This window comes from Drosophila mojavensis, unplaced genomic scaffold, assembly GCF_018153725.1.
Source record: "Drosophila mojavensis isolate 15081-1352.22 unplaced genomic scaffold, ASM1815372v1 contig_74, whole genome shotgun sequence".
NCBI classification, from domain to species: domain Eukaryota; kingdom Metazoa; phylum Arthropoda; class Insecta; order Diptera; family Drosophilidae; genus Drosophila; species Drosophila mojavensis.
This window is the reverse complement of record NW_025318899.1, coordinates 25,392,360-25,680,717: the sequence shown is the minus strand read 5'-3', so window position 1 is coordinate 25,680,717 and position 288,358 is coordinate 25,392,360. Positions and strand designations below refer to the sequence as shown.

Here is a 288,358-nt window from a genome sequence, read left to right as displayed (position 1 = left end):
ACCTTGTTCGCAATTTTTAATCATTGCGTCAATGGCTTCCATGGTACTGAATTCATCAGCATGTTCTGCTGGTAAACCTTCATCAATATACGAAGCCTCAAGAAGCCTTCGTAAATTGTCTATTTCGGTCGTGAATTTTTCGGCCGTTTTTATACCCTGAACCCATTTTCAATGGGAAATCAGGGTATAATGGTTTTGTTGAAATGTATGTAACAGGCAGAAGGAGGCGTGGCAGACCCCACAAAGTATATATATTCTTGATCAGGGCGACGAGCTGAGTTGATTTGGCCCTGTCCGTCTGTCTGTCCGTCTGTCCGTCTGTCCGTCCGTCCGTCTGTCCGTCTGTCCGTCTGTCCGTATGTATGAACGCGTCGATTTCAGAAGATATAAGAGCTAGAGACTTCAAATTTTTTTTTAAATGTCCGTAATTACAGCGCGCATATCAAGTTTATCATTAAAAATCGATAACTCATCTCGATATTTTTTATCGATAAAAAACCTTATCGAAAACCAGTTATAAAATTATATCTTCTACACCTTTATTGCTAGAGTCTCCAAATTTTTAATGTATGCTTATATGCAATTTATACAATTTCGGTTTTTGTTAAAATTTACCCCCCACCCTTAAATTCACCCCCTCACCCTCACTTTTGTAAAAAGCGTATTTCAAATACTAGAGACTTGTGCTTTGGCAATTACATGCATATCCATGTCATAATCATAATCTGAAAGTTTCATGAAGATCGTACGTCCACAAAAAAGTTATTAAGCAATTAAGTTCTCATAGTAAGCGCTCACTGCCGGCCATGCGTGTTTATGCTTGTGTGTGTATATGTATGTAATTGTTTGTGTATGTGTGTGTGTGTGTGTGTATGTGTGTATGTATGTGTGTGTATGTGTATGTATGCCTGTGTGTGCGTGCGTGCGTGCGTGTGTGTGTGTGTGTGTGTGCGTGTTTCTTGTGTAAGCTGAAAGACGCGCAAAATTATTGAAATAGCTATTACTCCAAGGGTTCAGGGGATCTCGTAGTCGAGTAGTCTCAACTAGAGCTTTCTTACTTGTTCTTTTTTGTATAGTTCTTGATAGTTTGGCCTTTACTACGTCGGATGTTTCACCAACTATAGTATATTGAAGTTTCTTTATTATTGCCTTTATATATGTTTCATCTTGGACTTTATATTACTTGTATTAGAGTCTATGTCTGAATCTTCTTCTAGTTCATTATCGGGTTCCAATAATGTAAATAGGGCTGGTATTGTTAGATCGTTTAGATCTTTTTCTTTTATCTGAGTTTCGGATTCAGAATCGGAATTTTCATCAACTGATTCTATGTCTGTCGATGATTGTTCTTTGCCAGTGAATATAGCTAGAGGTGTATTCAAGACGGTTGGTATGAATATATCTAGCTTATATTTTTATACCCTGAACCCATTTTCAATGGGAAATCAGGGTATAATGGTTTTGTTGAAATGTATGTAACAGGCAGAAGGAGGCGTGGCAGACCCCACAAAGTATATATATTCTTGATCAGGGTGACGAGCTGAGTTGATTTGGCCCTGTCCGTCTGTCTGTCCGTCTGTCCGTCTGTCCGTCTGTCCGTATGTATGAACGCGTCGATTTCAGAAGATATAAGAGCTAGAGACTTCAAATTTTTTTTAAAATGTCCGTAATTACAGCGCGCATATCAAGTTTATCATTAAAAATCGATAACTCATTTCGATCTTTTTTTATCGATAAAAAACCTTATCGAAACCCAGTTATAAAATTATATCTTCTACACCTTTATTGCTAGAGTCTCCAAATTTTCAATGTATGCTTATATGCAATTTATACAATTTCGGTTTTTGTTAAAATTTACCCCCCACCTCTAAATTCACCCCCTCACCCTCACTTTTGTAAAAAGCGTATTTCAAATACTAGAGACTTGTGCTTTGGCAATTACATGCATATTCATGTTATAATCATAATCTAAAAGTTTCATGAAGGTCGTACGTCCATAAAAAAAGTTATTAAACAATTAAGTTCTCATAGTAAGCGCACACTGCAGCCCATGCGTGTTTATGCGTGGTTGCTTGTGTGTGTATGTGTTTGTGTATGTGTGTGTGTATGTGTGTGTGTGTATGCGTTTGTGTATGTATGCCTGTGTGTGCGTACGTGCGTGTGTGTGTGTGTGCGTGTTTCTTGGGTAAGCTGAAAGTCGCGAAAAAGTATTGAAATATCTATTGCTCCAAGGGTTCAGGGGATCTCGTAGTCGAGCAGTCTCGACTAGAGCTTTCTTACTTGTTTTCTTTTACGTTTATAAGGTTCGAACGTAGTTTGATCAATAGTTTTGAAATCTTTGTCCAATTTGATTTGCCAATTATTTCTCTATTGTCATTTACTAACGTTCGTGCGTCGTTGAATGAATCAATGAGAATTTTCGCATGCTTATTTAACGTTTTTTTTTTGTATTGTCCTTTTCTGTGTAACACATTTATAAGACTTGCTAAACTTTTCTTTTATTTCACGTATATGGAGGCTGAATTTTTCCCATTCCATTCTTAGGATTGAACAGCTTATTAGCGATGCAATCGCACCATAACTTTTTCGGATTGTCCTAGAATGGGGCTATATTCAATTACTATTTTAGCCTGTAAATACGGAACGGTTGTCGTTAAGAGAAGACCTTGCTCGATTTGGGTCAGACCCTAATGGACCTGTAACACCACCGAACGTTTCCATATACTCTCCTGAGAATTCATATACGGTTATAAATTCTTTGTGCTGTTGAAGCACATTTAGTGATCTCACTAGGAATTCTGGCTCTCTGTTGAGGACTTGCTGACATATGTCTCTAATATATGCGTTTAACATTTTAGTTATTTCTTATATGTTGAAAAATATTTGTGTTTTGAGTTTGAGCTTTTATTACTAGAACCGATTTTAAGACATATTGTAAGGAAGGGAAACGCACGGGATTTGTTTTCGTTGATAGGAGCGACTGTAGCTATCGCTTCCGACGACTTTATTGTTCTGTTCTTTCTGTTCTTTTGATACACATTTAAGTATAACTTAACCTGGGGTGTCGCTGGCTTCAGTGGCAGCGCTGCCTGTTGTATATATGTAATATGTAATACTAACATAGGTAGCTTATATATAAGAAGTGAAAAGTAAGCTATTGGAGTAAAGCGTGTTATGCACATACATATATTCTGCAAGCGGTCACTGCATGGTATTCATGCTGCGTCGGCTTGTTTGGGGTTCGATACACTCTTAGTGTGTCATATTTTGGTGTACTTGAACTGCACTTGAATATGAATAAGTTTATGCAATAATGAGTAAGTGTCGTTGCCTTCTAGTGTAAACAATTATTGGTATATAGAGAGTATATACTTGACATAGTGGTGAGCACAGTGAGCTCTCGATATATAAAAGTTTCTTTTTTTTTTTTAAATGTATTCTTGTTTAGACCGTCTGTGCATTTATTTAGATCTTGTCTAGATCATTAGCTTGGCTTAAGGCCCTCTTTGTAATACATTTGTTGTGTAGCAAGTATGCTTTATAAATTACATATGCACTCATAATTATGACGATTATAAACAGCAATATATTTGTTATTTTAGAATCAATATTATTTGTCTCAATTTTGTTAATTACGTTTGCAGTGGAATCCACTATCTTTGTGTCTATGAGTCCCATTTTGGGTTGCTATTCTTAATTCGACAAAATCCTCAGATTCTATTTCTTCGAATTTACTGATACTTCGCATAGAAGTATGAAACGATAATATAATAATTCTTGTTAAAATGTATTTCTTATATATTTATTTTTTTTTTTTTTTTATACCCTGAACCCATTTTCAATGGGAAATCAGGGTATAATGGTTTTGTTGAAATGTATGTAACAGGCAGAAGGAGCCGTGGCAGACCCCATAAAGTATATATATTCTTGATCAGGGCGACGAGCTGAGTTGATTTGGCCCTGTCCGTCTGTCTGTCCGTCTGTCCGTCTGTCCGTCCGTCCGTCTGTCCGTCTGTCCGTATGTATGAACGCGTCGATTTCAGAAGATATAAGAGCTAGAGACTTCAAATTTTTTTTTAAATGTTCGTAATTACAGCGCGCATATCAAGTTTATCATTAAAAATCGATAACTCATCCCGATCTTTTTTTATCGATAAAAACCTTATCGAAAACCAGTTATAAAATTATATCTTCTACACCTTTATTGCTAGAGTCTCCAAATTTTTAATGTATGCCTATATGCAATTTATACAATTTCGGTTTTTGTTAAAATTTACCCCCCACCTCTAAATTCACCCCCTCGCCCTCACTTTTGTAAAAAGCGTATTTCAAATACTAGAGACTTGTGCTTTGGCAATTACATGCATATCCATGTCATAATCATAATCTGAAAGTTTCATGATGATCGTACGTCCACAAAAAAGTTATTAAGCAATAAAGTTCTCATAGTAAGCGCTCACTGCCGCCCATGCGTGTTTATGCTTGTGTGTGTGTATATGTATGTAATTGTTTGTGTATGTGTGTGTGTGTGTGTGTGTGTATGTGTGTATGTATGTATGTGTATGTGTATGTATGCCTGTGTGTGCGTGTGTGCGTGTGTGTGTGTGTGCGTGTTTCTTGTGTAAGCTGTAAGACGCGAAAAATTATTGAAATAGCTATTGCTCCAAGGGTTCAGGGGATCTCGTAGTCGAGTAGTCTCGACTAGAGTTTTCTTACTTGTTTTTTTTTCAATTCATAATCAAGTTTTGGGTTTCTCAATTACTTGTTTTTTTTTTGTTTCAATTTGGGTTTTCTTAATTTTGGTATACTTAGTTCATTTATATATATTTTTTTGTATTATAATTTTCCTATGCGATCAACGCAGTGATCTCCTGGCTAATGTTTCGTATGGCTTTCAGACCATACTCTATCACGAGCAACGCAATTATCGTTCAGTATTACAAACATTTCTTGACATTGCATTTATTTAGACTTAATATAATTCTTAGCTTAACAAATTTTTAGATTTAGAAGTACTTTTTTAGATTTAGAAGTATGTTGCGCGCTCTATGTAGCGCTGCCGGCTCTATGGTCCTTGGTCAGGCTGTTGGGGCGCCGGTGCTGGTACTCGCACAGGTTGTTACATATAAACGCAGTGAGGCGTCTCCAATGGTCCAACGCAGTCAGCAGGGCATTTATCGTCAGGTTTTGTTTTAATATCTTTCTTTAGTGGCACTGCTTGGAATTTTATTTCATTAATAGTTTTTATTTTCTTAATTATTTCTTCATTTGTAGAGGATGAGCTTTTATATTGTTGCTGAATCAACTCGATATTGTCGATTTCAGCTTGTAGTTTATTGTCTGTTTCCCAACTTATTTTTGCGTTGGTGGCAAATAGCAGTTTGAGGAGATCGGCTTTTTTATTTTAAAGCCTTCTTTCAACTCCACTGCGCCTAGTTTTAGGCATTGCTCAGAGCCTCTACTCACTCAGTATTTAGCCAGTTTTTCCTGATGCTATTGCCTGATGCTGCTTCGCTTTGTTTTGGACGTTGTTGTTCCCGTTGTGGTTAGTTTTGCCTTAGCTCCAATTTCTCCAATTTCAACGAAACACAGAAAGTTTTTGCATAATGTTGCTGGCTGTGAATTGATTGCATGTTGTTTGTCGGTTTGTTAATTTCCTTTGCATTTGTTGTTTCGTTAAGTTGCTTTGTTGATCAGGTTAGTCCTTAAAAGGACTGGTCACGGTCACCATGTTGATGAGGAATTGCCGCAGTTTTAATATAAAAAGAATTTATACGATGGCACGTCAGTGCCTCTTTTGACTTTTTCGACGAATGTTCTTTATTGATTATATATTCTTATGGTTAGAGCCGCATAGCTGCGCTGCCGGTTACGCAAGCAGCGGAGCGGCTTCGTACATATACATATATACTTAGGTATAAGTGTTTATGTGTTAGCTTAAGGGTCTGGCGAGAGTCGCAGACGGAGAGAGGGTAATGTGTCCACTTGTTTACGAAACAGTCGCGCATGTAAAGTATGCCGACTCAGCGGAGTTAGTACTCGCGCTCTGTTAAGGCACATGCACTTGAGAGTGATCATGTTACCTCTTATGTTGTGACTGCGAGTTATTTATGAATATTGCAGTTTAATTGTAACAATGTATTTGTGACATTCTTTGTATATGTATATATGTATGTTACTGGGTACAGTGAACATTTGATAAAGTGGACATACTGCAGGATATTGTGACAGCGCATTCAGTATCATATCCCAACTAGCTGTGTTGAAGGCGTTCTTAACGTCCAGGGTCGCGATGATGCAGTATTGCTTCGTCCCGTGCCTCCATCTGGTGCCTTGGATGGTGGAAGTTGCCAGACAACAACTTTTTCTAGAGCATCCGTTGTTGACCGGGCCTTCCGGAATCCAAATTGATTTGGTGATAGATCAATTTCTCAAACACCTTTCCTATGGTGTCTAAGAGGCAGATCGGTCTGTATGAAGATGGCTCGTCTGGTGGTTTGCCAGCCTTGGGTAGCAATACCAGGTTCTGGGTCTTCCATTTTTCAGGGAACGTCTCTTCTATTAAGCATTCGTTGAATAATTCGGCGAAGGTACTAGGGAGCAAGGCGAGGGCTAGCTCGAGGGGCAAGAGGGGAAAGAGCGTTTCCACAATCGATTTAAGCTCCAGACGATCCGTCGGCTGCACCTGTTTACCTGCGTCTGCTCTTTTAACTACTGTCTTATATGCCCGGCCCCAAGGGTCATATTCGGCTGAGTCGCACAACTCTAGAAAGCATTCTCTTTTGCTTGCCCGAATGGCCTTCTTCAACTGTCTTCTGGCTGCCTGGTAAGCTAATTGTTTTTCGAAAAACGTAGACCTACCCCGAGCCCGTTGATAGTTTCTTCTCGCCTGGATGCATTTGCGCCGAATGTCACCTATTTGTGCATTCCACCAATACGTAGGCTCTTATTGTCGCGTGAACTGCTGTATTTGGGCCACCATTTGGCATGCTCTGGCCTCAGAATTACCAATTGTGCCCAGAGACTGAATGGCCTCTGAAAAAGCCGCGGGATCAAATGGATCCAGCCGATACGATTCCCTCCACAAGGTTGACGCCCTGGCAGGTGGCTCACCTATTGTGAACAGAAGTGCCGTATGATCGCTGCCCGTATAGTTATCGCAGTGGCTCCATGTTGCTTCCCGAACGAGGGATGAAGGGACAAAAGTAATGTCAATTACAGATCCGTATCCAGCCCGACTGAAGGTGAGCTCGTGGCCAGTGTTGAGCAGTGCTACATCTAGTGTCGCGAAAATCTCCAGTAAGATACGGCCTCTGGCATTTGTTGTGTGGCTACCCCATTCTAACGCCCATGAGTTAAAATCTCCTGCTATTATGGCCTTCCGACCCCTAGCATCCTCACACCCCTAGCATGCTGGGGGCCAGGTAGCAGCTGTAGAGCCTACCGCATAGGCTACTGCATTGGCCACGTACGAACCCATTAAATGACTTAACATTCGAAAGAACATTCGTTGTGTTGCCACATACCCACAACACCGCTTTGCCATTAGCATCTGTTGCCCATGTCCTAGGGCAGCTGGTTCTACAGTGGTGAGGCTCACTGAGAAATGCTACGTCTATACATTTTTCCCTTATGGTCTGCTCTAGAAGATCTTGGGCAGCAACACAATGATTTAAGTTAAGCTGAAGGAACCTTAACATTTCATTTTATGAGCAGCCTTGCGGTAGAATTGGCACTTGAAGCTGCCTGCTGAGTGGTCCGTCTGCTTTTCACCTTTCCGGATGCAGAGGCTACATTTTGGTGGCTTAGTGCATGCTTTTGCACTGTGACCCATCTCTCCACACCTGAAACAGACACAGTCGCTGCCGCAGTTTGCTGCCATATGACCGTAATCAAGGCACTTGAAACAGCGTTTAGGCTGATCCACGGCGCGGATATGGCATACAACCTATCCAATTCTGATTTTGGACGGCTAGAGCAGAGTGTTGGCTTTTCCAATTGGAAGAGCAACTGTAGCTCTTTGCTGTCCACCAAAAGCCGGTCGAAGCGACTTGATATCCTCAATGGGGAGTGAGCTATCCTTCAACTCTGCCCTAATTGACTCCAAGATCTCCTCTTTGCTCGCTAACTCATCTAGGTCACGAATCTCAATTTGAGCCGATTCGGTAAGTGTCTTAACTTCCGCTCGGTCACCCAAGGCCTTGCCTACAGCTTTGTGAAGGGCCTCAGCACTATGCTCCGGCTTTCTGCTCAGTTGCAACAAAAGGTCCCCTTTAGCTGTCTTCCTAATGTCTTGAACGTCGCCGCTCAGATGCTTTAGATTTGGGTCGGTCTTGACTACACGAAGCATGTCCGCATAGCTGCAACCACCCACGCCTGAAATCGCGATTGCGTCACTTCTGGGTCGTTTTTGCATGGGCTTGCGTCCTTTAACGACTGTCCAGCTGTTCGGGTTTGTCTGTCAACCTGCCTGATTTGAACTTTCTGCTGTAGCCCGTAGAGCCATTGGCATTGGGTTCCTGCGCCTTTATTGGGCCTCGGCTTTTTTGAGGGTGTTTTCCTCTGATCGGTGGCAACTTCCCTCGACCCCTTGGGCGTATTGCTACCTGTGATCACACTAGTACTCGCTTTCTCCACTACTTTCTGGAGCGGCATGGTCTGCACCTCGCAGTTTTTAACCGGTCGGTTGCAGAGCTTTTCGGCCGTCTTATGGAGATTGACCAGCGTAGCCAGCTCCTCTCTCATTAGGGCATTAATATGCCGCTGACCCCCAAATAAGGCAGTCAAGCCCTCTAGCGTAACTCCTATTTGGGCTAACGCTTCTTTTAGTGAGTTGGGTGCCTGGCACTCAGCCACTGGGGATTGATTAAAGGTCGACGGCTGCGGCAGCGCCCTGTGTTGTTGCTGCGGTGATCGCTGCAACGAGGAACGACGCGCGAAAGCTTGCAGCTCGTCCTCCATCCTGGCATCCATTTTTTGCTCCGACTACAACGACGTGAAGCCTGTAGTGGGCAATGGCTACTAAAATACTAAAATTTGAGTTTACAGACCGCAGTATCTTAAACTCAGCTTAACTACAGCAAGAGCCCGAAAGTATGCACTACTTTTAGTAACTGCGTCTTCACTCCAGATGTTAGGTTGCTGTCTTTGCTAAGACTTAGCAACTCACCAAAGTTAGTGAGCAGCTGATTGTCCGCTGCAATTTCCAGCACTACTAACAACTGTTAGAGTGAATGCACCTGATTTTTATCAATTGCGCAAGTGTGACGCCTAGCGACAAAACTTTTCGCGCTTGAAAAAAAAAGGAAAGAGAAAAGCTTTGACGCCAAAACAATGACGCTATTGCCCCCCTCTCTTGCAGCACTGGATTCTACCACCGGGGTATTTCACGAACCGCCGCGCAGTAAGTCTCTGGTAGCTTTCGAGGTCGCTGGGTACGTTGCGCCCACAGCATACACGTTTTCTTTAGATATTTCCACTTTCGCAGGGAAAAACTCGGAACAAGCTATAGTCAACGATGGATCACAATAACATCGACCGCACTCCACGAAAACGCAACTCCTCCGTGTGTGTTTGTGTGTCTTGTGTAAGCAGAAATACGCGAAAAATGATTGAAATAGCTATTGCTCGAAGGGTTCAGGGGATCTCGTAGTTGGGCAGTCTCGACTAGAGCTTTCTTACTTGTTTTCTTATGTCAATTATCAAACTATTAGTTCCTCGGAGCGATCAGATGTTTAGTCTCCGCTAGACTTAATATATTTAATTTTGGTGAAAATCGTGTAACTTTCAATTAATCTGAATCTGATATTTGATAATTTTAAGGAATTTTAAGATTGAAGTCTGTGGTGAATGCTCCAATTAATTTGGAAGTTTGCGATGCATTATATGAGTTAAACCAGTTTGAAAAAGCTAAAGCTGAACTTCATAATAACAAACGTGTATTCACTGGTAACAAGACCAAGGCTTTTGAAGACCGATTGATTGTGGTATGTACCAATCAAGGATTTTTGTCAGTTGATACAAGATTGTTATTAATAGGTTGATGAAAATATAAAAGATGCCTGCGGGGATGGCTTAAGCCCATTTATATTGGAGAATGAACGCATGATGTCCCACGTGAAAGACTTACTTAACGAAAAATTTAAGGTTGACAATCGCCCTTTGTGGAAAATCCTAAAGGAACAAAATAAATGCGATATATTAAGCATTCCTGAATGCAAAGTTAGTGAAAAGAAAACATATGATATATATGTATATATATTTGTATATATATATATCTATTTGTATTCTTAGGAGGAACTACTGAGCCCACTAGAAATAGCAAGACGAAAACGTGCTTTTGATATTTGCTACCAAGTATATATTGACAAATCATGGATAGACATTCTTTTTTTGAAGAACTTAAAAAAGTAAGTTTTTTCTTCAATTTAATGTGTTATGTAAAATTTATTTGGTACATTGAAATTTACTAAAAAAAAATTCAATGTACATTGTAAACTGTAGCGGTTTGAACATTTTCATCATACCGAGACAAAACATGTAAGAACATGACTCTTTGTTGCCATCCTGTGCTTAAACGCAAACCTGTTGAATATGAGATATCATTTCCTTAAATCTGTTAATTGTATCTGTAGGGACAGTCTGTATTATATATATATATATATTTTTTTTTTTTTAATTTTTTTTTTGCGGGTCCGTGTAAAGCACACGCAGATTAAGTTTGTTTACAATATAGCTATAATGTTAAAATCCCTTAATATAATAATGTATAAGATTTTATATTGTTCATCTTACAGTTAGAGCTTGTTGAATAACAATCCGGGTATAATGATTTTGTAATCAGGGTATAATGATTTTGTTAAAAGTATGCAACATACAGAAGGAAACAATTCGGGATTTCTCATTTATAATACATACATATATTCAAATTGGGCAAATTTAATCAAGATTCCTTTTACATGCGTAACGGTCTCAGCAATCCAAGTTTACTTCTGGACCAGTGCAAAATGTCCAAAGATTTTCTGGGTACGATGGTGGCTAAACAATACGAAGTCGTCAAGAAGTTTTTGGTATGTTTTAATATTAATGACTTAAAAGTCTATTAATGTAATCAATTATATTCAACAAATCAAGAAAATTATACAAGCTCGATCACCAATGTATTACGTGCGGTACAAAAAGTATTCTAACAAAGATCGGTTACTTAAGTTCAGAGAGGCTCTTCTCAATCGAATACAGTATCAAACACGACGAAACATGATTTCTGTTTTACAAACTATTACACGTCTTCGGTACCAAAAAAATTTGACGGTAAGTTACTTAAAGGTCACGCGAAAAAAAAAACAAATATACTATATACACATGCTATCGAAACTCTGCGTACAATGGGAAAAACCGAAATTGTCTAAAATGTATATAAGTCGATTTGGTCCTGTCCGTCTGTCTGTCCGTCCGTCTGTCCGTCCGTCCGTATGTATGAACGCGTCGATTTCAGAAGATATAAAAGCTAGAGACTTGAAATTTTTTTTCCTAGGTCCGTGCATATCACGCGCATATCGAGTTTTTCGCTAAATATCGATAACTACTCCCGATATTTGATTATCGATTAAAAACCTTATCGAAAGCTAGTTATGTAATTATATCTCCTAAATCTTTAGAGCTAGAATTTCCAAATTTTAAATGTAGACTTATATGTATTTTATAAAATTTTGGTTTTTGTCAAAATTTACCCCCCACCCAATAATTCAGTGCGTGTGTATCTCTGTGTGTGTGCGTGTGTGTGTATGATGTGTGTGTATGATGTGTTTGTTTATATGTGCGTGTATATGTGTGTGTGTATGCTTGTGTGTATGCGTGTGTGTGTGTCTGTGTTTGTAGGTGCGTGTGTCTTGTGTAAGCAGAAAGACGCGAAAAATGATTGAAACAGCTATTGCTCGAAGGGTTCAGGGGATCTCGTAGTGGAGCAGTCTCGACTAGAGTTTCTTACTTGTTAATGGATTCGGGATATTAAAATGAAAATACGTACTTTCTAATGCAACCGAATTACCGCAAATGAATATGCAATAATAATTAAAATTTTTTTGTTTCAGAGGCTTTCAAATTATATCGAGGAGGTAATGGGAGATTACACAGTACTGAAAACAAATCGAATTATGCCATGGAAGATAGAGTTTATTAATGATGTCTATAATACTTTGGGCTTAGCTTTATCCGAACAGTATGTTGTACCTAAAAACTTTCGAATTGGTGAAAAAAACCCAGTTCTGCAATTATTACATTATAACCCGCATAAAGTTAAAGAAATAAACACATTTGTTTTCGGAGATCGATCCACACATCAAGATCAGGAGTCAGTGGACCCCACAATTATAAAATCCAAGTAAGTTTTGTTATTTTGGTAAGCAATTAAATGTATTTTTTTTTTTCAACAGACGACTGATATCTCGCTTGGAGAAACGCATAGTATTTTCTAAATATTCGATTGAAAAAGCGTATTTACTTCATCAAATTGCATGCATTCATCTTCAGTCCAATCACTATGACGAGTGTTGTTTTGTTGCTCGCAAGGCCTTGCAGGGTTTGAATAATGTTTTGTTTCAACGATTTAACTTATAACGCTATTTATTCTTAGAAGCAGAGCTATGCAACAGTAATATATGGAGTTTCTTGAGCATTATTATCACTGTGAAGTCCAATGCATCTTTAAATAAAACGGAAGGTATAAGTGACGCTTTGAAAAGAGCGCTTTTAGTTGCTGAGAAGCTTCAATCACCACAAATAATCGAATTTGTCGAAACGTGTATTTCTGGAAATGATCGTTTTTCTTGCGTAAGAGGCATCGATAGCCGTCGAGAAAGCAAAGCACATACTCGGAAGTCTCTCAACTGATAGAATCTTTTGTACTCCATCAAAATTCACAGTGTTTCAAATTATTCGTTAAAATAAAAAATCCTTGATATTCCAGACTTAGAGACTTGCGCTTCTACAGATATACACATTTCAAGGTTTGATGAAGATAGACCCATTGCAATACCGATTGCAGAATACTCATTTACAGCTCAAATCTGTCAACCAGAGTATATAGTGCAATTTTCAAGTCTAGTGCGCAATAAAAAACAGGGCATGATCCCATTAAAATTGGGAAATAATCGATAGCTACTGCTATCATTACAGCTAGAATCTTCAAATTAAATATATAATTTATACAATTTTGATTTTTATTATATATTTATATCCATATATTGGATACCGGCTTCAAGCTAGCAGCAGATCAGCGCGATTTTCCTATACATGTGCACACACTCATCGTGTATTCTATGCGTACAGCAGAAGCGCGCCTTTTCGCTCATTCTTAGAATTTCGATTGATTTCTGGATTTTCTAGCCGTTATAGTATTTTTTTTAGATGACGCTCTGTTATTAAGCTATTCTATTTCAGCAACTGGCTGATGAAGCAAAGCAGTAACGAGTGCGCTAAAGGCGACGCAAGTTATGTTAGAGTGTAGGGGAGGTTCGAAACCTCTTCGATGTTATTTTTTTTTTTTTTCATACATATTTCGTTTTTATAAAATATGCATATTTTATTGTGAAGGTGCGAGCTTGAATGAATGGCACACAATGCTTTTCTTTTTCTTAGTCGAATAATTTTATAAGTTTACATTTGTTTCTTCTTAAATTGCCCTCAAATACATATACGCAAATACATACATATGTAAATATGTATGTAGAATTTTACATTTATTGAGTAAATTAAAAGTCAATTTAACGATTTCCTTTTAACTTTAAACTATAACGAGTTTTACAACAAATGTCTACAAAATTATATTATATTATATTGTATTTTATTATAGAGATTAATTTTAGTTACACTTAGGTTATTTAATTAATTGTACGTGTTCATGATCTTTTCACTTCTTGTGATCTCTATTTCACTTCTGTTCTTCTTTATCTTATTCGGCATTTTTACTTAGCGACACTTGATTCTGTTGTACGTCTTAGCTGCTTGACGGCTGCCTCACGACTCTGCTGGTCGACGACTGCATAACGACTCTTCTTCTTCTAAGAACGATTCGTGATCTAGTTCAAAAGCTAACGTTTACTCCGATTCCCTACGGTTCATCTGCCAGGGGTGTTGCAACTTTTACGAATCCCACATTCGGCCCTCCTGACAAGTCCTTCGACCCGAAGGAGTCCCACATTTTCATATACTCCACTACTGTTGTTGTTCTACGTGGTACTTCTCCGATTCCTACCCTTTCCACCTCATATCTGCCGTGATCTTTCTTTTCTAGTATCTTATACGGTCCTAAATACTTCCCTTTCAATTTTAAACCTGTGCCATATTGGGTGCGTCTAATAGCTACTAAATCATTAACATTGTATTGAGTTTCTGCCTTCCTCCTCAGATTGTAAGTTCTTTTGTTTTCTTCCTGTAACTTCTATATATTTTCTCGAGCTCGATTCCGTACTTCAGATCGCTCATCGTTTAAGTCATCGATTAAGCTTTGATCAATTAATTTCTTCAATTCGAGATCGTCAGGCAAACGCGTCTCCAGGCCTGTTAGGATTCTAAAAGGAGACACTTTAGTACTTCTTGGTGCCGTGTTATTAATTACTTGCTGGACTCTCGCGAGATACTTGTACCAGCCTCCAGGACAATCGTGACTTAACTTGGAAAGCATTGGTACGACTATCTTATGCATTCTTTCTACCTGACCATTCCCGCGAGGTACACCGGTAGCTATTTGCATGTGCACAATTTTTTGCTTTTGACAATAATCTTTAAAGATGTGCGAGGTATACGCCGTTCCTCTATCTGATACTATTCGCTCAGGGTTTCCAAACACAGAAGCTTGCCTTTCTAAACATGAAATAACTTCGTCAACACCTGTACTACGAGTTGGGTATAGCCATACAAACTTTGAAAAAGCATCTACCACGACCAGAATGTGGTTATAACGTTTGTTAGTCGACTCCATTGGCCCCACGTGATCAATATAATAAGTACATAACGGTCTATCACCTTTATCAATCGAGTACAAAAACCCTTCTCTCTTTCCACTCTTGGTATTCATCTCAATCGGGGAGCTTGGCTTTTTTATCGGATGATAAGAATCTACTATTCGTCTCACGTCTTCTTGTTGTGATTTAGTCAAGTGTGGCAACTCTAAGTCTATTGTCTCACCATCTTGATCCAAACTAAGCATACACATGTTTTTGAACTCACTTAGCGCTGTTGAGCAAGAACTACTTTCAACGGATACTTTAGATTTTAATATGGTTCCACCTTCAGTCACTACTAAATCGACACACTTTAGAATTGTTCGGCCAAGAATGACCTCGAAAACGATATCCTCGTCTGGTACTACATGAAATTCGATATTTATCTTTATATCGTCTATTTTTACTTATACTACGCAGCTTCCAAATGTCAAAATCTGACCATCACCTATACCATTCAAAGATTTACCAGGGCCAGACAATTCTCTTATTCTTAACTTCTGATATACGCGTTTTTGCATAAGACATAGATCAGCTCCAGTATCGACTAAGCCTTTCCAAATCACTGCACCACCAAACTATATTCTTCAGTTCTAATCCAGAAGGCGTGAATGTACTCGACATCGTTTCGATTGAATTGCTTTCATTAACGAGATTTGCTGATTTCATTGGTTCATTTACAATTTCACCTTTGCATTGTGCTGCACGGTGTCCTGGCTTCCCGCATTTAAAACAGCAGAACTCTTTCTTATGACAATCTTTCAGGGTATGTGAGTCAGCTCCGCATTTAAAACATTTTACAGCTTTTTTATCTGGAAAATCTCTTTTGACTGCCTTATTTCTTGCTATGAACGTATTAGGCGTTGAATTACAGAACTTCTGATAACTCACAAAAGTGTCTTATTTATGCGAGAATCTGGTATCCATTCAACAAAATACTCGATCAAACTCTCCTCATCTAAATCAATATTCTTTGCTATTTCCATCAAGGCATACAAATATTCTTGAAGTGTCTCACCTTTCTTCACCTGTCTCTTTCTCAACCTTCTGTGGATTTCTGCCGATGTGACTTTTACTTCAAATTCACTGATCAAGGCTGTTTTCAATTTTTCCCAATTATTTATACCCCTCTGACTGCGGATAAACAACTTAGGAGCACCATCAAGTAATTGCTTTGCATACACGAACAACTGTAATTCTGACCACTGAACTGTAACTGCACATTCTTCGACTTCAGAGACCCACTGTTCTATATCCATTGAGCTTGAGCCATCAAACTTATTTACACTATCTTCGACATCTTTAAGTGTAAACCACGATCTGCTTTGCTCAATATTACGCGACAACGGAACTATATTTACTGCTTCGTCATCTGAGTCCTCCTCCTCTATTCCCAGACCATAATGTTCTAATAGCCTGTTCTGCAATTTTACTTAAACAAGTTTGAGCAAGTTTACTTAAACTATAAATTTCGATTTCTAGCTTTTCGTTATTTAAATTGTTCAGCAGCCCAATCAGCTGTGAATTTGCATATAATCGATTATGTTATGTTAGGTGACGCTAAAATAATAATCGATTCTGTTATGTTAAGTGACGCTTCTAACTTTTCTCGCTTACAATTACTCGTTGCTATGGCCTTAGAGCTATGGCCTTAGAGCTTTTACTTATGCTACACAATTTATTGATACATACAAACTTTTTGTCATGCAACCACCTAAAATTTCGTTATGCACCAATTCTTCTTCTTCTCTTACTGCTCGATCACAGCTCATCCAGCTTCAATTACCCTGAATACGCACTTCGTCTAGCGCACAACCACCTGACTTGCGCTCTTGAACAACTGCATCCAGTTTTTCTATACACCTGATAGTCCGCCTGTGATTCCAACGATGAATCTCAGTTCCACCTTCTGTGTTGATCTTAGCGCACAGCCACCTGACTTGCGCTCTTGATCAACTGCATCCCGTTTTTCTATTGTAATAAGAAGGTAATGACGGGAACGCATCCGTTTGGTTTGTGTTCAGTTTATTGAATAATGTGTAAATGAAAAATGAAATAATGTCTTAAGCTAAGATACATATATTTCTTATTATATATATCTCTGCCGCAGAAGGCAGCAGAGCGAGAGAGCGTAGTATGTGTGTATGTATATGCAAAGGGCATATACATTAGAATTGCTATATGAGCCTCTGCTCATGAGCATATATATATGTTTGCAAGCGGCAGCCGTTGGCTTGTGAAGCGGTCAAGTGCTGACGCGGCTATTCTCACGCCTCTTGTATATAAGCGGTATATATGTATATATGTCCGATCATCTCAAGTGCATTTATGTTTACATTATTGTATATATTTGGTTGTATATTTACATAGCGACAAAGTGTCACTATGTGTACATTTTAGTGTATTGAGTGCCGGGTATATATATTATTAAATGAGACATACTACACCTCCCTTTTTAAAAAAAATAACGTAATATATGTAGTTATTTAATTATTTATTTAATTTTAAATTTAATTAGATATATATATTATTATTATTATTTTTTTTTTTTTTTTAATATATATTCTTAATATATAAATTTTTGTTTTATTGTTGTGGCTTTATGAAAATAATTAAAAAAAATTTTTTTTTTTGTTGGTTTGAATAAAATGAGAGTGAAATAAATGAACAATTTTTTTTTTTTTTTTTTTTTTTTTTTAATTTTATTATATTAGGTTGATCAGACCGATTTGATGAACCTTTTAATTATGAAAAATTTTTTTTATTTTTTTTATTTTAGCCTATCTCTATGTACTATTTGTTTTTTATTTTTCTTATTCTTGATAATTATATTATTATTTTTTTCTATACTAATGACCTCAAATGGTCCTATATATGAAGATTCTAGTTTATGACCTGTTTCGTTCTTTAAATAAACTTGGTCTCCTATTTCTATTTTAAAATCTAATACTTTCTTATCATTTTTTTCTTTTTGTTTAATTTTATTGTTTTCTAAAAGTATTCGCGCTCTCTTATACGCGTGTTCTAGTCTAAACTTAACTTCCTTAGAATAATCTTCTATATTATATATAGGTTCTATGCTATTTACGCTATTAAATTGAATTGGTAGATTGTTCTGTCTACCAAATACTAATTCATATGGACAATAATTGTGAGTTACTGATGGTGTTGTGTTAAAACAATACTCGAAATACTGTAACCATATGTCCCAATCAGTTTTATCTACTGATATATATGAACGAATGTACTCATTGAATGTCCTATGACTTCTTTCAACGGTACCTAATGTCTGATGATGGTGTGCTGTAGACGTTATGTTGTCTATTTTTAAATATTTGCACAGATCAGTTATAATAGAATTTTTGTATTCTGTTCCCATGTCCGTAATGAACGTCTTCATTGGACCGTACTTCAGAATAAAATCTTCAAATATAGCTTTGGCAACAGTTTTTGCGCTTTTGTTCGGAATTGGAATGGCTACTAAATATTTTGTTAAATCGCATATTAGCGTAACTGCGTATTCATTGCCATTTTCCGATCGTGGTAGTGGACCAATTGTGTCTACTATCACTCTGTCGAAAGCATATTGTGGTGTTTCAGTTATGATCATTGGTGATCTTGTATGTATTGTCGTTTTCGACATCAGGCATTTTGGACATTTCTTAATGTACTCTTTGATATGACGTGTCATATTTTTCCAATAATAATGTCTCTTTACTTTGGCTAAAGTTTTTGTAATGCCTGTATGACCTCCTTGAATTGGATCGTCATGGTATGTAAACAGTATCGCTTCTTGATCTTTTCTGTTATTTATTACGGTCACCGGCTTGAGTAGCGCTACTCTTATGGTTTTCAATATGTTGTTGCCCATATTTTTGAAAGATTCTATTGAAATTAATTCAAAGATCTTTTCGCTCGGTGCCACTTTGAGTTGGCTGATCCCAAGTATACCGGCTTGCTTTTCAAGCCTTTGGAAGAATTGACCTAAGTCAAGGGTTCCATTGGTGTACAGATCGTCAACATCAATTCTTGCAATAATTTTCTTTCCATGTTTCAAAAAACATGTATTGTTTATTATGTGCAAGGCCACTACTTTTCGTATTTCGTCATTACAAATGACTTCATATACGTTGGGCTTAGAAGCGTTGTCAAGTGTTTGCCTAGGCAAATCTTGAACATTTCCTGCGCAGGAGTTTTTCTGTTTACTTTGAAATCTAGTAGTGACTTTAAGTATTTTTTGTGTTATTTCTTTTAATTCTTTTATAGTGATGCGTGATAGTGCATCAGCTACGAAGTTGTCTTTTCCTTTCAGATACTCGACAGTAAAGTCATATTCTTCCAATTCTAATCTCATTCTTGTTAGTTTCGAGCTTGGATTTGTCATTGAGAACAAATACGTTAACGGTCTATGATCCGTTTTTACAGTGAAATGTTTGCCATAAATATATGGTCTGAAATGTGTAATTGCCCAGTGGATTGCTGCTAATTCTTGTTCTGTTGTTGATTTGTTGCTTTCACCTTTGGTGAATGAGCGTGAAGCATATGAAACTGGGAGTTGTTTATTTCCATAATTTTGTGTTAGTACAGCTCCACAGGCGTATTTACTTGCATCTGTAATTATGCAAAATTCTTTATTGAAATCTGGGTATTTCAATAATGTTGGCTTAATTAAAGCTTGTTTTAAGTAATCGAATGCATTTTGGCATTCGTCGGACCATCGAAAATTGACATTCTTTTTACATAATCTAGTTATGTGCCGTGAATAGTCGGCGAAATTTTTGATAAAACGTCTGTAGTAATTGCAGAATGCAACGAATCTTCTAGCACTGTCCGCGTCCGTGGGGACAGGGTATTTTTCAATGACATCATACTTTGTGTCATCTGGTAAAATACCATTATCAGTACACTTATGACCTAGGAATGTCACTTCGTGCATGAAGAAAGAGCATTTTTCTGGATGCAGTTTAAGGTTATGCTTCCTGCACAAGTCAAAAACATTTGTTAGGTTTTTGATCATGTGCTTTTCAGAACAACCGATGACAATTAAGTCATCCATGTACAAGAAAGCTTGTGAAGGGTTTAATCCAGAAAAAGCTATTGTCATCATTCTTTGAAAAGAATTGGGTGCTATTTTTAAACCGTAAGGTAATCGTGTAAAACGATATGAACCATTGCTGGTCGAAAAAGACGTTAAATTTCTAGAGTGTTCTTTTAACTCTATTTGGTGAAATCCAGACATTAAGTCCAGGCATGAAAAATATTTTGCTCTTCCGAGCTGGTCAAGAATATCGTCGATTCTTGGAAGGGGGAATTTATCGGACAACAGTTTTTTATTAATTTGACGATAGTCTATTACTAATCGCCATCGTTTCTTATCTGAACCTGGTAAACCTTTCTTAGGTACCAGTAATATCGGACTGTTATACTCAGAAACTGAGGGCTCTACTATCTTATCAAGAATGAGTTTATCGACTTGTCTGTTTACTTCTTCTTTGTGAGCATGTGGTATTCTATAGTTTTTTATATACACTGGTTCTTTATCTTTCAATCTCAGTTCTTGTTTATAAAAATTATTTGTAGATATTGATTCGGTTTCTAGTCCGAATATATCTGTATATTTTGTGCACAGGTCTGTTAAAATTTGTTTGAATAAATTTGGAAAGTTCTGATTTAGTTTCTTCATGACAGTATTTTGTCTGTCTTCGCTAATTTCTTGGGCTATCTCGTAGTCATTTAGCGTTTCTATTTTTATTTTGTTAAGGTTTATTAATTTAATTGAATTGGTTGTGTTTAATATTCGGACAAATGTATTATTTTTAATGGAAATAGTGTTTCCAATAAAAATTCCTTCTTCAATTTCCTGATTTGGAATTAGAACATTTTGTTCTTTGGAAGTTATATTAATTTGACGGACTACTGCAGCACGAGCTGGGAGTATTGTGGCATTATTATCACATGTGTGTATAATTGGTATATGTATTGGATAATTTAGATTATTTGGCCGTAGTATTAGAGAATCAATTGATGGTGTGAAATCTAATTGGCAATTATATTTTTTAATGAAATCTGTACCAATAATGCCATTGCTTGGAATTGGAAAGTCTTTATCGACTAGATGGAAGTCATGTGGTATGACATGTTTACCTGTAGATAATTCTACGAATGCTAAACCTTTTGAAAAAACTGAACCTTTACCAATACCTGATATTTGTGTTGAAATATTATTATTTATATTATCAAATATATCTATATTCTCTTTTAGAATTGATATATCTGCACCTGTGTCAATTAGTAAGGTATATGTTTTACCTGTACTTTCATTGTTAACCTTTATAAATATGCTAAAACTGAGATTGAGTGTGTATATTTTGTTACTTAATTGCTCTGAGTATCTGAAGGATTCTGTCCGTTTCCCGAATTGCTTTGGGTAACTCGGACATTATTATTGCTGTTATGGTTACTATTTCTGTCTGAATAGTTGTCTCGGTTGGAATTATTCCTACCTCGGTTATAGCTTCTTCCACCTCTATTATTGTTTCTGTTGTTGTTATAGTTATTGTTGTTGTTGTAAGAGTTGTGGTTACCGCGGCCATTGCCTCTACCTCTTTGGTATCGGTAACCACCTCCTCTATTGTTGCGACTGTGCTGGAATAGCACTGTGCTAGAACTTCCAGTCATTTCAGTGCTGCAATGGATATATTTACCCATTACATCATTGAAAGTGACAAAGTTACCTGCTTCTAATATTATCCGAAGCTTGTCATGCTCGCAGTTTTTGGTCATGGCAGAGATTGATTCTTTTGTAGAGAATTTCTCTGCATTGTCAGGGTCAAGTCCCTCATCAATATACGCTGCTTCCAATTGCTTCCGCAAATTGTCCATTTCAACTGTATATTGAGATGCTGTTTTTCCTTTTTGTTTATTGTTCAACAATTTGGCTTTTATTACGTCGGGAGATTCTCCTTTTACGTTGCCTTTTAGTATGTTGATTATTCCTGTTATTGTGGTTTCATTTTGAACCTTGTACAGGATCGGGCCAGTTATCCTTGATTTGATAACTTCGACCGCTATATCTTCTTGATCGCCTTTAGTTCTTTCTACGAGTCTTAAGGCTGTTAGGAATCTATTCAATGATAATTTTTTACCATCGAATTCAGGAACGGAAGCAGATACTTGCCTCACATATTCCCTGTCTAAAGCGACCTGATTTGCCATATTTGTATTTGTTAGTAAATTAGGTTTTGTATCTACTAATTCACTTGTTTTGTCTTCTAGTGTTTCTATGTCACTATCAGATTCAGCGTCACTTGACTGTATAGATTCGTCTAAATCTTTTAATGGGCTGGCATTAAAGTCTGCCAATTGATTTAGATTTTTTGGTACTGATATTTGAATGTGTCGTCTATTGGCGACAGAAATTAATCTTGTGTTTAGAGATTTTAAGACTCTTAAACATTTCTCTCTATGTTCAGCTGTAAATCTATTCTCGTACTTATTTACTAGCGTTACTATATTATTGTATTCTCCTACAATTATATCTATATGGTGTATTAATGTGTTCGTTTTTATTACTGCATCTTTATTGATGCATTTGTATGACCTTTCAAATTTATAGCGAAATGCGTCTATGTTTTTCGCTATTTCGTTCCATTCCATCCTTTAATGGAGCTTCACTTTTGTAAACGAACTAACCATATAGTTGCTATTCCTAATATTGGATTGTATTCCTTAACTAATTTAACTCTAACGTATGGCAGTGTGGTTAATACCATTGCCTTTTCTGCTGTATTGCAATGTATTAATGGACTAAATTCTTCATTAAATGCTTCTATATACTCATTTTCAAACTGGTATATAGATATGTATTCTTTATGCAAGTGTAAAATTCTAATTGCGTTAATTCGAAAATTAGGATAGTTCTCGTAAATATAATCTATTCGATTGACATTCATTGTCTATATCTGATCCAAATGGTTTGCTCTACTTATATATCTCTTCTTTATGATCTTATTGTGTTTTATATATAGAGTCAATAAGAATTGACCAACTGAAGCAATTGTTAAGATCAGAAGTAGAATCCACAATGATTGGATATCATCTGTGTGATCCACTATTTTGACATTATTGACGACATTGGCCGTATTGTCTTTTGACTGGGTATATATATTATTAAATGAGACATACTACAGATTTCAATAAAGAATTTTGCATAATTACAGATGCAAGTAAATACGCCTGTAGAGCTGTACTAACACAAAATTATGGAGATAAACAACTCCCAGTTGCATATGCTTCACGCTCATTCACCAAAGGTGAAAGCAACAAATCAACAACAGAACAAGAATTAGCAGCAATCCACTGGGCAATTACACATTTCAGACCATATATTTATGGCAAACATTTCACTGTAAAAACGGATCATAGACCGTTAACGTATTTGTTCTCAATGACAAATCCAAGCTCGAAACTAACAAGAATGAGATTAGAATTGGAAGAATATGACTTTACTGTCGAGTATCTGAAAGGAAAAGACAACTTCGTAGCTGATGCACTATCACGCATCACTATAAAAGAATTAAAAGAAATAACACAAAAAATACTTAAAGTCACTACTAGATTTCAAAGTAAACAGAAAAACTCCTGCGCAGGAAATGTTCAAGATTTGCCTAGGCAAACACTTGACAACGCTTCTAAGCCCAACGTATATGAAGTCATTTGTAATGACGAAATACGAAAAGTAGTGGCCTTGCACATAATAAACAATACATGTTTTTTGAAACATGGAAAGAAAAGTATTGCAAGAATTGATGTTGACGATCTGTACACCAATGGAACCCTTGACTTAGGTCAATTCTTCCAAAGGCTTGAAAAGCAAGCCGGTATACTTGGGATCAGCCAACTCAAAGTGGCACTGAGCGAAAAGATCTTTGAATTAATTTCAATAGAATCTTTCAAAAATATGGGCAACAACATATTGAAAACCGTAAGAGTAGCGCTACTCAAGCCGGTGACCGTAATAAATAACAGAAAAGATCAAGAAGCGATACTGTTTACATACCATGACGATCCAATTCAAGGAGGTCATACAGGCATTACAAAAACTTTGGCCAAAGTAAAGAGACATTATTATTGGAAAAATATGACACGTCATATCAAAGAGTACATTAAGAAATGTCCAAAATGCCTGATGTCGAAAACGACAATACATACAAGATCACCAATGATCATAACTGAAACACCACAATATGCTTTCGACAGAGTGATAGTAGATACAATTGGTCCACTACCACGATCGGAAAATGGCAATGAATACGCAGTTACGCTAATATGCGATTTAACAAAATATTTAGTAGCCATTCCAATTCCGAACAAAAGCGCAAAAACTGTTGCCAAAGCTATATTTGAAGATTTTATTCTGAAGTACGGTCCAATGAATACGTTCATTACGGACATGGGAACAGAATACAAAAATTCTATTATAACTGATCTGTGCAAATATTTAAAAATAGACAACATAACGTCTACAGCACACCATCATCAGACATTAGGTACCGTTGAAAGAAGTCATAGGACATTCAATGAGTACATTCGATCATATATATCAGTAGATAAAACTGATTGGGACATATGCTTACAGTATTTCGAGTATTGTTTTAACACAACACCATCAGTAACTCACAATTATTGTCCATATGAATTAGTATTTGGTAGACAGAACAATCTACCAATTCAATTTAATAGCGTAAATAGCATAGAACCTATATATAATATAGAAGATTATTCTAAGGAAGTTGAGTTTAGACTAGAACACGCGTATAAGACAGCGCGAATACTTTTAGAAAACAATAAAATTAAACAAAAAGAAAAAAATGATAAGAAAGTATTAGATTTTAAAATAGAAATAGGAGACCAAGTTTATTTAAAGAACGAAACAGGTCATAAACTAGAATCTTCATATATAGGACCATTTGAGGTCATTAGTATAGAAAAAAATAATAATATAATTATCAAGAATAAGAAAAATAAAAAACAAATAGTACATAGAGATAGGCTAAAATAAAAAAATAAAAAAAAAATTTTTTTCATAATTAAAAGGTTCATAAAATCGGTCTGATCAACCTAATATAATAAAATTTAAAAAAAATGGTTCATTTATTTCACTCTCATTTTATTCAAACCAACAAAAAAAAAAAAAAATTTTTTTAAATTATTTTCATAAAGCCACAACAATAAAACAAAAATTTATATATTAAGAATATATATTAAAAAAAAAAAAAAAAATAATATATATATCTAATTAAATTTAAAATTAAATAAATAATTAAATAACTACATATATTACGTTATTTTTTTAAAAAGGGAGGTGTAGTATGTCTCATTTAATAATATATATACCCGGCACTCAATACACTAAAATGTACACATAGTGACACTTTGTCGCTATGTAAATATACAACCAAATATATACAATAATGTAAACATAAATGCACTTGAGATGATCGGACATATATACATATATACCGCTTATATACAAGAGGCGTGAGAATAGCCGCGTCAGCACTTGACCGCTTCACAAGCCAACGGCTGCCGCTTGCAAACATATATATATGCTCACATATATACATATATTCCGCTTATATACAAGAGGCGTGAGAATAGCCGCGTCAGCACTTGACCGCTTCACAAGCCAACGGCTGCCGCTTGCAAACATATATATATGCTCATGAGCAGAGGATCATATAGCAATTCTAATGTATATGCCCTTTGCATATACATACACACATACTACGCTCTCTCGCTCTGCTGCCTTCTGCGGCAGAGATATATATAATAAGAAATATATGTATCTTAGCTTAAGACTTTATTTCATTTTTCATTTACACTCAGGATTAGGAAACTTCTTCAACAAAGATACCTAGAAAGGGATCTGTTGAAGACATACACAACAGACGAGGAAAAAACAAAAGGACTGGAGCGGATCGCAAAGATTAACCAGCAACTTCGCCAAAGAGCGCAGTAACGCAATCGGGCTGCAGAAATGCATATGCCTTGTTTGCCTTTATAATAAGACCTACCTCAAGTTGAAGCACTTTACAGTGCAACTTGAAAAAACTAATCACTGATAGGGTATATACTAAAACCACACGATTGGCTGACATTTTTTTTTTATACAATTAATTGTCCAATCGTGTGGTTTTAGTATATAGCCTATCAGTGATTAGTTTTTTCAAGTTGCACTGTAAAGTGCTTCAACTTGAGGTAGGTCTTATTATAAAGGCAAACAAGGCATATGCATTTCTGCAGCCCGATTGCGTTACTGCGCTCTTTGGCGAAGTTGCTGGTTAATCTTTGCGATCCGCTCCAGTCCTTTTGTTTTTTCCTCGTCTGTTGTGTATGTCTTCAACAGATCCCTTTCTAGGTATCTTTGTTGAAGAAGTTTCCTAATCCTGCCTCCGCGTTTTGTCTTCTTTTTTTCTTTCTTCGCTTGACGTGCCCGGTACTCAGCTATCGTGAGTGGGCGTGGTCCATCGATGGGATGCACCTCTAACGCTTCTTGGAGTGTCGGTGCGTCCTTTTGCTCGATAGGAGCAGCTTCCTCCAGCGACGTAGATTCGGTGTTTGTCATTTATTGCTGCTGCTGAGTTTTTGGTTGGTAGCGGGTTTGCAGGGTGCGTTGTGTTACGTTTTCGGTTGAAAAATTAGTTTAACTTTGCATTTGGCCAATGGAATGTTTTTCACAAATTGGTAATATAAGTTATTTTATTTTATAGTGTGGAGGCTTTATTTAGCGATCCACAAAAGATTTGTATCAGCTCGACTTTATTCTAATTAATAGCTATTAGCAACCGCTTGTGCGTGTTGCTCTTAGGTGAGTTCTTTTTGATACTGCCGGCCACGCGATCTGCTCCAAGAGATAAAGCTTGCCCATCATAAAGCTTTTGCATTTCCGCCAATAATCGGACGCCACGTCAGCAACCACATGGATATTTGACGTTTGTGCTATCAGCTGAGAATAGCTTTGTGGGGACAAAGCTTCGAGTGATAACCACAGGGAGTTTCAATGATAGTGCTATCAACTGAGAATAGCTTTGTGGGAACAAAGCTTCGAGTGATAGCTTTTAAGCCTCTGTTTCGAATGAAACTTTGGATTTACAAAGCTTTACATGATAACTACTCCCCCCCTCAATCGGGGTCGTCCTCGATTCCGTAGAATATGATCAGCTTCCAATTGCCACCTGCCATTTTGCACAAAGCCATGAGAAGGTGGGCTTTTTTCATGCCAAATCGCTGACCCAGGCGACATAGTATCGGTGGTGGTTTTCCTTGTGAAATGCATAACAATTGTTGCTTTGACTATTTTATAACTAACAAAATTAATATGCAAAAAATATGAAATGCTCAATTTGTATGAAATATTTTTAAATTTTATTCTATTTTGATTTTTTTTGTTTTATTTTATTTTTCCTTTTTGCTTTGTATATTTATTTGATATTATCTTTATGCACGACTCTTCCGTTAACCTTAACAGCTGATCCTAAGTCCTCTTCGATTATGGCTTCTTTATATAAGGGAGTTAATTTGTTACCAAGTCGTTTATTGGATTTCACCATAACCTTATCCCCTTTTATATATTTGCGATCAACAGTTTTCTTATTATGATTTAATAATTCAGTTTCTTGAGCTTTTCTAACCTGATTCATAGCCGCTTCAGACTCTTCTACATTTGAATTAAATAAATCGATTGGTTTCTGCCCTGTTACCGAATGAACAGTTCTATTGTACTCTATAGTGGCTAGTAAAATAATGTCCGCTGTGTCCTCGATTCCTTTTGCTAACTTTAAACATCTACCAATTTCGCTTAAGGTGCTGTGAAATCTCTCGACCTGCCCGTTCGATGTACTGTGCATAGGTGGAGCACTTGCAATTGCTATACCGAAATGGTCACGAAGACATGATACAACAGTATTAGAGATTAAAGACCGCTCGTTGTCACAATAAATAGTTTTTGTTCGAGAAAATATATTTAACAGCTGCAGAAGGTGTATTTTTACATCCAATATTGTACGAGATGCTATTTTTTGCACTACTGCAAACTTAGATAACTTGTCCACGCATGTCAGGAAATAGTTTGAGTCCGTAGAGTAAATGTCAACGTGCAGAAGTTCCCCGACATAAGTTGGAATAGGGGTCTCGCGGATTGGATGCTTCGTTGGGTGTCTAGCATACTTTGCCTGCAAACAAATCCTACAGTTTAAAGCAACTTCCTTAGCCTTTTTCTCCATTTTGGGAAAAAAATAATCTCGAATAACTTGTTTTACGTTTTCTTGTGGAGCTCTATGAGCTCTATTATGTTCCTGGTTAATAATTTCGAGCTGCTCGTTAGGGTTAAAAACGTCAGTAACCATATTTTCGGTGTGTCGGAAACAAGTTTTAGGGAAAAGCTCAACCAGACGATCTTGAATTTTACCAAGAACTGACAATTCACACTTAATTGCATTAACTACTCCCAATTTAACGCAGTCATGCACCGTGTTAATTAAGCTCTGAAAGTCGGTAAAAACTATAATATGCCGTATTTTCTTGCCAAACAAAATGGTAGTTCGCTTAGAAGGTGTTTTTCCCTGCTCAAGAATTATTTGGTTGGCGTAGCAGTTGACTGGTCTGGTAACGGATTCTATAGCATTTGAATAAGATTCCTCGCTATGAATTGTTGCCATGTCCGAACTATTATCTTCTTCGGTATAGTTTAAATATTGGCGAGATAATGCATCTGCAACTTGATTCTCTTTTCCGGGCTTATAGAGAAGTGTGGCATCGTACTCCTCAATGAACGCTTTCCATCTTTGGATTTTTGAATTCGGATTTCGATCCGATACGGCATAGGTCAGGGGCTTATGATCCGTATAGATCTTAAGGCCCTTTACTCCATAAAGATAATTTCTTAACGTTTTAATAGCCCAAACAATAGCAAGCAACTCTCTCTCATTGGTCGCATAATGTTCTTCGGCTTTTTGAAGAGTTCTTGAAATCATTGTGACGGGACGACCATCTTGAGACAAGACTGCACCCAACGCATTTGAAGAAGCGTCGGTTGTAAGCTCAAAAGGCTTACGAAAATTTGGATACGCGAGCATAACCTCTTCTGAGACCAAAATTTGTTTTAGTTTATTAAACGCTTCTCGTTGACTCTCATCTAATGAAATTACTATTTTTTTAGACTGTGACCCTGGGACACTACCATTTTCGCCTCTAAGAATACTGGTCAATGGTTTCGCAATCTTTGAGTAATCCCTTATAAATCGCCTATAGTAACCAGACAATCCTAAGAAGGATCGCAGAGCTTTTAACGTACATGGCTCCGGAAATACTTTGATTGCTTCAACTTTTTTGGGACAAGTTTTAATTCCACTGCGACTAACCACGAAACCCAGATACTCAACTTCGTCTTCAAAAAATGTTGATTTCTCAGCCGATACCCTCATATTTGATGCATAAAGGTTTGATAGTATCAACTCTATATGTTTTAGGTGCTCCTCCATAGTTTTAGAAAAAATGATGACGTCATCAATATAAACAAAGCAATATTTCCCAATATGTTCTCGCAGAACATCATCAATCGCTCTTTGAAACACACTGGGAGCATTTTTTAGTCCAAAAGGGAGGCGACAAAACTCATATTTTCCACTGCTAACCGAAAAGGCTGTTTTTTCTCGGTCTCGCTCTGAAAGCTCGATTTGATGGAACCCTGATTTAAGGTCAAGCGTCGTGAAGAAATTGGAATCGCCCAGATTGGACATAATAACTTCGATGTTTGGAATGGGATATGAGTCCTCAATAGTTTTTGCATTTAACTTTCTAAAGTCTATAACCATTCTCTTTTTCCTAACTCCATTTTCGTCAATACCTTTTTTATCTACGACCCATATGGGATTATTGTATGGAGATCTCGACGGTCTAATAATGCCGTTGTCGAGCAGCAATTGTATTTCATTATTTACAAACGATCTAACACTCATAGGGTACGGATATAGTTTAGAGTGTGTTGGCTCCTCATCACGTGTTCGAATTGTTGCCACGATATTGGTATTGTATGGGAGCTTTTCATTGGGATCTGCAAAAACACCGGATTTTTCCTTCATCATTTCATCGAAAAGTTCCTTAATGGCCAACGGCACTGCCTCAGATCGAACCTGCAAATGACTAACATCCTGGCCTGCCAGAAACTGTATAGTTTCACTACCATAGTCATGAGTGATAAGTTTAGTTTTGAAGTTCAAAGTCGCATTAACTTTTCCCAATAAATCGAGCCCTATAACGCCATCAAACGATATAAGATTTGGGAGAATAAAAAAATCGGAAGTTACACCAAATACGTTAATTCTACATTTACGGGTTATAAATGTAGTTCCATGTATGGATTTTACAGAAAATTTCTTATCAGTCTGCCGAATACCTTTCAGCATAGGCAATGGTTTAATATAGCTTCTCGATGCTCCCGTGTCGAGTAGCAGTTTTACTTCTTTCCCCCCTACATATCTAGATATCCATGGCAGGAGGGAACTGCCACTAAAAAATTAACCTGATCTTCTTCAATATCTGCTACTTCTTGTTCGCCACGATCGTTGTATACCTCATCAAGATCAGACTTTTCTTCACTCAGATGATTAATTCTTAAATGATTAGTTTTTAAACTTTGACGATCAGGTGGATTATTAACCCATTGCTGAAAATTAGAATGTTGCCTGCCCGATTGGCCTCGACTTGGGTACGACGTGTTTTGTCTAAAACGAGACGTAGAAGGGTCAACATCCATTGGTTCGCCCAAAGATTGAGTAACAACCGGCGTGATGTTACCTTTTAGCAATTTCTGGTTGTCATTGGTCTGTGCTACAGCGTTTGTGTCACTAACTGAAGTCGTTTGCCTGTTAGATAAATGTGGATTGCGAATGCCTGTCACCGATTCTGAGTTAGTGATTCTTTGAGTTGGTTGCCTACTCCTCGTAAACGTTTCAGACGAACCTTTTGCAAAATGCGAGGCAAAAGTATAACGTTCATGGTTTGCACCAACTTCTTCTGCTAGTGCAAGTGCGCATGGTAGATCAGAGGGCCTAGATGCAAATACTATATCGCATAGGGGTTTTTTTAATCCAGATATAAAAACCCTCAATGCGTCGCCCCTATATTTTTCATTAATTGCGTTAGCAATATCTGCTTCGTAAGTCATAATTGTCTTATTAGTTAACAGCGTAAGTTTTTTCTCTATTTCGTCGTAAAACTCGAGGATTGTCTTTGTTCCCTGTCTCAATGTTGACAATTCCTGTTCAATAAGGTAAGCCGGACGCTTATCCGAGTAAGTAAAATCCAACCTAGCAATTATCGCATCGAAATTGAGCACTGTACTAAAAGATGATAATACACCGTCAGCAGCACCTCTAATTTTATTTCTTATAATTGTTACAGCTTGAAAGTGGCGTGAACTCCCATTAAACTCTTTAAAAATCTCATACACATTATGCGCTGCGTCGCGCCAAGACACGTATGTACCGGGTTGCCCAGAAAAATCGGGAAGAGATTTCACAGCATCAAGCGTTTCTTCACATTTTATTCCCGGCACAATTTTAACTTTTTCCCACGTTTTTGCAGCCGGTTTATTAGATATACCACTAATTTGGCTTTTTATATTATTTAATTCGGCCTCAAACTCTCTTCGTGTATTTTCAACAGCTTCGTCTACCAAAAATTTTACTTGATCTGCATTCATTTTTAATCTAGTCTCATTTAAAGTTAATTTTTCAAAAAAGTTTTCTAATTCAAGCAAAGAAGAGTCGCACATAAAGAGCACTTATTCTTAATTTAAATGCCAGCATAGAAAACAGTTCTCTCTCTATTTTTTTTTTTTTTTTTTTTTTTTTTTTTTTTTTTTTTTTTTTTAAACACGTGTTTGAGAAATTTCATACAAAAATGAGCAGATCACTTACATTGGTTTTAGAGTTATTTAATGTATTTGCAAAATTCTTTTCGCAGCGTTGATGATTTTCGTCTATATTCGTCCAGTGTTTTCAATGCCTGTAGGTCGGTCCTCTGGATTTTTCTTGTAGTACAGGTTTTTCCGTTGGGCGCCAGTTATTTTATTTTATAGTGTGGAGGCTTTATTTAGCGATCCACAAAAGATTTGTATCAGCTCGACTTTATTCTAATTAATAGCTATTAGCAACCGCTTGTGCGTGTTGCTCTTAGGTGAGTTCTTTTTGATACTGCCGGCCACGCGATCTGCTCCAAGAGATAAAGCTTGCCCATCATAAAGCTTTTGCATTTCCGCCAATAATCGGACGCCACGTCAGCAACCACATGGATATTTGACGTTTGTGCTATCAGCTGAGAATAGCTTTGTGGGGACAAAGCTTCGAGTGATAACCACAGGGAGATTCAATGATAGTGCTATCAACTGAGAATAGCTTTGTGGGAACAAAGCTTCGAGTGATAGCTTTTAAGCCTCTGTTTCGAATGAAACTTTGGATTTACAAAGCTTTACATGATAACTTATATGTATATATATTTATATTTTCACGCTACGTACAACACACGTCCCTTCCATATTCGCACACTTCCGCTCTCAACACATATTTTAAAAGTATTTCTTTGCACAGCTCGTTAATAGTTAATAATTACTATTTCGCAACACATGTTCGTGACCTGTCACGGTCGCCATGTAATAAGAAGGTAATGACGGGAACGCATCCGTTTGGTTTGTGTTCAGTTTATTGAATAATGTGTAAATGAAAAATGAAATAAAGTCTTAAGCTAAGATACATATATTTCTTATTATATATATCTCTGCCGCAGAAGGCAGCAGAGCGAGAGAGCGTAGTATGTGTGTATGTATATGCAAAGGGCATATACATTAGAATTGCTATATGAGCCTCTGCTCATGAGCATATATATATGTTTGCAAGCGGCAGCCGTTGGCTTGTGAAGCGGTCAAGTGCTGACGCGGCTATTCTCACGCCTCTTGTATATAAGCGGTATATATGTATATATGTGAGCATATATATATGTTTGCAAGCGGCAGCCGTTGGCTTGTGAAGCGGTCAAGTGCTGACGCGGCTATTCTCACGCCTCTTGTATAAGTTAAGTTCTTTCTTTATTTAAACGGTAAAAAAAGATGTTTTTTATTTTACTGCTTAAATGCAGTCCGTTTTATTCAAGAACAAATTTGCAACTAAATTACTTAAATCAATTCTATCCCTAGCTGAGCTGTGGTTCAGTCGACGACGTTGGCAGCAGCGTCGCTCGTGGTGTTGTTGAACCGTTGTGCAATTCTTCTTAGAATTTCTGGAGCTCTGGTTGGCGTGTGCAGGAAGTCCGCTAGACGTTATGTCAGCAGTTTTGGCTTATTGGTCTGATCAGCTTGTTACGTTTTATTTGCGTTGCAACAATTCCCATTGGGTTTTGTTGCAATGTAGAATATTTTTGTTTTTAATTTGAAGAATATTTTTGTTGTTAACTCTTCCCCCTTTGATTTGAGCTTGTCCTCAAGCGATCATTAAAAGAAGGGAATGTCGTTGAACTGTATGTTTTCTATGGTTCGTCTTGGTGCCTCTGTTACTTTCTTTACTTGGCTACTGTCCAATAGTAACGTAACTTTTTTCGCCCTCTTTGTGTAGAGGAAGGCAATGACAATGATTATCACGACTATGCAAACCAATATTATGGATGATATTGCATGTGTCGTAAGTTTTAGGTGTTCTAGTCTTTGGGTATTGTTGATGTGTAATGCCTGCAAAGCCTTTAGTGATAGAATTTGGAGTCGTCTCGATTCTTCTGGTGTCATCTGGATTATCGAGGAGCCGACTCTCAGTGTGCTGCTCTCTAGGTTGTTGAAAGTCCGGTTACCAATTGAAATGGACTCGTTGGTAAAGCGAATGACATAGGTGCCATTTAACCATGTACTTGTTGTCGCCGATGTCACCATTCCATCAAAGTTGTTGAGGATCAGAAGACCGTTGGCCACTTCTTCGATGGGTTCCACATGTTCGGCGTCACACAGCGACTTTTCTCCATTGAGGAGCCTAGGCAAACATGTACTATTGCTAATGTTGACAATGTTATTTTTTGAACAAATCTTAATGTTATTATATTTTTTACAATTTTTTAAAATTCCAAACATTACATTTTTGCGAGACAATATTTGTTTATACTCTATATTTATGATAACGTTATTTCTTACGACTGGTTTCACAATTAGGTTTTCATAATCAGTTTCTTCTACGTTAGGTATTTTTATTACATAAAACAAAGTAGTAGTATTGTGAAATATGGCCACGTCTGAATATTCTAGCATTTCTTCTACAGATAATGAAGGCATTCTACCAGCTTTGAAGATTCTCTCTATTTCGTCTATTTCTGCCTTTTTTAGTAAAAATGAGTTTATTACGTTAACTTTTGCCCATTGTATGGCATATTTTATATTAATAACCTCCTCTTTGATCAATCTAACTTGGTTCTGTAAACTTTCCGCTATACCATGTGTGAATCTATCGTCTTTCCGTATATTGTTTGTAAGGGTATTGGTAACTGTGGTCAACTTATTTAATCTTTGTTCTAACTGTGAGTTTATTATTACTTGTTTGTTATTGTTATCTATGACTTTATTAATATGTTCTTCTATCTGCACGAAGTCATCATGATCTGGGCTGCCTGCTATGTATTTCCAAGCTGTGCCTAGAATATTAATGGCCCTGGTGGTCCTCTTGTTAATGTCGTAATCTATAGTGCGTAAAGTCAAGTGAGTTTGGTTAATTTCGTGGTGCAAGGTGTGGTATAAGCTGCTAAATTTTAAATTTTTTTCTGTATGAAATTCTATCTGCTCTAAAGCTTCTTTAATTTTGCCTAAGTTGATAATGTGAATAATTCTTGTTGTCGTTGTTTGTATTTTGCCTAGTCCGTCGTAGATCGTTATGTCTTTTATTGTGGTTCTGTAAGTCCATCGTTTGTTTCTGTCTAAGTCTGTCAATGTTGTCTTGTCTAGATTTTTCATATTGTTCTGTTTCATTTTAGGGAAGTAATGGGTTTCTGATAATTGTTTTTTATTTTCTATTGCGTTTCGGTGAGCTCTATTGTGTATTTTTAGTATATGTTCGTCCTGTTCTGTTTCGTTAGTCAAGTCCTTCACTTGTGTCTGGGTGAATCTGATTTTATAATTCCTAAAGTGTTTGGGGTATATTTGTTGAATTTGACTCATGATTTCTTCTGACGTTATTATTCCGTTAATTACAGAAGGATTTAAATACTTTTTTAATATCTGAACTAGGTTATTTTCCGTGAGCTCTTGTCTAGTTATTAGGTGTCTATGGAAAGTTGGGAAAGGAATTTGGAATTCATAGTCGTCTGTGTTTGCTTTGTTTAAGAATATTTGATTCTTGAATACGTTTATCGGGACCTCCATACTAGGTATTAGGTTATGACTTAAACTTTCTGCGCTATGCTGAGTGGATGTTACTGAATTGATTTGGTTTACTATGGGTATTCTTGACAATGCGTCTGCTACTGTGTTATCCCTGCCTGGTTTATAAAGGAGTTCATAATCAAACTCTTCTAGGTACGTTTTCCATCGTTTGATTCGAGCGTTGCCATTCCAACTGCTAAGCGAATGTGTAAGTGGTTGATGGTCTGTGTATATTTTTACTTTTGCCTTACCGTAAAGGTAATTTTTGAGGGCTTTTAGTGCCCAAATAATCGCCAACATTTCTTTTTCATTAGTGGCATAATTTTCTTCAGATTTTGACAGTGTTCTTGAAAGGAAGTATATGGGTCGTTTATTCTGAGATAAGACTGCTCCAATTGCATAATTGGATGCGTCTGTTGTTAATTGAAATTCCTTATTAAAGTCTGGGTATTGTAAAATAATGAAGTCATTTTATTAGAGCGTTTTTGATTTTATCAAAGGAATCAATGGCTTCTTGATTGAGATTAATTAGTTTTTTTGAAGACTGGCTTTTGGACACTCGTCCATCCTCCCCTCTTAAAAGAGAGCTAAGTGGTTTTGCCAGCTTAGCGAAATCTCTTATGAACCTTCTATAGTAGCTAGAGAGTCCGAGGAAAGATCTCAAATCTTTGAGTGTTTTTGGATAGGGATACTTGGCTATGGTTGCTATTTTTTCTGGGTTAGTCTCGACGCCTTTATCTGAGATGACAAAGCCGAGAAATTCTACTTTGTCTTTAAAGAACTCGCATTTGTCTAACTGACATTTCATGTTAGCTTCTTGAAGAGTTCGAAAAATTGTGTCAAGATTTTCTGCATGTGTTTCATTATCTTTGCTAAATATGATAATGTCGTCTATGTATATGAAGCATATCTTGCCGATATGATCACGAAGAATGTCATCTAACGCCCTTTGAAAAATAGAAGGTGCGTTTTTCAGACCGAAAGGGAGTCTTGTAAACTCGTATTTTCCGTTGTTTACGGAGAAGGCGGTCTTTTCAATATCTGCTTCTTTTAATGGAATTTGGTGGAAGCCACTTTTTAAGTCAAGCACTGAAAAAATTTTATTATTTCCAAGTTGTGCTAGTACTTCGTTTATTTCTGGAATAGGGTACTTGTCTGCTATTGTTTCTTTATTAAGCTTTCTGTAATCAATAACCATTCTATACTTTTTCTCTTGGGAAGCATCCATTTTCTTGGGAACAATCCACACAGGTGAATTGTAGGGTGATCGGGATGGGCGAATAATTCCGTCCTCTAAAAGTTCTCGTATTTGTTTATGGACTTCGTCTTTTAAAGACATTGGGAATTGGTAAAATTTTGAATATATGGGTGAATCTGTTTTGGTTCGAATTTCTGCTTTTACATTGGTTGTGTAGGTTAATTTTTCGTTTGGGGTGGCAAATAAATTGGGGTATTTCGTAACTAACTGTTTTAATCTTTGTTTCTGTTCGATAGTCATGTGATCTGTCCGTGGTATGACAGTGTTAACTGCCTCGATTTTTTTCTGTCTAAGGGGTATAAATATGGTATCTTTAATTATTAATTGATTCTTGCTGCTATGGATTACAGCGTCTAATTCTTTAAGGCTGTCGTTGCCCAGAATTGCGTCAAATGCTTTTAACGTAGGTAATAGGAAAAATTTTACTTGGATATCTTGTCTGTCAAAGAGATTAGCGATTTTATGGTGAGTTATTTTTATATTTCCGCCGACTGTTACGGCTTCAAAAGGCTTTTGATTGGGAATCGGGTTAGAAACTAGTTTGGGCTGTATGTAGTTTCTGTTTGAACCTGTGTCTATTAGTATTTAAAGTATCTCTCCGCTTTTTGTCTTACATTCTATGTAAGGAAGCGAAGAGCTAGTTATTCTAAAAAATTGATGTTATCATGTTCAATGGGGCTCTCTTGTTCGTTGTCATCTTGTTCTATTTGTTGTGCGTACTCTTGTAGTGATTGCTCGTGTTCGGTCTGTTGTTCGTAGCTTTCGATGGTCTGTCCGTATTCTTCCATAGTTATGGAAGCGTTGTGGTAGTCATTGTCGGGATATTCCTCTCCCGTTTGAATATTAAAATTTCGTTGTCTTTTATCTGTTGTATTTGCTATTGGTGGGGGTCTTTTCCCTGGTTCAAAATTTGGCCTGTTCATGTAATTTACCATCCGTGTTTGGATGCTTTTGTCAACGTCCATTGGTTCGGGGCGTGGCTGTGGTTTAGGTGCTAATGGTCGGGGCGGTACGTTTGTCTGATGAGGTTGCGTTTGGTAATATTGTTGTCTATGGTATTGGTGTCCCTGATTCATGGTATTTGGCCATGCCTGTTGCATTGGCACTTGAGCTCTGAAACCAATTGGTACAGTTCTCATCATCTGAGGGGGATTTTGTGCGTATTGAACCATATGCGGTGGTAACATGGGTGGAGTTGCGTTTCGAGCTACGCTTTTGTGACCTGTTTGATGGCTTTTATTGAAGGCTATGTTTGTTCTATAGTTCTGATTTTCTAATTTTAAACATAAATGGAGGGCTGAGGGAAGGTCTGCTGGTTCCTTTATGCTAAGAATACGTGGCAAGTCTCCTCTCAAACCTCTGATGAAAGTGTCTAATGCTTTTTCTCTGTACATTTTCGTCATGAGTAGTTCTGACTCTCTACTGAGTTCCATACATCCTACCTTGTTCAGTATTAAAGTCAGCTGGTTATAGACAACCTGATAAAACTGTTCTACTGTCTGGTTGTTGCCCTGTATTAACATAGTCATCTCGTATTCTAATGTATTTATATCTCTTTTATCTGCATAGTGCAGTGTGAGACACTTGGAGATGGCATTCCAATTAAGGGGTACATTGTACGATTCGAGGGCCGCGTCGGCTTGGCCGATGATCTTATTTCTCACTGTATGCAAAATGCCATAGTACATTGGTGATCCAACTTGGCTTGCATATATGGAGAGTATGCGATCCACACTCTTTTTCCATGAGCTAAATTCGATCTTATTGCCGGAAAATTCCCTAAGACTTTTGACAATGTCTGGTACTCTGTTAAGGTCGTTCAAATTTTGATTGTCATTTATGGTCTGATCGTCTACGTCATTGAATTCCCTGGAAGGGTTAACTATTTGTCTCACTAGCGTCGGAAGTTGTTCTGTCAAAATTTGAGCGACAGTGGCTGCAATCAACTGTTCTGCGTTATTCGCCATGCCTCTGTTCTGTAAGTGTTCGTTCTGACGGTCTATATGTCGTTGTTGCTGTCTATTGATAATATGTGCACCTACTTGGGGTTGTTCGACTAACACTGGGGGCCTAATCAAATTATTCTCGTTAGCCATACGTTATTAAGTGCCTTTTATTGTGGCTTTGATCTATTGTTTTATGTTTACAGGTGGATTTATGATTGAATTTATTGATGTTAGTGTTAGTTTATGATTATCATTAGTACAACTTAATTTCTATAAATAAATTTTTATTATATAACATTTTTTTTTTTTTTTTTTTTAAATTTTAAATTTTTTATTTTTATTTTATATTAAGACCAGTGGCTGGGTTTTCCCTTCTACTTTGGAGGGTCCCTTGGGAATCGCAAAGTTGGGTTATTTTATACTACTATTATAGTCATAATGAATTTGATCGCTTTACGCTGTTTTATTTTTTTGTGTTTTATTAATATTTTATTTTCTCTTTATTTTTCTCAAAATTTTTCTTAAATTTTCTTAATCTTGTTTAACTTTTATTTTTCTCAAAAATTTTTCTTATATTTTATTACACTTTTTTGTTTTAGTTTTGTTAGTTTCGTATTCTTATATTTCTAACTTACAATAATGATGATGTGGCGGTCTTCACTGCTGATCCGGATTTCATCCTTTTTGGCTGTTCCTACTGGGGATCCTGCGACCAGACTCCGTTGAAGTATCCTGTGGGCGGACCGTACAGGATTACCGTCCACCGATGGGCAATCGAACTATTACGTTCCAGACTACCTTTAACGAATTTCACTGAACGTCGAAGTTACGCGACGTGAGTTGCTTTAGTGATTTTTCGGTCGCGCTCGTACAGGCGTTTTGCTGTGTTGTAACGCGATCGAATTTTCGTTTTATTTAAACCGACTCTGCTTTTAACTTGCAGTATCACGCACGTACTAAACGTTTTGCTGTATTGCGCGCGAAGCCGGTCCCTGCTCGGGCGCCAGTTAAGTTCTTTCTTTATTTAAACGGTAAAAAAAGATGTTTTGATATTTTACTGCTTAAATGCAGTCCGTTTTATTCAAGAACAAATTTGCAACTAAATTACTTAAATCAATTCTATCCCTAGCTGAGCTGTGGTTCAGTCGACGACGTTGGCAGCGGCGTCGCTCGTGGTGTTGTTGAACCGTTGTGCAATTCTTCTTAGAATTTCTGGAGCTCTGGTTGGCGTGTGCAGGAAGTCCGCTAGACGTTGTGTCAGCAGTTTTGGCTTATTGGTCTGATCAGCTTGTTACGTTTTATTTGCGTTGCAACAATTCCCATTGGGTTTTGTTGCAATGTAGAATATTTTTGTTTTTAATTTGAAGAATATTTTTGTTGTTAACTTATATAAGCGGTATATATGTATATTTGTCCGATCATCTCAAGTGCATTTATGTTTACATTATTGTATATATTTGGTTGTATATTTACATAGCGACAAAGTGTCACTATGTGTACATTTTAGTGTATTGAGTGCCGGGTATATATATTATTAAATGAGACATACTACACTATCCACCTGATAGTCTGCCTGTGATTCCAACGATGAATCTCAGTTCCACCTTCTGTGTTGATCTTAACGCACAGCCACCTGACTTGCGCTCTTGATCAACTGCGTCCCACGACGAATCTCACTAGCAACTTTGATAAATTAACCTTGACGCATAGCCACCTAGCTTACGTTCTCGATTAACTTCGTCTCTTTACGCACCAGCTCATCCGCCTGCGTATCAGCAAAATTTTCATCCACCGACTTCTTTGACGTCTCTGCTCACACTTTTTGTCTTTGTCTTTTACCTTTCTGCTTGCGCGCGTCGCTTTCCCAGAAAAGTGAATTTCACCAGAATTTGCAATCGTCACTAAGCGTCTCTTTTTGTCTCGCTCGCACCTTCGCAATAATTGTTCATTTCTCACTTTTCAGCAGCTTTGTCTTTCGCGATTCAATTAATTAAATTGCTTAAAGTGTAACTTGGACCAATCCCGGTTGAGCTCCCAATTTGTAGGATTTTACATTTATTGAGTAAATTAAAAGTCAATTTAACGATTTCCTTTTAACTTTAAACTATAACGAGTTTTACAACAAATGTCTACCAAATTATATTATATTATATTGTATTTTATTATAGAGATTAATTTTAGTTACACTTAGGTTATTTAATTAATTGTACGTGTTCATGATCTTTTCACTTCTTGTGATCTCTATTTCACTTCTGTTCTTCTTTATCTCATTCGGCATTTTTACTTAGCGACACTTGATTCTGTTGTACGTCTTAGCTGCTTGACGGCTGCCTCACGACTCTGCTGGTCGACGACTGCATAACGACTCTTTTTCTTCTAAGAACGATTCGTGATCTAGTTCAAAAGCTAACGTTTACTCCGATTCCCTGCGGTTCATCTGCCAGGGGTGTTGCAACTTTTACGAATCCCACATGTATATATACATAAGTCTGCACGCATAGCATCAAGCATTCCAGCCTTATACACGCGCTCATTTCTATGTGTGTATGTACATATGTATGTACTAGACGTCTGCATGAATGGCAAAAAAAGCACATTCAAATGTACAAAGTCATCATTGAATTGAGTGAATACTTGTACAAAACGAAATGAGAATGAGTGAGTGACTGAAGTCGTGTTTCTCTCGGCTGCATAAAAATATACCCGAAAAGAAACGAAGTGAGTGAGTGAGCAGCAGAAGCTATTAAATGTTGTATATTGAATACATTCGAATATTGTCAGCTGTTTTCTGCTGTGTGTGTTATCTGTTAAAAGAAAGAGGAAAAAATAAAGAAATATGTGTGCAATGTATTTTTTGTTGTGGAATTTTTAACTTATATATTTATTACAAATAATTAATTAATAATATTAGAATTTAAAAACATAATTTTATTATGCACTCTCCTATATCTATATATATAAAAGACAGTTGTGTAAAAGTGTCTTAGCACTTATAACTCGAGATCTGCTGGACCAATTTTCATGGTTTTTGATTTGTTGGATTTATCTCCGCCACGAGTAGGTCAGTAGATCTTTAAAATACTGAACAAATTTGACGAATACTTTAAAAACGCGGTTTTTTTCCCTAAAGATTCAAATTTCCATTTATACTCAGTAGCCTTGACAACAGTGACAGTTTCGGTCCTGTATAGAAGTAAATAAACAAATGTAGTCAGTCAGTCTACGGCACAGCCTCGAGCAGACCTGACTATTCAACAAACAAAAAAAACAAAAGACTATTCAACAAAAAAAAAAAAAAAAAAAAAAAAACTATTCAAAAAAAAAAAATAAATAAACAAAAAAAAAAAAAATAAACAAAAAAAAATGTTTTTCCAAATCAAAAAGAAAAATATTTCAAATCAAAAATCTGCAAAAATTCAAAAAAATCAAAAGATTAAAACCTGACTGTTCAAAAAATAAATAAAAAATTCAAAATTCGAAATTTAAAAAAAAAAAAATAAGTTAATTATTAAAAAGTGTATTTTTGGCTTTTTATATTTTTGGACTTTTAAACTTTATAAATAATAATTGTGCGCGTGCGTACAAAAGCGAAATATCTCGAATGTTCAGGTATTTGTTTGTCTCAAACATAAATTTGTGTAAATTATTTATATTTATATTTCTCGATTGTTTGCCGCGTCCTAGATGATCTAATCTTTCCCGGCGGGCCCATAATGCAATTAGGCAACGGAATATCGCGAGTCAATTATCTGACGAAGAGCGAGAAATCGCCCGAGAAAGGCTCCGCGTTAGTACCCAGCAAAGAAGGGCCTTAATTCGTGCTTCTCAAAGAGAGGCAGCCCGTGAAATGGCAATAAGAAATGGTTCAAGGATTGATTTGAATCGAGAAGCGTTTCGATATGATTGCACCATTGACAACAGCTTGAATCGTTTAGTTTGCATTGGTCCAATGGACGTTGTTTGCCAGCATTGTGGCGCATTGAAGTTTGCTGGTGAAACGCCCGGTTTGTGCTGCCTTAGTGGTAAAGTGACATTGCCATTAGTGGTCCCGCCACCAGAGCCATTGCGTTCCCTACTTTTCTAGCGAACACTCAAAAATACAATGCCTGTTTCCAATTCGGGGCAGAGACAAATCCAACAAATCAAAAACCATGAAAATTGGTGCAGCAGATCTCGAATTATAAGTTTTGTAACAAAATCTACTTTGTTTTATATATATAGAGACTGTTAGGCGGTACGAAGTTCGCCGGGACAACTAGTTTTATATATTTAAACCAAATAAATATAAAATTGCAAATATCAACACAGAAAACATATATAGACGGTCACAACTACACATTTTGTTAGTAAAACTAAAACACAAGTTTTAAACAAAACAAAACACAACAAGTAAGAAGACTCTAGTCGAGACTGCTCGACTAGGAGATACCCTGAACCCTCTAATCTGATATTCTAATCAGTCTGCACTTATTTTCGACAGACATACATACACACGCACGTATTAGAACGCGCTCTGCTATCTGCGCAGTAAGCAGCGACTGCGCTTGGGCTGCGCTACAGTGTGGGCAACATTATAATATATTATTTGTTGAATAATTTAATTTCTAGACGTACAATCGTAATGAAACTTTAAGAGCGTAATCATATGGTGAAAATGTATGTGCATTCCAAAGCACACGTCTCTAGTACCTGAAATACGCCTTTTACAAAGGTGAGGGTGAGGGGGTGGATAATTTGGAAGCTCTAGCTCTAAAGGTGTAGGAGATATAATTAAATAACTAGCTTTCGATAAGGTTTTTAATCGATAATAAAATATCGGGAGTAGTTATCGATATATAAAGAAAAACTTGATATGCGCGTGATATTCACGGACCTAGGAAAAAAAATTTCAAGTCTCTAGCTCTTATATCTTCTGAGATCGACGCGTTCATACATGCGGACGGACGGACAGACAGACGGACAGGGCTAAATCGACTCCGCTCGTCGCCCTGATCAAGAATATATATACTTTGTGGGGTCTGCCACGCCTCCTTCTGCCTGTTACATACTTTTAACAAAACCATTATACCCTGATTTCCCATTTTCAATGGGTTCAGGGTATAAAAAACAACACGCTGGTATTTGCCGAAAAATACATACATTTTTTCCTGCAGCTTCCGCTTCCATTTCGCAAGTCTGCTCGCAATTTCTCAAAGCACAAAATGAATACACAAAGTATTCTTCGAACGACTTGAGTAGTTCGAATGTTTTCGAAGTTTTCATTTCATTTTGCTCTTCTTTCGTTATACTCATTAATTCGGCATGAGACACAACATGTTCGTCTTGCGAAACAGTAGTATACAAATTAATTTCATTTGTATCTCCTGCCGGCTCTGACTCCTCGTAGGGGGATGACGGTGGAAATGTTTTGAGTGTGTTTCCTGGGATCGCACTTCTGTATGAAGATTATGGTGGGGAGATGACTGTCTCCCTTATCGCTGCCCTCAATGCGCATATCTGTCACATACCGGCTCCTGAGTATGTGTGCGTGCAATAGAATGTGACAGCATATTTCCTTTAAATTTCGCGCAAAGCAAATTAATGTTTATGTTATTGCATAGATTTGTATATTCATAAATATTTTAGATGAACATAAGTTTTATTGAAACTTCCGATGCGTCAAATAATTACTGATTACAAAGAATATACGACTCAATCTCAAAGAAAGCGTACAGGAACCGGAAAAAGAGCGAAACTCCAAAAGAAGTGTGACCAAGTTAATTGTTAACTTACATACTTAATTGTAAATCATCTATGTATATTAAATACGAATGAAATCTTTTTAGTATTAATTAACTAATTGTTAACTTATACATTCGTCTCATTCTGTCCTTTTCACTCACTCATATTCTACTCAATTCGAATGTACTCAATGTGGCTTTGTTATACCCTGAACCCATTTTCTATGGGAAATCAGGGTATAATGGTTTTGTTGAAATGTATGTAACAGGCAGAAGGAAGCGTGGCAGACCCCACAAAGTATATATATTCTTGATCAGGGCGACGAGCTGAGTTGATTTGGCCCTGTCCGTCTGTCCGTATGTATGAACGCGTCGATTTCAGAAGATATAAGAGCTAGAGACTTCAATTTTTTTTTAATGTCCGTAATTACAGCGCGCATATCAAGTTTATCATTAAAAATCGATAACTCATCCCGATTTTTTTATTATCGATAAATAACCTTATCGAAAACCAGTTGTAAAATTATATCTTCTACACCTTTATTGCTAGAGTCTCCAAATTTTTTATGTATGCTTATATGCAATTTATACAATTTCGGTTTTTGTTAAAATTTACCCCCCACCTCTAAATTCACCCCCTCACTTTTGTAAAAAGCGTATTTCAAATACTAGAGACTTGTGCTTTGGCAATTACATGCATATTCATGTTATCATAATCTGAAAGTTTCATGAAGATCGTATGTCCATAAAAAAAGTTATTAAACAATTAAGTTCTCATAGTAAGCGCACACTGCAGCCCATGCGTGTTTATGCGTGGGTGCTTGTGTGTGTATGTGTTTGTGCATGTGTGTGTGTGTATGCGTTTGTGTGTGTGTGTATGCGTTTGTGTGTGTATGTATGCCTGTGTGTGCGTGCGTGCGTGTGTGTATGTGTTTATGTATGTGTGTGTGTGTATGCGTGTGTGCGTGTTTCTTGTGTAAGCTGAAAGACGCGAAAAATTATTGAAATAGCTATTGCTCCAAGGGTTCAGGGGATCTCGTAGTCGAGCAGTCTCGACTAGAGCTTTCTTACTTGTTATGAATGTATTCATGCAGACGTCTAATATGCACACCCCAAGAGTAAGTAAGGAAAAGAAAATGGTCAAAGTGAGTGAAATAGGAATATCAGTGAGTATTGATGCCACTGCAACTGCATCAAGAAACTGATTATAGAGTATAAAAGTGGTTATGAATGAACAAGACGAAAGAAAAGGGTCGCGGTAATAGTGAAAGGAAAAGTGAAAGCATTTGTGCCGGCTGCAAGTGAATATTCCCGGTGATAAGAAAGCAAAATTGTGAAAGGGTATTCAATAATGCGCGCATAGACAATTGTGCATATGTATGTAGATATGTGCATGTGAGAATTAGCGGAGAGAGAATAAATAGTGAAGTGTATATATGTATGTGCGCGTAGGCAAGCGTGCGTATATATGTATTCGCATACGTAGCGCTCAGTCAAGAGAGAGTGAATAGCGAAGAGTACTATGCGCGCATAGGCAAGGGTACTAGATGTGCCAAACTATCGATGGTGGGCCCCATCGATTGAGGACGATAGGAATTTCCAAAGTCGCAATAAAAAACAGTGATTCCTAGCCTTAAAAATTTGAACACTTCAATTTTGTGAAATTACATTTTAAGATAAAAGCTGAATTGACTTAAAAGCTAAAACCTAAAAACTATTAAGTTATGGTTTTTATTGTAGTGATCGATTTTTGTTGTCTGCAAATAAGTGTCATTCACTCACACAATAAAAAAGACTCAGACAGAAATTGTTTTTGTCGCGTATGGTTTAGCTCGCTCGCGCTCTGAGCGAGACAGTTATTCAGTTTTCGTTTCGCTCAAGTCAAGCACTGATCGTTTGCTTTAGTTAAATGAATTGAAATAAGAAATAAGAGGTTCGAGTTTTTGCAATGCGTTGTCAAAATACTTTTTTCCTCTATTGTATGTATGTATGTATGTATTTGCATGCACACGAAGATAATTTCTGTTGAGTTTTTTAGTCAAACTGTCTTTTGCCGAGAGTCTTTGTGTAAGCGAAAATCGTATTACTCTTTTCGCGACACTCATTTGAGAGCGTCACACCAATAAGTCAATGCGAAACACTTGACCAAAACAAAGGCAGCCGCTCATAGCGAGATTGTGTCTGCACAATATTTTCGGTTATGTTATGAAGCAGAGCATATTCGAAAAAACGATCAACCATCATTTGCAAGCTATGATACAAAATTAAGAAAAATTATAATTATTAATCACGCACCTTTGACGATATTATCGTCCACTATCGACACATTGAACAATCGATAGTTCAGTCGCTAGATAGTACCCGACCATCGATAGCGACGATAGTGCCATCGATAGTTTGGCACCTCTAAAGGGTACATATGTGTATATGTATGTGAGAGAATAAGTTGAGAGAAAGAGAGAGCAATCGGTCAAGCGTATGTGTGTAATTATGCGCATATGACATTAGGCGATTTTTGTATGCTTGCACATGCGGGTGCGTGTATGTAAGTGAAAATGCGCATATGACACTAGGCAATTTTGTTGTATGCTTGCACATGCGGGTGCGTGTAGGTATGTAAAAATGCGCATATGACACTAAGCGATTTTTTCTAATGCGCATATGACATTAGGCGATTTTGATCGTGGGAATGGACAGTAGGCCGAGGCCAGTGCAAAAATAAAATAAAATAAAATAAAATCTTATAAAATAATATAAAATAAAATAAAATAAAATATTATAAAATATAGTAAAATATTATAAAATAAAATAAAATATTACTAATAAAACGCACTGGAGCGGAGCGAAGCGGAACATAGCAAGGTTAAGTAAGATAAAGCGAAGCGAAGTAAAAGCAAAGAAGATAGAGCGAAGTCAAGTCAAGTGAAGATGAAGTGAGGCAATTTGAAATAAAGTGAAGAGAAAATAAAGCAAAAAAATTGCAGCGGAGTGAAGCAGAATAAAAGTGGAGTAATAACAAGTAAGAAGACTATAGTCGAGACTGCTCGACTGGGAGATACCCTGAACCCTCCAATCTGATATTCTAATCAGTCTGCACTTATTTTCGACAGACATACATACACACGCACGTATTAGAACGCGCTCTGCTAACTGCGCAGTAAGCAGCGACTGCGCTTGGGCTGCGCTGTAGTGTGGGCAACATTATAAGACTTTATTTGTTGAATAATTTATTTTCTAGACGTACAATCTTAATGAAACTTTCAGGTCGTAATCAAATAGTGAAAATGTATGTACATTTCAAAGAACACGTCTCTAGTATTTGAAATACGCCTTTTACAAAGGTGAAGGTGAGGGGGTGAATATAGGGGTGGTGGGTAAATTACAACAAAAATCGAAATTATATAAAATACATATAAGTCTACATTTAAAATTTGGAACCTCTAGCTCTAAAGGTGAAGGATATATAATTAAATAGCTAGCTTTCGATAAGGTTTTTAATCGATAATAAAATATCGGGAGTAGTTATCGATATATAAAGAAAAACTTGATATGCGCGTGATATACACGGACCTAGGAAAAAAAATTTCAAGTCTCTAGCTCTTATATCTTCTGAGATCGACGCGTTCATACATACGGACGGACAGACAGACGGACAGGGCCAAATCAACTCAGCTCGTCACCCTGATCAAGAATATATATACTTTGTGGGGTCTGCCACGCCTCCTTCTCCCTGTTACATACATTTCAACTAAACCATTATACCCTGATTTCCCATTGAAAATGGGTTCAGGGTATAAAAAGAAGAAGAAAAATGAAAAAAAATAAAATAAAACAAGTAAGAAAGCTCTAGTCGAGACTGCTCGACTACGAGATCCCCTGAACCCTTGGAGCAATAGATATTTCAATACTTTTTCGCGGCTTTCAGCTTACACAAGAAACACGCACACACACACACACACACACACACGCACGTACGCACACACAGGTATACATACACACACACGCATACAGACACACATACACACACACACAGCATACAGACACAAACGCACACACACACACACATACACACACACATACACACACACATACACACACACATACACATACAAGCAACCACGCATAAACACGCATGGGCTGCAGTGTGCGCTTACTATGAGAACTTAATTGCTTAATAACTTTTTTGTGGACGTACGATCTTCATGAAACTTTCAGATTATGATTATGACATGGATATGCATGTAATTGCCAAAGCACAAGTCTCTAGTATTTGAAATACGCTTTTTACAAAAGTGATGGTGAGGGGATGAATTTAAGGGTGGGGGGTAAATTTTAACAAAAACCGAAATTGTATAAATTGCATATAAGCATACATTAAAAATTTGGAGACTCTAGCAATAAAGGTGTAGAAGATATAATTTTATAACTGGTTTTCGATAAGGTTTTTTATCGATAAAAAAAAGATCGGTATGCGTTATCGATTTTTAATGATAAACTATATGCGCGCTGTAATTACGAACATTTTAAAAAAAAATTTGAAGTCTCTAGCTCTTATATCTTCTGAAATCGACGCGTTCATACATACGGACAGACGGACAGACAGACGGACAGGGCCAAATCAACTCAGCTCGTCGCCCTGATCAAGAATATATATACTTTGTGGGGTCTGCCACGCCTCCTTCTGCCTGTTACATACATATCAACAAAACCATTATACCCTGATTTCCCATTGAAAATGGGTTCAGGGTATAAAAAGGAGAGAAAACAAGTAAGAGGACTCTAGTCGAGACTGCTCGACTAGGAGATACCCTAAACCCTCTAATCTGATAGTCACTCTGCACTTCTTTTCGTCACACATACATACACACGCACGTATTAGAACGCGCTCTGCTAACTGCGCAGTAAGCAGCGACTGCGCATGGGCTGCGCTGTAGTGTGGGCAACATTATAAGAATTTATTTGTTGAATAATTTAATTTCTAGACGTACATTCTTAATGAAACTTTCAGAACATAATCATAATATTCAAATGTATGTACATTCCAAAGCACAAGTCTCTAGTATATGAAATACGTCTTTTACAAAGGTGAGGGGGAGGGGGTGGATATAAGAGTGGGGGGAAAATTACAACAAAAATCGAAATTATATAAAATATATATAAGTCTACATTTAAAATTTGGAAGCTCTAGCTCTAAAGGTGTAGGAGATATAATTAAATAACTAGCATTCGATAAGGTTTTTGATCGATAATAAAATATCGGGAGTAGTTATCGATATTTAAAAAAAAACTTGATATGCGCGTGATATACACGGACCTAGGAAAAAAAATTTCAAGTCTCTAGCTCTTATATCTTCTGAAATCGACGCGTTCATACATACGGACGGACGGACGGACGGACGGACGGACGGACGGACGGACGGACAGACAGACGGACAGGGCCAAATCGACTTAGCTCGTCGCCCTGATCAAGAATATATATACTTTGTGGGGTCTGCCACGCCTCCTTCTGCCTGTTACATACTTTTAACAAAACCATTATACCCTGATTTCCCATTTTCAATGGGTTCAGGGTATAAAAACAAAGAGAAAACAAGTAAGAAAGCTCTAGTCGAGACTGCTCGACTACGAGATCCCCTGAACCCTTGGAGCAATAGATATTTCAATACTTTTTCGCGACTTTCAGCTTACACAAGAAACACGCACACACACACACACACACAGTACGTACGCACACACAGGTAAACATACACACACACGCATAAAGACACACATACACACACACACGCATACAGACACAAACGCATACACACACACACACACATACAAGCAACCACGCATAAACACGCATGGGCTGCAGTGTGCGCTTACTATGAGAACTTAATTGTTTAATAACTTTTTTTATGGACGTACGATCTTCATGAAACTTTTAGATTATGATTATAACATGAATATGCATGTAATTGCCAAAGCACAAGTCTCTAGTATTTGAAATACGCTTTTTACAAAAGTGAGGGTGAGGGGGTGAATTTAGAGGTGGGGGGTAAATTTTAACAAAAACCGAAATTGTATAAATTGCATATAAGCATACATTAAAAATTTGGAGACTCTAGCAATAAAGGTGTAGAAGATATAATTTTATAACTGGGTTTCGATAAGGTTTTTTATCGATAAAAAAAGATCGGGATGAGTTATCGATTTTTAATGATAAACTTGATATGCGCGCTGTAATTACGGACATTTTAAAAAAAATTTGAAGTCTCTAGCTCTTATATCTTCTGAAATCGACGCGTTCATACATACGGACAGACGGACAGACGGACAGACGGACAGACGGACAGACAGACGGACAGGGCCAAATCAACTCAGCTCGTCACCCTGATCAAGAATATATATACTTTGTGGGGTCTGCCACGCCTCCTTCTCCCTGTTACATACATTTCAACAAAACCATTATACCCTGATTTCCCATTGAAAATGGGCTCAGGGTATAAAAAGAGAGAAAAAAAAGGGAAGAAAAGAACAAAGAAGAGAAAACTAGATTAAGTGAGCGAAATAAAGCAAAATATAGAGTAAGTGGATAAGAATTGAGTAAGCAAAACAACTGAGGAAGATTGGTATAAGCGAACAAGGAAGCAGAGTATCCAGGCATCAAGAATGGAAGGAGGAACATCCCACAGTTCGGGACTAAGCGTCGGCTGGGTCTACCAGCGCTGTAAGGAGGAATTGATAGCTGTAGCACGGGATCTCGGCCTCGAGCACGAGCGCCTATCAGAAGTCAGAGCCGGATCTACGGAAAGCTCAAGAACGCGACCCCCTCTTGACAGCATCGTTGAAGCTGAGCGTATCTACGGCGAGTGGTACGACTGGTAGCCCGAGGGATGAGAGGCCGCGGGAATTCTGTTTTGGCGACGAAGACAAGGAGCTCGCACCGACACCGAAGGCAAATCGTCGGTTTCCGGACCCCTCTCCGCCGCCGGAAAGGCACCCGCCGTGGAACGTAGCTGAGCAGGTTCGAAAATGGGAGATGAGGTACGACGGACGGTCGGGCCCCCTTGGCTTTATTGAAATTCTGGAGAAGCGGGCGATCACGTACGGAATCGAACTCGATCGGATGCCGAGGGCGCTAAGCGAGGTGCTGGCAGACAAGGCGGCCAAGTGGTTCCTAACCAGTGGGCTAAGAGACGTGCCCTGGATGGAATTCAAGAAAGTTCTTGGACTTCTTCTTACCTCCCCAATACCTCGAGCGTTTGGAGGACCAGATTCGAGCGCGCCGGCAGCGGGAGGGCGAACCCTTCAAGGAGTACTTGATCGAGTTGCGTTTATTGATGCGTCAGGCTAGATATAGCCCGGCCCAAGAGTTGAATAGGGCCTACGAGAGCGCATCCACGGAATACAGGTTATACGTACGGAGGCACGATTTTTCATCCCTGACCCAGTTGACACAGATGGCTGCAGAGTTCGAAAACGTGAGGAATCAACAAAGAGAACGAAGGAGGAAGGCAACGGTGGAGACCACCTGGCCCAAGCCAGCGGAGGTGCGGCAAAATAATCCTTTCCGAGCGAAGGTACCTGATCCCCGGTCTGGAGGACAAGCTGGGGGGCAGAAGGAGACGCTGGCGACAACACCTTCAGCGGAGGCGACCAGCCGGATGATGGCTCAGGACGCTGGATCCAGGCCGAGTCGGATCTGTTTCCGATGCGCACAACCTGGACACTTCGCGCGAGAATGTCGTAACGCGCCAGTGTTATTTTGCCGACACTGTGGACAGCGAGGCCGGACTGTGAGGGAGTGTTGCGAGCAGGGCGGCGCGGGAAACGGCCAGGGGCACCCTCCGAGCGAATGGAGCGGCGCCGATTAGATACTGAAGACGAAGAGAAGTACCCGCTCCGAGTAAAAGAGTGGAAGATCGTCGCGACGGTGGTGGTCGGGGGTCAAAGGATGACGATCGACACCGGGGCCACGCGCAGTTTTATTAGCGAGGATTGCGTGCGCCAACGGGCGATGCGGGGCGAGCGTTACCAGGTAGAGTCGCGAATCAGGCTGGCCGATGGATCAGCGCTGGACGTGACGAAGATGATGAGGACGGATGTGAGTTTGGCTGGGAAGACGGCGGAAGCAAACCTGCTAATAATGCCGACCATGCTAGAGCATGTCATCCTCGGCATGGATTTTCTATGCGCCATCGGTACTACGGTGCGTTGCGGCAACGCAGAGCTGGAGATGAGGATGGTGGACGATGTGGCAGAAGGAGCGTCGCCGTCGAGTAGACGAGGAGTGGAGAAAGGCAGCAACGGTTTTAGAGGGCAAGACCAGCTCGCTAAAGGAGATGCAAAGGTGTCGGGCCCAAAGGTGTTGCGCGAGGCCTCGACGCCAAAGGAGGACCCAAGGTCGGCGATCGCGGTGTCGACAGTTGGCGTTCAGGATGCGTCGAGCCAGGGCACGCCGCCCGACGAGAAGGGAGGTGAGAGGAAATGGATGAAGAAAAGCAGAAACAAGGGGAAGCGAATGAACAAAGGAACGCCGAAGGAAGGGCTTGGAGAGGATCTTCCGGCGATAAGGAGGAATGAAAAGGAAAGACAAGACACTGGATCACAAAAAGGGAGCTGGGCCTCCTGCGAGAGCTGTGAAGCAGAGCGAGGATTTGAGGGGCGGACCCGAGGAGCGGCCGTCGGAGTTTAGATCAGTCGAGTTGGATAAGGAAGGTGAGCTCGGAGGCAGCACGCCGACGGGAGAAGCATCAGAGAGTGAATATGGAGGAAATGAACGATCCGCGCTCAGTAGCAAGGAGTGGCCGGATAAGTTGGAGGAGGAATTGCAAGAGTTTCTAGAAGCGGAGCTGGCATTATTTGAAGACATCAGAGGCGTGACGCACATCGCTGAACATAGCATCCGGATGAAGGACGACAAGCCTTTGAAGCCTAAGAATGCGGCTATGCAGAAAGTGATCGACGAACAGGTGGACGAGCTACTTCGAGCTGGGGCTATTGAACCGTCGAAAAGCCCACACAGCGCACCCATAGTCTTGGTCAAGAAAAAGACTGGGGATTGGCGCATGTGCGTAGATTATCGACAACTTAACGCCCACTCGATCCCGGATGCGTACCTTGTTCCGCGTATCCTTCACATTATGGAGAGGTTGCGAGACGCACGGTTCATATCCACGCTGGATCTAAAGAGCGGTTACTGGCAGATCCCGATGGCGGTGGATAGTAGGGAATACAAGGAGTGATGCCGTTCGGTTTGCATTCGGCGGGGGCGACATTCCAGAGAGCACTGGATACAGTCATCGGGCCCGACATGGAGCCTCACGCGTTTGCATACCTAGATGACATAGTGGTCATCGGAGCGACGAAGGAGCAGCATGTAGCTAACCTGAAGGAAGTTTTCCGGCGGTTGAGGGCGGCCAAACTAAGGGTCAACAGGAAGAAATGCAGTTTCTTCCGGGAGAAGTTGACATATCTTGGCCATATGATAAGCGGCGAGGGGATTTGCACTGATCCCGCGAAGGTTGAGGCGATCCGGAGCTTCCCATCACCTTCGAATCTCAAGGAGCTGCGGCAATGTCTTGGAATGGCATCCTGGTACAGACGCTTCGTACCAAACTTCGCGTCACTGGTACAACCGTTGACGAGGCTTCTCAAGAAAGGTCAGAAGTGGATCTGGAGCGAGGAGCAGGAGGAGTCGTTACAGAAGCTCAAGGAGATTTTGACGACCGCGCCTATTCTGGCTTGTCCCGACTTCTCGGCCAAATTTGTGTTGCAGACAGACGCCAGCGACTACGGCCTCGGTGCAGTGCTGACGCAAGAGGTCGAGGGTCAAGAACGGGTGATAGCCTACGCCAGCAGAAAGTTATCGAAGGCCGAGCTGAATTACTCGGCCACGGGAAAGGAGTGCCTCGCGATCGTTTGGGCGATCCGAAAGATGCGTTGTTACCTGGAGGGTTACACATTCGACGTGGTCACGGATCACCTGGCATTGAAATGGCTCAACTCCATAGAAAGTCCCACGGGTAGGATTGCTCGATGGGCGCTACAGTTGCAGCAATATCAATTCGACATACGTTATCGACGAGGGAGTTTAAACGTAGTGGCTGATGCACTGTCCCGGCAACCCCTAGGCAGTTGTCAACAGGCAGTGGAAGATGATCCCCCTGCGGGTGGATAAGTTCCAGGATTACGTGGAGGAGAACGGGCAGTTATATCGGAATTTAGGTCATCGGATAGACGAGGAGGATTCTATCCCATGGAAGCTCTGCGTCTCTAGCAGTTTGATGAGGGAGTGCCACGACGCTCCGCCGACAGCCGGACATCGAGGAGTGAGGAAAACGGCAGCACGACTCGCGCAAAGGTACTATTGGCCGGGCATGTTCCGGGATGCCGCCAAGTACGTGAAGCGCTGCGAGGCGTGTCAAAAATTCAAATGCGTACAACAAAAGCCGGCCGGGCAGATGCTGACCAGTCAGGTGGCGGAGCCAATGGCGGTCTTGTGCGCAGATTTCGTGGGGCCTTTGCTTCGTTCCAAGCCGGCGAGATCAAGGTAGGCACTGCAACTCGAGACGGCGCGACTGGTGGCCAGCGCTGGGCTCGGAGATTCTTTTGCGACAACATCAGCTGTCAAATGCGGCGGAAGAATTCGCAGCGAAGTTAGCGCCTAAATTTGATGGCCCGTACAAAGTCGTCAAATTCATCTCCTCCAATGCGGTGCGCCTGAAGGAGGAAGGCGAATGCATGAGGAGGGTGGCCAACATAGCGCAGCTGAAACCATTTCACAGAGGAGGAGTGGAAGAGATCGAAGTGATGCCGGAAGTAGAGGCCGAAGGAGCGGTGGCTGAGGCGGGCCAGCGTCTTACGGCGGAAAGTGGAAACGTGCAGGCGGCGGCACAGGAGGACCCGTTTCCGGCTCGCGGCAGGCGAGCACGCCTATACGATGACGATTAACTCGTCGGGGGGTTGTCGTCATTTCCTCGTCGAAGTAAGGGGGGGGGTGTAAGGTGGCCTATTTGCCCACCTTACATTACGCCCATTGTTAGGAGAGAGGAGGTTGAATCTGGAATCATAAATAGTTTGTAGTAAATAAGCGGAAACGGTGGAACTAGGTTTTGGTATATTTTGAAGTGACGCAATTGGAGTCGTCGATCTATATTTTTGGTTCATAAATAATGAGTTGAATTATGAAGTCATATTTTGGTAAAGAGTAAGTTAGGCTATAAGTATAATAAGCATTCGTTTGTAAAATAGCGCTAAGTAGTTAATAAGTAGCCGTAAGTGTTATAGCAGTTAGTCTTAGAACATAAGCAGATATTCAAATTAGAGGTCGGGCGCGCGATCAGCAATACAACCGTGCGGCTCGAAAGCTCGTAGGAGTGCTGAATTGCATTGCTGGTCGCGTGGTGCAATCTGCACAGCAGCAGAAAGGGATTGAAAGCTGCGTGCAAGGTTTAGTCAGTTTTGAGCTCTCGGAGTGAGCGGTAGTTAGTTTCGAGCTCTCAGAATGAGCGGTAGTTAGTTTTGAGCTCTCGAACTGAGCAGACGCGAAAGGGAAAATCAAATCAAAGAGAAGGTATTAGAATTTAGGTTAAGCTTGGGAATTGTAATAAAGTAAGCTTGTATATGTAGAAATGGTTGCGTATTTATTTGTAGTTAGTTCATCTAACGTAGCAACTTTTGACACTAATTACAACTAACTATAACCACACTAACTGGTAGTTTGAACGTGGCCACGACCCGTTCGCCAGAAGGGTAAATCTCTGGCAATGAAAATCGCGTGGTCTGGGAGTGAACGCCGGCGGCAACGCTGGGCGTTCCTCGACCCGTGATCTACCATTCGTAGTGGCCCCACTAACTCCCACAGCACACCTTCGCAACCCTTCGACCCCAGCAATCTAGAGTGCGCTTGATCGCGCCAATCGATTGCTGTCGCCCTCCCGCGTGCAAACGCTTGGGCCTGGTCGGCGAGTCCAGGCCACGTGGTCACCTAACCTCAAATGGTACCCTTCCCCTCTCCCATTCCTCCAACACTGTGCGTCCCGTAGTAACTTATAAATGTCTTGTAAGTTATGGCCCTGGGCAGACTGAGACTCTGACCCCGGCTGAAAAACAAAAGTAACCTTACAAAGGATTTGGTGGAATCCCGATTTCAAGTCCAGTGTTGTAAAATACTTGGCTTTTCCTAGATTTGAGAGGATAGCTACTATATTGGGTATGGTACATGCCATCGATTGTTTTCGAATTTAGTTTTCTAAAATCAATGACAAGTCGTTCTTTTCTGTTTCCCTGCTCATCTACTCCTTTTTTTATCGACTACCCACACCGGATTGTGATTTGGAGGGTCTGATAATATTATCCCTTAACATGTCGTTCGTTTCCTTGTTAACAAACTCAGTTACTCCCAATGGGTAGGGATAAAGTTTTGAGTAGATTGGATTCTCATCTTCCGTTCGAATCGTGGCAATGATGTTCGTATTGTATGGAAGAGCTTCGTCAGTGTCGGCAAAAACGCCTATTTTTTATCTCATCATTTTTTTGAATTTTTTTTCAATTTCTTGAGGAGCTTCTATGTTTTCAATTTACATTTAGACACTTTCTAAATTGGGTTATTTCAGAGCCGGATTCAGTATTTAGAATTTTATTTTTGAAGTCCAAAGTGGCAAGATCAAAATCTATTATACCGTCGAAGCCGGTTAGGTTTGGAAGTAGAATGTGGTTTCAGTATTGAAAAGATATATACGACATTTATCTTTAACTGGGGTAAAGCCATGAAGTGACTTAGCCTGAAATGTGTTTTTAACTTTAATTACGCCTTTCAATTCTGGAATAGGTCTAATGTAATTCTTTGAGGCGCCTATATTGATGAGAAGCTTTATTGTCCTACCTGCTATCGTTCGCTCTACAAACGGTAACAGGGAGCTATGTCTAAAAAATTTAGCTCTTGGAGTTCATACTCATCGTCAATGTCTGATACTTCGGCTTCTGCCTTTCCCTGATATTCCTGTTCTGCGTTTTCAAGGTTTTCCTCTTGTGAGATGTGGTTTACTCTCTACTGTTCCACTATTTGCTCTTTTCGGAACCTGATTTTGAGACGATACAAAAGCTTGATTTGACTGGGTGGGTTGTCGCGAGGAAGTATCGACCGCCTCAGCGGTTCTTGTTGAGGGCCTTGGTTATTGGATTGTGGTTTTTGTTTATAAAATGGAGTTTTTGCCTGATTTCGGTAATAGGTTGTTTCTGCTGTCTCTGTTCGTAGCGTTGAGCTTTTTCTTCACTATTTCGTGCGAAACTACTAGCAAATTGAAATCGTTCGTGATTAGACTCAACTTCCTGTGCTGGTCTTGCTGAGAAGAGAATATCACTAAGAGACTTCTTTGTGCCTGAGATAAACACTCTCAGTGCATCTGCTCTGTACTTTTCATTAAGAGAAGCAGCTAAAGTAGAATCATATGTCATAATTGTTTTATTTATAAACAGTGTTAATTTATTTTCAATTTCCTCATAGTACTGTATTATTGTTGAGGCTCCCTGTCGTAGAACGGATAACCCTTGTTCTATTATATATATAGGGCGTTTATCAGCGTACGTAAAATCGAGTCTGTTTATGATGGCTTTGAAATTTATCATAAGATGACAGTACCATATCAGTAGGGCCTTTTATTTTGTTCCTAATTATGCCCAGTGCCTGATAGTCCTTTGAGCTTCCTGCATTGCTTTCGAAGATTTTGTATGCAGTGTGTGCGGCTTTCCGCCATAAGACATAAGTCTCGAGCTTTCCCTCAAAATCCGAGACTGATTTCACTATATCTAGCGTTTCATCGCATCGGACACCTAAAATTATTTCCGCATCTTTAAACACTTCCACCTCGGGTACGGACACTGATAAGCTTTTAAACTCGCTTCTAATTTCGTCCACTTTTTTCGAATATCTGTGCTTGACTTTGTAGCAGGGACCGCAAATAAGTGTTACGCATTTAAAAAAATTGAGGCTCAAAAGTATTCCCAAAAAGAGAGAGGAAAACACACATAAGGATATTTTTTTATGGCGAGTTCAAAAAAAGGATAAACTTTTATTGGTAATTTTTTATAAAAAAATTATTTTTAATCATTAAAATTGATTTTTATGATAAAAATCAAAAATAATTATTACAAAACAATTTTATATAAAAATCAAATCATAAGTCTTATATTTGATTTTTATTATAAAAATCAAAAATAAGACTTATGATTTGATTTTTATTTTAAAAATTGAAAATAACAAGTAAGAAGACTCTAGTCGAGACTGCTCGACTAGGAGATACCCTGAACCCTCTAATCTGATATTTTAATCAGTCTGCACTTCTTTTCGACACACATACATACACACGCAAGTAGTAGAACGCGCTCTGCTAACTGCGCAGTAAGCAGCGACTGCGCTTGGGCTGCGCTGTAGTGTGGGCAACATTATAAGAATTTATTTGTTGAATAATTTAATTTCTAGACGTACAATTCTAATGAAACTTTCAGGGCGTAATCATATGGTGAAAATGTGTGTACATTCTAAAGCACACGTCTCTAGTACTTGAAATACGCCTTTTACAAAGGTGAGGGTAAGAGGGTGGATATAGGAGTGGGGGGTAAATTACAACAAAAATCGAAATTATATAAAATACATATAAGTCTACATTTAAAATTTGGAAGCTCTAGCTCTAAAGGTGTAGGAGATATAATTAAATAACTAGCTTTCGATAAGGTTTTTAATCGATAATAAAATATCGGGATTAGTCCCGATATCGATATATAAAGAAAAACTTGATATACGCGTGATATACACGGACCTAGGAAAAAAAATTTCAAGTCTCTAGCTCTTATATCTTCTGAGATCGACGCGTTCATACATACGGACGGACGGACGTACGGACAGACAGACGGACAGGGCCAAATCGACTCAGCTCGTCGCCCTGATCAAGAATATATATACTTTGTGGGGTCTGCCACGCCTCCTTCTGCCTGTTACATACTTTTAACAAAACCATTATACCCTGATTTCCCATTTTCAATGGGTTCAGGGTATAAAAATTGAATTGATATATCTCTTGAAGTAAAGGAGCTAGATCATATATCGGCATATATATATATGATCTACGCATTATTACCTTTCAGATGATATATAATATGTATGTAAATATGTACATGTATACGTACATATACATTAATTATATACTTAGGCGCTTTCCTAGGGCACTTGCGCTGTGCAAAGTTTTAGGATATTTTTACAATATTGAACAATTTTTAGGTTTGGTATTATTTTTTATAAAATGCATTGACCGATAGATGCCCACTGTGCGTATGTCATTATGCTCTAGTTCAATCTATCTCTTTCACTCTTTTGCGCCTAAAGTAAATTTTTTATCTATGGGAGCAGGGAAAGGTGACAATAATACGTATATATACATATAAACATATGTATGTACATATATACAGTGATTATGCTTTATCTGCATCTGTCTCCCCCTCACATTATCTGCTGAGTAGGTACGAGAAAGTGCACAGCGCAAGTGCCCTAGTGCCATATATATATATGCCGATATATGATCTAGCTCCTTTACTTCAAGAGATATATCAATTCAATTTTTATTTTCAATTTTTAAAATAAAAATCAAATCATAAGTCTTATTTTTGATTTTTATAATAAAAATCAAATATTTTATAATAAAATTATTTTATAATAAAAATCAAATATAAGACTTATGATTTGATTTTTATATAAAATTGTTTTGTAATAATTATTTTTGATTTTTATCATAAAAATCAATTTTAATTATTAAAAATAATTTTTTTTTAATTTATCAAAAAATAATAATTATTTTTTAATTTTTTCCTATAAAAGTTATAATCGTTACGGTCCCTGCTTTGTAGTGTAGTGTTTACTGAATACTCATGCAGTGCTTTTAAATTCTCCTCACTCACTGCCATTTTCTTTTGAATGTTACCGGGCACTAATTTATTCTTTACGTCTTTTATTAGTTCCTCTAACTCTGAGTCTAACTCTTCTACTTCACCTTTACTCAAAAGATTTGTTTCGTTTGTTCTTTTTATACCCTGAACCCATTTTCAATGGGAAATCAGGGTATAATGGTTTTGTTGAAATGTATGTCACAGGGAGAAGGAGGCGTGGCAGACCCCACAAAGTATATATATTCTTGATCAGGGCGACGAGCTGAGTTGATTTGGCCCTGTCCGTCTGTCTGTCTGTCCGTCTGTCCGTATGTTTGAATGCGTCTATTTCCGAAGATATTAATCTCCGTAATTACAGCGCGCATATCAAGTTTATCATTAAAAATCGATAACTCATCCCGATCTTTTTTATCGATAAAAAACCTTATCGAAAACCAGTTATAAAATTATATCTTCTACACCTTTATTGCTAGAGTCTCCAAATTTTTAATGTATGCTTATATGCAATTTATACAATTTCGGTTTTTGTTAAAATTTACCCTCCACCCCTAAATTCACCCCCTCACCCTCACTTTTGTAAAAGGCGTATTTCAAATACTAGAGACTTGTGCTTTGGCAAATACATGCATATCTATGTTATAATCATAATCTGAAGATCGTAGGACAAATAGCGCATAGTTGTGCTTCATATAAGAATGGGACCATTTCGTTTGAGCGCTTGCAGCGCACTGACTTTGTCGTACAATATTTTCACTGCTCGAACCACCAGCGACCAAGCCGAGCAAATACGAAGTATAGTGGTCGACCAACTTAATATTTTCTGCTGTACATGTCTAGTCTATGTGTTCTCTGGTCAGTGATTATATGTAGTTGTAGTGTCAATGCAACAGGTGAGGCAAGTGACAAGTCAGCGGAGGGGTGTGACGAAGTATTCCGCAGGACGCTAAGTACTCACAACCAATAGGAGAACTGGTGTTGGGTCTATGTTAGGTATGGTGCGGGAGAAGCAATTCTTGTTAATGGGAGCTGGCATTAACATATCATATTAAAACACCTGCAAGATTTTATCTGATTAAAAGCTTGACTATATAAGTTAAGTTCTTTCTTTATTTAAACGGTAAAAAAAGATGTTTTGATATTTTACTGCTTAAATGCAGTCCGTTTTATTCAAGAACAAATTTGCAACTAAATTACTTAATTCTATCCCTAGTTGAGCTGTGGTTCAGTCGACGACGTTGGCGTTGTTGAACCGTTGTGCAATTGTTCTTAGAATTGCTGGAGCTCTGGTTGGCGTGTGCAGGAAGTCCGCTAGACATTGTGTCAGCAGTTTTGGCTTATTGGTCTGATCAGCCTGTTACGTTTTATTTGCGTTGCAACAATTCCCATTGGGTTTTGTTGGAATGTAGAATATTTTTGTTTTTAACTTGAAGAATATATTTGTTGTTAACTCTTCCCCCTTTGATTTGAGCTTGTCCTCAAGCGATCATTAAAAGAAGGGAATGTCGTTGAACTGTATCTTTTCTATGGTTCGTCTTGGTGCCTCTGTTACTTTCTTTACTTGGCTATTGTCCAATAGTAACGTAATTTTTTTCGCCCTCTTTGTGTAGAGGAAGGCAATGACAATGATTATCACGACTAAGTCGTAAGTTTTAGGTGTTCTAGTCGTTGGCTATTGTTGATGTGTGATGCCTGCAAAGCCATTAGTGATAGAATTTGGAGTCGTCTCGATTCTTCTGGTGTCATCTGGATAATCGAGGAGCCGACTCTCAGTGTGCTGCTCTCTAGGTTGTTGAAAGTCCGGTTGCCAATTGAAATGGACTCGTTGGTAAAGTGAATAACATAGGTGCCATTTAACCATGTACTTGTTGTCGTCGATGTCACCATTCCATCAAAGTTGTTGAGGATCAGAAGACCGTTGGCCACTTCTTCGATGGGTTCCACATGCTCGGCGTTACTGAACTCACACAGCGACTTTTCTCCATTGAGGAGCCTAGGCAAACATGTACTATTGCTAATGTTGACAATGTTATTTTTTGAATAAATCTTAATGTTATTATATTTTTTACAATTTTTTATAATTCCAAACATTACATTTTTGCGAGCCAATATTTCTTTATACTCTATATTTATGATAACGTTATTTCTTACGACTGGTTTCACAATTAGGTTTTCATAATCAGTTTCTTCTACGTTAGGTATTTTTATTACATAAAACAAAGTAGTAGTCTATAAATGTCAAACATTTTTTTTTATATTACTTTTATGTATGACTCTATTTGTTGAGGTTAGTACTGTTGTGTTTCTGTCCTCTTTTACTGTTTCTTTTTATACCCTGAACCCATTGAAAATGGGAAATCAGGGTATAATGGTTTTGTGAAAAAGTATGTAACGGGCAGAAGGAGGCGTGGCAGAGCCCACAAAGTATATATATTCTTGATCAGCGCGACGAGCTGAGTTGATATAGCCCTGTCCGTCTGTCCGTCCGTCCGTCCGTCCGTATGAGTGCGTCGATCTCAGAAGTTATAAGAGCTAGAGAGCTGAAATTTGGCATGCATACTCGTGTGTACCATACGCAGTACGAGTTTGCTTTATTTTTTCGATAATTCATCCGATAACTTTTTTATCGAGAATAATCAAAAAATCGGCATTGTTTTTTCAGCCTAATTTGAACACTTTTAGACCTGGAGTCTTCAAATTTGCGTTGTATATAAAGTTAATCGATACAAAGATTTTGTAATTTACAGATTTTGGATACCACGCCCCCTTCGCCCCAAATTTGTAAAAAAACGCATTTCAAGTACTAGAGACTTGTGCTTTGGAATGTACACACATATTCATCATATGATTACACTCTGAAAGTTTCATTAAGATCTTATGTCTACAAAAGAAATTATTCAACAAATAAATTCTCATAATATTGCCCACAAAGCAGCGCAGCCCAAGCGCAGTCGCTGCTTACTGCGCAGTTAGCAGAGCGCATGTGTGTGCATAAAAATGCAGAATTATTAGAATTATCAGCTTAGAGGGTTCAGGGTATCTCCTAGTCGAGCAGTCTCGACTAGAGCCTTCTTACTTGTTTATATCTGGGAGACAATTTAGTTCCTAGTCTATTGTTGATCTTGACGTATATTTCCTGTCCTGGTGTGTAGGTACGTATTTCGTTGCGTCTTTTATTGTGGTTCTGTAAGTCCATCGTTTGTTTCTGTCTAAGTCTGTCAATGTTGTCTTCTCTAGATTTTTCATATTGTTCTGGGTTCGTCGTTAGGTTTCTGCCAAAAAACAAATCTAGTGGTCGTCTGTTAGTCGTTGAATGAATGGTGTAGTTATAGTCGTATATTGATTTGTCAATTAATTCTTGAAAGGTTTTATATTCTTGTTTTCTTTTGTTACATCTCATGATGTCTGAAAGCGTAGAGTGAAATCGTTCGACTTGGCCGTTGACTGTGCTTTTATAAGGTGGAGTGTTATAAATTTCAATCCCTAATCTCGCATCATGAATGTTATGGATGCTGAATTCAGAGATTTTTCGTTATCTATGACCACGAATTTCGGAACTCCATAATAAAATAAAATGTCGTGAAGTGTTTTTTTATGTCCTCTATTGCTCTAGATTTGATGATGCGTCCTTGGGCTAGTTTCGAAAATTTATCTATTGCTGTCAGGACTAAGTTTTTGCCTGTCGTGTATATGTCTACATGAATTATATGTCCAGGATATTGAGGTATGGGTGTTTCATTTAGTTTAGGGTTGTTTGGTTGTCTGTCGTATTTTTCTTCTTCACAAACTTGACATTGTTTGACTAATGCCGGTATTTTCTGTTTCATGTTAGGGAAGTAATGGGTTTCTGATAATTGTTTTTTATTTTCTATTGCGTTGCGGTGAGCTCTATTGTGTATTTTTATACCCTGAACCCATTTTCAATGGGAAATCAGGGTATAATGGTTTTGTTGATATGTATGTAACAGGCAGAAGGAGGCGTGGCAGACCCCACAAAGTATATATATTCTTGATCAGGGCGACGAGCTGAGTTGATTTGGCCCTGTCCGTCTGTCTGTCCGTCTGTCCGTCCGTCCGTCTGTCCGTATGTATGAACGCGTCGATTTCAAAAGATATAAGAGCTAGAGACTTCAAATTTTTTTTAAAATGTTCGTAATTACAGCGCGCATATCAAGTTTATCATTAAAAATCGATAACGCATACCGATCTTTTTTTATCGATAAAAAACCTTATCGAAAACCAGTTATAAAATTATATCTTCTACACCTTTATTGCTAGAGTCTCCAAATTTTTAATGTATGCTTATATGCAATTTATACAATTTCGGTTTTTGTTAAAATTTACCCCCCCACCCTTAAATTCATCCCCTCACCATCACTTTTGTAAAAAGCGTATTTCAAATACTAGAGACTTGTGCTTTGGCAATTACATGCATATCCATGTCATAATCATAATCTGAAAGTTTCATGAAGATCGTACGTCCACAAAAAAGGTGTTAAGCAATTAAGTTCTCATAGTAAGCGCACACTGCAGCCCATGCGTGTTTATGCGTGGTTGCTTGTATGTGTATGTGTGTGTGTGTGTGTGTGTGTGTGTGTGTGTGTGTGTGCGTATGTGTGTGTGTGTGTGTGCGTTTGTGTCTGTATGCGTGTGTGTGTGTATGTGTGTCTGTATGCGTGTGTGTGTATGTATACCTGTGTGTGCGTACGTGCGTGTGTGTGTGTGTGCGTGTTTCTTGTGTAAGCTGAAAGCCGCGAACAAGTATTGAAATATCTATTGCTCCAAGGGTTCAGGGGATCTCGTAGTCGAGCAGTCTCGACTAGAGCTTTCTTACTTGTTTTAGTATATGTTCGTCCTGTTCTGTTTCGTTAGTCAAGTCCTTCACTTGTGTCTGGGTGAATCTGATTTTATAATTCCTAAAGTGTTTGGGGTATATTTGTTGAATTTGGTTCATGATTTCTTCTGACGTTATTATTCCGTTAATTAGAGAAGGGTTTAAATACTTTTTATACCCTGAACCCATTTTCAATGGGAAATCAGGGTATAATGGTTTTGTTGAAATGTATGTAACAGGCAGAAGGAGGCGTGGCAGACCCCACAAAGTATATATATTCTTGATCAGGGCGACGAGCTGAGTCGATTTGGCCCTGTCCGTCTGTCTGTCTGTCTGTCTGTCTGTCTGTCCGTCTGTCCGTCCGTCTGTCTCTCCGTCTGTCCGTCTGTCCGTATGTTTGAACGCGTCGATTTCCGAAGATATAAGAGCTAGAGACTTCAATTTTTAAAATTTTTTTAAATGACCGTATATACAGCGCGGACGTTGAGTTTGCTTTCAAAATTCGATAAATCATCCGAGTAAAAACATTCAAGTTCAAGTCAGATGCCACTTTAGCTAATTGTAAATGATTTTTCATTTTTTTTAAATTTCTCAAATATTCAATATAATATGTAGATTATTGCTGAAAGTTTCATTAAATTCCGTTCAGCCAAAAATTAATAAAAAAACAAGTAAGAACGTTGTAGTCGGGCGTTACCGACTGCGGAATACTCATTCACATCCCATCAACAATATAGTAGTTAAGTTTCGCTCTAATACTGTAGAATATACAGGTTTTTCCGATTAGCCACGCCCCTACTGGGCGCAGACACCTCATTTTTGGTCAGTTCTTAGAACGTGATAACGGTACACTACCTGCAAAGTTTGAATGCTTACCCTCAAAAAATGTGAAAATTACAGGGTATTTTTCGATATGCCACGCCCCTAAAGAGGCGTAAAAATTATTTTTGGGTCATCGATAGAGGTAACTTAACTCTCTAAATTTGAAGCTTTTAGCTATTATACTTTAGGAGATATCAACTTTTGCGGTTTGCCACGCCCCCTGTGGGCAGACATATATCCGACAAAACTTTTTGGTCTTAGGTGATCAGCCCGAGTATATATACAAAATTTGAGGTCTCTGGCATCAATAGTGTCCAAAATAGAGAATTTAAAAAATCACTATATCTTCAGGTCCGATTTGCCACGCCCCTAAAAGGCGTAGACTTATAAATTGTCTTTTGACTTTATAGAATCATAACATTAGCTGACGTGCAAAATTTCAGCATTCTAGGTTTACAACTTTAGGAGATACAGTTTTAGCCGATTTGCCACGCCCCCAATGGGCGGAGATATATCCGCCATAGCTCGTGATCTTGAGTGGTCGATGCGGATCTATATTCCAAATTTCAGCTTTCTAGCTCTTTAACTAACATGATTTCTGGTATATCAGAAAATGCATTTTCCAATTTGCCACGCCCCTAGTGGGCGGATCGGGAAAATTTTAACACTTTACAAATCGGAGATATACACGAGTATGTGTTCCAAATTTCAAGTCTCTAGCTTCAATAGCGCCGAAATAGATTGCGTTCATACGGACAGACGGACAGACGGACGGACAGCAAGACGGACATTGCACAAAACCAATATACTGATTCACTTTCGTGAATGAGTATAATAATCAAATATTTGGCCAATTAACAAACGCACGTGCAGCAGCTACAACAGCATCGTATGCGTGTGCACACATACATTCAAACTTCTTCTAGAAACAATCGTTGAATCAGATCAGCTGTTAGTTTCGTTTAGTTTTGGTAGATGGCGCTGCAGCAGTGAATCTATTTGTGTTTTGCCAGCGCCACTTGCAGAAGTGAGGTGGCGTAGTGTGTTAGCTGCATGACGCTTGATCGAGAAGTCGCGGTTCGAATCCCGATCGGTGCAGCTGATGTTAATTTTTTTTAATTGTTTCAAAATATTTTATATTTTCATAAATGAGCTTAATTTATATTTTTAAATACACCGAAATTGAAATTTTAACCATACTTAATGTGCGTTTTTAATAGTTTGGTTATTCTAGCAGATTCTTAGAATCACATCAGCAGTTAGTTTCGTTTAGTTTTGGTAAATGGCGCAGCAGCAGTGAATCTATTTGAGTTTTGCCACCACCACTTGGCGAAGTGAGGTGGCGTAGTGTGTTAGCTGCATGACGATCGATCGAGAAGTCGCGGTTCAAATCCCGATCGGTACAACTGATATTAACTTTTTTAATTGTTTCAAAATATTTTTATATTTTATTAAATGAGTTTGGTATTTTATTTATATTTTTAAATACATCGAAATTGAAATTTCAGACATACTAAATGGGCATTTTTATACTCATTCACGAAAGTGAAGACGAGCTATGGCGGATATATCTCCGCCCATTGGGGGTGTGGCAAATCGGATAAAACTGTATCTCCTAAAGTTGTAAACCTAGGATGCTGAAATTTTGCACGTCAGCTAATGCTATGATTCTTTAAAGTCTGAAAACAAAATTATAAGTCTACGCCTTTTAGGGGCGTGGCAAATCGGACCTGAAGATATAGTGATTTTTTATATTCTGCTTTATTTTGGACACTATTGATGCCAGAGAACTCCAATTTTGTATGTATACTCGGGTTAATCACCCAAGACCAAAAAGTTTTGTCGGATATATGTCCGCCCACAGGGGGCGTGGCAAACAGCAAAAGTTTATATCTCCTAAAGTATAATAGCTACTAGCTTTAAATTTGGATAGTTGAGTTACTGGTAGCCTCCTCTATCGATGCCTCAAAAAATAATTTTTACGCCTCTTTAGGGGCGTGGCATATCGAAAAATACCCTGTAATTTTCACATTTTTTGAGCGTAAGAATTCAAAATTTGCATTTAGGTTACCGGTTTCTCGTTCTAAGAACTGGCTAAAAATGAGGAGCCTACGCCCAGTAGGGGCGTGGCAAATCGAAAAAACCTGTATATTCTATAGTATTAGAGCGAAACTTAACTAATAAATTGTTGATGGGATGTGAATGAGTATTCCGCAGTCGGTAACGCCCGACTGCAACGTTCTCACTTGTTATTTGTTGAGTTCAGGGTAGTATCTAGTCGAGCACTCTCGACTAGAGTTTTCTTACTTGTTTAATATCTGAACTAGGTTATTTTCTGTGAGCTCTTGTCTAGTTATTAGATGTCTATGGAAAGTTGGGAAAGGAATTTGGAATTTATAGTCGTCTGTGTTTGCTTTGATTAAGAATATTTGATTCTTGAATACGTTTATCGGGACCTCCATACTAGGTATTAGGTTATGACTTGAACTTTATGCGCTATGCTGAGTGGATGTTACTGAATTGATTTGGTTTACTATGGGTATTCTTGACAATGCGTCTGCTACTGTGTTATCCCTGCCTGGTTTATAAAGGAGTTCATAATCAAACTCTTCTAGGTACGTTTTCCATCGTTTGATTCGAGCGTTGCCATTCCAACTGCTAAGCGAATGTGTAAGTGGTTGATGGTCTGTGTATATTTTTACTTTTGCCTTACCGTAAAGGTAATTTTTGAGGGCTTTTAGTGCCCAAATAATCGCCAACATTTCTTTTTCATTAGTGGCATAATTTTCTTCAGATTTTGACAGTGTTCTTGAAAGGAAGTATATGGGTCGTTTATTCTGAGATAAGACTGCTCCAATTGCATAATTGGATGCGTCTGTTGTTAATTGAAATTCCTTATTAAAGTCTGGGTATTGTAAAATGACTTCATTGGATATTAGAGCGTTTTTGATTTTATCAAAGGGATCAATGGCTTCTTGATTGAGATTAATTAGTTTTTTGAAGACTGGCTTTTGGACACTCGTCCATCCTCCCCTCTTAAAAGAGAGCTAAGTGGTTTTGCCAACTTAGCGAAATCTCTTATGAACCTTCTATAGTAGCTAGAGAGTCCAAGGAAAGATCTCAAATCTTTGAGTGTTTTTGGATAGGGATACTTGGCTATGGTTGCTATTTTGTCTGGGTTAGTCTCGACGCCTTTATCTGAGATGACAAAGCCGATAAATTCTACTTTGTCTTTAAAGAACTCGCATTTGTCTAACTGACATTTCATGTTAGCTTCTTGAAGAGTTCGAAAAGTTGTGTCAAGATTTTCTGCATGTGCATCTTGCCGATATGATCACGAAGAATGTCATCTAACGCCCTTTGAAAAATAGAAGGTGCGTTTTTCAGACCGAAAGGGAGTCGTGTAAACTCGTATTTTCCGTTGTTTACGGAGAAGGCGGTCTTTTCAATATCTGCTTCTTTTAATGGAATTTGGTGGAAACCACTTTTTAAGTCAAGCACTGAAATAATTTTATTATTCCCAAGTTGTGCTAGTACTTCGTTTATTTTTGGAATAGGGTACTTGTCTGCTATTGTTTCTTTATTAAGCTTTCTGTAATCAATAACCATTCTATACTTTTTCTCTTGGGAAGCATCCATTTTTTTGGGAACAATCCACCCGGGTGAATTGTAGGGTGATCGGGATGGGCGAATAATTCCGTCCTCTAAAAGTTCTCGTATTTGTTTATGGACTTCGTCTTTTAAAGACATTGGGAATTGGTAAAATTTTGAATATATGGGTGAATCTGTCTTGGTTCGAATTTCTTCTTTTACGTTTGTTGTGTAGGTTAATTTTTCGTTTGGGGTGGCAAATAAATTGGGGTATTTCGTAACTAACTGTTTTAATCTTTGTTTCTGTTCGCTAGTCATGTTATCTGTCCGTGGTATGACAGTTTTAACTGCCTCGATTTTTTTCTGTCTAAGGGGTATAAATATGGTATCTTTAATTATTAATTGATTTTTGCTGCTATGGATTACAGCGTCTAGTTCTTTAAGGCTGTCGTTGCCCAGAATTGCGTCAAATGCTTTTAACGTAGGTAATAGGAAAAATTTTACTTGGATATCTTGTCTGTCAAAGAGATTAGCGATTTTATGGTGAGGTTTTTTTATATTTCCGCCGACTGTTACGGCTTCGAAAGGCTTTCGATTGGGAATCGGGTTAGAAACTAGTTTGGGCTGTTGTTGTAGCTTTCGATGGTCTGTCCGTATTCTTCCATACTTATGGAAGCGTTGTGGTAGTCATTGTCTGGATATTCCTCTCCCGTTTGAATATTAAAATTTCTTTGTCTTTTATCTGTTGTATTTGCTATTGGTGGGGGTCTTTTCCCTGGTTCAAAATTTGGCCTGTTCATGTAATTTACCATCCGTGTTTGGATGCTTTTGTCAACGTCCATTGGTTCGGGGCGTGGCTGTGGTTTGGGTGCTAATGGTCGGGGCGGTACGTTTGTCTGATGAGGTTGCGTTTGGTAATATTGTTATCTATGGTATTGGTGTCCCTGATTCATGGTATTTGGCCATGCATGTTGCATTGGCACTTGAGCTCTGAAACCAATTGGTACAGTTCTCATCATCTGAGGGGGATTTTGTGCGTATTGAACCATACGCGGTGGTAACATGGGTGGTGTTGCGTTTCGGGCTACGCTTTTGTGACCTGTTTGATGGCTTTTATTGAAGGCTATGTTTGTTCTATAGCTCTGATTTTCTAATTTTAAACATAAATGGAGGGCTGAGGGAAGGTCTGCTGGTTCCTTTATGCTAAGAATATGTGGCAAGTCTCCTCTCAAACCTCTGATAAAAGTGTCTAATGCTTTTTCCCTGTACATTTTCGTCATGAGTATTTCTGACTCTCTATTGAGTTCCATACATCCTACCTTGTTCAGTATTAAAGTCAGCTGGTTATAGACAACCTGATAAAACTGTTCTACTGTCTGGTTGTTGCCCTGTATTAACATAGTCATCTCGTATTCTAATGTATTTATATCTCTTTTATCTGCATAGTGCAGTGTGAGACACTTGGAGATGGCATTCCAATTAAGGGGTACATTGTACGATTCGAGGGCCGCGTCGGCTTGGCCGATGATCTTATTTCTCACGGTATGCAAAATGCCATAGTACATTGGTGATCCAACTTGGCTTGCATATATGGAGAGTATGCGATCCACACTCTTTTTCCATGAGCTAAATTATGTTTTTATGTTTACAGGTGGATTTCTGATTGAATTTATTGATGTTAGTGTTAGTTTATGATTACCATTAGTACAACTTAATTTCTATAAATAAATTTTTATTTTAAATTTTTTTTTTTTTTTTTTAATTTAAATTTTTTATTTTTATTTTATATTAAGACCAGTTGCTGGTTTTTCCCTTCTACTTTGGAGGGTCCCTTGGGAATCGCAAAGTTGGGTTATTTTATACTACTATTGTAGTCACTTTAAATTTGATCGCTTTACGCTTTTTTATTTTTTGTGTTTTCTTAATATTTTATTTTTCTCTTTATTTTACTCAAAATTTTTCTTAAATTTTCTTAAACTTGTTTAACTTTTATTTTTCTCAAAAAATTTTTCTTATATTTTATTACACTTATTTAATTTTGATTTTTCTTAAATTTTCTTATATTGTATTACACTTGTTCGTTTTAGTTTTGTTAGTTTCGTATTCTTATATTTCTAACTTACAATAATGATGATGTGGCGGTCTTCACTGCTGATCCGGATTTCATCCTTTTTGGCTGTTCCTACTGGGGATCCTGCGACCAGACTCCGTTGAAGTATCCTGTGGGCGGACCGTACAGGATTACCGTCCACCGATGGGCAATCGAACGATTCGAACGTTCCAGACTACCTTTAAGGAATTTCACTGAACGTCGAAGTTACGCGACGTGAGTTGCTTTAGTGATTTTCGGTCGCGCTCGTACAGGCGTTTTGCTGTGTTGTAACGCGATCGAATTTTCGTTTTATTTAAACCGACTCTGCTTTTAACTTGCAGTATCACGCACGTACTAAACGTTTTGCTGTATTGCGCGCGAAGCCGGTCCCTGCTCGGGTGCCAGTTAAGTTCTTTCTTTATTTAAACGGTAAAAAAAGATGTTTTGATATTTTACTGCTTAAATGCAGTCCGTTTTATTCAAGAACAAATTTGCAACTAAATTACTTAATTCTATCCCTAGTTGAGCTGTGGTTCAGTCGACGACGTTGGCGTTGTTGAACCGTTGTGCAATTCTTCTTAGAATTGCTGGAGCTCTGGTTGGCGTGTGCAGGAAGTCCGCTAGACATTGTGTCAGCAGTTTTGGCTTATTGGTCTGATCAGCTTGTTACGTTTTATTTGCGTTGCAACAATTCCCATTGGGTTTTGTTGCAATGTAGAATATTTTTGTTTTTAACGTGAAGAATATATTTGTTGTTAACTTATATCAAGAACTGCATAAATACTTTTCATATCATTAATTTATTTAATTTCACTTATTACTTATTTTATTTACTACTTTACGGAAAATGTTATGACCTTCAAGTCGAATATAATTTTCTGACCGGAAAATCCTACAAAAGTCTAATTTGATTCTGATTCGACAGCAATCGAATCATAGCTCTCCTGGGTATAATTGAATTCGTAGTTTGCGTCGATGTCTACAAAATAAGTCGGCAGTATGCCTTGGCCCTTGACGTAGGTCATACCACGGTACTTGCATTCAATACCATATTTCTTAAGTATAAGTGCCGTATTCTGAGTAACGTGTATTTTGCCAGCAACGCCGGTGGAGTCCATTCGCGAAGCCATGTTAGCAGCATGGCCCCAAATATCATACTGCACCTGAGAAGCCCCCACCACCCCAGCCATCACCTCTCCACTAGATATCCCAATGCTCATGTCGGCATTAAATACATCACGATCAATCGGAATGTTCCTATAATCATTGTTGCACACCCAAAGCGTCCGCATCAGATCCAATGCAAAAGTTGTGAGCACAAATACCACTTCTTCCTTTTCGTCGGTTATGGAATAGTGTTTCTTTTGAAAAGCCGCGAGAAGGAGACGTGCACGTTGGACTGCAATAGAATAGATACTTAAGTGATAACAATAGACCTTATATCTTAATCATGTACCTTCCTGGATAAGAGAGTCATGGCTCCGTGTTTCGTTTTTTATATTTAGACCAATCTGTACATCCAAGCCACAGGCTGCCATATACGTAGAGCCCACAATTTTGATTTTCTCTACTCGATATTTGTCCCTATAATAGGACAACTAAAACAGAAATATTAAAAGCTGCCAATTGAATTGGTGTTGTACAGATCTTACAATTTGGTCGAATTCGGAAATAATCTCATTGAGAACTCGTAAATTAGGCAAAGTTAATTCGAAGTTTTTGAGGGAAGCGAACATAACAGCCACCATATCGTAGCTCTCATAATAAAGCTCGTGTTTGGCCAACGAAGTCAGGTAGACATTGACTGCAATAAATGATGTATTCATAACTATTCAATATGAAAATTAAATAAGCAACTTTCGTACCAACATGGGCTGGCAAAATGTTGTGCAATAAAATTGTTATCGATTGGGCAGCTATACGGGAATCATCCTGTTTTTTTATTAGCTCCACACTCCATCTAAATAGAATGTTTGTATTATGGAATTAACATGTAAGTTCTTGACTCACTTGTAATTGATTTTATTATCGAATTCCGTCTGTCGCTCCTTGAAAAATATAACTAACAAAGTAACTAAAATCAATAGGCAGTGTGCGTATTCTGGTAGAAAATATGGGTTGGTTGTCAAACTGGTGTGTACAACATACTCATATTGATAAAACATGATGATTAAATAGCTGATAGCCTCTAGCAAGCCAATAAATATTCTCATGTTAAACGGAATTCGTGTAAATATTATACTCATCATTATAATTAGACACACCATACACGTCAGGGTCCACGGGGCGAAGCACATCATAAAATCAGGCTCGTACTTGTACTGTATGCTGTCGATATGCATTAACTGGAATTCATCCCGATCACAATCATTCTAAATAAAATAAATTTATTGTTATGATTGCTGTTGTCCAATCAAAATGTTTAGTTACCAACCAGCATAAGAGCAATAATACAAAAGTAAGATATAATGAAGTACATATATATACCGATGCGATTGATGAGACTGCGCTGTAAACTATCAGCGATTTTAAATAAGAAGCAGGTGAAAGGTGAGTATGTGTGTAACATTGTGGAATAGCGCCAATGGCAGATCTTCTTATACCAAGTTATAAATAACAGCATGGATAACGTAATTATAAGAACTATATCCACATAAACTGAGAAGTTGTCCTTTTTTTGGTTATAAAATAGTTGTACGTATATAAGAGTCATACCGCAGCACCAGGCTAGAAGAACACTGTATTTCAACATATAGTCGGGTTGGTGGATATACTTATATTCCAGTCGGGAATCATGAAAATGCAATAAAAAACTTCCAATTTCTGACTTGGCCGTAGTTGACTTTCCTTTTTGTTCTTTTTTGTGTTTAAAATTAAATATTTCATACACGACTTCTTTAAGTCTGTTTAAAGACATAATTTTAATGTGCAATGAGGTTAAATAAAATGACTCTTACCCTTTGGGACCAAGCGGCATCTTTTTCAATTCTTCATCTAAAGATAGCCCATTGTCATTTGTCTCTTTTATAGAGCATGTTGAGCCAAGATACTCAAAAGATTTAAATTCATTTGTTTTATTTTCATCAATACCGGTAATAAGGAATGTGACAACATTGAACTTGCGAAGGAAATGATCTTTGCGTGCTGTATCGGTGCCAGGATATACTTTGTACCTGTCGTCTGTCATTTGCAGAGTTCTTTCGCTAACATGAATTTGACCAGGCATACCAGTTGATTCCAATTGATTCGCAATTAAGACATCTGTACCTAATAAAATAATATATATAAACAACTGGAGGTTGGTGTAAATTTTGCTTACCCCAAATATCATATTGTAGTTTCGCTGCCCCTAGGACACCAGCAAACAATTCTCCCGAATGCACACCCACACGCATGTCGACGTCAATTTTTACTTTGTCTCTAAAATGTAGATAGATAGATAGATAGGTCAGAAGCTTAAAATCCTATTCGAAATACCCTATACTCAACCCGAATTGCATTTTCAAGCATTCTATACTGCTCGTATTTATGAACACATATACAATAACACCTGTGTTTTCAAATGTAGATGCACAAATAAATGTTCTTAAGTATATGAGTATAGAATATTAGGACTTACATTTTTAAAACTTCTTGTAAGTCAAAGAAAAACTTTATTTAAAAATTAAATATTCGTTCCCAAGAACTTTTAATAATTGAATGTTATTAACAGTTTGAAACAACCCTAATATAGTCCTATTATAGCTGAAGGTACGAGTAAAAATACGAGTTTTTAGTCTTTTAGTTACCAAGGTCGATGCAGCCATACAAATAACTACACGAATGGACATGGCTGTTTCTGAATCTACCACGTCTACACTTTTATATAACAAGTATATAGCATAATAGTGTAACATAAAGAAGAATCGTTATCTTCCTTGGTACTAACCGAATTTCTCGAATACTATCGATCATACAAAGACCTAAATCCACGCAGCATTTGGCATGGTTAGGATCTGGGTTTATAAGACCCGCTACACAATAGTAGCAGTCTCCTAAGAATTTGATTCGCTGCACAGCATACTTGGAAGCAGCCTTATCAAATCTGGCATATAAAGCGTGCAGTAAAGCGATAAGCCTCTTAACGGGTAACTTTGTGGTTAACATGGTGTAGTTAACTATATCTGCATACAGAATAGTGACGTCTGTATGAATTTGAATGGATATAATTCGACATGTTCTCCTGATAGAGGGCATTTTGTGTTGCTTTTCCATGGATTCAAGTCGCTTTCGAATATCATCTTGAATGGGCTCTGCTATCTGCGGTGGCAGTATGCTATGCAAAAATACTCTTTCCTGCGCACGTGCGCTCCTTAACGTAGTATCCTCCATTACATACTGATGTCGATCAAGGAGCGAGGCGCGCACAACTATCTCGCGCATTACGCGAAAATAGGTACCCATCATATTTAGGCAAATATAGTTGCATAACTCAACAATAAATTGGTTGAAACGTGTCGTATAACCCATTTTTTTTCGGTGCTCAACGCCAAGATAGAATCCAAAGTAAGTTATATACGTTATAGTCACAGAAAACGCAAGCATCGTCGCAAGCACATATGGAATCGGGAAAAACATATAAATCATTAATATAATGTATACATCAAAGATTGTTTCCAATATCCAATCACTATTTCGATTATGGAAATAATTAAGCAGCAGATCTGAATAAGTGATATTAATATTTATAATGTTAAATAATAAAAAATAAAAAAGATACCAACCAACTGAAACAATAGCCATCACGGCAATCATCGATGTAAGGGACATCATAAATTTATGTCTCATCACAAATTCCACATTTATGTTAGGCCACATTACTGCAATGATGACAGCGGTCAATGCTACATAGCAGAAAACGTCTATATATATTAAATCCAGGTACTGTGCACACAGATAATTTATCAATCATTATTTAAACAATGCAGAGCCACCCTCTCACCACACAGGTCGTCAATAACAAAGTGCAATGCAATATTGTGAAAAACAAATGCAGCATAAGAAACACGCCGACGTAGTTAGCCCGGAGACGCATCTGGTGAGCATCGAATTTATCTTCAATACCCGCATCTTTACACTTCTTCTGAAAATGTTGGAGTTTGTATATATATATAAATATAATACAGTTGGTGGCATTCATTAATTTAGAATGTGGGGTACCGTTAAAAATCCATAGTCCCATTTTATTTCCTTTGTATAATTCAATTGACAAATCATTTTTTAAAAATAAAAAATATCAACATAATAATAGGAAAAAAAAAACAAACAAACAAACCAAAAAACTAATTATTCAAAGAGTAGATGATATAATAGTTCTAAACAGAAAAAAAACACATATTCAAGGAGTAGGTGATACAGTAATTTGAAAAATATATAATGATGCAGGCCGAATTGGCATGGGCAGGAAATGCATCAGCCGCTAGGTCCGCAGTTTCTTATAAGCTGAATATGATATTTTTATTTTAGCGTAAATTTATTTGTCGTTAACTCTTCCCCGTTTGATTTACTCTTGTCCTCAAGTGGTTTTCTAAAGGAATGGGAGATTTTGGTTTTCGGGTTTCCGCATGTTTATTATCGTTGCGATGTTTTTGGCGCATGTCTGTTTCTGGTCAAGTTGTAGGATGACTTCCTTATCATCAGATGTAATAAGAAACTGATGGCGGTTATAAACAGAGTGATGAATGCACTTGGATCTTTTGCATGACTTTGATGTTGTTGACGTGCAACTCCTCGAGTGCCTTCAATGAGAGAATTCTTATGCGTTCGCTTTCCATTGATGTTATCTGTATTATCGGACTTTCACGTTTCATTACTGAGACCTCGATATTACTAAAGGTTTTTCCATTGATAACTAAGGTCTCGTTCCAAAAACTTAACAAGTACGAGCATCTTAGATACTTCCTTCTTTCTGGCTTTCGATGGTTGCCTTGAAGCCGTTTAGTAGGATTAATCCATCGTCGATTTCTTCTAGTTCTGGGACGTGGTGCATTGCTAAAGTCGCACAGTGATAATCTTAGATATACAACTATCTCTAGTTCAGTTAATAATTTTTGTTTTATCGCAAATTTGTTTGTTATTAAAGTTCTTGCAGTTATTTAATATACCATAGAGCTCGTTTTTAGACTCATTCATGAAAGTGAAATGAGTATATTGGTTTTGTGCAATGTCCGTCTTGATGTCCGTCCGTCCGTCCGTCTGTCCGTCTGTCCGTATGAACGCAATCTATATACATACTCGTGTATATCTCCGATTTATAGTGTTAAAATTTTCCCGATCCTCCCACTAGGGGCGTGACAAATCGGAAAATGCATTTTCCGACATACCAGAAAGCATATTTGTTGACGAGCTTGTAAGCTGAAATTTGGTATGTAGGTCCGCGGCAACCACCCAAGATCACGAGCTATGGCGGATATATCTCCGCCCATTGGGGGCGTGGCAAATCGAATAAAACCGTATCTCCAAGAGTTTTACAGATAGAGCGCTGAAATTTTGCACGTCAGCTAATGTTATGATTCTTCAAAGTCTAAAGATAAAATTTCATGTCTACGCCCATTAGGGGCGTGGCAAATCGGACCTGAAGATATAGTGATTTTTTTAATTCTGCTATATTTTGGACACTATTGATGCCAGAGACCTCAAATTTTGTGTATATACTCGGGCTGATCACCAAAGACCAAAAAGATATATGTCCGTCCACTGGGGGCGTGGTAAACCGCAAAAGTTTATACCTCCTGAAGAATAATAGCTAGATGCTTCAAATTTATATAGTTAAGTTACCAGTAAGCTCCTCTATTGATGACTCAAAAATCATTTTTACGCCTGTAATTTTCACATTATTTAAGGGTAAGCATTCAAACTTTGCAGTTAGGGTACCGTTATCACGATCTAAGAACTGACCAAAAATGAAGTGTCTACGCCCAGTAAGGGCGTGGCAAATCGGAAAATACTGTATTTTCTACAGTATTAGAGCGAAACTTAACTACTAAATTGTTGATGGGATGTGAATGAGTATTCCGCAGTCGGTAACGCCGACAACAACAACTTTTACAATATGAGTTTAGGTGTGTTTAGGTGGCTAAGGATAGCGCACGATGCTTGTGGGACGGCCGTAAAGCATTGCTTCGCAAGCACTTTGCACTCGCTTAGCTTGGGACAGCTCTTCGCTCGATTCTGCGAAGCTCCATCATGATTCTGGTCGCGAAGGTGCTTATAAGCAAACTTATAAGTTTCCAAGCTGCCTCCGATTCCAACATCACGTTGACCATGTTGTCCGCTTTAATGGAGCGGCCCAATGCTTCTTCCAGACAACGCCTCTCTTCTAGGAAGCGTCCACATTCGAATAAGACATGGTTGGCGTCCTCCACCAGACCTCGTCCGCACCAAGAGCATTCGTCGGTTTCATCGTGGCCAAAGCGCTTTAAGTAGCTCTGAAAGCACCCATGTCCCGAAAGAATCTGTGAAAGATAAAAATTAACCTGTGTTTGCGGTTTACCCATGGCTCAAGCTCCGGGATGAGAGTATAGTTAGTTGAGCTGTTCCACCTTCTTTGCCATCGTGCAATGCTGTTCGTTCTGATATCGTTGCGTCGTATAGGCTCGTGTGCATTCCGTTCCACGGCTTCGGCTTCTAAGTCCTCCAATGTCACCATGCTGGCTATGACGAGCGCCGCGTCGTCAGAGACTGTTCTGAATGCGCAGCAGACTCTGATTGCGCTCAGTCTGTAGGTGGCGCAAATGCCCCGGCTGCAGCTCGGCGTTGTAATCGCTCTTGCCCATGTTGGCGCAGCATAGAGGATGACGGAGGATGACGCTCATTAGAAGGAGGCGTCGTTGCTGTTTTGCTCCCCGCGTGTTAAGCATAATTAAGAAACTAGCTGTGTTGAAGGCGTTCTTAACATCCAGGGTCGCGATGATGCAGTATTGCTTCGTCCCGTGCCTCCATCTGATGCCTTGGATGGCGGAAGTTGCCAGGCAACAACTTTTTCTAGAGTATCTGTTGTTGACCGGGCCTTCCAGAATCCAAATTGATTTGGTGATAGGTCTCCGGCGCTAGCAATAGCAGTCTCCAGTCTAGAGCAGATCAATTTCTCAAACACCTTTCCTATGGTGTCTAAGAGGCAGATCGGTCTGTATGAAGATGGCTCGTCTGGTGGTTTGCCAGCCTTGGGTAGCAATACCAGGTTCTGGGTCTTCCATTTTGCAGGGAACGTCTCTTGTATTAATCATTCGTTGAATAATTCGGCGAACGTACTAGGTTGCAAGGCGAGGGCTAGCTTTAGCGTACGATTTGGGATCCCGTCCGGCCCTGGAGCTGTGTTGGTTCTAAGACCTCTAAGAGCTACTAAGATTTCCTCGTCTGTAACTAAAACAATTTGAGTGCTCGTTGAGCTCTGATCAGCAGCCTCGAACAAAGGGGCATGAATGGAGCTTAATCGTTCTGGAAAGAGCGTTTCCACAATTGATCGATCCATAGGCTGCACCTGTCTACCTGAGTATAGTCTTTTAACTACTATCTTATATGCCCTGCCCCAAGGGTCATATTCGGCTGAGTCCCACAACTCTAAGAAGCATTCTCTTTTGCTTGTCCGAATGGCCTTCTTCAACTGTCTTCTAGCTACCTGGTAAGGTAATTGTTTCTCAAAAAACGTGGACCACCGCGAGCCCATTGGTAGCTTCTTCTCGCCTGGATGCATTTGCGTCGAATGTCACCTATTTGTGCATTCCACCAACACATAGTCTCCTGTTGTCGCGTGAACTGTTTGCGACGTAACATGCTTCTATTGCAGGCACTCTGACTGAAGGTGAACTCGTGGCCAGTGTTGAGCAGTGAAACATCTACTGTTGCGAAGATCTCCCGTAGGATACGGCCTCCGGCATTTGTTGTGTGGCTGCCCCATTCTAACGCCCATGAATTAAAATCTCCTGCTATAATGGCCTTCCGACCCAACATCCTCGGCAAGCTCGTCTAGCACCGTTGTGAATTCACTGAGCTGCATGCTGGCCATACCATATCGGCCACGTACGAACTCATTGAATGACTTAACATCCGAAAGTACATTCGCTGAGTTGCCACATACCCACAACACAGCTTTGCCATTGTCGTCTGTTGCCCATGTTCTATGGGCACTGAGAAAGGTTACGTCTATACATTTTTCCCTTATGGTCTGCTCTAAAAGATCTTGGGCAGCAACACAGTGATTTAAGTTAAGCTGAAGAAACCTTAACATTTCATTTTACGTGCAGCTTCACGGTAGGATGGGCACTTGAAGCTGCCTGCTGAGTGGTCCGTCTGCTTTTCACCTTTCCGGATGCAGAGGCTACATTTTGGTGGCTTAGTGCATGCTTTTGCACTGTGACCCATCTCTCCACACCTGAAACAGACACAGTCGCTGCCGCAGTTTGCTGCCATATGACCGTAATCAAGGCACTTGAAACAGCGTTTAGGCTGATCCACGGCGCGGATACGGCATACAACCCATCCAATTCTGATTTTGGACGGCTAGAGCAGAGTGTTGGCTTTTCCAATTGCTTGCCCATGTTGGCGCAGCATAGAGGATGACGGAGGATGACGCTCATTAGAAGGAGGCGTCGTTGCTGTTTTGCTCCCCGCGTGTTAAGCATAATTAAGAAACTAGCTGTGTTGAAGGCGTTCTTAACATCCAGGGTCGCGATGATGCAGTATTGCTTCGTCCCGTGCCTCCATCTGATGCCTTGGATGGCGGAAGTTGCCAGGCAACAACTTTTTCTAGAGTATCTGTTGTTGACCGGGCCTTCCAGAATCCAAATTGATTTGGTGATAGGTCTCCGGCGCTAGCAATAGCAGTCTCCAGTCTAGAGCAGATCAATTTCTCAAACACCTTTCCTATGGTGTCTAAGAGGCAGATCGGTCTGTATGAAGATGGCTCGTCTGGTGGTTTGCCAGCCTTGGGTAGCAATACCAGGTTCTGGGTCTTCCATTTTGCAGGGAACGTCTCTTGTATTAATCATTCGTTGAATAATTCGGCGAACGTACTAGGTTGCAAGGCGAGGGCTAGCTTTAGCGTACGATTTGGGATCCCGTCCGGCCCTGGAGCTGTGTTGGTTCTAAGACCTCTAAGAGCTACTAAGATTTCCTCGTCTGTAACTAAAACAATTTGAGTGCTCGTTGAGCTCTGATCAGCAGCCTCGAACAAAGGGGCATGAATGGAGCTTAATCGTTCTGGAAAGAGCGTTTCCACAATTGATCGATCCATAGGCTGCACCTGTCTACCTGAGTATAGTCTTTTAACTACTATCTTATATGCCCTGCCCCAAGGGTCATATTCGGCTGAGTCCCACAACTCTAAGAAGCATTCTCTTTTGCTTGTCCGAATGGCCTTCTTCAACTGTCTTCTAGCTACCTGGTAAGGTAATTGTTTCTCAAAAAACGTGGACCACCGCGAGCCCATTGGTAGCTTCTTCTCGCCTGGATGCATTTGCGTCGAATGTCACCTATTTGTGCATTCCACCAACACATAGTCTCCTGTTGTCGCGTGAACTGTTTGCGACGTAACATGCTTCTATTGCAGGCACTCTGACTGAAGGTGAACTCGTGGCCAGTGTTGAGCAGTGCAACATCTACTGTTGCGAAGATCTCCCGTAGGATACGGCCTCCGGCATTTGTTGTGTGGCTGCCCCATTCTAACGCCCATGAATTAAAATCTCCTGCTATAATGGCCTTCCGACCCAACATCCTCGGCAAGCTCGTCTAGCACCGTTGTGAATTCACTGAGCTGCATGCTGGCCATACCATATCGGCCACGTACGAACTCATTGAATGACTTAACATCCGAAAGTACATTCGCTGAGTTGCCACATACCCACAACACAGCTTTGCCATTGTCGTCTGTTGCCCATGTTCTATGGGCACTGAGAAAGGTTACGTCTATACATTTTTCCCTTATGGTCTGCTCTAGAAGATCTTGGGCAGCAACACAGTGATTTAAGTTAAGCTGAAGAAACCTTAACATTTCATTTTACGTGCAGCTTCACGGTAGGATGGGCACTTGAAGCTGCCTGCTGAGTGGTCCGTCTGCTTTTCACCTTTCCGGATGCAGAGGCTACATTTTGGTGGCTTAGTGCATGCTTTTGCACTGTGACCCATCTCTCCACACCTGAAACAGACACAGTCGCTGCCGCAGTTTGCTGCCATATGACCGTAATCAAGGCACTTGAAACAGCGTTTAGGCTGATCCACGGCGCGGATACGGCATACAACCTATCCAATTCTGATTTTGGACGGCTAGAGCAGAGTGTTGGCTTTTCCAATTGGAAGAGTAACTGTAGCTCTTTGCTGTCCACCAAAAGCCGGTCGAAGCGACTTGATAACCTCAATGGGGAGTGAGCTATCCTTCAACTCTGCCCTAATTGACTCCAAGATCTCCTCTTTGCTCGCTAACTCATCTAGGTCACGAATCTCAATTTGAGCCGATTCGGTAAGTGTCTTAACTACCGCTCGGTCACCCAAGGCCTTACCTACAGCTTTGTGAAGGGCCTCAGCACTATGCTCCGGCTTTCTGCTCAGTTGCAACAAAAGGTCCCCTTTAGCTGTCTTCCTAATGCCTTGAACGTCGCCGTTCAGATGCTTTAGATTTGGGTCGGTCTTGACTACACGAAGCATGTCCGCATAGCTGCAACCACCCACGCCTGAAATCGCGATTGCGTCACTTCTGGGTCGTTTTTGCATGGGCTTGCGTCCTTTAACGACTGTCCAGCTGTTCGGGTTTGTCTGTCAACCTGCCTGATTTGAACTTTCAGCTGTAGCCCGTAGAGCAATTGACTCTTTTGGGTTCGCTGCGCCTTTATTGGGCCTCGGCTTTTGGCACTCAGCCACTGGGGACTGATTAAAGGTCCACGGCTGCGGCAGCGCCCTCTGTTGTTGCTGCGGTGATCGCTGCAACGAGGAACGACGCGCGAAAGCTTGCAGCTCGTCCTCCATCTTGGCATCCATTTTTTGCTCCGACTACAACGACGTGAAGCCTGTAGTGGGCAATGGCTACTAATAAAATTTGAGTTTACAGACCGCAGTATCTTAAACTCAGCTTAACTACAGCAAGAGCCCGAAAGTATGCACTACTTTTAGTAACTGCGTCTTCACTCCAGATGTTAGGTTGCTGTCTTTGCTAAGACTTAGCAACTCACCAAAGTTAGTGAGCAGCTGATTGTCCGCTGCAATTTCCAGCACTACTTTTCCTGATTATTCCTTGTCTCTCCATTTCTTTGATTTGGTTCCCAGCTTCTTCCCCATGTTTTGGGGGTATCTATATAGTTTGGAATTTAGCTATTCATCGGTAGTCGTTCGTATCTCGTGTTCTATTTCTGTCGTGCTAGTAAGGTCGTCACCCTCTCTAAAAAATAATGTTGCGAATTTTTCGATTATTTTTTGTATTTCTTTTCTTTCTTCCGTATTTAGACGTCCCAGTTGTAAATTTTCTAACGTCGTGTCTGTCTGTTCTAATGTACCTATTTCTTCATATACAAGTTATTTGGATGAGTCTGTCCAACGATGAGTTGATGAGATGATAATCAGTCCCACGATGCTTGATGCTGCGAGGTGGCTGATGAGAGGCGTTATCGGTATTTATAGCTCGATAAAAGGATCTTGGTGCTTTAGCTCAACTGGTACAATGTCCCCGACACAATTGAAACACAAATTGTTTACTCGAATTAATATTTATTGAAAAGCTGGCGTTAGCTTCGGACTCTCAAACAGAACTGATTTTCCGCTCTAAGGCGAGTCGGAAAGAGGCTATTCACAACATACAATTGTCAAGCTTAAGCTACCCACTATAGCTGACACAGCATAAGCTACAATGTCATAGTCGGCAAGCCGACTTCAGTATAAGCGATAACGCCGCTCTTACGACATGCGAAATGGATCAGGTTACCGTCGCTGGCCGCTGCGATCAGGGCACTGTTTAGCCAATGATACATAAAGTCTTAAGTTGCTACGCGCGAGGGGCACTCGTTAACTTAAAACTACGGGCGTCCTCGTTCATCTTGAAGCTGTTGACAATCCTTTGCATTTTCATTGAAGTCTGCCTTCTTCTCAATCCTAGGTAGAGTAGAATGGAACCGCAGCATACGAAGGCTGATCACTACTCCAATGCTGAACCATACCTTTGGCGACCCTGCAGATCTTACTTTTTCTTCTAACTCCTGAATGACGTGAAGATTGTTGTTGTTCATTCCATGGAGGATACTGAGTACCGGATCATGGCTGATGATGTTGATTAATGGGGAAGCCGCTATGCCCGGTAACTTCTCCAGAGCTTCGCGACGATTTGCAAACTTGGTACCGTCTATGATGGCCATGTATTCATAGGTGATGAGATAAGTGTCATTGACCTGTATCTCTGGACCGTCATCGGTGCTAACTCGTGCTGGGCTTTCGTTTATTACCATGATGCCGTCGTCCACATAGGTGATGGGTGCCAGGTGGCTGGGTTGCGTATAGCATTGCGCCTTGCCACCCGCATGCAGAGCCTGTGCGCAGGTATCGCGAGATGCTATCTTGCAAAACGATGTGTGTGTTGTTGGAGTGCAGCTGGAGACCGCCAGGACGTCGTTTTCGTATTCCGCTACGGTATCGTCTTGGAGTTGAAGAACGGTGTGCTCATGTGAAACCTGAAGAATGATGACCTTTTTACATACAGATTTAATTCTAGGGTAATTTATTAGTACATGGATTATGTTCTCGGACTGGAGGACTTTAATATTGGATGCTTCCAATAGACTTACTATAGGAACACCTGTGGGATGCTCAACTAATACGGATGTTAAGTCGTCGTGATCAAATATTGTAGGATTAATTGTATTTGATTTAGCAAGTGTGATTGTAAGCATTAAATTTTGAACCTCAGTTATCAACATTCTATTCCTAACCAAAAGTATCTCATATAAATGCGAAGTGTCGATTAGCTCTTTTTTTTTTGTCTTGATTATTTGATTTACTGTATCGGTTAACTGGTTTATTTGTTTTTGGGTTTCTGTATTTATCTCTACCTTTCTGTTGTTTGATTCAATTAACTTTGACTCTGTTATCTTAATTTTTTTCAAATCTGATGCGTCGGGTGTGCCAGCCACAACTTTTAGCACTGTCCCTAAAAAATCTAAGCTTCTGGCAATCCTGTGGTGTACTTTCCATACGTCAAAAGGTTTCTCAGATGGTCTGTATCAACATCTAATAACTTCCTCATATGAGACTGAGGATACAACTCGGAAAACTCTTCACGTTGTTCCCATACCAGTACGTCCCCGTCTACAACAGGAATGTACTTGGAATGCGAATAATTGGTGATCCGAGCATTTACCGTCGCCAGCAAGATTAAGACTGGCTTAACGATCCTGTGAGGGGAAAGAAATTTTAAATCTATGAATTCCTTAATTTTATCACTAATCTATTAAATTCTCCCCTTGGCTTGGGATGCACCATGGATGGACTTAAGACAAAAATGAGGACTTCAATTGGTTCCGAAACTTGCACTTTTATTATTAGTCGGATCAAAATAAGACTGTCACATTATGAGACCAGAACCGTTCCACGCTTGGCCACAATGTTGGACCCAAGGTTCAAAAAAGAAGCTTTTGGAAATGCTGTCAATGCTCAAGAAGCCTCGACAATTTTAGAAACGGAAGTGAAGAGCATAATAAATGTTGAGGAAAATGACCCAGTAACTGATTTACAGCCAACGCACCCTGACAATGTTCTTACATTTTTGGCCGATAGAATTCAGCGGAAACAACGAACTTTTATGTCGGATGCAATAAGTGCCATGAGGCAATACATTGAGGAGAGAAATGCTGATCATAATATTGACCCCTTGGAGTACTGGAAGGTAAATTTGTAATGAAATTTATAAAAATAACAATCTAAACATTTAAAACATTGCAGATTAATGCGAAACATTTTAGTCACGTGGCACAGTGCGCTCGCGAGTACCTTTGTGTTCCGGCAAGCTCCACCGAGTCGGAGAGAACTCAGTAAAGCTGGGGAAATTATTGGCAAACAAAAAATGTGGACGTCTTACTGTTCTTAAATAAAAACACCTGTCTCCTAGATGGGTAGCTTTAATATTATATTTGTTGAAGATTTTCTTTTTAAGTTGCTTAAATACTTTTAAGTTTGAATACTGTTTTTATTTCTTTTTTATCTTATATTACATTCCATTACATATTTACCTATTACTGCTATGAAAATTATGAATGAATCTATTTTTAAGTTGCTTCAAATGTTGGTTTTTGTTTTCGTTTTATATAAATATACAACAGTTATAAATAATAGCTGTAAATGAAGTCAGAAACATTTTTAATACCGTTCTATAAATGCAGACTTTAAGAAAAAATGGAGTAAATTGTAATTATTTTAAATTTTCGATAGTACTATCGATAATATCGATGGTTTTCACCATCGGATGTGAAAAATCGATGGCATCACTATCGATAGTTTTTCATCCCTAGTTCAGGGTATCTCCTGACTAGGAGAGCAGTCTCGACTGGAGCCTTCTTGCTTGTTTAAATTCATTGGTAGACGCACCTCAATCGGTTTTTTGCCTGTTACAGAATGTGAAGTGGTGGTGCATTCACAATGTCTTTTCCATATCTGTCTTTTAATAATGAGGTTATTGTCTCTGAATTAAAAGACGCCTCATTATCGCAGTATATTACTTTCGTTTTTGGGAAGAAGTTGATGGCTTGGACGATAGGAATTTTTTTATGGTTGTACCATTGCAAACTTTGAAAATTTGTCGATACATGTTAAAAACTGCTGTTTGTCAATGTTGTTGTCAATGTGTAATATCTCGTCAGGGTATGATGGGATTGGTGTTTCTCCCAGAACATGTTTTTATACCCTGAACCCATTGAAAATGGGAAATCGGGGTATAATGGTTTTGTTAAAAGTATGTAACAGGCTGTAATGCTTAAAGGTCTCTTTTGATTTTTGGTATTAATTATACCCTGAACCCATTTTCAATGGGAAATCAGGGTATAATGGTTTTGTTGAAATGTATGTAACAGGCAGAAGGAGGAGTGGCAGACCCCACAAAGTATATATATTCTTGATCAAGGCGACGAGCTGAGTCGATTTGGCCCTGTCCGTCTGTCCGTATGTTTGAACGCGTCGATTTACGAAGATATAAGAGCTAGAGACTTGAATTTTCTTTTTAAATGACCGTATATACAGCGCGGACGTCGAGTTTGCTTTTAAAATTCGATAAATCATCCCGTTATGTTTTTATCGAGTAAAAACATTCAAGTTCAATTCAGATGCCACTATCGTTAATTGTGAATGATTTTTCATTTTTTTAAATTTCTCAAATATTCAATATAATATGTAGATCATATGCTAAAAGTTTCATTAAATTCAGTTCAGTCAAAAATTAATAAAAAATAATCAAATATTTGGCCAATTAACAAACGCACGTGCAGCAGCTACAACAGCATCGTATGCGTGTGCACACATACACTCAAACTTCTAGAAACATTCGTTGAATCACATCAGCTGTTAGTTTCGTTTAGTTTTGGTAGATGGCGCTGCAGCAGTGAATCTATTTGAGTTTTGCCAGCGCCACTTGCAGAAGTGAGGTGGCGTAGTGTGTTAGCTGCATGACGCTTGATCGAGAAGTCGCGGTTCGAATCCCGATTGGTGCAGCTGATGTTAATTTTTTTTAATTGTTTCAAAATATTTTTTTATTTTTATAAATGAATTTTCTATTTAATTTATATTTTTAAATACACCGAAATTGAAATTTTAACCATACTTAATGTGCGTTTTTAATAGTTTGGTTATTCTAGCAGATTCTTAGAATCACATCAGAAGTTAGTTTCGTTTAGTTTTGGTAGATGGCGCTGCAGCAGTGAATCTATTTGAGTTTTGCCACCTCCATTTGGCAAAGTGAGGTGGCGTAGTGTGTTAGCTGCATGACGATCGATCGAGAAGTCGCGGTTCAAATACCGATCGGTGCAACTGATGTTAACTATTTTAATTGATTCAAAATATTTTTATATTTTTATACCCTGAACCCATTTTCAATGGGAAATCAGGGTATAATGGTTTTGTTGAAATGTATGTAACAGGGAGAAGGAGGCGTGGTAGACCCCACAAAGTATATATATTCTTGATCAGGGCGACGAGCTGAGTTGATTTGGCCCTGTCCGTCTGTCTGTCGTCCGTCTGTCCGTCCGTCCGTCTGTCCGTCTGTCCGTATGTATGAACGCGTCGATTTCAGAAGATATAAGAGCTAGAGACTTCAAATTTTTTTTTAAATGTTCGTAATTACAGCGCGCATATCAAGTTTATCATTAAAAATCGATAACTCATCCCGATCTTTTTTATCGATAAAAAACCTTATCGAAAACCAGTTATAAAATTATATCTTCTACACCTTTATTGCTAGAGTCTCCAAATTTTTAATGTATGCTTATATGCAATTTATACAATTTCGGTTTTTGTTAAAATTTACCCCCCACCCTTAAATTCACCCCCTCACCCTCACTTTTGCAAAAAGCGTATTTCAATAACTAGAGACTTGTGCTTTAGCAATTATATGCATATCCATGTCATAATCATAATCTAAAAGTTTCATGAAGATCGTACGTCCACAAAAAAGTTATTAAGCAATTAAGTTCTCAGAGTAATCGCTCACTGCCGCCCATGCGTGTTTATGCTTGTGTGTGTATATGTATGTAATTGTTTGTGTATGTGTGTGTGTGTGTATGTGTGTATTATGTGTGTGTATGTATGCCTGTGTGTGCGTGCGTGTGTGTGCGTGTTTCTTGTGTAAGCTGAAAGACGCGAAAAATTATTGAAATAGCTATTACTCCAAGGGTTCAGGGGATCTCGTAGTCGAGTAGTCTCGACTAGAGCTTTCTTACTTGTATTAAATGAGTTTGGTATTTTATTTATATTTTTAAAATTTAAATACATCAAAATTGAAATTTCAGACATACTAAATGGGCATTTTTATACCCTGAACCCATTTTCAATGGGAAATCAGGGTATAATGGTTTTGTTGAAATGTATGTAACAGGCAGAAGGAGGCGTGGCAGACCCCACAAAGTATATATATTCTTGATCAGGGCGACAAGCTGAGTTGATTTGGCCCTGTCCGTCTGTCTGTCCGTCTGTCCGTCCGTCCGTCTGTCCGTCTGTCCGTCTGTCCGTATGTATGAACGCGTCGATTTCAGAAGATATAAGAGCTAGAGACTTCAAATTTTTTTTAAAATGTCCGTAATTACAGCGCGCATATCAAGTTTATCATTAAAAATCGATAACTCATCTCGATCTTTTTTTATCGATAAAAACCCTTATCGAAACCCAGTTATAAAATTATATCTTCTACACCTTTATTGCTAGAGTCTCCAAATTTTTAATGTATGCCTATATGCAATTTATACAATTTCGGTTTTTGTTAAAATTTACCCCCCACCTCTAAATTCACCCCCTCACCATCACTTTTGTAAAAAGCATATTTCAAATACTAGAGACTTGTGTTTTGGCAATTACATGCATATTCATGTTATAATTATAATCTAAAAGTTTCATGAAGATCGTACGTCCATAAAAAAAGTTATTAAACAATTATGTTCTTATAGTAAGCGCACACTGCAGCCCATGCGTGTTTATGCGTGGTTGCTTGTATGTGTGTGTATGCGTTTGTGTCTGTATGCGTGTGTGTGTGTATGTGTGTCTGTATGCGTGTGTGTGTATGTATACCTGTGTGTGCGTACGTGCGTGTGTGTGTGTGTGTATGTGCGTGTTTCTTGTGTAAGCTGAAAGTCGCGAAAAAGTATTGAAATATCTATTGCTCCAAGGGTTCAGGGGATCTCGTAGTCGAGCAGTCTCGACTAGAGCTTTCTTACTTGTTATTTGTTAGGTTCAGGGTAGTATCTAGTCGAGCACTCTCGACTAGAGTTTTCTTACTTGTTATACTCATTCACGAAAGTGAATCATTATACTCATTCACGAAAGTGAATCAGTATATTGGTTTTGTGCAATGTCCGTCTTGCTGTCCGTCCGTCTGTCCGTCTGTCCGTATGAACGTAATCCATTTCGACGCTATTGAAGCTAGAGACTTGAAATTTGGAACACATACTCGTGTATATCTCCGATTTATAAAGTGTTAAAATTTTCCCGATCCGCCCACTAGGGGCGTGGCAAATCGGAAAATGCATTTTCCGATATACCAGAAATCATGTTAGTTGAAGAGCTAGAAAGCTGAAATTTGGTATGTAGGTCCGCGTTGACCACCCGGATATATCTTCGCCGATTGGGGGCGTGGCAAATCGGATAAAATTGTATCTCCTAAAGTTGTAAACCTAGAATGCTGAAATTTTGCACGTCAGCTAATGTTATGATTCTAAAAAGTCAAAAGACAATTTATAAGTCTACGCCTATTAGGGGCGTGGCAAATCGGACCTGAAGATATAGTAATTTTTTAAATTCTGCTCTATTTTGGACACTATTGATGCCAGAGACCTCAAATTTTGTATATATACTCGGGCTGACCACCCTAGACCAAAAAGCTTCGACGGATATATGTCCGCCCACAGGGGACGTGGCAAACCGCACAAGTTGATATCTCCTAAAGTATAATAGCTAAAACCTTCAAATTTAGAGAGTTAATTTACCAGTAACCTCTTACCTATAACCTATCGATGACCCATCGATGACAAAAATAATTTTTACGCCTCTTTAGGGGTGTGCCATATCGAAAAATACCCTGTAATTTTAACATTTTTTGAGAGTAAGCAAACTTTGCAGTTAGTGTACCGTTATTACGTTCTAAAAACTGACCAAAAATTAGGCGTCTGCGCCCAGTAGGGGCGTGGCAAATCGGAAAAACCTATATATTCTACAGTATTAGAGCGAAACTTAACTACTATATTGTTGATGGGATGTGAATAAGTATTCCGCAGTCGGTAACGCCCGACTGCAACGTTCTTACTTGTTTTATTAAAACATTGAGGAGGCAGCAGTGGTGCCGCTTCCAACGCTCAGTTGTATCTGACCTTAAACATTCTACTTAGGTTCTAAATAAGCCTAAGTCTCGTTGCTGCGATACATAAGGTTTGGGCAGCAGAGAGAGACAGTTATGTATATTTCTTATATATTATATATGTATATGTTATATGTGTATTTATGCTCTCTTAAACTGGAGCGATAGTGCATATGCATACACTTGAGTTCTGTCAAGTGGTCGACGCGTCTAAGCAGAATGCTGACATATTCTGGGAGAGCGACGACCGACTCATATTTCGGGTTAAAGACCGGGACTCTGTTTACATAAACACTTTCAACAAAGTGTTACAGTGTGTATTCTTTAAGTACTCTTGGTACAGTGGATACTCAATATGTATGCATACTACATCTCCCTCCTTTTGAAAAATAACGTAATATTATGGAATTATTTTATAAAATTTTACTGAAGAAATTAGTTTTTCTAACAAATGAATAGTTTATTCAATTTTTATACCCTGAACCCATTTTCAATGGGAATTCAGGGTATAATGGTTTTGTTGAAATGTATGTAACAGGCAGAAGGAGGCGTGGCAGACCCCACAAAATATATATATTCTTGTTCAGGGTGACGAGCTGAGTCGATATAGCCCTGTCCGACTGTCTGTCTGTCCATCTGTCCGTCCGTCCGTCTGTCCGTCTGTCCGTATGTTTGTATGTTTCAAATTTTTTGTAAAATGTTCGTAATTACAGCGCGGATATCGAGTTTATCATTAAAAATCGATAACTCATCCCGATCTTTTTTTATCGATAAAAAACCTTATCGAAAACCAGTTATAAAATTATATCTTCTACACCTTTATTGCTAGAGGCTCCAAATTTTTATTGTATGCTTATATGCAATTTATACAATTTCGGTTTTTGTTAAAACTTACCCCCCACCCCTATATTCACCCCCTCACCATCACTTTTGAAAAAGGCGTATTTCAAATACTAGAGACTTGTGCTTTGGCAATTACATGCATATCTATGTTATAATCATAATCTGAAAGTTTCATGAAGATCGTATGTCCACAAAAAAGTTATTAAGCAATTAAGTTCTCATAGTAAGCGCTCACTGCCGCCCATGCGTGTTTATGCTTGTGTGTGTATGTGTGTGTGTGTGTGTGTGTGTATGTGTGTGTGTGTGTGTGTGTGTGTGTGTGTGTTTTTTTTTTTTTTTTTATATTCATTTATTGACAAAATTAAACAAATTGCAAGTTGCGTGGTGGCTAGGATAGCGCGCGGTGCTTGCGGGACGGCCGTAAAGCATTGCTTCGCAAGCACTATGCGCTACCTTAGCCTGGGACAGCTCGTCTTCTCAGTCGCTCGACTCTGCGGAGCTCCATCATCACTGTGGCCGCGAAGGTGCTTGTTAGTTCCCAAGCTTCCTCCGATTCCAGCATGGCGTTGACTAAGTTGTCCGCTCTGATGGAGCGGCCCACTGCCTCTTCCAGACGACGCCTCTCCTCCAGGAACCGTCCACATTCGAAAAGAATGTGGTTGGCGTCTTCCACATGTCCTCGCTCGCACCAGGGGCACTCGTCAGATTCCTCGTGGCCAAAGCGCTTCAAATAGCTCCGAAAGCATCCATGACCCGAGAGGATCTGCGTAAGGTAGAAGTTAACCTCGCCATGTTTGCGGTTAACCCATGGTTCAAGCTCCGGGATGAGCTTGTGCGTCCACCGCCCTTTAGCTGAGCTATTCCACCTTCTTTGCCATCGTGCGATGCTGTTCGCCCTGACAGCGTTGAGTCGCGTAGGCCCGTGCGAATTCCGCTCCACGGCTTCGGCGACCAAATACTCCAGTGGCACCATACCGGCTATGACGAGCGCCGCGTCATCGGAGATAGTCCTGAAAGCGCAGCTGACTCTGATTGCGCTCAGCCTGTAGATCGCGCAAATGCCTCGGCTGTAGCTCGGCGTTGCCATCGCTCTTGCCCATATTGGCGCAGCATAGAGGATGACAGACCTAATGACGCTCATTAAGAGGGAGACGTCGTTGCTATTTAGGTCCCCGCGTGTTAAGCATGATTCTCGAGAGAGCTCTACAAGAATCAGCTGCCTTTTTATGCACATATTCTAAGTGCTCGCGGAAAGTTAATCTTGTGTCTATCATGACACCAAGATATCTTATCGCCCTCTTTGACGCAATGGTGACGCTGCCGATCTTTATATTGGCAGTTTCCACTCTTTTGCGACTGCTGACCAGTACAACTTCGGTCTTGTGTGCCGCTAGCTCGAGCCCAGCTCCTGTCAACCAGCTTCGTATGCGATTGATACTTTCGCTGCACATATCCTCTGTATCTTTGAGCTCCTTTCCTATGGCTACGACAGCTACATCATCAGCAAAGCCAATGGTGTGCGCGCCTGCTGGTAGTTCCAAGCGCAGTACGCCGTCGTACATGATGTTCCATAGGAGAGGCCCCAGCACTGAGCCTTGGGGTACTCCAGCTGACACTGTATGAGTTTGGGGACCCTCACTCGTGTTGTATACCAGTGTTCTTCCTCTGAAGTAGCTCTTTATTATCTCTCTTAGATATTTAGGGATATTATATTGTGACAGCGCATTCAGTATCATATCCCAACTAGCTGTGTTGAAGGCATTCCTTACATCCAGGGTCGCAATGATGCAGTATTCCTTCGTCCCGTGCCTCCATCTGGTGCCTTGAATGGCGGAAGTGGCCAGACCGACAACTTTGTTAAGCGCGTCCGTTGTTGACCGGGCCTTCCGGAATCCAAATTGGTTTGGTGACAGGCCTCCGGCGCTTGCAATCGCAGTCTCCAGCCTAGAGCAGATCAGTTTCTCAAACACCTTTCCCATGGTGTCTAAGAGACAGATTGGTCTGTACGAAGATGGCTCATCTGGTGGTTTGCCAGCCTTGAGTAGCAATACCAGATTCTGGGCTTTCCATTTTGCCGGGAACGTCTCTTGGATCAGGCATTCGTTAAATAATTCGGCAAACGTACTTGGGTGCAAGGCGAGGGCTAGCTTTAGCGCACGATTTGGGATCCCGTCCGGCCCTGAAGCTGTGTTGGTTCTAAGACCTCGGAGAACTACTGATATTTCTTCCTCTGTAACTAAAACAATTTCAGTGCTCGTTGAGCCCTGATCAGCAGACTCGGACTCAGGGGCGTGAATGGAGCTTAAACTTTCTGGAAAGAGTGTTTCCACAATCGATTTAAGCTCCAGACGATCCGTAGGCTGCACCTGTCTACCTGCGTATAGTCTTTTAACTACTATCTTATATGCCCTGCCCCAAGGGTCATATTCGGCTGAGTCGCACAACTGTAAAAAACATTCTCTTTTGCTTGCCCGAATGGCCTTCTTCAGCTGTCTTCTAGCTGCCTGGTAAGCTAACTGTTTCTCAAAAAACGTTGACCTACCGCGAGCCCGTTGGTAGCTTCTTCTCGCCTGGATGCATTTGCGACGAATGTCACCTATTTGCGTATTCCACCAATACGTAGGCTCATGTTGTCGCGTGAACTGCTTGCGGCGTAACATGCTGCTATTGCAGGCACTCTGTATTTGGGCTACCATTTTGCATGCTCTGGCCTCAGCATTACCAATTGTACCCAGAGACTGAATGGCCTCTGAAAAGACCGCGGGATCAAAAGTATCTAGCCGATACGACTCCCTCCACAATGTTGACGCCCTGGCAGGTGGCTCACCTATTGTGAACAGAAGTGCCGTATGATCGCTGCCTGTATAGCTATCGCAATGGCTCCATGTTGCTCCCCGAAAGAGGGATGAAGTGACAAAAGTAATGTCGATAACAGACCCGTATCCCGCCCGACTGAAGGTGTACTCATGGCCAGTGTTGAGCAGTGCAACATCTAGTGTCGCGAAGATCTCCAGTAGGATACGACCTCTGGCATTTGTTGTGGGGCTACCCCATTCTAGCGCCCAGGAGTTAAAATCTCCAGCTATAATGGCCTTCCGACCCCTAGCATCCTCGGCAAGCTCGTCGAGCACCGTCGTGAATTCACTGAGCTGCATGCTGGGGGCCAGATAGCAACTGTAGAGCCATAAGCTACCATATCGGCCACGTACGAACCCATTGAATGACTTAACATTCGAAAGTAAGTTCGTTGAGTTGCCGCATACCCACAACGCAGCTTTGCCATTAACGTCTGTTGACCATGTCCTAGGGCAGCTGGTTCTACAGTGGTGAGGCTCACCGAGAAAAGCTACATCTATACATTTTTCCCTAATGGTCTGCTCTAGAAGATCTTAGGCAGCAACACAATGATAACATTTCATTTTACGAGCAGCTTCACGGTAAGATGGGCACTTGAAGCTGCCTGCTGAGTGGTCCGTCTGCTTTTCACCTTTCCGGATGCAGAGGCTACATTTTGGTGGCTTGGTGCATGCTTTGGCACTGTGACCCATCTCTCCACACCTGAAACAGGCGCCCTTTAAGTCACAGTCGCTGCCGCAGTTAGCTGCCATATGACCGTAATCGAGGCACTTGAAACAGCGTTTAGGCTGCTCCACGGCTCGGATACGGCAAACTACCCATCCTATTCTAATTTTGGACAGCTCGAGCAGAGTTTTAGCTTTCCCAATTGGAAGAGCAACCGTAGCTCTTTGCTGTCCACCAAAAGCTGGCCGAAGCGATTTGATAGCCTCAATGGGGAGTGAGCTATCCTTCAACTCCACCCTAATTGCCTCCAAGATCTCCTCTTTGGTCGCTAACTCATCTAGATCGCGAATCTCAACTTGGGCCGATTCGGTAAGTGTTTTAACTACCGCTCGGTCTCCCAAGGCCTTGCCTACAGCTTCGTGCAGAGCCTCAGCGCTATGCTCCGGCTTCCTACTCAGTTGCAATAAGAGGTCCCCCTTAGCTGTCTTCCTAATGCCTTGAACGTCGCTGCTCAGATGCTTCAAATTTGGGTCGCTTTTAACTACACGGAGCATGTCCGCATAGCTGCAACCCCCTACGCCTGAAATCGCAATCGCGTCAGTCCTGGGACGTTTTTGCATAGGCTTTCGCCCTTTAACGACTGTCCAGCTGCTCTGGTTTGTCTGTCGAGCGGCCTGGTTTGAAGTTTCAGCTGCAGCCCGTAGAGCCATTGGTTCTTTTGGGTTCGCTGCACTTCTATTGGGCCTCAGCTTTTTTGAGGGAGTTTTCCTCTGTTCGGAGGCAACTTCCCTCGACCGCTTGGGAGTGTTGCTACCTACTGTAGCACTAATGCTCGCTGCCTTAACATTTTCGCCTACTTTTTTGAGTGGCGTGGTCTGCACCTCACAGTTTTTAACTGAACGGTTGCAGAACGCTTCGGCCGTCTTGTGAAGGCTGACCAGCCTAGCCAGCTCCTCTCTCATTAAGGCATTTATATGCCGCTGACCCCCAAATAAGGCAGACAAACCCTCTAGTGTAGCTCCTATTTGAGCTAACGCTTCTTTTAGTGACTTGGGTGCCTGGCACTCAGCCACTGGAGCCTGATTAGAAGTCGACGGCTGCGCCAACGCCCTCTGTTGTTGCTGCGGCGATCGCTGCAACGAGGAACGACGCGCAAAAGCTTGCAGCTCGTCCTCCATCATGGCATCCATTTCTGCTCCGACTACCACGGCGTGAAGCCTGTAGTGGGCAATGGCTACTAATATAATCTGAGTTTACAACCCGCAGTAACTTAAACTCAACTTGACTACAGTGAGAGCCCGAAAGTATGCACTACTTTTAATAACTGCTACTTCACTCCAGCAGCTAGGTTGCTGTCTTTGCTAAGGCTTAGCAACTCGCCAACGTTAGTGAGCAGTTAGAGATTGCCCGATGCAATTTCCAGCACTACTAACAGCTGTTAGAGTGAATGCACCTGATTTATATTATTGCGCAAGTGTGACGCCTAAAGTACCAAAATTTACGCGCCCACAAAAGACAAGGAAAGGAGAGAAGCCCTGACGCCAAAACAATGACGCTATCGCCCCCCCTCTCTTGCACCACCGAATTATACCGCTTGGGAATTCCACGAACCGCCGCGCAGTAAGTCTCTGGTAGTTTTTTTGAGGTCGCTGGGTACGCCGCGCCCACAGCAAACACGTTGACTTCAGTTCTTTCCACTTTCACAGGGGAAAACACAGTTCAAGCTATTGTCTACGATGGATCACGATGACATCGACCGCACTCCGTGAAAACGCAACTCGAACTGTGTGTGTGTGTATGCGTGTGTGTGTGCGTGTTTCTTGTGTAAGCTGAATGACGCGAAAAATTATTGAAATAGCTAACACTCCAAGGGTTCAGGGGATCTCGTAGTCGAGCAGTCTCGACTAGAGCTTTATTACTTGTTATACCCTGAACCCATTGAAAATGGCAAATCAGGGTATAATGGTTTTGTTAAAAGTATGTAACAGGCAGAAGGAGGCGTGGCAGACCCCACAAAGTATATATATTCTTGATCAGGGCGACGAGCTAAGTCGATTTAGCCCTGTCCGTCAGTCTGCCCGTCCGTCCGTCCGTCCGTCCGTCCGTCCGTATGTATGAACGCGTCGATTTCAGAAGATATAAGAGCTAGAGACTTAAATTAATTTCCTAGGTCCGTGTATATCACCCGCATATCAAGTTTTTCTTTATATATCGATAACTACTCCCGATATTTTATTATCGATCAAAAACCTTATCGAAAGCTAGTTATTTAATTATATCTCCTACACCTTTAGAGCTAGACCTTGCAAATTTTAAATGTAGACTTATATGTATTTTATATAATTTCGATTTTTGTTGTAATTTACCCCTTACCCCTATATCCACCCCCTCACCCTCACCTTTGTAAAAGGCGTATTTCAAGTACTAGAGACATGTGCTTTGGAATGTACATACATTTTCACCATATAATTACGCCCTGAAACGTTCATTAAGTTTGTACATCTAGAACACTACAGCGCAGTTAACAGAGCGCATTCTAATACGTGTGTGTGTATGTATGTGTGTCGAAAAGAAGTGCAGACTGATTAGAATATCAGATTAGAGGGTTAAAGGTATCTCCTAGTCGAGCTGTCTCGACTAGAGTCTTCTTACTTGTTTTTTTTTTTTTTTTTTTTTTTTTATATATGAAATTACAAATAATATTAAAATTTAAAGCAGTGTGTTTGTCTTAGCATGGCCATACTAAATACAATTATGAAATAAACATTTTTAACCTATCTTTATGTACTGTTGGTTTTTTGTTTTTATACCCTGAACCCATTGAAAATGGGAAATCAGGGTATAATGGTTTTGTTAAAAGTATGTAACAGACAGAAGGAGGCGTGGCAGACCCCACAAAGTATATATATCCTTGATCAGGGCGACGAGCTAAGTCGATTTGGCCCTGTCCGTCTGTCTGTCCGTCCGTCTGTCCGTCCGTCTGTCCGTCCGTCCGTCCGTCCGTCCGTATGTATGAACGCGTCGATTTCAGAAGATATAAGAGCTAGAGACTTGAAATTTTTTTTCCTAGGTCCGTGTATATCACGCGCATGTCAAGTTTTTCTTTTTATATCGATAACTACTCCCGATAATTTATTATCGATCAAAAACCTTATCGAAAGCTAATTGTTTAATTATACCTCCTACATATTTCGAGCTAGAGCTTCCAAATTTTTAATGTAGACTTATATGCATTTTATATAATTTCGATTTTTGTTGTAATTATACGGACCAGTATATTTATAATCTAGCTTATGACCTGTTTCATTTCTTAATAATACTTCATCTCCTACTGATATATCTATGTTGTTTACTGTCTGATCATATAGTATCTTATTATTTTTCTTATTTTTTTCTAACATTATTCTAGCTCTTTTATATGCTACTTCTAATCTATATTTACTTTCTGTAGCATAGTCATCTATATTGTATATAGTTTTTATATTATCTATACTATTAAATTGTTTTGGTAAATTATTTGTTTTACCAAATACTAACTCATATGGACAGTAATTATGTGCCATTGAGGGTGTCGTGTTGAAACAGAAAACGAAATATTGAAGCCATACGTCCCAATCAGTTTTATCAACCGATATATGAGAGCGTATGTATTCATTGAAAGTTCTATGACTGCGTTCTATTGCTCCAACTGTCTGGTGGTAGTGTGCGGTAGATGTTATATTTTCAATTTTTAAATATTTGCATAGATAATTTTTTATAATTGAATTCTTATATTCTGTTCCCATGGACCGTACTTTAGAATAAATGATTCAAAAATTGCTTTAGCGACAGTGTTCGCGTTCTTATTTCGAACTGGTATGGCAACTAAATATTTAGTTAGGTCACATACTAGAGTGATTGCATATTCGTTGCCATTTTCTGATTTTGGTAGTGTACCAATAGTGTCTACTATCACCCTGTCGAAAGCATTTATTGGCGTGTCAGTTATTAACAATGGAGTCTTATTGTGCTTTGTTATTTTAGCTAATTTGCATTTTTGACATTTCCGTACGTACTCAGTAATATCTCGAGTCATGCCTTTCCAAAAATAATGTCTTTTGACCTTGGCCAAGGTTTTTGCAATGCCGATATGACCTCCTTGTATTGGATCGTCATGGAATTTAGACAGTATAGCTTCTTTCTCTTTATGTTTTTCTATAACGGTCACCGGGTTGAGTAGCGCTACTCTTAATGTATTCAATATTTTATTGCCCATTTGTTTAAAATTATCTAGTGAAACATGTTCAAAGATATTTTCCCACGGTGCCATTTTGAATTGGCTGATTTTGTTTATACCGGCTTGCATTTCAAGCCTTTGGAAAAATTGACCTAGGTCTAGGATTCCATTGGTATATAAATCGCTAACATCATATCTTGCAGTAATCCTCCTACCATGTTTAAATAAACATAGCATATTCTTTACATGCAAGGTCACTACTTTACTTACTTCGTCATTGTTTATGACTTCAAATACGTTGGGCTTTGAAGCTTTCTCTATAGATTGCCTAGGCAATTCTATTTCTTTCTTATGGCAATTCTATTTCTTTCTTTATGATGGTTATTCTTGATAACGCATCAGCTACATGATTGTCTTTTCCCTTTAAATATTCGACTGTGAAATCGTACTCTTCTAATTCTAGCCTCATACGTGTCAGTTTAGAACTCGGATTGATCATTGAGAATAGATACATTAAAGGTCTGTGATCTGTTTTGATCGTAAAGTGTTTTCCATAAATATATGGTCGAAAATGTAATATTGCCCAGTGTATTGCAGCTAATTCCTGCTCAGTTGTACATTTATTACTTTCTCCTTTACTAAAAGCTCTGCCGCTTGCTGACTTGCGTCAGTTATTATACAGAATTCATTGCTGAAATCAGGATATTGTACTAAAGTAGGTTCCATGAGTTTTGTTTTTAAATATTGGAATGCATTTTGGCACTCCTCTGTCCATTCGAAAGGAATATTCTTTTTACATAATCTTGTTATGTGCCTTGAATATTCGGCGAAATTTTGTATAAAACGTCTATAATAATTGCAAAATGCTATGAAACGTCTAGCGCTGTCCGCATTGTCTGGCGTCGGGTAATTCATAATGACATCATATTTCTTGTCATCCGGAAGTATTCCTTTATCTGTGCATTTATGACCAAGAAAAGTCACCTCATGCATAAAAAATAAACATTTTTCTGGATGTAACTTTAGATTGTATTTCCTACATTTCTCAAAAACGTCTGTTAAGTTTTTAAGCATATGTTTTTCGGAACAACCTATAACTATTAAGTCATCCATATAAAGGAATGCTTGTGAAGGTTCTAATCCAGAGAATGCTATAGTCATCATTCTTTGAAATGAATTAGGCGCTATTTTTAGACCAAACGGTAGTCGTGTGAAGCGATACGAGCCATTGCTCGTTGAAAATGATGTTATATCTCTTGAACTTTCTTCGAGTTCAATTTGATAAAATCCTGACATTAAGTCAAGGCATGAAAAATATTTTGCTCGTCCTAGTTGATCCAAAATATCATCAATTCTTGGGAGTGGAAATTTATCGGACAGTAATTTTTTATTAATTTGACGATAGTCAATTACCAATCGCCATTTCTTTTGTTCTATTATATTCAGATACAGATTTTTCGACAATTCCGTCTGTGATCAATTTTCCAACTTGTTTTTGTATTTCGTCAACATGACTGTGTGGGCTTCTATAGTTTTTTGTGTACACTGGTTCATCATCTTTTAATCTCAGTTTTTGTTTATAAAAGTTCTTTGTGCTAATTGGTTCGGATTCCAATCCGAATATATCATTATATTGGGTGCATAAGTTTGAAAGCTGCGATTTGAATTGTGGAGGAAAGTTTTTTTTTAGTTGAGATAATACAGATTGCTTTCTATTTTCACTATTAGTTTTGACTACTTCGTAGTTTGAAAGTGATTCAAACGCTAAATTATTTGTACTGACTACTTGATCTTTATTTGTTGTATTTAGTAGTCTTATAAAAGCGCTTTTAGGTGTTGCTATGGTACTTGCTATGTAAATACCATGCTGAATATCTTGATTTGGAATCAATACACTGTCTTCTATTGAATTTAGTTCGATTTTTCTAATAACTTGGGATCTTGCTGGCAGAAGTATTGAGTTGTTGCCAGAACTGTATGTTATTGGAACATAGATTGGAAATTTTAGGATTGGGTCTAATTATAAGCCAATCTTCAGATGGCTTGAAGTCAGTTGTATTTTTTTATAAAATCGATTCCTAATATGCCATCACAAGGAATAGCGAAATGTAGATCTACGATATGAAAATCGTGTTTGATTATGTATTTAGTGGTCTGTATCTCAATAGAAGTTAACCCCTTAGATTTGGTTACTTCTTGACTTATTCCTTTTATGTCTATAATATAATTGCTTTGTATGTCATGAAAGACATCAAAATTTTCTTTAACGACTGAAATGTCTGCACCTGTGTCTACTAAAAAGAAAATTTCTTTTCCTGTAGGCACATGGTTAAATGATACAAATATGTTCTGACTGAGATTAATTGTATGAATCCTTGCATTTTCTACTGTTGAGCATTTAAAGGGGGATTCGAGTTTTCCGATGTATTTTTGGTAACTCTGATATTGCCCTGGTTATTATTGTTGTGGCCTCGATTCGAGTTGCCACGGCCTCTTGAGTTTCCTCTATATTGGCCTCGTCTATTATTGTTATTATAATTATTGTTGTTGTAATTATTATAGTTGCGACCGCGAAAACTACCTTTATAATTTCCGCATCCGCGGTTTCCGCCGCGCTGTGAATTATTATTGTAATATAGGACAGTGTTTTGCTGCCCGGTTGCCTCTGAGCAACAATTTACAAATTTAAAGACGGCCTCATTCATATCGTTGAAGGTACCTGCTTGCATGATAAGTTTTACCTTATCTATTGTGCAATTTGCAGTCATTGACTTGACCGCATGCTGAGTAGAATAACTTCTGGCTAACTCTAAAGATAAGCCATCTTTTATACATATATGCACCTTCTAACATTTTTGTCATCTGCTCAACCTCTTGTGTGTATTGGTTAGCAGTTTTGTTGCGTTGCTGTATGTTCATCAGTTTTGCTGACAACACCTGTACAGTTTCGCCTTTGACATTGATTTTTAATTTAGAAATTATTTCAAGTATTGTTGTTTCATTTCCTACTAAATTTCTAGCGACACCTTTTAGCCTTGATTTTATTATCGAAATTGCTAATTCTTCGTGTTCGCCTGTTATTTAACTCAATATTTGCAATGCATCTACAAAACTTTGCAAATTTTCAGCTTTACCGTCAAAAATTGGTGTAAGCTTAGTTGCTGTATTAATGAATTCAATATTTGTTTGTGCCATTGCGGTATTGTTATCTGGTTTATTCTCTATTATACTTGAAGAAGTATCAGAATCTGTAGAATTATCCAGATCTGGCATCAAAACAGCTGGAACAGTAAGATTATTTAAATCCTGTTCTTCTATTTTAAGATTTGTGTTTAGCTCTTCTGACTCTATTTGGTCAGTGTTAGTTTCATCTGTTGATTGTGGTTCATCACCAGTTTCAATCGATAAAGAAGAGTTAAGTATGGTTGGTACCAATATATCTAAATTGTACTTTAGTTTAATGGATATTAAATTAGATCGTAGTCTGATCAAAAATTTTGATACTTGGGACCAATGATTTTGATTTAATTTTTCTCTCTGGCAATGTATTAGTATACGTGCTTCGTTAAAGCATTTTACTAATGTTTCTACATGTTTTTTAACTGTATTTTTCTGAATCGGCCTGTTCTGTGTAAGTGACTTATATGATTTATTATTTATTTCTTTATATAAATCATTCCATTCCATTATTATACCCTGAACCCATTTTCAATGGGAAATCAGGGTATAATGGTTTTGTTGAAATGTATGTAACAGGGAGAAGGAGGCGTGGCAGACCCCACAAAGTATATATATTCTTGATCAGGGTGACGAGCTGAGTTGATTTGGCCCTGTCCGTCGGTCTGTCCGTCTGTCCGTCTGTCCGTCTGTCCGTCTGTCCGTATGTATGAACGCGTCGATTTCAGAAGATATAAGAGCTAGAGACTTCAAATTTTTTTTAAAATGTCCGTAATTACAGCGCGCATATCAAGTTTATCATTAAAAATCGATAACTCCTCTCGATCTTTTTTATCGATAAAAAACCTTATCGAAACCCAGTTATAAAATTATATCTTCTACACCTTTATTGCTAGAGTCTCCAAATTTTTAATGTATGCTTATATGCAATTTATACAATTTCGGTTTTTGTTAAAATTTACCCCCCACCTCTAAATTCACCCCCTCACCCTCACTTTTGTAAAAAGCGTATTTCAAACACTAGAGACTTGTGCTTTGGCAATTACATGCATATTCATGTTATAATCATAATCTAAAAGTTTCATGAAGATCGTACGTCCATAAAAAAAGTTATTAAACAATTAAGTTCTCATAGTAAGCGCACACTGCAGCCCATGCGTGTTTATGCGTGGTTGCTTGTATGTGTATGTGTGTGTGTATGTGTGTGTGTGTATGCGTTTGTGTCTGTATGCGTGTGTGTGTGTGTGTGTGTCTGTATGCGTGTGTGTGTATGTATACCTGTGTGTGCGTACGTGCGTGTGTGTGTGTGTGTGTGTGCGTGTTTTTGTGTAAGCTGAAAGTCGCGAAAAAGTATTGAAATATCTATTGCTCCAAGGGTTCAGGGGATCTCGTAGTCGAGCAGTCTCGACTAGAGCTTTCTTACTTGTTTTTGGATATGAAGTGTTTCTCTATCTATCTATTTCTTTAATTGTCTTCAGTTTAGCCATACTTAGTTAATGTAAAATTTTTGTATATTTGTAATTTATTGTTTTTATACCCTGAACCCATTTTCAATGGGAAATCAGGGTATAATGGTTTTGTTGAAATGTATGTAACAGGCAGAAGGAGGCGTGGCAGACCCCACAAAGTATATATATTCTTGTATTTTTATACCCTGAACCCATTTTCAATGGGAAATCAGGGTATAATGGTTTTGTTGAAATGTATGTAACAGGCAGAAGGAGGCGTGGCAGACCCCACAAAGTATATATATTCTTGATCAGGACGACGAGCTGAGTTGATTTGGCCCGTCTGTCTGTCCGTCTGTCCGTCCGTCCGTCTGTCCGTATGTATGAACGCGTCGATTTCAGAAGATATAAGAGCTAGAGACTTCAAATTTTTTTTAAAATGTTCGTAATTACAGCGCGCATATCAAGTTTATCATTAAAAATCGATAACTCATCCCGATCTTTTTTATCGATAAAAAACCTTATCGAAAACAATTATAAAATTATATCTTCTACACCTTTATTGCTAGAGTCTCCAAATTTTTAATGTATGCCTATATGCAATTTATACAATTTCGGTTATTGTTAAAATTTACCCCCCACCTCTAAATTCACCCCCTCACCCTCATTTTTGTAAAAAACGTATTTCAAATACTAGAGACTTGTGCTTTAGCAATTACATGCATATCCATGTTACAATCTAAAAGTTTTATGAAGATCGTACGTCCATAAAAAAAGTTATTAAACAATTAAGTTCTCATAGTAAGCGCAGACTGCAGCCCATGCGTGTTTATGCGTGGGTGCTTGTGTGTGTATGTGTGTGTATGTGTTTGTGTATGTGTGTGTGTGTATGCGTTTGTGTGTGTATGCGTGTGTGTGTGTATGCGTGTGTGTATGCGTGTGTGTGTATGTATGTCTGTGTGTGCGTACGTGCGTGTGTGTGTGTGTGTGTGTGTGCGTGTTTCTTGTGTAAGCTGAAAGACGCGAAAAATTATTGAAATATCTATTGCTCCAAGGGTTGAGGGGATCTCATAGTCGAGCAGTCTCGACTAGAGCTTTCTTACTTGTTTTTTCCTGAGTTGTCTAATTTTTTTGGTATTACTATTAATGGGCTTGAATATCTTGAATTGCTTTTCCTGATTATTCCCTGTTCTTCCATTTCTTTTATCTCCTTATAACTTCTTCCTCATGCTGTGGTGGGTATCTATATAGTTTGGAATTGAGTTGTTCGTCTGTCATGTTCTATTTCAGTTGTACTGGTTAGCTTGTCACCTTCTTTGTGAGTGTACTATATCGTTTAATAATGTTCTTAACTGCTTTTAATTCTTCCGTATTTAAATGTCCTAGTGCTAGACTATCATATTTCCCAGCAGTATTTTTAAATGTGCAAACTTCTTCATATTGATACGAATTATTTATAATACAGTTTGCTCTGTGATTTAGTATTACAATTTTGTTAATCGATGTTAATGGATGCATTTAAAAAATTTAAAAGGTCTATGCCTATAATGAAATTATATTTCCTTCCTTTTAGTGGAGCTAATTTCCAGCGTACCCTAGCGTTGTTTGGTAAATTGAATTCCCTAGGTGCTGTTGTATGGATTTCATATTCTATTATGTCCCTACCGTTTATTGTGCTGTATGGTATAGGTTTATTTAACTTAATCTTTCTGTAGCCGTTGATTTGGTTGCTCACCAAACTCAAGGTGGCCCCTGTATCTATTAGCGCTACGTATTTCTCTTCGTCAATGGTCAGTTCTATTAGTGGTAGGGATTCCGAGGCAACTTCGTAAAAAAACAAGAAGACTCTAGTCGAGACTGCTCGACTAGGAGATATCCTGAACCCTCTAATCTGATATTCTAATCAGTCTGCACTTCTTTGTGACACACATACATACACACCCACGTATTAGAACGCGCTCTGCTAACTGCGCAGTTAGCAGCGACTGCCCTTGGGCTGCGCTGTAGTGTGGGAAACATTATCAGAATTTATTTGTTGAATAATTTAATTTCTAGACGTACAACTTTCAGAACATAATCATATGGTAAAAATGTATGTACATTCCAAAGCACAAGTCTCTAGTACTTGAAATACGCCTTTTACAAAGGTGTGGGTGAGGGGGTGGATATAAGGGTGTGGGTAAATTACAACAAAAATCGAAATTATATAAAATACATATAAGTCTACATTTAAAATTTGGAAGCTCTAGCTCGAAATGTGTTGGAGATATATTTAAATAACTAGTTTTCGATAAGGTTTTTGATCGATAATAAAATATCGGGAGTAGTTATCGATATATAGAGAAAAACTTGATATGCGCGTGATATACACGGACCTAGGAAAAATAATTTCAAGTCTCTAGCTCTTATATCTTCTGAGATCGACGCGTTCATACATACGGACGGACGGACGGACAGACAGACGGACAGGGCCAAATCGACTTAGCTCGTCGCCCTGATCAAGAATATACAGTACCGAGCAAAAATGAGGGAATGTTACAGAACTTTGACTTTTATCACGCATAAAAATTAAACCATACCAGCAAATCAACAAATTTTTTTGTGTGTTTGTTTATTAGTGTATTCTTAACAAATACAAAAAAGTTGCAAGGCTAAATTAGCAAAATTCAAAAAATTAGAAATAAAAAACCGAAAAAATCCACATAAACTCAATTTTGCACGTTTAAAAAAAAACTACTAAAAACTAAAAAAAACTAAACATTTTTAATATTTAGTCCAAAACCCTTATTAGCAATAATTTTGTTGACTATTTTTGGCATGCTCTCAGCCAAACTTTGAATCATTTCTTTCGGAAATTGGCTCCACTCCGCTTCTACGCGCTCCCATAAGCTGTCAATGTTCGTTGGGGCTGCATCATACTGTCCCAGCCGTCTTTTCACTATTGAACACAGATTTTCAATAGGATTGAAGTCGGGATAGGATTTATATATAGACTCTATATGTATGGAGCGAAAATTAGCTTAAAATTCTGCTTTCCTATCCATTCCTAAATAATCTTTACAGTATGTTTTGAATCGCCATCTTGTTGAAAACCCTTTCTCTGTGGGGACACGCACATTTATCAGTGAATTTGGGAAGATGGGTTTGAAGAATATTCATATAATCCTTCCTCTATGTAGAGGATCAACGTTCTACCAAGAGAAGCATCCCCAAACCATAATGCTGCCGCAGCCATGTTTGACGATTTCCTTTACATGATGTCGTTGAATGCGTTCCCCAGGTCTGCACCAGCAATATTGCTTTCCATATGATTGGAAACGGTTAAATTTTAATTCATCTGACCAAACAACTCGTTTCCAATCATAAATGCTCCAGTTTTTGTGATCCCTTGCAAATTTCAAACGCGCCTTCATATTCTTTTCGGACAATGCAGGTTTGTTTTTTAACGAATGATACATATCCGAAGCCACGAATTTCTCTTCTAGCAGTCCATTTGCTAACATTTTTATTAATTGCTAGAGAAACACCCTTTGGTTCTAGCAGCTTGTTTTTCTTAATTTTCGACATCATTAGGCGAGCATCAGAGCCCGAGAACAGTTTTTTGCAACCTTTGACTTGAGTTTTCGGAGTCAAATTTCGGCTGATTCAAAGCTTTTCGGCAATAATAAGCGAAGGAAATCCCTTCCTGGTCAGGCACACACCACTATTTTCAATGTCGACTGAAATTTTCCACATTTTAAAATTATATTTCACCAATTATTTTAAATTTGTTGCGAAAAGAAAATGTGCTTCAAATCGCTTTACAAATAAAAGGACTAAGATAACGGTAAATCTACATGCTCAATCTACGACTAAGAAGAATACCCAAGGAGCTAAGTTATGGGGAAATCTGGATGATTTCGGCTGAGAAGAGAAGTAGAAGAGCCAAAGTATTGGCAATTATGAAACGTTTCAAAATTGTTCATTAATTGATTTTATGTGAATTTGTTTTTTTTTTTTTTTTTTTTTTTTTTTTTTTTTTTTTTTTTTTTTTTTTTTTTTTTTTTTTTTTTTTTTTTTATTAAAAAATATATTTATAAAAAAAAATATTTTTTTTTTTTTTTTTTTTTTTTTTTTTTTTTTGTTTGAAAAATAATTTTTTTTTTATTTTTTCTTTTTTTTGGTTTTTTTTTTTTTTTTTTTTTGTGAGGTCTGCCACGCCGCCTTCTGCCTGTTACATACTTTTAAGAAAACCATTATACCATGATTTCCCATTTTCAATGGGTTCAGGGTATAACAAGTAAGAAAGCTCTAGTCGAGACTACTCGACTACGAGATCCCCTGAACCCTTGGAGTAATAGTTATTTCAATAATTTTTCGCGTCTTTCAGCTTACACAAGAAACACGCACACACACACACACACACACACACGCACGCACGCACACACACAGGCATACATACACATACACACACATACATACACACATACACACACACACACACACATACACAAACAATTACATACATATACACACACAAGCATAAACACGCATGGCCGGCAGTGAGCGCTTACTATGAGAACTTAATTGCTTAATAACTTTTTTGTGGACGTACGATCTTCATGAAACTTTCAGATTATGATTATGACATGGATATACATGTATTTGCCAAAGCACAAGTCTCTAGTATTTGAAATACGCCTTTTACAAAGGTGTGGGTGAGGGGGTGGATATAAGGGTGTGGGTAAATTACAACAAAAATCGAAATTATATAAAATACATATAAGTCTACATTTAAAATTTGGAAGCTCTAGCTCGAAATGTGTTGGAGATATATTTAAATAACTAGTTTTCGATAAGGTTTTTGATCGATAATAAAATATCGGGAGTAGTTATCGATATATAGAGAAAAACTTGATATGCGCGTGATATACACGGACCTAGGAAAAATAATTTCAAGTCTCTAGCTCTTATATCTTCTGAGATCGACGCGTTCATACATACGGACGGACGGACGGACAGACAGACGGACAGGGCCAAATCGACTTAGCTCGTCGCCCTGATCAAGAATATATGTATATACTTTGTGAGGTCTGCCACGCCGCCTTCTGCCTGTTACATACTTTTAAGAAAACCATTATACCATGATTTCCCATTTTCAATGGGTTCAGGGTATAACAAGTAAGAAAGCTCTAGTCGAGACTACTCGACTACGAGATCCCCTGAACCCTTGGAGTAATAGTTATTTCAATAATTTTTCGCGTCTTTCAGCTTACACAAGAAACACGCACACACACACACACACACGCACGCACGCACGCACACACAGGCATACATACACATACACACACATACATACACACATACACACACACACATACACAAACAATTACATACATATACACACACAAGCATAAACACGCATGGCCGGCAGTGAGCGCTTACTATGAGAACTTAATTGCTTAATAACTTTTTTGTGGACGTACGATCTTCATGAAACTTTCAGATTATGATTATGACATGGATATGCATGTAATTGCCAAAGCACAAGTCTCTAGTATTTGAAATACGCTTTTTACAAAAGTGAGGGTGAGGGGGTGAATTTAAGGGTGGGGGGTAAATTTTAACAAAAACCGAAATTGTATAAATTGCATATAGGCATACATTAAAAATTTGGAGACTCTAGCAATAAAGGTGTAGAAGATATAATTTTATAACTGGTTTTCGATAAGGTTTTTTATCGATAAAAAAGATCGGGATGAGTTATCGATTTTTAATGATAAACTTGATATGCGCGCTGTAATTACGAACATTTAAAAAAAAATTTGAAGTCTCTAGCTCTTATATCTTCTGAAATCGACGCGTTCATACATACGGACAGACGGACAGACGGACAGACGGACGGACGGACGGACAGACGGACAGACAGACGGACAGGGCCAAATCAACTCAGCTCGTCGCCCTGATCAAGAATATATATACTTTGTGGGGTCTGCCACGCCTCCTTCTGCCTGTTACATACATTTCAACAAAACCATTATACCCTGATTTCCCATTGAAAATGGGTTCAGGGTATAAAAACGGCATTATTGACCTCTGCCTGTTCGTAGTAGTCTTCCTGATTTTGATCATACTGGTCGTTTGAATTGCCGTCATAAGTTTTATATCGGTCTCGGTTATTATTCCTATTTTGTTCTGTTTCTAAGTTATCTATTTATATGGGCTCTGCATTTTTGCACTATAACGCTTAGTCTGTTGCGAGCCCGTTTGCTGATAATTCTGGTTTTGTCGGCTTTGCCCCGAATTATTGCCTCTCATATTCTGCTGAGTGCTATTTTGTCTGTATTGCCCTGAGTTATTATTTCTGTTATTTTGCTGTTGGCTCTTATTATTAGGGTTAAAACTCTGAGCTGTGCTAAACTGTTGATTGTGCTGTTGGTCATATTGTTATACCCTGAACCCATTTTCAATGGGAAATCAGGGTATAATGGTTTTGTTGAAATGTATGTAACAGGGAGAAGGAGGCGTGGCAGACCCCACAAAGTATATATATTCTTGATCAGGGTGACGAGCTGAGTTGATTTGGCCCTGTCCATCTGTCTGTCCGTCTGTCCGTCTGTCCGTCTGTCCGTATGTATGAACGCGTCGATTTCAGAAGATATAAGAGCTAGAGACTTCAAATTTTTTTTAAAATGTCCGTAATTACAGCGCGCATATCAAGTTTATCATTAAAAATCGATAACTCATCTCGATATTTTTTTATCGATAAAAACCCTTATCGAAACCCAGTTATAAAATTATATCTTCTACACCTTTATTGCTAGAGTCTCCAAATTTTTAATGTATGCTTATATGCAATTTATACAATTTCGGTTTTTGTTAAAATTTACCCCCCACCTCTAAATTCACCCCCTCACCCTCACTTTTGTAAAAAGCGTATTTCAAATACTAGAGACTTGTGCTTTGGCAAGTACATGCATATTCATGTTATAATCATAATCTAAAAGTTTCATGAAGATCGTACGTCCATAAAAAAGTTATTAAACAATTAAGTTCTCATAGTAAGCGCACACTGCAGCCCATGCGTGTTTATGCATGGTTGCTTGTGTGTGTATGTGTTTGTGTATGTGTGTGTGTATGTGTGTATGGGTTTGTGTATGTATGAGTGTGTGTGTGTATGTGTGTCTGTATGCGTGTGTGTGTATGTATGCCTGTGTTTGCGTACGTGCGTGTGTGTGTGTGTGCGTGTTTCTTGTGTAAGCTGAAAGTCGCGAAAAAGTATTGAAATATCTATTGCTCCAAGGGTTCAGGGGATCTCGTAGTCGAGCAGTCTCGACTAGAGCTTTCTTACTTGTTGATATATTGGTTTTGTGCAATGTCCGTCTTGCTGTCCGTCCGTCTGTCCGTATGAACGCAATCTACTTCGACGCTATTGAAGCTAGAGACTTGAAATTTGGAACACATACTTGTTTATATCTCCGATCTATAAAGTATTTTCCCGATCCGCCCACTAGGGGCGTGGCAAATCGGAAAATGCATTTTCCGATATGCCAGATATCATATTACTTGAAGAGCTAGAAAGCTGAAATTTGGTATGTAGATCTGCGTCGACAATTAAAAGGCGTGGCAAATCGGACCTGAAGATATAGTGATTTTTTAAATTCTGATATATTTGGACACTATTGATGACAGAGACCTCAAATTCGAAAAAAACTGTATTTTCTACAGTACTAGGGCGAAACTTAACTACTAAATTGTTGATGTGAATGAGTATTCCGCAGTCGGTAACGCCCGACTGCAACGTTCTGTCTTGTTTCTTTAATTTTTGCTATGAATGGCTTCTTGTTGAAAATTTTCTTAAATATTTCAAAATGAAGTTTTATTATTATGTACTATAATAGTTTTTATCAATACACGCATTTATAAACATGATTAGATATAATAGTATATAAATGTACGTAAATATGTACATATATATCTGCGTGGAGTGGATATGGCAGTCCGTAAGACGAATCAACCAGCGGAAAATGATCTTTATTGCCAAAATTACTGAATTAAGCCATAAAGGCTCATTTGACAGTCACTATACAATTCAAACCATACAAAATTGACAAACTACTGGATCGCCAGACAATTATCATCCCATCTCATACATACATACACAATTTGCTCAGGCAGCAAATGTTACGCACACAGGCCACAAATGCTCACACATGTTTCCAGAGACTGCAAGTGTGTGTGTGCTTGCCCGTCGCGAAATCATATTCTTTATGCGCATCAACGCTTTCATACCCTTCCCACGAATAACCATCGAAACGCTTACATTTTGTTTGCATGAGCGTGACAAACGCTTTTATGATTTCGGTATACCCTTCACTCAAAAGGAAAGAGCGGGGTCGTTGCGAACAATTTTCAATTTCCGTGCGCTGCTGCTATTTGAGAGACCATAAGGAGAGGGAGAGAGTGAGTAAGGGAAAAAGAGCGCATAACCGTGCTTCATTTGATAATGTGTGCATTTCGTGGCAGCAGTCGCAGTCTGGTTAGTGGCATTATTAATATTCGTTGCTAACGTTTCCGTTAGTTGCTATTAGGCACTAACCATTTCGTCGCGTTCACTAGCAGCTATATTCTTTTATAAGCAGAGCTTGCAAATGAGAGTTGATCGTTTTTTCGTTTATTCTCTTCCTCGCATCATAACCAAACAAGTAAGAAAGCTCTAGTCGAGACTACTCGACTACGAGATCCCCTGAACCCTTGGAGTAATAGCTATTTCAATAATTTTTCGCGTCTTTCAGCTTACACAAGAAACACGCACACACAGGCATACATACACACATACATACACACATACACACACACATACACACACACACACACATACACAAACAATTACATACATATACACACACAAGCATAAACACGCATGGGCGGCAGTGAGCGCTTACTATGAGAACTTAATTGCTTAATAACTTTTTTGTGGACGTACGATCTTCATGAAACTTTCAGATTATGATTATGACATGGATATGCATGTAATTGTCAAAGCACAAGTCTCTTGTATTTGAAATACGCTTTTTACAAAAGTGAGGGTGAGGGGGTGAATTTAAGGGCGGGGGGTAAATTTTAACAAAAACCGAAATTGTATAAATTGCATATAGGCATACATTAAAAATTTGGAGACTCTAGCAATAAAGGTGTAGAAGATATAATTTTATAACTGGTTTTCGATAAGGTTTTTATCGATAAAAAAGATCGGGATGAGTTATCGATTTTTAATGATAAACTTGATATGCGCGCTGTAATTACGAACATTTTTAAAAAAATTTGAAGTCTCTAGCTCTTATATCTTCTGAAATCGACGCGTTCATACATACGGACAGACGGACAGACGGACGGACGGACAGACGGACAGACGGACGGACGGACAGACGGACAGACAGACGGACAGGGCCAAATCAACTCAGCTCGTCGCCCTGATCAAGAATATATATACTTTGTGGGGTCTGCCACGCCTCCTTCTGCCTGTTACATACATTTCAACAAAACCATTATACCCTGATTTCCCATTGAAAATGGGTTCAGGGTATAAAAAATTGTGCAGACACGTCTCGCTCTGAGCGTCACTCTCTGTTTTCTTTAGCATCTGTTTCGCTCAGACGCAATGCAATGACTCATTCGTGTGACGCTCTCACATGAGTGTCGCGTAAAACTAACACGATTTTCCCTCACACAAAGACTGTCAGCATAAAACACTTTGACTAAAAAACTCAGCAGAAATTGTCTTTGCCTTCGTGTGCATGTAAATACACGCATACATACATATAAAAAACCATTATACCCTGATTTCCCATTTTCAATGGGTTCAGGATATAACAAGTAAGAAGGCTCTAGTCGAGACTGCTCGACTAGGAGATACCCTGAACCCTCTAAGCTGATATTCTAATCATTCTGCATTTTTATGCACACATACATACACATGCATCCACACGCACGCATAAGCCTGCGCTCTGCTAACTGCGCAGTAAGCAGCGACTGCGCTTGGGCTGCGCTGCAGTGTGGGCAATATTATGAGAATTCATTTGTTGAATAATTTCTTTTATAGACATACGATCTTAATGAAACTGTCAGAGCGTAATCATATGGTGAATATATGTGTACATTCCAAAGCACAAGTCTCTAGTACTTGAAATGCGTTTTTTACAAATTGGGGGAGAAGGGGGCGTGGTATCCAAAATCTGTAAATTACAAAATCTTTGTATCCATTAACTTTATATACAACGCAAGTTTGAAGACTCCAGGTCTAAAAGTGTTCAAATTAGGCTAAAAAAACAAAATCATTTTTTCGATTATTCTCGATAAAAAAGTTATCGGATGAATTATCGAAAAAATAAAGCAAACTCGTACTGCGTATGGTACACACGAGTATGCATGCCAAATTTCAGCTCTCTAGCTCTTATAACTTCTGAGATCGACGCACTCATACGGACGGACAGACGGACAGGGCTATATCAACTCAGCTCGTCGCGCTGATCAAGAATATATATACTTTATGGGGTCTGCCACGCCTCCTTCTGCCCGTTACATACTTTTTCACAAAACCATTATACCCTGATTTCCCATTTTCAATGGGTTCAGGGTATAAAAAGAACGCAGCAATCGCGCGTGATTACCCATACAAACGCAACTTACCGTTTGCTTCATTTAACTCAAGCAAACGATCAGTGTTTGACTTGAGGAAACGAAAACAGAAATAACTGTCCCCCTCAGAGCGCGAGCGAGCTAAGCCAGACGCGACAAAAACAGTTTCTGTCTGAGTTTTTTTGACTGTGTCAGTGAAAGACACTTTTTTGCAGACAACGAAAAAGTGTTAACAGTTATTTGCGAGCTATGATTATAAGTGCTCTGGCGAACAGTATGTTTTCCGTAAACTTACAGTGATCGCGGGTCCCTGCAAAGGTTTTTTATTTAAAAAAATTGTAATTCTTTCCGAGCTGGATTAGAACGAACTTAAGAATAATTACACAAGTATTATATATGAATTCCACATATATATATTTATATGAATGCTTTTTTATTACACATAAGCCTAGTGTCAATTTTAATAATTTAAATTAATTTTACATTTAAATTTTAATTAATTTATTTACTTATTACAATATGATACTTTGTACTCATAACTTAGAGAATAAATCATACTGAAATTTTTTTTATGTTTTCAAAACTTAATTTAGGTGCAACTACGAAATGTTTGGCTACAGGCAACTTTGGGATTCGTATTACTAATTATAGAGACTAATTTTAATTTGTGTATGAAATTGTACATTTAATTCATATATACTAAATAGTTACACTTTTTTCAGCCTCAGGATATTTGAATATGGTTGCGTGACACTTGTCTTCAATGGATGATTGTTTAACTATATCAAGGAAATATGTGGAATTCAATTATAAATCAAATATTCTTAAATTATATTTAACGAAAATGTAGAATTTACCTTTACAACAGAAATTTGATTTTTAATAAGATTTCGCGGAAGTTTTTAAAAGGCAACGTCGTGTAGTTCAGATGTCGTTGGCATAATTTAAACTGTAATACAATCAGAACTTTTGATATAAAATGATTTTTTTTACTATGCAAATATTTTGTCATTTACCAGCTTATATGCCATCCCATTCAGTGTTATATGTCCGATGTGCTACAGACAGATGTTCCGCTGTCCTATCATATGCTTGCAAATTGGTGCATAGTTCCTGGTTCGTCATGTCTTCAATATCGAATATTTCGGTAACTTGCAGTTTGTTGGTATTGACATCTGTATAATAATACGAATATAGCGAGTCGCAGTGCGTAGACATCTCAAGAACATGCCCAGCTTCTCTGCCTAATGGGGTTGTGACACTATGAAAGAGTGACGTTGAGTACAATAGCTTAATTTAAAGAGTTCCATATTTAATTACCCTTCATCTACCAGAATTGAAACCCGTGGCCCACAAATATGGTTGGAATGCAATAGGCCAGTCGCATCGAAATGAGGCTGATCGTAAAGCTGTGTGGCAATTTAAGTACATTAATACATATTTGTATTTTAAAAACCATAGGTGGTTAATAATTAATTACTTACCGTAAATTTGTTAAGAAAACGAACTGTCATAGTATTGTTCAGCTGATCAATAAACTCTTCTACTATGTGACACATTCGTTTAGTCAATTTTGGCGTGAGAGTGGTGAGTCTGAAAAAAATGAGTCGTTCATTCAAAATTAGTAAGTGTCAATCACATAGAAACACGATCTAACGCACTTTGAAATTGTAGCCAGAAAAAAGTCCATCGGTACGGTAGCTGGCAGTGAAAGCAATTTCATGCTCCGATGCTTGAAAATCCAATTGGCCAAGCCTTTGTTCGCCTGCTCTATATAGTCTTGTATAACCACCATTACTGTTTCTGGCAAGTTGGAACTCAATGCATCCTGCAAAATATGATTGAAAACAGTGACATTCCTAACAAGTATATTAAATGCATACCGTTCTATGTTTTTTGCATTCACGACACTCTGACTCAGTCTCTAGGGATGATGCAACAGTCTCAGATACTACATATGTGGACTGAACGGCTACACAACGTCTGCAGTTAATTAAGTTGTTACGATGCAGAAATTGCAGTGCATCATCAAAGCCCTGCTGACAAAATTTTGACAGGAATTCGGCTCTCGGTGGAAACAAAATACGTACAAAGCGGTTGATGTTTTGTCGTGATATTTCGATACTTGTATTGGCCCAGTTTAGATGGAATAATTGGGAGCTCTGGTCCCGTGGACAAATATCGCTCTCGCCGCAAAAAGGGCTTACAGTGATTGTGTTTTCATCCAGTATTGGCAAATTATCTGAAAATGCACCATCCATATAGCGCACGCCACGAAATCGCGGCGGCAAAATTCCGGAAAAGCCAGGAATAAAGCAGGCACAAAGTAGGGCGTCCAACACTTCTTTGCGTGAATGGAAATCAGAAATTATCACATTCTTTCCATCGTAAACGCGCGTTAAAGAGATGTGCAGGCGCCCGCTGACGCGCTTGTGTGCGTCATCGGGGAGATGTTTCTGGAGTCCTTCTAGCAAACAAGTTTGTATGTTAAATGACGGACTAAATGGTCCAAGGGAATGACGACGAGCCTCGTTTACCACACGAAAAAAGTCTGATGTCATGCTGCCTTTAAAGAGACGTAAAAACAATCAAATTATTAAAATATTGTTAAATTTATAACAATCATATTCTGTAAGTTATACACTGCGCGTCATTAGGTTAGCGCCCCCCTTTACATCTCAAAGCTGAATAAAAGCTAAACCATCAGAGCTTCATCTTTAAATTTTTTGTATTATACTACATCTATTTCTCTTCAAAATAAAACAAGTAAGAAAGCTCTAGTTGAGATTACTCGACTACGAGATCCCCTGAACCCTTGGAGTAATAGCTATTTAAATAATTGTTCGCGTCTTTCAGCTTACACAAGAAACACGCACACACACACAAACACACACACGCACGCACACACAGGCATACATACACACATACATACACACACATACACACACACACACACACACACACACACACACACACTACACAAACAATTACATACATATACACACACTGAGCGCTTACTATGAGAACTTAATTGCTTAATAACTTTTTTGTGGACGTACGATCTTCATGAAACTTCCAGATTATGATTATAACATGGATATGCATGTAATTGCCAAAGCACAAGTCTCTAGTATTTGAAATACACTTTTTACAAAAGTGATGGTGAGGGGGTGAATTTAAGGGTGGGGGGTAAATTTTAACAAAAACCGAAATTGCATAAATTGCATATAAGCATACATAAACAATTTGAAGACTCTAGCGATAAAGGTGTAGAAGATATAATTTTATAACTGGTTTTCGATAAGGTTTTTATCGATAAAAAATATCGGGATGAGTTATCGATTTTTAATGATAAACTTGATATGCGCGCTGTAATTACGGACATTTTAAAAAAAAATTGAAGTCTCTAGCTCTTATATCTTCTGAAATCGACGCGTTCATACATACGGACAGACGGACGGACGGACAGACAGACGGACAGGGCCAAATCAACTCAGCTCGTCGTCCTGATCAAGAATATATATACTTTGTGGGGTCTGCCACGCCTCCTTCTGCCTGTTACATACATTTCAACAAAACCATTATACCCTGATTTCCCATTGAAAATGGGTTCAGGGTATAAAAAGAAACTGGCGCCTAGATTTACTTTTAATTTGAATTAATCGGAGCTAAATCAGCCGTTTTGCCCACTGTGCACTGCTGCCAATGGGTGTTTATGCTTGCATCCCTATATTTTTATGTGTGTGAGCGTGTGTGTTTCTTGTGTAAGAAATAAGACTCGAAGAATTATTGTGAAATATCAATTGCTCGAAGGGTTCAGGGGATTTCGTAGTCTCGACTAGAGCTTTCTTACTAGTTGTTCTAGATTTTAAGACAGCTGATAAGGGGCTCCTCTTAGTGCTTGTATAAATCTATGTTTTGAGATTTTGGTGGTATGATGTACCGTCCCCACACGTAAGGGCTTAACAATTTTCGCACACAAATAACAAACAAACGTTAGATGGTAATTTAATGCAGAAAGAAGTAATGTCTATTAAATATTTTCTTTAATTAAAATAAGGCAAAGGTATACGGAAAGATAAATATACCTAGCGCCATTGTTGCTGTTGCTAGCAGTGTTGCCAGGTTTTGAGACATAAAAATAGCAAAATCGTCTCTAAAAAATAGCTGAAAATAGCTAAACAAATTTTAAAATAGCTTACAAAATAGCTGAAACCTTTATGCATTATGCATTTACTTTAAATTTTATTTTTAAATGTCATTTAATAATGTTACAATTTGGTCCACATCCAAATCATCATCAGAATTATATTTTTGATTAACTGGAATCATTTTTAAATATTTGGAAGGCACGGTATAATCATGGCAGCATTTGCCATTGCTGCGCAAGAAGAATTAGCGATGGTATAAATTCACAACTAGTGATGGTATAAGTACGACAAAGTCGTGGTGGTAGTATCGCGCAGATCATTACGTACAATTTGGGACTTAATCGAAAAATGTTTTTTTTTTTTTGCTTTAAATACTAAAATCAAATTCAAAATATTCGTTTGTAAAATAGCTAAATTTATAGCTAATAGCATTTTCAAAATTTTCATAGCATTTAGGGTTCAAAAATAGCTAAAAATGCTATTAAATAGCTAATCTGGCAACACTGGTTGCTAGGCTATCCGTCATGCATGCATCACATATTTTGATCGCATCTAAATTATATTAGAAACAAGAAAGCTCTAGTCGAGACTCCTCGACTACGAGATCCCCTGAACCCATCGAGCAATAGCTATTTTAATCATTTTTCGCGTCTTTCTGCTTTCACAAGACACACGCACACACACAAGCAGCCACGCATAAACACACATGGCTGCAGTGTGCGCTTACAAGAGAACTTAATTGTTTAATAACTTTTCTTGTGGACATACGATCTTCATGAAACTTTTAAATTATAATTATAACATGAATATGCATGCATTTGCCAAAGCACAGGTCTCTAGTATTTGAAATACGCCTTTCTAAAGGTGAGGGTGAGGGGGTGAATATAAGGGTGGGGGGTAAAATTTACCAAAAATCGAAATTGTATAAAATACATATAAGTTTGCATTTAAAATTTGCAAACTCTAGCTCTAAAGGTGTAGGAGATATAATTAAATAACTAGCTTTCGATAATAAAATACCGGGAGTAGTTATCGATATTTAGAGAAAAACTCGATATGCGCGTGATATACACGGACCTAGGAAACAAATTTCAACTTTCTAGCTCTTATACCATCTGAGATCGACGCGTTCATTTTTACGGGCGGACGGACAGACAGGCGAACAGGGCCAAATCTACTCAGCTCGTCGCCCTGACCAATAATATAGATGTATACTTTGTGGGGCCTGCCACGCCTCCTTCTGCCTGTTAGATACTTTTAACAAAACCATTATACCCTGATTTTCCATTTTCAATGGGTTTAATGGTGACTCTAGCTTTTAAGATATAGGAGATATAAAATTGTGAAACTCATTATTTAGGGGTGGTTTTACAATAATAAAGAAAAAGAATGGTAAGTGCTTTATTTAAGGCTCCTACTGTACTGTGAAACACTTCCCATAGCTATAGTAGGCCCAAGAACAGCTATATGTATATACATATATTTTCTATTTGTATATATATCTAATTATTAGGAATACAATTTTAATTGTATAGTCGTATGTGTAGTCAAGAGTCGAAATGAAACGAGCTGATAAGCTGCTTCACACTTTGCAAAAGACAGCTGCTAATATACATACATATGTATTTACTGTAAATAAAAACACATTTAACGTGTATGTGCTAGAGACCCATACGAATGTATATGTATATTTAGTTTTAATCTAATAGGAAACTCATTCACTTTGTTTTGCTGAATTGTTAAACTCGAACCAAACAGAATTGACGTCAATTGGGAACCATCGTAAGACACACACTGACTAACATATACATGTATGTATGAACGTATATTCGAATATATGTATATATTCATATATAAAATTGAACATCGGAAGATCCTATAAACAGTCTAGTACGTATGTTTGATATATACATATATGTACATATGTACATACATATATCCAATGGCTGATATCAACTTAACTTTAAATTTCGATGGTTTATTACTCGTTTCAAAGGTCGAAAATCATTAACCAAAGAGAACAAAGCAAATTACTCACTAGTAACTGTCATACATATATATATACATATATGCGAACACAGGCACACACCAGAAACCAATCTTTTCTAACAAGAGAGACGAACTTCTGCAATTTATCCGGTAAAGGTGCATTAATGTATTCTACCTGGCTGCCCACCGAACTTTCTACAAGTATGTAGCAAAAACATTCAGCAACAGGTAAAGGAATATATGTACGTTTAAGTAAGAGTGTAAATATAATATACATATGAATGTAAGCCACAGCACACCTTAAGGGCTTTGATTAATGCTATATATATATATATATATATATCGTTATACACCACTTTCAATTTAAGAGTATAATATATAACGTGCCTACACGGATAAGGAAAATCGACATTCGCCAAATCAAATATATTGGTTGATATAAAATATACATATGTATACGTATATGAACATATGAATGAACGCAACAAAAGAATTTATTTTTAGGGCTCCTAACAGTTTACAAACATGTTTACATGTTAAAACACACGCATACATACATACATGCTTACGCAGCTGGTCCGTTTGGTTTGTTGTTATGCTTATGTTTCCGCAGCGACGAGCCCCCAAATGGGAGTGTTCACAGCTGGTACTGAATCGTTTCTGTATGTGCGCATCTTTTATTTCATGATATATTATATACTAACTACAGATCGAAATACGCGCTGATCTGCACAATGCGACATCTGAGCCAGCCAATTTAGCGCTTAGTTTTATTATATATACATAGAGTGGTATTTATTTATATTTTAATATACAAGTGTAAAAAGAAATACCTAGTGGCAAATCGCATAGCAGGCAGCATGCTGCAAGGGAGCCCGCCGAGGCTCCACCAATTTTTTCTAGAAGTAGATGCGGAGCGTATTTTTTGAAGGAGACAGCAACACCGACATGGTATATTCCCAGGAAACCGCATCCAGCAAAGGATAAATTCATATTGTGCCTCCTTTTATCACTAGTTAATAAATTTATTATTTCGTGTGCTTGATAAGACCGTTTCAAGTTTCGCGCTTTCCAACTTGACTATTGGCACCAAAAATACACGTATTTATATATATCGTAAATGATTGGTAAACAAAAATACTTGATTTTGTACACTTAGTATTTATTAAACTTTTTATTTTCACGTTCCTTTTTATTTTACTTCCGATCACAATTTTCACGAACCGTTACTCACAGCTGCTTTAATAACAATGAACAGCAAAATTGTTTGTTGCTATATAAGACTTTGTCTACTCATATATAAGAAGATATTTCAGCATTATTTAGCTCAAATCTGCAACTTAATATCGATAGTCATCGATAGTTTTCTGAGTTTCGGCGCCGAAGACCTTAAAATAGAATATTATCACTAACCACTAAACAAACAGTTAGTGATATTATATACTTTCTCAAAGGAAGTGATGAATTATTATTATCGAATTTTCTTTGTAATTTAATATTTTAATTAAATATACATGCCTAGTCTTACCATTCTACATTAATTATTTCTGCGGAGCCATACCCACATCATCGATAACTTTAGGTCTAACGATTAGCACAGCGAATTTTCGGGTGCGGCGAATTTAGGCTTCGGTGCGACGAAACTAGGTAGTTTTGTGCTGCACTTGCTAAAATATATGTACACATATATGTATTGTATATTTAAGAAAAAATGGAATTGTCAATCAAATTACAAGCTAGCGGATGGTAAGTAATTCGAGCAGTATAACTGTGAACATTTGATGACATCAACATCTCCTCAGGCATTTCACCGAGAATGGAATAAAGTCATTGCAAAGCGTCGTCAGCGACGCCTACGACCCAAGCAAAATAATTGAAGTTGCACTAAATGTGAGTAAAACCGAACGAAAGCCGGCAACGGTAATTGCATACAGCGTACTAATCGCAACTATTATTTTATTATAGCGTGACATGCGTGACTTTGGTGGCGGCGCATTACCTATCAAAAAGGACGAAAGTACTGGCGTGATTCCAGGACGCATTGTCCTGCAGGTGCAAAAAGTTCGCAACATAGCGGCTCCGAAAAGCAATGAAGAGTCGAAGGCTGCGCCCCGGCTTTTGCAAGTGGAACTTAGCGATGGGCAAACCGTATTGCATGCCCTAGAATTGGAACCCGTGCCAGCGCTCAACCTAAACGTGGCGCCTGGCACAAAGATTTACTTTCACGCCGAGAAGCTTCAACTGCTGCAAGGCTTTCTGTTATTGCGAAGCAACGAGCTTAAAATTTTGGGTGGACGGGTGGATGCACTATACGAGAAATGGGATTTTGCCCGCACTATGCTGAAATATGCTCGAAGCGGACGTCCACTTACCGGGTCGTCTGCTCCACCGCCGTGGGTGACTTTTGGTAAGAGCATCGATGCGGATGCTGATCGCAATTTCAAAAGCCTTGCATCGGCTGCAGACAAGGACAAAGATAAGCCTAGCAAGGAAAACGACGACTTCAACAATATGCGAAGCGAAGCAATCGCAGTGGCAAGCAAAGCGGCTGTGAAGAAGGTCTTTGGAGGCGGGGGTCAAAATATTGTGGACCACAACATCAAGAAAATTCTGGAGAAAGGATACAGTAAGGAAGAGGCCAAGGCTGCTTTGCAAGCGACGCGCAACAATTTGGAGAGAGCTCTCTTCAATTTGAAGAGGCGCAAGGATGCGGCTGACAGTTCAAACGAAACGCAATTTCGTGGCGGACGCAATGGCAGGGAGAGTAGGCGTGGCGCCAGCCTCAAAGATGAAGCCGAAGCGGCAAAACCTGCAGCAAATGCCACACTTTTCGATTTTCTCACCACCAAGCTACGCACGGACCAGGCAACCGTCGATATAAACAGGGAAAACGTGAAATCTAGATCCAATGCCGACAAGGTGTTGGACATGCAATACGAAAGTGATTATAAAGCAGCAGTAGCTGTGTCTTTGGCTGAGAGCAAATCTCAGAGTGTGGCCGAGCGCACGCGCTTCGAAAACAATGTTTCGAGCAGTTTTGCTGCCAATCGTGGCGGCCATTCTGACCGGCTTCAAAGGGGCGGCACACGCAGTCGGGCTGGCCGCGAAGAGCGTTCGTCTCGTGGCATTGGTAGTGGCAGCAGCTTCTACGATCGAGGCGGAGCTGCGGGTGTTAGCAGCGCGCGCAAGCCGGATGCCAGTGCACGTGCAACTGAGCAGCCGCATGCTAAAAGCTCCAACCGTAATGGCCATGACTCAAATCCCGCGCCCAGCAAAGGCAACATTGAAACAAATAAGTCAGAGAGCTCTGCAAAGGAGCCAGGGATTAATCGTCGGGCCCTCGAGCGCCAAAACAATCGCAATGGCAGCCTTCGCACTGAGAATGGAACTGCCGGCAGCAGCAGCAACAGCAACAACAGTCACAACAGGCGTCGTCCGCAAGGCAATAGTACATGTGCTGGAGCCGCAGGCGTTGCTCCTCCGCCTACCAAGACCAGCAATCCTTTTACCAGTCATACCGATGAATATAATAATCGTGTGAATAAGGTCGTTACAGAGACAGCCAACATGAAGATAAGCAGCTCGAAGCGAGAACATAGACGCGGCGGCAGACAAAGTGCAGGTCAATCCACCCGACAGCCATCTGAGCCCCAAAGTAGTTTACCTCAGGCCCGAAAATCAGTTGAGAAGAGTAATCCAACTCCGCGGCAGCAGAAACTTCTGCAGGAGAATACACGACAGCCATCGAATGCGAATTGCACTCAATTGCCAAATGGTTACACTTATGACCCCAGCAAGATAATGGGCTTCCAAACCAAGGAGGCGAATGAGTTTGCCATGAGCCTTTTGAAGAGTCAAGGATTGAGTATTGCTTCTCCCCCAAATGCGCATACCCCGGCCCAGGGTCAGTCGGCAAGCCAGCAACCAAATAACATCTCTTCAGCTCAAGTAGAGCCACCTGCTTGTCTTGCGCCGTCCAAACCACAGCCAACAGCAGCTGTTGCCCTAGCAATGCCATCGCCGTCTAAAAGCTTTGATCTGGCTGCACCATTAGATCCCTGGCAGTGGAAGAGTGGCGATTTATGCATGGCCAAGTATTGGGACGATGGGCGTGTAAGTACATAGCAGCACCTACAATGCTCAACATGAAAAACTCATAAATAAATTATCTTCTGTTTTCAGTACTATGAAGCTGAAATCACAGCTGTCTCTGAAAATACCTGCGTGGTGTTCTTCATCGGCTATGGCAACTATGAAGAAGTATTGAAATCTGATATTCTGCCCATCTCGGACGCTCAGAACAGACCCTTAACGAGCCTGTCCCAGGCGCAGCAGCTCCAATCGCGCCATCGGGCCGATCGTCAGACTGTCCAACAACAGGTGTATGTCCCACCTCACAAAAGGGAATATTAAGGAAATCGCAGAGACCACCGCCTGTCTAAACATATTCATTCACAACTAAATTAAATGTATCGAAAGAAAATTTATGAACGTTTTCTACATTTGTATTCATGTGAAACATATACATACGTATAGTATGAGTTCATTATATACCTTGGAACATTTTCCGTGTAAAGCGAGCTCAATTACATATTCAAAGTTGAATTGCCTCATTAAAAATTTACAGTCAAATATAGATATGCGTAGAATAATATTGAAAGTCGAAGGTCGTTTAACGAATCAAAAAACTTAAATTTATTTAGAGAGATCTGTTTATTATTTCTCTATTTTTTATATGCTTGCAACTAGGACTACATTATCTCATCAATCGTACCGTAGTTTTCCGTTCCGAGGCCCATTTAGAAGAGCAAATATCGCAAGGATAAGGACAAGGCCTGAGCAAAAACTTCTCATTCAGCCAAACTTTACAAGAAATGTTAAAATTTGTAGGTGGAGGCTTCCATTGGGTTGATCGAGCTTCGACCTAAGTCCGAATCGAGAGATTACCAAATCAGCTGTAATAAATGAACAGGAAATTTAAATAACACAACTTGTTTACATGAATGTTGTTGTTTTTTTTTTTAAATAATATGTTTAGAAATAAATTGGCTTTTCAAATTTTGCGGGTGACGAATAATTAATATGGAATTGATTTATATTAGATTTTTCTAGCTAGAGTGGTATGTATTATTTATATTAGACATTATTTTCACTATCACAGTTGATCTCATTTGCAGCAGACTCTTATATATAAGTATATATGATTATTTTAAATGTACTTATAGTTCTTTTTGTATAACTTAAATTAAGTTATTTTTTTAATTGATTCGAATTTTAGATTCATTTGAGAAATTACCGCAAATGTATTTCTGTACTATATCTATAGTATTTAGTATATACTAAGTTTTCATATTTTCAAAAGTAGAGCTAATAATCTAAAAAAAAAATACGGCCACACCTACAAGCACGTGTTAAAAAGTAAAAGAACTGCAGTCCGCGACGATTTTGTATATTTTAGTAAAATGGTTAAAGTAAAACTGGAACACGCTGAAGAAACGGATGTTTCTATTAAGGTCGGCGAAAATACGACTATTAAGGAAGAAGAGACCTATGACGATAAATTGCTTTTTATAAATGCTATAGCGAAACCAATGGCAAGCAAAAAGCTGGCCAAAAAATGTTATAAATTGGTTAAGAAAGCCATGAAGCATAAAACCTATTTGCGAAACGGATTGAAGGATGTCCAAACGCGTTTGAGGAAAGGTGAAACAGGGTAAGGCACCTAAGATTCTATCTGCCAGAATTGCTAATAAACAAAAACTCGTAGTATTTGCATTTTCGCTGGGGATGTGACGCCTGTTGATATTATGTGCCATCTGCCGGCGGTTTGTGAGGAGAAAGGTATTCCCTATACTTATACTCCTAGTCGTGCTGACCTCGGCGCTGCCATGGGCGTCAAGAGGGGTACTGTGGCTCTGCTTGTGCGACAAAACGATGAATACAAGGATCTATACGATGAAGTTAAAGAAGAATTGTCTAACCTAAATATTCCCGTTTGAACTTGTAAAACTAATTCATATTTCTGTAAGCATTTTATTAATAAGTCATTAAATCTAGAGTAAAATTTGTAAAATCCATTAGGAACTTGGATAAAGGATAAATGAAAACAGATCTGGTGATAGTCATATAGACTATCTATGTATTTGTTTTCGTATACATATGTATATCATTATTGTAATTTGTGAAATATACATGAACATTTTATGAAATATTGCGTGTTTTTTATGAAAAAAGAGCGGAACATTTTGAGAATTTATTATACATCAAAATAGTGACTACTGTACAAAATGCAATTGAAACTTCATATTACATCTTCCACACTAGATGATTTATAATAAAAACATAAAAATTTCCTATATGTCAATGGATTTGACCTTTAAATATTGCTTTTAAGTAGACAAATATAAATCGAATCAGCTACAATGAAATCTGGCTGCAAGATTCCAAATTCGGTAGGTCGAAGCTGGGGTATATTAAAGTATAATCTGATTTTTAATTAGCCTATGTTATCTGCATCGACGGGGTTCGTTCGTTGCGTTTCGATTGCTGGATTTAAAATCAGCAATTGATATTAACACTTAAGATAGCCAAGACCTATAAATTCCGGCGATGCTCAATCAAACACATATGTAAGTCCAAAAATATTTAATGCACGCGTCCAGAGGTAGGTTCCACCCGGCGACATCAGAAATTTACATATGTATTTGCAATTAAAGGAACGAAACAATTTGGATGCTGTTTTTGGTGTCCCTTAGGGATTTTTAAAATTTTCTTTATATATATATATATGTATATTTTTCGTATTTCGTATTAATTGTGTTATACAGTTTTTCAATGTGTAGTTTGTATGTGGCTCGTGTTTTAAATAATTAACTTTTGTGCTTAATAAAATGTGTTTAGACGAACTGTCATTAATATAACTATATTTGTATAGTTTATTTTTACTGTTATTTAATATGAAAGGTATGTATATACATATATATGTATATATATATATATATATATATATATATATATTATATAAGTTAATTACATTCATACGCCCTTGCAGGCCAAATAAGTAGATACAAATATTACCAAAAATTGAACAGACAGACATTTTATGAATAATTAAATCAATTAATTTCCACTATGAAATTGGATTTACCGGGCGTGGGCAGCGTTATATACTTATCCATTTTTTGCATCCGAGCAATCAGAGAAAAGTTCATACTTAAGTGATGAAGAGGTATGTGTGTACATACAATAAGTGTCCCATACATATAGTATCCAGTATATATTAAAAATACAATAATAAAGCATTATATTTGTACGTTATAAGTACGTAAATAAATTAAAGATTTGAATATAGATAGATAATAATGTATTTGAGTACATGATAAATTTTCAGTTTCTAAATTTTCGAATGGTCAACTGCTGTACAATACTCAAGATACAATATATATTTATATGTATTTATAACTCAAGCGCACTTAGGCCAAACTGAACATTATTCTCGTAGCATATGATCTACGGCTAATAGAATGATTATAAAATACAAACTTGTTTGAATTACCTTAAGAACTAGCTAATTGTTTGTTTGTTTTTTTTTTTTTTTTTTTTTTTTTTTTTAATTTTTTTTTTTTTTTTTTTTTTTTTTTTTTAATTTTAGTTTTTAAGGGCTGGGTGCTCAGAGCGACCCTGCGACATACGAAATGACAGCGCCAAGGGCGTGCATAGGGCGGAACGGCCTGCTGCGGCATTTATAACTACTAACCATATGCATATAATATATAATAATTGTAATAATAATTAAATCTACATATTTAAATTAATTGCGATTAAAAAAGCAAACGGGAGAGCTAAAATTAACAAGCAATTCATGATCTGTTTTGAGTTTTTCTAATTTTTCCATTTTTTTTTTTTTTTTTAAGACTCTAAAGTCTTTAATATATGACGTTGATGCCACATGCAGCAGGCGGCGGCATTCAACGACGTCCATTACATGTGATCACTGAAAATAGTTGTAGAAGCCAGATGTTGCCTGTCCCAATTCTCGTATGGCCGAAAATGGATCTTTTTCCATGTCACTCGCTGCTAGGGAGGATTTCGAAGCATGAAGGGACCGTGTTGAGTTCATTGTTGGCTGCTGATGTGTGGAAGCTGCTTGCGGCCCTTGACTTAGCACAGCCGCATACGTGGTTGCTGAGGACTGCTGGTGGTTGACGGCGTCAGTTGAGGGTTGTTGAGCAGTCTGTGGGGGCACGCTGGAGAACAAGTCCAGGTCATGTCCGCTTTTGATTGCGTTGTAGTTATTGTAGAGCAGACCGTGGCCATGATCGGACTTGTTCGAGTGTTCGGATGGCGTATTATTGGCTTGGAACAAGACCTCAATCAGGTTGGCACTCGTGTCCAAATTGGCGAAAACACTGGGCATATTGTTATAATTGTTGCCGCCATTGCCGGCCATTGCCTGGCGGCGGTAGAGCGGTACAGAGCTGCCATTATTATGAAGTCCGTTGCTGTTCTGTCCACCATTATTATGACTATTAAAGTTGTTAAACGGCTTGTCGTTCAGCAAAGTGTTCCCTGCTACAGAAAAATGAGTGTCATGCTCTTGGACATAAAGGAGGATAAGCCAGATGGAACTTACCATTGTTTATGAAGTTAGATACACCAGCGTTGCTGTTAGAGCTTGGGTGGACACCTGCTCCCTGCATCGGCCCAGTCATGTGGTTTGAATACATAGCTAACGGCTGCAACTGGCTAGCGTTTGGGCCATGTTTTCCCATAGTCAGAGGAGCTGGTTGTGTCTGCTGTTGACCCTGCATCATACTAAAGAGCCGACTCTGTTGTTGCTGCTGTTGTTGTTGCTGTTGCTGATGCTGTTGCTGCTGTAATTCTCCGCCATTTACCATTCCATTTGAGAGTGGCATGGCCCCGCTACCCGCTGTCGATGTTGTTACGCCCACCATGCCAAGAACGTCACGCAAAATGGGTTGTGCGATGTCATTGGCCCCATTCATGATCGAATTAAACACAAGATCTATTTGCTGATTAAAGTTGTCCAGGGGTGGCGACGACTCCACTGGCTGCTGATTCAGGTTTTGACCCTGTCCAGGGTAAATTACCGGATACTGTGCCCGTTGCGGTTGTGGCCCCAGAACAGAATGCGGATTAGATATCATCGGCGGTCCTGGTACAACCGGTGGCTGGGGCTTGTGTCCTTGCGGATGATGCTGTGGTTGGTGACCCTGTTGCTGCAACGTGGTCATAACTTGGCGCAGCATATCGCCGAACTTGTTGGCTGCCTCTTGACCCGCTGACTCAAGTAGTTTGAGGTACCACTTATACTGTTCTTCTTTAGAGCTGAACGCCATCTCATAGATACTCATGTTGGGAGGAAGAAGCTCGTGCGCAGCCGGAAAGCGCAAGTTGCTTGGCGACGGCTGTTTGCCGGCCGTGTACATGTAGGGCGCAGGTGGGGGTTGCTGAGGTGGACCAGCGGACTTCTCGTAGTTGGCATAACCTGCTGCAGTGCCATTATGACGCAGATAGGGTGGTGGCCCATTTTCCATTGGGCTCATTGGGCCATTGGGAACGCTGCTTCCACGTTGAATTGGTATCGGTGGCTGCCCGTACAGATGGTGTTGTGGAGGAAGGGGCTGTTGAGATGGTGGCGTCTGGCCATGGTTGTAAAGCGTCTTTTTAGCCAAGTAGCCCAGTTCACTTGGATTCCTTAACAGTTGCGCCGCAGAGGTTGCATTAGCTGCAGCCGGTGGCACACTGCCTCCTCGCAGAGCCTGTTAACGAAAATTATTCAAAATATGTTAAGCCTTTTTTACCACATAATGATAAGTAAATCTAGCGATAGTACTAACAAGTCTTCAGGATCGCCCCAATTTGACTTTGAATCAAAAACATTTTAGACTTGCCCTTGGTATGTTAAAAATCAGTATATTTCTCGATTAAAATTTAAACTTACTGGAGGGGGCAATGGTCCCGGGCCACGGCCTGGAGCATTCGACTGCTGAGGTGGCTGCTGCTTGTTGGGCGGTAAGACGCTCCAAGGATTGGTTTGCGGTGGTGGACCCCAGAGACTGGCATTGGGATTCTGCTGCTGCTGTTGAGGCTGTTGTGGGGCGACGGGTGGCCGCCAATGCTGCATAGCTGTATACTGACCATAAGGCGGGGGCGGAGGTCCTCCACTGCCTGGCTGAGACTGTCGCATATGTGGCGGCACAGGAGGCGGCCCGTTAGTTGGCGGGCCACGCATTCCCATATGGCCACGTATATGTCCGGCTGGTCCCGGACCTGGTCCTGGTGACGGTCCGTTGGAAGATTTACCGCCAGCGGCCACTGCTGCTGCCATCATTGCAGCCATATGCGTGGAGTACATATGATTGGCAGCCATTGCTGCGGCCATTTGATTCATTTGATGCGCAGACGGCCCGGGGCCCATGCCAGCGTTGGCAGTATAATGAGGCGGCTGACTGCCAGGTGGCACGTGTGCTGGGGTATTTAGGTACAGAGCTGCTTGTTCGCGTAAGTATGCCTCCGGTTGCAGAGCACGAGGAACGAATTCAGGAGCTAATGGATTGAGAACATAGCCGCGCTTCATTTCGACGCCATCTAGTTGGGATCGCAAGTTTGACCAAGTCAATCCAAATAGGGATTTGTGCTCATCGCATATTTCAATGAATCGCTCCCAGACTTTGCGACATCGTCCTATCGAACAGAGAGCAACCGGATCGCCAACGACAGCTACCAACGATTGCGCCCGTGTAATCGCAGTATTTAACAACTTTGAGTTGCTTAGAAAGCCATAATCGGTGTCAGCGTCACCTATGCTTGCTGCGGAAATGGCCGCACCCCCAGCACCTGGGCTGTTTCCTTGCGGCAAGCATGTTCGCCTTGTTCGCACTGTGGACAGAAACACAGCACGGAACTGTTTGCCTTGCACATTGAGAACACGTTCCACAGAGATTCCACCCATGCGACGTTTCCTCAGCTCGGAACGAATGCGAAAAACTTGATCCGCATACGGAGTCATAATTCCGATGCTAGTGTCATTCAACTTGCCCCAAGCACTTGGCCAACGTTTGCGCAGTTCCGAGACACGTTCAACAACTTCGTAGACCTCAGCATTGTTATAGAATGCTGTAGAATTTTTATCTTGTACATCCTCTCCTCTCGTTGTAAAAAATGTGAGTGGGTAAAAGCGTTCATGACGCGGCTGCTTGCCAGATGCTACAAGCTTTTGTTCGTAAAATAACTCCGAGGTGAATTTTATAATGGCCTCATGTGCACGATAGTTCTCGCAAAGCAAAATCTTACAGGGAAAGTTCGAAGGATAGTGGTCATACAGTCGTTCAAGCAGTGAAATATGCAATTTGCGTTCCTTTGCGAACGCGGAGAAGAGCTCGGGACTCATCTGCATATGGTCTCCAGCCAGTACAATTCGAGTGGAATCGTTTGCCAGAGCCAGCGGCATAATCGCCTCACATTCCATCGCCTGCGCTGCCTCATCCAAAAATATATGGGTGAATAGGCCCTTGGGCAAACCGAGCGAAGCCAACTCCATGCTGATACTCAGGGTGACAACTATTATGCGATGTCGCATTATGTCTTCAACGCTAGGCCGTCGAAAGTTGCCAACGCCATCAGTTATGCAATATTTTTGTACTACACTGTTGACGGTCGCGGACCAACGCTTGTGGTAGTAAACTCGCAGTGGCGTCGCTTCCGTGAGACCCTCCTCAATCCACGGATGCAGGTACTCCTTAATATACAGGTCTGCCGCTGAATTGGAATGCGTGCAGATGAGTATCTTGGCTTCTGGTTGGGCAAGGAGCTGTTTAATTGCCTGTGCCAGGGTATATGTCTTGCCCGTGCCGAACGGTCCAATAAGTAATATAGGTGGCAGCTTAATACTTAAAGCCGTTGTGATTGCGTTGACCGCCTCGCGCTGTTTCGCATTCAGCTTAGGCTCACAGGCATCAGCCCATTGCTTCTTAGGTGTCCAGGGGATGGCTGGTTCAAGTTCAGTTGCGGGAAATATCAAACGAAAGTCGGTTATCTTGTCCACAGCATTGTGCCACTCGCAGTACGGCATGCGATTAAGCTGGAACTGTATGTCTACGTCTAGCTCCGTGTCTGCTTGCAAGCCCATTGCTTCGACGCATTTTGAAGACAGCTTCAGATATATTACATTCTTGCCCTTATCTTCAATAAGTGCTTCGTATACAGCGCGCTGCTCGGGTGTATCTGATTTAGCTGTTGTTTCCTCCGGCGCTGAAATATAAACGCTGCTGCAGTTCGATAAAATCAAGCGACCCGGTGAAGTGTCCTCTGAAATGTCCTTGCCTAGGCGCATCAATGCGAAAAGCTCACCGGCTAAAGAATATTTTGCCGTACTAGTTGCCATTCCCGCCGGCGTCAATATATAATTCGAGGCAACTGTCAGCCGGGTGCGCACGTTATACCGCGCGATTTGCTCATAGCGAGCGATCTCCTCAACGTAAAGCAACTCGTGTATACGTGAGCGGTAGTTGTTTTGCGTCAGTCGTTTCTCCACAATAGTGGACTGTGTTAACGTAAAGGTGGCAGCACGTGGACAGGGATATCTCTCTAAAAGCTCGCGCTCGTGCTGCAAGTCACTGAGATAAGCTTCCGTTTTCAAATGCGTTCCAATCGTGGTCTCAAAGCGAGTCAACTTGGTGTTAGAAACATCCCATCGAGTGGCAGAGCTGTTTATAATATCGCGCTTGATTTCCTCGATTTTTTCGGCATCGCTGACAGGTAACACATCAACGCAAAGATGACGTACCAGCAAAGGCTCCTGGCCGATGTCGAAACAGACCGACTGCCGAAATGTGCCGTAAATTTCGGTGTGAAATTCAACAGTAACTTCATGGGCGCTAACGAGCTTAGATGGTGTCGTGCTTTCTTGGGTCTCAGGTAATGTAGAAGACACCCACTCCTGATCAGACTTTAATTCTACATTGACCTCAGCATCGCCTGCGGATTGCCCCAGCTTGATGGACTTGATCGCAAAATGATTGCGATGCGCGTCCTGTAGCAGAGCAACTGCCTTCAGCGGCCGCAATGTCTCTAGCTGAAACAGCCATTCACGTTTAGAAGTCTTTGAGCTGATGCTGGTAACCAATTGCTGCTCGCATTTTGCTTCTATATCCGCAACTTTCTCGCACATGATGCGCTCCGGGGCGGTAGCTTGAATCCATCGTTCGAGCACTTGTTCGGTGTATGACTTTCCATATAGCTCTTTCTCACAAGCTTTTTGTACACGCATTCGCCGATACTCAAATCGTTCCTTCCACTCGTTCAGTTCGTCCAAGCCATGAGCCTCAACGCACTGAGCACCGTAATGGCATGTTTGTGCTTCCGCGAATGTCTCGCAGAGGCTATAAGTGTCTAACGTGTAACCCCGAGGTGGAGGACGCCACTTCCAGTCGCGACCTGCGAAATAAACATATTATTTTCAATGAACAACGAAAGAACACAACGAAGGGCACTTACCCTCATCGCTCATTATCACTTTCTGGTGGCTTTCAGTCTGGCAATGTTGCCTCAACTCGTTCCGTGTTTGGAAGTTGATGGCACAATAACTGCACGTTATTGTCGATGTTGAGTGCGCTGCTTGATCCGAATCGGGTACAGCATCCACTGATGAATGCTTAACGCCAGTCAGTTTAATTGCCGACAGCAGTTCAATATTCTTTGTGTTTAAGCTGGAATTGGACATGGTGCTGCTGCTACCTGTGCTGCTGCTGCTGCTGCTGAAGCTACCACTGCCATTTTGTTGCTGTTGCTGCTGATGTTGCTGCTGCTCGCGTTTTTTTAATCCTTTGTTACTAAGTAGCTTACTATACTTGTCTAGGGGCAGATTGTTTGTGGCCCAGTGATCGAGCTTGGTGTCCAGTATTGCCATCTCATCCTCAAGACGTGCATGCGGAATTTTCTGCGATTGCGTCTGTAATTTGTTCTGTCCGTTCATAATCATCTGTATGATTGATTTATACCGCTCAAGAGTCTTCGATATGTCCGAAAAGATTTGCTGGCCACTTAACTCATTTATCCACTTACTCAGAAACTGTTCTGCATCCTGTAATAATTAATTAATGCCAAAGGGTGTTTACTTAAATTCAAATTGATTTATTGTCGAGGGACTCACCGAGTACTTGTGCAGCTTAAACAAGGCGTGCACCAGCCAACGACGCGCCCGCGAGACGCTTGCCAAGCACTCCGTCTGCTCTGAAAGCAGAGTCAGCACTTTGTACGCATCTTGCAGACAGGCTTCGTATCTGCCTAGCTCCAGGAGACACTCGCAGCGTCCAAGCAGGCAGGCGATTTGCTGATCCTTCTGCGCTCGTGTCGTTCCATTCGGCTGCCCTTGTGATTGCGACTGTGGCTGTGGGGTCGTACTGGACGAGAGTATTTGATCGTAAAGTGTCACAGCACGCGCCCAGCTTCGCCGTCGCACCATGTCATGCGCCTGCATCTCCTTTTCAGCAGCCATTGAGGGCAGCCTTCAATTGGCCAGACAACAAGTTCGCCCAAGTTAGATGAATGCTGTGAGCTGAAAAGAAGTCCTGCTGCCTTTCTTTCTAGCTCTCGCACAGTCCTCTTATTTGAATGTATTCCCAGTATGGATGTATGTGGGCACTTGCTTATGCTAACAATTTACACTTATACAACAGTCTCTGCTTACTGAAAAAGAACAAATAAAAAGGCGTAAGAACTTGTACATTTTGTAATTAATATCTATATGAAATACATAGCGCATAGCAGCAAGTCCAATTAATGCAAATGTAGTTCGTGGTGAATCGTTCGAGTAGCTTTGCATATTTCAAGTCATCTTGGTTGTCGAATGCATATATTAAAGGGAAGTTGGACATATATGGCAACAGCTGTACCTATCGAATCCATTTGACTCTGTATCCATTTTACTTTTTGTTTTGAAATGTATTAGCACACACCATAAGTCGTATACATATGCAGGACTAGTATACATGCTGTTAAAATCTACACACTGCAAATTCATATCACATAAAGGAATTGTTTTTTAATTATATTTTGTATTTGCATTATTGCCGTTTTTTTGTACTCCACACATGAAAACTCCATTTACTGCCAATCGAGAACGAGTATTCCATGCGTATGTGACTCGATTAAATTCTAACAATTTTTTACATAGTTCTTTAATTTTCAATTGCACTTGTTTTCGTAGAATATATTCACTTTTCGTGTTAATTTTCGCTTATATGTAGGTTCTGCAACAGTAGACGGTGCTCAACACAAAACGAAATGTCAAATTAGCAGTCTGTGCCTTTTGATACGGCCATACGCAATGATGTTGCCATATAAATGTACACATACATATGTATGTCCCAATACACACACAAATGTATATGTATAAATATATATATGCATATATATAATATATATTTACATATATATATAGATATATACATATACAATTTAATTGGACATTTTATGCGAAAGTACATGCACGCATATAAATTCTCTTTGATTTTCGCAATATACTACAACATTTTCTGTAAACGAAAACATTTGTATTTCTACTAACAGAAAATGCAAAGTCGCAGCAGCTGTCATTTGTCAAGCAAAGGTATTGGTATACATATTCGGGGACATTAGATTATTTCACAAGCACAATTGAGTTACCTCTGCACTAACTGTTAATAATGCTACACTAAAATCTACTTGAATTTTACATGGTTAAGCACAAACTATGATAGAAAATGCACATCTCACGTCGAAAAATGTTAAAAATAAGCTATGTATGTACTAGTGTTGGATCGCTCATGACTGTCTTTTTATCAAATTTATCAACACTAAAACGTGGTGGTCGGCCGATATTAAATAAAAAGACAGACTATCCAAATGATATAATGCAGTTTATACGAAGTCTAAGGATGCTATGAGCTTATGTTAACTTATTTGTTCGATAACGCACAAAATTGTCTTCAAATTTAAAATCTCACTTATGTATGTATAATCACATTTTTGAACAGTTGACAATTTGAAATGAGTTAAAGCCGGCAATTCCTTTGTAATTCCATTCTATGTATTTATATTTACGTATTTATATTATATTTATTACATTTTTTATTCAATATTTATAGTCGTTTTGATATTTAGTGCGATTGCCTTTATGTATATTCTTCTTTGTATAGTCTGCAATTGTATCTGCCTTCGAGAGCATAAAATAATATAACAATTGTTTATTATAAATGATATATTGGTTATAATTTAAAATTATTTTTTATAATGTACATGTATATGAGTGTTGCAGCAAAAACAATAAATAATATTTTTCGTGATTGAATTAGATTGTTACATATATTATTCAATATTTAGACAAACATAAAAAGACGTACCATTTTGTTAATGAGGAAAAATATCAAATTAAAAAAAATATTAAATACATTTAAACTCAAATCGAGCTATATGAACTTTTTAGCAAATTTGATTACATCGATAGCTAATTTCAATTCCCTGACACCACGAACTCCAAGGGATTCCAGTTCCTCCAAAGTCATCTGAACCAGTACTGCCATGTCGATTTCTTGACGTCTGAACAAATCGAGTAGGTGATTGTTGCCTGTGCGATTGAGTAGCGAACTAACCCTGGGGCTGAGCTCAGGCTGGTTGACGGGTGAGCTGCGCTTGAAATGGCGCTTTGGTGGGGCCTGTTTAGCGATTGCATCCGTTAGATGAGAGGATCGGGTATCTTTCTTTGGCGTCGCAGAATCACCATGAATTGCCGTGCCATGAGCACAAGGCGAAAAGACGGATCTAATGCGCATAAAATCCTGCGAGAAATGTTTTGGCGCCCATGAACCGATTAAGCGTCGTGCATGGCCAGCTGCTTGGTGTTGAACGCTATGGTGGTTGGGCCGAAGACCGCGGGAGTTGCAGTTCTGCGACCTGCACGGGGTAGGCGTTGGCGGCGACGGAATATTGTCAAAACTAAATGCCCGGGTTGTAAGCGGTGTTATAGGCGTTAGTGGAGATTTGGGATCTATTTATAATTAAGTATTCAAGTATTTTTATTTCATAAATTTTTTCATGTTATTTACCTCTCCAGGCACGGTTATAGCGATCCATGGAAGCCTTTTAAATAATTTTCTCAAAACTCTCAGCGCAAGCAGCGAAACGTGCATTACAATAGGAACTGTAAATCACATGCATGAGCATGTATATACATATGTGTATGTGAACACATGTATGTATTTACCATATTCATATTTGCATTCTTGCATATATGCGAAGTATTGCAGTCTGGCAGCTTTTTTGATAGTTGGCAACGCTGCGTTAACTTTGAATATAAACGTCGGTGTGTGTGCAAAATTGTGGACTGCACCCTTTTGAAATCAGAAACTATAAATTAATTTTTATTGATATATTAATGCGATCTATCAAAGTCATCGTAAACTAAAATAAATATTTTCGATATTTCATAAGGCAATATTTGTGGAGAGAGGAGAGGAAAGGAAATTTCAATATAAATTATTATTCATAATAAAAAATATCCTTCCGTTCGCCCACTAACTGTGTAAGCCAAACTTAGAAAACAATTAAAGCTGGGAATTTTAAAGAAATCTTTTAAAATTTAAAAATCAAAATACCAGGGACCGTAACGATTATAATTTTTATAGCAAACAAGTAAGAACGTTGCAGTCGGGCGATACCGATTGCAGAATACTCATTCACAGCCCAAACGCTGTCAACCAGAGTATATAGTGCAATTTTCAATCAGGGCATGATAGCATTAAAATTGGAAAATCATCGATAGATATTGCTATCATCATTGCATCATTGCATTCAAATTACATATATAATTTATACAATTTTGATTTTTATTATATATTTATATCCATATATTGGATATCGGTTTCAAGCTAACATCAGATCAGCGCGATTTTCCTATACATGTGCACACACCCTTCTTTGCGTACAGACAGAAGCGCGCCTTTTCTCACATTCTTAGAATTTCGATTGATTACTGGACTTTCTAGCCGTTACTGTAGTTTTATCTGTTGACGCTCTCTTATTAAGCTATTCTATTTTAGCTACTGGCTGGTAAAGCAAAGCAGTGGCGCGGGTGCTAAGGGCGACGCAAATTATGTTAGAGTAGGGGGGGTTCGAGCCTCTTCGATGTTTTTTTTTTTTTTTTTCATACATATTTCGTTTTTTATAAAATAGATATTTTATTGGGAAGGCGCGAGCTTGAAATAATGGCACTTAATACTTTTCTTTTTGTTAGTCGAATAATTTTATAAGCTTAAATTTGTTTCTTCTCAAATAGCCCTCAAATACATATACGCAAATACATACATATGTATATATGTAAGTCTGCACGCATAGCATCAAGCATTCCAGCCTTAAACACGCGCTCATTTGTATGTGTGTTTGTATGTACACATAAATGCGTACTCTAGCATATTCGAAGAATCTCGTTGCGATTGATTTGTCTTTGCATTGTTTTTGAATTTCCAGCCGCTACACTGGCTTTTATTTGCTATATGGCGTCATAACAATAATGTGATTTCGTTTTAACTATTGTTGTTCAAAACGACGCGGTGGTGCTGTAGGCAGAAGCGCAGGCGATTTTTATTTTAGCTATTTGGCTTGGGTGCGAGTTCAAATCCCGTGGAAAACACATTTTTGTAAATTGCAAATTTTTGTTATTTTAGCTTCTTTTATATTTTTTTTATAAAAAATGTTTCTTTCCGTATTATGAATATCTATTAAGCTTATTTATATGTACAAATACATAAATAGATGGCTGACGCATATAAATGGCGCGATTCGGGCACTATAAATGCCGATTGCCACGTCCCTAGTGGCCGTAGACTCCTCAACCGGTAACCTAAATGCAAAATTTGAATTCTTACGCTCAAAAAATGTGTAAATTACAGGGTATTTTTCGATATGTTGCGCCCCTAAAGAGATAAAAATTAATTAGTTTTAGGTAATCGAAAGCGGAGGCTACCAGTAACTCAACTCAGCTTACGTGCAAAATTTCAGCATTTTAGTTTTATAACTTTAGGAGATACAGTTCTATCCGATTTGCAACGCCCCCAATGGGCGGAGATATGTATATCCGCCATAGCTCGTGATCTTGGGTGGTCGACGCGGAACTACATACCAAATTTCAGCTTTCTAGCTCTTCAACATCGGGAAATGCATTTTCCGATTTGCCATGCCCCTAGTGGGCGGATCGGGAACATTTTAACACTTTATAATCGGTGATATACACGAGTATGTGTTCCAAATTTCAAGTCTCTAGCTTCAATAGCGCCAAAATAGATTGCGTACATACGGACAGACGGACGGACGGACAGACGGACGGACAGCAAGACGGACATTGCACAAAACCAATATATTCATTTCACTTTTGTGAATGAGTCTAAAAATTAAAAAGTAAGAATTATTTTTTGAGTTATTAAAAAAAAAAAGATTTTTAATCATTATAAATAATTTATATGATAAAAATAAAAAATAATTATTACAGATCAATTTTTATATAAAAATCAAATCATACCTTGTATTACCAATTTTTATAATAAAAATTAAAAATAAGAGTTATGGCGTAACTTTTATTATAAAAATTGAAAATAAAAATTGAATTGAAATATCTCTTGAACTAAAGGAGCTAGGCACTATTAATTTGACTATGTGTGTATATGTACATACTATTAGTAAAAAATATCCTAAAACTTTGAACTCTAGAAAAAAGAACTAAACTAAGTAGGCCGTTTATCCCACTGTGCAACGGCAAGAGCCTAACAGATAATTAAATATATATGTATATATATATGTGCATATACATATACATATTTACATACGTATTATACATCAAATGAAAGGTATTAATGCGTACATCATATATATACATCATCATATACATATATATGATCTAGCTCCATTAATTCAAGAGATATTTCAATTCAATTTTTATTTTAGATTTTTATAATAAAAGTTACGCCATAACTCTTAATTTAATTTTTATTTTATTATAAAAATTGGAAATAAAAGTTATGAATTGATTTTTATATACAAATTGATCTGTAATAATAATTTTTGATTTTTATCACATAAATTATTTATAATAATTAAAAAAAATTTTTTTTACAAAAAATTGGAAATAAAAGTTTATCTTTTTTTTTTTTTTTTTTTTTTTTTTTCGTGATAAAATAACCTATGTGTGATTTTCCCTCTCTTCTTTGGGCTTCTTTAGAGCCTCAATTTTTTAAAATTCATAGCTCTTATTTGCGGTCCCTGCAAAATACAATTATAAAATTTTTTTTGAGTATAGTCTAAAGAATACTCAAAGCTTTCAAAAGCTTTCGAGCAAAACGCTTTCTCAGTTTTTGTAGAACTAACAGCTAAGGTCTCTTAAAAGATCCACTGACGCGTAAATGAACAACAGATGGCGCGCTGCACAGTGTACAAAGAACTCGTTCGCATGCTAAGAACTTTTGGCTTGTAAATTTGATTGTATCTCAAACGAAACCTGTTTTTTGTATATATACATACATATACATATATTCATGTGAATTGGGTGTACTAGGTAATACCTAAAGTACAACATTTCTATTGATCCACTACAATAAATGGAGACACTAATGTATTTTGTACTTATATCTGTTATTATTGTCAATTGTACATTAATAAAATTTGGAAATTATAGTTCAATAAACTCGAAACAAAACAAAATTTCTAAATTGTTAAAAAGAGACTTGTCTTTTAAGATCAGGACTTTTGAATATTTAGTATCTAATTAAAGCGAGTTTGACGAGTTTTTTTGTTTGTTTGTTTTATTTTTTTTTATTTTTTTATTCTCAGTTTAGATACTGCGCACAAAGCTGTTGCGAAAACCGCGTATGTAGATGTGTGACTACTCAGAATGAAAGAATATACATATACGGGTGTATTCATTTATATGATTGCTGAAGTTACATATTTCTGTTGGTATGGAAATCAAAGAACAAAATAACTATTCTGTATTCTAGGCTGTTTTCCAATGGTCTCCTGTATTTTATTTGCTTGACAAGAATTTCTAGATTACCGCTAACTATTAGAAATTAAATTAGATATAAATTAAGTTAGTCATATATCAAGCTTTAAATTTGATAGAATATCGTAATTCTCTAAAAATATTAATATGATATGATCTTTCAAGAACCTCACTAAATATGTAGTGATAAAAGTACAAAGGAGAAGAATGTTAAAGTCAGGCAACTTTTAATGTTATGGGCTTAACTGATTTACATTAAATTTTACATTTACGCTATTGTAGACTTATTCTATGGACTAATGAAAAATGATATATCCGCGCTTACCTTGTAAGCGTAAGTCAGTATATTTTATAGTGCTGCAGCTGGAAACTCTAGGTTCTTCTATTGGTCTACCAAAAACTATTAGTAGGTGTTAAATAGGAATCGTTTGGAAAGTGAATCCCTACCTACCTAGCTACCAATGAATGAAGTCAATAAATCGCCTTATTATAGTCAATAATTATTATTTAATGTTTATTTTAATGTATTACTGTTCAAGCCTTGCTTTGAATTTCATGTAGTTTGTCAGCTCTGAACATTAGTCAGCGATGCTGAGCTGTATTTCTTTTTTCGTCCACTATAGCCGACTTCAATGTTTGCGATGCTCGGCGGGCCGCGGCGGCCGCCTAATTCACCAGCCATTTGAGCTGAGCGTGCAGGTTGGGCGCTTGTTGTTGCCGGCTTTTTAGTTTTGGCTAGCGAAACAGCTGAGAGACCAGAAGCAGCTGCTTTGTGTTTATATTTGTTATTGAGAACTATGCAGCTCATGCGCATTGAGTTGGACACGAAGCTGAGCTTCGGCTTCGGCTTCGGCTTCGGCTTTGGCGTCGGCTGCCCCCACAGGGCGGCTATAAAATTGTGGCTTGGCGCTTTGGCGACTCAGTTGTCTAACGGAGTTCAAACCAGCTGGGCAGAAAAGTTCTGGCGAGCTTTTTGGCAGCAAAGCTGCAGCCGTTTCACTGAGAAAACTTGTAGTTTAACTGATTATTTTTTAGCGAAATTCGTTCGAGCTAACGCAAAACATAAACAAGTCCGCTGCTTGCTTCCCAATCGCAGTGCGAATGTAAATGAGTATTTCGAGTATTTCGTGCCGTTGTGTTATGCTGAAGTGCAAAAAAGCGCCATAAATAATAATAATAATAATAATCGAAGTAAAAGCAAAGCGTAAAATAATAAAAACCACTTCAATATATCAACAGGCAATTGCCATTGATTAACCATTCTAAAAGTTTGCAAAGCACACAGAAAAATTGCAAAAAGTCAGTGAAGTGTTAAAAAACAACAATAAATATTTGTAAATGCATACATTTAAATGTGCATGATTGTTTATACCTACATACACACACACATACGTACATAGCACTTGCGAAATAAATTGCTACGCTTGAACAAAAGAACTGAGGTATGCTTCTTTTATTTTTTTTTTGTTTAGTTGCTCATGCAAATTAAATTAAGCAATTAAATAAAATATACAATATTATAGAAAGAATAAAATTTTGGTGCTTCGCAAGTTAGATTTTTCGACGTTTATTTTGGCGATTACGAAAATGAAAATTTACCACATCTCATTCTTTCGATAATTGTCATTTAACAGACAAATGAAAATGCTCTTTCGCAGCAGAAAAAAAAAAATAAATAAATAAAAAAAATAAATAAATTGAGTTGTAATATATCTTTAATCTCTTGTGAATTCTTTCTAGAAATATTATCCAAATGTGTATAGTTGCTTACATATTTGTAAGAGTTAGACACACAGTGCCCATACATATAATTGAACAACAACAAAAAAAAAAAAAAAAAAAAACCTCAACAATCACAGTTCAATTTTATGTAGGCCTTCAAACGATATACAATGGGAACGTACTTGTAGCTACAGCTATTGCTGCTACTGTAGCCTGGTCTTAGTTCAAGGAAAAATATTAGAGAAATCTCAAAAAAAAGCAGACAACTGACAGTAGAGTGTGACCACTATTTTGCTTCTTAATTTTTGCTTGTACAAAGTTTTTGTATTCACATTCATTAGCTCAAAAATGTTTTGTGCATGCTAATTGTTGGGGGCACACCGACAATTACATACTCTCGCGAATTTGTTAGGCCAATTTGATCTTGAGCCAAAGTATTGAGTAAATATATGATCATACATATATCTAACATTTTCACTAACTTTTCAGTATTATTTGTAGTTCATTTGTTTTTAAATAAAATAAATAATTTATATAATATAGTATATTATTTGTTTGAATTACTCTATTTTGCATATTCATATATTCCTATATTCCATAAGCAGTATCAGTATATCATTTTTGCGATAGCTCATTATATTTCCTTACTATATTAAATATACATTATATTACATTATGTATCTAGAAGAAAATCTATTCAACAATTGAGTCACACAGTGCGTGTGTATAAATGTGTATATGTGTGTGTATATGGTGTGTGCTGTAAGTATTAACGTGGAATGATTGAAATATCAGTTGATCGCAGGGTTCACGGTATCTCCTAGTCGGATTGTCCCGAAAAAGGAACTATTGTATTTTTCTTGCTTTAAGACTAAGCTGAACAATTTGAAAGAAAAGATTATTTATAAGACATAATGTATATTCATATACATATATAGTATAGTTTAGCAAATAGTTTCTATATATAATATCATTCAATATATCTATATATCTGTCAATATATGTATATGTTTCTATTAGGCCAGACTGTTTTAGCACTGATTGCAGTTACAGCTCCAAGTTGTTGATTATAGCAAAGTGAGGCAAACGTTGATTGGGTCACATGGCACGGAAATGCACTGAATTTGCAGGAAACATAAAGAATGTGACAAATTTACGATGAAGTTAGATACTGTAAAACTCGCCTTATTTAAGTAAAGCTAGAATTCTCTGTGAGAGCTTTGGGATCACTGATTTCGATTTCGATTTGGTTTTTAAAGCGAATTTCAATCGCAATTGAGACAAAGGAAATATATATAAAATCAAAAGAAGTGAATAAGCGAACTTCGCCGAGCTTTCTCAATATATCGTTCACATACTTTACTGACCTTCTTTCAAAATAAAATATTTACATGTCTGATGCTGCCTGCAAAAAATCGTTTGAGTGTCTATTCCTTTGTCATAAATTGAAAAACTTTGTTGTTATTTATGACAAACACATTTTCAGAAATAAGTCTAATTATCTTTTTAAGTTTAAGTTTGTGTATATACAATATATATATAGTACATATACTTAAATACTTGAAGCGTTAAAACAACACTCCAACAATTTCCGTTTCGACGAAATCGATTACTATCGATTTTCTTTGTGTGATATTTATAGAATATCGATAATAATAATCGATTTCGTCGGAACGGAAATGGTTTGAGTGTTGTTTTAATGCTATCATGTGAAAGACATACTCTTCAAGTTAAGTTGGTCTTAATTTAGTTATCGGGCTTTACACCAAAATGTTTTAACAGTCGGATATACAGGGCACTAGACGCATATTTATACAAACATATATGTATGTGTGCGTGTGGATTATGAGACTTGAGTTTTATTTACAAAAATTAAACAAGTGACTTGGGATTGATTGACTGATCACTGTAAACTGTTACAGCTATCTCAAAATTATCCTCTTTTAGAGATGGAGTCGGTTACTGCGAGATATAAAACAGTATATATAAAATTAGGTTTTATAATAGATTTGATATTCTGCAGATATCATACATTCCATAGTGAGACGTTATATTTTAACGATATAGGACTAAGGTATTTATTTCTACATTGAGGCGTAAAATGTTGCATAAGTGTATGTTGCGGTCTATTAACTTGGAGCAGACTCTCTCGCGGGTCATTAAAAACAATCGGTCATTCCGTGGGGTAACAAAAATTAATGGCATGGCCTGAAATGTGGGTTAACAAATCGGCTTTTGGGGCGTCAAAGTGTTTGCCACAAATGACATTTTTTTGCGCGCGCGGATGCTGAGCTCATCTAATGCATTCTTTGCAGTTGCAGTTGCAACTTTTACCCTGGGGAGTCAGTACCATGTTGCAATTATTATTTCCTGCTCGCAGCGAAACATAAAATGAGCAGGAAGTAACACGCGCCAAACTCTACGGCCATGTAAAAAATGAGGTTCGCTAAGGCTCAACCGGGCCCAGCCCAACCCAGAGCCATCATCTGCCCCAAAAAGTGTTTCAGTGTAGCCAGCAGCAGAGTTTCCGCTTTTGTTTGTGCGCGACGCATAATTTGCGGGACAAACATGCAAAAATGCCAGCAGTCAAAGCCCACATGTATACATGTACACTTGTATGCATGCATGCATACATCCTCACATGCATACAAGCACACAAGCACACATGCAGTGCACATTTATGTAGACACATTGGCGCACAGCCCCTATCCCCTTCAGTAAATGTTGAAGTGCAAAGTGGAGCTGCGGCCAGGAGGGAGGCGTATGCGCTTCAAGACGTACAGTTTATCTTGACTTGGGCGTCCGCTGTACCCATTCCAGCGGAAGAGCAGCTACGCCGGGACTCCGGAATGGGATTGGAATAGGGCGTATGAGGATTGCACACTTCACAGCGAACATTTGTGTGTTGTCGGCTAGTGTGAATGTTTTAGGCGTTGCTCTGGCTTGTTTATGATTATAAGTTTATGCTCGAAATGAAATTTTGCTAAAAGCCGTTGCCTTTGCGACTTTTGGCCACGGATATAAGTACGAAAAACAATGCTGTATTCCACACCTTCCACACGACTAGTTGATAGTCGGTTTGCACAGAAAGCACAAAAAGCGAGCACCTGCACATCTAATCTAATAATGTATGTATATATTTTACGCCAGTTACATACTTACACTTGTAGAGCAACATATTTCATTATTCTTAACTGCAAATGGGCTTATATCACAGTATTACAGCAGACACTCTTGCGTTTTATTCAAATCCTTAAAGTTGTCCAACATCGTTTACCGTATTTAACTGTAAAATTTAGAAATACATTAAAATTCAAATTCATTTAAATTCAAATTCAAATCTAAGTTGTACTCCCATTGCATTTTCAAATATCAGTTATTATATTTGGGCGTCACTTGAAAGCCATAAAGCTGAAAAGGACTATGATTTTATCTGATATACGCATTACAACCCTGTAGTAATTAATCTATACGATTCCTATTGTGGGGGAGTGTATGTGATTTTAAATACGAAGAGTTCGGGGTATCTTCTAGTCGGACAATTTCGTGCAATTCATATTTACTCGTATTTATATCCCATCCATAGAGCGGACAGATTTTAATCTATAAAAAGGAATACGTCTTAAAGATTGTTTCAACATGTATTATTATAGAAATATATATTATGTATATATACATACATATATGTTTAATTAAACCCTGAATTTTATTCAAAGTTTCAAAGCATTCTACTTTGTAATCACGTGAATTGAAAAAATTTAACTTTCATTAAATTTCATTTTATTTTATTTTGTCATTTCATAAGCACATTGAAAATATTTCGGGTAGGGCGGATGGGGTTTTTTTAAGGTATTACTAAATGTATAAGAGCACTACAATTCTTGATTAAAAATGAGGTAAAAAATGCACAAATTTTATGCAGTGTTTTGCGTTTGTTGCTACATCTACTCGAATTTATTTCCAATCGATAATTATCGATTTACCCTCTTAAATAAAGTGACAGACAAATATAATTTTCCGTTAAAGATCTTCAACAGTAGCACCCAAGAATAACTACATTCAGACTGTATATTACCTTCCATTAAATGTTTATATTTCAAGCTCCCATTTTTAAACATAAAAACTCATGTGCATTATGACTCAAAGTACAGGAATTCATCTAAGTCGTCGTCCAGAAATCCAGCATTGGCTATGCAGCTGTGGATAATATACGCTCGAGGAGCAGAAATGAAAATGGTACGTTGTGAGAGTAATTTGAAAATTAAAATGAAATAAAAGCTAAGTAAAAACTTACATAGTTTGAGACGTCAAAAGACGACGACCAGTCATCCGCAGTTTCCAATTGAAATGTGCAAAGTATTCTCGCTATCAATTTAATCAATACGAGTTCATTTTAATTTCCTCATTATTTGCTAGCTAAAGTAATTCGAGTCATTCAACTAGTATATTTTGCAGTTCCTTACATATTGTATATATTTTTGAAATAAACAAAAATATATTTGTACACATGATTCCTTTGGTCTGTTTCTTTAAGAAAGTTCCTTAAGTATTTAAAAGCTGCTTAATCTGTTTCTGCAATAAGTTCTCTGATGTAAATTTCTTAGGGATTTTTCGAGGAGGTCGACGTCAACGCGGGACAAACCAAATATGAGGCGAGAAATCAGTATATCACTTGTGACTATGCTTGGCACTATAATACTCTACACATTCATACTCTTCCACAAATCAATGTTGTCTGTCTGACATTAAGATGCTTATTTCAACCATATCTCATTTGGTTCATTGTAAATACAGTGCTTGTCATAATTATAGCCCCCCCTACCAACTTAAACTTTGAACCAATTTTAACAAAATTTTTAAGGTTTTTCAAAAATAAATTTTACAGTATTTTTTGGACAGGGGCATGTTTTGTAGAATTTACAGAAATTTGTGTTCCATTTATAGAAAGCTAAGAAAGAACTGTTAACTTTTTCCGTTTGCCAGCATTTTTGCTTGAATTTTTATACCCTGAAAATATTCTTGATCAGGGTGACGAGCTGAGTCGATTTGGCCCTGTCCGTCTGTCTGTCCGCCCGTCTGTCCGTATGTATGAACGCGTCGATTTCAGAAGATATAAGAGCTAGAGACTTCAATTTTTTTTTAAATATCCGTATTTACAGCGCGGATATCGACTTTATCATTAAAAATCGATAACTCATCCCGATCTTTTTTTTATCGATAAAAACCCTTATCAAAATCAGTTATAAAATTATATCTCCTATCTCCTATCTTTAGAGCTACAGTCTTTAAGATTCTAGGAGATACAAATGTGTTCAAAATTTCAAGTCTCTATAGCGCTGAAATAAACGCCGTTTATACGAATAGACGGACAGACAGCAAGACGGACGTTGCACAAAACCAATATACTCATTTCACTTTCGTGAATGAGTATAAAAATTATAGTTACAGGCTACCCGGGGCAAATTAAAAAAACATCGTTTGTCCAGACTTCCTTTTTCCATTGCTACTGTTTCGCTTTTTATTGGGTAGGTAAAGGTATATTCTGACACATATTTCACTTACATCGAATTTTATACACTCTATGCCCAAAGGGGTCGAACATAATAAATGATTTCGATTTGCTATCAATGCGATGTTATTGATATTATTATTATTGTCGGATATTCCTGCAGATTAGATAATTTTGTGGAGTGCAGCGTATTCCTGCACTGTTGCCCTTCTTCCTCTTGCTAATCAACTGTCTGATTTGTTCACTAGCACGTTCGATTACGGCCATCGCAACCAACTGGCAGCCTCGTCAGGACCACACTCGACATTAGTGTTAACTAACATCTCACTCAATCAATATTACCCAATACTATGCATTAACCGACATATCGATAAGATATTTTATTCGAATAATACTACCATCTCCGACATATGTATGCTGATTCTTTATTATTATGTTTTGTTCATTTTGAATTAACGAAACATATTTATGTTATTTGGTATATTATATATTAAGTTAAACTCTAATTATCAATATGTCAATGTATAATCGTTGAACTGTAGAGTAATGTAAAAAATCATATTCCTGATGATAAATAACAAGTAAACAGCGAAAAGCTTGCCTTACATCCAGAGCTCCAGTAGCCAAATATATGAACCAGAATTTCGCACTGCTTAGCGCTGAATTAGCTTCGCTAAAATAGATAACTTATCACAACAGGAGGGACAGGCAAATTACCTGCTTAAGGCGAATTTAAGCAAACATGATGCCCAGTCGATATTCTATATCACGCTGCACAAGAAACAAAACATTCGACTAAAATTATACCCCAAAGCGAATTGCATAGGCGTCTCGCTCCTATTTCTCACCGCTCCCGCTCAACCAGTCCTGCTTTATCGTGGACTGAACAGGGCCGTAAAGTCCTGGCAACAACGGACAATTTATAGACAAAGTTTAGCATGGCTACAGAGCAGCCTGCTTTGCGAAAACCTTTCTTGAATACACAAATATAATATTCATAAATTTAATACGAACAAACACTTTTCGCATATTTCGTTCGCCTAAGTTTCTCTATGGCTCGGCTGGTTTTGCTCTACTCTGCTATCACGTTTATCGCGGAGGTGACGTCAAGTACGACTCTTAGAAAATGTTTTGGATTTTTGTTTGGTTTCAGTTTGCATTCTGTTTTTCGTTTGTGGTTCTGTTGGCTGAAAGAATAGTAAAATAAATAATTCATAATGCAAATAGGCCAAAAACAGAGGAGCACTGATGTTAAGGCAACCAGGAAATAAGTACGATTTGGCAAACGTGGAACAAGAACAGCAATATCATGAATATGCCAAATACTATGTGCATCGTTTTGTTTGCGAACATTCTTATAAACTGAGAAACTCTGTTCCATTTTAGATCAAAGGATTCAAGTAACTTCTAACCAGCATCGAATCCATCGTGTATAATGGGCGGCTAAAATAAAATATGAAAACATATATTTTAAAATATAATATTTAATCCGACTTAATATTAAAGTTGTGGTATACGAGTATATAGGATGGCACGATTACTCATTGTCCTTTTAAATGGACATACTAGGTATGTGGCAAACTTAATGTTTTATCTGATAACAATCAAATATACTTATATTCCAAATTTCTCTCATAGTAAAAACAGTTTAGTGGTAGCTCCTTGAAAAAGCATATAAAACAAGGAAGAAAGCACTTGTCGAGACTGCTCGACTAGGAGGTACTCTGAACCCTCTAGCTGATATTCTACTCATTCTGCACTTCTTTTATACACACATGCATACACATGCATCCACATGCACGTATAATCACGCCTCAGCTCGTCATCCTGATCAAGAATATATATACTTTATGGGGTCTGCGATGATTCCTTCTACCCGTTACATACTTTTCCCCAAAACATTATACCCTGATTTTCCATTTTCAATGGGTTCAGGGTATAACATGTAAGAATGCTCTAGTCGAGACTGCTCGACTACGAGATCCCTTGAACTCTTCGAGCAATAGCTATTTCAATCATTTTTCGCGTCTTTCTGCTTACACAAGAAACACGATAAGGTTTTTTATCGATAGTAAAAATAACGGGATGAGTTGTCGATTTTTGGTGATAAACTCATTTTTAAGACATTTTAAACAAAAATTGAAGTCTCTAGCTCTGTATCTTCTGAAATCGACGCGTTCATACATGCGGACAAAAGGAAAGACAGATGGACGCCCTGATCAAGAATATGTATACTTTGTGGGGTCTGCCACGCCTCCTTCTTCCTGTTACATACATTTCAACAAAACCATTATAATCTGATTTCCCATTTTAATAAATAAGAAGGTAATATATGTAGCAATAAGTTAATGTTAATCCAATCGAATGTACAAAAATATAGACTATAAATTTAATTGAATAGTAAATAAATCAGAATTCACCAAAATGTCTTTATTAGTTATTGTAAAACAAATTTTTCATTATTTTCTAATTTATAATTGGATTAAAAGGACCAGATTCAATATGCCATACCTTTAAAGCTACATTTTATGTGAGCAATAGTTATGTTTGAAATTTCACCCATTTGAGACACTCAGTTATAGTGCATTAAAAGGGTAAGCTGTTAGTGTGTGGTTCGAAAATAAAATAATCAAGAGTAGTGGTACGAAAGTAGTGGGAAGAGGAATAAGCGTAATCGCTGAGCAACAGACAACATGGCAAAAATGCAAGCAAATCGGATTAAGAGAGCTCAGGGGTAAAGCAACTGGGCAAAGCGTAAAGCCAACCGCTGAACTGTTCTTCTTTCGCTGTAAAACGAGATACACATTGCAAGAAGACGGTGTTTTATAGTTCAACGATGGATTTACGATGTAGCTCGACTTTGAACTACATTTGTCGAGGTTGAATCGACCAAAGCCCCTACTTCTGTCGGTTAACTTTGCAGCGCTATATAGCGGCACTCAAAAATGTCTAGTTTGTTAACAGCTGCTGTGGGACATGGCAGAGGGTGTGGGGGGCTGGCTAGAGCGCTGTTTGCCAGGATGCTGCACTTGCTTGTGCAATAGACCGATGCGGATACGTCGACATAGTGTGAATGCAAAGTTGCAGCTTGGGCGAGAATGGGAGTGGGAGTGGAAGACGAAGGAAGAAAAGGAAGATGAACTACGGAAATCCAACTCCAACATCCCAACTTGCGAGTGCCAGCAAAAGAAAGCGGCCGTTAAACGCCGTAGCTGCAACAAAATTGCAGTGTTCTAAGTCAAGGAAATTACGGATTCAAATTAGCGGCACTCAATCTCCATCTAAGCTCTGCCCACTGTCAGTTAATGCATTTAATGCCAGCCCACTAGACAATTAGGCCCACTTTTATGCATTTTATTCAACTTAGTAGGTGAAATGACCAAGAACGAACTGTTCGCGCAATGCTACATAAGTGGCCAGCCCCATCAATATTTAATCGTTACTTAACTCAAATAGTTTACTTACTGACTGGGCTGCATATTAAAATCCAAACTAGTGCTTTTCAATAGCTGAGTCATCGTCATGATCGTCATCACTTATGCTATCCTCCGAAAATTATTAACCAAGAATCTAGCTATACTTTTTCCATTGTTTTCGCACACAACTTAAAGAAGTGAGTGACATAGATATTCCCGCAATAAGAGGATTTATTCAACAAATAAAGTTCATATTAAAGCCCAGACTGCAACTCAAGCGTTTTTGGGTGGATGTGTGTGCGAGAGTGCGTGTGCTGTTTGTTATCTACCCATAAAAATCCATAGAATGATTAGAATACCAGCTCTTTACAGGGATTAGATGATCTTCACTCTAGTTGAATACATGTACTTTATATATGGTTTAGCATAAGTATTTACAAATTTAAGATTCATAAACAAACATGATTCCCCCACACTTTCAGTTTTTTATGTGGCTTGAGCTTATACTTCAAATTTAATGCACCCTTGGTACATTCATCTTACGCATTCGATTGATCGGTGGCAGTCACACAGAGTTCATATGGAAAATATATAATATGTTATGTATATTTACTGATGTAGATATATAGACTATTTTAAATAAACTTTAAGCATACATATATAGAATGTGTAGATGTAGATATACATATATGCATATCGGGAATTCGACCGGTTTGCTTCAAAGCTATTACACATTTCTTTAAAGTGCACACACAGGTGAGTTTTCACCCTTTGCTGCTCGAACCGAAAAGCTTTGAAAACAAGTTTGAAACAGGCTTGACAGCCACTTGCATGTAGTTTATAAGAAATTCAAGTGAAATAGAATCAATTGAACAAATGTACAGAGCAATCACAGCTTTGTTACAGCGTATACACATTCAATTTGCATGGCGCATCATTTTTCACACCTCACCGAAAATTATCCATGGCTTGCGTATAGCCCGCTGGCGTAACCCGCTTTTGCCGATCGTACCCCTTGCACGTGATGTAGAACTTGAAACAGATACAAGGTCAAGCTCATGCAGCGCCGTAACAAACCAGTTGGCGACTGATCCCAGGCACACAGATATTGCCATTCGAGTGAGTCGAGATATAAATAATACTCAATTCAGCCGTGCACGACGCGTCGCGACGTGTCGGCAGAAACACTTCATAATTCCCATCTGAGCAGCTGAACAGCTGTTTGCCATAGACAGGTCGATGGTTGAGCGAGCCAGCAACGCTTCATGCCTCAGGCCACCAAGCGACTGCGATAGACCCGCCAAATGCTGCATACAGGCGTACCGCAATTATTCGTTTGAATAAAGCGTATTTCGGGTATTTACTAAAATCAAATTGAGCAGCAATCTTCTAGTCGGCTGTGACTGTCAATTACAAGGCGGTGCTACCTTGCTTCTTGAAGAATGCTGCTGCGCATATTTTGATGGCCAAATTTGGAATTTAATATTCTATCTATGTAGAGTGTAGAGTCATATAATGCAGTAGAAAAACCTCTAATAATATCCTGGCGCTAGTGCAATTCTTCTACTAATTTTATGGAGTATACTTAGACTTACTATATGTATATAAGTTATAAAGACATTGTTTAACCTAACATTAATGTAAGTGTTAAGCTTCTAGCTGTTGAGTGATTCGTTATCTAATAGATAATATCTATGTATATCTATCTATCTATATCTATGTACCTAGATAAATGAGACCTCTGTTAATAAGCTGGAAAGTGTTATATGACACATATGAGCGAGTCTACTTAGCAAAGGTTTACTAATTAACTTTCTTCCTCTAGGCTATCCGCATAATACCTTAGTCGGAGTCGCCTCCCCCCAGTGGGTGGCAATATAATCATTAGACCATTGGGGGCATAGGTCAAAATGAAAGGGATCTGCTCTTACTTGAGGAACTGTATGTGTTCTCTCCAGAGTGGACCCTGCTCTATATGAGAGTTATATAAATGGATTGATTTTAAATCAACCGATTGAGTTAATTCCAGTTCCGAGACTATACGGGATCAAGGTACTTTCCATTTTGGTAACTCAAAAGGAGAGGTTAACCCGTCAAGCCGTCAAGCCGAGTTCGCAGCAGTAAAGCCTAATTTAGCAGGTCTTTCTTTATTTTTATTTTGACTCACATCGTGCCTCGAAAAGCTCGCATTTATAAAAGCCAATCTATGCGTGTGAATGTCTGTGTGTGCGTGTGTGTGCGAGCTACACGAATACATACGCAAGCATATGCAAACAAGTGTAACCCACGCTACTTACAAATGCGGCTCTATGTACGTGTGTGCATTTATGTACTTAGGTGTTTGTGTGGACGTGTGGGGATAGCTGACGTGGACAACGTGCGTATTAGTAATTTATATGCTTCGGTCATGTCGTTGGCAGCTTCATGCATTTAGCTCAAAGCTGTTTATCTCCAAATGACAGTTTAGCTTCATTTTGCAACGGCAGCCAGAATGTACATTTCATAATACGCACTCCCCTACACTACATACAACTTTACACCCATACAGCCCCATACAGCCATACACCGATACACTCATACGGCCAGTTGTACATGCCATACATACAGACATATATGTATGTTGTGTACAGTGAAAGCTCGACTAACTGACAACTTCCTTTGGGCGAACATCTCCTTTCAATGGCATGTCTATTCCTTTAGATTCAATATATTTCCTCAGTGCCGCTGTTTTGACAGGCATTTGGCATTATTGTTGTTGTGGTAAATTTTTCATATTTCTACAAAACTGTTTTTGAGGGGGTCGAGTAAGAGTCCTGAAGAATCCATTTATGTCTGCAATAATACCTGAATGCCGTCATCTATCAGACCTTTCACTGTAAATGCCAAGAGAAATGCTTTAATTTATGCGGGAATTATTTAGATTTCTCATCCTTAATGCTGTTAATAGCTTGCAATCAAGCGCATATTTGTCGTTATTGTTGTTCTTGTTGCTCTCAACAAGTGATATGTTAATGCAATTTGCAAACTACTGCGGTCCGTTGACACCCTGTACAGGCAGATAGACGGATGGACAATTACGACTTATTTCCCCACTGAGGACCAACCAAACGATTCTCTTTGCGTTTCCATTCTGTATTCATTCCCATATGCAGTGCTGCTTTCCTTATAAAATATTTAGGTGGTAAATTACACTAATATGTGGCCTGACTGTTTATACATAGCTGAGCAAGAGTGTGGTTTAGCCAACTAGAGTAGTACGCCTGAAAGTTCTGTGGATGGGTATCATCACAATTATATTATGTAGATTGCTCTAATGAATGATCATGAGCGAGAGAGAGAGAGAGAGCGAAAGAGAACGAGAAAGAGATAGAAAAAGAGAAAGTGAAAGAGAAAGAGAAAGAGAAAGAGAAAGAGAAAGAGAAAGAGAAAGAGAGAGGGGAAGGTACTTTTGCTAAGGAGAAATTTCGCATCTGAATTACCATCTTACAATTTAAGACTTTATTCGTATTCATATACATACTTCTTATTCATTTACTTATTAATAGTCCCATTTTATTTGTATTACCATAATCCAAATGTTTATTTGAGAAGGGAAACCGTGAACGAGTCTGAATGACAGACAAACTTTAAACTTATTTTTCTTTTCTCTTTTCCTGATTTCCTTGACCTAGTCAAATATTTTATGAAGACTCTGACAGAGTTGGGTACTCTGACTCTCGCGTATTGCACTACGTTAAGCCTGATTAAAATTAACTACAACGCAAATCTATAAAAATAATATCAATAATAGCATTAATTCAAATGAAAACAGCGACGGCTAAATATATATGTATGTATTCAGTTAAATAAATACCGAATCGTAATTGCAACTTGGTCACACAATTTGTTTACATACATACATATATACATATGCATGAATGTGTATCTGATTTCGCTTTTGCATCAGTCTGAATGCTAACCGTCTTATTTTAATAACATTGCTGTGAATTGAAGAAATAATAACTTATTTTTCGCGAGCAAAACCGGATGATAATTTCTTTGCATGCATTTTTGCAGATACTTCATCAGAAATTCACACAATTTATTACAAAAAATGTATTTTAATCTCACAAATATCTATAATTGTTTCCTTATTGAGCTTTGCGCTTTGTTAAAGAAGGCATCGGCTTAAAAAAAAAAAACAACAAAATAAATATAAATACATAAAATAAAATAGAAAATAGTAGTAATAATAATAAGACTTTGATATTCTGTATGAGACTGATTTTCTAATTAGTTTTGTTAGACGAGCAACTAATGCCTGGAAGTCTAATTGCATCTCTGCTACTAATTATACGTTTGCTTACTAATTTTGTATGTCTGATTGTGTATTCCGCTTGTGTTTATAGAAATAGCAACCGGTTTCGAATACGCCTCTGATCGACCGACGGTGTGACGTAGTACTTATGTACATATATATACTTGTATATATTTATAAAACTCGACTTGTCCCTGAGCTCGTATTTTATTATACTCTGAACCCATTGAAAATGGGAAATTAGGGTATAATGCTTTTGTGAAAAAGTATGTAACGGGTAGAAGGAATCATCGCAGACCCCACAAAGTATATATATTCTTGATCAGCACGACGAGCTGAGTAGATGTAGCCCTGCCCATCTGTATGTCCGTATGAGTGCGTCGATGTCAGAAGTTATGAGCTATAGAGCTGAAATTTGGCATGCATACTCTTGTGTACCATACGCAGTAAAAGTTTATCATATTTTTTCGATAACTCATCCGATAACTTTTTTATCGAGCATAATCGAAAAAATGATTTTGTTTTTTTCAGTCCAATTTGAACACTTTTAGACCTAGAGACTTCGGATTTCCTGTTGATCGATATGAAAATTTTGTAATTTACAGATTTTTGATACCACGCCCCCTTCGCCTCCAATTTGTAAAAAATGTATTTCAAATATTAGAGACTTGTGCTTTGGAATGTACACATTTTAAACATATGATTAAGCTCTTCATTAAGATTGTATGTATACAAAAGAAAATATTCAACAAATAAATTCTCATAATATTGCCCACAGTGTACTGCAGTGCAGCCCAAGCGCAGTCGCTGCTAACTGCGCAGTCAGCAGAGCGCGTAATTAAATGTGCGTGTGGATGCGTGTGTATGCATGTGTGCATAAAAGAAGTGCAGAATGAGTAGAATATAAGCTTGGAGGTTTCAGGGTATCTCCTAGTCGAGCAGTCTCGACTAGAGCCTTCTTAATTGTTTTTCTTTGTGATGAAGCGCTAGCTCGTCATTGAAGCAATATAGGTGTACTCATCCAATTAATTTTAAGTTATCTGTCTCTTACCTTCGTTCCTAAAGAGTATATCGAATAGCGTTTCTGGAAACCAAATGCTACCTGGCGATGCGACAAGCCGCTTAAAATTTGAAATATGTATATTCCTGTAGAACCCTATTAACGATGTGATAAACCACAATAAGAATATTTGTTATTATTTAGTAATTAAAAAATAATTATAATATTTGTGCATGCATTTGGAATTGCTATACCGGAAGTGAATAGCATTCACGATTTACATAGGTTTTCGTTTTTGATTTTGGAGTCTCGGCTGCGCTAAATTCAGAAGTAATAGGGTAAAGGCTAATTGATTTAAATTATGCAATTCAATAAAATGGGACGGAATGCGAGTATGCGATTAGTTTTCAAATACAGATTTATTAAAATATGTGTTACAAACTGGAGAGGCGTAATATAGCCCATAGATTAGATCATGTCTGTCAGTTTGTCCGTCTGTGTGAAAAATTAAATGCATTGTTCATAATTCTATTCTCAATAACTCATGCCATTTTGCCAACTCTTCTCAGTGTTCAGGGCATCTGCTAGTCGGGCGCTCCCCTATACACTCACACATTTCACATATGCATGCAGGCGTACACGTAAAATAAGCATTATGGTATTTAGACAAGTTCTACCAGAGCGTAACAGACGGGCAGTCAACAAAGTTAACAAATAGAAAACCAATTTAACTTCTTGGTTTTTCGTCTATTTTCAAAGTTGGCGTCTGGACTATGTTGTTGTTGCGCGTATGCTTTCACGCCTCGAATTAATCCCATCAGCCCCCGTTGTGGCGAGACTGAGAATTGAATCCTTACAGCGTGCTTGGATTATGCTGTATATTGTATACTTATTATAGAAACCTCACACTATTTGCATAGGACCCAGTCCTATCCCCTGCCGAGTAAGTAATTTATATATATGTATATATAATGTTCCCATTTCTATTTGCAAATCTTTAATTTTGAAAAATTGTTGTTACCTATATGTAGTATGTGATAAGTTCAATTTACCTGCGAAACCTAAAAAGGAATTTAGTTTAATGATTATTAGGAGCTAAGAGATGGTTATTTTACTTCGAGCTGAAAGTTTCTAACCACATGCAAAAATTAAAATTAATTAATTAAGAATAGAAGAGCCCCAGCATGCAATGGAAACCATATTTATTAATCTATTATTTGTCTTCAATCCCATACTTGTTATCTTTGTTATTAATAATCAAGTGCAGACGAAAAACAAGTAAGAAAGCCCTAGTCGAGACTGCTCGACTACGAGATCCCCTGAACCCTTCGAGCAATAGCTATTTCAATAATTTTTCGCGTCTTTCTACTTACACAAGATACATACACACACACGCACACATACACACACACGCATACGCACATAAGCACACACGCCTAAACATGCATGGGCTGCAGTCTGCGCTTTCTTGAGAACTTAATTGTTTAATAACTTTTCTTGTGGAAATACGATCTTCATGAAACTTTCAAATTATGAAAATAACACGGATATACATGTATTTGCCAAAGCACAAGTCTCTAGTATTTGAAATACGCCTTTTACAAATATGTGAGGGAGGGGGTGGATATAGGGGTGGGGGGTCAATTTAAAAAAAAAACGAAATTGTATAAATTGCATGTAAATCTACATTAAAAATTTGGAGACTTTAGCTTTAAAGTTGTAGGGTATAATGGTTTTGTGAAAAGTATGTAACAGGCAGAAGAAATCATCGCAGACCCCATAACGTATATATATTCTTGATCAGGGCGACGAGCTGAGTTGATTTAGTCTGTCTGTCTGTCCATCCGTATGAACGCCTAGATCTCAGAAGTTATAAGAGCTAGAGAGCTGAAATTTCGCATGTAGACTCGTGTATACCATATGCAGTATAAGAGTTGCATATTTTAACAAATCCGATCACTTTTTATTGAGAATAATCGGAAAATTGAGTTTGAATTTTCAGCCTAATTTGAACACTTTTAAACCTAGAGACTTCAGATTTACTGTGTATATACAGTTGATCGATACGAAGATTTTTTAATCTACAGATTTTGGATACCACGCCTCCTTTGTAAAAAACGCATTTCAAGTACTAAAGTCTTGTGCTTTGGAATGTACACACATTTTAGATATATTTTAAATTTTTCATATAGATTTTAGATTTTTCATATAGATAGTCCATCTACAAAAGAAACTATTCAACATTTAAATTCTCTTGTTATGGCCCACACTGCAGCCCAAGCGTAGTCTGCAAACAGCAGAACGGAGGATTATACGTGAAAAAAGTGCAGAATGAGTAGGTTCAGGGTATCTCCTAGTCGAGCAGTCTCGACTAGAGCCTTCTTACTTGTTTTTGTGTTGGTTTTTGCTATTATGCTACACTTGGTGATGTCCGTCCGTTGATTGTTTATCACAAAAACTGTACAAAATCAAATAAGCAACACCATGCCGACAACTTTTATGCAGTGGAAAAAAGTTAAAGTTGAGCAGAGGCAAAGGAGTTGAGCAAACCGGCAGCCAACAAATACATATTGCTAGCACAAACTGCAAGCCATCAAAAGCCGGAAACTGAATTTTGTGGCAGAAGTTAAGCCAACGCAAAACTTGTCGATTGTGCGTTGGCTGCTGCGGCGGCATCAAAACTTTTTACTTCTTAGATTTTTTATTGCGAAATTTCTGCCAACATCTGATTTAGCTGAGGACTTATAGCCTGGCTACCACATCTTCCCTCGGTCGTCTATGCGGCATTAAAAGGTACTGCAGCCAAAATGTATTCCCGTTTGAACCAGATTATCGTTTGGGTTCTGATTGTATTGTTCATCTCAGAAACTTGGACAAGCCAGAAAAAGTCTAATACAATAATAGCTGACACGCAATGTTCGGCTGATAAGTTGTTTATACGATCCCGATCCATTTTTGAGTGGTAATAGGAGCTGAGCTCTAAAAATGCTCTTCAATGAACAATTTAGATTATTTTATAACCTATTCCGTTGTGCAGAAAGTAAATCTATTGAATACTTGGGAACATGGTAATGAATCAAGAGATTTTTAGCAAAATAGATATTACAATAGTAGAGGTTTTTTTTCTTTAGTATTTCTATCTTCATCTCGCTACTATCCGGTTATTAGCTTGGCGCTCTTTCATGGTTATTTACTAAGAATTTCATATTGGCTTGCAGACACTTTCACTTGGTTAGATCTATAAGCAAATCAATTCATGTAATGGGCTCTCGTCTGCTAAAAACATTTTGGCTTTTTCTTGACATTTTGTGTGTGACTCTGCTCTCTGATGGTAGTTAACAATTTTGTGCTGCAGAAGTTTGTTTATAAATCAACTTTTTGTGGTGCAGAAGCGAACTTTTCCATTTGAGAGGCAGAGTGCATATATTTTTGCATAATGCTCCCCAGTCCAGTTAGTGGACCCAATGCTGTTTTCGCTGTTGAATAGAAAAAGTCCTCTACTATTTACATTCGTTTGCACATTATTGGGATAACAGATTGGACCACTGGGAGCTGGGAATTGTGGCATCAGTTGATGCATCGTCTGCAATATGTTTTTTATGACACATCGTTGGTAATTGTTATGGTTCATTTTTCACTAACGATCTATGTGGGAAGAACACTCTACCATTTGCACTTTCATTTTTTGAGTCAAACGTCACGTCAAACGAAGAATTCTTGAGGGCTACCTTAAAAAAAAAAAAAAAAATTTGGTTTGAAGAAGGACGTTTAAAAAAAAAAAGTACTACAGAAATATTTTGTTGTTGTTTATTACAACTTTGTTTTGTTGAAATTGATAGGATGAAGCGAGGTGAGGGCACTTAATGGCATTAATGGCATTAATGATGAAATGTATTTATTATATTCAATATTGCAAGGAACTACAGTAGAAAATGAAATTTGACAACATAATTTGGCCAATTAGCGAACGCACATGGCAAACAATGCTGAGCAGCGAAAAGCGAGTGTTTCATGGGTGTGTACACATATACATACATATGTATGTGTGTACATGCAGCATGCAAGCGTTTTCTCATGCATGTGCACACACACACATTCGTGCATACGTGCATTCTATTCTGAGAATCACAATCGCGACTTAAGTGTATTTGAATCATCACCTTAGAGTTAATGAGCTCGAATCTTGTCGATGTTGTGAGATTCGAAGCTCAAAAGTTTATAAGCTTTTCGTATACTTAAAATCCCATATAGCTTGGGGCTTAGAGGATCTACTAGTGGGGTACATCGATTAAAGTTTTCTTGCTAGTCTATAAACTGGTATACGCTGCATCTCGATTAAGTTTGAAATAAAAATTATCCTTAACAAGTAAGAAAGCTGTAGTCGAGACTGCTCGACTATGAGATCCCCTGAACCCTTCGAGCAACTGATATTTAAGTGATTCTTTGCGTATTTCTGCTTACACACACACTAATAGACACATATAGGCAAAAAAGAAAAGTATGTAACAGGCAGAAGGAATCATTGCAGAATAAAGTATAAAGTATGGAGATTCATATGTACTTTATAGAAATTTGGTTTTTGTTATAATTCACCCCCAACGCGTATTTAAAATACTAGAGACTTGTGCTGACTTGGCAAATGCACGCATTTCATTTTTATAATCACGATCTGATTCATGAAGATAGTATATCCGCAAGAAAAGGTTAGGTTCTCATAGTAAGCAGCCCATCTATGTTTATGCGTGGGTGCCTGTGTGTGTGTGCGCATGTGTGTTTCTTGTGTAAGCAGAAAGACGCGAAAAATGACTGTAGTAACTATTGCTCGAAGGGTTCAGCGGATATCGTAGTCGAGCAGTCTCTGTTATACCCAAAACCTGTTATACCCTAAACCCAACGAAAATGGGAAATAGGGTATAATGGTTTGGTTGAAATGTATCTAACAGGCAGAAGGAGGCGTGGTAGACCCCACAAAGTATATATATTCTTGATCAGGGCGACGAGCTGAGGATTTGGCCCTGTCCATCTGTTCGTATGTATGAACGCGTCGATTTCAGAAGATATAAGAGCTATAGACTTAATTTTTTTTAAATGTCCGTATGTATAGCGCGGATATAGAGATTATTTCTAAAAATCGATAACTCATTCCGTTTTGATCTTGGGTGGTCGACGCGGATCTACATTCAAAATTTCAGCATTCTAGATCTTCAATTCATATGATTTCTGGCATAACGGAAAATGCATTTTCCGATTTCTTACACTTTTTAAATCGGAGATATAGACGAATATGTGTTCCAAATTTTAAGTCTCTAGCTTCAATAGCGCCGAAAAAAATTGCGTTCATACGGACAGACGGAAAGACGGACAGACAAGATGGACATTGCACAAAACCAATATACTAATTCACTTTCGTGAATGAGTATAAAAATATTCGATATTTAGGCAAAAATAACCTTCCGATATAAATATATCTTTGATGTATTGATATTTTGCTATATTTTCGACAGCCCTAGAATGTATGTGTATGTATGTGTGCATAAAAAAAGTGCAGAATGATTAGAAGATCAGCTTGCAGGGTTCTGGGTATCTCTTAGCCTGATGTCAGAGTGGCCGCGATAAGCGATGCGATGCTATAAGCGATAATTATCGCAGCGATCTGCTAAGCGATGGCATGTCAGAGTGAAAGAGAGAAATATTGCTTGAATTGCCAAAAAGAAGATATTTCACCTACTAACCAACGGGTATTTAAGCTCAGCACGCAACGAAATCACACGTATCAGAAAATGCGATAAGGCGAGAAAACGATTCAGGAATGCTTTCTCGCAACTCGCTTTACTTCTCGCTTCGCTTGCACTCTGACAGGTTTTAAGCGATTACATGTAAATCTGCATGTAGAGGTTTTTCGCTTATTGTCGCTCCATACTATCGCTTATCGCGGCCACTCTGGCATCAGCCTTAGTCGATTAGTCTGGAGTAAAATAAGACGTAATCCCATAGAGTTTTAAGCAATTCCCTCAATATTCGTGTTAACACTTCATACTTTCCGCGGCATTCTTTAATATATGGCATCGTTTTTGGTAATAGGAAGATATTGTCACCATCAGTGAGGTGAGTTCCAAAAATAGGAAACTGTTTGTGCGTTGTGGCAAGCGAAAAGTTTGTGGTTTTTAAGACGATAAAACAGCCATTGGCTGTGTGGCAGTGTTTGCGCCCACGCAATGGCCAACTTTGAGAATCGTTGACATGTGAAATTTTAATTAAAACTGCAAGGAAAATAATGCAAAATTGCCTTTCAGTAGCAGTTAACTTGCCCAAAGTGCAGTCAACCTGTAAGGGCAGCAGCAACAGCAACAGCAACGGAAACAAAAATGTCAAACGAACACGTCAAAAATATCAAGAGCATAAGCAGAGGCTGGCAGCGCGTTCGCAGTTTGGCAAGGCATGTGCATGGCACAAAGCCTTTAAGTGCTGCCAACAAGCTGCAAGCGACAACACAGCATCAACATCAGCAGCAGCAGCAGAAGCGGGGTACAAGCTGGAGTAAAAAGTTGCCAACTGTGTAAAATAGTTGCCAACTTGCATGTGCATCATTCTGCTGCACTCCCGCATCTGCTACTGCAGCTCATTAGCGCCCACCGACTACGACTACGAGCTGGGTTGGTTTGACTTTACCCCACGTTGCTAGGAAAACTTGCCGCCAATCCTTGTCTATTGATGCGACATTTTGTTGAAATTGAGTTAGCCGCAATCTGAAGTTTAGCGTGCTAAGATGCGAGGCTAAAACAGAAGTCGGTATTCACGTAATACGATTGCTGCCACAATGTGACGTGTTAAGTGGGCGACAGCTTGGATGATCAAAGGACTGGTAATAGTCCTGGTCCTAGTTCTGGCTCTGGTTCAGGTTCAGAGAACCCAACCTAACCCAACTGAAGTGAGTGACAGTTCAACAACTTGAAACTTTCGACTCTTGCTGTGAAAATGGCCTTAATAAATGTTTCGCAACTTTTAGAGCAGACAAGAGCCAACCTTTTCAAGTGATTAAATTGTTGTAAAAAAATATGTGTGGAAAAGTAAATACTCTATTGATTACCTTTGGTGCCGACCTCTGCCAAATTTACCCAATTTGCCCAAAGACCAACAAAACAGTTGCACTACTTGTATTCTACCTCCCCGTGCCCCCATGGGGAAATGTAATAGTACAACTGGGTATGCAGCACGGAGCATGGAGCTCTAGCTAACGGCGTTTGTTTTACTTTTGTTAAAGTTGTTGCCACTTTTTAGGGCTTTGAATAACCCCTTGCTCCCCTTGCTTTACCGGGAGACTTGTAAATCTAATTTCTAGCCTCACAAACTGAGTCCGCATCAACGGGCTGCTCCATCTGCGGCCATGTAACATCAACTTCTACAACTTCGTCAGCCCGTTAACTGTAGAGTTTTGACGTCGACAGACGTCAGACGCTAGACGTCAGACATCCGACATCGGGCATCAGACGTCAGACGTCAGTTGTTGCCACTTTTGAGTTGACTGGCTTTTAAGTTGTTGCCACTGCGCGTACTGCAGTTAACACATGACTCCACACACGCTGTAAGTGTGTGTTTATCAGGACGTAAGTGTGTGCGTAAGCCGTAAGTTGGGGTTGTGTGTGTGCGTTTCTTGCATGCCTTAGACTGCCTAAAGATTTTTTTATATACATGTAACTACAGCGCAATCATACACACATACACACGGCAGGGCTGCTAGAAATGCGTGCCGCATATGGGAGATGCAACAAAAATTCTGCCACGGCAACTGGAAGCGCCGGAAGTCGGCAAGCAAAGCGGCGGAAATGTAAAGTCAATGCCGTTGTTTCTGCATTTTTCTGCTACTTTCTTTCTTTTTATACCCTGAACCCGTTGAAAATGGGAAATCAGGGTATAATGGTTTTATGAAAAAGTATGGAACGGGCAGAAGGAATCATCGCAGACCCCATAAAGTATATATATTCTTGATCAGCGCGACAAGCTGAGTCGATATAGCCCTGTCCGTCTGTCCGTCCATCCGTCCGTATTAGCAAACCGATCCCAGAAGATATAAGAGCTAGAGAGCTGAAGTTTGGCATGCATACTCGTGTATACCATAGGTACATTGTAATTTACAGATTTTTGATACCACGCCCCCTTCCCCACAATTTGTAAAAAACGCTTTTCAAGTACTAGAGACTTGTGCTTTGGAATGTATAAACATTTTAACCACATGATTACGCTCTGAAAGTTTCATTTAGATGTATGTATGTATTATGTCTACTAAAGAAATTATTCAACAAATAAATTCTCATAATATTGCCCACACTGCAGCGCAGCCCAATCGCAGTCGCTGCTAACTGCGCAGTCAGCAGAGCGCGTGATTATACGTGCGTGTGGATGCGTGTGTATGCATGTGTGCATAAAAGAAGTGCAGAATCAGTAGAATATCAGCTTGGAGCGTTCAGGGTATCTCCTAGTCGAGCACTCTCGACTAAAGCTTTTTTACTTGTTCAATGCTTATATTGTTTGTTTTCCGCCGGCACTGTATGATGATTTTTCATATTTTCTACCCAGTGAAAAGGGACAAGCAAGAGTGAATATTAGTTGTTCGGACTATATCAGATATTGATATAGTAATGTCAGATCTCAAAGTCCGCTCTACACATAGTTAAATATAGCGATGTGGCCGATCTCTAAGAGGATATATTTCAGAGTTAACGCCATAAGCAATCTCGATCCATGTCTGTATTTTGACCTCGACGATCCTATGCTTATTTGTGACAGCAAAGCTTTTCTTTTTTTTTCCCCTATAAGGACTCGTATGGATAGATAAAATCTATAATGAATAGAAAATATAAGTCGCGAGAGGTTTTTACGGATTACATACAAAGCATATATTAAAAAAAAATTTATGATAAACTGATTAAAATATTAATATAGTACTAACATAGAAAGGATTCAGTATTGCCTTGTCAATGCAGGCCCAGAGTATCAAACAGTTTGTCATTCCCCACTATAGAAACACACATGTTTTTCCATCAGTAGGGCGAATTGTAAGGCATTGTTGTGACTGTCGTCTGGTGTCTTCTATTCGTGCTCACATATTATCATTTGCCGGATTTGTGCATCTTTGTTTGCATTGTTTTTGTTGTTGTTTTGTTGTTGCATTGTGCATTTGTGCTTGAAGCAACTTATGAAAAGTGCACAAAAGTTTTGCTGTTTTGCCTAGTTAAATGAGCACATGAGCTCAGCACGCTCTGAAAATTATATTTATATTTATTTAAACTGTCATACGTATATTCATACGCAATTATGTCAGATTAGCTATTGCTGCTGCACATGCTTGAGCACATATAAGGTCCTTCCGCTTTGCAATTGTACGAAGTTTCTATAATTTTTTTTAATTTTCCTGCAGCAGTAAAGTTTCCATAAAGAGTGTATTTTGTGTTCTCGTGCAGGACAATGACCTTATACTTAGCTTATTGAGGCTTGAAACTTGGCTTATTTAGAATAAAAGATATGGAATATGGCCCCTGCGTTAATGCTATAACTCGAGCCCAGACTTCGCTTTCACTTACCTCAGTGACAAAGTGCTTTGAGAATTCATCTGCTGAGGTCTGGTGCTCTTATTATAATAATGTCGAAGACATTTATAAACCAGTTGTAAGCAGAAAATGTCCATAAGTGCGGTGGGTTTTATATGTAAGGTCCTCAGCCTAAAGTTTTGTAAATATTATATTTTATTCCCGATTGATAAAAAGAGCCTAAAATTTGTAAGCTAGGCTTACAACTACAGTATAGTAGCCTTGCTTTGACTTTAAACGAGATTTTTACTTTAAAGTTTCTATAAGCAATAAATTTACATTTATTATGTTTATCTAAGTGCAAGTTGCTTATTATGGCATTATTAATATTATTATGATATTATTTGATCCTTCCCAGTTGATTATTTGGTTAAATTCTTGTCTTTATAGTTATAGCGGAAATTAGTTTAAGACACAAACATATTGTATTTCATATTTACTTTATTCCTAGTCGTACAGGGTTACATTTCCACATAGCAATAAATATTTATTTCATTTCTAGTACTAATTTATAAATCTGAACCCTCGAATACCTCTATTTCATCTATCTACCTATCTTAATAATTATGAATTCAACACGAATTCTCGTTTCGCTTAAGCGCTGTATGTCAGTATAGATGCCGTCTTCATAATGTTATTTTTACAAATTGCCCTTGCTTGGTTCACAAGCAACACACTGTGCACGCATATCTACCGAAAACTATCGCTTTCAACGCGCTGACAAAAAGTTTGTGGAGCTTAAATGGAAGTTTTCATCTAGATGGTTCCGTCTACCAGGGCTTATGGGGTAAGCGGACTGCTTATCGGCTCTAAAAAGTTTCTTAGCCCAATAACTTTGTGTTTGCGGTGCTGTCCAAAAAGTTGTCACGCAATTTTTTATCATTACATTTGCTTAAACAACATATATCAAGAACAGGCCTATGCATACCCTGCCGGACTCACATGGGCTCTTGGAATACGTACTCGTACTTGGAGGGGCCCTCGGAATCGTTGAACAGTGTTGCTCACCTTGCAGTAAGCTGTAAAATTTGTTTTGGTTTTTGGCTTAGTGTCGCCAGGTGGTTAGTTACCCTCAACCACACAATACACACACACATATTGGCAAGTATACGCAAGTGCTGTCACCGCTGTTAAGTATTCCATACCTTTACTTACTCTTGTGTGTGTGAGTGTGGAAATCACAGCCGCACAGATCACAGAAAAGCTGCTTAAAAGCATAAACAAAAACATTTGCAAAAAGTAAAATGCTGTTGTTTTTTGTGTGTCATGTCGAAAAATATTTTACACCTTTACACAAGGGTACAATTTACGGAGACTTTTAACTACCGCTCCGACGCAGTCCTTATCTGGGCGTCCAAAAGGGCAAACTCCGACACACAAGCAACAAGGTAAACATTTTAGGTAATTAAGAAAAATTACCTCTTTAAAAAAGAGAAATGTTTTAAATAAAAAATAAAAAAGCCAAAGCCAAAGCGAAAACAAAAACAAAGGGACAACAGAAGCCATAAAGTAGCTTCAGTCAAATACAGGCAAGCCAAAGGACGAACTCGTCCTGCCGGACAAGTCCACAGCCATGGCAACCATGTTGCGAATTGACTGCTGGCTTGGGCTGAGCTGGGCTGGGCAGCGCTCTGCTCACCCACACTGAACTCCATGACTGGCCGTCGCCGTCTCCCACCACGTTCTTGTGGCATAGAGTTTAAACTTTGAATTAGCCGGAAAGTGGAAAGTGGAAAGCGTTGTTGGTTTGCTTTTAAAATGTTTTGCGGTGTACTCCATTTATCAAAAAAGATATCTTGGAGTGCGCACCTTATCCAGCAACTGTCATTTGTCAGTCCCTTTCTTCGGATCGAGGATGAAAATAGGCTAAATATATAAAGTAGCTGCTTGCTTAGTCCTTTTACTCCTTAATTAAATGCGAATTTAATTCACAGCGCTCAGTGGCTATTGGCTCTACTTAAATAAATATAAAGTTACCGCGATATTGTTTGTTTATCAAACTTGACTGGCTGCATGGCAGTTTACTTAATTTATTAAAATCAAATACATTTTTTAAAGTACTACTCAACTGATTCCTGAGATATGTATAGACGAGAGCTTGCGCAGCATTGGCAATTGCATTGAATTGAATTGAATAATTAGTTAATTTGAGGCAAATTTATCGAAATAGAGCCCCGGTAGCGGGTACAGTTAATTTGTTCATTTTCAGTCCTAGTTACCGATTGGCTTAAATTGCAATCGCGAGACTCGCATTCGGCTTGAATTAGAAAATGTGTTTGTTATGCTGGGAATGATGAATTTCCAATTATGAAAATCTGATTACGATCTTAGCTAACGAAGCTCAGCGCGGTTAACGAATGCTACTACTGACATTTGCGAGCCCTACCGCTAATGCGATGACTACAAAGCCCGGAGGACTGAGTCGTACAAGATGCCAGCACTCATCCAGCTCCCCCGCGTGTCGCTGACGAGGAAACAAGACGTTTACCGCTCTTTTTAACGCGGTGCCCTTGTGCTAATAAAATCAAAACTGATTACCACATCTTCTTCAGCGGGCACGCTCCTCGGTACGACACACGGAATCGAAGCATGCATATCGTATTACTCATACGCCACGTTATACAATTTGCTGGAGACGAGCGGAATGAGTCGAAACGCTGACTGCTCCGACAGGGAATCGGGCAGATGAAGACAAGTAGATGTGATCCGTGTAAAGCACGTATACGTACATGAGTGTATGAGTGATGGGTTGGGTGAGGGTGGTTTGGGTTTGGGTTGGTTAGGGCTGCTCTGCGTTCCTGTCCGTGTCTGCTTTTATGGGTGCGCACAACGGCTGCAATGGCGAAATAACAAGGAAGGCAAAGCAGCAGCAGAAACAATTAATTGAGTGGCTCCCCGTACGTGTCGCACTATGTCGGAGTGCAACTGCGCCAGCCAGTGAAAACGAAAGATAAAACGTTTTGCAATAGCGCTATAATTTAATCAAATTTGTCACGCTTGCAATTGAGCGACTCCCGGGAGCCAGAGATACAGCCACAGGCACAGCCAGAGGCAGTCGTCGCCAGCATCGTTCTATTGTGGGGCACAGGAAAAGTGCGAGTACGTGAGGCAGTTGTCGCAAAGCTTTCGCCTGAGCAATTTATGAATGGGCGTTCAGTGTCAAAGATCCAACTATGTCGGCGTCTCAGGTGTTTCGTGTTCTGCCATGTAAATTCAATTTACAATGCGTTTAGGGCTCATCAAATACCCCTTGCAATGGCTACGAGTGAGTCAGCCCACGAGGCTGGCTCGTTCCCATCCCCTTCCCTCTATTCATTACTACAAAATGCCCAAGGCTATTGTTTTTGCATTGTTGTCGTCGGCATTGTCATTGGTCAGCGGGCGTGATTCGCATTGGGTGCTTCGTGCTGCGAGTGTGCCACAAACCTCTGATGCCCTACAAGTGCCACTAGCAATGGCCAGGGGCAAACAAACAATCTTCTAGCAGACACCCGCAGTCGAGGCTGAGGGGTGACACTGACGGCGTCATGACGGGGTGGCTCGGTAGAACGTGGTGGCCAATAACTGGGTGGACGAATGGCAAAAGTTCAGCTAGTTTCAATGGCATTACTGCATCCCGGGCTCTGCAAAGCACATTTCATTGATACGTGCAAAATGTTAAATCGTTTTAATGAGCTCTTTAACCAAATCATTAATTTGGCCTTCATGATATAATAAATCATTGATTTCGTTGCCGCGCAGATGGACGTTGTAATTTTATAGGTGAGATCAGCTAAATTGTTTCGTCCATTCGCACGGAATTTAAAGCTTTCCCCATTTCGTTAATTTTTCATGAAAACTTTATTATAAGTAGTAAAAGTGTCTTTGTGCTTGAAATGTAACCTAATAAAATCTGTTCATTCTAATATCTTACTGAAGCCGAAATGGTTATGGCTTATTATGGTACGAAACAGGTATTTGTAATCCCTTCTACGAAAAGAGTTGCTTATGACCTTCGGAGCATCTCTCAAAATATATGACCTTTATAAACATTAAGTGAGTGTATAGTGGAATTATTATATATTTGGGATATTTTTATATTCACGAAAGTGAAGTGAGTATATTGGTTTTGTGCATGTCCATCTTACTGTCCATCCGTCTGTCCGTTTACCCGTATAAAACTATCGAAGCTAGAGAGTAGGGTTGTCGAATATTTTTATACCCTGAAGCCATTGAAAATGGGAAATCAGGGTATAATGGTTTTGTGAAAAGTATGTAACAGACAGAAAGAGGCGTGGCAGACCCCATAAAGTATATATATTCTTGATTAGGGCGACGAGCTGAGTCGATATAGCCCTGTCCGTTTGTCCGTCCTTCCGTCCGTCCGTATGAGCAAAAGGATCTCAGAAGTTATAAGAGCTAGAGAGCTGAAATTTGGCATGCATACTCGTGTATACCGTACAGTACAAATTTATCATATTTTTTCTTTAACTCATCCGATAACTTTTTTATCGAGAATAATCGAAAAATCGACTTGGTTTTTTCAGCCTAATTTGAACACTTTTAGACCTGGAGACTTCAAATTTGCGTTGTATATAAAGTTAAGGTATACAAAGAATTCGTAATTTACAGATTTTGGATACCACGCCCCCTTCGTCCCCAATTTGTAAAAAACGCATTTCAAATATTTGAGACTTGTGCTTTGGAATGTACACACATTTTTACCATATAATTACGCTCTAAAGAGTCATGAAGATTGTATATCTACAAAAGAAACAAGTAAGAAGGCTCCAGTCGAGACTGCTCGACTAGGAGATACCCTGAACCCTCTAAGCTGATATTCTAATCATTCTGCACTTCTCTTATGCACACATGCATACACATGCATCCAGACGCACACATAAGCCTGCGCTCTGCTAACTGCGCAGTAAGCAGCGACTGCGCTTGGGCTGCGCTGCAGTGTGAGCAATATTATGAGAATTTATTTGTTGAATAATTTCTTTTGTAGATACACAATCTTAATGAAACTTTCAGAGTGTAATTATATGGTGAATATGTGTGTACATTCCAAAGCACAAGTCTCTAGTACTTGAAATGCGTTTTTTACAAATTGGGGGCGAAGGGGGCGTGGTATCTAAAATCTGTAAATTACAAAATCTTTGTGTCCATTAACTCTATATACAAGGCAAATTTAAAGTCTCCAGGTTTAAAAGTGTTCAAACTAGGCCGAAAAAACCAAGTCGATTTTTCGATTATTCTCGATAAAAAAGTTATCGGATGAGTTATCGAAAAAATAAAGCAAACTTGTACTGCCTATGGTATACACGAGTATGCATGCCAAATTTCAGCTCTCTAGCTCTTATATCTTCTGAGATCCTTTTGCTCATACGGACGGACGGACGAACGGACGGACGGACGGACGGACGGACGGACAGACGGACAGGGCTATATCGACTCAGCTCGTCGTCCTGATCAAGAATATATATACTTTATGGGGTCTGCGATGATTCCTTCTGCCTGTTACATACTTTTCACAAAACCATTATACCCTGATTTCCCATTTTCAATGGGTTCAGGGTATAATTATTCAACAAACAATTCTCATAATATTGCCCACATGCAGCGCAGCCCAAGTGCAGCCGCTGCTTACTGCGCAGTTAGCAGAGCGTGTGTTTATAACTGCATGTGTATGTATGTGTGCATGAAAGAAGTCCAGAATGATTAGAATATCAGCTTGGAGGGTTCAGGGTATCTCCTAGTCGAGCAGTCTCGACTGGAGCCTTCTTACTTGTTAAAATATCGTATCGATATTCTTGATCAGGGCGACGAGCTGAGTTAATTTAGCCCTGTCCGTCTGTCTGTCCGTCCGTCCGTCTGTCCGTCTGTCAGTATGATTGAACGCGTCGATCTCAGAATATATAATAGCTATATAACCCTACTATAGACTTTAAAATTAGAACACATGGCGGATATATCTATAGGGGCATCTCCTACAGTTTAAAGCCTAAAAGCTTCGAATTGGGATAGTTGAGTTACTGTTAACCTACTCTATCGATGACCCAAAAATAATTGTTACGCCCTTTTAGGGGCGTGGCATACAGAAATATACCCTGTAATTTTCATATTTTTTGAGCGTAAGCCTTTAAATTTTTCAGTTCTAAGATCTGACAAAAACTTACGAGCCCAAACCACTCTTAATTCGAACAGCATGTATTTTTTTTGCAGTGCGCAATGCTTAACACACTATATTATCAATACTACTAAATATAACACATACCAATGCATTTCGTCTTAAACAGAATTTTATTCTCTATTTCCAAAAACAACAACAATATGAGTAATTTATTCAAACAGATGACTTAAGAGATAAAAAATATGACCACTATTAATTCGAACGCTTCGTAATGTGATTTACTATCATACTTAAAACAATAATTTAATTAATATTAATATTAATAATTAATATTAGAATCGTGTAACGTCGCCCTTGGCTTGCATTACGCATGTAACTCATTTTAGCATCGATTTAACAAATTTTGTGCAGTGCTCTTGAGAAATTGAGTCCCACATCTCTTGCAACTTGATTTTCAAGTCAGAAATGTTTGTTTGTGGTTCATTTCGAAGCTTGCCTTTTATTGATAGTAGCTAATGCCACCAAATATTTTCGATTAGACTTAGTCTGGGCTATTTGATGGTCAATCTAAAACCTCCATTTGATTCGAGCCATTTTTGGTTCGTTTGGCTGTGCGCGATGTTGAAAAGTTCCAGTTCTGGTATAGATGGCCGAAAACTATATTTTAAAATATTAATGCATTTTTCAGCATTAACCATCCCTTCACTGTAGTAAAATGCGAAAAATTAAATTTATTCAATGAGCAAAGAACGCCCAAAAGTACTTTTTATTAACAATAGCGGATATAATGAATTTAGATTCTTCTATGATGGCCAAATACAATAGAAACTAGTTAAACAGTACAATCATTTGGGGAAATGACCATCTGTCTCGTTCTAGAGTTTTATTTTGGTTGATGTATATTCACAAGACTATATATGTATATATCTATCTCAGTCTATATATTTAAAGATATTAAAGCTTGAGAGCTCCAAAAAGGGGCAGTTAAGTTTTTGTTAATTCTTTCCTTTACCAAAGCGATTCAACTGCTTTTTACCCTGAATTTAATCTCTTGTATCTAAAAGAAAACAGTGCAATCTAAAAGAAAACAGCGCACCCGACTCTCCATTACTGAATACGCGATTGCAATTGGGTGCGCCGCTGCTGGTATGGAACAGAGACTTACATTCGTTGATAACCGTTACTAAAATGTTTTTATGCTCAATGTACACACAAAATGAGAAAACAAATTCAAAAGTACCATTCGTTGCAAAGTAATGAGTGAGTTCAAAATACTTCGAGGTATATGCAATATAGTTTTTGAGGATAATTCTGATATGCCCAATAAGTATCTGAATTTGCTCAAGTCATTTAATATTTTTTGTGTTTGGGGAAAAAACTATGAATATATACTGTATCCTTATTAATGTTATTATTACTAATATATTTTCTTTTTCTCTTTTACCTTCAGGCAATAATAGGAATAATGCTCAAGCTGTTCGTGTTGCCAATAATAACGATATGTCTATTATTAACGAGCGTTAACTCAGGTGTGCCTATTGGTAAGTGAGCTTGCTGTAATATAAAATGGGCGAATGGTCCAGTCATGTCAACTTGCAATCAACTGTGGTTTAGGAACTGGTGGCCCATCGCTGATATTTGAAAACAAAGACGCGCTGCTAACCTGCGTGGTCTCCGAAAACTCAGGCAACAACACAGTAATATGGAAGAAGGGTGACGAGATTTTAACGGCTGGCACGGTGCGTGTTACCAAGGATCACCGTGTTAGGGTGTTACACGATGAAAGTGAGTATAAGTGAACTTAGATGTGGCATTATTCATAAGCATCCTCATACACAGATCCCAGGGGGAGTAATCCGAACGTGGGTGGGGAGGTGTGGGTGTTGCTGATAAAGGGCCTTAAAGGAAGTGATTCGGGTGCCTACATTTGCGAGTTAAACTCCGATCCCGTATTACGTAGTATTCACATACTAACAGGTAAGTTGGTCTGGGTTATAGAGCCACTCAGTTCATACTAATGGGAATTTAGTTAAGGAGCTCTCAACTGCAACTGGCCTGCAGGCCAATGCCTCAGATCCAGTGCCAGCTGAATCTACCGATGTTTTTCTGTTGCCACCGCCACTCAACGCGCAGGACAATCGCAGCTTTTGGCGCCCGAGTCAGTCTCCGCCGCAGCTGACTCATGATTTTACAGAGTGCTGTGAGCGTGCGAATGTCTCCGCTCAGTGCATGGGCTTCTGCAACTTGCACAACATCTTAGATGGCACCACAGGCATCGATCCCGAGGCCTGCGAGAGGGACTTTCCGAGCATAGTGAGGTGCATGGCCGACGGCCGTAACCACGTGCCGTGCTGTGTGGAGAAGCAAATACCGGATCTGTGCCAGGATATGTGTCGTGGCGAATATACACCATTCACCGATCAACTCAAGACCCGGGTTTCATGCGTGCAGCACACCCTGACTGGGCTGCAGTGCATTCTCAAGGGCATTCAGCTGATACCCAGTACGCCCACGCGAGTCTCGATAGATAATGTGCGAGAAACAAGTGTTAACATAAGCTGGGCTCCACCGCAAAAGCTGGACGACCAAGTCTCCTACTATACTGTGAACCTGACCGTCTTGCACAGCTTCGACGAAGATGAGCTGAGTGGCGAGTCTAAGCACCAGGTGCAGGGCGCTTCCGCTACGGAGGAGACAATGTTGTACAATGTGACGGCCAATCAGACATTTCTTTCGCTCAACAAGCTGACGCCTCTCACTATGTATGCTGTCATAGTGACGGCCGTCAACGAGTTCGGTGCGAGTTTGCCAAATGAGCGTCTGCGTTTCTTTACGCACACAAGCGCATCAGTGGTCGAGTCCCAGGCGGGCAGTCCGGATAAGCAGGTGATGCCCACCCTGCCGGACATACGCAGTTGCTGCGAGTCCAGTGGGATGACTCACCGCCTGTGCATGGATAAGATGTGCGATCCGCAAAAGACGGACTTGGCTACGCTGCCAGACCTAATGGTTTGTGCGCCATGGTCGAACATCACCTTCAGTTGCTTGGCCAATAACATTGATCATACGCCCTGTTGCAGGGCCCGCGGCATACCCTCCGCATGTTTCCCGATATGTGCTGGGAAGTTGACGTCGCTAGACTTCAGCTTGTTTAAGTAAGTGACGAGAAAGTTGGTTCTCCAATGGATTTATAGCCGTATTATTTGGGACAGGTGCCTGCGCTTTATGTCTGAGTATAGCAGCTGTCTCTATCAAGGCTACGGCGTGCTGGCTGATCCTCCCTCTAAGCTGCGCACAGTTGCTAAAACGGACAACTTTGTCATTCTGGACTGGAATAACCCGAAGCGACTCGGCGAGTCTGTAAACACCTATCACGTTAAGTTCCGACGTCTCGGCGTTGGCGACGACTATCTAACTGTGGAAAAGGCACATATAATTGGGGCTACTTGCCAGACTGCTCGACTAATTTAATTAACTTTGCAGCGTCAGCCGCCACTCATTCTTGAAGGCCTGGAGCCGGACATCTATTACGAGTTCTATGTGGTATCAATTAATGCGTACGGAAAAAGCGAGCCCTCCCCACGTCTTATCACCCGGACCCTCCCAGCCGAGCTGGCCACAGTCCCCGCTGCCAAATACAACATGTCGACGTGCTGCAAGGCTTCAGGACTGCTGCCACAGTGTGCCCCGCTTTGTTCGTACAACATACGGCTGTCAGACATTGAAAATCTCGGTCCGGCATGCCGTGCCCAAATGCGTGAGTAGCATCCAAGCCCGCTTTTAATGATGCCCACACATACACTCATACATATGTATCTAGAAAACACTAATTAGTGTCAGTCCTGGAGCCTGGTTAATCAACTCGCAATTGGGTAATCCCTTTAGGCTTTCACTTTCACTGACTTACATGAGTTCATTTGACTTGTTTAGGCTTTTTATTGTCTGATAGGTATAGATAGAAATTATTTTTTAGTCGCATTTAACCACAAGCTTGGATAAGCTGTTATAAGGCCCAACAAATATTTTGACAGGGATTATGTTTGGGTTCGATTTAAAGTTCGATTCATTGTTAAGAATAATTCGAGCTTAGACTTGAAAGTTGAGAGTTTCTGCAAATTTAGTTGTTCCTATATACGTATATCTCAATATAATAAATATGTTTCATTCTATATTTCTATATACATATATTTATTGAATGCATAGATCTTAATGGTAATCTTGGTAAAGAATGAAACAACCTGAATTATTCATAAGTAGGGCGCTATTAAAATGATATGATATTTTCACTAAGCTAAAGTTTTGTATAGTGAATACAATACTGACACAATATTGAACAGACAAAGTGATTACAATTTTCTATTAGTTGGCGAAATATGCTGACTCAGTTACTGTTCCATTGGCTGCCCAACCGAGGCAAAGCGGCCAAAACTGTTGAGCTACCAATATTGTTATTCATTGACGCCTTGCCAAGTACCTAAATTATTCAAATATCAAATTGATAATAATGATATATAGCGTACGGCGTTATAATTACAGCATGTCAAAGGCAAATGTTGCAAGCTCATGCAGATGCGTTCCCTTATTAACCTTCCATTGACTATTCGCAGCTATACTGGCGCGCTGTGCAGCCGGCGGACGTGACCACAGCCCTTGCTGCAGTCGACGCAGCGTTATAAACGCATGCATGCCACTTTGCCGTGGCGTCATGCCACTGGCGCTGACCACCAAATCGACAGCAGGAGCAGTCGCTGCTGTCGGCAGCATGTCTTCATCGACTGCCTCCACATGGGCAAGTAATATGCCCGACTGCTTGTCGTACGCTGGCAACATTTTGCAATGCTTCGAGGAAGGTGAGTCGACATCCATCGCAGCCGATGCGTCTGTGCGCTCTGTTGCACTCCATAGTTGTGTGTGCCGAATTAAGTATTTGATCAATGCCTGGGCTTAGCCCGCAAATTGGCAGACAAAACCAATATTGGCCAATTAAATTTGCGTTAAAACAACTGGCTGTTTCCAGGCACAAATAACATACCAGGGCCACCAGAAGATGTCCATGCAACAGCGATTACCAGCAGAAGCATAAGCATAGCCTGGACGCCGCCCAACGTGGACCCCGCCGCTCCCCATCACAGTGACACGGCAACTGGCGATGAGATTGAAGCTGCCGCAAGCGCTGTGGCTGGCGATGTTGCATCAGCAGCAGACACCTCCCAGTCGCGCTCCTCGGCCGTGAGCGACGCTGCTGACGCTAACGATGCTAATGATGCCATTGAGTTCGTAGTTCAATATGGCAGAGTCAATAACATGACCATCTACGAGACGGTTGCCAAATTGGAGAATGTGAGTACAAGTATATAAAGAGTAGTTCAAGTTGATCAAACAAGTTTTACATATCTAGTATATTACGCCATGTTGTATTGCATGCTGTATATATTAAACTTGGATATACCCTGTATTCAGTTCTTGAGGTTTTCAATACTCTAAATACATTAAAATTGAGATATCAGGGAATAATATTTTTGTGAAAATAAAATATATATATTCTTGATCAGGATGACGAGCTGAGCTCATCTAGCCATGGTTAGATTCGTTTTTAAGCGTCATAATATAGACCATACTGCATCCAAGCGCAGTCGCTGCGTCAACTGCGCTGTTAGCAGAGCGCGTGCTTTGGCGAACGTGTGGATGCAAGCGTATGTTTTTGTGCACAAAAAAACGGAGAATTATTGGAGTATCAGCTGTTTGAAGGGTTCTGGGAGCAGTCTCGTTGATTGCACTCTTACTAGTATAACACCGTTTTTTGTCTAGTTTCAATACCCGAAAAGATGGAACTATCCAATTTACAGTGGGGACCCCGATAAATTATAAACATAAGTATTTAGTATTTCCGACTGTTACAATTTAGAAACTAACACTAGACAGCTGTATTTATCATTATCGCCCTTTCAAAATTGTATTAGAAAAGTTCATATAGATGAAAAGTTATTCAACAATTGATTCCATACTGCATACCATAGCTGCAGTGTAAGCATGGTTATCTGTAGAGTTGTGTATATTGATTTCTATGTAAATATAAAAGATTGAAGTACGATATCACCTCTTTATAGTATGCATAGGGTCTCCTAGACAAAGTCCCAGCGAAACTACTCTTATTAGTTTTCAGTATAAACTCAGGGAATCAAACTTTTCCAAATAGAGCTAAACTCCTAAATAAATGAATGAGTATAAAAATTAAAATTATCATGCACTTTTATCAGACCTCGTACTGGAGCTCTAAATAGTTTGATTCCAAGTTTGGCATAAATATAATACCCGGCTGGCTACGATCTTTGAGTATTAATTACACTCCAGGAAAACAAAAGCAGACTTAAGCCGTTGTGAAATACTAGGTTTAATATGGAAAGCTTGTGCTGCGTTTGTTTGATCACTCAGCAATATTGCAGAGTGTGTGTATACATATAAATATTCGAGAGCTCCGCTGGCCATCTAAACATTTACTGGCACGTGCTGGGGGACAGTGGGGGCCGAAGTGTTACTGTGGCTCATAACTGTCATATGGATAGGGCACGTGACCATAAACTAGTCAAAATAGTTCCCGCCCGAAACTGGCAAGCAAACAATGGAGCCAGAGTTGGCAAAATATACATATAAATTGCCATTGGCATTGTTGCAGCTATTGACTATTGTTGTCACACATCAAAGCTCAGCGGCAGTGCCACCTGCAGCATCAGCCGTGGCCATCAACAGAGTTATTGGCCCCAAAAACTGCAAGTGCTAAAAAATACAAAAACAATGTGCAAATGCTTGTCGCGTGTTGATGTTGCTGTTGTTGTTGTTATCGTTGTTGTTATTATTGGTTTTGTTGATGCGCGCAAAATGTTTTCAATGTGGGCAGGCCCCAGTGGCGGCCTGTCGACGGCGACCTGCCCATAATGCCAGCATCCAGCATCCAGCACCCAGCACCCAGCCACAGACACCCGCCGAATCGATATTGGAGAAGCCATTTACAAAGTGCAGCTGCTGACAGCATTAGCTGTTGCCAATGTTCGGTGCGAATACCCTTGCAGACTGCATCGTAATTTTAGCATTAAATGCGCCGCACGGAAGTAGCTGCACCACAGTCTGATCCTATCGATATATTTGATTACTAAGTACCTTTCGATCTCCTAATAAATTTAAATGTATATATAATCTAATATACTACAATATACTGATTTGTTTTCTTGGTAACTAATAATTAGAAATCAATCATAAGTTACATATTTGAAAGGGTGTTTAGTCTTCGATGTGCCGACGATAAGCATTTTATCTTGTTTTGCCTTCAGTTCAAAATTCATTCGCCTGTTCACTTTGGTTTTGTTAGCTTGGTCGAGAGAGCGCAGCTGCTGCAGAGCGTTGGCTTAGCTTATTTTATTTTTTTACCCTGACCGCCTGGTGTCAATTGGTTTAAATGCGCCCCGTGCTTCGGCCTCAGACTTTTCATTATTTGGTCCAACTATATATATATAGTGTCTGCCCGTTGCTGCATCTCAAACTCTTTGCGAGGTTAAGAGTATTTTTGGCACGTGGAGCAGTCATGTGGCCTCAGCTATTCCCATAATAAATTTATTTGTTTTAGATGCGGCAGAGATATTGTTAATCATAATAAACTTGTATAGATATATGAGTTCATTAGTATCTGTAGACATTATGCGTATATTATAGATAGATATAGATAGATACAAAATATTTGTACTTTATGTTGAGGGAATAGTTATTGAAGAGCTTTGTAGGGCAGCTGACTGTTGGTTAAATATGTCTTTAACATTTCCCCATGAAGTGGGAAATAAACTCTAATTTTTCATGGACCTTTCGGTGCTTAAAATGGACATTTTAAAAGTGGAATTCAAGGAGCGAGTTATCAGAGCTTGGACAGCGTAGTGGGTGGGTGGGTTTGATGCCACTGTCGACAAACTGTCGGTTTGTTTGTTGTTAGCAGAAACACCCTAAATGATGACCATAAAACTTTTTAGTGCGCTGGAATAAGGGAAATGATAAAATGGCTGCTCAGTCTACAGTTTACCAATTAAAATACATTTAAATTCCTATGCAGTTCCGCACTGGCACTGGCACAGCAGATGGCAGATGGAGCGTGGATGGCGAAATTCAAACTTGTGTCTTTGGAGCTGTGGAAAATGAGCACCTTGGGACGTATTTTTACGACCAAAAGTTCTCTGGTCTCCGTGTTAGTGGAGCAATGGTCTTTGCATATTTATTTGCCATATCGCTTGGTAACTGCTGCTTGGCATAGAATCTTTCCGGGTGCTGTAGCTTACCCTTTAGCTAATAGCTCACGTACTTGTGTGCACATTAATTATTCATTGGGGCATCGCTCGCTCGACTAACCTAATATTGTCACTCAGGGCCCATTTTTATTGTGGGCTTTCCCAATCAATGCTCAAAAGAGTAACAATAAGTGGTTCCTAGGGGTTATTAGTATTATTCCCTTACCTGTGAACTTATCAAATGGCATGGAATAATCAGAGTACGAATAAATGTAAATGGGAATATTGCTTGCGATAAAAGAAGCAAACTTTCAAATATAATTCATGAGACACTCAATAGTACACCTTTAAGTACAGGTAATTATAAACAGTTATTTCGACACCTATAATGTATACAAAGTAAGCAAAAGGGGTGCGATATCAAAGAGCAAACTGCATCTCGTTACGAGATATCATATGATAAATTGTTTGTTAGTCAAGTGTCTGCCATTGGCCCACTTACTAAAATGTCAATGTCTCGCACGAGCTTAGCGAACGTAGATCGCATAAATGTGTGCATCTTGCAAAATATTATAGGCAGCGCGTGCGATCAGATTAGCAAAGAAGTTACTTCAGAATATAGAAGAAAGAAAGAACTATCTGCGCTACCGAAGCAAAATTGAGCAAAAGTAACAATATGTACCTTTGTCTTTTTATACCCTGAACCCATTGAAAATGGGAAATCAGGGAATAATGGTTTTGTGAAAAAGTATGTAACGGGCAGAAGGAGTCATCGCAGACCCCATAAAGTATATATATTCTTGATTAGCACGACGAGCTGAGTCGATATAGAGCTGTCCGTCTGTCCTTGACTTGTGCTCTGGAATGTACACACATTTTTACAATATGATTACGCTCTGAAAGTTTCATTAAGATCGTATGTCTACAAAAGAAATTATTCAACAAATAAATTCTCATAGAAGAAGTGCAGAATGATTAGAATATCAGCATAGAGGGTTCAGGGTATCTCCTAGTCGAGCAGTCTCGACTGGAGCCTTCTTACTTGTTTTTTTTTATTTAAAATCAAACTTTGTCTATTGCAAATATTTCATGACTGCGGCGTTGGCTGCAAACTCTCGAAAATGTAAAAACGTTATTTATATAAAAATTCTTCTTTGCTACGATATTCACTATGCGTATTAAAATTCGGTTTTTATATCCCGAACCCATTTTCAATGGAAAATCAGGGTATAATGGTTTTGTTGAAATGTATGTAACAGGCAGAAGGAGGCGTGGCAGACCCCATAAAGTATAATTATTCTTGATCAGGGCGACACAAATCGACTCAGCTCATTTAGCTCTGTCCGCCCGTCCGTCTGTCCGTATGTTTGAATGCGTCGATCTCAGAAGATATAAGAGCTAGAGACTTGAAATCGATTAAAAACATTATCGGAAAACAGTAATAAAAGTATATCTGCTACATCTTTGTCAAAATTTACCCCTTACACTTTTATATTCAACCCCTCACCCTCACCTCACCCATCTTTGTAAAAGCCGTATTTCAAATACTAGAGACTTGTGCTTTGGCAAATACATGCACATTTAATCTGAAAGTTTCATGAAGATAGTCAATCCACATTAAAAGTTATTAAACAATTAAAGTCCCATAGTAAGCCTCCACTGCAGCCAATGCGTGTATATGCGTGCCTGCCTATATTTGTCTGTGAGTGTGTGTGTGTATTTCATGTGTAAGCAGAAAGACGCAAAGAATTATTTAAGCATCAGTTGCTCGAAGGGTTCAGGGTATCTCGCAGTCGGGCAGTCTCGACTACAGCTTTCTTACTTGCCATTTTTATGTGTATATTTATGACAATATTGCAGAAGAATATCAATTTCAATCAATCAATCAATTGAGTAAAAGTGCAGAGAGTAAAGTCTTCTTGATTTGCTAATCGATATAACAATCGAAAGGCGTAAACAGATTAGCCAATGACAGTGCTGGATATACATATGTATATAGTGCTGTAAATATAGCATGCATGCATGCGAGCGAAATACAGCTGTCAATTTTGGCGATGGCTTTTGAAACAATCTGACGCCAGATGCGAATGGCAATGGCAGTGCCATCGTTACGCGCTGTCAGCTGCGTTGGTGTTGGCTGGCGGTGTCATTTTGTGGCTAAATACCGCAAATCGCGCTACTTTGCAGCAATTACAAAAACTGCTAAACACGACAATGTGTCTCTCAGCGAGCTGATGCCCAGCCAGAGCCACAGCCACAGCCGCAGCCACAGCTATAGTCGCAGCTGTAGTCGCAGGTGCCATTGCACGGCAGTTACAATACACTGACAATTTTTTTGCATTTCACGGATCTCGATTTTGCCATTCTCTGTTGGTACATTAACTATGTGTACAGCCCTGTATATATCTGTGCATCAGTATAGAGTATTTTCTATTCGAGCATTCTCGACGTGCAGACAACATTCCATTTTTGAGCATTTACGTTATTTTACTCTTAGGAATTGACGACGAACGAGACTAGCATAGATCTGACCAACTTGGATGAAAATGCCTTATACCGCATTATGGTTGTGGCGCGTGGAAAATTTGGCACATCGCTGCCGGCATCGATGTTGCTTGTAAATACGAGTGCTGCTGGCGAAAAAGGTAAGTGGCTGGGATCTGTGTGATCTGTGTGTCAATGTCGACAGATTTGCTAGGCTAGGCCGGTTTGGTTTGACTAGTTAGTCACTGGATATGGCATATGGCATATGGCTTATTGTATATTGAATTTACGGCCAATTGCTGCATCGACTTGTGTTTTTGTAGCATTGTATCCAAACGATACGTGGGGCGCACCGTCTCCGCCCCACTCGCTGACAGTGCTCACGCATAGCGCGACTTGGATGCAGATAACCTGGCAACCGCCTGAGTACTCGCATCCGCACGAACGGATCACATACAGGTGAGTTAGAGTCGTGGCGAGGCTGTTGACCAGGAGTATATGCCTTGTGTGGTACTAACCAGACTATTACAGAGTCTACCATAAGACGATGAACTCTGCTGACTTTACCAAGATCGAGACGAAGTTGGCCTGGCTGCGAATAACGAATCTAAAGCCCAGCTCCCAGCATGTGCTCTATGTGGAGGCGGTAGGCGAGCGGGCTACCTCGCTGCCCTCAGAGACCCTTGTGGCGTGGACAGATCCGGCGCTGCCAGCCTTCGTAGATGTAATTCCTGCTTCTTGCTTAGCCTATGCTAAAGAGAGAAAAATGAACGACTGTTTTTTTTTGCGTTAGCCCCCAACTGTACATCCGGCGGACAATATACCCGAGGGCGGATCGATGACAATTCTGTGCCTAGCTCTGGGCAACCCAGCCCCCACCATATCCCTGTACGTCGGGGGGCACCTAGTGCGACAGGACACTTCCCGGCATATGGTGACAGTCATTCACAATGTTTCCGCGGACATGGAGCACGTTTCCTGTTACGCGGACAACGGCTACGGTGTGCCCATGCAAGCCACGCGACGCGTCAATATTTGCTGTAAGTTATCGAAATTGATCGAAATTGATTAATCTATAATTGAGGTTGGCCTCTACTCACAGATCCGCCCAAGATACAGGCGGCTGGCATCACTGTCGCCTCTATTGGTGATGAGGTAGAGCTGCGCTGCACGGTTGACTCAAAGCCCACGCCCAAGACCATCTTCTGGCGCGATCATGACGGACGTGTGCCCGTGCCACAGGGAGGAAACTATTTCGTGTCCGTCACGAATGTGTCAACCATTTATACGATGGCACTTCGCATCAGCAAGCTGCAAGCGAACGACGTGGGCGATTACTTCTGTCATGCAGAAAATCCGTTTGGCTCTTCCACTACGCCGGTGTCGGTGCGTATACGCAACACGCCCAGTCTGCATCGCAACGTGTCGCAGTGCTGTGCCGCGCAAAACGTTTCGGTGGCCTGTCGGGATGCATGCACCTACTACGTGGACTTTGACGCCATAGCCAACCGGCCCGAATGCATCGTCGACTTTGACAAGCTGATGAAGTGCGCCGCCGATGGGTCGGATCACAGATCATGCTGCGCAGATGAGCAGGTACCACGCAAGTGCTTGAACTGGTGTCGCGGCGAGTCGGTGCGCTCCAAGGAGATCTGCAGCCTCCAGTACTCGAGGACCATCATTGGCTGCTTTGAGAAGAATCGGGACCGCCTCCCGGGACCCCCAGAGAACATTGTCGTCAGCGTGCTGTCGGACAACGCGGTGAACATTAAGTAAGTGGCTTCGAAGGGCGCAAGTGGCGAATTTCTTAATTCCATTAGAAGTTATCAAGCTTAATATATTAACAATGTCCGGCCAGCAAACCGAAAATACTTTCTCATTGCTTCAGCCGGAACTGAACTCATCCATTTTGCTCACCAGCCAATACATTCATTACACTCATGCCCCATCTGGGGTCTGTGTGTGCGAGAAGTCGCAAGTCCATGCGTGGATGCTGCTCCTTCTGCTGTTGCTTTTGCTCCTGCTCCTGCTGCTGCTGCTGCTGCTGCTGCTGCTGACTGCACTAATAGACCGCAAAATCCATTAAAGCTGAGATTTTTATCTCACTTTAATACACTTAGTCAACGTCAAAGGTTTCGCACACAGTCTGGAGCCGCAGCGTGAGCACAGCGCCTTCTGGGTGGTGGGCTATGTGTGGGCAATGGGTTCTGGTCGAGATGCCAGTCCGCATTAAATTTATTAAAATTCCAGTCAAGTTTTGCGGCTGCAACAATATTACTACTACTCATAATATGGCGCCATGCACACGGTCTGAAAACTATTTCATTACAGATGGGATGCTCCAACAAAGAATCCAAATGCCGTCGACGGCTATAGAATATATTACCATGAGGCCGCCGTGCTGCCGCCATCGTCGGCGGCGCAGCCAAACGAATCTTCGATGGAGCCTGCCCTGGATACAGTGGCCTCCATGAATAATGCAACAAGTATAGGCAACAGCAATGGCAACAACAACAACAACAACCTGGCCATAGCGGGCGCCGTGGAAATTCAACGCATCGACGTAAAGGACACAACAATAAGCATTAATGGTCTGAAGAAGGACGTGCTCTATGAGCTGGTGGTAAAAGCTGGCAATACATACGGTGGGTGAATCGACGGCTTGCCGTGTGTGTGCCTAGGCTTAATTCGCAGACTTGTTTTCCCAGGTGCCAGTGTACTTACCGATCCGATTAGGTTCACCCTGGGCGAACAGCAGGTGACCTCGGCGACCAGCAGCTACTCGAGCGCCGTGGGCACTATAAGCGGCATCGTAGCGAGCATTTTGGCTATCCTCTTGGCGGTGGCCGCCATTGTGTTCTATCGGCGCCACCGCTGTCACCATGGGAAGGCAGTCAACGGCAATGTTGCCTTCGAGAATCCCACGTACACACGGGGCTTGGAGCAGGTGCAGGTGTGTATAAAGCCTATTAACCATACCTGTAATCTTTTCATAAGCCAGCCGCAAAGACTGTAAATCGGAGTGTTGCATATACTTATTTGTGCTCCTGTTATAACGACAACGTGTATCTTTCTCCTTTTGTTGTTTTCAATTGAAATGAACACACGCACACACACACACTCGCTAAAGTTGCCAACTGTGACATCGGCCATCACAACAACACAGAATGGAAACAATCACACGCATGGCAGCAACAGCAACAGCAACAGCAACGGCAATGGCAACAGCAGCAGCAGCAGCAGCGGTGTCGGCGCACACACTGGCAGCAGCAGCAACAGTCACAATCACAATAGCAATGCAGCCACAATGACGACATCCACATCCACAGCCACGACGCTTGATACGGGGAGCATAGTGAATGGGAACAGGCATCAGCAGCAGCAGCAGCAGCTGCGAAATGGCCGCGGTGTTACAGATGCGGCCCATCATTTTCACAACCCGCTTAGTAATACGCAGTGCAATGAAGTAAATCCCTCAATTTATGAAGAGCTCAAACTCGGGCAAGAAGGTGCTGGATTTAAGAAACTTGTGCCATAAATGACACAACACACTCATACTCACACGCACACTCACACATAAATGAGAAGCGCTAACAACGCCTACAAGAACCGAAACTGAAATACCAACATCTCAAGTTTAGCTAGTTAGCTTACATATATACATATTATGTATGTGTGTACGCGTGTACATATGTAGCTACTTATGTACATACTCACATTCGTATAGACATACATGCTACAATGTAGTCCGCACAATCGCAATATGTAGACATAGGCCCGTGTAAACAGCGCGAAGCGCAACCCCAACCTCACACAGATACGCACATTCCTTATAGATAGAAACACCCACACGCCCACACACAACACACACGCACATACTCGTACACACGCTGGCATCCATTCAGTATGCACTGTGAAAGATAAATGGGTATTATTGCGTACAAAATGATTGCTAAGATTTGGTTAGTGTAAAGTAATAAATTTGTAGTATGTAACTGTGATTGAAAATTATGTAAAATAAATGTAATTGGTAACAGAGCTAAGCTACTTTTGTAAGCTATGAACTGGTTTTCCTTTAATAACTAAACCTTGCTTAGCGAAACGCATATTTGGCATTACTTTCGTTCCATGTAATTTAAAGCAGCAAGTAATTTTGTATGGTAAAAGTATGTATTATAATATCAAAACTGTCTGATGTGGCCAAGTGAAGGCATATATTATGTAATACATAAATATGTAAGGCTAGAGTTCTATATACATATATGTATATGGTAAATGTGTGCTTCACCTACCATCCTGACTGACATTATAAGGCAGACCCTGCTTCATGCTGTGCTTAGCTATTCAAATATTTGACTAAGATATATGATACGCTCTAAGGCGCTATGATCTTAAATAGATATGGATCTGGCATTCATTTTCATATTCAAGCGGTTAAGTGTTACAAGCGAATCCGACGGAGATTATCATAATTGAGTTATGCATAAACTGCTGGAATTACACTGGATTTATCCACCCTTATCTCTATACTGGCACAAAGTGCGCTGAGATCCCCGCTGGAAAAGGAGTGCATCCATATTCATATCCGTATCCTTGGCGTGTGAAGGCCTCTAGTTTTATATTTTTATGCTATGCTTGGCTCCAATAAACTACTATTCAGCAGAAGCTGCCTTGGCCGTTGCTCTTTGCGTCGTCAAACGCTGATTTCTGCTCTTTGCTTTTTGCGTGGCTATGCTTTTACACTTCCGTTTCCAGCTCCAGAATGCTCGTACCTGGCAAAAGCTCTGCACAAATGCCGCTTGAATTATGCAACACATTTAAGTGCCGGTGATGGTATTCTTATATCTCTTACATGTGCACTCTCATTCAGAAAGAATATATCGCTCCTACACACGCGGCAGTTGAAGCACTACCTCTAATGGCAGAGGAAAATTGTTTAAAGTCGATATTTCTATCGCTTTTGAAGCTGAGTGGATTATAGTCACATATGGATTATAATTAAACCAAGCCAAAATTCTTTGCATTCTTCAAAAAATATAGTCATTGTCATTGATTATGACTATGTTCTTATTCATATTAATCAAGGAAATTCAGACCCAACCTATAGGAGACTTTTGATGTCATCGCCTGATGTATTTACAGCCTGAACCCATCTCGGAACCCATAAGACCTGAGATTTTTTGTATGAATGCTAACTATGCTTCAATATATAACGTATATGGTATCAATCACATCAAAAATTTTAGTTCACAATGTTTCCTGTGGTAGAGAAGAAAAATGATGATTCGAATGATGTGTGGAACATTCTTTTACTCTTGATATATAAGTCGAAGGAAAGATCATTTTAAACAAGTAAGAAGGCTCCAGTCGAGACTGCTCGACTAGGAGATACCCTGAACCCTCCAAGCTGATATTCTAATCATTCTGGACTTCTTCTATGTACACATACATAAACATGCACTTATAAGCACGGGCTCTGCTAACTGCGCAGTAAGCAGCGCTGCAATGTGGGCAATATTATGAGAATTTATTTGTTGAATAATTTCTTTTGTAGACATACGATCTTAATGAAACTTTCAGAGCGTAATCATATGGTGGGTAAAATGTGTGTACATTCCAAAGTACAAATCTCTAGTACTTGAAATGCGTTTTTTACAAATTGGGGGCAAAGGGGGCGTGGTATCCAAAATCTGTAAATTACAACATCTTTGTGTCCATTAACTCTATATACAACGCAAATTTAAAGTCTCCAGGTTTAAAAGTGTTCAAATTAGGCTGAAAAAACCAAGTCGATTTTTCGATTATTCGGACGGACGGACGGAGAGACGGACAGGGCTATATCGACTCAGCTCGTCGTCCTGATCAAGAATATATATACTTTATGGGGTCTGCCACGCCTCCTTCTGCCCGTTACATACTTTTTCACAAAACCATTATACCCTGATTTCCCATTTTCAGTGGGTTCAGGGTATAAAAATGAGGTTTGAAAGCGTTTTCAATCGATAACATTGAAATAAGAATAGATATTAATTTTGTTTACGGTCTAGTCTGTAGATGTGATAACTATCAGAAGGAGGGCTAGTAAATATTGAGTGATTGATTTAATCTAACTTTAGCCCTTTATATACAGGTTTTGCCAATTGACTAGACCATTAACTTATATGTTGACATATACAACTTTTTGCTCGAGAAATATTTTAAATATATAAATTTGACAGCTTCTGTAGTACTTTCCGCCGCCGTAGTAGTCGTGTTGGAAAAATCTAGGTACTGAATATCCCTATCCGTAATTACAAGGTACTACATTTTTATTGCACAAACCAGAAATACGCTTTTCTTTTCATGAACATGCATGTGGAATGTACACGAATATCTAATTTGAGTAGAAAGAGCTTTAAAAAAGTCTATGATTGATTCTAAAAAAAATTGTGAGTTTTTGTAATAATATTTTACTGTTACATTTTTATTACCGGTGACTAATCAATTAAATCAAATGACCTGGAAATGCCGTAATAAAAACACTAATAAACAACAACAACATTTTGCAGACATGCTACGTGTCAAAGTACAGTGGGTGAGTGCGAGTGGTGTTCCGTGATTTGTTGTTAATAAACTTCAATTAAAGTTCTTTGCTTTTTATACGCTAATGGCCTCGATCCCATTCGTTCCATTTTTATATTTATACTCCACGTTAATATTACACTTGTAGTTGGTTCCCTTAAAAGTTGTTTATGCCAACACAAATATCTTTTACGATTTTTGGTTCTTTTATGTCCCTGTCGCTTATTTTCCGGCTAAACTAAATTCAACATTGTAATCCACAGGCCTACGAGTTTTAATTTTCGGAGCGGGACTCGACAATTTGTCGCCTATCCCCATCGCCATCTCCATCTCTTTCCCTCCGTCGCGACAATAATTCCACTGTCTGGCCGCCAGCCAAGTGGAGCATTTGCGGCAGCACAAAGTCTGGGGCTAACTCCGATTAACGGCATTGCGTGAAATTTGTGTATTAGAGGACGCACATGGGTACATATAAGTGTATGTTACATACGACATCTAAAATAATTCTTGAAATGCTATTTAACTTGTCAATTAAGTAATAGCAATTAGCCTATAATCATAATAACAGTAAATATCAAAAAAACATATGTACGAAATTCCCACTTCATGTCTATATTATAGGGTCATTAATAATATGCGCTTATTGCTGTACGCCGTCATCAGATTATATTCGAAAATAACATTTATAAAGGAGACTGCTGGATTATTGTTATTATTCATAATGAAACCTAATGCAATTAACAATAATATAATTTTACAAAATCGCAACATTTCTTCTTCTCTGATTCCATTGAAAACGAGAATTGAAGGTACAATTTAAATGATTAAGTTGTATCTAACAGTCAAAGGAAAGATAACAGATTCTTGGAAAGAGACGAGCGAATCGAAGCACAGGCAGACGAACAACACTCTGTTGGCATTCCTGATAAATAATGTGTGATTTAAGAAAATGTTTATTATGGGTTTGAATGTTTATGATTGAATATGCTACATTGGAAAATCTGCATCGCCAGATCCTTTTTTTCGCCTTTGATGAGCGCGAGAGCTCTTATAACTGACAATACAAAATGTCCTAGCACATTAATGAGAGTATATGAGTGTCACACTTTAGAAGTCTCTCCCGTCCAATGTTAGCCACAACTCAGTGTATGCAGCTAGAAATAATTGAATTGGAATTAAACAAACCACAACCAAAATGTATTTAAAAGCGTTTGACAATGGTGAGCAATATGAGTAATTATATTTACTAATTAGAAGATGGTAAACAAATATATACACATTGTAGTATGTATATAGTTTCGAGAACAATAATAGCCGCATACACTCATCATTAATACTATGTAATAAATGACCAGCACTGTTAATGGATAGGAGTACGAATGTGAGCTGTTTTTAATAAGTGTGTTTTCAGTCAAAGTTTCCAAATATGATCGAAAGTTCGACATGCTTATTTCGAAGAAAACTGTATCTACCCTTACCTACGTATATGTATTCATTCAAATCAGAAACATTTTATACATTTATTTAAGGTACAATAATATTCTTCACGTAATACTTATTTAACAAGTAAGAAAGCTCTAGTCGAGACTGCTCGACTACGAGATCCCCTGAACCCTTCGAGCAAAAGCTATTTCAATCATTTTCTGCGCACACACATACACACGCATTCACACACACGCATACACACACACATACACACACACACAAGCAGCCACGCATAAACACGCATGGGCTGCAGTGTGCGCTTGCTATGAGAACTTAATTGTTTAATAGCTTTTCTCGTGGACATACGATCCTCATGAAACTTTCAGATTATGATTATAACATGGATATGCATGTATTTGCCAATGCACAAGTCGCTAGTATTTGCCTTTTACAAACATATGGGTGAGGGGGTGGATATAGGGGGTGAATTTTACCCTCATTTCCCATTTTCAATGGGTTCAGGGTATAAAAATATTGACTTATGAGCAAATGCGGTAAGCCTATCACTTTTCACTTAGTGATAATTTTAACAAGGTTGAATTACAAGCACCAACAATATAGAATTAGGCATATTATCGTGTCAGATCCCATAAAGCACACACATAGTATGTATGAATATTGAAACGCGTCAATACTTTGGTAATCAAAACACTTAAATTATGAAGAAATTGAGCTTGAAGTGTAAACTAGCTTAGATAAGGTAGATGTAGTTTAATCCCTCATGGTTTGAGATTTTTAGTTGAACTTTTAGTTGAACTTTGTTAGAAGATACATGCAGCGTTCGGTTGGGAATCAGGGTATCTCCTATTCTGGCATTCCCGACAAGAGCTCTTTTGTTTTAGTTTGTTAAGCTCGCAACACGAACCTTTGAAGAAATACGCAGTAAGAGGCTCTAGTGCTTGTGTGCATGGTGTTTAGGTAATTGGAATACTTAAATAACAGGTTGGCACTTGGGATAATTCAAACGAGATTTCCCGACTGGAGTGCACTCACTATTTGAATAAAATTGATACATCAAAATCTACATCATACATACATAATACATCAGTACAATTTCAACATATATGTATATATATCATGTCAATATATTAATATTGGTTCGATTTCAAGGACTGGAGCTTGGAGGTTGGTATTAATTAATATTTTATGGATCTAAAGTTTTATTAAAAATGTTTTTTGAGCTATCCGCTGAGGCGATTATTAACATTAAATGAAATTTAGATATGTATAGCAAAAATGAATACCAATTCATAATATCGATGATTCCATCGATGGTTTTCATATCTCTACAGAAGGGCAGATGTTAATATCTTGGGTGACTATGCTGGTAATCTTCATTAGGAATATATGGAAGTATGTAATATAATTTCATATCTATCCAGTACAAATATTTTTAAAATTCCATGATCTAATGTCTATTAACATTATTAAAATAGAATATATATTCAGAGATTTCAGAAATATGTATTTAAATAATAATCAGAATATCTACGCATATTTCACAAAATATCTTACTGCATATTTGTTTTGTCCACTAATTCGTTAGTTCTGAAATTCAAATATGGTAGCTTTCAAATTTACTTTCAATGCCAATGGGCATATGTACTTAGTATAAAGTTTTATGTAGCTTAAAATTCAAATGTGGGTTAATGAATATGCTATTATATCACAAGGTTCATTAACCGTATCGTAATGTGGGCCATGAGCCAAACCACAGCCTTGTTGCCCTAGGTCTGATGTCATGAAAGGAAGACACTAACATTTCTGGTAAATATATGTACGTGGTGTGATGTCTGTGTGTAGGTGTGTGTGTGAGTAAAGCCTATTCAGACAACATTCGCTTAAATGTCACCTTTATTTATTAAAACTGCTTATTACATTAACACTTGAGCGCGATTTAACACGATTTTCTCAAGTATTTTTATACGACTTTCCTCGTTTGTAGCACAGGCCACTGCCAAGGAATGTCTGTGTCCTGTCGCTGCCTGAATGGCAGGCCTGGCGGGTGTACAGGCGCACGGGACGAGGCAGAGTGCCTCTCAGCTACTTCCACCCATCTTCAACCTTTTCAGTTGAAGTGTCGAAATCGTGAACTACCCGCCCTGGTGCACTTGTAAGCATTTAACCTACCTACACCAACAGCAGTTTCATCTTTTTCATGTGCACTGAAGCAAGAGCTGCTTCATCATTTTTAGTCCTTTGGCGCACACTGTGTTCCTTACTTGCCACGACTGATGCTGCGGCTTATAAGCTGCCGTTAGCTACACTTTTTGTTGCTGTTTGTCCTTGCTTAGTGCTAAACGCCCGACTGAGGGTACCTCGACTTGTCTTGCCTTGCCTTTCCTCGCCTTGCCTTGCCTTGCCAAGTCTAAGCTTGCCATCCTTGCCAACATTTGCAGCTTGGCCTGAGACTAGGTTGGTGACTAGAGCCAGAACTGCACCCGGGAGTAAACCAGAGACAAGGGCTGTGGTTCCGGATTTGGTTTGTTTCTGCCCCTAATATTGGATTGCCTGCTGTCAACACGCTCAACCTATGTGCTGTCATTTGCTGGTGCTGTTGACTTAAAGTGTGTTGATTTCATACAATTAACTTTTTGCTTGTTTGTTTTATGTTTCCCTGTGACTTTTGCTATGATTTGCATATCGTCTTTTGCCGTTGGCCTGTTTGCGTGTTTGCTTGTTGCCTATTGTCCTAAACTGCTTACTTTGAGTCACGTCTAATAGTTCCTGGACTCATTTTCCCAAATAGTAGAAATAAAAGATAAAATCATCTAATGGAGTGTGAGATGGATAAATAAATAAATTTAGAGGAATTAGTTTCTCTCATTTAAAACATTATAATTTGAATGCCAATATGTAATTAAATTAAGCGTTGTGTTTAGTCTTCGTAATGATTGCTGTTATAGTATTCATAGCCTAAATAAAGATGAAAATATATTCTCTATCCCGTAAATGTGCAATCAGCTTTAAGATATGCAGGTGACTCTTGTGAAAGCCCCATAGGTCGGTCATTAACAACTATTAACATTAACAGCTGTTGTTTATTATACAACACTTAAAAATGACCATGTATATTAAGTGTCAAGTGTATATATCAAGTCAATCCAAGAGCGCCATCGGCACGCATAAGCCACTAAAAATAATGTGTTATGGGTGTACTGAAGTGTTCATTAATTATACTCATCCGCGAAGCGAAGGAGTATATTGGTTTTTAACCATGTCCATCTTGCAAGCGTCTGTTCGTTCACTTGTCTGTTCATCTATAAAAAATAGACTATAAATTTAAGAAGCTACATCTTTTGGAGTTCGCGTTTTATTTATTGCAGAGCCCCTCCTGTTTCGTACAACAATGAGTATTATGCAGTCGGTAGCACCCAACTACGCGTATTTTCTATTGCACTGTGGATGTCTGTGTACATGGAAGGCACATATTTTTGTTGGGTGAATGGGATCCTACACTAAGGTAAGCGCACACATATGATTTCAAGTTGGTTATCGTTTTCGATGAGCAATAGCAGCAATAGGGGTTAATAACAGCAGCGACTCCATCAGAAACAGGCTCACAGCACCTGTATAAACATTTTACAAGTAGCTATACTCGGTACTTGACTTTCAGCTCTTGCCATACAGTTCAAGCTGACTGCCAAACAGCACAACTAAGGCTGCTAACGATGAGCGGATTTCCACTCAAACTCAGTTCGCATTTAGCATTGAGTTCACTCAACCACTGATTTGGAGCACCGATTGAAGTTAGAAAATGTTTGTATCTCTCTTATCCTGTCTGCCATATCATCAATGCGGATGGCTTATAGCGAGAAATGTGCTTTCACAATGAGACTGATGATATTATATCATTAGACACTTATATAAATCTAGTACATGAATACAGAATAGAGTGCAGAATAAATGAGACTTTGTGTGAGACTAGAGACATCGATATCTGAAATCAGTAGTATGACAAACGCTTTTCCCTAATATTCGTAAAAATATTTATTCGAATCTAAAAGTTGACGCAAATGGATATCTTGGACAAACGCATTCAGTATGTAAGTATTTAATATAATAAAAGTATTTAATGTTTTCTCATTAACTGGTAGGTAGCTCTTCGAACTCGCCCCGAGGGATTAGATGCATAATTTTAGTCTATCTGGGGAGATAGATAGATATTGATAAATAGATCTGTATTTGCAGTCCGGGGTTGCTTGTCTTAGTATATATTCCAATATCGAAGATCAACTTATGTACATTTCCGCATTTACCCCGCCTCTGGCGATTTCAATTTTAAGACTCAAAATTCAATAAAGGTATACTTGTTTGCATTCATACGGAAAGATGGACAGTATAACGAACAAGATGATAAATTAAGGAGTATAAACATTAAAAGTTGTTCACTATAATCCATACTTTATATTGCATACAAGGACAATAGTACATTATATATGGAGTTTTCGTAGATAATGCTCGCATCGCTTAGGCAGAAGAGTTGTATAAGTTTAGTCAGCTAGTTTTGAGATAATCTCGATGAATTTTCGAATGTCAGCGCAAGGAAAAGTTCAAAGGAATTGAATTTCCAATTTAGATTCTTTCAACATCTTTTAGAAGTACTTAAACGTTTTGGCTTTAATTAAAATTTCAACATGCTTTACATGCAGACGTTCAAACACACACACATGTATGAGTGTAGTCGCTTCCACACCCGCATAAATTAACTTTGCGTAGTTCGAGTCCCATGCCGATCCCCCCGTAAACGTTGCTGTAAGTACCTTATCTTAATGCGCGCCATATCTACCCTAATGCAGATAATAGGACAGGCCGCTATTTAAAGTCTAACAACCCTTTTTATATGCAAATTGTTGCTCCATGCGCCACGCCCCAACGCCCCAACGCCCTGACACCCATCCCTTCATCTCCCACTGCCGCGACGCTCCAATATTCCGACGCCTTGGCTGCCAACTGACTGACTGCCTGCCAGCCAAGTTGCGCACACAACTTGACATTTTTTGTACATATTTCGCAAAGATATGTATGTATGTATGTATGTATGTATATGTCTAGCAGTACAGCAGAGGTGCGCTCCTTTTTTTAATTTCCCCTATTTAAACATGCTGTGAAAAGGAAAAGCAATGAATGGCGCATATATAGGTATATACCATGGGTGTGTGTGTGCGGGTGTGTGAATCCTGCGATGCTCTGGGATGGGCGTTAACTCTGCTAAGGTTTACTCAGCAATGTGGTCCTTAGTCTATGTGTGTGCGTGCTGTGTTCCTATGCTTTACATCTACAGCATTTTATACGCCCTCACGAAGGTAGACGAGTATATTGGTTCTCCCTGTTTCCAACTACTTGTTCCAATCAACGAAAATCGTTTAAGATTTGCAATACATGTATATTCGTGTTGGGGCACTACTCATTGTGAAATACTCATTCAAAACCGCCACTATATTAAAAAGATATAGCTTTTTCCAATTTATCGCGCATCCTATGTATGTATGCAATCTTTGGCAAATCAATAGAGGTGAAAACTGGGAGTTCCTAACAAAGAAACTGTAGATTATACAGTATGCCCGTTGTACCAGGCTACAAGTGAACGTGTATATAGACTTTGGTTTTATGGCTCTAAAACTGTTGAATATACAGTTTTAACAGATCCACCACGCCTCCTATAGGCGCAGATATACCCATTGAATCTTTTTGACCTCAGGTTGATAACGCGAGTAAGAATAAACTCACTTCTGTTTCTTTAATGTTTATTAAATTATTTTGAAGATTTATCTAAGTCGGATTAATCTATATAATCCCTCACATTAAAGCAAATCGGCCGTTAGTGCAATGGGATAACATCATTCATGAATACAATTAGATGATCCGTTAAAGAGTATTATGCAGTCGGTAGCGTCCAGCTACAGCACGCTAGCTTGTTCTGTCTGCCTGTTCTCGTTGGAATTTTTCTAGACTTACATATTTACATGTATATATATAGATATACATATATCTATATATATACATATATATGTGCGTAGAGTGTATGTATGGGAAAACTTTACAATAATTTGCAATTTAAATAGTTTTAATTAACTTTTACTAATTTGTCGACGCTCAACTTGCTCAACTTGGCAAACTAATTTTAAAGTGATTTATTATTTAAACGGCTTGATGATTGACAACGCCCAAAAAGGGGCGCTAAATTGCCTGCGGCCTAATTAGCAAGGTGTGCTTAGCGCACTGTGGTCTCCCATTCGATTGGGTGAAAACGCTGCGAAAATGGCCACAAAAGGTGCTCAAAACACAGACTTAACTGGGAGAGCCAAAAAGTGTTATGCTATGGCTACGGATATTACATATTTTAAATAAATAAAGTTTAAAATAGAAAGTTTTCAATTTTCTGTTGCTTGGAACAGGTAGATCTAATACGGATTCAACAGTACGAAAAACAAGTGAGAAAGCTCTAGTCGAGACTACTAGACTACGAAATCCCCTGGACCCTTCTAAGAATTGATATTTCAGTAATTATTCGCGCCTCTCTGCATACACAAGACACACACATAGGCATGCACGCATCACCCATTGAAAATGGGAAATCAGGGTATAATAGTTTTGTGAAAAGTATGTAACAGGCTGAAGGAATCAACACTGCGTGTTGAAATATCAGTTGCTCGAAGGGCTCCGGGGATCTCGTAGTCGGGCAGTCTCGACTAGAGCTTTCTTACTTGTTTATTTAAAGTGTTATTTTTCGTACTTTGTAGGGATAACTCGTACGAAGAATGAAGTGTTGTTCATTGTAGTTGAATTAAAACTAAATAGTTCATTAGGTCCATTTTCTAGGAATGAGCCAGTTCATAAATAGAGTGGATCTAACTGAAATACATACTCGTGTATACCATAGGCAGTACAAGTTTATCTTATTTTTTCTATAACTCATCCGATAACTTTTTTACCGAGAACAATCGAAAAATCGACATTTTTTTTTCAGCCTAATTTGAACGCTTTTAGACCAGGAGACTTCAATTTGCGTTGTATATAATGTTTTGGATACCACGCCTCCTTCGCCCCAATTTGTAAAAAACGTATTTCAAGTACCAGAGCTTGTGCTTTAGAATGTACACACATTTTAACTATGTGATCATGCTTTGAAAGTTTTATAAAGATTGTATGTCTACAAAAGAAATTATTCAACTAATAAATTCTTGTAATATTGCTCACATTGTAGCGCAAGCACAGCCGCTGCTTACTGTGCAATTGGCAGAGCGCGTGCTTGTAATGCATGTGTATGTATGTGTGCATAAAAGAAGTGCAGAATGAGTAGAATATCAGCTTAGAGGGTTCAGGGTATCTCCTAGTTGAGCAGTTTCGCCGGGAGCCTTCTTACTTCTTTATTATTTTTTGATATAACGGAATTTAATGAAACTTTCAGCATATGATCTACATATTCTATTGAATATTTGACAAATATAAAAAAATTAAAAATCCTTCACAATTAGCTTTACTGGCATCTGACTTTAACTTGAATGTTTTTATTCGATAAAAACATAACGGGTCTGCCACGCCTCCTGCCTGTTCCATACATTTCAACAAAACCATTATACCCGGATTTCCATTGAAAATGGGTTCAGGGTATAGAAGCAAGGAAACGTCGCACTCGGTCCCTACCGACTGCCGAATACTGATTGACGGTCATTTTCCGATTTGTCACGCCCCCAATCGGTATATATGTATATATCCAAATGGTTTTAGCAAATATTTTAGCCGATAAATTTTGAGTCTCAAACTGATAACTATACCAACTTAATAAAGACTTTGATCCATATATACATAAAATCTTTGTATCCTTGATTTCTTAACATACAGAAAATGCAATATATATATATATATATATATATATATATATATATATATATATATATATATATATATATATATAATAATAATAATAATATGAAGTATAATAAAAACCGATGTGGCTATGATTATTGATTTTGATTTTCGGATTGATTTTTGAAAGATCAGTAATCTACATAACAAATTCTTTTACTCTCTAGATATAAAACTGTACAAATTTGCAAAAACTGTATTTCAAATAGTAGAGCTTTTTGTTTTGGCAGAGTCAATGGCAGTTGTTGCATCAGCAGCAGAACGTCTGAGCCGAGCTAAATAAAACACCATATTATATATATCCATGACTTACCATTCGTAGCTTTAGGCAAGAATTTCTGAAATGAGAACATAGATAGATGAAAATATAGTTGCAGAATAACAAATTTATCATACTTGCTGTTTGGCTAGGCCATTACAATGCAATCATTGTAGGTCCAAAAAATTCCCGACTTGCAGCCGCCAGATCCATAAATAAATGTGTGGTTGTATCGACGTATCAGTATCAATGCCAACCCCAAAAGTAGGACAAAGAATATACAAAATAAGCCGGCATAGATTTTTTTGCTTGAGATGAAATTGAATCTAAATTTTAACTAACAATTGGTCAAGATCTACTTAAATTCCCTTGATTACACATACGCACCGTTGGCCGCTCTTCAATAAGTCAAAGTTGCAACGTCCAATCAAATGGCCACAGTCACGGCATTTCGATCTTTCGAGTACTTGGCGCGTCTCAGAAAATAGTCTTTTCTTGTACTTGCTTATGATTTCAGCAATACTTTTACACGTTCGCGCCACAACAAGGCGAGTGTGAGAGGGTTTTTCTGTGCAACTCTTGGGATTAAAGTCTGTCATATTCAAGTGAATGTAATGTATTATTACTCATAATATAATGAAACGTATATCTTTGAGTGAGAGTAAGAAAAAGATCTCGGCCTGCTACGGTTGGCACTTACAGTTCTGAGAGAATTTGCATGAACTTAGTCTAGAACAAGTAAGAACGTTGCAGTCGGACGTTACCGACTGCGGAATACTCATTCACATCCCATCAACAATTTAGTAGTTAAGTTTCGCTCTAATACTGTAGAATATACAGGTTTTTCCGATTTGCCACGCCCCAACTGGGCGTAGACACCTCATTTTTGGTCAGTTTTTAGAAAGAGATAACGGTACCCTAACTGCAAAGTTTGAATGCTTACCCTCAAGAAATGTGAAAATTACAGGGTATTTTTCGATATGCCACGCCCCTAAAGAGACGTAAAAATTATTTTTGGGGAATCGATAGAGAAGGCTACCAGTAACTCAACTATCCAAATTTGAAGCTTCTAGCTATTATACTTTAGGAGATATAAACTTTTGCGGTTTGCCACGCCCCCTGTGGGCGGACATATATCCGACAAAACTTTTTGGTCTTGGGTGATCAGTCCGAGTATATATACAAAATTTGAGGTCTCTGCCATCAATAGTGTCCAAAATATAGGACAATTTAAAAAATCACTATATCTTCAGGTCCGATTTACCACGCCCCCAATGGGCGTAGACTTATAATTTATCTTTAGACTTTATAGAATCATACCATTAGCTGACGTGCAAAATTTCAGCATTCTAGGTTTACAACTTTAAGAGATACAGTTTTATCCGATTTGCCACGCCCCCAATGGGCGTAGATATATCCGCCATAGCTCGTGATCTTGGGTGGTCAACGCGGACCTACATACCAAATTTCAGCTTTCTAGCTTTTCAACAAACATGATTTCTGGTATATCGGAAAATGCATTTTCCGATTTGCCACGCCCCTAGTGGGCGGATCGGGAAAATTTTAACACTTTATAAATCGGAGATATACACGAGTATGTGTTCCAAATTTCAAGTCTCTAGCTTCAATAGCGCCGAAATAGATTGCGTTCATACGGACAGACGGACAGACGGACGGACGGACAGACGGACAGACGGACGGACAGCAAGACGGACATTGCACAAAACCAATATACTGATTCACTTTCGTGAATGAGTATAATAACAATGTATATATCAATATATGTATGTATATTAGCCATTTATAGGCTATGAGTTTTAATTACCAACCGTCGCTGTGTTCTTGTAAAATCATTTTAGTGGTGAAATGTAAATAGGGTGAAAAATGGGTCCATAATCAAAATTCATAATGAGTTTCATGCAATTGACATCATTATGTTCGTAATGTAGAGGAGAGTCAACGCTGCAGACCCTATTTATATGTGGTAGTATTGAAGCTGATTTCAATTACAGCGGCGCCGGACCGTTACGTTGCCAGATGACCAATCCGCTGGCATTAATTTTCAATAAAAAGTCCGCAATGCAAAAAGTAATTAACAAGTTACGAAGATGTGGAAAACAATGGCCGCAGACGCTACACTTAGAGCTAATTACATTTGCAGCGGCTCTGAAATGATGACTGGTAATAAAGGCAAATGCTACGGGACAAGAACTTCACATTCTGAAAGTATTCTGGTTTCCATTAACGACAAGCGCTGCGTCAAATTAAATATATCAAATAAATTAACAGAAGCGAACGAACAATTGAAAGCCTTATAATTGATTTACCAATGTATTTATTTCTTCATGCTTGCAGCTAATGAAAAGTTTCACATTGGCTGAAAGGAATTGGAAGCCAAGTACCATACGTAGTATGTAATTAGTTGCTGACCAACTGCAGTTTTTCTGCTCCACAAATAGTTACATATATACACTTTATATATACATATATATATATATATATATATATATACAGATACATTCATAAAAACAGCCATTTTCAACAAGCCACTCGCAAAGTAGAAGCTACGGGCTCGAGCCACAGCATTTTTGGCAAGTGATGCGAAACTAATGTGCCCAAAAGTCGACTACGGAAAATAGTAGCCAAAGCATTGGCTATGTTGTCGGAGACGGCCACTGTGCAGCTGGTTTTGACCATTCAACTCTTTGACGGTTTTGGCCACCAAATGTTGGCGCAAATTGCAATCATATTAAAAGCAGTCACCAAATGAACGAATTAAAAAAGCCAGCAATTAGTTAGCTGACCACACAACTGAAATGGGTATTGAAAGAGCATTGCAATTTCTGTTTTTCCTTCTATTCCGTTCAATTTGTAGTCTCTAATTGTCAAAGACTCTATAGCGCATTTCGCCTAAGCAATTACTAGCGAATGGGCCTGTGATACAATCTATAAATCTAAAATTTAAATTAGTAACTTTTAATTCTATTCTATTTTAATGTTTTTAATCTTTTTCGATTCCTTGACGTTCCGGAGGGTGTAATCCGTTGTTGTCGATAGCCCGACCAGATGTAAGATGGTTTGGATGCACTTCTAGCCTATCCAGGTATGTGGAGGAGTCTTACTCTGACTGTACGAATCGTTAAGTCCTTATGTCTATATGCCCTGCGTTCTTCACAAATCAGTCTGCTCCAGTCTAGTGTATGTACTAAAGTAGATAGGATAGTAGATATTATATGCTCGTATATGTATGAGCGTTAGAGTTCTAGCTAACACATGTAGGAAATATAAAATTATAACGATTTTTTAAAGGTGTTGATCAACAGCATTAAAACAAAAATAGTTGTGTGTGTGTTTTTTTTTTTTTTTTTTTTTTTGAATTCATTTATTGCAGCTTATTGTCTGAGACTATTTAGCGCATTATTGACTTTAACCTTAACTTAGATTATGGGCTGGAAGCCAGTATTTACATATTTACAATTTTTAACAACATTTAAGGTCTGTGGTCTAAGGGATGAGATCTTTTAAGCCTTCGCCTACTGTTGTTTACTGCCAGGTCAGTAGCCAGTGGATTTGGGTGTGCTAAGAGCCTGAGTTGTGTTTATTTTCTAAACATGTTTATAGCTCTTATAGCGCCTAATATCGAAACCTTCAAACACCTTTAAACGGTCATTGATAGACATAGAAGGGCAGACAGAAAGACAGGGCTAAATCAACTCAGTTCGTGGTCTGATAAAGAAATATATACTTCATATACTCTGCCACGCCTACCTCTACACTCAAATTTACACATTTACCATTTACCAAAGTTTGCAGACTGTAGCTCTAAAGGTGGAGGAGATATAATTAACTAACTAGCTTTCGATTAGGCTTTAAATTGGTAATAAAATATCGGGAGTAGTTATCGATTTGGGAAGAAGACTCGATATGCGCGTAACATACACGGACCTAGGAAAAATTTCAATTCTCAATTCATTAAAGCGTGCTCAAGTAGTAGTATTTGGTCAGTCCTCTTCATATGCAGATAATGAAAATGGCTTGAGCCGTTATGTTGATCGCTTGTAGCACACAATATTATAATTAATTGTCTTCGTACATGCAACAGGAGGAAGGAGGGCAAAAACTTAAACAATCGCATTCACAATCGCATTCATATATCCTCGGGCGCCGACAATTGAAACTTTTGCCAACAAACGTTGACAGCTCGAACTGATTCTCTTTTGAGGACACGAGTTTTTCCTGCCAGTCGGCATGACAGCGACCAAATTATCGCAAGGGATGTGTTGGCTTACAATGCGAGCAACTGCATTGACTTTACCATTTCTAAGCGTCCGGGCTTACCGACACGCTTACTCCAACATATACGTACGTAAGTGTGTGCGCATTGGTATGCGTATTTATGTGCAGTACTTAAGTCTGTGGCTGGACTGACCCACGTAGTTGTCCGAATAGTAGTTCGTGGTCGGTTTCCTGCCACCTACACTTGATTCAGTTCTTTCATTTCTCATATTGCCATTTTGTCATGCGCTTCATTCAGCTGGTCAAAGCAGATGCCTGGTGCTTCTGATGTAGGTCTTCGATTCTATTGGATTTTCTTCTTTGCTGCCGGTGCTTCTGGAGCGAGCCATTGATATTTGGGTGTAAATGCAACAGCGTCCACATTATTGGCAGGGCCCCTGGCACACTCAGAGACGGGCCTTTGCTCATTATTGACATTTTCGTTTTGTCGCATCTTCCATAAAACAGCTCGCTTTTGTTGCGACTCATCACACTAGCTGCACACTGAACACTGGCTCCATGTCCCTCCAATGTCATCGTCACGCCTCGGCTGTCGCAGATGCATTCCCTAACGTTTCTTTTCTTTGAGCAATGTGATGGACATTATGCTCGTACATTGCATTGAAATGCTATCTCGAGCGATGCCATCAATGGGAAGGACTATGTTTTACACCCAGCTGCAATTATACCCAGGCAGCCGTTTGTGGAGTTAAGCTATAGACACATAATTCGCGAAGATAGTTATCAGAGTACTGAATACAATAATTTTAGTGTCTTGGACAGGTAAATAGTTTCGTAGTCGTAGATTAGCTCAGTTACAAACTGACTCGCCCGCATCATATATCTTTTTGAAATTGTTTACTGGGTAAGCAGCGAGCTTTTGTTCAAGCGTTTACTATAGCTCTGCAACCAGTGCACTGGTTGGTGGCTTTGTGTGTGTGCCTGTGTGTATGTGTGTGTATCCATTGTCCTTATTGCTATTGTTTAATGGTCACATTAAAACAGCCCCATTGTTGTCGCTCTCGTTCTTGTTCTTATTGAGGTTTTCTGCCAGTTGCTGTCGTCGTTGCAGTCATTTGACCACACCCTTTGCACCATTTTTTCTATCGCATTTATTTACAATGTTCCAGACGGGAACTGCGAATCACGCTCCAAAGTATGCAATAAAAATATAGGCTTGTGCCATTGGACTTGCTAGTGGCTTTTTGGTGCACTGCCACTCGTATGAGCTGTATACTCCAGCGGCATTTGTTCTTCGTCTGCTTGAGTATCTCTTAGTGCACTGAAATACGGATAGCAAGGACCTATATATATCTCTAGATATGCATCACAGACGACGAAATGAATAAAGTGCGTATATTATGTTTTCTTTATTGTTTTTGGCTTGGTCGCAGAGGCTAAAACCCTGAACATAGATCTATACTAAAACTTAAAATGTAGAGCATCTCAGAGTAATCACAGTTATCTGTACTCTATAAAATTTATAAAAATTAAAAGAGCAACTCAACAAACATTATTTTAAATGCCTAAAGGAAATGAAGTCTTATTTTATGCTTACGGCATAATACATAGTCGACTTGTGGAGACATCATTTTGTGATTAATACCTATCTCTTAAAAAAAAAAAAAAATATACATATGTAGTTCTTATAATCATGAGATATTTAATAGATTAGCCACTAATGCGGGTGATAATATGCCAGTAATAACAATGGGTAAACTGGAAACTTGCAAATTCTTAATCTAAATCCGTTTCCGGAAACCTTCAATTTTATATTTTGTATATTTCATCATAAAGTGATTTGGTTAAGTTGAAGATATAAGTATTAACTCCTATGTATATGAATAAGCAGACGGAGTTACTTAATGACGACGTCCAGTTATCAACATGATAACTGAAACTAAATAATCCTAGGCTTGACCTTATTGTATATATTATACCCTGGCAGAAGCAATAGCGACAGACCTCAGGACGACGAGCTAAGCCAATCTAGGCCTGCCTGCCTGTCTATGTAAATCCGTATGGTTTAGGGTGTGTAATAGTCAGGCAGTCCCATGCTGTCTTACTTGATCTTCATAACTACATGAAGCAAAATAATACACAATTTGACTTTTCATTTGCAATGAGCTAAAGTCACGCACTTTCCGGAAATAATATTAAAATAATACATTAACTTCACCAAACGGTGGGTCGCCCACGCGACTGTAAGAATAAAGAGTAAAATTATTAATTACAAAACGTAATAGTTATCAACAGAATATCGAACTTAAGATACTCTAACGGAGGGACATATGAATAATAATTCTTTTCGGCGTGATTTCATTACTCTCAGGCTACGTAAACATTTCCAGTGATAATTTATTTCTATATGAATGTATCTGTGAATGCATGAAATAGCATCAAATAAATTTAATGTGAACAATTCATTTTGACAGTCATTGGATTATACATTGCCTTCAATAGGGGGTTATGTGTTTCGGCTTAGTTACGGAGGTCCTGAGATTGTCGTGCAGAGACTTAACCCAACTAGACCTTGCGACTACCTATGTAGTTCAAGTCACAATCGCTATTTGGAAATATAATGTAATAAAAACGTATTGCCACCGGAGTTTGGCCTAATTGTGAGATGACTAATTAATGGTGACTTATTAAAAGTGCCCTATTATAAGATATCCTTTATTTAACTATAGTTGGATATATATTTTATCATATAAGCATTTTCAGATTTTTTTCTATTGCTGCAACTTTTACATTAGAACGATTTTATTAAATTCTTCTTTGACAGCTTACAGGGTATACAACTGTAGATCAGTTGCACTTCTGTTAATCGGTTCAGTAGAATAGCGTGACCCTAAACAAAAATTGACGGCATTGCAGCCTGGGACTACCAAAGAAGTGGAAAAGTAAGTGGGAAACGTCGCAGCAAGGAGCCCCATGACATGGTGAAAGGTTTTGTCGGCGTTGATTTTACCCACGTAAAGTACAACGAATCAGCAAATTCGTGACTCTAATTTTACAACTAAATAAGCAAGCACGTTAGCTTAGAGAGCCACACACTGGACTAAGAAACTGAATAAAAAACAAATCTTTCTGAAAATTTTGGATATTTCAAAAGTTACTCATATATAATCTTTAGGTGAATCAAAACTTAGCTATCATTGATAGACCGAAAATAAATAATTATTCATTTTTCAAAAAAGTCAGTTTTACTCACACAGATTTGCATATGTGTCGTTTGACAAAATCAGGATCATTAAAATGTAAAAACAAGGTTATGTAAAAGGCATAAAATCGATTCTAGCTTTCATTTCTGATGACATGTTTTGCGATTGTGTTATCATCATAATCGATAACTTAATATTGATGATGTTCATAACTGCATTCTTGTTAATGTCTCTATCAAATAGCTCTCCGATGGGGTTAAAGTGTACGGTATCCCGCTGTACATACGTTCGAGCACCAAACGCTCGAGCCATTAAGTAACAAGTGCTAACTTTTGTGATACCTCAAACTGAGTTCGAGCACTTTACTCGTAATGTCGCCGAGGTGGTTAAACCTCCCGCTAGCCTGTTTTAGAGGCGTTTGTCGACCACGAGATTGGACGGAGGTGGAGGAAGTGGCACAGCAAAATGGTTAAAAGAACGGCGAATGGCACAATGCCCGCCACAGGGACGGGTGACTTATAAGCAGAGCACAATTAGGCGAACGGGGGCTTGGAGGTGTGGCGATGCCGGAGAAGTCGCGTGGCAGCATTAGCCCATAAGTCAGGCGCCTGCACCACAATCAAAGCAACACAACAACAGAAAGTAATTCAATGCCCGCGACGTCGTCGTCGTCGTCGACGGAGCCCGAGGCGCGCTCTCTATGAAAATTGGCTACGTGTAGGACTTTAGAGTGGACAGGCACATGAAACACAATTCAAAAACACTTCGACCGGCAAAGTTGCCAGACGGAATTTCTTCTGCATTGTGCACACGGCCAAGAGCTGCTAAGGGAAGACCAGTCTGAAAGTTGAACACTTCCCTTTGATAACTTTCTCGTAAGATATTTTAATAAACTTTGCTCGACTTCATTAAATTCGATTCAAGTAAATATGTGTGCTTATCCCCGCGCCGCCTGCTTTCTCAAATAAGTTGAAACAATCGAGCCTGATTGATAGGCAATTAGTGCGAGTAAACGCGACGGAGGCTGCGCCATCCGAGGAGCCAACAACCGCTTGCACATTAGCAGTCAACATCATCCCAGAGGTCCGTAGCCAAAGTGGCATTAACCTAATTGCCGCAAAAAATAGTGCAAAGGACAACGAACGACCCCAGCCACAAACGGCAGCAGTGCAGTGCAACGTGTTGCAATAAAAGTAATTTACATAAGCCAGGTAAGTCAACGGTAGAAAACGTGGAAACATTCGCCAATTTCCCACAGCCGATTCCACCGACCAACCAACCATTATCCAAAACAAAAAACTTCGCAATGGTAAATTTCAATGCGGCTGAAATAGTTGCATATGAGCCAAGCGTCAGTGGGGTGGACGGGCCAAACTGAACAGACCCACGTCACTTGAGGCAAGTTACGCCCAGCTCTTGGTCAGCTCCAGAGCGTGGATATGCTTGCATATAAGTGAAAAATCCTTGCCCACTTGTACGTACAACAGAGCAAGTTTGCCAACTGGCCCAAAATTTCGTTTAAAGTCAATTGTAGCAGCAGCCACTTCTGAGGTCCTACACAGGCGGACTTCGCCGACACAGGCACAGTCCAATGTAGGGGAGACTTAAAGGGCGGATGCATGAAACAAGACAAATAGTGCGCGATTTTTCCATTCAAGAGCCCAACGCTGGCATCATTGTCGAAGCAGAGTGAGAAGTTGAAGTGGGTTCCTTACACTGTTTCACTGTTTACAGACAAAGGAACTGTGAAGTTGTTGGTCCGACAGTTGTTGAGTTGCGTCTGGAGTGTATCTGAAGGGCTTCTGAAAATGGACATGACATGGACGCATTGCCTTTTGCTAGTACTCCGATGATGGCTATCGAGTAGAAAGCTCCAAATAGCTCAAATAGCGAGATTTGTGTGCTAACTCAAACCGAGATTTGATATAAAACGAATTTCTAAGTAACTCGACACGCTAAGGGCATAAATATTTCGTGCATTTTTAGGATCATCTACAGCTGTATATGAGGATCTAATAACGGACAATGTAAGTGGAAGCCAGAACCTCTCAGCACACGTGGCCCACGTCGACTACGTCGAATCTAAATCTTATACGCGAACGAATTGAGTAGAATTTGCTCCTTCAAGTCGTTTTGAGTCGACGCGATATAGACGCTACCCTGGCGACTTTTGACCACAACAAAGGAGTCACGCAAGGCAACGGCACGCAGAGATTTGTGTCACAACAGACCACGATATAGAGAGCGAGCGAAGGAGACGCAGAGGGAGAGACAGAGACAGAGAGCCGAGGAAAGCAAAGAGAGCTTGAACGCAACTCTTGCTACACGGACAATGTCCAACGAAGAGAACGACTACGGAGACGCTGTTGCTGGGGCTGGTGCTGGTACAGGCGCTGGTGCTAATGTTGGTCATGGAGATGGCGATGGTGAAGGCGATGGTGATGGCGACGGTGGCCTCGCAGCTGTTAATGGCGAGCCCATTCTCGGCGGCCAAACAATGCCTCAAATTAGTTCGAACTTACAACTCGAAGGAAACGTTTCGCCGACATTCCCTCAGACGACAGCCCAGTTCGATGATAACGATAACCTCGTAAATAACAACAGCTCGCGCCTGGGTCGGAACAGCGATAGTAACTGCAATAGCCCTACTAAGAGTCCCACAAGTCGGCGTGCCGGCAGCTCAACAAGCTTTCAAATACATCTTCAGAATGCCCAATACGACGAGGATGATGACCTAGCATCCGGGGACTTGCAGGGTAATAGCAGTGCAGCACCGACTGTGGGTGGAGGTGGAGCTGCAGTCCGTGCCGCTGCCACTGCCGGTGGCTCCTCGCTCGATTATTGGTCCCAGCGCAACGGTAGAGTCAGCGGATCAGCTGTAGGCTCGGGGGCAGGCACAGGCGCCCAGAGTCGTGCGCTTAGTCCCAGCTATTTGGATAACATGAGTGAGAACTCAGAGCAGCCGCCAGTCGTGCCGCTAGTACGCTCCAAATCGCGGCCAGAAATCTCGAGTGCCGCGGCCTCCCGTTACTCGAATCTATCGTACTGGAAGGCTCGTCGCGTTGTGTTCTACCGTAATGGCGACCCCTTCTTCCCGGGCGTTGAGTTGCGTTACCGTCCCGGCCGAGATGTTACCTCGCTGGACAATCTACTCGACAAAATCTCTCCCAAAATGGATTTGCCACGCGGTGCACGCTACGTCTTTTCCATGGATGGCGACCGAAAGTACCACCTAGATGAACTGGAGGACGGTGCATTCTATGTGGTCTCCTCATTCAAGGTCTTCAAGGTAAGTTCTCCTTTTTATAACGCGTATTATAAGCGACGCGTGCTTAGCTTTAATTTAAATTTGTTTTACACATTTTGAAGTTTAAGTGTTGCTTTTCACGTCAACTTTAGTGCAAAATCAATAGAAATTTGAATATTTTGGTATAATTATGCAAATAGAATCCGAAAAATACATATACATATATATATATATATATATATATATATATATATATATATATATATATATATATATATATATATATACTATATATATATATATATATATATATATACTCATATAAATTATATACACTGTAGGTTTTTGCGGTCAGCGTTCCATTCCCCAACTCCAGTCCGAACCCTCTATTCGGGTCAGTTGGCCTAAAAGCTAAGAAACTCTCACTTTTGTTATTCTACAGTTTTTGGTTCGGAACTCACATTTTTGCATGCGAACACTTTCGTCTTTATTGACCATTCGTCGCTCTCACTGCTGAGCGCTTTGTCCCAAGCTCTCAGTTCTCAGTACTATGGACTGGATTGGGTCGTACAATCTCGTCTGTGTATGTGTATGAGTGTGTACAAGTGTAAGAATATGTGTATAGCAACTGAAACTATGTAACACTCTTTCGATAGTGTTTCTAGCCTGTTGGGCTATTTGTATTTCATTCGTGGGAGTTTCACTTTTTACACGCTACGCGCGCAAAGTATGATTTCGTGAAATGGGGTGGAATTAGAAATTAGGTCTTGCGTTTTATGGCCCTTTTATATGATTTCTAAGAGAACAATCGCTGTTCTTGAAAGAGCAAAAGAGAGTGCTCATCAGCCAAACCTTTGCCATGGTTGGTAAGATATTTGTTGAGACAGAATTGAAATTATATTCAAGAAAATTCGCAGACTACGCGCAAACACCGATACTTCACTTCTTAAGTAAAAAGTAGCTAATCTAAACTAAAACTCAATCAGTCAAACACATTTCCGTCTATATTACAATATCTTAAATTAATTTTAGATAAACCAGTATAAATCGATTGATTCCGGGTGTAAAAAGTAAAAATCTTCTCTATAAATAAGTATTGATATATTTTTAGAAATTACCCGATGATGCATTACTTTTATATAGGATCTAATTTGCCCTAAATTTTTGTAGAGTTTTATTATCGATACTTTTATAATAACAGTAACAGCTTTTATAATATTGTTAAGACCTAAACGACGATAAACTCACTCTTATGCACGACTTTAGCCCACTGTAAACGCATTAAAACTCTGGAGATAGATTTTCGATTTGCATGAAGCTCAAATTGAAATCGTAGGCAATCAACGAATTGCACTTCCTGCACGTCCCACGGCAACTATTGAACGAGTTTTACATGCCTTTGGGGAAGTCTGAGCAGTGCCGATAGGAATTCATGCATTCATAATCCGCAAAGATAATGGCTTGGCGTGGCCTGACCTGCCTGGGCATTCCGCGTATTCACAGCATCTTAGGTTATTCGCCGACTGTATCCCTAATGCACTCAGCCCGGCAAGCGTCTAAGATCGTCCGAGACAAAGGCTCATGCTGAAGCCAGCCAAAAGCCATGCAGCTGCACCAGCAAAGCACCCTCGGGCACTGCCCGTGGCTGGTAAACAAAAGCGCAGCAGGAGACTTTTGCCAAATCAAAACTTATGACGAGGCGCTGTTCGGGCCGCCGGCGGTGCTGCTGCCGCATGGAGTTCCATGTGGAGCAGGAGGCGCTCAAAAGGCAACCAGGAACAATACCAAAGCATCGGGCACCGGAGCAGAGAAGGGCAGCCATGCCCTGCAGCTGCCTGAAGTGCATGGGATCCAGTGTTGTCCTCTGTAGCTCTGCGAAGCCTCTCTGGACGCTTCCTTGTGAGAAACGAGCCAATTTAAAACTTGCGGCGTTTCACTTAGGGAAATTAAAAGTGTATGCATGAGAGGGACAATGGGAAGGGAGGGCGATAGAGGGAGAGCTCCTGTTCGAGAGGGCGTCAACTGCGAGCGCACTAAGCAAGTGTAGTAATAGAAATTAATCTAGACTCATATTTGATTCAACAGGAGCCAAGCTGCTGGCACGCAAGCAAAGGCAAGGTTTACCAGAGCATTTATGATAATTCATTCGTCACGTTGCGTGCGTGACCCGTGGGCGGGCAGCCGTTGAAGCTGATATGATTTGGGGTGCAGCAAATTGCATTCGTCTTGTTAAAATAATTGCCCATATGGCAAAATGGCCCAGAGTAACAAGGCCATTCGACCCTGGCACACACATAATCAATGCCAGTCAATTAGCTGCTCTGCAGTATGCAGAAATGCTCCGTGCCCATCCACAAATGTTATGACAAAATCATTCAGAATTCAGACATTCGAAGCTTCCTTAAAGTTGTAAGGTGCAGCCAGTTGGAAATGATAACCGGCTAGGGCAACCGCGAATCGCATGCACGAAATTACAAGGAACGAAAGGGTGTCGGTGTCGGTGTCGGGGTGTGTGCTTAGAGGCTTGGGCTTGGACTTGTTCTTGTGCTTGTGCGGTGCTGCGCCCTAAATTGGAAGAAAAATGGACACGAAGGGCTTCTGACTTTCAAACCAGTCCAAAAGAAATTAAGATTTTTGGCACAAACGTGCGCGGCAAGCTAAAAGCGAAACCCCTGCATCGCGAATGCAGCACGCAAGGTCAGGAGTCAGAAGTCAGCAGACAGGAGCCAGGAGCCAGCAGGAGTCACGAGTCAGGGCCAGGCGCATTGTAATTAACTTCAAAACAGAAGCGCACGACCGCACGAAATATGACGTCAATGCAAAGTTCTTTCCTGTCTTTGGCGACAGCAAAAGACACTAAAATTATAACCCCATGCATCTGTGCGCCTCTACCGAGCATCGCCATCATCCACAGACAAGTGATGAATTCCGCTGCCATTTACGTGATACATGCGGCTGAGATGTGGACGCAAATTGCGCGTGAGCATCTGTTAGCGAGGACAATCTCATCTGCAGCCATCTTCGCCGACGGCTATCACAATGAATTGTTGCTGCTCGCCTGCCCACCCGAAGAGGGCTGATGCATTTCTGAGTACGTCAACATTGCTGTGCATATTAAGTGAATTGATTCGATAAACAATTGTTGCACGTAGCGTCTGCCAGCCGTTTGCTTTTTGGTTTATCGCCAATTTAGCTTAAAGTGTGGTCTCAGGGGCTGCTCTGGAAATACCTAAGCACACATAAGCAGACATATAAATACAGATGTGTGTGTGTTCCCTGAGGCGTATGCTATTAGGGTTAATCGACGTACAGGCCGTTGCCTCTGCGGCCAGCAGTAGCTAAATAATCCCTGCAACGCAAGCACAGACTTAACTTCAATTAATATTACGCATACGCCATGTTGCAAATGCATTTGATTGGCAAATGTGGCCAAAGCCGGTGCAGCTGCTGGTGTTGCTGCTGCTGCATAATCCGTAAGCAGACTTCGACCTGGAGCCCAAAAGCACTTTAACAAATTACTGGCTGCCAATTACGATGCATTTTCAAATCAGAATAGACACGTTTGATGCCATTTAAATGCCATTCGGGCATTTCAAATGTTGTGGTCAAGTGTGGATCCGAGGTTTTAATTGAAACGCAGCAGACGTAAAGCGACAAGCGCTGATGAAATAAATATTGCAGCCACATATGCATATATGTAGGTGTTGAAATTAAAAACACACTAGAGAAAAAACATCGCCACCCAACCAGACCAATAATAGCAATTATTAAAAGCAATGGAACACAAATTGAAAATAATAATGCCAACAACACAGCCGCACCACCTTCGGTGGGTAATAACCACTCGTTGAACTACAGTGGATATTATATTAAGAGAACATTGAAAAATATTCTATATATTTCAATATCATAAGGAGTTCATGTAAATAACACATTATAGGCCATTTGGCTATAGCTCTAATAACAGGCAGGAGGTATTCGAGTTTTTTGCACAAGTCTAAATAATAGACCGAATTAATCTTGTATGAAAATTTGCATCTTGCTCTTTACGACAATACACAAGATTATTAAAGCTAAAACTATAATTTTAAAATGAAAACTAAAAAAAAAATAGATTCACAAATATAAAGTTTGTATCTTAAGTTATCATCCCGAGAATATTTGTATACCCTGAACCCATTGACAATGGGAAATCAGAGTATAATGGTTTTGGGAAAAGTATTTAACCGGCAAAAGGAATATCGCAGACCCCACAAAGTATATATATTCTTGATCTGGACGACGAGATGAATCGATATAGCCCTGTCCGTCTCTCCGTCCGTCCGTATGAGCAAGCCGATCTCAGAAGCTATAAGAGATAGAGCACTGAAATTTGGCATGCATACTCGTGTATACCATACGCAGTACAAGTTTATCTTATTTTTTCGATAAATCATCCGAAACTTTTTTATGGTACTCACGAGTATGCATGCCAAATTTCAGCTCACTAGCTCTTATAACTTCTGAGATCGACGCACTCATACGGACGGACGGACGGACGGACGGACAGATAGGGCTATATCGACTCAGCTCGTCGCGCTGATCAAAAATATATATATACTTTATGGGGTCTGCCACGCCTCCTTCTGCCCGTTACATACTTTTTCACAAAACCATTATACCCTGATTTCCCATTGAAAATGGGTTCAGGGTATAAAAAGACGCGCGAAGAGCAATTCGGACACTGCACAAAACCAATATAGAATTATATAAATAATATTAATAATACGAATAGTTCTTACTTCAGTGCGTTAAAAATTTCATACAGAATTTTGTTAAATTTGGAAGCAATGTTCAAGGAATACAACAATCAAAATGATATAAAATATACAACCTTGATGTCTGCATGCTGAAGAGTATATCGACTCAGCTCGCAGCCCCAATTAAAAGATACATGTGTGCTCATCCCTGATATTGCCTTTCATTACGCCCAGATTATCCATTTCAATGAGATCCCGGTATTCAGATAAATTAAGAAGAAGTTCTTCATATATTTGAGTGTATCGATTTGTAGAAGTATAGCAATACTAAAATATATTCAGGGTATCTGCGACTGCTACAGCTTTTTCACTTATTAGTTCATCCCTGAGCTATTTTCGAGAAATATTGTAAATGTTTTTGGCTGATTGAGTTCTGTTCTCGACCATTGTTCATTGTTTAACAACCACTGGCCAGCATACACACTCCGCTCAGTGTGAGCGGGCCGACTGGCCGGGATCTGCCAGAGCGTTCCGGGCTCTTGGCACCCGCCGGACATTCCTGTATAAACATGACAATTTAAAACGCATTACAGTGTGGCAATTAATTAAACTGTCATTGGTTGCAGGATTCGAAATTGCTCGCGTGCAAAGAGTCAAAATAAATTGTATACAAGGCGCACTGGGCTAAAAGTAGCGCCCAGGGTAAATGGATGGTCAGCCGGTCGCACTGTCAGACAGTCAAATGGCTAGACAGTCAGATGGCAGTAAAGCATTGCGTGAATTTATTGAATTGTAAAAAGAACATATATCAGCGTTTTTAATTGCAGCATCAGAAACTGCGACGTAAACACCAACAAGGAGTGGCGTTGAATAAATATCCGAGGACAGTTGCAAGTTGCCGTGGATGCAGCCGCACGACTATAAATTAATAGAGCGATGGCGTTATATTTCGCAGCGGCGCACGACTCCAAGGCAGTCTTATCACATTTGCAATTTGAGCTCTGTTAAAGATGTTCCATATGTATATATTATTCGTACATCTATGAGAATAGGCAGTTGAAAAGCTTACTTCGGGGTAAGCCGTCGCTCCATTGTATACCCTTTTATAGACCAAGACCCAAGACCCATAACCGCAATCCCAATGAACTGATTAAACGCAAAACAAGCCGCCAAATAATTGTATTGTGCCAGAGCCGAGCCAAATTGTGCGCGCTCAGACATATCGCAGCAAAAATTAGCGAAATGTTGGCTTCTTCCCCTGCCTTTGAGTGGCCGCAAAGCCCAAAACCTAAGCCAGAGCCAAATGACAGTAATTAGAAATTGTTGTCTGTTTTTTGTTGTTGTTTTTTTTTTTTTTTTTTGCTCTTATTTTTTGCGGAAGGAAGGGGTCTATCCCAGATGCTGGCACGGTGGTGGCTGGCTGCCAAGAAATAAGTAGCCAACTGGCAACAGCGGCTGAAACAAATGATCACAAATTTTATACAACGACAAAACGACACAGGCCAAAGCACCTTAACTATTTATCCCATTTGCAAAATATATATAAATTATTCACAGGCATCTCTGTGCAGCTGGAATACCGGCGAAGCAACAATGTCCCGACCCCATCATATTTTCATAACTCCTGACCAAGACTTGCCGTCAAGGGATTTGTTTAAACTATGCAAAACAACTCAATTCAGCCGGCGCGCTGAAGAGGAGGCAACGGCACCCTGACTCAATGCGCGCAGCAATAAAACACAGACGATGCGAAATTGGTGTCGCCTGGCTTGGAAATGGGAAGCGAGAAGTGGGAAGTGGGAAGTGGGAAGGGGCACGAGAATGGCGAGAAGGCGTCTTCAACTTGAATTGATGGCTCAGACAACAAATTCGACTTGTGTGTCGTGTTCCATTGTGCGCTAATGGAGAAAGTTGTCAAGCAGCTGAGCAGCGGGCAGAAGAGGCCGACGCCGACGCCAACGCCGAGGCCGTCTCTTGGGCGCTAGGGCACACTTCCGTTATTTTTCCAAGACAGCTTTCGCTGCCCGGACAAGGGATCAATACCGAGCATTGCATAATGAAAACGAGTCAATGAATGCCAATCTCCTCCTTGGCTTTCGCTCTAGCACGCCGGAATATGTGTCCGCCTCAAAGCACTCACACATGGTCATTTGGTATCTGCATAGCTGTTCGCAAAATTATTTATTTTTGCCACTGACAGTTTGCATTTGCCCCACAGTATGTGCCGCAGTACGACGACATATTGAAAAGTTTTAGAATTTGCAAATACTCGTGCCGCGCCGTCAGCCGCAAGATCGAGCACTGCCCAAGCAGCCAGCTGCGCCGGGCATACCCAAGTTGGTCACGTCGTCGTCGACGACGCTGTCATCGCTATCGTCAACGTCGCCTCGTTGACTAAAACTTATGAGTTTTGAAATGAAAACTGGTACAAGCGGAAGTGCAATTGAAACGCTGCCATAGTTGTTCTGCATGTGTGTCGTCGACATTGTTGTTGATGGCTAACGTGTCACTACGACCAGACCCCAGGCCCAACCTCAGTCCCAACCCTAACATCGTTACCGTCATCGTCTTCTTTGGCGGAACCGTTAGCGCAGCCGTTTGTGTGTTTTGTGTAGATTTTATATAAAGTTTGTGAGCTATTTGAAAATTCCATTAGACCTTGCCACACACACACACACACACACACTCACACACACACACACCCCATACACACACACACACACAGACACATACACTCACTCACACTTGCGCAGCTCTGTCAAGGCACTCGGCCTGTCCTGGCTGCTTCTGTTGCTGGATCGGCTTTCGTTTGCTTATGTTTATGTATGCAATACAATATTTTCGCCATATTGTCGCCTGTGGTCTGGCGGACTCACAACTTTTCAGCGGACATAGGCGCGAAGAGCCAAATGGCGCAAGCAGCTCGCACAGGCCAAACAGTTGTAATACGGCAGCACGGGTATTGTGGTTGTCCGGGTCCGGGTCTAAGCAATACGCCATTAAGAGTGGCTCCCAAAAAGTTGCGCTCAAACATAATTTGCTAAGCGCGGATTAGTACGTGCAAACGATTTTCTCAAGGCATATGATTTATGCTGCAAGTGTAGTGCCAGTGACATTAATTATATTAGCTGTGATAAATGCTTTTTTACACGGTCCATATGGTGTCGTAAGGCCAATTATTCAAATTACCAGAGCCAGCGTCAGAGCCCAAGCCAAAGCCAAAGCAAGCGGCGAACAAAGCATTGCCGCATAAATCAGGTCAGGCCAAGTGACACGTGCTTTTAATTCATTTATTAGGCGAATCAAGTCAAGGCACACATTCTATGCCAAAAATAGCAAATCAAGGCTAACTAATCCGCACAAGAAAAGCCAATTACCGACCACATGTACGCCGAGTCGACCACGACGGAGATGACCACCTACCCGACCCGCGAGCCCCCCGAGAAGTCAACTCTCCGTGATTTTTGGGCGAAAGAGTCCGCTGTAAATGCCTTTTTACAAACATCGCACGTAAATATCAATTGATTGTAATCTTTCCTTCGAGTCTCTAAAACACTTCTGAAGAGTCATTCAGGACCGAATCAATAACACACACATCCATCCATGTATATACCTACATGCCCAATTCAAGGTAAACTGATTAAATGCGAAAGGTATCGAAGTGCTTGGGGGAATCAAAACTGCTATAATAAATTGAATATTTGCCACTTTTGTAAAGTGCAGCTCCAACAATGGGCAAGAGGATTATCAATTATAATTTTTCCGCTTTTGCAGCCTGATTGTATGATGCTTAGGGATTGCTCCCAATGCCAAATCTATGTTTCAAAATAAAGCCTAATTGCAAGTATTGATCATACAGGTTGTCAACGTTAAGTAACCAATTGAATTTCGTTTTTTTAGTAAATGCAAGAGTGGAGAGTTCTAGTTCATCATAATAAATATACATATGAACGTGCTCAATAATCTTAAAGCCCATTAGTAGCACAACGCCCTCAAATACATACTTGATATATATTTTTTATGTGCCTGATATATTTTCAGTCTCAGATCTCAGATTTTATGGTCTATTCTGATATTTTAAGTTAATTACCAATCCATAATACAGCTATATGACATGAGAGAATCATAGAATGATAGGAAAGTCAACTTGTTTTCTATACTTTCAAGCACAACTAATGGATGTATCGTACTCGGACATTTTGTTTTTTATCTGGATATAGTTTTAGTCTCCTTATGATATTTGTATTAAATTGTGGTGTAAATACTCATTAACAATTGCTGCCAGAAGGAAACTAGTCTCTCTTGAAGCTGCTTGAAAGCAAATCATACCATCACATTTGATTTATTATACCCTGAACCCATTGAAAATGGGAAATCAGGGTATAATGGTTTTGTGAAAAAGTATGTAACGGGCAGAAGGAGGCGTGGCAGACCCCACAAAGTATATATATTCTTGATCAGCGCGACGAGCTGAGTTGATATAGCCCTGTCCGTCTGTCCGTCCGTCCGTCCGTCCGTATGAGTGCGTCGATCTCAGAAGTTATAAGAGCTAGAGAGCTGAAATTTGGCATGCATACTCGTGTGTACCATACGCAGTACGAGTTTGCTTTATTTTTTCGATAATTCATCCGATAACTTTTTTATCGAGAATAATCGAAAAATCGACTTGGTTTTTTCAGCCTAGTTTAAACACTTTTAAGCCTGGAGACTTCAAATTTGCATTGTATATAGAGTTAATGGACACAAAGATTTTGTAATTTACAGATTTTGGATACCACGCTCCCTTCGCCCCTAATTTGTAAAAAACGCATTTCAAGTACTAGAGACTTGTGCTTTGGAATGCACACACAATTTAGCCATATGCTTACGCTCTGAAAGTTTCATTAAGATTGTATGTCTACAAAAGAAATTATTCAACAAATAAATTCTCATAATATTGCCCACATTGCAGCGCAGGCCAAGCGCAGTCGCTGCTTACTACGCAGTTAGCAGAGCGCAGGCTTATGCGTGCGTGTGGATGCATGTGTATGTGTGCATAAAAATGCAGAATTATTAGAATATCAGCTTAGAGGGTTCAGGGTATCTCCTAGTCGAGCAGTCTCGACTAGAGCCTTCTTACTTGTTATACCCTGAACCCATTTTCAATGGGAAATCAGGGTATAATGGTTTTGTTGAAATGTATGTAACAGGGAGAAGGAGGCGTGGCAGACCCCACAAAGTATATATATTCTTGATCAGGGTGACGAGCTGAGTTGATTTGGCCCTGTCCGTCTGTCTGTCCGTCTGTCCGTCTGTCCGTCTGTCCGTATGTATGAACGCGTCGATTTCAGAAGATATAAGAGCTAGAGACTTCAAATTTTTTTTTAAAATGTCCGTAATTACAGCGCGCATATCAAGTTTATCATTAAAAATCGATAACTCATCTCGATCTTTTTTTATCGATAAAAAACCTTATCGAAACCCAGTTATAAAATTATATCTTCTACACCTTTATTGCTAGAGACTCCAAATTTTTAATGTATGCCTATATGCAATTTATACAATTTCGGTTTTTGTTAAAATTTACCCCCACCTCTAAATTCTCCCCCTCACCCTCACTTTTGTAAAAAGCGTATTTCAAATACTAGAGACTTGTGCATTGGCAATTACATGCATATCCATGTTATAATCATAATCTGAAAGTTTCATGAAGATCGTACGTCCATAAAAAAAGTTATTAAACAATTAAGTTCTCATAGTAAGCGCACACTGCAGCCCATGCGTGTTTATGCGTGGTTGCTTGTGTGTGTATGTGTTTGTGTATGTGTGTGTGTATGTGTGTGTGTATGCGTTTGTGTATGTATGCGTGTGTGTGTGTATGTGTGTCTGTATGCGTGTGTGTGTATGTATGCCTGTGTTTGCGTACGTGTGTGTGTGTGTGCGTGTTTCTTGTGTAAGCTGAAAGTCGCGAAAAAGTATTGAAATATCTATTGCTCCAAGGGTTCAGGGGATCTCGTAGTCGAGCAGTCTCGACTAGAGCTTTCTTACTTGTTATTTATATGCGATAGAGGGCTCAGAAATATTGTTATTGTTAACTATTGGTTCACAATTATCCGCGAAATCATCTATCGTTTGCAACGATGAATGGGAATTGGGGAATGGGAGTTGAATATCAAGTGTCAAGTGTTGCAGAAGATGCGAACATGGCAATATCGAAAGCTCTGATGCTGATCAGTCACACCTTAACGGATAATAAACCCAATTAAAAAATTTATCACATAATCCATTTAATAACAAATCGGAACAATGCTAGCCAGAGTATCATTCGAAACGAAAGCGGAAGTCAAATGATTCAGACACGTATGTCCACGCCACTTTACGACCTACACAAAACGCTGCAAGAAATATGACTCCTTGCGGAATATTTATGCAAGCTATAGCTATAGCAGAAGCCCACCCACATACATTCTCTCACACAGTCGCATAGATATTTTACAGACTCTAAGTACAATGACGCACTCACATAGTGTTGGCAGGCAAAATATTCGAAAGTTTGCATATGCATGAGCTGGCGAGTGGCGAGACAGAGAGAAGGAGAGAACGTGTGTGTGTTTGTGTGTGAGAGAGAGAGGTAGAGAGAGAGAGAGAGTTGGGAGTGTGGCGCATTACATTTGTTAAATCTGGCACACGAATGCAATAAATCACAACACAGCACAAAATATACACCCCCGATCCAGCATATGTAAATACACGCACATATCCACCATCGCCCACTTACACACACCCACACACACAGGCAGGAGCACAAGCTCACACATACACAGGTCTCCCACCCTCTCAGACGCGGCGGGCATACATTTGTATAATGGTTATTATTAGTAATGCAAGCGCATAGTTCGCCAATGACTCAGGCTCTAAGAACTCTGAAAATTATTGGGGTCACATGTGTAAAAGGATATTTCCTTATTAAGTGAGCGTCCTGCATGTATGCGTGTGTGAACGGGTGTGTGTGTGTATGTGTCCTTACGTCAGTGTTCATAAATGTATTCTGGTCACAAATTATTATGGTGTCAAATAATGAGGCGGAGACTGTCAAATTTGCATACGCAGTATGCCACAGTATCAGTTTGTTATTTCCAAGGACTATTCGCATATATGCATAAATTTAAGCACAATGTATGAAAAATGGGAACGGATCCGTTTTGCAAAACAAAAGATGCCAGCAAACTCTTATGCCATTCGTCCGACATGGAAACTCCATATACAACTGTCAACTGGGGTACATACAACTCTTTGGGTGGGTGGGATGTGGTTATTTTTAATGCATTACTCTGATGCACAGATGATTCTCCTTAAGATGTATGTACATGTGCATGCATGTGGCGACATGCGAGCGGAAAAGCGGAAGTAATAAGTGTATACTTAGCTATTTGTCTCTTCTGGCAGCATGTGTGTGGACCCGGCATTCATTCAAACGCATGCAACAGCCAACATAACATATATGTAACTACACGTCCCTTGCGAACACCATCGCAATCGCATATGGACAGAAGAAAGGGACTCCGGACAGTTGGCAAGACTCGGAGGCCGCAATGCGAAAACAGTTGAAGTAACAGTTACGTGTTGGGCCGCTCCTCCACTTGCATGTTGACGGGTCGTCTGTCAGACATGATGAAAATAATGGAGCAGAAAATGTCACTGGGCATGCTAAAGACACACATACATATGTATGTGTGTGTGCCGATGTATACTATTATACATATATCTATGCATGCACGCAGACCATACAGAAACACATAACATAGTATTTGTCTGTGTGGGTCCATGACAGTAGACACTGATAGTGCTGCTAGCCTGGTCACCACGCCATCTACACGCGGTCGCCCACAGACATGGTCTAACATGCCTGAAATGATTTAGTAAAGCTGGCATTGCTACGCGCTTTGTCCCACTCATTAGACTCCTACCCAAGACAGGTTCAAGACTCGTCACGAAGTGCAATTAGTTGAACGCTCCCCCAACTCTGCGTTCGGCTCTCAACCAACTTATTTATCAAATTCATCAACAATTTGTCAGCGTTATGAGGAATAACGAGTGCGAGTCGCGATATTGATCCAGTCGTCTCGCGAGCCAAACTCAAATTTGCATAACGTTTATCGGCTAACAAAACAGAGCCCAATGTCAACTCCACAAAAAAGGCTGTTGTGTCGCATAAATTCGTAATTAAATTCAAATCAGCTGTGCATTTTCTTCAAAGTGTTCATAAATTACCATTCGTTGTTTCAATTTGATATTCTCAAACAACTAAGTAGCTGACGAGACTCCATCCGCGCTCTACTTGCATATTGCATGTTCCTTATTAAAGTGCCGAGGGTTGGTGGGGGGATGCAGTGCAGGGAGTGAAAGCTATGATTTCGTACATAGCAACAAATAGTAGGCCACTCCCCATCCTTATCGCACCACTCTTGTAGTGCTTTCTTAACCTCTAAATAAACGACAAGAGGTTATGACAATATTGACCTCCACACTTGAAATTAAGAAAACGGGAACACTTGACTCAATGGCGCAGCTAGTGTTGATGTGACCATTAATTAAAGGCGAGCATGAAGGAAATAATTAAGACAAAAAATACACCGCACTAAAGGTTTTATAAATCATAAAAAATTATGTGTTATACGCGTGCGTAAAGGAATAAGTATATTAAAAATCAGAAGCAATCCAAACAAAAGGCCAGCCATAAAGCAAGCATAAAGCAAGAGCGAGCCTACAGGTCACCGGTTGAACATGCCAAAGTCTTTAGCAATCATTTCTTAGGTCATAGGCACAATAAGAAGGGGAAACCCTTACAGCCTTGCAGCCACGTCCACGCAGAGGCACAAGAGTGCCAAGGCTCTGCGTTTGACTTAGGCTCCATCTTAGGGCCGTATGGCAACGCGTTTCATGCATTGGAATAATTAAGCCATAAGCCTCGACCTCTTTCTTGCTCTCGTCGCGAGCTCCACTTTTTTTTATTCAGCTTTCGGCCGATTTGTGAGCTTGAAATATTTACACCTAAACAAATAATAAAGACCGAAATTATTTATACACGCACGCACTGCCAAACGACGGCGCTCCTCTGAGTAAGCAGCTCGGAGCTGACAATAGGCGACGAGGCAGGCTATTGTCGGCAGAGTGACGGCGATAAGTCACCAGCCATGCCACTTCCGCACGAATGTTGCATAAAAATAATTCGACTTGGCGGGGGCAGTCGGACGAGAGAGATGAGGGTCGGCAGAAATGCTGTGTCCAGGCGGAGGCTTGCTGGGTAGGGAGCGTCCAGCATGTACGTGTTTACTCGTATTTAGTAAGTAAGAGAACGAAATAGCAATAATAAAACTATGAAGGACACATAAATGAGGCAACAATATACAACATTTGAAACTGTTTAAATCAAAAGCAACGCATGCGAGCAGGGTGCCGGGGGATAACAGTATCTAACGACCGAAGGAGTTTCTGTTTCCTTCAGTGTAGCCCAGTTTCCCCAGGAAATATCCCCAAGTATATTCGTAGTTCAAATATGCAAAAAGCTTGTGTCGAAATGTGGGCAGGGTGAAGGAAATTGCGAGTATTATTATGACTTTTATTAATTTTCCATGCCGTACTGGTTTTTGTTTTATGCTCCCGTTCCTTCGTCTCTCTCTTTCCCTCTCCATCTGACGCTCTCTTACACACACTCGCCTCCCTGCCTGGCCCAAAGGGCTTTTGTTTTGCTTCTACTTTTGGACTCTTTTTTGCTCTCTACGAGAATAATGGCAACGGCTGTGTCCAGTTCAAGTTTTTCACTAAACAACTTTGCACGCACGCGTTGGCCAGCACCAGTAGCAGACGCAGAAACAATATCAAAACTGAAGCAGAACCAGCACCAGAACCAGAACCAGAGCCTGGAACAGTGTAGCCTGACTCTGAGTTGCGGTTTAGCTTTGGCTTTCGGCTCGAATCTTTGATTTATGTGCGCTAAAAACTTTAAATTGTGGGCTCCGCAGTAATCATTTCGCCAAGGCATAAAATCGGTAAAGTTTTATTAACAACTTGTGCGACATCCAAACCATGCGGCGTCCGACCCCGCCGGACTAGGCGTCCAGACTGAAGTGTGGACCCTGACAAGGACAATAGAAATTGAAAATATGTTCGCAAGCCTCTGCTCACAGAACTATGCAACACAATGCTGACCACTGGCATAGTTTAGGCCGACAATGGAAATATTTTGGCCAATTGCGTCGCTTTTATTAAAAAATATTGCAACACTGTAGAAACTCGACAAATAGCATGGCATGCGATTTTCATATATCCGTACAGAGAAGAAAATACTCGGCCTAGAATTTGTTGAACGGAGCTTGCCAGGAATTGACCAGTATTTGTGAATAGTAAAACTTGTTCTCGATTTAAATATGAAATTGAAAAATCTAGGACCTTAAAATCTTAAACGACTTGAAAGGAAAAAAATAGTTACGTACTAAATCACTAAGTTAATAAATTTAACTCAAGTTGATTTTGATACAGTCGAGTAATGCTTAAAAAATATAACAGTGACTCAAACGAAAACACATATATATATGTATATTCCGCATTTCGTTTTCTTGGCAGCTAAAATTTCTAACATTCCTATGGAAATCAATTCTGATTTTAATCTAGCAATTTAAAAATTACCATAAAACACATTGCTCCATTGATTCAATTGGTCTATTGCGATGGCTTTAGGTAAACTCTCATATTTAAGACAGCATTTTTGTTCTACATAATAGAGAGTGATGAGGGAAATGAGTGAAAATTATAAGCTTAGGAAACGGAGAAATTGTGTTAGCTTGAACAACATCTACGAAAATAGCTTATTCTCACAAATTGAAACTTAATGTCCTATTTCATTTGTTACTTTTACGCATTATCAGCATTACCAAACATTCTCTAATCATACAGGTGGATTCGCAATCTGCAGAGTTTCTATATACACACATATATGTTTCGGTATATTGAATCTAATGATAATGAAGCTCAGAAGAAAATTTTAAAATTTATCTAATAGTAGCAGAAGTATTTATTATTAACTTTTTATACCCTGAACCCATTGAAAATGAGAAATCAGGGTATAATGGTTTTGTTAAAAGTATGTAACAGGCAGATGGAGGCGTTGCAGACCCCACAAAGTACATATATTTCTATCGAATATCAGTTATTAAATTATATCTCCTACATCTTTAAAGATAGAGTCTCCAAATTTTAAATATATACTTGTATGCATTTTGTACAATTTCGGTTTTTGATCAAATTTACCCCCCACCCCTATATCCATCCCCTCACCTTCACCTTTGTAAAATGCGTATTTCAAATACTAGAGACTTGTACTTTGGCGAGTGCACGCATTGCATTGATATAATCACGATCTGAAAGTAAAGATCGTATGTCCACAAAAAAAGTTATTCAACAATTAACTTCCCATGGTAAGCCACCACTGCAGCCAATGCGTGTTTAGGCATGGCTGCTTGTGTGCGTGTATGTATGTGTGTGTGTGTGTGTTTGTGTATGTGTGTGTGTGAGTGTATGCGTGTGTGTGTGGATGCGTGTGTGTGTGCGTGTTTCTTGTGTAAGCAGAAAGACGCGAAAAATGATTGAAATAGTTATTGCTCGAAGGGTTCAGGGGATATCGTAGTCGAGCAGTCTCGACTAGAGCTTTCTTACTTGGTTATCTCTGCTATATGTTGAGCACCATTAATGCTCAGATTGACGACCCAATACGAAAAAGCTATGTCGGGTATATCTATGTCCTACAGTTTAAGAGCTAAAAATTTAAAATTTGGATAGTTGAGTTTCTGCTAACCTCGTCTATCGATAATTGTTACGCCCCTTTGGGGGCGTGGCATATCGAAGCATATCCTGTAATTGTAACATTTTTGAAGCGTAAGCATTCTAATTTTGCAGTTATGTTACGTTTGGCTCGTTCAAAAAACTGGATGTTGTGTTTTGTGTCTACGCCCACCGGGGGTGCGGCGAATTGGGGAAAACTGCTTTTTCTACAGTACCAGCTAGAAACTCACAACTTAACGATTTTCTGATAGCATCCTCTATTGAATTACATAAAAAGAACTTATATAGCGAATCGGATAACTAACGTGAATCAGTATTCTGCAGTTGGTAACGTCCAAATGCAACGATAATATTTCTTTTACTTTTCAAATTGTTATTTTCGATAACAAGAAATCTTAGTTACAATAAAAGTACGAAATTGGTGCTCAATTCTAATTAGTGGTAAAGTATTTCTTATAATAGTCTGAACTTCCATTCAGTTTCGCTTTTAAGATTCAGCTCGATAGATCCGAAGGTAACATTACATATTTTTGTGGATATCTCACAGTGAAAACCGTAAATGTTCCGCTTACACGAAACGCACCCAATCGCATTTATATATATAATAACCTGTTCGTTATTTTGTGAGTTTCTTATATAGACCGCCTTTACATTTAATCAACTCATGTAAAGTACTAATTTATTTTCTATAATGAAAAGTGGTAAAAGCAATTATCTACTTACTAAATTACCACTATTAGAATAAGTCTCAGATTCAGGCTCAAATGTATGTAGCTAATAGAAATTTTGCATATAGGTAGTTCACTCCAATAAAATCGATCAAACAGGGATAAAACTTTAGTTGATATTTTACCCTCGAACCAATTGAAAATGAGAATTCGGAGTATAATAGTTTTAAGATGATGAAAAGAGTAAAGTAACAGTTTTAGCGCAAAGATGAAAGTGAAAGGGTTTGCCCGTTCGCAGGAGAGTGGGAGTTGAAAATGAAACACAAACACAACAGACATGGTAATAAATATCCGAATAAGCCACTCAAAGTGAAAAGCAATAAGCCAACTACTACAACAACTCACTGAGCGCAGAGGCCAGTCTGAGCAGCGAATGCCGGAGCTTAGGTCGCAACTGCTTGGCATGCATACCAATTCCAATACTAAAAGCGATACTACGAGGCAGTGCCAACACTACTGCCGCTCCAATACCTCCTCATCCTTACCTATATCAATACCAGCAAGGCCCTCACCAAAGGCAACACTCGCAGAAGCATGCCAGTGCTATACTAGTGGCTATGCCAGCCAACGCAAAGCCAAACACAAAGGAAGAAAGTTGCCCCAATGTTGATGGTGTGCGTGGGAAAAACCAAGTGAGTTCCTGCTACCGTAGCCGTAGCTGGAAGCTCATGAGCAACCAAAATGTTCAACGGGGTGCGTTGGGGAGTGGGAGATGTATTGGCCAACAATAATTAATAGAATCCATAAAATACAAAAACATGCAATATTCTATAACTGGTGCATGAATATTGGCCGTGACTGTTCCATCTGCCAACTTGCAGCTGTGTACAATATTTTTGGCAACCCTTTGGAACTGTTGACAGCGTCAAGTGGCGGTACTACCAATACCAATACCAGTACCAGTACCAATACCAATACCAATACCAATACCAATACCAATACCAATACCAATACCAATACCAATACCAATACCAATACCAATACCAATACCAATACCAATACCAATACCAATACCAATACCAATACCAATACCAATACCAATACCAATACCAATACCAATACCAATACCAATACCAATACCAATACCAATACCAATACCAATACCAATACCAATACCAATACCAATACCAATACCAATACCAATACCAATACCAATACCAATACCAATACCAATACCAATACCAATACCAATACCAATACCAATACCAATACCAATACCAATACCAATACCAATACCAATACCAATACCAATACCAATACCAATACCAATACCAATACCAATACCAATACCAATACCAATACCAATACCAATACCAATACCAATACCAATACCAATACCAATACCAATACCAATACCAATACCAATACCAATACCAATACCAATACCAATACCAATACCAATACCAATACCAATACCAATACCAATACCAATACCAATACCAATACCAATACCAATACCAATACCAATACCAATACCAATACCAATACCAATACCAATACCAATACCAATACCAATACCAATACCAATACCAATACCAATACCAATACCAATACCAATACCAATACCAATACCAATACCAATACCAACACATCCACGAAAAGAACAACAACTAAAACAGAAAACGGACACAACCAAATGGCAGCTAATACATTCGGCTAGAGATCGCCATTGCTGATTTCACTGAGCAATAAATGAATACAAATGTACAAGTAGTACAGCATACTGGCCGAAGTATACAGTTGTAGAGCTAAAATTGTGTTGGTATACAGTTGTCGGGGCGAGCGAGTGTAGCGGGACTCGCGATGTCGTAAGGCTGGGCGTCAAGTTGGTAATTTGAATATGGTTTATGTATACAACACGTGTATTAAGCACGCTATATTGCCTTATGTATATAATGAATACAATAAATACATATACAAAGCTATGTACATATATGTATATATATGGTCAGATGATATCGGATAGCGTAACGTAACGTAACGTAGTGTGTAGCCTGGCGTGACGTGACGTGATGTGGCGTGGCGTGGCTTGGCTTGGCTTGGTCTGGCGTTTTGAGCAAATGAGCCTTTCGATTTTGAATTTCAGCCACTTAGCCGCAGTCGTTTGGCAAACGCCAAGGAAACGATACCTAAATGCGACGCGAGAAGCCACTGAATAAAATATAATTAAAATTGAAGTGAAAGTTCATGAAACACGTGTCGTTCTTATCCTGGTCCGAGAAAGCTTCGCTTCCGACTCTGACTCTAGGGCTACGACTACGACTACGACTATGGCTATGACTATGACTATGGCTATCTATCATGTGGTGTTGCATAAGCGCGATCTGTTTGCACTGGGCAAGCAATCAACAAATTTAAAGTGCTATTAAATTAAATTCCAGCAATTAACACGTTTTAAAACGGCAGCCAGACAAAGTGAACGTTTAAGCTATACACACAGCGCTTTGGCGGGCGAGAAAACTACGTTTATTTATTATTAACTTAATGCTGTGCGGAGTTCCTGCCGCTGTTGTTGTTGTTGTTGCTGTTATTGTTTTTGTAAAGAAAAACTGCAACTGCAAGTGAATTAAAAGCAAAGAGGCAACTAAAGTAAGCAAACTGGCGCACCCGCAGGGCTCAGAACGCCCAACACTCAACGGCCAACACGGACTCATCAACGGCTAGTGCAAAACTTTCGCCCAAATGTACATCGACGAGGATAGCGAGGAAAGTTCGCCCTTTGTGATGCTCACATCGCCGACCAAGTCTTGGGTCAGTGTTCAGTGTAAACAATTGGCCCACCCCCACAATCCCACTATCCAACTTCCCAACCAATCCCCCGCCCACCGCCTCCTACCTACTACCCACTGCTCAACATCCACCGGCACACATCTCTTAATTTCGCATTTTTTCTGCTATTTGCCGTATACACACAGTCAAACTGCAGAAAAAAAGAAGTTGGTAAAAAGTTTAAATGACTTTTGTTGTTTTTCTAAGTGTTTTTTAATGGTCTACGTGTGCAGGCTGTGCGACTGCCATTTTTTGATCCACCGTATGCGCATGTATAAATATTTCATTTGAATTCCACAAAAGAATGAAATGCCTTTTGCATGCAGCCCAATAATATGCAAGATCTGTGTCACAAAATAGCATTTGAGCGTTTTGAAACTTTTCAACCACAAATTCAGTATTCATAAATCATTTCCTACAAATATGTTTAAGGCAGATAGACTAAAGAGACTATATACTGATACAAACTTTTCGCTCACCTGATGACCGAATACATCAAATCAAATGAAAGTCTCTGAAAGGACAAACAAATTCTTGAATGAATTAGAACTAGTTTTTCACTCATTCAGTCGCATAAGCAGACTTGAAATATTAAAACCTAAAAGCCAAATAAATGAAATTACAGTAATCTCGAGTGCACTGATAAATTATACTCTTTAACTTCCATTTAAAATTTTAGATAACTTAACTCTGACTAAGACAATTTTTTAAAAACTTCTATCTTTACCAGAATTTAATCTGACTCATCAGAATTACTTTAAAAGTTCTTCAGCGATTTTATTTATTTAACATAATACATCAGTAATAGCAGATATGTGTAAGTTCCTATAGTTTCCCAGATCGTCAACACATAGGCGCGCAGACGGGGAACAGGGCCAAATCGACACAGCTGTTTATTCAAAATATTCTGTCCATTACTTTAGCAAAATTAGAAAGTGAGCTGGAATACTTTATAGTATAAGCCCATAAAAATGTGAATAATATCAGTTAGCTATGACATTGTTGCAAACTATTTAATAAACAAACAAATAATAAATATTTTAATGTATATTTATAGAGAAATATACTATACATATACATACATATTTACATAATGTATTTCTGTTAGTATATTACTAAGTATTTTTCAATTTCAATTTCAATTTATTTCACTCTTTGTTATAACTACAGATTTTTGTGAATGGTATTTTACAATAATTTAAGAGTTTAGGCTAATAAATAGGCGTTTTCTGCTAAGATATTTATTTACATACATGACATATATATTTAAGTATAAATATCTGATTATGTTTACAAACCCAAGCCCAGTAAAAAGTAAGAAAGCTCTAGTCGAGATTACTCGACTACGAGATCCCCTGAACTCTTCGAGCAATAACTATTTCAATCATTTTTCGCGTCTTTCTGCTTACACACGCACACACACGCATACACACACACACATACACGCATACAAGCAGCCACACATAAACACGAATGGGCTGCCGTGTGCGCTTACTATGAGAACTTAATTGTTTAATCATTTTTTGTGGACATATGATCTTCATGAAACTTTTAGATCGTGATTATAACAATGCAATGCGTGCACTTGCCAAAGTACAAGTCTGTAGTATTTAAAATACGCCATTTACAAAAGTGAAGGGGAGGGGGTGGATATAGGGGTGGGGGTAAATTTGATCAAAAACCGAAATTGTATAAAATGCATATAAGTATACATTTCAAATTTGATGACTCTATCTTCAAAGATGTAGGAGATATAATTTAAACTTTTCTAATTCGTGCATATTATTTTCAACTCTTTAAACGATTATAGGAGAGTAACGGTACTTTTCAATATTTAGCACCATCAAATTTATAAAAATTTTTTAGATGAGATCAATATTTTAGAAGAAAGATTTATATGACTGTCACATCATATATTATTATCTCTTTAGATGGAGGTTGGACTTAGGATTATATATCACAATTTCGAGTCTCTTTGTTAAGTAACGGTAAAATAGCATAAGTTTATACGGACAGACAGACGGACAGAAAGGCGAAAGATGTAAAAAAAAAAACAATACACTATTTTACCTCTGGTTGAGTAGTCTAAACCAAAAGTTTTTGCCATCACCGTTTTGTTTTTACTAAATACAAAATGCAAGTTGCGAAGTATCGTACATTTGATTGGTTATCGGTCAATGAAGAGGTTAGGGCGATTTGAAATCAAGCGTACTTTTGACATCGAAATGCTTTAACTCAAATGTGCTAATGGCAGGGAGATGATTCGGATCCTCGATAAATGCTGTTATTGGCCTTGCATCTTCTGATGAAAACTAACGCACTTATAGCTCTGCTACTAAGCAAATAGCTTTGCAAAAGCTTAAATTACGCGCTCAATTAAACTTTGAGCAACTCGGAAAAGCACGCAGGCAGGCGAAGTAAGCGCAACTTCAAAGCCCTTCGTTTGAGGTGCAGCCTCGCAGAAAATTCATTGAAGCAATCCACAGGGACCATGAGCCCTTCAGCTGCTCAAGTAGTATCCCAATCGCAGGAACAGCTTGCCCACACTTCTTCCACATTAACCATTATCGTCCTGATTATTATTACTTGGGGATATTTAATTTTATTGTCGTAAACGAAACGGTTGTTATGCAAATATCTTGTAAACAAATAAATACGACAACATGAGAGGAAGTCTAGACTGGTTTCTGTTATTCGGGTCATAATTCAACACTTGGCCTAAAATATTAACAGAGAGTCTAAGAAGCCTTCGCGTAAATTCGTTTACTTACCCACTTAAACACATTGAGAAATGTGTTTTAGTTTATTTTTATACTCATCCATGAACTTGAAATGAGTATATTGAGTATATAAGTTAAGTTCTTTCTTTATTAAAACGGGAAAAAATAAGATGTTTTGATATTTCGCTGTTTAAATGCAGTCCGCTTTATTGAAGAACAAATTTGCAACTAAATTACTTAAATCAATTCTATCCCTAGCTAAGCTGTGGTTCAGTCGACGACGTTGGCAGCGGCGTCGCTCGTGGTGTTGTTGAACCGTTGTGCAATTCTTCTTGGAATTGCTGGAGCTCTGGTTGGCGTGTGCAGGAAGTCCGCTAGACATGGTGTCAGCAGTTTTGGCTTATTGGTCTGATCAGCTTGTTACGTTTTATTTGTGTTGCAACAATTCCCATTGGGTTTTGTTGCAATGCAGAATATTTTTGTTTTTAACTTGAAAAATATATTTGTTGTTAGCTCTTCCCCCTTTGATTTGAGCTTGTCCTCAAGCGATCATTAAAAGAAGGGAATGTCGTTGAACTGTATGTTTTCTATGGTTCGTCTTGGTGCCTCTGTTACTTTCTTTACCTGGCTATTGTCCAGTAGTAACGTAATTTTTTTCGCTCTCTTTATGTAGAGGAAGGCAATGACAATGATTATCACGACTATGCAGACCAATATTATGGATGATATTGCATGTGTCGTAAGTTTTAGGTGTTCTAATCTTTGGGTATTGTTGATGTGTAATGCCTGCAAAGCCTTTAGTGATAGAATTTGGAGTCGTCTCGATTCTTCTGGTGTCATCTGGATTATCGAAGAGCCGACTCTCAGTGTGCTGCTCTCTAGGTTGTTGAAAGTCCGGTTGCCAATTGAAATGGACTCGTTGGTAAAGCGAATGACATAGGTGCCGTTTAACCATGTACTTGTTGTGGTCGATGTCACCACTCCATCAAAGTTGTTGAGGATCAGAAGACCGTTGGCCACTTCTTCGATGGGTTCCACATGCTCGGCGTTACTGAACTCACACAGCGACTTTTCTCCATTGAGGAGCCTAGGCAAACATGTACTATTGCTAATGTTGACAATGTTATTTTTTGAACAAATCTTAATGTTATTATATTTTTTACAATTTTTTATAATTCCAAACATTACATTTTTTCGAGACAATATTTCTTTATACTCTATATTTATGATAGCGTTATTTTTTACGACTGGTTTCACAATTAGATTTTCATAATCATTTTCTTCTACGTTAGGTATTTTAATTACATAAAACAAAGTAGTAGTATTGTGAAATATGGCCACGTCTGAATATTCTAGCATTTCTTCTACAGATAATGAAGGCATTCTACCAGCTTTGAAGATTCTCTCTATTTCATCTATTTCTGCTTTTTTTAGTAAAAATGAGTTTATTACGTTAACTTTTGCCCATTGTATGGCATATTTTATATTAATAACCTCCTCTTTGATCAATCTAACTTGGTTCTGTAAACTTTCCGCTATATCGTGTGTGAATCTATCGTCTTTCCGTATATTGTTTGTAAGGGTATTGGTAACTGTGGTCAGCTTATTTAATCTTTGTTCTAACTGTGAGTTTATTATTACTTGTTTGTTATTGTTATCTATAACTTTATTAATATGTTCTTCTATCTGCACGAAGTCATCATGATCTGGGTTGCCTGCTATGTATTTCCAAGCTGTGCCTAGAATATTAATGGCCCTTGTGGTCCTCTTGTTAATGTCATAATCTATAGTGCGTAAAGTCAAGTGAGTTTGGTTAATTTCGTGGTGCAAGGTGTGGTATAAACTGCTAAATTTTAAATTTTTTTCTGTATGAAATTCTATTTGCTCTAAAGCTTCTTTAATTTTGCCTAAGTTAATGATGTGAATAATTCTTGTCGTCGTTGTTTGTATTTTGCCTAGTCCGTCGTAGATCGTTATGGTTTGTGCTGCCGTATGGTTCGTTATGTCCATATTCGGTTCGATAGGTTGTACCATCATCGCCATTATTACGAGTAGTCTATAAATGTCAAACGTTTTTAATATTACTTTTATGTATGACTCTATTTGTTGAGGTTAGTACTGTTGTGTTTCTGTCCTCTTTTACTGTTTCTTTTTTGTATCTGGGAGACAATTTAGTTCCTAGTCTGTTGTTGATCTTGACGTATATTTCTTGTCCTGGTGTGTAGGTACGTATTTCGTTGCGTCTTTTATTGTGGTTCTGTAAGTCTATTGTTTGTTTCTGTCTAAGTCTGTCAATGTTGTCTTGTCTAGATTTTTCATATTGTTCTGGCAAAAAACAAATCTAGTGGTCGTCTGTTAGTCGTTGAATGAATGGTGTAGTTATAGTCGTATATTGATTTGTCAATTAATTCTTGGAAGGTTTTATATTCTTGTTTTCTTTTGTTACATCTCATGATGTCTGAAAGCGTAGAGTGAAATCGTTCGACTTGGCCGTTGACTGTGCTTTTATAAGGTGGAGTGTTATAAATTTCAATCCCTAATTGATCTCGCATCATGTGGATGTTATGGATGCTGAATTCAGAGATTTTTCGTAATATATGACCACGAATTTCGGAACTCCATAATAAAATAAAATGTCGTGAAGTGTTTTTTTTTATGTCCTCTATTGCTCTAGATTTGATGATGCGTCCTTGGGCTAGTTTCGAAAATTTATCTATTGCTGTCAGGACTAAGTTTTTGCCTGTCGTGTATATGTCTACATGAATTATATGTCCAGGATATTGAGGTATGGGTGTTTCATTTAGTTTAGGGTTGTTTGATTGTCTGTCGTATTTTTCTTCTTTACAAACTTGACATTGTTTGACTAATGCCGCTATTTTCTGTTTCATTTTAGGGAAGTAATGGGTTTCTGATAATTGTTTTTTATTTTCTATTGCGTTTCGGTGAGCTCTATTGTGTATTTTTAATATATGTTCGTCCTGTTCAGTTTCGTTAGTCAAGTCCTTCACTTGTGTCTGGGTGAATCTGATTTTATAATTCCTAAAGTGTTTGGGGTATATTTGTTGAATTTGATTCATGATTTCTTCTGACGTTATTATTCCGTTAATTACAGAAGGATTTAAATACTTTTTAATATCTGAACTAGGTTATTTTCCGTGAGCTCTTGTCTAGTTATTAGGTGTCTATGGAAAGTTGGGAAAGGAATTTGGAATTCATAGTCGTCTGTGTTTGCTTTGTTTAAGAATACTTGATTCTTGAATACGTTTATCGGGACCTCCATACTAGGTATTAGGTTATGACTTGAACTTTCTGCGCTATGCTGAGTGGATGTTACTGAATTGATTTGGTTTACTATGGGTATTCTTGACAATGCGTCTGCTACTGTGTTATCCCTGCCTGGTTTATAAAGGAGTTCATAATCAAACTCTTCTAGGTACGTTTTCCATCGTTTGATTCGAGCGTTGCCATTCCAACTGCTAAGCGAATGTGTAAGTGGTTGATGGTCTGTGTATATTTTTACTTTTGCCTTACCGTAAAGGTAATTTTTGAGGGCTTTTAGTGCCCAAATAATCGCCAACATTTCTTTTTCATTAGTGGCATAATTTTCTTCAGATTTTGACAATGTTCTTGAAAGGAAGCATATGGGTCGTTTATTCTGAGATAAGACTGCTCCAATTGCATAATTGGATGCGTCTGTTGTTAATTGAAATTCCTTATTAAAGTCTGGGTATTGTAAAATGACTTCATTGGATATTAGAGCGTTTTTGATTTTATCAAAGGAATCAATGGCTTCTTGATTGAGATTAATTAGTTTTTTTGAAGACTGGCTTTTGGACACTCGTCCATCCTCCCCTCTTAAAAGAGAGCTAAGTGGTTTTGCCAACTTAGCGAAATCTCTTATGAACCTTCTATAGTAGCTAGAGAGTCCGAGGAAAGATCTCAAGTCTTTGAGTGTTTTTGGATAGGGATACTTGGCTATGGTTGCTATTTTGTCTGGGTTAGTCTCGACGCCTTTATCTGAGATGACAAAGCCGAGAAATTCTACCTTGTCTTTAAAGAACTCGCATTTGTCTAACTGACATTTCATGTTAGCTTCTTGAAGAGTTCGAAAAATTGTGTCAAGATTTTCTGCATGTGTTTCATTATCTTTGCTAAATATGATAATGTCGTCTATGTAAATGAAGCATATCTTGCCGATATGATCACGAAGAATGTCATCTAACGCCCTTTGAAAAATAGAAGGTGCGTTTTTCAGACCGAAAGGGAGTCGTGTAAACTCGTATTTTCCGTTGTTTACGGAGAAGGCGGTCTTTTCAATATCTGCTTCTTTTAATGGAATTTGGTGGAAGCCACTTTTTAAGTCAAGCACTGAAAAAATTGTATTATTTCCAAGTTGTGCTAGTACTTCGTTTATTTCTGGAATAGGGTACTTGTCTGCTATTGTTTCTTTATTAAGCTTTCTGTAATCAATAACCATTCTATACTTTTTCTCTTGGGAAGCATCCATTTTCTTGGGAACAATCCACACAGGTGAATTGTAGGGTGATCGGGATGGGCGAATAATTCCGTCCTCTAAAAGTTCTCGTATTTGTTTATGGACTTCGTCTTTTAAAGACATTGGGAATTGGTAAAATTTGGAATATATGGGTGAGTCTGTCTTGGTTCGAATTTCTGCTTTTACATTGGTTGTGTAGGTTAATTTTTCGTTTGGGGTGGCAAATAAATTGGGGTATTTCGTAACTAACTGTTTTAATCTTTGTTTCTGTTCGATAGTCATGTGATCTGTCCGTGGTATGACAGTGTTAACTGCCTCGATTTTTTTCTGTTTAAGGGGTATAAATATGGTATCTTTAATTATTAATTGATTCTTGCTGCTATGGATTACGGCCTCTAGTTCTTTAAAGCTGTCGTTGCCCAGAATTGCGTCAAATGCTTTTAACGTAGGTAATAGGAAAAACTTTACTTGGATATCTTGTCTGTCAAAGAGATTAGCGATTTTATGGTGAGTTATTTTTATATTTCCGCCGACTGTTACGGCTTCGAAAGGCTTTTGATTGGGAATCGGGTTAGAAACTAGTTTGGGCTGTATGTAGTTTCTGTTCGAACCTGTGTCTATTAGTATTTTAAGTATCTCTCCGCTTTTTGTCTTACATTCTATGTAAGGAAGCGAAGAGCTAGTTATTCTAAAAAATTAATGTTATCATGTTCAATGGGGCTCTCTTGTTCGTCGTCATTTTGTTCAATTTGTTGTGCGTACTCTTGTAGTGATTGTTCGTGTTCGGTCTGTTGTTCGTAGCTTTCGATGGTCTGTCCGTATTCTTCCATAGTTATGGAAGCGTTGTGGTAGTCATTGTCGGGATATTCCTCTCCCGTTTGAATATTAAAGTTTCGTTGTCTTTTATCTGTTGTATTTGCTATTGGTGGGGGTCTTTTCCCTGGCTCAAAATTTGGCCTGTTCATGTAATTTACCATCCGTGTTTGGATGCTTTTGTCAACGTCCATTGGTTCGGGGCGTGGCTGTGGTTTAGGTGCTAATGGTCGGGGCGGTACGTTTGTCTGTTGAGGTTGCGTTTGGTAATATTGTTGTCTATGGTATTGGTGTCCCTGATTAATGGTATTTGGCCATGCATGTTGCATTGGCACTTGAGCTCTGAAACCAATTGGTACAGATCTCATCATCTGAGGGGGATTTTGTGCGTATTGAACCATACGCGGTGGCAACATGGGTGGTGTTGCGTTTCGAGCTACGCTTTTGTGACCTGTTTGATGGCTTTTATTGAATGCTATGTTTGTTCTATAGTTCTGATTTTCTAATTTCAAACATAAATGGAGAGCTGAGGGAAGGTCTGTTGGTTCCTTTATGCTAAGAATACGTGGCAAGTCTCCTCTCAAACCTCTGATGAAAGTGTCTAATGCTTTTTCTCTGTACATTTTCGTCATGAGTAGTTCTGACTCTCTACTGAGTTCCATACATCCTACCTTGTTCAGTATTAAAGTCAGCTGGTTATAGACAACCTGATAAAACTGTTCTACTGTCTGGTTGTTGCCCTGTATTAACATAGTCATCTCGTATTCTAATGTATTTATATCTCTTTTATCTGCATAGTGCAGTGTGAGACACTTGGAGATGGCACTCCAATTAAGGGGAACATTGTAAGATTCGAGGGCCGCGTCGGCTTGACCGATAATCTTATTTCTCACGGTATGCAAAATACCATAGTACATTGGTGATCCAACTTGGCTTGCATATATGGAGAGTATGCGATCCACACTCTTTTTCCATGAGCTAAATTCGATTTTGTTGCCGGAAAATTCCCTAAGACTTTTGACAATGTCTGGTACTCTGTTAAGGTCGTTCAAATTTTGATTGTCGTTTATGGTCTGATCGTCCACGTCATTGAATTCTCTAGAAGGGTTAACTATTTGTCTCACTAGCGTCGGAAGTTGTTCTGTCAAAATTTGAGCGACAGTGGCTGCAATCAACTGTTCTGCGTTATTCGCCATGCCTCTGTTCTGCAAGTGTTCGTTCTGACGGTCTATATGTCGTTGTTGCTGCCTATTGATAATGTGTGCACCTACTTGGGGTTGTTCGACTAACACTGGGGGCCTAATCAAATTATTCTCGTTAGCCATACGTTATCAACTGTGACTTTGATCTATTGTTTTATGTTTACAGGTGGATTTTTGATTGAATTTAGTTAGTTAGTTAGTGTTAGTTTATGATTATCATTAGTACAACTTAATTTAATATAAAGAAATTTCTGATATAAAATTTTTAATTTAATTTTAAAAATTTTAATTTAAATTTAGCTTTTATTTTTATTTTGTATTAAGACCAGTGGCTGGTTTTTCCCTTCTACTTTGGAGGGTCCCTTGGGAATCGCAAAGTTGGGTTATTTTATACTACTATTGTAGTCACTTTGAATTTGATCGCTTTACGCTTTTTTTTTTTTTTTTTTTTTTTTTTTTTTTTTTTTTAATATTTTATTTTTCTCTTTATTTTTCTAAAAATTTTTCTTAAATTTTCTTAAACTTGTTTGATTTTTATTTCTCTCAAAAATTTTTCTTATATTTTATTACACTTATTTAATTTTTATTTTTCTCAAAAACTTTTCTTATATTTTATTACACTTATTTGTTTTAGTTTTAGTTTTGTTAGTTTCTTGTTTCGTGTTCTTATGTTTCTAACTTACAATAATGATGATGTGGCGGTCTTCACTGCTGATCCGGATTTCATCCTTTTTGGTTGTACCTACTGGGGATCCTGCGACCAGACTCCGTTGAAGTATCCTGTGGGCGGGCCGTACAGGATTACCGTCCACCGATGGGCAATCGAACTATTACGTTCCAGACTACCTTTAACGAATTTCACCGAACGTCGAAGTTACGCGACGTGAGTTGCTTTGGTGATTTTCGGTCGCGCTCGTACAGGCGTTTTGCTGTGTTGTAACGCGATCGAATTTTCGTTTTATTTGAACCGACTCTGCTTTTAACTTGCAGTATCGCGCACGTACTAAACGTTTTGCTGTATTGCGCGCGAAGCCGGTCCCTGCTCGGGCGCCAGTTAAGTTCTTTCTTTATTAAAACGGGAAAAAATAAGATGTTTTGATATTTCGCTGTTTAAATGCAGTCCGCTTTATTGAAGAACAAATTTGCAACTAAATTACTTAAATCAATTCTATCCCTAGCTAAGCTGTGGTTCAGTCGACGACGTTGGCAGCGGCGTCGCTCGTGGTGTTGTTGAACCGTTGTGCAATTCTTCTTGGAATTGCTGGAGCTCTGGTTGGCGTGTGCAGGAAGTCCGCTAGACATGGTGTCAGCAGTTTTGGCTTATTGGTCTGATCAGCTTGTTACGTTTTATTTGTGTTGCAACAATTCCCATTGGGTTTTGTTGCAATGCAGAATATTTTTGTTTTTAACTTGAAAAATATATTTGTTGTTAACTTATATCCGTCTTACTGTCCGTCCGCTTGGGCTGGCCACGACCAAAGGGGCTTAGTTTAGGAGCTAGAAGCTTTAAATTTGGATAGTTGCTATTTAGGGCGAGACATATTGAAAAATATCCTGTGAGGGCGTGGCAAATCGGGAATTTTCTACAGTATTAGAGCTTGAAACTCAAATGAAAATGGGCTGAGAATGAGTTTCTGCGGTGGGTAACGCCCGACTGCAAAGTTTTTATACCCTGAACCCATTGAAAATGGGAAATCAGGGTATAATGGTATTGCGGAAAACTATGTAACGGGCAGAAGGAATCATCGCAGAACCCATAAAGTATATATATTATTGATCAGGACGACGAGCTGAGTCGATATAGCCCTGTCCGTCTGTCCGTCCGTATGAGCAAAAGGATCTCAGAAGCTATAAGAGCTAGAAAGCTGAAATTTGGCATGCATACTCGTGTGCACCATACGCAGTACAAGTTTATCATATTTTCGATAACTCATCCGATAACTTCTTTATCGAGAATAGTCGAAAAATTGCCTTCGTTTTTATACTCATTCACAAAAGTGAATTATTATACTCATTCACGAAAGGGAATTAGTATATTAGTTTTGTGCATTGTCCGTCTTGCTGTCCGACCGTCCGTCCGTCTGTCCGTATGAACGCAGTTTATTTCGGCGCTATTGAAGCTAGAGACTTGAATGTGTGCATAAAGGAAGTGCAGAATGAGTAGAGTATCAGCTTAGAGGGTTCAGGGTATCTCCTAGTCGATCAGTCTCGACTAGAGCTTTCTTAATTGTTATTATTTATCGAATAATAAAAATTCGACCAGCCATAAAAATACTAAACCATTAGAGCAGCTCATGATAACTCCGCACGAAACACTCATTTGCTTTATGACTGCTGCTCTACGCGCCCATTGAATCGAGTCTGTGGCGTATTAAATAGACTTGGAAGGGAAACCCATTATATTCACACTTAGTGCCATTATTATTTATTTATTGAAATTCATATATTCCAATGTGAGATTTCGCACTCGGAAAAAATGTTTGAGAACGTGGTTGATACAATTCGCTTTTAGCACTCAAAGCCAATGCTGCGATTGTACAGCATTTTGTTGAATTTCAATTAAGAGCCTTGATTTTGATTGGAGCCCTGTGTGCGTGCTGCGTCAGGGCATATATACATATGTATTCAGATTTGATATGTATGCACAGCACATATAACATACATGCGTGCATATATGTAGACATACATATATATATATATATGTTATTTATTTAAAGTATATTTCGTCTCGACAGGCCTCGCTGCGTAATTGGGGTCAGCCTGTCGCAAGGCATTGCACAAATGTTGGCTGAAGAATTGTGTTTTAAATGAATTTGGATTATTTTCAATTTGAGTTTCTGAATCTAGAGCTCCTGCGGCAGTTTCATTAAAAATATATTTGTGCCTGAAATTAATTTGAAAAGTGTCCGTTTCACTGATATTCAAATTAAATTGTCACCTTTTAAAAAGCCTTGCAACATTTTAAACACTTGGCGAATAACTTTAAGCACTATTTTGTATACTCTGAACTCATTGAAAATGTTAGACTGTATATATAATAATAGTATAGTATATATAACACTCAATGGTTGGACTCTCATTAAATCGGCTGAGTCAATAGAAATAATTGAACAATCCATTTATCCAATTAGTAAAGTGATTGAATTGTGTTCTAGCAATAAATTCGTTTTGAGTGAGCTACTATACGCGGAAATACGCCAATCGGAAAATGCATTTTCCGATATGCCAGAAATCAGAGCTAGAAAGCTTAAATTTGGAATGTAGATTCGTGTCGACCACACAAGATCACGAGCTATGGCGAATATATCTACGCCCATTGGGGGCGTGGCAAATCGGACCTGAAAATATAGTGATTTTTCATACCGTACTTTATTTTGAGTAGTATTTATGCTATAAACCTGAAATATGATACATATACTCGTGCTGAGTATTTGGATAGTGAAGTTACTAATAACCTCCTCTATCTATGACCAAAAAATGCCTCTTAAAGCGTAAGCGTAAGCATCCAACGAAAATGAGGTGTCTAAGCCCAGTAGGGGCGTGGCAAATCGGCATTTTCTACAGTATTAGAGCTATACTTAGCTACTAAATTGCTGATGGGATGTGAATGAGTATTCTGCAGTTGGTAACGCCCGAAAGCAACGTTCTTACATGTTTTTTATACTCGTTCAGGAAGTGAAGTTAACGACTTAGTTAAGTTTGAGCTAATCTGTATAAGTAAAATGTACATCTTCCAAGGTGTTGGAACTTGAACTTGAATACTAATCAATGATCTTTCATAATTATGTATTAGCACAGGATAAAAATTTAATAAACATTCTGTAATAGATTTTAAAATGTTGATTCCTTTTTTATATAAACCTAAATGAATCTAATTATTTATAAATATAAGTATATATACATATATGTACTTATGTATATATATGTACTTTTAGATATGCATCAGTCGAAACAAGTGTCACAGATTTCGACGATGTCTCTTGCGTTCGGCAAAACAATTTCATTAATTTCAGATTTGCGCGAGAATTTTTCACAAAAGACGTCAACTTAACGAAACGAACGCCTACCCACAACATATACACAATCACGAACACAAAGACAAAAAAAAAAAAAAACACACGCACACACGCGCATGTGTATATGTATATACATTTGTATATGGTCAGCGGTGGACTTTCCAACAATTTACGTATTTTCCTATTTGTTTATTTTCGTTTCCGTGGGCAGCCCGCCAGCTACGGTAAAAAGAACGGCATGTGGTACGCTTCGCCCGGAAATCAGGGCTGGGGCTCGAAGCCCGCCAGTCGAAAGCCCTCAATAATGGAAGCGGATTTGGGCACATTATCGACCACATCGGGCTCTATAAAGCGCAGTGCAGGTCGGGTGATACGCATCATCAATAATTTGGATCATTCCGTTCAGGTGAGTGCAGGGGCCCCAATCCCCCAAATATTTATCAGTTATAAATACATTCCTCTGCACATGCTTTTATTGTTTTACCCTTCAAACTGTTTGTAGTATTGAATGTAGATTTAAAAAAGCCAAATACAAATTTTCCCAGCAGCTCTCGAATCTGATATTTGTATAACAGATTTATTTACTGTGTTTACACTTGGCTCCAAAATATTCATGTAGTACTATATATGTATATATGTATATATGTATATATGTATATATGTATATATGTATATATGTATATATGTATATATGTATATATGTATATATGTATATATGTATATATGTATATATGTATATATGTATATATGTATATATGTATATATATACATATATACATATATATATACCTACGATTTAAAAAATGTTAACTAAAAGCTAGTCCACTAAAAATAATTGATGAAATTGTTGAACAATAGTGCATAAATTATGCAAATTATATCTACAGTTATACCGAAATGTGTCAAACGTCAATAGATATTTAAAACACATATAAACTCCAGCCGCGTTTCTTCCTATTTTAGCATAAACTGAATATTCAGCAGAGTAAATCTGCAAAATAATACCACATATTCATTTATCTGCATGCATACCTGACCACAGGTGGCCCGGTGATCACCTGGACGCGATGCTTGAATGTATTTGTAACCAATTCGCTTTTCAACTTGGCTTGTTTGCATTTTAGATATTCAATTGGTAAATCTTATTTGTTTGGTTCGTCCGATTGTCCACTTAGCAGCATATGCAAACATGTGTTTCTGTTTTCAATAAATAAACTATTGTTTTAATATGTTTATTTGATTTGCATGGGCATCTCTTTGTGGTAGTTATTTGCGAATATGGCACCTATTCGCACTTGTATATCCTAACATACTCCCATATCAAATATGTATAGATTTGGAAACAAGCAATTCAATCGGTTACTCCTTCTCGTAAAAACTATTTGAACAGCAAATTTAAAGTTCCTATCTCCCATTCGAATTGGTGCTTATCTGGTCGTATATATAACGCGTTTCTGATGAGAGCAGAGCGCTGCGACGCAAGGCCAATAACTAGCTGTACTTCACTTTGACATTCAAATATGTGCTTGCAGAGGGGCAGACAGGCGGAGCACAGGGCAATTAACCTTTGCCTACTTTTCGGCACACCCAAAGGAATGCAGCAATCATATGAAAAATCAATTGTCTGCAATTTGTATTTTATTATACTCGTATGCATGCAACAACGGCGCGGGAGCCAAATTGACGCCACGGTCAATTTGGTTGTTTCCGCTGGAACAGAAAAACCCAGGGCTCCCACTCTCCGCATTCCGTACTCTGCACAGCAGGTTAAATATTTGCTGGCTTCATAGCCGAAATGGCCCAAATAGGTTTGGGACTTGCACTCCACTGTACTACTTGGACTATTCTTGCCTAGCCTAGGTCGCGTAGTCGGTCCTGGGTTTCAGCTGGGTTTGGCTTCGGCTCGGATAAATTGGTGTCGTGCTCGAAGCAGTAATAATGTTTTATGGTAATTTTGCTAAGTGCAACTAAATTTTTCGGCACTCTTTTTGTTTCCCAAGAGGCGGGAGATGTTTTATGAATAAAAATACCTTACATTGCAGGCGGTCCGCGTAGTCTGAGTCTGATTCTTAGGTAAAAGCATAGTAAGTATGGCACGTGATGGGACTGGGGTGCATTTCACAGGACGTCAGTTTTGCTGCCTTCGCCACTGGCTCTAGTACTTCCCAAGGTTACTTAGCTATATATTTTTTGGTAAAAGCTATTTTCGAGGTCAGCAGGATTCGTTCATTACTGAATCACATTCTTTATGTAAGCCATATTCTGAAACGGCAAGTTCTTGGATGCTTTGTAGGAATGAAATAAAAAACCAGTCAAACCTACTATAATTATAATTTCCAAATATCGTCAACAATTACCGTCGACTGGGATCAATAACTCAAGTTTGAATATATTTCAGACGAGATTATACATGAACATGCATATAAGGTCCTCTTGTTACCGAATATTGCACAGTGCATGAAGCCGACATAAATTACGTTTTGATAGGGTAATACTTTAATCGATTCTGAAACTTACATTTGTAATACTCTGGGTTAGGGTTTGCCATCGAATCAAAGTCTTATTGAGCTTTAGTGTAATATCTCGCAAGTTTTTAAGACTCTTCATATTTATTAGGTATTTTAAAATTTGTCAGCGAAAAACATTTAATACAGATCTGATAAATGAAAATAAATAAATGTAAAATGAAATGTGACGTATGAATTGGGAATCAGTGACATTTTACCTAAGACAATATTAATTAAATACAATGCAACTGAAATATGTGCTTCTATAAATGTCCAGAAATGGATTAAAGTCTCATTGCATAACAGAGGATGTCAGACACAGCCACAGAACCGACCAGCAATTCAAAGCTCACAAAATAACATACTTATAACATCAACAGCAGTCATAAGAGCAACACCGACAACGACAAAGGGAAATTGTTATGCCTTTGAGTTTTGTTGCTCGAAGAGTTTTGTTTCTCGTACGAGAGGAGCCAGGGCTGCACGCGCTCAGTGCCCAAACAGGCCAAGGACATGACCCAGCCTCGACGGGTGAAACCGGGAATACCGCTAAATATGTTACAGACGCAGACTACACAAGCATAGAGAACATTTGAGCATGGCCACAGAGACATAGAGGGCCTTCCATTAGCCAATTCCATTACCATTGCCATCGACAGCGACGGCACCGGCGACGGCGACGGCGACTGCATTTGGCTCTGCTGCCTCTCGTACTTTCGCATTCTCGCGCTCTGCCACAGTAAGTGGCTGTGCATAATGGCGTGTTGCAGTCTCGTGACTGGCGCTAAATAATATTTGGCATCGCAAAGTAGCACGTGCAACGGCCGCATTGTATTTTGATTCTTGCAACTTTGCCGTGAAAACTTTCGTGCTGACGTATGATCAACTTTACTTTCCACTTATTGTTTCGGCACACACATGGAAACTTTTTCAGCTCTCCACGCCACAGTCTCTCCGTCCGGCAGCCGTATTGAATAGTCAACAAAGACACGCCAAGAGAAACTGATGCAACAGCACCTGACGTCCAGGTACATACGTTAAATGACGGCAAACATAAAAAGTGCTGGGCCCTGAAAAGCATGCAAAAACCCACAAAGAATGCACAGCCCAGCCCAACTGCCAACTGCGAATGCGCTGCAAAATGGCCCATTTCAACTTGGCTTCCGCTCAACGACAGTTGTCATTCAATCAATTACAATTAATCAATTGTTGTGACTACTTTCGAGTATTAGTATGAAATACTTTCATTAAGATACTTTTCTATACGAATATAAGCAAATTCTTATCAGATATAGCTTTATCTTTAAAACCAACAATACGTCTAAATTAATATACATGTATTATATTCCATGTTTAGCTGTCATTTAATTTTAATAATTTTTAATTTTTTAACACCACCTACGAAGATCTCTGAGGATAGCTTAGAATATAAAATAAAAATTATGGTGAAAATATAAAGGCAACATGCGTCGAAAGGTCCACATAGACTCTTTATTATTATATAATTACCATATACAAATCTCTTTCTGAATGACTTGCAAATTATTAAACATGTAATCAGAGAAGTAAGGTATTAGGAGGTCGGTGCAACCGACTGCAACTTCTTTTTGGCTGCCTTTATTCGCTTGCAATAAGGAGGCTGCTCGCTTGTTTAGAGGTTCTTTGTTTTATGCAGATATTTCTGAATTTTATTGAATTCCTTTGTCAACAGTATGGAGGAGTCGCACAAGTTATTTGTAAAAAATTTCTGTGATTTTAACAACGGAGAAAGGATATCAGCCAAGAGTTGGTCAGACGTCTGGATGGGATTATTGGACAAATGTGGGTGTGGTTCCCCGTTTGAGCCTTTAACAAAAAATGTTAAAATATCAACTCCACAGCTGTCGCCTGCTGTCACACACACACACACAAATACAAATACACACATGCATGATTGTGTCATGCGGAAGGAGGAAGTACGCATTACACGTACAGGCAGTACAACGTACTTCGTTCTTCCGTCAGCTGTTGACCGCCCGGCCCTAGCCCCGACCCAACCCGACCATACCCCACCGAAAGTGCACGTAATTGGCTTAACAAATGCCATTTGTTTGGGGTCACCTGATTGGAGCTGCCAGAGTAATGTAATTATTTACGCACATAATTATATTTGTTTATACTGCAACGACTGGCATCTTGAGTGCAACTGCTGCTCCTGCCTGTCACCTTTGGAACACACACACCCACACACAGATAAAGATGGACAGAAAGAGACAAAGTGTGTATGTGTGAGAGAGAGCGCTATATTTCCAATAAGTGCCAATCATGCATAATTTGTGTTCACCTTACAAATTGTGCATACACAGAAGTTGAAGTCTCGAAGTGAAATAATACCGTCTGGTCGGCTAGTTTACCATGCATTATTAAATGTTATCGCTACTGTCGACTCAATCCGCCGAACGAGACACATCACATCGCACCGCTTTATCCGTCCGGCTCTACCGTCGCCCGTGCTCACAGCAGTTAGCCTCAGGTGTGTCGGGTTGATAAACAATCAATAAATTGTGATTAATAGTTGCCAACAGTAGTCTAGGCAGTCAGCAAACGGTTGCCCTGCCTGCCCAGTTCCGCCTCTTCGTCGACCCCTGCAAGAACCATTAAGCCAGATGCTCTAAATGGTACAGTTTTGAGCGTTTTCGGACAAATGTATAAAAATCAAATTGTTCGCCCCAAGAGTCGGACAAGCTAACAAAAAAGTTTAGCAGCAATACAAGGTCCAAAGGGGAGTTCAAATGTTGAGACTCTTTAAACCTCTAAAAATGTGCAAGCAATATTCAAATCACTGGTATTCCATAATGTTTTAGTCGAATTTATTGAAACGGAAATAGTTATCGATAAAAGGTATACATATTGAGAAGTATCTATCTTATCGGTTCTAATCGACGGGCTAATACGGACGAGCGGACGCATACTTTAAGGAGTTTGCTACACTTTGTACACTTCCTGCTTCTTGCCTACACTATGGGCGATTTTCCGTGATAGGCAGCATAAAGTCCAAATATTTCTTAGTTCTTAACACTCCAATTAGATGGAAAACATTTTTTGTGAATTTTTGGGGTCAATTCTTTCTATGTGGTACCGCCTTAAAGTCAGCTGATCTGTTGAAGATTTTAGGTATAAAAACTGGCACGAAAAATTTTCTTCTATTGCAAGTACTCAAATTATTATTGTTTTCATTTAAAATAAAAAAATCAAAAGGGAAAACAAAGCTCAAGGTATTTGTAATCTGTAGCTAACATTATTTATGCATAAATGTTTGTGTGTTTTTTATAGTCCAGTGTTGATGATTGTATTTTTAGCAAAAAATCTAACAATTTTAATTGTGTTCCGTGGAGTATTACTTAAAAAGTGCATATCAGAACATGAAACTAATGATGGCAAGTTACTAAACAATATTTTTAGTTTATGGTATTAACAAGCCTTTTTTTGCTCATTTCTGCTCCTTTTGCTAAAAAGTTAAAGTTTCTTCTGCCTTCACCACCTACACGCTTCTTGATATTTGGAACAACAACAACCACAGCCAAATAACATTTACTATATAATGATAGCTATATAGTGAAATTTACGTATAGGTATAGGTATGGGGGCGCAAAAAGGCGTGGCACAATTTAAGAGAAAACAAGTAAGAAGACTCTAGTCGAGACTGCTCGACTAGGAGATACCCTGAACCCTCTAATCTGATATTCTAATCAGTCTGCACTTCTTTTCGACAAACATACATACACACACACGTATTAGAATGCGCTCTGCTAACTGCGCTTGGGCTGCGCTGTAGTGTAGGTAACATTATAAGAATTTATTTGTTGAATAATTTAATTTCTATACGTACAATCTTAATGAAAGTTTCAGGGCGTAATTATATGGTGAAAATGTATGTACATTCCAAAGCACATGTTTCTAGTACTTGAAATACGCCTTTTACAAAGGTGAGGGTGAGGGGGTGGATATAGAGGTGGGGGGTAAATTACAACAAAAATCGAAATTATATAAAATACATATAAGTCTACATTTAAAATTTGCAAGCTCTAGCTTTAAAGGTGTAGGAGATATAATTAAATAACTAGCTTTCGATAAGGTTTTTGATCGATAATAAAATATCGGGAGTAGTTATCGATATATAAAGAAAAACTTGATATGCGCGTGATATACACGGACCTAGGAAAAAAATTTCAAGTCTCTAGCCCCTATATCTTCTGAAATCGACGCGTTCATACATACGGACGGACGGACGGACGGACGGACAGACAGACGGACAGGGCCAAATCGACTTAGCTCGTCGCCCTGATCAAGAATATATATACTTTGTTGGGTCTGCCACGCCTCCTTCTGCCTGTTACATACTTTTAACAAAACCATTATACCCTGATTTCCCATTTTCAATGGGTTCAGGGTATACAAAAATTAGGTTTCTAGCTTTATTTTTAGACTTTATGCCGCCAAAATCGACAAATCGCCCATAGTGCATTCCACAAAACAGTTATAAACTGAAATACAATTTTCAATATACTCGGGTTATAAAATTTGCATTTAGTAGCAGTGTTTAATAATTGACACAAATGTAAAGCACATATATGTATATATTCCGAAAATTTTAGGTTATACTCAGTTCTGCGTAGTACTTTCTATTGTAATGATTGCTTATGATATGACTGCAATTTCATTGATTTCCTTATTTTGTGAAAGGATCTGTCTGTTGTGCTAAATGATCTCCTTATTTGCAATTGTACTTAATATACTATAAACAATAATTTTGAAGAATAGTTTGTGAGATCTGATAATATGTACTACTTAAATGTACAAGATAAATGTATAGAAGACACTGAAGTTATTCGAATGGTAGTAGATGAGTAGTGCCTAAACTATACGCGGTTTGCTATTTTATACGCCAAACTTTTATAATCTTCCTTCTAACATAAACTAGATGGGTTTTCAAATATTAGAAACTGCCAAAAAACAAAAAACAAAACAAAAAAAACCAGTAAGAACGTTGCAGTCGGGTGTTACCGACTGCGGAATACTCATTCACATCCCATCAGCAATTTAGTAGTTAAGTTTCGCTCTAATAGTGTAGAAAATCCCGATTTGCCACGCCCCTACTAGGCGTAGACACCTCATTTTTGGTCAGTTCTTAGAACGAGATAACGGTACCCTAACTGCAAAGTTTGAATGCTTACCCTCAACAAATGTGAAAATGACAGGGTATTTTTCGATATGCCACGCCCCTAAAAGGCATAAAAATTATTTTTGGGTCATCGATAGAGGAGTTTACTGGTATCTTAACTATCTAAATTTGAAGCTTCTAGCTATTATACTTACATGCAAAATTTCAGCGCTCTAGCTGTAAAACTCTTGGAGATACAGTTTTATCCGATTTGCCACGCCCCCAATGGGCGTAGATATATCCGCCATAGCTCGTGATCATGGGTGGTCGATGCGGATCTATATTCCAAAATTCCAAATTTAAGCTTTCTAGCTCTTCAATTAATATGATTTCTGGCATATGGGAAAATGCATTTTCCGATTTGCCACGCCCCTAGTGGGCGGATTGGGAAAATTTAACACTTTATAAATCGGAGATATACACGAGTATGTGTTCCAAATTTCAAGTCTCTAGCTTCAATAGCGCCGAAATAGATTGCGCTCATTCGGACAAACGGACGGACAACAAGACGTACATTGCATAAAACCAATATACTAATTCACTTTCGTGAATGAGTATAAAAGGAGGAGAGAAAGAACTTCGTCGCAATCAGTCTCAGCAAAATCAACAGCAGACAGCTTTCAACGTGGAAATAAAACCATTAGACAGTTTTCCAGCGAATATTAACTAAATACATAAATTAGATCCAGTTCATACAAAATGCCAAAGTTGGTCCTGTTGGCAATTGTCAGCAGGAGCCGGGCAGCAGATAAAGTTTACGCCTGATGCTTTAATTTTTGCGAGACATGGTCTCGCGTGACTAACAGATATCAAGGCCTGAAGGTCGTTAAAACTCAAGATGCACACTTGACATAAGCACCGAGAGCAGGCAGGCAAGCAGGCAGAGCAAAAGCAACAGCAACTAAAGCCGCGGCTAAGCAGGCAAATGCAACAATGCGTATCGCTCATCTGGGCAGGGGTGGATGTTGCGTGTACATCCAATTATGAGCGCAAAAGTTTAAGTGCAACAAAAACAACAATAGCAACAACTAGCAGCGAGCAGTGGCAGACGAAACAGCAAGAAGCAGCACAAGTAGAAGGCAAACAATGCTGGAATAGCCCGACGACCCCTAGCAACTACAAATAATACCATTAAGCAGTGAAATAAAACGCAAAGTGGGTCACAGCCTCGGCTGGCGGCTGAGCCAAGAAGCATACGAGGATGTTGGTGTCGCCACATTCATATGAATATGAATATGAATATATACATATATATATATATACATATATCTTTACACATTAACGTTTTTGCGTAAGAGTGCGTATGTTTGTGTGTGTATGTGTGTAGGCACGTAATTATAAATATTTGTTGCTACCAACTTGGCTTACAAACTTGAAGTGTCATGGCCGGGGTAGCGGAAGCGGAAGTGGCGTGTCACGGCTAAGTTCCTGTCGCAGGACGAGTGTTGAAAAGTCAATGCGCGCAGTCAATGCTGAACTCCAAACATGCACATATACACATATATAGGTGAATGTGTATTTATGTGCGTACACACACTTCACACAGTCCAATAATTCATATTTTATGGCTCCCTGACTAATTACCCACTCATAAAACGGCCTCTGGCCTCAGCACATTAGATTAGGGACGTACAATTTTCTATATACGAATTATACATATATTGCATATACTTTCTTCGTTTTCCAGTGTCGCGTTTTGCTTAACCTACGCACCTCGCAGCCGTTTGAGGAAGTGCTCGAGGATTTGGGTCAAGTGCTGAAAATTAACGGCGCTAAAAAAATGTACACAGGTACTGGGCAGGAGGTAAGATGACGTGGGCTCCGAGAGCTTTCTTTTCATTTCTTTCATGCCAAACAATTTTCGGCATAATATCTTAATTAGCATAAAATAATATAAGACGTGAAATATCACAAACCTTGCTAAATTTCGCACATTTGCAACCTGCTGTTGCTGCTCTATGGGCCGGCAGGTTCGCAGTTTTTCGCAGCTACGCAATGAGTTCGCCGACGTAGACACATTCTATTTGGCCACTGGGACGGCCTTGATTGCTGGCTCGCCCATTCGACGCTCACGCTCACGCCCTTCGGTGGTCGCTGCGGCCCCCATACTCTCCACGGAGGAGCTGCCAAAGGTGCCGTTGCGTGGCACGCGACCTAGGAGCAAGAGCCGGCCCCGAATCCTCTACGCCCCAGAGAGTGAGATTCTTCGGCCGAACGGAGAGTACACCATGCTGGACATCATGAAAGAGGAGCCCACAAAGGTAACCATACGGGGTTTGAGGCGCACCTTCTATCCCCCCGTGCACCATGCACCGGCTGAAAACTCGCCCCCAGACAAAAAGCTACAGCTCCAGTGGGTGTGAGTATACATTTATGCCATAAGCCCCGTGCCAGCTCAGCATTTGCTCATTCATTCACTCACTGTTTGGCTTTCGATAGACACGGCTACAGAGGAATCGATGCGCGCCGCAATCTCTGGGTACTGCCAAGCGGAGAGCTGCTCTACTACGTAGCTGCCGTGGCCGTGCTATTCGATCGCGACGAGGATGCACAGCGCCACTACATAGGCCACACGGAGGACATCATGTGGTAAGTGAGACTATTTCAAATCTCAACTATGGTTGTCTCATCTCCCATGTTGTTGCACAGCATGGACGTGCATCCGTCTCGGGAATTGGTGGCATCGGGTCAAAAGGCTGGCCGCGATCGTAAGTCTCAAGCACATGTCCGCATTTGGAGCACCGAGTCACTGCAGACCCTCTACGTCTTCGGCATGGGCGAATTGGATACGGGAGTTACCGCAGTAGCATTCTCCCAATTGGTAAGCCCTTTGAAGCCCTATCCAATGGATCCCAAGTTACATAATCCAATTGCCTTTCAGAATGGAGGCAGCTATATACTGGCCGTGGACAGCGGTCGCGAGAGCATCCTGTCCGTCTGGCAATGGCAATGGGGCCACCTGCTGGGCAAAGTGGCCGTAAGTGACGAACATGCCTTACCCCTTCTAGATTCTTCATCGATTGTCGATTGCTTTGCTCCAATTGCAGACCCTGCAGGAAGGCCTCTCGGGCGCTGCTTTCCACCCCCTGGATGATAATCTCATCATCACCCATGGCCGCGGTCATTTGGCCTTCTGGCACCGGCGTAAGGATGGTTTCTTTGAGCGCACTGATATTGTGAAGCAGCCGTCGCGCTCCCACGTTACCAGCGTGCAATTCGAGCCGGATGGCGATGTGATTACCGCCGATTCTGATGGTTTCATTACCATATACTCCGTGGACTCCGATGGCGCATACTTTGTGCGCACCGAGTTTGAGGCCCACAATAAGGGCATCGGCTGCCTGATTATGCTGGGCGAGGGAACTTTGCTGTCAGGTGGCGAAAAGGATCGCAAAATTGCAGCTTGGGACTCGCTGCAAAATTACAAAAAAATTGCGGACACAAAGGTAGGAAGTCGCCCTTACAATCTAAATACACGTATATATGTATATACATTAATCGATGTGACGCCTCAGCTACCCGAAGCGGCCGGTGGAGTGAGGACAATTTATCCCCAGCGACCAGGCCGAAATGATGGCAACATCTACGTGGGAACGACCAGAAACAACATCTTAGAGGGCTCGTTGCAACGGCGCTTCACGCAGGTTGTCTTCGGCCACGGCAGACAGCTTTGGGGCCTCGCCGCCCACCCCGAGGACGAGCTTTATGCCACGGCCGGCCATGACAAGCACGTGGCGCTCTGGCGCAAGAACAAACTCATTTGGACCATACAAACGGGCTATGAGTGCGTGGCACTGGCCTTCCACCCGTTTGGCACGGCACTGGCTGCTGGCAGCACCGAAGGCCACCTGCTGGTCATCAACTGCGACAACGGAGCAGTTATGTTAACGCTGCGTGTATGCGGCTCACCTTTGAACTGCGTGTCATTTAACCAGGGTAAGTGTGCTCAGTTATCCCCACTATGCAAATACTCTATGCCAAGTCTGTGCTACAGTCGGTGACATGATTGCCATGGGCTCGCAAAATGGAAGCATTTACCTGTTCCGTGTCTCGCGCGATGGGTTCTCCTACAAGAAAGTCAACAAGATACGCGGCTCCCAGCCACTGACGCATCTGGACTGGAGCATGGACGGGAACTTCGTGCAGACAGTGACCATTGACTTCGATCTGCTGTTCTGGGATGCGAAGTCTCTGTCCCCGGAGCGAAGTCCCATTGCCATGAAAGATGTTAAGTGGCTAACGAACAATTGCACCGTGGGCTTCCTGGTGGCTGGTCAATGGAGCAATCGCTACTACGGCAACGCCAACACCATCATAGCCACCTGCTGTCGCTCCGCGGCTCACGATATGCTCGCATCGGGCGATGCGGAGGGATACCTGCGGCTGTTCAGGTGAGACAAGATACACAGCGCTCAAAAATATGTGATAATCTGTAATCAATTGGCTTTAACAGATATCCGTGCATCTCACCGCGCGCCGAGTTTCACGAGTGCAAGGTTTACTCCGGCATGCTGGCCTGCGTGCGTTTCCTGTGCGGGGATCACACGCTCATCACTGTGGGCGGAACAGACGCTTCGCTCATGGTGTGGGACATTGTTGAGGAATAGCTGAAATGGCCACCGTGGCGCTCTGCTGCACAACCCGAATCGCGGTATCAGGACTACTGGCATAGACGCATCTCGGAAGTGTCCTCGACGTTGCTGGACAGCGACTCCGTCGACTATCAGTAGCGTGAATTGAGATTGTGTAGATCCCCTTGCTTCTTAATATGAAAGATAACAATTGGTCATTATCACATTGGCTTACTATAATAGATAAATCGAATATTGAATAACGAGAATATAAGAAAACAGTACACATATTTACGTTTCCAAGGCAACTTAAACAAAATTTTAAATCGAAAGATATGATCCGTTGATAATTATGTGCGGTTCTACTATGAGCAGTTCAATTGCACACAAACTTTGGCTTCCATTTCAAAATCTTCCGTTGACATGCTTCCCGACTTTGTCCTCCGTTCACAAAAATCTTTTATAGCATCCAGAGTTAAAACCTAGAAACAGACTTAAACGCCACTGGTGGATAATGTAACAATACAAAATGAACGCATCTATATCTATCTCGATGTCTATAACTCCTATGCAGATTTACGACATATCATCATTAAATTCTCCTCCCATTGATGTCACATCCTATTTTTAGAGAAAAGCTATAACTGACAGAATCTTGGATATCCACTCTACACACACAAATAATCAAAACTAAGTGCACTTAAACATATATTGAATGAAAAGAATTACCCATAAAATTATATTCGATAAACATTGTTAATGCAAATTTTTAATATAAGCGTTGAAATAAATAAATCGTTTTAACAGAAAAAATTGACTCTAAATATTACTCAAGTTTTCCCAGAAAAATAAGTAAGAACATTGCCATCGACTAACCGTCGACGTTAAAAACAACATAATTTGCAACGCCTCCCTATATTTCAAATTTCAAGGCACTATTATAGCATTTTAAATTTTTCAGTTAACACGGAAATGCCCCAGGTCTCATAATACATACATATATGTATATGTATTTATAAACCATTAAAAAAAAATATATATTGTATTAACCTTACTAAATTAAAATATATATATATATATATGTGCAAAATTTGAAGATAACGGTTCTAGCGATTTGCGTATTTTAGTATTTTAATTTAGTAAGGTTAATACAATAAAATACTTTTTTTTAAATATATTTTACTTTAAAATATATTCTAATTTAACAGCTTGGCGGTAATTTATCAAAATCAGGTTGGCAGCACACATTAGTTATTGAGTTATCGATTGTTCAATAATGTAGATGCTTTGCCGATAGTCGTATAGGATTTTCAGTGTGTCCACACTAAATTTATACCGCGATGGCGCGATTTTTAAATAAACTCAAATTGCAATCGCAGTTCTGTTAGAAACATTTTGAAATTCTGTTCAACTTTTTTAACCAACCAACTTTAATTATAATTCAAATAGCCCGGTATATAAGTAAATATTTGTATTAGCTCAACATAACCAAGAAATATTTTACAGTACATATATTCACCATATAACTTGTATCAAAGAAATTTATGAGCATGTAAATGATAAAGACTTGTTTCTTGTGTTGGGTGATTTTAATATTCCTAACACTTCTTGGTCATCAACTTGTAATGCAAATTACTTTATTCCGACAATTGATCACTATCTTTTTGACGAATCGTTTAACCTGTCTATGTTTCAGATGAACCCTTTTTCAAAATCATGATTCGCTCATTAATATCGTGAGATCAGCTCCTTTCTGCTTACCAGAGGATATACATTACCCCACTTTAGAGGTTTTATTAACTGTTGATAATCCTCTCTCTAATACTCCTTAACTCCTTAAACTTCGTTGCTGTTATCGTAAATGCAATTTTGTTTTCCTTAACGAATTAATTAATTCAACAGACTGGTCTATTTTATATGAGTCGGTTGATATTGATTTGGCAGCATCGTTTTTTTATACCACCTTAAACTCTATTCTGGATGTTTGTGTCCCTCTCTGCCGTATTTCGACAGTTTCAAATAAGCCACCTTGGTTTACCAAGTCTCTTTCAACCTTAAGAAAACTAAATGTTTTAAATATTATAAAAAGTCTGGTTCAAGTGTTGACTGGTCTAAATATTCCATTGCCAAGTCAAATTTCAATCTTTTAAATTCTAGTTGTTATGAGAACTATCTTATACGTTGCAAACGTCAGTTTTCTCGAGATCCTTAACAATTTTACTCATTTGTAGACTCGAAGCGTAAATCTTCAGGTTTGCAGTCCCCATTTGTCCTTGGTGGTGAAAAAACTTGCAATGATCAGGATTCCTCTGATCTATTTGCAGATTTTTTTCAACTTATTCAACTTATTCTTCTGCTGATCTCTACAGCAACGCATATCCATATTCACTTCTATAAATACTCCTAAAGTTACTGCAGCCTCTCTGGCTGCAGCCATTAGGACATTGAAATCATCTTTCTCTCCCGGTGCCGATAATATTCCTAGTTGTGTGATTAAAGAGTGCAGTATTTCTCTTCCGTCACAACTACTAAAATTGTTTAGTCGTACCGTTCCTCTAATTGTTGATTATAAAATTACCTTACGATGCATCTTTACAATCAAAGATCTTGGTGTGTTCTTTGACTGTAAACATAATTTTAATCTTCATATTTCTACCATTATTAATGAAGCCAAAAGTGTGCTTGGCTTTATTAAACGTTGGTCTAAGGAATTTTAAGATCTTAGAGTATTGCTCAGCTGTATGGTCTCCGCAGCATAAACTGTATCAGGATCGTATCGAATCGGTTCAAAAACAGTTTCTTCAGTTATATACGATTACCGTCTTATCATAGTAGTCTTCAGCTCATGGATCTTCCATCGCTAACCAATCGCAGAACAATTTTAGGAATTGTTTTTCTGCATAAATTGATTAGCGGTGATATTGATTCGTCCTCTTTGTTGAGTCGTCTACATTTTTCGGTTCCGTATCGAACAAGTAGACACTATCGTCCGCTTCATTTACCTGTGTGCACTAGGGATTATTCTTTGCACAGTAAGTGCGTTTCATGTCTTTTGCCTTAATAATATTTTATTATATATTATATTATAATATTATCACGTATTTTCCTCAGAACTCTCTCTTCCTAAAATAAAATCCTTACTTTTAATTATCTTAGGGAAATCACTCACAGTGCCCAGGCATAAGCACTGGTATACATTTCGTTGCCAATGTTGTGTAGTGATTTCTCAACCCTATCCCTTATGCTATTTTGGCTCTTCCTTTACTTTTTTCATTTATTTCTTATTCTTTAGCATTACTAACTATTTTTGCAACAACTTTTAATACTTTCCTTATTCTTTTCTTTACTAAATCTTTCTTCTTTTTCTTTTTATACCCTGAACCCATTGAAAATGGGAAATCAGGGTATAATGGTTTTGTGAAAAGTATGTAACAGGCAGAAGGAATCATCGCAGACCCCATAAAGTATATATATTCTTGATCAGGACGACGAGCTGAGTCGATATAGCCCTGTCGGTCTGTCCGTCCGTCCGTCCGTCCGTCCGTATGAGCAAAAGGATCTCAGAAGATATAAGAGCTAGAGAGCTGAAATTTGGCATGCATACTCGTGTATACCATAGGCAGTACGAGTTTGCTTTATTTTTTCGATAACTCATCCGATAACTTTTTTATTGAGAATAATCGAAAAATCGACTTGGTTTTTTCAGCCTAGTTTGAACACTTTTAAACCTGGAGACTTAAAATTTGCGTTGTATATAGAGTTAATGGGCACAAAGATTTTGTAATTTACAGATTTTGGATACCACGCCCCCATCGCCCCCAATTTGTAAAAAACGCATTTCAAGTACTAGAGACTTGTGCTTTGGAATGTACACACAATTTAACCATATGATTACGCTCTAAAAGTTTCATTAAGATCGTATGTCTACAAAAGAAATTATTCAACAAATAAATTCTCATAATATTGCCCACATTGCAGTGCAGCCCAAGCGCAGCCGCTGCTTACTGCGCAGTTAGCAGAGCGCGTGCGTATAAGTGCATGTCTATGTATGTGTGCATAAAAGAAGTCAAGAATGATTAGAATATCAGCTTGGAGGGTTCAGGGTATCTCCTAGTCGAGCAGTCTCGACTGGAGCCTTCTTACTTGTTATACCCTGAACCCATTGAAAATGGGAAATCAGGGTATAATGGTTTTGTGAAAAAGTATGTAACGAGCAGAAGGAGGCGTGGCAGACCCCACAAAGTATATATATTCTTGATCAGCGTGACGAGCTGAGTCGATATAGCCCTGTCCGTCTGTCCGTCCGTCCGTATGAGTGCGTCGATCTCAGAAGTTATAAGAGCTAGAGAGCTGAAATTTGGCATGCATACTCGTGTATGCCATACGCAGTACGAGTTTGCTTTATTTTTTCGATAAATCGTCCGATAACTTTTTTATCGAGAATAATCGAAAAATGGATTTTGTATTTTTAGCCTAATTTGAAAATATTGAGACCTGGAGTCTTCAAATTCGCATTATATATAAAGTTAATCGATACAAAGATTTTGTAATTTACAGATTTTGGATACCACGCCCCCTTCTCTAAACTCTAAACTCTAAAAGTTTCATTAAGATCATATGTTTACAAAAGAAATTATTCAACAAATAAATTCTCATAATATTGCCCACACTGCAGTGCACTGCAGCGCAGCCCAGTCGCTGCTTACTGCGCAGTTAGCAGAGCGCAGGCTTATACGTGCGTGTGGATGCATGTGTATGTATGTGTGCATAAAAGAAGTGCAGAATGATTAGAATATCAGCTTAGGGGGTTCAGGGTATCTCCTAGTCGAGCAGTCTCGACTAGAGCCTTCTTACTTGTTTTTATACCCTGAACCCATTTTCAATGGGAAATCAGGGTATAATGGTTTTGTGAAAAGTATGTAACAGGCAGAAGGAATCATCGCAGACCCCATAAAGTATATATATTCTTGATCAGGGCGACGAGCTGAGTTGATTTGGCCCTGTCCGTCTGTCTGTCCGTCTGTCCGTCTGTCCGTCTGTCCGTCCGTCCGTCTGTCCGTCTGTCCGTATGTATGAACGCGTCGATTTCAGAAGATATAAGAGCTAGAGACTTCAAATTTTTTTTAAAATGTTCGTAATTACAGCGCGCATATCAAGTTTATCATTAAAAATCGATAACTCATCCCGATCTTTTTTTATCGATAAAAAACCTTATCGAAAACCAGTTATAAAATTATACCTTTATTGCTAGAGTCTCCAAATTTTTAATGTATGCTTATATGCAATTTATACAATTTCGGTTTTTGTTAAAATTTACCCTCACCCTTAAATTCACCCCCTCACCCTCACTTTTGTAAAAAGCGTATTTCAAATACTAGAGACTTGTGCTTTGGCAATTACATGCATATCCATGTCATAATCATAATCTGAAAGTTTCATGAAGATCGTATGTCCACAAAAAAGTTATTAAGCAATTAAGTTCTCATAGTAAGCGCTCACTGCCGCCCATGCGTGTTTATGCTTGTGTGTGTATATGTATGTAATTGTTTGTGTATGTGTGTGTGTGTGTGTGTGTGTGTGTGTGTGTATGTATGTGTGTGTATGTATGCCTGTGTGTGCGTGCGTGTGTGTGTGTGTGTGTGTGCGTGTTTCTTGTGTAAGCTGAAAGACGCGAAAAATTATTGAAATAGCTATTACTCCAAGGGTTCAGGGGATCTCGTAGTCGAGTAGTCTCGACTAGAGCTTTCTTACTTGTTTTTTTTAATTTTATTATTTTTATACTCATTCACAAAAATGAATTATTATTATTTTTTTTTTATGTTAATAATTATTGTAATTATTATATTATCTATACTTAATATTTCTATATTTACTTTTTATTTTAAGTTTTCTTTCTAACACTTTTTTTCATAGTCTCAGTAATATATCTGACTATATTTGGCTGTGAAACGTGGGCATAGCTGGCTGGACTGGCAAGTAAAATACCCTCATCGGGTTGTTGATACTATTGTAATTATTTTTTGTACTTTGTTTAGGCTTTTTAATTTTATGTTGACTCCCGATTTTGTTAATATCTTTAAGAAATAAATAAATAAATAAATAAATAAATAAATAAATTACAATTAATACGATTGGTACAATGTATTCCGTTTATAGAGTACGTACGGTTATTACGATGAAAATTCTGGACCTCAGACAAACTTATATGAGCAATCTTATATGGTTAAAACGTCTTTTGGGTATACCGACAGTCCCTCGAGCGTCGGTTTCCGGATTCTACTATATATTAAATCTACAGCTTAAAGCTTAAAGCCAGCCTTTGTCGAAAATATACTTAATCCATTATAAATATGTGACATATCCCTATAAACTGCAAGCTTTTTGATTATTGGCTAGATTTTCAAAATTAATTTAAAGAAATTTAAACAGTGTTGTGTATTGTTTATAATATACACTATAAGAAATATGATTTAAGAACCAAATTTGGAAATTTAGAATTTTAACGGAAGTAATCCCGCATTTTCAATAAGTTACACAAATTAAAATTGATTGTATGAAGTAATCAAATAAGCAAAAATGATTAATTAACTACTAAACTCTTTTTGTTTTAGTTCATTTTATTTACTCAAATAAACATAAGATACTTAGCTGATGAAAGACAATGATCAAGTACTTACTCTAAATTATGAGTTATCACAGAAAGAATTTAAAGCCATTTGCCGAGATTGGAATCCTGTCGGAACACAAGTCCCATCACATATAAGGATATCGATTAGAGCTCCATGAAAGAAGTAGACCCTATTTTGATTCGATTTGCTCGTTCAGCCAATTCTGAAGCTCTTCCTCTGTAAGAATACTACTCGCAGTCGATTCAGAGAAGTGCTCCTCCGACGGTAATGCTGTCCTCGAAGTTGCGAAAATACGTTTCACTGACTTCAATAGTTTTCTCAGGTTGACGGCAGCGCCAGTAAACGATCTCTTCTCGCGATTCTCGATGGTATTGCCATGCCGCATGTATTCGGCAATCATTTTAAAGTAGAATATTAATACTGATCCGGTCTATTTAAGAGCTGGAGCAAGAATGAAATTCTACTATGCACTGACTGTCTTTTATACAATTTTTCGGTTCAACAAACAACCCCTATGAAATACGATACACAATAGCTGTCATGTAGTTCGATTTACCTGGCTACGAGTCATAGGATATACATAATATGTAAATTAAGACAGAGGTTACATATAATAGAGGTTATTTATAGTATAGACAGAGGTTATATATCTATCTATATATATAAAAGAGAGTTGTGTAAAAGTGTACAAAGACTTATAACTTGATATGTGCTGGACCAATTTTCATGGTTTTTGCCAACAAGGATTTGTCTCCGGCACGAGTAGGATAGTAGATCTTAATAATACTGAACAAATTTGATGAATACTTGAAAAACGCGGTTTTTTCCCTAAAAATTCAAATTTCCATTGATACTCAGTAGGCTTGATAACAGTGACAGTTTCGGTCCTGTATAGAAGTAAATAAACAAATGTAGTCAGTCAGTCTACGGCACAACCTCAGGCGAACCTGACTATTCATAAAAAGAAGCACATTTGATAAAAATAATACGCGTGCGTACAAAAGCTAAATATCTCGAAAGTTCAGGTATTTGTTTGTCTCAAACATAAATTTGTGTAAATTATTTATATTTATATTTCTCGATTGTTTTATGTGGTTTTGTGCGAGGGCATATTCAGTGTTACAATTGATAAAAATCTTTCCCGGCGGACCCATAATACAATTATGCATCGAGGCACCGAGAAAGGCGCCGCGTTAGTACCCAGCAAAGAAGGGCCTTAATTCATGCTTCTCAAAGAGACGCAGCCCGTGAAACGGCAATGAGAAATGGTTCAAGGATTGATTTGAATCGAGCAGCGTTTCGATATAATTGCACCATTGACTACAGCTTAAATCGTTTAGTTTGCATTGGTCCAATAGACGTTGTTTGCCAGCATTGTGGCGCATTGAAGTTTGCTGGTGAAACGCCCGGTTTGTGCTGCCTTAGTGGTAAAGTGACATTGCCATTAGTGGTCCCGCCACCAGAGCCATTGCGATCCCTGCTTTATGGCGAAACACTAGAATCACGACATTTTCTAGCGAACACTCAAAAATACAATGCCTGTTTCCAAATGACTTCATTTGGGGCGGAAATTATTGGAGACGGATATAATCCGACATTTAAGGTAATTTACGTTAAAAATTGTATTTTCTATGAATGTAAAAAAAAAAAAAAAAAAAAAAAAATTTGGAATAATGTAGTTTGTTAGATTTCTGTAAAAAGTGTTTGTAAATCTAACTATAACTATGGCTTTGAATTTAAAGATTCAAGGCCAGATTTGCCATCGCATTGGATCATTGCAACCTATTGAAGATGCACAGCACAAATTCTTGCAAATATACTTCATGGGCAATATGGAAGAACAACTTGACCGGCGTCAAGAAATCAACACAGCTATGAAAAGAGCAATTCTCCAAGATTTGCAGCAAATGCTTCACGAACATCATGCATTGGTCAAGCTGTTCAAGACTGCTTTAGAGTGCATGCCAAGAGATGACTATAAAGTAGTAATCAGAGCAGATAAAAGACCAGCTGGAACACATGAACGCACATTTAATGCTCCAACAATCGATGAAGTGACAATCTTGATTGTTGGTGAAAACTTGGAAGCACGCGATATTGTGCTTGCACGACGCAGTACTGGGCAACTACAAAGAGTATCTGGAATGCACCGTTCATATGACGCTTTACAATACCCACTGATGTTTTGGTAAGGAGACGATGGATATCACTTTAATATCAAAATGATTAATCCATTGAATGGTAAAATCATTGTTTTCATTTTAACTTTATATACATTTCATTCTGTTTGCTTTTGGTACACAAAAAAGTTATCACTCTTAATTTAGTAGAGAGTAGCTGTAAGAGTCGTAAACCTATTAGGGGTTCTAAAATACAATTTTTACTGTATTTGTTTCAGGTGAGGAAACTGCCAAGAAGGTTAGTTCGATGAATTATTACGCATATTGTTTGATGATTCGTGAAAATTCTAACAATTATCTATATATTTTTTTGTATTATTGTATTACGTTCATAGATGCCTAAATTAGTTCAGCTAAAAGGTAACACGACATTACTTACTGATTTTAATACAAAAAGTTGACAGCTCCGAAATTAAAGAACTTTTAGGGAAAATAACTTTTTTTTCAAGTATTCCCAAATTTTTCAGTATTTTTAAAATACATACTGCTATTCGGGGCGGAGACAAATCCCACAAATCAAAAACCATGAAAATTGGTGCAGCAGATCTCGAGCTATAAGTTTTGTAACAAACTCGACTTTGTTTTACAATATATATATAGAGACTGTTAGGCGGTACGAAGTTCGCCGGGACAACTAGTATATTTCATTTTCCTTTTTATACCCTGAACCCATTTTCAATGGGAAATCAGGGTATAATGGTTTTGTTGAAATGTATGTAACAGGCAGAAGGAGGCGTGGCAGACCCCACAAAGTATATATATTCTTGATCAGGGCGACGAGCTGAGTTGATTTGGCCCTGTCCGTCTGTCTGTCCGTCTGTCCGTCTGTCCGTCCGTCCGTCTGTCCGTCTGTCCGTATGTATGAACGCGTCGATTTCAGAAGATATAAGAGCTAGAGACTTCAAATTTTTTTTAAAATGTTCGTAATTACAGCGCGCATATCAAGTTTATCATTAAAAATCGATAACTCATCCCGATATTTTTTTATCGATAAAAACCTTATCGAAAACCAGTTATAAAATTATATCTTCTACACCTTTATTGCTAGAGTCTCCAAAATTTTAATGTATGCCTATATGCAATTTATACAATTTCGGTTTTTGTTAAAATTTACCCCCCACCCTTAAATTCACCCCCTCACCCTCACTTTTGTAAAAAGCGTATTTCAAATACTAGAGACTTGTGCTTTGGCAATTACATGCATATCCATGTCATAATCATAATCTGAAAGTTTCATGAAGATCGTACGTCCACAAAAAAGTTATTAAGCAATTAAGTTCTCATAGTAAGTGCTCACTGCCGCCCATGCGTGTTTATGCTTGTGTGTGTGTATATGTATGTAATTGTTTGTGTATGTGTGTGTGTGTGTATGTGTGTATGTATGTGTGTGTATGTATGCCTGTGTGTGCGTGCGTGCGTGCGTGTGTGTGTGTGTGTGTGCGTGTTTCTTGTGTAAGCTGAAAGACGCGAACAATTATTGAAATAGCTATTACTCCAAGGGTTCAGGGGATCTCGTAGTCGAGTAGTCTCGACTAGAGCTTTCTTACTTGTTTTTCCTATTTTCTTAAGTCTGATTTATGAAGAATTTTTCCAGTTTTTGTTTTGTTGATAATCATTAATTCCACGAGACATATACATATGTCCCTTGTACACCATTACTTCTTAATGAATATTCTGTAAATTCACACAAATGGCATAAGCTTCCGTTTAGTCCCCTTATGAAAACATCTAAAGCTCTATCTCTATATGATTCTATTAATGCGGACAATACTACAACTCGTTGTTCGCTTGCCTTTAAGGCCTGTAAAATTAAAGAAAACTGACTATTAACTTGCTTATAGTAGGTTTCCAAGTCGTTGTTGCCTTGAATCATTTGATTCAATTCGTATCCAAGGTTCGAATATCCCTTTTATCAGCATAATGCAATCGCAAAACTCGCTTCATTTCAGGCCAATCATCATTTTGTACACCGTACGATGACAGTGAAATATCGGCATCTCCAATTACTTTCCCTCGTATATGTAAAATTATTGAGCGATATAGTGCTTTTTCCTTGATAATAGAATAATCTTCAAGTACGGACTCGATCCTGTTTACCCACGAGGCATATTCTGAAGGGTTTCCCTCAAATGTTGGCAACACTTTAACACAGTCCGGCAATTTAATTGAAGCTCCGAACGTGGACGGGCCAGTGAGGTTTGTTCCTCTATGAGAGACTCATTAGTATCTTCCTTTTCCAAACGATCCACTTTCCTATTCAATTGCTTCAAATCTTCCTTGAGACTCGAAAATTGATCGGCCAACACGATTATTGCCGCGCTTAACCCTTGCAACGTTCCATTAATATTTTCCATTTTACTTGTTACCCGTTATTATTCTTCTATTTTATTCTTGCTCTATTATTCTTCTATTTATTTCAGTTATTTTTATTTTTATTTATTTATTTATTTATTTTTTTTTTTTTTTTTTTTTGAATTTTTAACCTTTTGTCGGATTTCTTTTAAATTTTTTTTTATAATTTGTAGATTTCTTTTAAAATTATTAAAATTATTTTTTGTTAATTTTTAAATTTTGTAAAATTTTCAAAATTTTTCGATTTAGTTACGGCTTGAGCTCGGTGCAGAAGTGAACTAAATTATTTCAATGTCGGAAAGCTTTACTTACTCCGAAAATTTTGGATTGTTGAGCTACTAGTAGCCTCCTCTATCGATACTCCAAAAATAATTTTAACACCTCCTTATGGGCGTGGCACATCGAAAAATACCCTGTAATTTTCACATTTTTTGAGCGTAAGAAGTTAAATTTTGCATTTAGGTTACCGGTTGCTCTAACAACTGGCCAAAAATGGGGAGTCTACGGCCACTAGAGGCGTGGCAATCGGCATTTATAGTGCCCGAATTGCGACATTTATATGCGTCAGCCATATATTTATGTATTTGTACATATAAATAAGATTAATAAATATTCATAATACGGAAAGAAACATTTGTATGAAATTTAAAAAATATAAAAGCAGCTAAAATAACATAAATTTGCAATTTCCAAAAAAAAAAAGTTTTCCGTGGGATTTGAACTCGCACCAAAGCCAAATAGCATGTTTGTCAAAATAACTAAAATGAAGATCACTGGCGCTTCTGCCTACAGCACCACCGCGTCGTTTCGAAAAAGAGTAATTAAAACGAAACCAAATTATTGTTATTACGCCATATAGCAAATAAAAGCCAGTGTAGCGGCTGGAAATTCACAAACAATGCAAAGACAAATCAATCGTAAGTTACGATTCGTAAATGAGACTCTTAGAATATGCTAGAGTACGCATTTATTTATTTATTTTTTTTTTTTTTTCAATTTTCAATTTATTTCACACTTTGTTATAATTACATGATGTGAATCGTATTTTACAATGCTTGAAGAGTTTAGGCTAATACATAGTCCTTTTCTGCTAAGTTGTTTATTTACATACATGAAATATGGATATGCGATAACATTATTATTTGGGGAAAAAACAAAGAAATAGACTCCATGAAAATTTACTAATTAAATTAAACACTAAACACTAAAAACTACAAGTCTATGCCAGGTCGTTTATTTGTGAATATGATGATTCCTGACACTTAGTTATAAATTTTTGCGATAGTCGCGATAGTCCAATATCTACCAGTTCAGTATTGGCTCGACAATGTAGATCAATCGTGGAATGATGCCATGGAAGATTATGTGACATTTGGCTATATCTGACCACACTGGTGCACGTAGAACGTTACTGCTTGGAATATTGACCTAAATAAAAACATTTTGTTTTCTATATTTAGTCTCGACTTTCTATTTATAAACGGGTATAACGTACGGACTATATGTTTAACTTTTTTGATTGTATTGGTTATGTGGTCCTTAAAAGTAAGTCTTTTGTCTTTTGGGTATTACCCAAGTACCTGAGATTTGGTTCACACTTTATATATTCCGAGCCCAATCTGATGTCAGTTGTCGGTACGTAGATGTCTTTTCGTTTTTTTGTGAAAAATATTGCCTTGGTCTTTTCTGGGCAGACTAAAATTTTCCATTAGGAGAAATATGCATCTAAAGTGTTATATGCTGATTGGAGGTTTCTAGCTATGTCAGCGGAACGAATTCCTCCACAAAGAATTGCCGTATCATCCGCAAAAACCGAGTTGGTGATGAGCGCGTGTATAAAATTGACAAAAAAAATATATATATATAATAATTGGATTTGTATTCGAAGTTTGATCTTTATTGATGTTTATTCTTTCGACTCCAATTAGCAACTTATTTACTTAAATCAAATCTATCCCTAACAAGCTATGGCTTTAGCGGCAGCGACGTTGGCAGCGCTGTCGTCGGCGATGGCATCGGCCTGTAGGGCAACTTGGAGTTGCGTGTGTTGTTATTCTTCTTAGAATTATGCAGGCCAAATCGGAGTGTGGAGGAAATGCATCAGCCGTTGGGTCAGTAATTTCATATAAGCTGAATATGATATTTTATTTTGGCATAAATTTATTTGTCGTTAACTTTTAAAAGAATGGTGTGTTGTTGAATGGGATGCTTTGGTTTTCGAGTTTTCGTATGTTGATTGTTGTTGCATTGTTTTTGGCGCATGTCTGTTTCTGGTCAAGTTGTAGGATGACTTTTTTCCCCTTTTTATAACGAGGCGTGGCAGATCCCACAAAGTATATATATTCTTGATCAGGGCGACGAGCTGAGTTGATTTAGCCCTGTTCGTCTGTCTGCCTGTCCGTCCGTCCGTCTGTCCGTCTGTCCGACTGTCAGTATGCTTGAACACGTCGATTTCAGAAGATACAAGAGTTAGATGTCCGTGTATACCACGCGGTAATCGAGTTTTGCTTTAAAAATCGATAACTACTCCAGATATTTTTTATCGATAAACCCCTTATAGAAAATTAGTTATAAAATTATATCTCCTACAACTTTAAAGCTAAAGTCTCCAAATTTTTAATGTAGATTTATATGCAACTTTTACAATTTCGGTTTTTGTTAACATTTACTCCCCGCCCCTATATCCACCCCTTCACCATCACCTTTTTAAAAGGCGAATTTCAAATCCATCCTACTATGCATATCCCTGTTAAATTCATAATCTGAAAGTTTCATGAAGATCGTATGTCCATAAGAAAAGTTATTAAACAATTAAGTTCTCATAGTAAGCGCACACGGCAGCCCATGCGTGTTTATGCGTGGGTGCTTGTGTGTGTGTGTGTGTGTGTGTACGCGTGTGTGTGTGTGCGTGTTTCTTGTGTAAGCAGTCGATCTCAGAAGATATAAGAGTTAGGGACTTGAAATTTTTTTCCTAGGTCCGTGTATACCACGCGCATATAGAATTTTTCTTTAAATATCGATAACTTTTCCCGTTATTTTGTTATCGATTAAAAACATTATCGAAAACCAGTAATAAATTTATATTCTCTACATCTTTAAGGCTAGAGTCACCAAATCTTTAATGTAGATTTATATGTACTTTGTGGAATTTCGATTTTTGTCTAAATTTACCCCACCCTTAATTCACTCCCTCACCCTCACCTTTGTAAAAGGCGTATTTCAAATACTTGAGACTTGTGCTTTGGCACATACATGTTATATTTATAATCTGAAAGTTTCATGAAGATAGTTATCCACAAGACAAGTTATTAAGCAAATAAGTTCCCATAGTAAGCCACCACTGCAGCCAATGCGCGTTTATGCGTGCGTGCGTATGGCTGTGTGTGTGCGTGTGTGTGTGCATGTATGAATAATTATTGAAATATCATTTGCTGGAAGGGTTCAGGGGATCTCGTAGTCGAGCAGTTTTTAGCCAAACATTTTTTATACCCTGAACCCATTGAAAATGGGAAATCAGGGTATAATGGTTTTGTTAAAAGTATGTAACAGGCAGAAGGAGGCGTGGCAGACCCCACAAAGTATATATATTCTTGATCAGGGCGACGAGCTAAGTCGATTTGGCCCTGTCCGTCTGTCTGTCCGTCCGTCCGTCCGTCCGTCCGTCCGTCCGTCCGTCCGTATGTATGAACGCGTCGATTTCAGAAGATATAAGAGCTAGAGACTTGAAATTTTTTTTCCTAGGTCCGTGTATATCACGCGCATATCAAGTTTTTCTTTAAATATCGATAACTACTCCCGATATTTTATTATCGATCAAAAACCTTATCGAATGCTAGTTATTTAATTATATCTCCTACACCTTTAGAGCTAGAGCTTCCAAGTTTTAAATGTAGACTTATATATATTTTATATAATTTCGATTTTTGTTGTAATTTTCCCCTCACCCCTATATCCACCCCCTCACCCTCACCTTTGTAAAAGACGTATTTCAAGTACTAGAGACTTGTGCTTTGGAATGTACATACATTTGAACATTATGATTATGTTCTGAAAGTTTCATTAAGATTGTACGTCTAGAAATTAAATTATTCAACAAAGAAATTCTTATAATGTTGCCCACACTACAGCGCAGCCCAAGCGCAGTCGCTGCTTACTGCGCAGTTAGCAGAGCGCGTTCTAATACGTGCGTGTGTATGTATGTGTGCCGAAAAGAAGTGCAGAGTGAATATCAGATTAGAGGGTTTAGGGTATCTCCTAGTCGAGCAGTCTCGACTAGAGTCCTCTTACTTGTTTTATTATGTGTGGATCTATTCATTATAATTTGATCAAAAAAGTAATATTCCTATGCTTCTGAACCAAATTATATATCTGAACATACGCCATCAGTATTCTATCTATTAACATATGATTAATTTGACCAAATATCACATATGCCAGTTCTATATTCTTTAGTCTTAGAATTCAAACCTCTGAATTTGATAGTGGGTCATTGTAAACCTTGTCTTTAACTAATCTTTAAGATGATTTTGTCGTTTTGTCATAAAAAAGCTTAAAAAACAAAATCAGTGAAATGTTTTTTTTTTTTTATGCTTTATTTTATTTACACAAAAAATTTAAGTTACTTAAAACTGATGGAAGACATAAGATCGAGTACTTAGCTTAACTTATATCATTTGAAAGAGAGGGTGACTTTCAAGACTTCGAGTCGTCTAGCTACTCATCAACTAATTACTCTTGCTATCACAAAGAGAATATAAAGCCATTTGTAGATATTGGAATCGTGCCGGAGCACAAGTCCCATCACAGTTTATTATCAATATCCATTGATTAGAGTCCCGTTACCGAAGCAGCGCCAGTTTGGATTCGATTTGCTCATTCAACCAATTCTGAAGCTCCTCTTCTGTAGGAATACTACTCGCAGTCGATTCCGAGAAGTGCTCCTCCGACGGTGATGCTCTCCTCGAAGTTGCGAAAATACGTTTAACTGATTTCAATAGTTTTCTCAGGTTGACTACAGCGCCTGTAAACGACCTCTTCTCAGAGTCCTCGAGGGTGTTGCATTGTGGCACGTTTTCGGCAATCATTTTAATGTTGGATATCAAAACTGATCTGGTCGACATGAGAGCTCGAACAAGAATGAAATCCTCTTCTGATGAGACTGCCTTTTATACGATTTTTCTGTTCGACAAACAACCACTGCAAAAATACGATAAAGGCAATAGCTGTCAGGTAGTGCAATCTACCTGATTATGGGTCATAGGCGTATACATATGTTTCTATCACTTATCTGTTTATGTGTTTATACACATACACTCGTCGGCATAAGTATTTTGACGAAAGCATGTTGTGATTATTAAAGCGGACATTGCTTAGTACCTTAACATAAATGAGCGAAAATTGTTAGCAAAGCAAAGAGTCTAATACTAGCTCTATGCATGCCACATTTATGCTGCTTATCTTTTCCTTGTCTTTCTGCTGCTAGGAATGCATGCGATACTTCTTCTGCCTTCTGCCTGTTACATACTTTTCCACAAACACATTATACCATGATTTCTCATTTTCAATGGGTTCAGGGTATAACAAGTAAGAAAGCTTTGGTCGAGACTGCTCGACTTTGAAATCCCCTGAACCCTTCGAAGAACAGATATTTCAATAATTCTTCGAGACTTTCTGCTTACACAGGACACACATATACAGATATACGCATGCACACAAACCACATGGGCTGGGAACTTAATTTTTTAATAACAGACGGACGGACCGACAGACACCCCACAATATTTTCGTTCAGGATAGCAAAAGAGCAAAAATGTGTTATCTATTTTATTTTTTATTCAGCGCATATTAACATATTTCTATTATGTGTAAGTTGGGAAATTGAGTAATAAAATTAGTTTAAAATAATCGTGCAAATTGCAATTTTTCGGTGTCATTTCAACAAGCTTGCAACTACTTTTACACATCTGGAACTGCATTTGATGTGAGCCTGTGTGGTGAGCTAGTGATACGAGCGTAAAATGGAAAATTGATCGTGTCGAACAGCTGAAACGAAACGTACTTCACAATTGAATTTCAACGATTTGGAACCAATTGATTTAACATAGGTTTATTTCCAAGAAATAAAAAGAAAAACAGTCAAAAAGTCCAGACAGCAAACCAAGCATTGACAAGTTCCAGCCCACGCGTTCTGTTAGATGCGTCTGCGTCGACGAGCAGGAGTCACAAACGGCCAAAGTGTGCAGCTCCTTTATGCTCGGGTTGCCATTGTATTTAGTATGAAAGGAGACACCACTGCCGGCCTCTACCAGTGACAACTGGTATGTTTTCTTTCAGCTTCCAATTTGCAACGCTTGAGCCTTCGTATTCTTAATTATAGTACAAAGATCACGTTCCTCAAAATCCTACACTATTCTTCTCTGGTCTGCTCTACTGGATCGACTTTGTCGCCCGTTAAGGAAAATCAATTTGTTCCAACTGGGTGACGATGTATTGCTTCTATCCAGTGATATTGTGTTTCACTTACTATCGCGACCTTTCTAGTTTTAGGTCTAATGCTGACCAAAGATAAATTTTTCAAAGTCCAACCATAGTAAATGGCACATGGAATGCTACGCGTACGCTCTGTGAAAATTGTGATTTAAACGGCAATCGAAACTTGTCATCCAATTCCAATGTAAATGTCTAAATGTCCTTCATACATATATTTAGTTTTCTTACTTCCTACTTTGAGCACTAGATGCCATATTTATGATCCTCCACTAAAAACATATTAAATAGCCGTCCATTTCGTATTAAATTTATACGACTAAGCAGTCCAATAGGCATATAATATATTGCGCTTTTGAAACAGACTAACATGGGATGGGCTGTAATATTTGAATTGAAAACTTTAGTATTTCAGCATATACTTTTCTGAAAGAGTTAAGAGTTCATGAAACGAATGGAATCAAATCGTGAAGATTATCGTTGCATAATGCATACATTACGATTTTCGATATAAGTTATTAAGACAAACGTTCATCAAGCAACTTACTTCAGCTTTTGCCAGGCTTTAGAGATAGCTAACATTTCCATTCGACCGATGTTGAGCCATAATCAACCGATTGTCATTGAAACTGCAGATTTTAGTAATCGTTAAAAAAAATATTTGTTAGGAAATTCATGTGATATTTGCAGGATGTTTTAAATTTTTATCTGCTTACAATCAATTGCATTTATAAACGAAAGGGATTTCCATTATTGATTAAGAAGGAATAGCAGGACATAACTATAAGCAGAAAAATTAAAATTTCTTGCTAAAACACCTGGAACATTGGCGAATCAAACAAACCAAACAACAAAGATTTGGATTATCTGCCTGCTCAAATGAGCTCGTTATTGAATCTTAACCAAGTAGAACGAATCAATTTGAGAGTGAAATGCAGTCAAGGTAAATTCTTTTCGAAAACAGTCAACCATTTCCAATCGCATACAACTGAATTTATGTATGCGTGCATGTATAGGACGTGTGCGTGTAAATGTCGAAGAAAGGAGTTGAGAAAAATAGTTGAGTTGAAAAATCGTTGTGTACCTAAATCTTATTGCTCACTGTACATCCTCATCGTGTTAAAGCCGCAACACTTTCTAGTGGCTTTGCAAATCAGTAAATACTTATGGCAAAAGCGCGACTTGTAAATAAAATATCAAGCAATATGATTAATTGATAACATTTAGATATTTACATTCGTCGATTTATCTTCAAAGAAAAAAATTATTGCGTATCGCCATATCAGAATTCTTCAATAGATCAGTACCTTCTTGGGTCCTCTATAATGCTACAACGTTACTGGTGGTCGTCGCTATACTAAATTCGACGGCATTTTAAAAGTAAATCGGGGACTGCTGTGTTCAGCCCATCGAAAACAGAGTACAACACGTTTGCTTCTCTGCACGAGGATGAGCACGAGTAGCAAAAATCACAAAGGTAAGTGAGGGACGGGAACTGCTACTTTTCTCACAATGCTCGGCGTACGAAACAAGACACCTCAAAACTATTTTCTTGTCACTTCGGGTACGCCGCCGTAGCATTATTTTGTGTCAAGCCGACGCATCCGTCACCTGGCGCGATTAGCAACTACAAAGAGGGTCCTAGATACGGCGGGATCAAAGTGGAAAATTCATTTGGCTTGGTGGTCTTCGCCATGGTTGCTTTGATGTTTGCACAAATTACCGTTTGTAAAGATAAAAAGAAAATTAACAGCGTAAATAGGGAATTGAAAGGCCTATTTCGTTATAAATACATATCCATCTACATGCTCTAGCCTGACTGTTCGGACCGACCGACTTATGAGGCTATGGCTTCAACCTGAACCAGAAAATGCACGGGAAACGGAAATGGATTAAGTGAATGGCAATAAAATTACATGTTGCACTCAAATTTTAATAATAAAATAATTACATTTTAAAGCAATTTAGCAGAGCGCGTGCTTATACGACCGTGTGGATGCATGTGTATGTATGTGTGCATAAAATAAATGCAGAATGATTAGAATATCAGCATGGAGGGTTCAGGGTATCTCCTAGTCGAGCAGTCACGACAGGAGTCTTCTTACTTGTTATACCCTGAAGGTATTGCAAATGGGAAATCAGGGTAATGGTTTTGTGAAAAGTATGTAACAGGCAGAAGGAATTATCGCAGACCCCATAAAGTATATATAGATTCTTGATCAGGGCAACGACCTGAGCTAGCTCCGTCCGTCCGTATGAGTGCGTCGATCTCAGAAATTATAAGAGCTAAAGACTTGACGGCATGCATACTCGTGTATACCATACGCAGTACAAGTTTATCATATTTTTTTCGATAACTCGAGAATAATCGTAAAACATATATTTTTTTTCAGCCTAATTTGAACAATTTTAGACCTGGAGTCTTCAGATTTACAGTGTATATACAGTTGGTCAATACAGAGATTTCAGAGATCTAGAAAATAATAAATTCTCAGTATATTGCCCACACTGCAGTGCAACCCAAGTATTGTCGGTGCTAATTGCGCGGACAACAGAGCGCGTGATTATACGTACGTCTGGATGCGTGTGTTTGCATATGTGCGTAAAAGAAGTGCATAATGAGATTAGAGGGCTCAGGATATCGATAGAGGAGGTAACTAGTAACTTACCTATCCAAGTTTGAAGCTTCTAGATATTATACTTTAGGAGATATAAACTTTTGCGGTTTGCCACGTCCAAGCCGCGTCCAAGCTTTTTGGTCTTGGGTGGTCAGCCCGAGTATATATACAAAATTCTCTAGCATCAGTAGTGTCCAAAATATAGTAGAATTTATAAAATCATTTTATCTTCAGTTCCGATTTGCCTCGTCCCTAAAGGACGTAGACATATTATTTTGTCATTAGGCTTTCTAAAATAATAACATTAGCTTACGTGCAAAAGTTCAGCACTCTAGCTGTAAAACTCTTGGAGATACCGTTTATCCGATTTTCCACGTCCCCAATGGGCGTAGATATATCCGCCATAGCTCGTGATCTTTTGTGGTCAACGCGGATCTACATTCCAAATTTCAGCATTCTACCTCTTCAACTCATATGATTTCTGGTATATCGGCAAATGCATTTTCCCGATTTGCTACGCCCCTAGTAGGCCAAGACGGACATTGCACAGAAGCAATATACAAATTCACTTCCGTGAATGAGTATAAATATTCAATATAATTTGCAATTATAATTTTTATATATACTCTCTAGCCCATATCACTTTTTTCAACTTTTATTCAGAACTCTAAAAATTATTACATCTTGTTGAACTGGTATTCTCCATTTATAAGCAGAAAAAAACAATATCTGAAAATAGATTAAGTTTTTTTTTATAAACTGATTTATTATACAAACATGGAAAGGCAAACAAAATTGTTTTTGTGTTATGTATCCTTTATCTCAAAGTTAAGTATAGCAAGTGTACTTTTCACTCCCATACCGTTACATAATCATTGTATGTTAATTGGATTTTTCAAATTTAAGAAAATTAAAAGAAACCCCAAAAAGGTGAAGTATTCCGTCCTCAAACATCCCTCAAAGAATTTCTTCAATGCGGATAACTTTAAAGACGTATTTATACTCATTCGCCAGTTTGTACAATATCCTTACTGTCCGTGTGGCGCAATTATAACAACTTTCAATTTTTGCCTCATTTGATAATACGGAGGCATGGAAAATAAGAAAATTCCGATACACCCCGTTTATTGAAATGCTAGAGTGGAAATTTGGAATATATACTCAAGGTGATGTGAAAAAAATATGGAGTATGCACCATAGGGAGCCCACCCACAAAAGTTTGTAATTCCTTCAGTCCGAGTGCTAAAAGATTAAATATTAGATAATGAGCGTCGTATATGCACTAAAAGCTTACAGATATGAAATCAAAACAGCATCTAATCTGATTGTAAACAATATTAAGCGAAGATGCAAAAGACTTAATCCGTGGACCATCGGTAAACCAACAGATTTTTACATACTATAGAAATGCTTAAATATCTACACAATACACAAATTTTGGTAACCGGCTTACTGACCTCTAAGTATTTTAGGTTTTGAACAAAATGCGCATTAGAGACAATAAGATGCAAGGAAGGAGACAAAAATAAATAAATATGTATATGTATATATTATATATATTCAGTGCCGCTCACTTGAATAGGTTTGACTTTTTTAAAGAACTTACATATACATATCTCATCAACGAATGCTCCAATTTGATTTAAAAACTGACTTGTTAATTTCAATTTATATATGTATAACGTAACTATTCTGTTCGGATATGGGCTTAAATCTATATTCCTGCTTATTCATAACTGATAGGAATTATATATGCTTCGATAAAAAAGTTATTGATAATAATATAATAAATATATATATAAAACAAAATCTTAAACAAGTAAGAAGGCTCCAGTCCAGACTGCTCGACTAGGAGATATCCTGAACCCACAAGCTGATACACATTCACTTATAAGCACGCACTCTGCTAACTGCGCAGTAAGCAGCGGCTGCGCTTGGGCTGCGCTGCAATGTGGGCAATATTATGAGAATTTATTTGTTGAATAATTTCTTTTGTAGATTTACTATCTTAATGAGCGTAATCATATGGTTAAAATGTGTGTTCATTCCAAAGCACAAGTCTCTAGTACTTGAAATGCGTTTTTTACAAATTGGGGGCGTGGTATCCAAAATCTAAAAACACAAAATCTTTGTATCCATTAACATTATATACAACGCAAATTTGAAGTTTTCAGGCCTAAAAGTGTTCAAATTAGGCTGAAAAAACCAAGTCGATTTTTCGATAATTATACCCTGAACCCATTTTAAATAAGAAATCAGGCTATAATGGTTTTGTTGAAATGTATGTAACAGGTAGAAGGAGGCGTGCCAGACCCCACAAAGTATATATATTCTTGATCAAATTTTTAATGTATGCTTATATGCAATTTATACCATTTCGAGTTTTGTTAAAATTTACCCCCCACCCCTGTGTGTGTGTGTATGTGTGTGTGTGTGTGTCTTGTGTGAGTAGAAAGACGCGAAAAATGAAAATGCTCGAAGGGTTCAGGGGATCTCGTAGTCGAGCAGTCTCGACTAAAGCTTCCTTACTTGTTCTTGATAAAAAGTTATCGGATGAGTTATCGAAAAAATATGATAAACTTGTACTGCCTATGGTATACATGAGTATGCATGCCAAATTTCAGCTCTCTAGCTCTTATATCTTCTGAAATCCTTTTGCTCATACGGACGGACGGACAGACGGACAGACGGACAGGGCTATATCGGACAGGGAATATATATACTTTATGGGGTCTGCAATAATTCCTTCTGCCTGTTACATACTTTTCACAAATCCATTATACCCTGATTTCCCATTTTCAATGCGTTCAGGGTATAAAAATGCCGCGTCCTAGCAGATCTAATTTTTCCCATCGGACCCGTAATGCAATTAGGCAACGGAATATCGCGAGTCAATTATCTGACGTAGAACGAGAAATCGCCCGAGTAGGGCGCCGCGTTAGTATGCAACAGAGAATGGCCTTAATTCGAAGAGAGGCAGCCCGTGAAACGGCAAAGAGAAATGGTTCAAGTATTGATTTGAATCTAGCAGACACACCTTTCATCGTTTAGTTTGCTATCCAATCCAATCCAATGGACGTTGTTCGTGTGGCGCATTGAAGTTTGCTGGACGCCCGGCTTGTGCTGCCTTAGTGGTAAAGTGACATTGCCATTAGTGGTCCCACCACCAGAGTCATTGCGTTCCCTGCTTTATGGCGAAACACTAGAATCAGGACATTTTCTAGCGAGCACTCAAAAAAATAATTCAAATAAATAAATGAATAAATATACGTGTTTTATTAGTATAAAAGGTAAGGCAAATAATGAGCAATCGAATACAATGTTACGTTACTGTTTATCACCAAACTGTTTTTCAACTAGATTAATTTATATTTGATTAGCTAATTTGAGTCGTCGAACACTTAAATCTAGAGGCATGCAGGATAGAAGAGTACAAAGATAGATGAAGAAAGGCAACAAAGCAATGCAGATGTCCGTGTAAACACGGCGCAGTTACGTGCATCATAATTGCAAGAGGCACGAGATGAGCGAAACCAGCAAAGACAATTAGAACGAAGAGAAGCGCGCTGATTCGTAGTGAACAGATGTAGAGGAATCGACCGACAACGTCAACAAGTAAATCGAGCATTTACAGAACATTCCAAAGTGGTGATTGGCACATTGGACAAAGACTGCCCGCACTGCCATGCCTTTAAATTTAAAAATGGACCGATCGGGATGTACTGCTCATCAGTAAAAGTAATACTCCCAGGAATTGAAGCACCGCCGGAACCATTGCATGGTTTCCTTATTGGAACTGACCTTTGCTGTTCTTGCATTCAAAACTCAATTCATGTTTTCATATGACATCGTTTGGAGCAACGGAAATAGTTAAAAATACTGCTGCTGCAAATGGTCAACAATGTAATTCCACATTCAAAATCAAAGGCCAAGTTTACCACAAAGTCGGTTAATTGCTACCAATGCCAAGCGAACCTTATAAATTTTTACAAATTTACTTTAAGGGTGGCGTGGATGCCTGTTGCAACTATAATCACCTCGATTCACCATTTGCCACGCGCTGACAACTCCGAAATTAAAGAACTTTTTTTCATTTTTCAAGTATTCGTGAATTTTTCAGTATTTTAAAGATATATTCTACTATTCGGGGTGGAGACCAATCCAACAAATCAAAAACCATGAAAATTGGTCCAGCAGATCTCGAGTTATAAGTGTTGTAACAAACCCGACTTTGTTTTAGATATAGAGACTATTAGGCGGTACGAAGTTCGCCGAGTCGACTAGTAATGAAATAAATGATATGAACGAATAAAAATATCAAATAAATTTTATATATTTCAATATAGTGTATACATAGTACATATATGTATGCAAGTTGGATGCAATAGCTAAATTTTAGTTAAAGAGCAATCCACAGCATGTATAAGCCCGCATGCCATTGAAGGTTTGCTCACAGAGTTGATGTCATTGAGGCTGCTTGAAAAACTGGACATTCGTTACGCATGTGCAGATAAGTCTCTTTTGTCTGAATAAATGAATGGATGGGCCTATTCTATAGACAATGCCTGCGCTCTTCAGTCGAGTGTGAGTACCAGCAGAGGTCCGGCAAAAGTAAATCTTGGAATATCGTTTATTGATAGGCAGTGGTGCATAGCTCCGCAGGACTATTTCACAATACGTTGCATTTTAAATGCCAATTGAAAATTTCAAACGGAAGTGAATGAACAATCGCTTATATAGGAATGCTCTTGCAACATTTCACGCTATGCTCTTTTGCCAATTGCCTTGGCCAATTGCGTTTCTCAACTCTACAGGCGCAACTAAACCTTCATTCTTTAAACCTAACACTGAAATTGACTGTAAGAAACGGAAATATCGAAATTAGAAGCAGAATATAATAAGACGAGTTCGTTTGAGAATTCATGTATATGAATACTGAACTGTCGCCCAAAACACTTTTACTCATGCTTGTATACATTTTTACGCAAGTCCGCAATGTTTTAAAATGTCTGTACTTTTAATTAATTTTCTTAACCGACGGGTGCCAAAAGTAATAAGATAGATAACTAATTTTATAAACAGTCACAATCAAATACTTATTACAGATAGGTTGGCAAAATACTAGAAGACTTAATTTAATTTCAGCAATTTTTATACGCTGAAATCTGGGTATAATGGTTTTCTTGAAATGCATGTAACAGGCAGAAGGAGACGTGGTATATATATTCTTGATCCGTCTATCCGTATATCTAAAAATCAATAACGTATCCCATAATTATTATTATACCCTGAACCCATTGAAAATGGGAAGTCAGGATATAATGGTTTTGTGAAAAGTATGTAACAGGCAGAAGGAATCATCGCAGTCCCAATAAAGTATAAATTAAATAATCGAAAGCGGACTTTTAGTAAAAAAAAATACTTAATTGCATTCGGAACCAGATTAGAACTAAACTGAAGAATAATTACACAATTGATCTTACTGCTAACATCTGCTAACATAGCGCACATGTCAAAAGTGCCTGCATTGGGGCCGTGATATTATTGGGCCGGTGCAATGCCCTTTTGTAGGGTCTGTCGTTAACTTATATACCATATTCTTGATCAAGCGACGAGCTGAGTCGATATAGCCCTGTCCATCTGTCCATCCGTCCGTCCGTCCGTCCGTATGAGTACGTTGATCTCAGAAGTTATAACAGCTAGTGACTTAAAATTTTGTATGCATACTCATATATACGATACGCAGTACAAGTTTATCATATTTTTTTCGATGTATCATCCGATAACTCTTTTATCGAGAATAATCGAAGAAATATATTGTTTTTTCCTCCTAATTATAACACTTTTAGACCTGGAGACTTCAGATTTACTGTGTATACACGAGTATGCATGCCAAATTTCAAGTCACGAGCTCTTATAACTTCTGAGATCTAGGCGTTCATACATACGGACGGACGGACAAACAGAAGGACAGGGCTAAATCGAGTTAGCTCGCCGCCCTGATCCAGAATATATATACTTTGTGGGGTCTGCCACGCCTCCTTCTGCCTGTTACATACTTTTAACAAAACCATTATACCCTGATTTCCCATTTTCGATGGGTTCAGGGTATAAAAATGCTAATGGTCGAAATGTTTATTGAAACAAGACGTACACAAGCATGTTATTTGATCCTGCATCCATTGTTTATCTTATCAGGGCAAACATATCTTTAAAAAAATAAGAACTCCAAAAATATTTATGCTCTTAGACGAAAACAAAATAAATTCAAGTACACACAGATCCTGTGCCTTGTCTCGCTTGAGCTCGTCTCGTTCCGTCTTGTCTCATCTGGTTGGTGATAATCCGGCCACTTTGGTCCAAAGAATACGAATATCGGTGTTAGCAGCGAATTAAGAGATTCCACACCAGAGATAAAAACTTTGAAAGCAGCACTGCTCAGGATTAAGAATGTAATGTACATGTCGCTGTTATTCGTAAGTCTCACACATGCTCAAGTAAAGTAGATATCCCGTGCGATAGGAACATTTATTAGGCTCTACATTTGACCAACTGTTGTACTATCATCATTGCTAAATGATTATCAGATATGCTTTTGTAACCAAATTGGTTAACCAGATAACTGTATCTCCGAATTCTTAACATCATCATTTAGATTTTAGTTTCTGCGCATGTGTCTGGATTACAAATTAAAGAAATCCAAGACCTAGCATATCTTCCTGTATATATTAACAGACATTACTTCTCAATCTTTAAACAGATGAATGGATAAACCAAAGGTTTTCGTATTTAAATATTTTAATGAAAGGATGAAATGTTTTTAAAACAAAAATTAAATTTCTCAAGAAAATATTCTTCGAGTATATAGTTATAGAAGTAAAACAAGTAAGAAGGCTCTAGTCAAGACTGCTCGACTAGGAGATACCCTGAACCCTCCAAACTGATATTCTAATCATTCTGCACTTCTTTTATGCACACATACATACACATGCATCCACACACACGTATAAGCACTGCTGTCCGCGCAGTTAGCACCGACAGTACTTGGGCTGCACTGCAATATGGAAAATATTATGAGAATTTATTGGTTGAATAACTTAATTTTGTAGAATTAATGAAATTTTCAGAGCATGATTATATGATTAGAATATGTGTACATTCCAAAGCACAAGCCTCTAGTACTTATATACAGTAAATCTGAAGTCTCCAGGTCTAAAAGTTATTAAATTAGACCGAAATAAAAAATATAAATTTTTCGATTAGGCTCGATCAAAAAGTTATCGGATGAAATATCGGAAATATATGATAAACTTGTACTGCGTATTGTATACACGAGTATGCATGCAATTTCAAGTCTCTAGCTCTTATAACTTCTGAGATCGACGCGCTCATACGGAAATTTTTAAGACAGATATTTTGTTATATATACTAGTATACTATTATCCTTTAACTAATTGAGCGATATTTTTCCTAATACTGTTTCCAGTATATCTGTATCTCAGTAGTACTGAGTCAGTGCATTAAATTAAAGTTGCAAATCAAAAAGACTGTAATTTTCACATACTGTATAGTGTCATTATGCTACAATTCTTCCTGGCCAGATGTACTAATTTGGAAAAAACTATATATTCTATAGTTTTACAGATTAATAAATTTGAAATATATCTGACAAATATAATTTTTAAGGCAAAATGGCAATACGATAACACAGCATCTCAACTCGGATGTCTTTATATAAAACACCTATTACAACAACTAGATGTTATTGTTATACCCTGAATTCATTGAAAATGGGAAATCAATGTATAATGGTTTTATTAAATGTATGTAACAGGCAGAAGTGGGCGTGGCAGACCCCATAAAGTATATATATTCTTGATTAGGGCGACGAGCTGTCTGTTGTCTGTATGTTTGAGCGCGTCGTATGTTTGAATGCGTCCTACGTCCGTGTAAATCACGCGCATATCGAAGAAAACTTCAAACATCAATATTTTGCTCCGTTATTTTGTTATAGAACAAAAACATTATGGAAAATCAGTATCTGCTACACCTTTGGAGCTTAGGTCGCCAAATGTAGATTTGTATGTATTATTGAATTTTGATTTTTGTTATCATTCAGCCCCCACTCTTATATGCAAATGCATGCTTTTCAATGTTATACGTTTCCAGACGTTGTACTGTCTGTGTACGTGCGTACGTGCTGTTGCTTATGTAACCAGAAGAGTTCAATCATTGAAATATCACCAGAGTAAGATCAGGGGCCATGAACAAACATGGTCAAGATGCCAATGGTACATAACTGGTATTCGGTAATCCCAAGAGTAACCCACATAATGAACGAGAACCAAAATAGATCCACACAATCAGGCCTCAGTGGTAAGCCGAAGCAGTGGTTGCCCATTGAAATTGAAGGTTTGCTCTTTGATTGTTCATATGTGCTATTCTTTGGCCGCTTTCCATTGTCATTTAAGAAATCCACCCTAACAATAACATTTTACTATATTGAGTTTACTTTTACATTCATAGGTATTTCGTTATCAATATAACAAATCTTTCGAGATGTATTATTTCAACAGAAATACTCGTTCTTAAAAAAACAATAGTATGGAAAGGTTGTAGAAAACCCAAAAAAAAAGGAAATACAAACAATTAATATATATGTTAGTTTATATACTGTGAGTAACATTAATATTCGATTTTTCGTTTATATTTACACGAAATATTAATTGAAATTAAAAAGTGCAAATACTAAATTGTAGATTGAAAAATTATATTTCCGATGCGGCATATAGCAATATAGTAGATTTAATATAACTAACAAAAAATATACATACCCATTCGTTTTTTTAACAACTTACCATATGTACCATTAAAAATGGTGCATATTTAATATTTAGTATGATATCCAATATATTTTACAGAGATGTTTTTAAATACTGGTTATAGTTTTTGTTGTGTGCTTGTAGCCATGTCTTTAGGTAAGATATTTATTAAGTTAGATAAGATATTTATTTAGTTAAGATATTTGTAACCTGGGCAGTCTACCCGGCTCCATGTATGGGGGCTGGGAAGGTGTTTCCATATATTTTGGTACCTTCACAGTAACCAGGACTCGATTTTGTAGGCTTCTCGAACAGCTTGAATGTTCCTGAAACACCCATTTTGTCAGGAAGCATTTTTTGTTATTTATCACGGTAGGCTCTTAAGAGATAGATTGGGTAAAATTATACATAGTTTTAGTATTTGTCAGACCAGGCATTAAACTATATGATAATCATAGAAATTCCTATATACAAACTGCACGTTATTTTGCTTATATAAACAGTAAGTTTGAAAATCGTAGTGTCAATAGGACATTGCAAAAATGAATCGAAAATCAACATGAGACATCGATCGATGGTCCAAAAAGTCATGCATTGAAACAATAGTAGATGGACCTTTGTTTATCCCCTTCGAAAATATTTGTAAACACATTTTTGGAAATTTGCAGTTTTCAATGTTTTGTTCGGTGTTGTCTGTCCGAGGGTTCGACGGAGGTAGAAATAGCCGACATAGTGAGACGTCATGGAGTTTCACGTGTTGTCACCAGCCACCAACCACCAGGCTTATTAATGCCCTGAAAAATGCCAGCGAGAACCAGTAGATATTGTTGAAACGTGATCCGTTCATGCCAGACAATAAGGATTACTGCAGCGAATAGAAAAAAGTGTGCCTTTTAACGAGCTCTAATTTGCTGCTGCTGCAGCATTCTGTATGATGGGAAGAAATTCTTTAGAATCTCTACTCTGTTGAAATTAGGGCCTACTCAACCGAGCTCGAATGTTCGGATAATGGATATCTACAGATACAAGGCCTGTTTACACAAGGATTGTCGAGCAAAGTCCCATTCCATTCCAAATGCCATTTTTGGTCACTCATGATAATCTCGTAAGTTGTCCCCAATACTGATCTCTCTTTAGAATGTTGAATATAAGATCTTGTTATTGGTTACACTTTTACCTTAATAGAATAGAATTTGTTACTTAGGAAGCCATAGCTATGTCAAGGAAAAACATGTTAGAATATGTTAGGAAATACTCCTTTTATATTTATTTATTTATTTTGGTTTTCAGATATGAAGTGATCAAATATGATACTCTTGTAGACATAGGAAATAATCGAATTTAAAATAAATATCATTAGTGATTATTATTATTGTTATTCTACATACTCAATAAACAAAGGTAACATTTCGTAAAGGTGTTCAAAATATACGAAACATACAAATTGCTAAAAAAAAAAAAAAAATACATTAATCTAAAAAATTTGGACACTGTAGCTCTAAAGACTTTCGATAAAATTTTTATTCTATTACACTAAAACGAGAAAAAAATTCAAGTATCTAATTTTTATAGCTATTGAGATTTTCTATTTCGATGGCTCCCACAAAATTAATGTAAATGTATATATGTGACTTTTTAATTATAGCAGATTGGCGAAGTAAAATACTGGAATTCTAACATAACTATGTATTAATTTCATACCTATAAATGTTAAATAATTGAGCCCTCAAAAAGCGTTTGCGTTTTTCTCTG

General features: G+C 38.8%; 13 protein-coding genes and 4 long non-coding RNA genes across 35 annotated transcripts in view; 6 read left to right on the top strand and 11 right to left on the bottom strand.

The window, feature by feature from the left end:
• Positions 1–12,965, top strand: part of LOC6583608 — a 20,276-nt gene extending 7,311 nt beyond the window's left edge. The window contains exons 2-9 of one of the 5 annotated variants that reach the window (XM_032731508.2): positions 9,823–9,986; positions 10,039–10,221; positions 10,294–10,409; positions 10,976–11,069; positions 11,134–11,310; positions 12,090–12,379; positions 12,432–12,577; positions 12,638–12,965. In XM_032731508.2, the coding sequence (XP_032587399.1) occupies positions 9,823–9,986; positions 10,039–10,221; positions 10,294–10,409; positions 10,976–11,069; positions 11,134–11,310; positions 12,090–12,379; positions 12,432–12,577; positions 12,638–12,888 (1,421 nt within the window). In that variant the 3' untranslated portion in view covers positions 12,889–12,965. Of the gene's footprint in view, positions 1–9,822; positions 9,987–10,038; positions 10,222–10,293; positions 10,410–10,796; positions 11,070–11,133; positions 11,311–12,089; positions 12,380–12,431; positions 12,578–12,631 lie in introns of those variants that run through there. The other 4 variants (XM_032731507.2, XM_002009238.4, XM_032731509.2 and 1 more) reach the window with 4 other exon arrangements.
• Positions 12,966–39,699: 26,734 nt separating this feature from the next.
• Positions 39,700–44,042, bottom strand: LOC122757537. Its single transcript, XR_006357600.1, has 2 exons — positions 43,789–44,042; positions 39,700–41,453 (listed from the first exon to the last, which is right to left on the bottom strand). It is a non-coding gene; the product is annotated as an uncharacterized LOC122757537 (long non-coding RNA).
• Positions 44,043–72,410: 28,368 nt separating this feature from the next.
• Positions 72,411–76,968, bottom strand: LOC6583606 (adenylyl cyclase X E). Of its 5 annotated transcripts, none has more exons than XM_002009236.4 (12): positions 76,829–76,966; positions 76,611–76,751; positions 76,393–76,552; positions 75,558–76,332; positions 74,949–75,049; positions 74,587–74,896; positions 74,064–74,532; positions 73,640–74,001; positions 73,495–73,589; positions 73,282–73,433; positions 73,086–73,227; positions 72,411–73,028 (listed from the first exon to the last, which is right to left on the bottom strand). In XM_002009236.4, the coding sequence occupies exons 1-12, from the start codon at positions 76,883–76,885 to the stop codon at positions 72,532–72,534; spliced, it is 3,261 nt and encodes a 1,086-aa protein (XP_002009272.2). In that variant the 5' UTR covers positions 76,886–76,966; the 3' UTR covers positions 72,411–72,531. The 5 variants fall into 5 exon arrangements, 4 of the variants coding, with proteins under 4 accessions (XP_002009272.2, XP_015018449.1, XP_015018448.1 ...); XM_015162963.3 differs by having other exon boundaries at positions 74,587–74,890; XM_015162962.3 differs by having other exon boundaries at positions 76,611–76,748; positions 76,829–76,965.
• Positions 76,969–78,810: 1,842 nt separating this feature from the next.
• LOC122757618 lies at positions 78,811–79,316 on the bottom strand. Its single transcript, XM_044010331.1, has 2 exons — positions 79,161–79,316; positions 78,811–79,095 (listed from the first exon to the last, which is right to left on the bottom strand). Exons 1-2 carry the CDS (start codon positions 79,314–79,316, stop codon positions 78,811–78,813), a joined length of 441 nt encoding a protein of 146 aa, XP_043866266.1.
• A 6,378-nt stretch (positions 79,317–85,694) lies between these two features.
• On the top strand, positions 85,695–86,889 carry LOC116804348 (zinc finger BED domain-containing protein 4-like). Its single transcript, XM_032731380.2, has 2 exons — positions 85,695–86,522; positions 86,579–86,889. The coding sequence occupies exons 1-2, from the start codon at positions 86,118–86,120 to the stop codon at positions 86,669–86,671; spliced, it is 498 nt and encodes a 165-aa protein (XP_032587271.2). The 5' UTR covers positions 85,695–86,117; the 3' UTR covers positions 86,672–86,889.
• Positions 86,890–115,780: 28,891 nt separating this feature from the next.
• On the bottom strand, positions 115,781–122,909 carry LOC6583604 (1-acylglycerol-3-phosphate O-acyltransferase Pnpla3). Of its 6 annotated transcripts, none has more exons than XM_032730961.2 (8): positions 122,479–122,909; positions 117,389–118,071; positions 117,167–117,333; positions 116,990–117,098; positions 116,826–116,914; positions 116,522–116,766; positions 116,363–116,471; positions 115,781–116,284 (listed from the first exon to the last, which is right to left on the bottom strand). In XM_032730961.2, the coding sequence occupies exons 1-6, from the start codon at positions 122,636–122,638 to the stop codon at positions 116,526–116,528; spliced, it is 1,449 nt and encodes a 482-aa protein (XP_032586852.1). In that variant the 5' UTR covers positions 122,639–122,909; the 3' UTR covers positions 115,781–116,284; positions 116,363–116,471; positions 116,522–116,525. The 6 variants fall into 6 exon arrangements, with proteins under 6 accessions (XP_032586852.1, XP_032586851.1, XP_043866165.1 ...); XM_032730960.2 differs by having other exon boundaries at positions 116,363–116,454; XM_044010230.1 differs by lacking the exon at positions 122,479–122,909 and adding an exon at positions 122,203–122,343 and having other exon boundaries at positions 116,363–116,454.
• A 329-nt stretch (positions 122,910–123,238) lies between these two features.
• On the top strand, positions 123,239–126,281 carry LOC6583603 (tudor domain-containing protein 3). Its single transcript, XM_002009233.4, has 4 exons — positions 123,239–123,391; positions 123,448–123,535; positions 123,611–125,758; positions 125,828–126,281. The coding sequence occupies exons 1-4, from the start codon at positions 123,357–123,359 to the stop codon at positions 126,056–126,058; spliced, it is 2,502 nt and encodes an 833-aa protein (XP_002009269.1). The 5' UTR covers positions 123,239–123,356; the 3' UTR covers positions 126,059–126,281.
• A 748-nt stretch (positions 126,282–127,029) lies between these two features.
• LOC6583602 (H/ACA ribonucleoprotein complex subunit 2-like protein) lies at positions 127,030–127,854 on the top strand. The gene is made up of 2 exons (XM_002009232.4): positions 127,030–127,358; positions 127,413–127,854. Exons 1-2 carry the CDS (start codon positions 127,108–127,110, stop codon positions 127,642–127,644), a joined length of 483 nt encoding a protein of 160 aa, XP_002009268.1. The 5' UTR covers positions 127,030–127,107; the 3' UTR covers positions 127,645–127,854.
• Positions 127,855–128,922: 1,068 nt separating this feature from the next.
• LOC6583601 (probable helicase with zinc finger domain) lies at positions 128,923–137,450 on the bottom strand. 3 transcript variants are annotated; one of them, XM_015162958.3, is made up of 6 exons: positions 137,333–137,450; positions 135,819–136,354; positions 135,164–135,749; positions 131,610–135,103; positions 130,278–131,427; positions 128,923–130,216 (listed from the first exon to the last, which is right to left on the bottom strand). In XM_015162958.3, the coding sequence occupies exons 2-6, from the start codon at positions 136,161–136,163 to the stop codon at positions 129,636–129,638; spliced, it is 6,156 nt and encodes a 2,051-aa protein (XP_015018444.1). In that variant the 5' UTR covers positions 136,164–136,354; positions 137,333–137,450; the 3' UTR covers positions 128,923–129,635. The 3 variants fall into 3 exon arrangements, with proteins under 3 accessions (XP_015018444.1, XP_015018445.1, XP_015018443.1); XM_015162959.3 differs by having other exon boundaries at positions 128,923–130,213; XM_015162957.3 differs by lacking the exon at positions 137,333–137,450 and adding an exon at positions 136,422–136,537.
• Positions 137,451–137,991: 541 nt separating this feature from the next.
• Positions 137,992–138,862, bottom strand: LOC6583600. Its single transcript, XM_002009230.4, has 2 exons — positions 138,751–138,862; positions 137,992–138,692 (listed from the first exon to the last, which is right to left on the bottom strand). The coding sequence occupies exons 1-2, from the start codon at positions 138,776–138,778 to the stop codon at positions 138,115–138,117; spliced, it is 606 nt and encodes a 201-aa protein (XP_002009266.1). The 5' UTR covers positions 138,779–138,862; the 3' UTR covers positions 137,992–138,114.
• A 4,769-nt stretch (positions 138,863–143,631) lies between these two features.
• Positions 143,632–189,120, top strand: LOC6583599 (Ig-like and fibronectin type-III domain-containing protein 2). 2 transcript variants are annotated; one of them, XM_044009408.1, is made up of 18 exons: positions 143,632–144,136; positions 159,398–159,581; positions 175,785–175,875; positions 175,949–176,119; positions 176,174–176,311; positions 176,364–177,489; positions 177,547–177,760; positions 177,818–178,091; positions 178,942–179,184; positions 179,352–179,674; positions 185,096–185,243; positions 185,406–185,541; positions 185,614–185,806; positions 185,876–186,122; positions 186,185–186,854; positions 187,414–187,727; positions 187,791–188,035; positions 188,213–189,120. In XM_044009408.1, the coding sequence occupies exons 3-18, from the start codon at positions 175,800–175,802 to the stop codon at positions 188,618–188,620; spliced, it is 4,926 nt and encodes a 1,641-aa protein (XP_043865343.1). In that variant the 5' UTR covers positions 143,632–144,136; positions 159,398–159,581; positions 175,785–175,799; the 3' UTR covers positions 188,621–189,120. The 2 variants fall into 2 exon arrangements, with proteins under 2 accessions (XP_043865343.1, XP_002009265.2); XM_002009229.4 differs by lacking the exon at positions 159,398–159,581.
• On the bottom strand, positions 145,513–149,479 carry LOC122757437. Its single transcript, XR_006357466.1, has 2 exons — positions 148,492–149,479; positions 145,513–147,702 (listed from the first exon to the last, which is right to left on the bottom strand). It is a non-coding gene; the product is annotated as an uncharacterized LOC122757437 (long non-coding RNA).
• On the bottom strand, positions 151,350–201,943 carry LOC26527773. Of its 2 annotated transcripts, XR_004364258.2 has the most exons (4): positions 201,644–201,943; positions 201,394–201,582; positions 201,311–201,335; positions 151,350–151,368 (listed from the first exon to the last, which is right to left on the bottom strand). It is a non-coding gene; the product is annotated as an uncharacterized LOC26527773 (long non-coding RNA). The 2 variants fall into 2 exon arrangements; XR_001449186.3 differs by lacking the exon at positions 151,350–151,368 and having other exon boundaries at positions 201,062–201,335; positions 201,644–201,938.
• A 7,522-nt stretch (positions 201,944–209,465) lies between these two features.
• LOC6583596 (echinoderm microtubule-associated protein-like CG42247) lies at positions 209,466–257,821 on the top strand. Of its 2 annotated transcripts, XM_032731224.2 has the most exons (13): positions 209,466–209,570; positions 209,665–209,906; positions 210,682–211,984; positions 245,453–245,647; positions 254,636–254,752; positions 254,919–255,307; positions 255,388–255,537; positions 255,598–255,769; positions 255,830–255,925; positions 255,996–256,394; positions 256,464–256,884; positions 256,943–257,339; positions 257,402–257,821. In XM_032731224.2, the coding sequence occupies exons 3-13, from the start codon at positions 211,028–211,030 to the stop codon at positions 257,553–257,555; spliced, it is 3,447 nt and encodes a 1,148-aa protein (XP_032587115.1). In that variant the 5' UTR covers positions 209,466–209,570; positions 209,665–209,906; positions 210,682–211,027; the 3' UTR covers positions 257,556–257,821. The 2 variants fall into 2 exon arrangements, with proteins under 2 accessions (XP_032587115.1, XP_002009262.1); XM_002009226.4 differs by lacking the exons at positions 209,466–209,570; positions 209,665–209,906; positions 210,682–211,984 and adding an exon at positions 231,341–231,977.
• On the bottom strand, positions 257,368–258,362 carry LOC122757496. The gene is made up of 2 exons (XR_006357548.1): positions 257,815–258,362; positions 257,368–257,753 (listed from the first exon to the last, which is right to left on the bottom strand). It is a non-coding gene; the product is annotated as an uncharacterized LOC122757496 (long non-coding RNA).
• Positions 258,363–263,399: 5,037 nt separating this feature from the next.
• On the bottom strand, positions 263,400–264,610 carry LOC26527954. The gene is made up of 2 exons (XM_015162955.3): positions 264,197–264,610; positions 263,400–263,593 (listed from the first exon to the last, which is right to left on the bottom strand). Exon 1 carries the CDS (start codon positions 264,546–264,548, stop codon positions 264,318–264,320), a length of 231 nt encoding a protein of 76 aa, XP_015018441.1. The 5' UTR covers positions 264,549–264,610; the 3' UTR covers positions 263,400–263,593; positions 264,197–264,317.
• Positions 264,611–273,442: 8,832 nt separating this feature from the next.
• On the bottom strand, positions 273,443–273,825 carry LOC6583595. Its single transcript, XM_002009225.2, has one exon. It carries the CDS (start codon positions 273,798–273,800, stop codon positions 273,519–273,521), a length of 282 nt encoding a protein of 93 aa, XP_002009261.2. The 5' UTR covers positions 273,801–273,825; the 3' UTR covers positions 273,443–273,518.
• Positions 273,826–288,358: the final 14,533 nt, after the last annotated feature.

Excerpts from the sequence above, each read along its gene's own strand:
- LOC6583600 (XM_002009230.4), bottom strand. The coding sequence starts at position 138,778 with ATGGATCGCTATAACCGTGCCTGGAGAG. Across the intron at positions 138,693-138,750 it reads CTATAACCGTGCCTGGAGAG|ATCCCAAATCTCCACTAACG; the intron begins GTAAATAACATG and ends AATTATAAATAG.
- LOC6583595 (XM_002009225.2), bottom strand. The coding sequence starts at position 273,800 with ATGTCGACCAGATCAGTTTTGATATCCAACATTAAAATGATTGCCGAA.
- LOC122757618 (XM_044010331.1), bottom strand. The coding sequence starts at position 79,316 with ATGGTGACATTGGAGGACTTAGAAGCCGAAGCCGTGGAACGGAATGCA. Across the intron at positions 79,096-79,160 it reads TCCCGGAGCTTGAGCCATGG|AGCTACTTAAAGCGCTTTGG; the intron begins GTAAACCGCAAA and ends GGGTGCTTTCAG.
- LOC6583606 (XM_002009236.4), bottom strand. The coding sequence starts at position 76,885 with ATGATTTGTCAATTGAATTATACAAAGGAAATAAAATGGGACTATGGA. Across the intron at positions 76,553-76,610 it reads TGTTATTGACGACCTGTGTG|TACCTGGATTTAATATATAT; the intron begins GTGAGAGGGTGG and ends CTGTGTGCACAG. Across the intron at positions 73,590-73,639 it reads GATAATAAAATCAATTACAA|ATGGAGTGTGGAGCTAATAA; the intron begins GTGAGTCAAGAA and ends CATTCTATTTAG.
- LOC6583599 (XM_002009229.4), top strand. The coding sequence starts at position 175,800 with ATGCTCAAGCTGTTCGTGTTGCCAATAATAACGATATGTCTATTATTA. Across the intron at positions 176,312-176,363 it reads TAGTATTCACATACTAACAG|TTAAGGAGCTCTCAACTGCA; the intron begins GTAAGTTGGTCT and ends ATGGGAATTTAG. Across the intron at positions 179,185-179,351 it reads TTTGCAATGCTTCGAGGAAG|GCACAAATAACATACCAGGG; the intron begins GTGAGTCGACAT and ends GGCTGTTTCCAG.
- LOC6583596 (XM_032731224.2), top strand. The coding sequence starts at position 211,028 with ATGTCCAACGAAGAGAACGACTACGGAGACGCTGTTGCTGGGGCTGGT. Across the intron at positions 255,308-255,387 it reads AAGCTACAGCTCCAGTGGGT|ACACGGCTACAGAGGAATCG; the intron begins GTGAGTATACAT and ends GGCTTTCGATAG. Across the intron at positions 256,395-256,463 it reads AAAAAATTGCGGACACAAAG|CTACCCGAAGCGGCCGGTGG; the intron begins GTAGGAAGTCGC and ends GTGACGCCTCAG.
- LOC6583604 (XM_032730961.2), bottom strand. The coding sequence starts at position 122,638 with ATGAATTTATCCTTTGCTGGATGCGGTTTCCTGGGAATATACCATGTC. Across the intron at positions 118,072-122,478 it reads GCTATGCGATTTGCCACTAG|GCAGCATGACATCAGACTTT; the intron begins GTATTTCTTTTT and ends GTCTCTTTAAAG. Across the intron at positions 117,099-117,166 it reads TTTCTGGCTACAATTTCAAA|ACTCACCACTCTCACGCCAA; the intron begins GTGCGTTAGATC and ends CATTTTTTTCAG.
- LOC116804348 (XM_032731380.2), top strand. The coding sequence starts at position 86,118 with ATGGATGGACTTAAGACAAAAATGAGGACTTCAATTGGTTCCGAAACT. Across the intron at positions 86,523-86,578 it reads ACCCCTTGGAGTACTGGAAG|ATTAATGCGAAACATTTTAG; the intron begins GTAAATTTGTAA and ends AAAACATTGCAG.
- LOC6583601 (XM_015162958.3), bottom strand. The coding sequence starts at position 136,163 with ATGGCTGCTGAAAAGGAGATGCAGGCGCATGACATGGTGCGACGGCGA. Across the intron at positions 135,104-135,163 it reads AGTGATAATGAGCGATGAGG|GTCGCGACTGGAAGTGGCGT; the intron begins GTAAGTGCCCTT and ends TTTATTTCGCAG. Across the intron at positions 130,217-130,277 it reads ATCTAACTTCATAAACAATG|CAGGGAACACTTTGCTGAAC; the intron begins GTAAGTTCCATC and ends ATTTTTCTGTAG.
- LOC6583602 (XM_002009232.4), top strand. The coding sequence starts at position 127,108 with ATGGTTAAAGTAAAACTGGAACACGCTGAAGAAACGGATGTTTCTATT. Across the intron at positions 127,359-127,412 it reads TTGAGGAAAGGTGAAACAGG|TATTTGCATTTTCGCTGGGG; the intron begins GTAAGGCACCTA and ends AAAAACTCGTAG.
- LOC6583603 (XM_002009233.4), top strand. The coding sequence starts at position 123,357 with ATGGAATTGTCAATCAAATTACAAGCTAGCGGATG. Across the intron at positions 123,536-123,610 it reads TAATTGAAGTTGCACTAAAT|CGTGACATGCGTGACTTTGG; the intron begins GTGAGTAAAACC and ends ATTTTATTATAG. Across the intron at positions 125,759-125,827 it reads AGTATTGGGACGATGGGCGT|TACTATGAAGCTGAAATCAC; the intron begins GTAAGTACATAG and ends TTCTGTTTTCAG.
- LOC26527954 (XM_015162955.3), bottom strand. The coding sequence starts at position 264,548 with ATGATTGCCGAATACATGCGGCATGGCAATACCATCGAGAATCGCGAG.